A 288,358-nucleotide genomic window follows, 5' to 3' on the forward strand; every position below is an offset into this window, starting at 1 on the left:
AAAATCTTATCATTAAATTATTCAAATAATTAATATCAACGATTATTTTTACATTTGTCATTATACATTTTTTCTTCTCCATTTAGGTATCATCATCATTACCCAGCCCTTTGCGTCCACTGCTAGACATAGGCCTGCCTCATTTTTGTCCATTGTGCACTATTTTGAACACTTTGCATCAAATTCTTTTTGACATTTTCTTGAGATCGTCAGTCCAAGGAGTAGGGGTCTTCCTCTAAGTACTTCTGTGGTCTAATTTCGGCCTCCACTCAAATAATCTATTCGTCCACCTTTCATCACTGATTCAGGCGACGTGTCCAGCCCAGTTCCATTTCAGTGTGGCAATTCGGGAAATTACATCGGTAACTCCTGTTCTTTGTCTTAAGTCTTCATTTCTAACTCGGTTTCGATGCGATATACTCGGCATTGACCTTTCCATTTCCTCTGGGCTATTTGCAGCGTTTTATAAGTTGTAGCTGTCAATGTCAAAGTTTCGGCACCACAGATCACCACAGGCAACACATATTGGTCAAATGTTTTACGTTTTAAAGAGATTGATGTATCGCTTTTAAAGATGTCTTTGAGTTTTCCATAGGCTGCCCTTTTCTCCTTTCTTGATAAATATCATCTATAATGGCAACACAGCCTTCAATGCCAGTTAAGATTTTTGAAGATCTCTTAATAAAATACTCTGGGGCACAAGATACACCAAATGGAAGCCTTTTAAAGTAAAATCTGTCAAAAGGTGTTAAAAAAGTTGTTTACACTGACTTTCCTTATTTAATTTTATTTTTATTAAAATCAACTTTTGGTATCCAGTTTTAAGAAGAATTTAGATGCTTTCAACTGAGCTATAGTCTATCTTCATGACCGACAGAGTAAATTATGTATAAAATTATAGTTAAAATTATGCTATATTACTCTCTCGGTCATAAAGATATAGTGCATGAGATATTTTCCCGGGAGGAAAATGTGACCATACCAGCGAGCAACAGGTAGCAACAAACGCGTTCGAAGATTGCGTCTCTAATTTTTAATATTTTGTCGATATATTTGGCACACATATTCGTAATATCATAAAGAATGGCGGTACAGAGCCCAATTTCAGAAATATGTTAGTATGTGGAAATTACTCCATAACTAAATAAAATATTGAAAAAGGGAGCCTGTACCTCTATTAAAAAAGACAAAAAAATACACTTTCTTGAAATAAACTTTTTTATCCCGTGTCTAGATTTTGAGTCACATTGGAACTACTAAAAATCGATATTTTTATAACAAGAAATCGAACGTCACTGACTTGGCAACATTTCGCGCCTATGTGTATAAAAGTTCTTCTTCTTCTTCTTGTAGTTTCATGGCCTCCACCTCTTAGGTACGTGGCCAGTCCTCGTATTTAGACTAACTGGAAGGGAATCCTCTTTTCAAAGGGTCTGGATTTTTCCATATTCCCTTCTTTAAATTCATTGTGATATGATTTTCAAATAACTATTTTCATTTTATATTTTAATTTGAAATATTGTTAAAAATTGATTGGTCTTTCTTAAGGTTTGGTCATTAATATTATGTAGGAGATTTTGTATTGAAATGGGGTTTGGACTTCCTATATTAACAAGTTCCTGATACAGGTCAAATTGATTTGTCTTGTTAATTGGGCATTCAAGTAACATATGAGTTATACTTCCTATTTGTCCACATTCACAAAAAGGAGTATCACTACAATTAATTTTAAACAAATGGTCTGGTGTGTGACAATGGCCCGTTCGCATTCTAATAATTTATGTCAAGTGCCTTCGATCCACAAATGTGAATTTGTGGAACCAAGGGTTTATAGAAAAATCATTTTGGCGTTGTTGATACCATTTCCCTTTAGTTTTAAACTGCTTTATCCATTCAACTTTAAACTCATTTACAATTTTTTGTTTAATAAAAGGCAAAAAGTCAAATTTATCTATTTTAATATCTGCAGGAACATTTAAAGTCTTGCTTATTTGCCAATTTATCAGCCTCTGTATTCCCCTTTACTCCAGTATGGCCTAGGATCCAAGCTACGATTATATTAAATCCTGCTTCCATTGACTCAATAATGAGTCTTTTAATTAGGTTTACAATATGGTTGTTTGTCCCCCAGGTGGTGTTATGTAATTTTTGGATAGCACTTTAGCATCTGAAAAAATTATTGCTTCTTTAATATTTTTTTCAATACAAACAGATACTGCCTTGTTAATTGCAATAATTTCTGCAGTGCATATTTGAGTGTGCTCATGTAATCTGGATGCATAGTTATAATTGATTGAAAGTATGTGTACCCCAAAACCGACTGTCTTCGACTCGGGATCTAAAGAACCATCTGTAAATACCCATATATAATTTCCATATAAAGCTAAAAATTCATTAAGAAATTCCTGATGAGTATAGGTTTCCATTTTTTTGTGGGTTGAGAAAATTGTTTGAAATGTTCCCGTAAGATAATTCAGTTCGATCTGAAAGCAGGATTTAATGTTCTCTTTATATAGATTAATAAGGTATTTGTCAAAATTATTTTTGATTTCAATCAGATATGGTGGCTCTTGTGATTTCCAAAATCCTATTTTATAATTTACTTTGGTTCCCAACTCCGACAGGATGTCATTTAGTGGATTTTTCAGATCAGCTAGGATTTTCAGGTATAACTTAGCGCAAAGTATTTTTCTTCTTGCATCTAATGAAATAAGTGTATAAAAGTTATTGTTTTTGATAGTATAAACGTCACTGTCAGTGTCGAATTACCGACGCACTGTTGCCTCACTTTTGAAAGTTCGCAGAACTTTCGTAATCTTGGACCGCGTTTGTTGCTACCTGTTGATCGCTATTGAGTGCTCTTAAGTTTAGTATAGTCACCATCAAGCCGTACACAATCTCACTTAAACAATTGGACTGGCCACAGAAGTAGGCTCTTCAATGGGTTCAATTTGTCCCAATTTTAGCAACACATTTTCAACTCTTAATTTTGGCAACAGAGCTAAAGCAGCGGTTCAAGGAACGCTCTGTACATAAGTGGGTTTAGCATCTGGCTTAATTCTAATTGACATGTCGATTTTAAATTAACCTATAACTATTACTCAAAATACCAGGAGATGTTTTAGCAACAGACTTAAAATTAAATTTTGAAAACATCTTAGTACTTATTATTAGATTGATTACCACGAACAACACTACCACTGATTTGATTATTATCTGTTTAAGCTTACATTTAGAAAAATTAAGAACATTAAACCATGATCGACTCTCTGATCAATATAGGTTAAAAATGTAAAGACTGTAATAGTTTTTGTACACACTTATGACCACAGGTAAACAGGGAGAAGTGTACTTTTTAAGTCTGTAAAATAAATAATTCCTATCTGAGCGCTTTCGGCTTATAAAGCCATCTTCAGAGCTATGGTCAAAAAGTTCAAAATACCACTATGAAGAGAGATGGATCCCATGTACGATATAAAAATACTTCTATTTCTTATGCAGTTTTTTTAATGATGGAAAAAAACGTTTTCTGTTTGTTGAAAAAATTGCTCAACTTTGCTGTTGGTTTTTGTAGCCGGAAAAGTTGAAAACATCAAATACGAGCACAAAGGACTTTCACACAAAAATTACATTACATAATATAACGAATATCTGATCATGCTAAGGTCAAGAAACCCTACCATCTGAAGTGTACGGTGTCAGCATGCAGAATGGTGGCATGATGGAGGATTAAAATCCTCCAGTATTGTTATATCGTACATGGGATCCATCTCTCTTCATAGTGGTATTTTGAAAAAATTCCTGACCATAGCTCTGAAGATGGCTTTATAAGCCGAAAGCGCTCAGCTAGGAATTATTTATTTTACACAATTAAAAAGTACACTTCTCCCTGTTTACCTCAATTAGGTTCTCTCAACTTTCTAATATGATGTACACTATATCAGTGGTTCCCAACTTTTTTCCCATGATCCCCCCTTAGATAGGTTTCACCAGTTGTGAATAATATAATCGCCTCCATCTTGTCCACGTGTTGGTGAACATTGTTAGTAATAATTGTTAATTTCTCCCTTGGGCCTGGTGATATTCACATAATTTCTTTATGTTTGGCTCAATGTTGGTTAATAGCTATGTATCTCAAATCCCCTCCAAGGTGGAGGCAATATGTTTGAAGATCCTCAGAATAACCACATGATGATTTCTGGGGAATTTGGTCAGACCTCCTCTCTGTATATTTTCTTCAAAAATAGATAGTTTGTCAATGAATGCTCCGACTACTCCCTTCGCTTTGGCCATATTTATGTTCTTCCTTTGTAATTCCAGATTCGTTCCATTTAATTTTTAAGAAATATCTGATAGTTAAGCGATGTCATTTCGCTTCTCCTGTATTGCTGTACTCAGTGTGGGGTCAGTAGTTATAAGAAATTCGATAACAGTATCCATGAGACTGCAGAACCGCCGCTAAGCAATTACCTTTCAAAAGCCAGCGGACTTCCGTATGTAGTACTGTAGTAGCAATGTATTAAATATCTCATCATTTTCTTTACAGAGTGTCAGAGTGTACGAAATATTCCATCATTCTTTGATTTTGCTTTAATTTTATTTACCTCATCTATGACAAGACCAATATTTACATATGAAGCACAGACATGGACCTTCACAAAGGAAAATATGGAAAGGATGGCCAATACTCAAAGGGCAATGGAAACAAAGATGCTGGGTATCAAGCTAAGTGACAAAAATAAAAATACATGAATCATAAATAAAACCAAAGTGGAAGATCTAAACAAACATGCAGCTACTCTCTAGTGGAAAACATGACAAAACAATAGACAAAAAGACGGAAGATGGAATGAAGCGATAATCCACTGGAGTCCTTGGGACCATAAAAGAGGAAAGGCAGACCACAGATGAGATGGTCGAATGACCCAAAAAGATACGCTGGGACCAGATGAACAGGAATAGTACTGAACGAAGAAGAGTGGAAAAATAAGGGGGAGGCTCACGTTCAACTTTGGACAAATGAAGGGCAAAAGATAGATAGATGACAAAACGACCACAATTTCGGCCGTACACTTTTTGTTAGTCAGATCGGCAGGGTCGGTACCTACTCTCATTATTCTTATCCCACTTCTATCTCTTTCTCTTTTGTGCGGATGTACGCCCAATACGAAAGCTCGATAAAAGGAAAATTCAGAATTAATTATAATGTATTACTTACCTATAGAATTAAATTGTATCATGATTCATAGCCCTCTGTTACTAGACGAGATGTTTGTGTTATTATTACCTGCATTGGTGTACATTTACTTACTTTTTATTATCCTATGGATATCCGATCGAAAGTATTGTTTTTTCTTCTCTATTACCCATTTCTCGTTTCCCAGATGCTAATCGCCCACCTTATCGTCCCCTTTTTTCTATTGCCCCCCATATCGCCCCCTTCGCTCTATCGCCCCCTTCGCTCTATCGCCCCCCTGAAAATCTCAAATTGCCCCCAAGGGGGCAATCGCCCCCCGGTTGGGAATCACTGCACTATATGGAATGACATTTGAAACCTTTTGGAAGCTATATGTGTAAATATTTTAGTTAAGTCGATGATAAAAAAATTGCCGTGCCCAAGGACTGTATAGCAGAAGGAAGTAACGGGATCCCGAGATAACCAGGCACCACAATATTGATCACGTGAATTGGTGTCTTCAACACCAAAACTGGAATATTGGAAAGTGGAAAAGTGTGCTATTTTCAAACGAAAGTAGAATGTATCTATCTCTTTTAACCAAGTGATCCCGCGCATGTGACTGACAAAGATAGCTAGACCACTCAATCCTATGTCGACGTTACACCCCGATGCATTGAGTGGCATATCCCTAGCCAAGTCTATTCTTGACATGTCTCTGGTATTAACCACTTTACAAATTCACATTATTGCTAGGCATGAATGAATCAAATATGTAATACTTTTTTTGTAATAGATATGTATTTAAAAATGAAACTGAAAAGGTGTATTTAACTTAAATAAACCAATTAAGTAGATATAAAAATCACAAATTTGAGTTTTGGGAAAGTATTATAAAAAATACAAATACCAATGTCGAAACGTATTTAAATAATAACAAGTAGGTATTTTACTAAAAACGTACCCAAGTTCTTGGATAAATTTTTTTCTTCTTCATTCACCCTTTTTGTACATTTCATATTTTTAACTTGGTATCGGAGCTAATGAGCCGTATTTCAAAATTTAAATACTTATTTCTAGGTATTTAAATACTTTAGAGTTTAGAGCATTTTAATTTAATCAGAGCTTTAAGTATTTATTTATAATTATTATATACTTATCAGTTAAATAGGTACTTAGGTACTCTAAAGTCCAAAGTTTTAAATACCTACTTACAACAAAGTATTTAAATTTTGAAATACTGCCTATCAGCTCTGATAACAACTTAAAAATATCAGTTCTATTTTTAAAAAAATCTACAAGAAGGTACTACCTAATGTTTTATTCATTCATGCCTTACAATGTGAATTTTTATAGTATATTATTCAACGAGCATGTAATGATGGTTATTACTCACTCTGATGAATTACACGACACTCGCCTACATGCGAGTAGAATACTATACTTTTTCTACGACCCGTTTTTTATTTTAATTAATAAAAAATCTAATTATCAACTACCGAGATTTAAATTATAATAATTTACAAAAATACTTAAATGCTATTTACCCCTAGTACGTGGCTGAATAATTGGTTGCCTACTATTACTAAATTCTTATTTATTTTAAAAATACAACTGGAAATAGTCAATATAAGTTCTATTCGTTTCCGAAAAATTATAAGCTTAAATTTATACCTACTGTCAGTGAATCTAACAAATAGGAAATGGCTGTTGTCGGTGGACGTATTTCATATATATAGTTTTAATGTATACTCACATTTAACTATATTTAATATAATAATATAACTATACATAATATGTTTTAACATATTTAACACAATATAACTTGAAAACAAACACAATATTAGTTACAAATTCCAATTAACATAAACAAAATGCGCTAATGTCACTGTCACTAAATTAAATGATAAACGTCAAAATTTTTAGTAAACAAGATATAAACGTAAAAAATATACTGACATTGTTACAGTTAAAATTCCTTTAAAAATTTTTCGAAGTTAATTATTGGTATAAATTACAATAATTACTGTATTAAATAAACAAGTTTAAGTAATTTTATTTGCAATTTATATACCATTAATATTAAAAGTGGCGAGCGCCACTTGAATCTAACTTCAGCCCGTGAGTAATGACCCGTGAGTAACTTCAGCCCATGAGTAATGAATTATTACTTCCCTAATAGCACAAGGACGTCCAATGGACGTCCATTGGACGTCCTTCACGGACTTTAGGGACGTCCATTGGACGTCCGTTTTCGTCCGAGGAACGTCCTTTATACGTCCTATTTTGGTCCAAATGTCGCGCTACCGAACGTCCATTGGACGTCCATCTAAGGTACGAGGGGACGTATATTGGACCTTAATCGGACGTAATTTGGACCTTGATCGGACGTCCTAGGGGACGTAAATTGGACCTTAATCGGACGTAAATTGGACCTTAATCGGACATAAATTGGACTTTAATCGGACGTAAATTGGACCTTAATCGGACATAAATTGGACCTTAATCGGACGTAAATTGGACCTTAATAGGACGTAAATTGGACCTTAATGGGACGTAAATGGGACCTTAATCGGACGTAAATTGGACCTTAACCGGACGTAAATTGGACTTTAATAGGACGTAAATTGGACCTTAATCGGACGTAAATGGGACCTTAATCGGACGTAAATTGGACCTTAATCGGACGTAAATTGGACCTTAATCGGACGTAAATTGGACCTTAATAGGACGTAAATTGGACCTTAATCGGACGTAAATGGGACCTTAATCGGACGTAAATTGGACCTTAATCGGAAGTAAATTGGACCTTAACCGGACGTTCTAGGGGACGTGAATTGGACCTTAACAGGACGTCCAATTTTGGTCCAAATGCCACGTTGCCAAACGCCCAATGGAGGTCCACTTAACATCCGAAGGGACGTTCGGTGGACGTCAATTGGGCCTTCATAGGACGTCCCAGTTTGGTCCAATGTCTTGCTGCCGAACATCCATCTAATGTCGTGGGAAATAAAAAATATATTTTTTAAGGAACTTATATTACATCTTATATTAAATTACAATTATTGGATATTACATTATTTACATTAAATTACAATACACTTCTCCAAGAAATTAACGCACCACCTTAAATATGGGGTATTTTTGATGTCTCGTATTTCCTAAACCTGTTGTTTCATCTAAGTGATTTTTTTATAATATTATAGCCTAGGCTATAGGTTACCTCCTTAAGCTTGTCATGCACAGGGAGCTATGCTGTAATATATGTACATTATATCATATCGCTCTCTATAGTAATGAGTGAGCCTGCAGACAGAAAACAAATGGTTCCATATGTGCAGGCTCACTCATTACTATAGAGTGCGATGTGATATAATATATATTACAGTATAGCTCCCCGTGCATGACAAGCATAAGGAGGTACTTAACCTATAGCCTAGGGCCTAGGCTAGAATATTATAAAAAAATCACTTAGATGCAATAACAGGTTTAGGAAATTCGAGACATCAAAAATGCCCAATTTTTAAGGTGGTGCGTAATCGGCTGTATATACAGGGTGTAACAAAAATACACGTCATAAATTAAATCACATATTCTGGGACCAAAAATAGTTTGAATGAACCTAACTTACCTTAGTACAAATATGCACATAAAAAAAGTTACAGCCCTTTGAAATTACAAAATGAAAATCGATTTTTTCGATTATATCGAAAACTATTAGCGATTTTTTATTGAAAATGGACATGTGGCAGTATTATGGCAGGAATATCTTAAAGAAAAATTATGGTGAAATTTGTGCACCCCATAAAAATTTTATGGGGGTTTTGATCCCTTAGATCCTCCCAAACTTTTGTGTATGTTCCAATTCAATTTTATTATTGTGGTACCATTAGTTAAATTCAATATTTTTGTTTCTTAGTATTTTTCAGCAGTTTTTATCGAGTTGCAACTTCTTTTTTAACATGTCTACATAAAAATTTTATGGGGGTTTTGTTCCTTTAAACCCCCCAAATGTTTGTGTACGTTCCAATTAAACTATTACTGAGGTACCATTAGTTAAACAGAATGTTTTTAAAACTTTTTTGCCTCTTTGTATTTTTTCGATAAGGCACATTTTATCGAGATCTGGCTTTTTTTAATATGGTTCAAAATATCCCTAAAAATGTAAAGCATAAATAAGTCTGCATATTATTACCAAGTCTCCATAATTGTACTTAACCATATACAAATATGTGGTGGATTTGACAAATATTCAAAATATTTCGATAAAAATTGACTTTTCGAAAAAGCAATAAGAGGCAAAAAAGTTTTTAAAACGTTGTGTTTAAATGGTACTACAATAATAATTAAATTGAAACGTGCACAAAAGTTTGGGGGGGGTTTAAAGGAACAAAACCCCCATACAATTTTTATGGGGTGTCCAAATTTTACTATAGTTTTTTCGTAAGATACTGCTGCCATAATAATGCCACATGTCCATTTTCAATAAAAAATTTCTAATAGTTTTCGATATATTGGAAAAAATCACTTCATCTTGTAACTTCAAATGAGTGATAAAGGCACAGAGACTTAGATGGCGAGGTCACATTGAAAGGATGCCAAACACGAGGACTCCAAAAATGGTACTAAACTACACTACAGCTTCAAGAAAGAGAAGAGGAAGGCCGAAAAATAGATGGAAGCAAGAGGTCGAAAAAGATTTGGAAAGAATGGTGCTACAGGGTCAGAAAAGAAAAATGAATAACAGGAAGGAATGGAGAAAAATCACATATCAAGCCAGAGAAGATCTCAGTACATAAAGAAACGTGAAAATGAAGAAAAAAAACAAACTTTTCAAGCCATGGGCCTCTAAGACCCTTGGTGCTATTATATATATATATAACTTCAAAGGGCTGTAACTTTTCTTGTGTGCACATTTGTACTAAGGTAAGTTAGGTCCAATCAAACTATTTTTGGTCCCAGAATATGTGATTAAATTTATGACCTGTATTTTTGTTACACCCTGTATATATCTACATACTTCGTCTAATTTACTAACTGTTGCGCGTCATCCGCGTCGTAGCCTGTGAGGTCGCATGACACCAACACGAAATATTTAGGCGGTAGGTGTGTTCTTTTTTAGAATCACTTTGCTGAGTACACTGGAATTACAGCCACTAGACATATTTTATTATATACGCGTAGAAATAATATTTGAAGATTTCTATTAATGTTAACCTAAAGAAATACACAATAATATGTTTCATTTAATTTGTATAAATGGATTATAAAGCGTTTTTATGAAGCAGATTTGTTCGGATCACACTGTAACTGTAATCGAACGAAGGTGACATTTTAGAATAAATTGGTAACATTTATTTGACAGTTACGGTGATGACACTTCATATTTGTTTATATTCTTTACTATAAGTATCTGTTTTATTTATTATATTTACTGTTTTTATTATTTACTTTACTATAAAAAGATCCTCTACTATAAAAATATAAATTTCACCTAATTTTATAACGACTTGGAATAATCGAGGTATCTGACAACTTTTTTAGTTGTTGTAGACATACTTATACAAAGAAACCTACCGGCTTTTTGCCAAGAGTTCGGAGCCGTTTTTTAATTATTAACAATGCAGTGCAAAAACTCTTGCACTGCAAATCTTAAAAGATTATAACTTAATTCTTGTTCTCTATTTCTTAAGTTTTTACTTATTTACATTGAATATTAATTTGTTTTGTTGTATAATCCACGTTTACAATAATTATGTGACATATTTGATTTAAAATGGATTCAGGATCTTTTTATACTTTGGCAACTATGTCAACTTAGATCTCTGGCGTAGATAATGACGTGCAACAGTAAGTAAATTAGATGGACTGTAGGTTATATTTGGTTCTTGGGACATCAAAGTATATTTTTTAGACATTCTTAGTCACTGATGTGACATACCTCCGATTTGTTTTTTCATGAGTTTTGTAAGAGAGACTAAAAACTTTTTTTATAGTCACCTCCTGTTTTCATATATTTTTTGACATGTTTTGTAGTAAATTCAACTATCTATTTACTACAAAACATGTCAAAATTTACATGTGAAAGCAGATGATCCTAAAAATGGTTTTTCGTCTCCTACAAAATTCATGAAAAAGCAGATAGGAGAATTATTGTACATTACAATTCTCTGATGTTTGGGAAAAAGGGCTTAAGTCAGAATTGCACATCGATAATGTTTTGATGATTTCTACAGTACTGTAGTAGATTCTACTGTACATACAGTTTACATCTACAACAGTTTTTTTCTGGTCCAGAAATCATCAAAACATTATCAATGTGCAATTCTGACTTAAGTCCTTTTTGCCAAACATAAAAAAACAATCTGGTCATAACTGACCAATGAGCAATTTTAATTTAACCTAAATTACTACTGTTTCTTAAAATGAAGAGCTTACCCCATAGCGTCTCTTATCTAATCTAACAAGATCGTGCACTATTCTAACATACACAGGCACAGCACACAAGCACTATGCTCCGTTTTTCACTATCACCTATCACTCAAACTAGTTCAAAAGGATTTGTCCTCTTCAATCTTCTAGTTTGCCCAGTAGTATCGAGGAGCTGGATTTCCTCGATATTCTTGAACTTATGAAGTTGATGCTCCTGACCCTGCTATCTTCTTGATAATTGTTGATAAAGTAATAACTTATTATGCATGGACAATGTGGACTTTCTTCCAACTAGCCAATACACTTTTTATATCTCTCTTTTGCCTTTCATAGCCACAAGGCTATACATTTCCTTCTTGGTTTTTTTTTGTAGGCCACTTTCAGCTGATTCTAAAAAAAATTAAAATGAACGGTAATTTTTCTATTCTTTACAATTAAAAATCAAAAGAAATAGGTACCTATTTACAGGTAATAATATGCATGTATAAATGATTCCTTTCATAAAGAATAAAGAAAATTGAAAACGGATTTTATAATACTTACAAAATTGTTTAAACAAGAGATCTAGCCAGAGCCCAGAGCAAAAACTAGCAGACAGTACAGCAAAAAAGCCACTAATTTCCATTTCCCACACCCCCTTATCGATGCATTTTTTTCCAATCAAAATTTTTACTTTACTAAATTTTTAGGTTATCGGTTGTTATGAAAATGAAATGTGATGACCAATGACCACGAGACGCTACATATACTCGCGCGGCAAATTTGAAAATGAACGCAAATTGAACAGTACAATAAATGGCCTCTCTTAAAATCTTGTAATGGAAAATTTTACCCCTCCAGGAAGACATTGTACTATGTTCATAGAATATCTTGTGTCTTGTGGTAACTTTCCACCCATAATTTAATCAGATAGATATTCACGGAATAGAACGGTAGTACCTACATTCCTGGAATGTTTTGTGTTGTTAGGATTAAACTTTTATTTTATTTATTCTTGAATATTTCCTATTGTTAAACATTGTAACCAATAATTTACAAATAAGATTTTCATTACATTACATAAAATCAAAAACATTTTTTGGATATTAAACTATATAGTTTGTTTATAATTGTAATAATTGTATATACAATTTTGAATTAAGATTTAATCTTTTCGATTTAAACTACAGTAAAACCTGTGTTACCGGCCCCCTGCAAACACCGGCCACCTGTACTAACGGTCAGTTTAAAAATTCCCCAAACCAATTACAGTAAAACCTGTCAGTAACGGCCACTAAAAATGAAAAAGCTATTGGCCGATATAGAAAGGTGACCGGTATTGCCAGTTTTTGTAGTCTAGATATAATTGGTTTGGGGAATATTTAAACTGGCCGTTAGTACAGGTGGCCAGTAACACAAGTTTTACTGTATATCTAGACTACAAAAACTGGCAATAACGGCCACGTTTCTATATCGGCCAATAGTTCTTTCATTTTAGTGGCCGTTACTGACAGGTTTGACTGTATTTCACTAAAGTAAAGTTAACGCGTAAGTTAATATTTTATTGAATTATTTTGCTATTTGATCCCGTAATTGGTATAATGTGTCCAATATAATATATAAGCGTTCATAAAACGTCCGTATTTCGTCCAGTATGGACGTCCAAAGGACGTCCATATTTATTCCGTCCGAAGGACGTCCAACGTCGGACGTCCAAAGGACGTCCATATTTATTCCTTCCGAAGGACGTCCAAAATGGGACGTCCAAAGGACGTCCGTTTATAGTCCATGGACGTAAGGACCAAAAATGGACCTATTTTGGACGTCCAAAGGACGTCGTGTGCTATTAGGGTTACGGGTACAGTAATGGGTGCTATTATAAAAATATGATTTTCACATGTATTTCAAAAATTATAATATGGACATTAAGTAAGAAATGAATCAATAAGAAACTTTAAGATAAGCATTTGATAAGAAATTATATACATTCAATTCTTTAAACCAAAATCAATTCTTGGGCTTTAGTTAGAGCTTGAGAGAGAGAGAGAGAGAGAGAGAGAGAGAGAGAGAGAGAGAGAGAGAGAGAGAGAGACAGAGAGAGAGAAAGAGAGAGAGAGAGAGAGACAGAGAGAGAGAGAGAGAGAGAGAGAGAGAGAGAGAGAGAGAGAGAGAGAGAGAGAGAGAGAATACTGAACTATTCAGGCACGTAATCAACAAAATTATAATTGCCAGAGTGATTTTGAAAAACTGTAACGAAGAAAGAGCAACATATGATTTATGAGAATTGTTACCGTTAAATGAATACTGTTTAAAAAATTAAAAAATTTGGAAAAATTATTTGTAAAAGTTATACAATTTTATTAAAGTCCCTTTAAAGGGCTACATCACAAAAAAAACGTTTTCGATTTTATAAAAAAATCATCATTTTGACTAAGGTTATAGCAAGTTGATTATACTTACAGATTGGATGCTAGCTGAGCCACCAAAGAAAAAAATATTTGGGTAAAAACCCTTTAAATTTAATTATATTTAAAGGGTTTTTACCCGAATATTTTTCTTTGGTGGCTCAGCTAGCATCCAATCTGTAAGTATAACCAACTTACTCTAACCTTAGTCAAATTTTAAATATCAACTTTACATTCATTAAATCGGTTATACTTATTTTTAGATCTAACACTGATGATTTTTTTATAAAATCGAAAACGTTTTGTTGTGATGTAGCCCTTTAAAGGGATTTTAATAAAAGTTTATACCTTTTACAAAGAATTTTTCCAATTTTTGTGATTGATGGTATACAGCCAACTACAGGAAAAAAATTTTGTTTTCCTTGTGGGTTTAAAAAATTATACTTAGTCTAAGTAATATTATTTTAATAATCTTTATTAACAAACATATGTTTACAACAAATGTATAAATAATAATTTATATCTTATAAATGAACTAAACTTTTAATTTTTGTCCAACGTAATAGACGAAAACACAAACTTAAGCTTTAAAACTCTAGTAAATAATAATAACACAACTATTTTTTATGTTGTACAGACCTGTAGAAACTTGGATTTCTTTTATTGTACGTTGATCGAATTGGTGGTAAAGTTGTTATTTGGGCAAATGTGAATAGAGGAGGAAGTGTAGGAGATGGTGGTGGTGGAACTTGAGGTTGGATCTGAAGTGACGTAGGAACTGCATACGCGTTGGTTATTTTTAAACGCCTTGGAGGTAGTGGATCCCCAAAACCAACTTGGTCTGGTGTTAAAAATTCATATTCGTTTGGATCGTTGGGAAAGCTTTGACCTAAAACGAGAATTTTATGGTAATATTAAATATTATATTCATAGTCGCTTTAAATTAATAGCTTAGATAAGAACATTCTTCCATTCCCTGCATTTGTTATAGATAGCATAGTCTAAACAAAACAAATATATTGCATACGCAACTCATTAATATTGCCTGTAACATGAAACATATTCTGGACCTCAGAGGTAAACTACACTATGTCATTTCGAGCAACTGTGTAAAGCGTGCGTTTGCAACAAAGTTTAGAGCACTTAGAAGGTTAATAAAAATCTGATATATGTCATAATGGGTTGATAGAGAATACGTCTATATTTTAATGATAATATATAACCAATTTCTATAATCTAACTAATAAAACAAGTGCATTAAAAAAACTTGTTCAAAAAAACACCATGTCGACATAGTGTAGTTTACCTCCGAGGTCCAGATTTTATGTTTGTTTTAATTTTTTTTAGATCACCAAAACCAAATCCAAGCGACGCCTCGAGTCATTTTCCATTTCTCACAAACTATTTATTATTAACTGTCATGGACGAAATAAATAAATGGACATGAATTAGGTATTAGTAGTCCAATCAAAAGCCATTTTCTCGTAGAAATTTGGGAATCAAGGTCGATTGTCTTGAAAATTTGGATTTAGATAGTGACTATAACCTTTGTCAAAATCTAGTCTACGCCGAACCGGGTTTTTGCCCTGGGGATGAAAACAACCCCACCTAGAGGATGAAAATTTTTTTAATCAAAATAACTATGGAAGTCGATAGTTTAACCAATTCTGAGTAAATTTTATTCCACAATTTTTGTTGCAAAGTTAATACTTTCCAAGTTTTTAGCGATTGAAACTATGAATTTTCATTGGAAAATCTCACGTTTTATAACCGTTTTTCATGAATAAATTATACATATTTGATTTTATAGAAAAAATAATTACAGACAAAATTGTACCTAATAAAAAACAAAGAGATTTGCGTCGGAGAGACCTATGGTATAAAGGATGGTTTTTTTCGAAAAATATCGAAATGGAGAACTTTCAGTCTCAAGTAACTCGAATGTGGTGCAATTTTTTGGGAAAACATAGGAATCATCTTTTAAAGTTAATTAAATTACCTTTCAAATAAGCTCTGCTAGAAGTTTTTTGCGTAAGAATTGACTGACTTGTAATGAAAATAAAGTCACTCTCTGATTTTTCATTTGAAATTAACTTTATTCAGGTACAATTGATACGATTCATGTGATTTGGCCGGTTTGGAATGCTTGGTTTAGAAAATATAGTTGATTAAATCGAAAATGACATTTTTATAATTTTTAAAAAAGTGTATTTTTCTTAAATAAATCTACAAGTAGTCATAAGTATACGAAAAAATGATTCAGAAATTAATTGTAGGATTTCTTTTACTGAATATTCTGATTTTTTTTTGTTTTTGTATCATGAATACTTTGTAGATATGTAGAATGTAGATATATTTAAGAAAAATGCACTTTTTTGTAATTATAAAAATGTCATTTTCGATTTAATGAACTATCTTTTCTATATTAACATTCTAAACCGGTCAAATTACATGGATCATATCATTTATATCTAAATAAAGTTAATTTCAAGTGGGAAGCTAGTCATTTCTATTAGGATTGTATTGACGAGGGTTTAATTATTGTTAACAGAGAGCGGCTTTATTTTCATCATGTCAGTCAGTTCTTATTGCAAAAATTTAGTCAGAGCTTATTTAAGAGGTTTTTTTAGATGTTTAAAAGACGTCCCTTAACCTGTTCCAAAAAATTGCACCGCATTTGAGTTAATTTGAAATCGAAGGTTCACCATTTCGAGGTTCTTAGAAAATAACCATCATTTAAAGAGCAAAAACTTGGTCGTTATTGGGTTTACATAGGCCTTTCTGACGCGAAGCTCTTTTTTTTATTGGCCACAATTTTGTTGTTAATGAGTTTTTCTACAAAATTAAATTTTTTTAAGTTATTTATGACAAACTGTTATAAAACGTGAGTATTTTCAATAAAAAATGCATAGTTTCAATCGCTAATAACATAGAAAGTATCAAATTTGCAAGAAAATTTTATAGAACAAAATTTACTCAGGATTGGTCACTCTACCGATTTCCATAGTTATTTTGATTAAAAAAATGTTCATCCCCTAGATGGAGTTGTTTTCACACCCAGGGCAAGAGCCCGGTTCGGCATAGGGTAGATTTTAAAGAAGAAGGTCAACCGAGCTTAGACCCAAATATATAAAATCGGTGTTGATTCTCAAAATTCCACGGCTTTACAGTTTTTTACCGCTGATAAGTGGTCTATAGAGAGAATTGCGCAAAATGAATGGATATAAAATAACAGACAACAGACACATATGTGGACATGGATGATGTAGTTTTATTCAATTTTAAGTGTTCAAGCTTTTAACAAAATTATTTCCACTATTAAACAAAATTCATGAAAATCTCGTAGATATCCCTGAGAAGAAAGCTTGAAGTAGATGGTAAAATTTTCAAGAAAAAATAATATTCATATATAGGTACGTGGGTGGTCCTAGACGTCTTTAGTCTCACTGCCCAATGGTTTATGTCATTTTATATTTTTCTTTACATTGCATATCCGTCTTGTACTTCTAGCTCTGCCATTAGCTCTTAAATCAGCCTTTAGCCACCAGTGATCGGTTGTTAGGATATCCCGGTTATAGGAATACTTTTGCTTGGTATGAAGTCTATTCAAATAAGCGGGTTCGACTGTACTTGCTCAAATATGTCGAGATGTATCTGTAGACATATAGGTACTGTTGTTTTATTGACTTTCAAAAGGCATTTGATCGTGTTAAGCACTCTATATTGATCGAAGCTCTAAAAACATTGGCTTGGATGGCAGAGACGTAGACGTTCGCATAATTGCAAATTTGTATTGGAATCAAACAACATCAGTTTTAGTAGATAGTGTGGAATCACAGGTTCTTAATATTAACCCGGGAGCAGTCGCGCCGTGAGAAAAAAATCTTCCATTTTATCCTTTTCCGTGATTACTTGATGAAAAATTTTTCAACATTGTTTTCCACTCGTAAGTGCCTCGGGGAAGATCGTAATAATGCGTAGAAATTTTTTCTTAATTTCATTTTTTGTGAAATTTATGGCTTTGGTGGGAACTAATTAGCTTTATAATTGTTAGAAATAGATATTTTTAACAAAACAAGTAAATAAAATTTTTATAAAATAGAAATTAGATTTAAATTCGTATTTAAATCTATATTGTGAGATTTTTTCTCTACGCGCGACTACTTACGTTACAAAAGTGAGCGCGACAGCTCCCGGGTTAAAAGAGGAGTACGGCAGGGATGCCTCTTGTCACCCCTGCTTCTCAATGTTTACTCCGAAAGAATTTTCAGAAATGCTTTTTTCGAAAAAGAAGAAATAATAAGTGTGAACGGTGGAGTCATCAATAATTTGCGATATGCGGACGATACAGTACTCCTAGCTTCTAGTCAAGAAGATCTGCAAACACTACTGATAGTGTCGTTGAGAGTTGTAGGGAGGCAGGTCTGTATCTGAACATACGGAAAGCCAAAATACTCGTAATAAGTAAACAACAACATATAAAACCGTCTATACAGTGTGGGCCAAAGAAAACAGTCCACCTCGATATTTGGCAGTATTTAATAAATTTTAAGGAAATGAAAAAACAGGTGGATTTTTGATCTAAGGGGGACACATTTTTACGGTACATACGTCTACCATTTGTCAACCCCCTCCCTTCCACTTCCACCACCCTTTATTTTTAAATAGGGAATAGGGGCAGTGTGCTCATTTGAAAGATTATTGAATTCTCTATTCAGTAATATTAACATTGACATAATTATTTATACAGGGTGTCCAAGAAAAATTATTTTAAATTAAATTAATTGACACAAAAAGAAAAATGTATGTAATTTATTTAACTCAAAATACGTTCTACTGCCGACAGAAAACAGAAAAAAATGTTTGTTTGATAAATTAACATTGGTTGTTATTTAAATTTAATATTCAACCCACCAAGAGGCAGATGGGTGGCAGCTCGAACATTGAAATTAAGCGAAAAGCAATGTTTATTTATCAAAAAACATGTTTTTCTGTTTTATGACAGCAGTAGAATATATTTTGAATTAAATAAATTACATACATTCTCCTTTTTGTGTAAACTAATTTAGTTCATTTTTTTTCTTGGACACCCTGTAAAAATAATTCTTCTTCTTCTTCGTCTAGCCATTCAAGTCCACATCTGAACATAAGCCTCTTCAAGGCTTCCTTTCCATTGTTTTTTGTTGTACGCTACTTGTAGCCAATTTTTCCCGGCAGTTCGTTTCAGATCATCTTTCCATCTCATAGGAGGCATGCCTCTGGGTCTTTTGTATTCGTATGGTCTCCAGGTTAGAATTGTTTTGTGCCATTTGTTAAGATCGCTCCTAGCTACATGTCCAGCGTATTCCCATTTCAATTTTAGTGATTTTTGAACCACATCGGTGACTTTGGTTTTCTGTCTTATCCATGTGTTTGTTTTCCTGTCCTTAAGTGATATGCCAAGCATTGGTCTTTCCATCGCGTGTTGAGTGACTCTGAGTATGTTCATGTTCTTTTTTGTGATTGTCCATGTTTGTGCCCCATATGTTAATATCGGAATAATGCATGCATCAAAAACTTTAGATCTAAGATGTAGTTGAATTTGCTGATTTCTGAGTATATAGTTCCGTTTGCCGAATGCTGCCAATGCTAACTTTCTTCCTCTTTTTATTTCTTCCGTTTGAATTTCCCTATTTAGTATTATTTTTTGTCCTAAGTATATATTCTTCAACTTTTTCTCTAACTCTGTTGTTTATTATTGTCATAGTTTCTTCGGAGTGCATGACTTTTGTTTTGTTTAAATTAATTTTCAGTCCTATTTTAGAAGATTCTGTGTGTAGTTCTGAAAGCATGGTTTGCAGCTCTTGTAGGTCAGTAGCTATCAGTAGTAGTAGTAGTAGTTATTGTTTGTAAAAATAATTATACCAATGTTAATATTGCTGAATAAAGAATTGAATAACCTTTCAAAGAAGCTAGCACACGACCGCTGTTCCCTATTTAAAAATAAGGGGTGGGGAAGGGAGGGGGTTGGCAAATGGCAGATGTATGTACCGTAAAAATGTGTCTCCCTTAGATCAAAAATCGACCTGTTCCTTCCTTTACTTAAAATCTAATAATTACTGAAAAATATCTAGGTGGACCGTTTTCTTTGGCCCACACTGTACTGAATAAATGTAGTACGTAAATCATACCAAACTTGAGCAAGTTGATAAAATCGTTTACCTTGGACAGCAATTAAATCGCAGAAAGTCACGGCAAAATTAGATCTAGAATCGAGCAGCTCAGAGCCGCTTTTAGAAGGATGTCTATCACCTTGAGGCTATCAAAATGTGGTGCTATAGAAGCATTTTAAAAGTTTCCTGGGTGAAGAAGATTCGAAACTCCACAATACTAAAACGTCTCATCAAGACTACTGAAATAATAAAAAGTATGAAGCAGAGAAAGCTGGAGTATTTCGGATATGTAATGAGAGGACCCAAATATAGGTTACTGCAAAATATTATGCAATGGAAAATAGCAGGAAAACGCAGTCCAGGACAAAGAAGAACCTCATGGTTGAAGAACTTGCGAGATTGGTATGATGTTGATACAAGCATGCTATTTAGAGTGACAGTGAGTAAAATTAAGATAGCTATGATGGTAACCAACGTTCTGAAATTACATGGTACATGAAGAAGGAGAATGGTTCTGCAAAATCACTACGTTTATATCGTAGTTAATTAAAACCAAATTTTAATATAACTTTGAGAATAGAGTAAATTATTAACACCATTTACGAGCGCACTCTAGAATATATTGGCCATGTTATGGGGAATTAACAGAGATACGGCTTGTTGCAACTCATTCTTCACGGCAGGGTATTTGGAAAGAGAGGACTAGGGAGAAGGAGAAAATCTTGGCTTCAAATCCTGAGAAAGTGGTTCGGTACATCGACAGCTGGACTATTCCGAAAAGCAACCAGCTGTTGTAATATCCATGCTGATTGCCATCATCCGAAACGAATAGGCACCATAAGAAGAAGAATAACAGTTTGAAAGTCAAAATGTGCCAGCGATTAATTTTAATTAAATTAATAGTAATTAGTTTTTGCCATTTTGAAACGGTAATAGCAAAGACTATCGAATACAATCGACCACTCGTTTTAGCTTTTGTAGATTTCCATAAAGCCTTTGACATGGTAGAATTTGACAAAATTCTGGAAGCACTACAAGCATGCCACATTGACTACCGATACACAAGGTTAATTTACAATACATACAAGAACGCAACTATGTCGGTGAAACTACATAAAAACAAGGACCATATCCCAATCGGCAGAGGAGTGCGACAGGGCGATACCTTATCGTCTAAACTGTTTACGGCAGTACTAGAATATGCTTGTAAAAAACTTAACTGGGAAGAGCGAGGCCTGAATATTGACGGTACAAGATTAACAAATTTGAAATTCGCAGAAGACATAGTTTTGTTCTCTGACAAACTCAAGGAGATATGTACAATGCTACATGAACTTCAGTAATTGTGTGCTAGTGTAGGTCCTAAAATAAACATCTCCAAAACAATCTTCTTGACAAACCTAGCACCTAGCGGAAATATCATTATTGGAGTCAACGAGGTAGAACTAGTGGAAAAATACATATACCTTGGACACGAGATAAAGATCACAAGAGACAACCGAGCATGCTAACTACGAAGAAGAATAAACCTAGCATGAGCAACCTATGGAAAACTCAAAGACATCTTTGGAAGCGATATACCAATTTCTTTAAAACGTAAAACATTTGACCAATGTGTGTTGCCTGGGATGACTTATGGTGTCGATACTTTGACTACAACTTCTAAAATGTTGCAAATAGCTGAGAGGAAAATGGAAACGTCAATCTTGAGTATATCGCTTCGTGACCGAGTTAGAAACGAAGACTTAAGACGAAGAACAGGAGTTACCGATATAATTTCCCGAATTGCCACCATGAAATGAAACTAGGCCAGACACGTCGCCCGAATCAGTGATGGGAGGTGAACGAAGAGATTACTTGGGTGGAGGCTGATATTAGACAAAAGAAGTAGAGGAAGACCACCTACTCGTTGGACTGACGATCTTAAGAAAATGTCAAGAAATTGGATGCAACGTGCTCCAAATAGAGCACAATGGACAAAAATGAGGGAGGCCTATGTCCAGCAGCGGACGCAAAGGGCTGGATGATGATGACGATAAATTCATTTTTGAATAAAAAATTTCGTTACTGACGTAGACGCACGATTTTAACTTAAATTAAAGCTAATTTGGTTTTCCAAACCGATGATATAAGGTTGCTCGTGAAAAAATGGCCGCAAATTAGAGTTGATAGCTGTTAAAAATGCGAGGTATCAGAGATAAAATGAAGGTGAGGTAGCTCGCAACGCCAGTGTTTTGACAGAGGGGTTGTGTACTAGCTCTCTTTCACTTTATCTCTGACACATTGCATTTTTAACAGCTGGAAACCCTAATTTGTGGTCATTTTTCACAGCACAAAAAATAGCTTTAATTTGATATACAAAATCTGAATCTACGTCATGAACGATATTTTTAAATTTTTTTAATTTAATTAAAATTATTTTCGGTTACTATTTGACTGTTAACATTTTATCAGGGTATTCTCCTATTCTTCCCAGTCGATTAATCGACTGGGTCATGAAGAAAGCAACGAAAAATAAAATAGGAATTAGATGGAATGCTTTCGGTCAGCTTGAAGATCTAGACTTTGCGGATGATATTTGTCGGGTTTCCGAAAAAAGACAACATATGAAGAAAAACAGAAAAAGTGACAAAAGAAGCAAGAAAAATAGGATTAGAGATTAACGTGAGAAAAACCAAACTTATGAAGATAAATACGGAAAGAGAAATGGGGATATTCAGTGAAGGAGAAGAAGTAGAAAATGTACAGAAATTTTGCTCTCTGGGAAGCATAATTAACGATAGCGGTGGAATAGAAGAGGAAATTAATGGAAGGATAACTAAAGCCCAGAATTCGTTTTATATGCTGAAGAAAACATGGGAGTCCAATAAATTAACAGTCAAAACCAAAATCAGGATATTTAATACAAATGTAAAGAGCATTTTGCTATATTCAGCAGAAACTTGGAAAATAGAGAAAAAGATTATACAGAAGGTTCAAACATTTGTAAATAGATGCCTTGGACGAATATTGCAAGTATATTGGCCAAATCTGATAAGCAACAAGGAACTTTGGAGAAAAACTAATCAAGAGCCGATAGCCAAAACGATAGATAGACGCAAATGGAAGTTTATTGGACACACATTAATGAAAAATTAATATGATATAACCAAACAAGCACTGGATTACCAACCAACTGGAAAAAGAAAACAAGGCAGACCAATGACATCCTGGAAAAGAAATATTACCAGAGAGCAAGAAGACAACGGGTTAACATGGAAACAGGTGAAATCCCTGACCAGAAACAGAGACGAATGGAGAAGGACTTCTTCTTCTTAAAGTTCCGCTCCTATCAGAAATTGGAAATAATTCTGGCAATTATAATTTTGTTGGTTACGCGCCGGAATAGTTCAATTGAGCTGCATCCAAACCATTCACGGAGATTGCGTAGCCACGAGATTTTACGTCTTTCTACGCCTTCTGCCTTTGATTTTGCCCTGCATTATATTCTTTAATAGTTCGTATTTTTCACCTCTCATGATGTGCCCCAAGTACTCCAACTTCCTGATTTTTATGGAATTTAAAACTTCGCATTGTTTTCCTAGTTGTTCGAGCACTTGTGCGTTTATTTTAAGATCTGTCCATGATATTTTCAGAATACGTCTATAACACCACATTTCGAATGCTTCCAGGTTTTTAATGTTGGATTGTTTTAGTGTCCATGCCTCAACCCCATACAAAAGGGTGGAGAAAATATAACAACGAAGCATTCTTATCCGGAGCGTTATATTGATATTGCGATTACAGAAAGTTTCCTCATTCTGTTTAAAATGGATGGTGCAATTTCAATGCGGAATCTTATTTCTTTTGTCTGATCAATATCTTCCGTGATCCATGCTCCAAGGTATTTGTACGAAGATATTTGCTCAATTTCTCTATTATCCAGTACTAGTCTAACTCTGCTGTTTTGTGCTTTTGTAAATACCATGAACTTGGTTTTCTTCAAATTTATTTTTAGTCCATAATTGTTGCAAAGTATATTTAGTTGTTGAGCAAGGTGTTGCAATTCTTTCAGTGTTCCCGCTAGAAGTACGGTATCGTCAGCATATCTTATATTATTAAGTGGCTCACCGTTAATTATTAGGCCCTCATTGACTTCGGCCAACGCTAATTCTGAGATGGATTCACTATATAAATTAAATAACAATGGTGATAAAATACACCCTTGGCGCACCCCACGACGAATCTGGATATCCTCAGTCAGTTCAAAGGAGAAGGACTGTAGAGGCCCTATGTTCCAAATGGAATTAAGAGGAGTAAAGTTCGTATTCTCCTATCCTTAAATTTATATAAAAATGTGATTTTAATTAACGACGTCATCAACCTAGTGAATTTTAAGTGGGATCTTAGACTATAAGTCTTTATTTTGGTTTATTTCCTACGTGCTTTCTCTTTTTTCCTTTTAACAACCTCTTTACAAATACAAAATACAATATACAACTTATACAAATACAAAATACAAATAGTTGTTTCTTTTTGGCGCTCTATTTTGCACCATTCTTTCCTGTTCCATAACAATATTCTTATGTTTGTTAGGGGTGTAATGCTAGTTCGCCTCCATGTGGTGCACCCTGGGTAACGCTAAATGAACTAGCAAAAATTTGGCGCCAGACGAACGAAAAACAAAAACAATATCCTGCCAACATCACAGATCACAAACAGAAATCTTATCTATACGTAAACATACGATGGGAACAAATAAAGGTTCTTCTCAGAACCAACTGACTAGAGATCTCGGACCGTGTATCCGAGTTTGTCACCTTAACATCGAGGGCATAAGCCAGGCAAAATGCCAAGTGTTGCAAAAAATCCTACACGATAACGACATTGACCTGGTTGCCATACAAGAGACCCATACTGAAGACAAAGTCCAGCTTGATTTAAGGGGAAAGATACCTGGCTACGATTTACTGGGAGCCACCTATGATAAACATTACGGCGTCGCAACCTACATTCGCTGCAATATAGAAAATGGTTTCCTACTTTCTGCTTCCAATGAAAATAATATACATGAAGTAGTCACCAAGATTGGAGATATTACCGTAGTTAACATATACAAACCTCCAGCCACTACATGGAACCCAGAAGTGCTAAAGACTCATCCACATCCTACTATATACATCGGCGACTTCAACAGCCACCACGAAATGTGGAAGTACACCACGAATGATGAAAATGGGGAGGCACTAGTAGAATGGTCCGAAGAGCAAAACACATACCTAGTTTTTGATGCCAAAGACAGAGGAACATTTAAATCAGCTGCATGGAGAAAATAATATAACCCAGACCTATGTTTTGTCTCAAAAGATACCAATGACAGACCACTAACAACTGCGAGAAGTGTCCTTGCAGACTTCCCACATACTCAACATCGTCCGGTGCTTATCACCATCGGAATATCAATTCCAATAATTAGATCATATCCTCGACCCAGGTGGAATCTTAGAAAAGCAAACTGGAAGAAGTTCTCTGAACAACTAGACCGGACCTTGAGCTGGGTCCCTCCAACCAGCAAACATTATGAGAGGTTTGTGGGCGCAGTAACAAGCACTGCCAAGAAAACCATCCCTAGGGGGTATCGCAAAGAATATGTGCCTGGATGGACTGAAACCTGTGAAGACTTATACACGAAGTTTCTCGAAAGTGGTGACCGAGAAATAGCCGATGAGCTTTTACACAACTTCGATACAGCTAGACGCCAAAAATGGATAAAGACTGTCGAAAACCTTGACTTCAAAAAATCAAGCCGGCAGGCATGGTCCTTGTTGCGGAAAATTGGAGGAGCTAACCAGCTGGAATCCAGAGAGTCTAAAATGTCTCCCATATAGTATCTCTATCCAGAGCTCCACGAGATCGAACACATACTACCAACGTGAAAAGAGACTTAAGGGCATTAAAACAAATGAACAGAACGAACTCAGAATATTCAGCAAGAATACTTATTTCTGAAATCACACATGCGCTGAAAGAAATGAAATCAGGTAAAGCACCTGGCTTTGATGGTATCCATCCAGAGTTCTTGATACACAGTGGTGCATACACGAAACAGTGGCTTGCAATGTTCTTTAATGATATACTTCAGTCAGGTAACATTCCTTTCTCACTTAAGCGAACAAAGATAACTGCAATTCCGAAACCGGGCAAATCAAACGATAAGCCAGAAAACTACCGCCCCATAGCTCTACTCAGCATGGTATATAAACTATTAGAAAAGCTTCTCCTCAACACAATTAGTCACAGGATACTAGAAAATGTCCCCATTGAACAAGCTGGCTTCCGCCCTCATCGAAGCTGTACGGACCAAGTGCTGTCATTAACAACTTTTATAGAAGCTAGTTTTCAAAAGAAACAAAAGACAGCAACAGTATTTATAGATCTAAGAGCAGCATATGATACTGTTTGGAGACAGGGATTAATATATAAACTGGCCCGCATTATCCCCTGTAGAAAGATAATTAACCTCATTGACAACATGCTGACCAACAGAGCCTTCCAGGTTATAATGGGAAAGGAGACGAGTAGACAGATGAAACTTAACAATGGTTTTCCACAGGGTTCTGTCCTTGCCCCTTTACTTTTCAGCCTCTATATTGCTGACATGCCTGAAACCGAATCTCGGAAGTTTGGATATGCTGACGACTGGACCCTTGCAACAAGCCACCAATCTTTAGAAACTACAGAAATCACTCTCACGAATGACTTATCCATCCTCAGCGAATACCTTAAGAAATGGAGACTACAGCCAAGTACTACAAAAACTGAAGTATCAGCTTTTCATCTAAACAACAAGTTGGCAAACAGAGAATTGCGAGTGTATTTTAATAACAAGCTGTTAAAACACAATAAATACCCGAAATACCTTGGGGTTACTCTAGACAGAACGCTCACATTCAGAGAACACCTGACGAAAACAGCAGCAAAATTGAAAACACGCAACAATATAATACAGAAACTCTGCGGCACTACATGGGGGTCCACAGCATCAACATTAAGATCCTCTGCTCTTGGCCTGATATATCCGGTGGCAGAATACTGTGCTCCAGTGTGGCTAAATAGCAGGCATACCCACCTGGTCGACACCCAACTAAACCGTACTATGCGTATGATAACAGGCACAATTAAGCCCACCCCTACAATGTGGCTACCTACCCTTAGTAATATAGCACCACCCAACCTACGCCGCGAACATGCATTGGTTAAAGAATATAACAAAATAATGGACAGTCGCCAGCTTCTAGTCCACAACGACATCCCCGATATTCTTGGAAACCGTCTCCGATCCAGGTTACCCCCTCTACAATCTGCTCAAGCGCTGCAGCAATCCAACTTTGACTTAAATACCCGATGAAGAGAAGATTGGGAAAGTAGGACAGATCCGCATTACCATAGTCTACCGGACATCATAGGGAAACCTGGCGAATTTGAACGTCCCCGTAAGATTTGGGCAGCCCTTAATCGAATTCGAACAAACTGTGGAAGATGCGCCGACTCCCTCCACAGATGGGGTAAACTCCCCTCGCCTTCTTGTGACTGCGGCGCTGCAAGACAGACGATCAGTCACATTGTTCAGGACTGCCCACGCAGAGCATACACAGGCGACCCTATAGACTTTGTAATGGCAACCGAAGGGTCAATCGAATATATAAAAAAAATTGGACATCTGTTTGTGATGCATTGTATAATGCATAAATCTAAATATATTCTGTGATATACTTAAGCCATACGCTAAATAAAATAAATATGTTTGTTATATTACACTACTGCTTTATTGATTATTTGCTTTATAGTTTCCCAGTCCTACTTTATTTGCTATTCTGTTTGTATCTTTTTGAATTCTATTTTAATCGTTTTTCCGTTCCTTGTCTGCTCTTCCTTGTTTCTACTAGAATTGGTTTATGTATAGGTATGCTTATTTTTATTTATTTTTTTTTTGGTTTTATGATAGCAGTGGCTTCATTTTTAATGCACACCATGTAATAATTCTGGTTCTCTATTAGTCTAGTAAAATAAAATTACACTACATGTAAATCAAAATGTAAATTCGTACAGGTTGAAACAAATTTTATATCAAAGTTTAGGTGTGTACAAAAGCTATTTTCAAGAAAGTATCCAAATCATACAAGGGAATCATTGTATAAATAATTAAAAAGTGGTCGTTTTTGCAAAAAAAAATAGTTTTTTAACTTTTGAGGTCATTCAATTACTAATCAAGGTATATAGGACTGTTTTCTGCAAAGTTGAAGGGTAAATTTGTCACATAAGACTTACTAAATTAAATTTGACCCCCTATTTATTTAAATAATTATACATAAAACTTTAAAAACCAATTTGCAAAAAAAAATTTTTAGCGTTTTAAATAAGCACTACAAAATATCTTATTTTACAGGAGAAGTTGCGCTATGTTATCAGTATTAATAAAAAAAATTATTCCAAAAATATTTAATATTTTTTGAGATATTAAATTTGTTTATTAAATGTTACTCTATTTTCAATTGCAAAAACGCGGTTGTTGCCAAAGAAATATTTACCTGTATTAAATCTTACTATTTTTTTGTTTATGTATATTTTCGATAAATGTATTGATAAATTCAAATTTCAATTAAACTTCCCCCTAAAATGGCATTTGAAAATTATTCAAATTTGCTTATAATTTGTTTTTTTTTAGTAACGTCGCGGGGATTAAATATTTTTAAACGCCATTTCGATAAATGGCTTCCTGGGAATTTTTCACTAATTAACAAATTTTTTTGTCTTTTTTTCCTTTTCTTTTTTTTTTCTTGGAGTTATATTACTACGGGCTCTTTTAGGGTTAAGTTTCTTTAAGAATGTCGATTCTCTAAGTTGTAAATTCTAGACCTAAAAATATTAAGATTGGTCTAAAATCTCTTAAATAAATGTAGCTACTTACTGAGTTACATTTAAAAATTTAAAAATTATTTTTACCAAGTACTTTCAAACTATTTGACGTATCCTTATCATATTTGGCAGAAAGTGTGGATAATATACAGTCTACTAAATTGTGATAAATAAAAGTTTTTAGCTACTACCAGAGGCGTACGAAAAGGGATAGTTAATGGTTGACCCTTCCCAAATTCTACGCCACTGAGGGAATTACTATTTTAGCGAAATTTTTCGATTCTCCAATACTTTCTATGTAAATAATATACTCTTTGCTGGTAACGATTAAGTCATTAGTTTTCGAGATATTGCTAAAATAGTAATTCACTCAGTGGAGTAGATTTGGGAAGGGTCAATCATTCACTATCCCCTGTCGTACGCCTCTGGAACTACCTAGAAACGATTATTAATCACAATTTAGTAGGGTGTATAATAGCCACACTTTCTGCCAAGTATGATAAGGATACGTCAAATAGTTTTAAAGTACTTGGTAACAATAGTTTTTAAATTTTTAAATAAAACACCCTGTAACTCAGTAAGCAGCCACATTTTATTTAAGAGATTTTAGTTAAATCATAATATTTGTAGGTCTAGAATTTACAACTTAGAGATTCGACATTCTTAATAAAATTTAACCCTAAAAGGGCCCGTAGTAATATATCTCCAAGAAAAAAAAAGAAGAAGAAAAAACGACAAGAAAATTTTGTTAATTAGAAAAAAATTCCCAGGAATTCAATTATCGAAACGGCATTTCAAATACTTAATCCCCGCGACGTCATTAAAAAAAACAAATTTTAAACAAATTTGAATAATTTTCAAATGCCATTTTAGGAGGGAGTTTGAAATTTAAATTTATCAATACATTTGTCGGAAATATACATAAAAATAAAAATAATGAGATCTTAAGCAGGTGAATATTTTTTTGGCAACAATCGCGTTTTTGCAATTGAAAATATAGTAACATTAGATATATAACTGTAAAATAAGATATTTTATAGTGCTTATTTAAAACGCTAAAAATAATTTTTTGCAAATTTGTTTTTAAAGTTTTATATACAATTATTTAAGTAAATAGGTGGTCAAATTTAATATAGTAAGTCTTACGTAAAAGATTTACCCTTCATCTTTGCAGAAAAAAATCCCATAGACCTTCATTAATAAGTGAATTACCTCAGCAGTTCAAGAAGTATTTTTTTGCAAAAATGGATCCCTTTTTAATTATTTAAAAAATGATCCCCTTGTATGATTTGGATACTTTCTTAAAAATATATTTTGTACCCACCTAAACTTTGATATAAAATTTGTTTTAACCTCTACGAATTTACATTTTGACTTTTTTTTATTTTATTAGGCTAATATGTTTTATCTTTTTTGTACACTGTGGCTCCTCTTTTTTGATCAGAATATGATATATTTGGTGTTTGGTTTTTTTCAGATTTTATTCTTTTTTATTCATATGGCGATCTACATGCCACCTTTTGTATTTATTTCCTTTCGAAATATGTACTAATTATAATCATATCTTTCCCTTCCATAATCTATAAGAAATTCTCTCCCTATTGTCTCCATGTGCTTGCTGTGTTTTCCTATTGTTGACATATACTTCTTTTTTCTTATTTTGACTTTTGCGTCGCCTAAAATAATTTTCATTTTGTCTCTAGGAAGACTTTCAATTGTTTAACTGTGTAACTTTGAGTCGATTGATATACGATTTCTCTAATTTTGAGTCATTTTGCCACATATTCTGGCCAAACTTTTTAATTAAAAATGTCATCAAAACCGGAACTAAATATTCGAGTCCAATTTCCAATAACTGTCGATTGATATTATCACATGTACTATTTCTGCGACTATAGTGTGGCACTTTGGGTTACAACGTTTTAACTAGAAGTGATAAATACAACCAGAAATATATTATATTCGGCGTGGGCCAAAGAAAAGAGTCTACCTCGATATTTGGCAGTAGTTATTAGATTTTAAGGAAATGCCAAAACAGGTCGATTTTTGATCTAAGAGGGACACATTTTTACGATACATACATCTGTCATTTGTCAACCCCCTCCCTTAAACTTCCCCCACACCTTCTTTTTAAATAGGGAATAGGGGTCGTGTGGTAGCTCATTTGAAAGGTTATTCAATTGTCTATTCAGTAATATAAACATTACCATAATTATTTCTAAATAAAAAAGAATAGAATAACTCCAAGAAAAAAAAATTTAATTAAATTAATTGACACAAAAAGAAGAATGTATGTAATTTATTTAACTCAAAATACATTCTACTGCTGACAGAAAAGAGAATAAAATGTTTATTTGATAAATAAACATTGTTTGTTGCTTAAATTCAATATTCAACCTTCAACCTACAAAGATACAGATGAGTGGCAGCTTGAAGACTGAAATCAAGCAAAAAGCAATGTTTGTTTATCACAAGATATTTTTTCTGTTTTGTGACAGCAGTAGAATGTATTTTGAATTAAATAAATTACATATTATATTCTTCTTTTTTTGTCAATTAATTTAATTAAAAAATTTTATTCTTGGACACCCTGTATAAATAATTATTTATCCAATGTTTATTTATCAAAATATATTTTTTTCTGTTTTGTGACAGCAGTAAAATGTATTTTGAATTAAATAAATTACATATTTTCTTCTTTTTGTGCCAATTAATTTAATTAAAAAGTTTTAATCTTGGACCCCTGTATAAATAATTATTTTATTGTTTATATTATTGAATAGATAATTAAATAACCTTTCAAATGAGCTACCACACGACCCCTATTCCCCGTTTAAAAAGAAGAGGTAGGGGAATGGAAGGGAGGCATTTGACAAATGACAGATATATGTACCGTAAAAATGTGTCCCACTTAGATCAAAAATCGACCGGTTTCGGCATTTCTTTAAAATGTAATAACTACTGCCAAATATCGAGGTGGACTGTTTTCTTTGGCCCACACTGTATATTTGTTTTCGTCTTGATAAAATAATATATCGCTTGTACTACATATTTCGGTAAATTTAAAACAGCACTTTCGGTTGCAACTCTGGAACCGAAAGTCTGATGTCAAATATCTCACCTCTTGTATCATGTTCGGGTTATTTTTCATTCTATAATACACCTCGTTTGTCATTATACCGTGATGAGAGCGCTAATAACCGGCAAAATAGCACAAAAGATGGAAAACATAATACATTGCGAAACAATTAGAGATGAAACTAGTGGAGATGGAAATGATCGTTATAAACGTAAAAATTAACATTACATGGGTTCCCATCTTTAGATGCATCCGAGGTGTACGACAACTGTCACTGTGACAGTAGAATTTTATAAAATACTCCTGTCACAGAGGTCTAAGGGTAGGAAACTATGTAATGTAATGTTATTTTATACGTTTATAACGATCATTTTCACCTCCACTAGTTTGATCTCTTTTTGTTTCGCAAGGTATTATGTTCATCTTTTATCATTAATTATTATGATCATTATGATCCATCTTTTGCGCATTTTGCCGCTTATTAGCGCGCTCATCACTGTAATGTGTTCTAATAACGTAGAAATTTTGAGAGACTAAGTAAAACGATCTCTTTTAATTTGTTACTTCCAAGTTTTCTTGTCGTATTTTTTCTTGGTTTGTCCACAAACTATTAACATAGGTAACTAAAAATTTCAGCTGATCCGATGGCCAGGCGAACCAGCAAACTCAATTATATGTGTGTACTCTAGAGATTTCAAAGATCGAATCGAGTCCCGACCCAAGCCAGAAAAATAAAAATTTTAACATACATAGTAGTACATCATTCAAAATGGATTTTCAACTTACATTTAAATTATATAGTATTGTTAGATCAGATCGGCCAATCGATATGGTAGGAAATGAAAACTTACAACTCGCTGTTCCTCATTATAATAGAGACAATTTCTTCTTCTTCTTCAGATGCCATCTCCGCTACGGAGGTTGGCAATCATCAAAGCTATTTTAATTTTTCAGGCAGTAGCTCTAAGTAGTTGTTTTGAGCTGTATCCAAACCATTCTCTCAGGTTCTTCAGCCATGAAATTCGTCTTCTTCCGATGCTTCTTCTGCCATCTATCTTTCCTTGCATTATGAGTCGCAGGATGCCATACTTCTCGCCCCGCATCACATGTCCGAGATACTGTAGTTTTCTTTCTTTAATGGTAAGTTCAACTTCCTTCTCTTTACCTATTCTTCTCATTACTTCGTTTTTCGTAACTCTATCTACCCAGGAAACCCTCATAATTCTTCTATAGGTCCAGTCCACATTTCAAAGGCGTTAAGTCGTCTCATTTTCTTTACATTTAACGTCCATGATTTCACTCCATCGTATAGTACATTGTATACGTAACATTTTGTTAGGCGTACTTTAAGAGCTATTGTTAAATCTTTGCTACATAGGACCTTTTTAATTTGCATAAAATTAAAACGTGCTTTTTCGATTCTGACTTTGATTTCTGCAGTGTAGTCATTATTTTCTGTTATAAGTGTTCCTAGGTAAGTGTACTTTTTTACTCTTTTGGTCTGCTGGTCCTCTACTATCAAGATTTCGTTAGTATTATGGTTGTTTTTAATAATTTTTATAACTTTCGTCTTTGTGATATTGAGAGAGAGTCCGTACTCCCTACTACAGTTTACTATTTTACTCATAAGTCTTTACAGGTCTTGTAAACTATCAGCTATTATTACTGTATCATCTGAATATCTGATGTTGTTAACTAAGACTCCATTTACTCTTATGCCGACTGTTTCATCTTCCAGATTTTCTCGCATTACCTCTTCAGAATAAGCGTTAAATAATAGAGGTGATAGTATGCAGCCTTGCCTGACTCCTCTCTTTATTTCAATTTCTTCAGATGTAACTTTTTCAATTCTTACTATTGCTCTGAACTAAACTGATCCAGTTCTACTATTATGTCCAGGTTTTTCTCGGTGACGAAATTTATCAGCTCGTTAGGTAATTCATCTGGACCAGCAAATTTATTGGTTGTAATAGAGTCTATTGCCTGACTAACCTCTGATTTGGTTATCTCTGGGCTATCTCCGGGAAAAATCTCCGGTTTGGCTATCTACGGATGTTCTAGCTTCTCTCTGGTCATGAAATAGTTCCTCGATGTATTTTTTCCATCCTCGTGGTTTTCATTCTGTCCCCATTATAATATTTCCAATTTTGTCGAGAAATATATTTGAGGTTCTTCTATTTCCTATTCCGGCTAGTTCTTTGACTTTTTTTATGTAGGTTGAAGTTGTCATATCTGTTTTGCAGTCAGAGACGGGAATAGACTTCATAATGCAGGGAAAGATAGATGGCAGAAGAAGCATCGGAAGAAGACGAATTTCATGGTTGAAGAACCTGAGAGAGTGGTTTGGATGCAGCTCGAAACAACTATTTAGAGCTACTGCCTCAAAAATTAAAATAGCTATGATGATTGCCAACCTCCGTAGCGGAGATGGCACCTGAAGAAGAAGAAGTCAGAGACGATTAGAAAATTTTAATTTTTTAGAATTGACTGGTAATAAATTATTAGAATCAATGTGTTATGTATTGCTTTGCAAAAAGCTTGCAAGTTTGTATAACTTTAAAAATAATAACATACCTTGAGGATAACTGTAACTAAAAATTGGTTTAGGTTGGGTTATTTCTGGAGAGTTGACTGCAGCCGGAAGTAAACTCGGGTGAGCTTGAATTGGTGGTAACGTTGGCATAAGTAGTGATGTTCTAGGATTCCTTCTTATTTCTGAATAGCCAAGAGATCCAGAACCGAGCACATAGGCACCTAAAATTGCAAAATAAATATTTATTAAAGCTTTATTAAAGAAATATTTGTATTTATTTAAATAACTGTACTACAGATAAGATTACTATAAGAGTCAGCATCTCTCTGCCATCTGTTTTAGGAAAGGAAAATTAAGCAAAAATAAATAAATAAGCCACATTTTCAATGTGTGCAAAAAGTGTATTTATTCAATTGTAGTACAAACTGAAGACGATGCAGCCAATAAAGCTTTAGACTAGGAACCGGTATAGATGAAATCTGCTAATCATTTGAGGCACGATAAGAGCCTATAACAAATAGTAGAACCTCAAAGAAAACGTACGAACACTGTGCCGTCACATTTTAGTAGGACATGCGTCGACAGTGGCGCATCAAACTTTCTACTTGTGGTAGGGGAGCCCAAGAAGGGATTTTTGCAGTTACTCGAGCGCGTCAGATTATTACATGGGGAGAAACCTTGTACCCTGAAAATGTACCTCTACCATAATATTATATTGGCTCTTAATGCAGGGGAGTTCGTTAAGGAGGGGCCGAAAAAAAATTATCCTTAGAAAAACTCGAAATCGTCAGTGGTAAGTACAGTAGAACCCCGATAAGTCGGCCCCCGATAACCCGGAAGTCCGGCTAACCCGGACCGATTTTCATCAGATAAACATTTTGATTTTCAATATTTTGTATTTTTCAATTTAATTGTGGCTTATTTCCAATCAAAATAGTTAATTATCAGACAAACCTTTCAACAATAAAAATGTATGTAATATAATATTTGAGAGATAATGTGTACTTATGTGTGTAATTTGAACTATACCATATTAAAAATGACTCGCAGCACACGCCGCAGAAACAACAGCCACCTGTCTGTAGTATCTATTCCTTTTTATTTCAAACTGTCAGCATTGTTTAGGAAAGACTATTTAAAAAATTCTTTTATAAACAATGGTCTTTAGTATTGTGTGTCTTGTATTGTTCGCTTCCATTTGCTTACGTTTGGGTTTGGTGTTTTTTTTAGTAATTTTAATGAGTAGGTACTGTGCATATTTATAAATATATTTCATGTTATTTCAATTCTAACGGAGTTTATCTGTAAGTATACCGTATTTTATTAATTTTTACCATATTCTCCGGCTATGTCGGATTTTCGATAACCCGGATCGGTCGCGGTCCCGATTAATCCGAGTTATCGAGGTTCCACTGTACATGTAAAACAGTGTATATTTCAAAATCTTGACGATTTGAGCGGGGCGTAAGGAAATGGGTGAGTCCCACAGTGTCACAAGAAAAAGCGAATATTTCGCGAAATGAATGACGGATCGAAAAACTAAAAAATATGTGCTCAATATTTTTTAAAAATCTATCGAATGATGCCAAACACGACTTCCCACGGAGAGGGGTGGGGGGTAAATTTAAAATTTTAAATACCAATCCTGCGATATTTCGCTAAATGAACATCAAATTGAAAAACTGAATACACATATTCAATATTTTTTAAAAATCTATCGAATTTTAGCAAACACGACCCCCGACGGAGGTGGGACCCTAAAATCTTAAATTTGAGCCCCCCATGGGAGCCCATATTGCAGATTTGGATTCCTTACCTTTTTTCGGGACATTTTTTCTAATTATGGATAAATGGCCCTATAATCTAAAAAACGATTGTGGGAAATAGAAAATTAAATAAAAAATGGAAATTCCTCACTACATATACTGGAAAATCTTACTTAACTTTTTTTGGCTTTAAGTCCTACTCTTCACAACCCAATACGTCCCCATAACGCTCGAGTGACTGCACATTTAGCATAATTTGCCCCCCTACCATATGGGCGGGGTAAATAAATTAAAATCTTCCTTTACTCCTTGAATTCTTTTTTTTTCATTTTTTTAAGTTGTATGTGAATAAAAAATAAGACTCGCTCAGCTTAATTTTAACACACCACCCCCTTACTCCTACCCCCACCATCAAAACTTTATTTTTTTAGGTGGGATCCAGTTAATTTTGAAATTTTAAAAAATTCACAGGCATAGTTGAGGCTTTTACAAAATATGTCTATTTTTTATAGATCCGTAGGTTAAGTGTGCATAACCTGAACAAAATTTTTAATTTTTTTTAAACCGTGTAACTTTTTTTTAAGATGGCTGGAGGTCTAATTTTTACTCTTTTTATGTATTTAACAAACACTATATTGTTTTTAAATTTTTTCAGATTTTTCCGTAACGTTCACTTTCACAAATCCAAAAAAACTGTTTTTAATGGGTTTTGGGTGACTTTCCCTAGTTCATAGACTTCAAAATAGATCAAATCAATGTTTTTTATAGGTAATATATAAATTGTAGTTATTAAGTCCTTTCGAGTATTTCCATACGGAAGAAACACGTTCACAACCCCAAAAACACACTAACAGCTGTTTTTTTTTATTCTTGAAGGTGGCGAACCTTACACAAAAATCTGAAAAAAATTGGAAAATATAGTGTTTGACAAAATACATAAACTAGAAAAAAAATTAGACCTGCAGCCATCTCAAAAAAAATTATAGGCTTTTTTCCAAATAACAATAAAAAACATTTTTTGAGGTTAGATGACATGTGGTTAGGAGTTAGGTGAAAAAAAACAGGTTTGAATATTTGCTTTTAAGACCCTTAAATATAATTTTTACAGAATGCATCGATTTGCTTGTAAATTTGAGAATAACTAGTGAATAGTCCAAGGATAAAAATCTATATGATGCCTAAATGCGCTTTCACCATGGGGGTGGTTGCAATCCCATCACGGGGGTGTAAATTTTTTATTATATTTTGACCGCAAAAGTTGGTAAAAACATTCATTATAAGCAAAAACATTACATTTTCTGATAAAATTAATAGTTTTCGATTTATTCGCTATCGAAATTGCTGGTTTTATATCGAAAAAATAAATGTTTTTAAAAGATTTCTGCTAATAATTCCAAAAGTTTTCGTTTTATCAAAACAACTTTACTTAACAAAAATGTACCTTTTGAAAAAATAAACAAAACCGTTTTTCTTTAATTTTCTTTAAGACCAGTGGTAATCGAGCTATACTTTATTATTTGTCAACTCTTCTTCTCCAAATGCGAAATATTGTAGATTCAAAGTCAAAAAACGGGAAAACTGTGCATTTTTCGAGGATAACCTGTTCAAACTAATTTAAAGTATTTAAAAATGTCTATCTATAGAAATAAAAAATTGTCTCTAGCTCAAAAATTAAGTGACATAATGAAAAGAATGTCAGTCCCTATTTTTTTTTTCAGCGAAAAAAAGTGATCTGATGAAACCCCTAATCAACCCCCTTATTAAAATTAGTCATTGACCTTATTTAGTCTTCTTTACTTACCTATGTATTGTTAATAGGTTCTAGAAGTTTGACCGGTTTCGAATGATTAGTTTAAAAAAAATGGAGTTAAAAGCGAATAACGAATTTTTTTAGTTTGGAAGAAAACGTCCTTTCCTTCAGAATAGAAAGATTAGCACTGAGATACAAAAAAATGTTTAAATATGAAATTGTATCTTATTTACTTCCCAAGAAACTGATTGGCAAAAATTTTTTCTACGACAAAATGAGTGAGATATTGACAATTAAAACTTGCAATAACATGCAAAAACCACCTTTACCAACCCATTCAAAATCACCTCTTTTTGCGACTGAGGATTTTAAAAAGATTTAGTATTAATAGGCTTATAGATCTTGTAAAAACCTACAAAATTGTTTTCTACTTTCCAAACTTATGTTTAGTGATTAAAATCGGTTAAGCCGTTTAGAAGCTATCGGGTTCCAAAAGTATAAATCCATTTAACTATTATCGCCGAAATGGTTTATGTAGTTGTATTGGTTACGGTGCTAATTTTTATCGGGAAATCGGGATTCATTTAAATGGCTGGAATATGAACTCGTATTTTCCTGTCACCAGTTTAGTGTCGTAACTACTAGATTATTTGGGAGATAATGCGAGAAAGGCTACCATTTATAACGCTTAACGTGCATTCGAGAAATATTACATAAGTTCAACTTCATACATTTAATTTATAAAAAAATTTCTGATACAAGAATAAAAAACCGCTAAACGCCGTAAAAATGACTGGCGCATACAATATTCCAGCTACAAAAGAGCTGATATGAATATTAGGTGGCGCGAAAATGTATTTCCGTTTGGATGGATAATAAATTTGTAGTTTTATTTTGAAAGATTTTTCCATAATATTTGCTAAATTTGAAGTGAAACGCACCAGAAAAGAGCTTCAAGATGCAAACTGTATCAAAGTTACACTTTCGTGTAATGTTTTACTTCAAATTTAGCAAATATATAATATGGAAAAATCTTTCAAAATCAAAGTATAATTTTATTTTTCATCAAAATGAAATGAAATTTTCGCGCCACGTAATATTCATATCAGTTCTTTTGTAGATGGGATATTGTACGCGCCACTCGTTTTTGCGGTTTTTTTATTCTTGTATGTTTTATACTGTCATTTTTATACTGTAAGTACTGGGCGATCAAATGGTTGATAAAGAGTTCTAGGTGTGGTTAAAGTTGCCGAAGTCTTGGCCACACAAAAAACCTTAAAAAATGCTCACAGTATCACGAGAAAAATCAACAAATCCTACTTCCACGTCCTTGTCGTGATTGCTGGGCAATGCATAGCGTACAATGAGTGTGCGTTATGTAGCAGACTAACAGAAAATTTTAGCCCTCCAGGTTGGGGGTTGGGCGATGGGCCAACAACTCATTCCCGTAAAATACTAAAATTGTTACTAATCCACAAGCTATGCCTCGGATTCAGGATAGAACTTACGGAAAACGAAACAAGCTACGTAAACGGACGATGATTTTCGGAACATGGAATATTCAAGGAATCTCTACAAAACATAATATTTTTGAAGAACTAAAAATCAATCGCATATATATCTACGCTCTAACAGAAACAAAAAAGAAAGGAACTGGAATGGAACAAAAAGAAAACTACATTCATATCTACAGCGGAGTAAAGAAGGAGAACAGAGCAAAGTCAGGAGTATCATTTGCAATACGCAAGAAATATAAGAAAAGTATAAAAGATTGGGAATACGTAAATGAACGAATTTTAAGAGTAGGTCTAAAACTCTATAACAGAGAATTAGAAATATTTGTTGTATATGCTCCTACCGATGACTCAAACCAGGATGTAAAAGACACATTTGAGGAAAGCCTAGCGGACACCATCTCAAAAATCAGCAACAAAAAAGAGATTATCATGATGGGCGACTTCAATGCCAGAACTGGGTCAAAGATAAATGACGACATTGTGGGAAAATTTGGCCAAGAAACTGTTAATAACAATGGAACAAGACTTGTGGGACTATGTGAAGCGTATTCCTTACGGATAACGAATGGATTTTTCCAGCACAAATCCATCCATAAATACACATGAACGCAACCAACCCGACAATTGAAATCAATTATAGATTACGTCATCATGAAGCAGAAATCATCAATTGTGACGAAATATGTACGAGTCTATAGAGGTGAAGAATGTGGAACTGACCACTTTTTACTCAGAGCAGATCTATACTTTCCATATCTCTTGAAGAACAAAATTGAAGAAACCCAGGACGAGATTACAGAAGAACTCCCGCCTCAGTACAACTACAACATCGACGCACTGAAAGATAATTCAATCTCCTTTCTTTTTAAATTATGGCTGAGCCAAAAGATAACCAATACACAGTTTAATAAAAGAACAGCAGATGAAAAATATGATCCGCTTAAAAAGTGCTTACATGAAGCTGCATTCGAAGCGTTAGGGGAAAATCCTCAAATAACACTAATCACCCTTGGTTTACAGATGCTTTAAAAGAAAAGACGAGGGAAAAAAAAGAAGCATATCAAAAATGGCTCAGTACCAATTGCTCAGAAGACCGAAAAACCTATGCAAGAATAAGAATGGAAACAAAAAAAGAAGTGATTAAAACCAAAGAAAATATGTGGCTGAAGAAATGTGAAGAAATAGACACTCTTATGGGAGGAACAAAAAGCAGAGAAGCTTGGAGAACAATATCATATTCAAGACAAAACGTATAAGAAAGATGACAAATATCCCTTATAAATATAAACGAGTGGGAAACATACTTTAGAAACCTATTGCAAGAGAATAGACAGGAATATGTAAGGCAAACCATAATCGCCCCAAACAAGCTGGAACAACTAGAAGATATAACAATTCAAGAACTAGAACTAACGTTAAGAGAAATAAAAAACAATAAAGCTCCTGGTACCGGAAATATTCCAATTAAACTCATTAAATACAACACGAAACAGGCAAAAGAAATTTTAGTTGAAATATTCAACGGATGCCTTTCAGGCAATAGTGGCGTGCCCTCTGAGTGGAAAAACTCCATAACTACTCCTATATACAAAAAGGGTGGTAGAAAAAATTGTAATAATTACAGAGGCATTAGTGTGACCAGCTCAGTTGGAAGACTGTACGGACGAATAATAAAGAAACGGATAGAAAAGGAGTGGCAAGATTCCGAAGAACAAAGTGGATTTAGGGCAGGTAGATCATGCACAGATAACATTTTCTGCATAAGGCAACTACTAGAAAAACGTTCAGCTAGAAATCTAGAAACTCACATGGTATTTGTAGACTTAAAAAAAGCATATGATACCGTTCCCAGGGAAAAAATGTTTGAGGTATTACAACAAACCACTTTAAATAGAAAATACATCCAAACAATAAAAGATCTCTATGCTAATGCAACAACAGCAATTAAAATTGGAACGAAACTTTCAAATACCTTTGAAACTTCGAAAGGCCTTTTGCAGGGATGCTGTCTGTCGCCAACTTTATTTAAAATTTACCTTACACATGTGTTAAAATATTGGACTAGGAAATGCCAAACAATGAGGATACCAGTAGGAGATTCTTATTTGTATACGTTGCTATTTGCTTACGACCAAGTTGTGATTGCTGCTGATGAAGATGACGCCAGTTACATGATTAGAAAATTGAAAGAGGAGTACCGAAAATGGGGTTTGGAAATGAGCATGGAGAAAACTGAATACCTTGTAGTCGGACGTGATACTGAAGAATTAGATTAGAAGGGGAATAGATAAAAGGATGTGATGAATTTAAATATCTAGATTCTATTTTTGACAAAAACTCCACATGCGATCAAGATATAGAATATCGAATAAGTCAAGGAAGAAAAGCTATAAAACAGCTGAATGGCATTTGGTGGAGTACAGGACTGCAAAATCAGACAAAGAAAAAAGTCTACCAAACTATCGTGGAAGGAATTGTCCTGTACAACTCGGAAGTGTGGGAAGTAAAAGACCGACAAAATAAAAGACTTCAAGCTTTAGAAATGGACGCGCGTAGAAGAAGCTGCAGAATATCTAAACTGCAGCATATCCCAAACGAAGAAATAAAAGAAAGAATGGAAGTAGAAAAGGATATTATGGACAAAATAGAACAAAAAAGATTAATATGGTACGGGCATATCCAGAGAATGGGACCAACAAGATGGCCCAAGAAAATGATCCAGTACGCACCACCCGAGAGAAGAAAAAGAGGCAGACCGAAGAGAACATGGATACAAGATGTAGAGAAAGCAATGAACAGTAGACAAAACGAGAAAGATATTTGTGACCGAAAAGCATGGCGAATAGGATGCGGGAAACGGCGGATGCTGTAGAACACCCGATATATATATATATATATATATATATATATATATATATATATATATATATATATATATATATATATATATATATATATATATATATATATATATATATACAGGGTGCGCCAAACCTCTGGTTTTCTTTGATTACGGCTAAACTATGAGATATACACAAAAATGTTTATAACAAAACTAATGTGTATCAGAGATCTATATTTTAAAATTATTTTCAATTATACAGGGTGAGTCAGAACGACGGTATAAACCAAAGTTTTATTTTTTTAAATGGAACACCCTATATATTAAATCATTTTTGAATATATTATTTAAAAATATGAAAAATTTGTATAAGGTCTTATAGGCCTAAAGTTAATAATTTTCGAAATATTTACATTTTTATTGAGAAAAATGGTAATATTTATAGGGTTGTGGATTATGTTTCCAAGGAAATAAAAATTTAGGTGATAGGTCAAAGTTTTTAAAATATAGTGTTATTTTTAAATAATTTAATATTTTTTACTTTTAGCCATAAAATATACAGTGTGATCACTATTTGCAAATACAAAATTTTCTCATTTTTTTTAAATGGGACACCCTGTATATTAGTTTTCCTTTTTGTAGTAAATATTACAACCTTTCTTTTGGTATAAGGTTGTATGTACCTAGCATATTTCGTTTTGTAGATATTTAAAAAAAACTATAGATTTTACGTTTTTGCGGATTTTTTATTTAAAAATTTTTTTGCAAAAAAATAATTATAATCTGGTTTTAGAAACATACACTAAAATATAAAATATGAAAATAAAAACGTAATTAAAGATTAAAATAAATCGTATGCTAGTACAATTCAATTGAATTTAATAACTTTAAATTATTTTACAAAAAATATTTTACCATATTAATGAATGCATAAATTAGTTACTAAATTAAATAAACAACCAAATTTTAAATCAACCGTAGTAATTCTTCTACCGCAGCAACTTTCCTGTACCAAATTAATTGTTAGTTATATTGTATTTACGAGTAAGATCAGTTAATAACTTTTTAATTTACCTACATCTTGAGAACGTATAAAGTATGCTTTGAAACAAATGAACGTTATGGAAGTATATTAAGAAGTAAATAGTATCTATGTACCTACTCGTGTCACAAAAGCTGGTAATAATTTCTAATGGTTTCGCCCAAAACAAATGTCATATCCAAAAATTTTTCGGTTAAAAAATGAAAATTTAAAATATAAAAAATTGTTACAAAAATTTCAACTACAAAAGTATTACCAGCTTTTGTGACACCAGTAAATACTATTTATATTAATAAATAATTTGGCTGATACATTTAACATTCAGCTATTTTGAAGCATACTTTATAATAATTTTTATATTCTCAAGATGTATGATGTATGTAAGTAAATTTAAAAGGTAAATTACAAGTTTAACTAAATACAATTTAACTAACAATTAATTTGGTACAGGAAAGTTGGAAAGTTCCTGTAGTAGAAAAATTACTACGGTTGATTTAAAATTTGGTTGTTTTTTTAATTTAGTAACTAATTTATGCATTCATTAAAATGGTAAAATATTTTTTGTAAAATAACTTAAAGTTATTAAATTCAACTGAATTGTACTAGCAATTGTATTTATTTTAATCTTTAATTACGTTTTTATTTTCATATTTTATATTTTAGTGTATGTTTCTAAAACCAGATTATAATTATTTTTTTTGCAAAAAAATTTTTAAATAAAAATTCCGCAAAAACGTAAAATCTATAGTTTTTTTTTAAAATATCTACAAAACGAAACATGCTAGGTACATACAACCTGATACCAAAAGAAAGGTTCTAATATTTACTATAAAATGCAAAACGAATATACAGGTTGTCCCATTTAAAAAAATGAGAAAATTTTGTATTTGCAAATAGTGATCACACTGTATATTTTATGGCTAAAAGTAAAAAATATTAAATTATTTAATATCCTTTACCTATCACTTAAATTTTTATTTCTTTGGAAACATAATTCACAACCCTATAAATATTACCATTTTTTTCAATAAAAATGTAAATATTTCAAAAATTATTAACTTTAGGCCTATAAGACCTTATACAAATTTTTCATATTTTTAAATAATATATTCGAAAATGATTTAATATACAGGGTGTTCCATTTAAAAAAATAAAACTTTAGTTCATACCGTCGTTCTGACTCACCCTGTATAATCAAAAATAATTTTAGAATATAGACCTCTTTGATACACATTAGTTTTGTTATAAACATTTTTTTGTATATCTCATAGTTTAGCCGTAATCAAAGAAGACCAGAGGTTTGGCGCACCCTGTATACTTATTTAAATCCGTCTCAGTATAGTCCAGAGTAATATGGATTTTCTCGGGACACTCAAATATCCAGGTAGCTGACTACTTTTTTAGTTATTCTAGACCTATAGGAAGAAAACCTACCTGTTTCCTGCCTAGAGTTCGCGTCCGTTTTTTAGTTATTAACAATTTCGTGCAAAAATCGTGATTTTTTCGATTGTTTGCACTCTATTCAAAAGCTAAATAGTTGACATAAAATTACAAAATTAATTTTTTTAGAACATTGAAAAACCTTCAAAATGCCGATCTTTGAAATTTAAAAAGTTAAATTGTTGCTACGCAAACTGCAAAATAAGTGAAAATCGTTCTTTGTTAATAGCTTTTACTAAAACTACCTTAGAACTTTAGTGTTTCACCCAAAGTTGGGTAAATCTTTAAAATTTGAGACCGATTCATTAATTAGTTTAAGAGTTATTCTGTTTGTTTATCCCAGAGACATATATAAGATATATGTAAGAATATAAGACAGAAAATAATGAAGATAAGGCAATTCTGAGTATGCCAAATAAAATCAGAAGAGTAATAGTATCAAAATGTATTAAAAAAAGATAAAAAAATAATTAGTATAGTCAAAATTCCTAATGCCAAATTTTTGAAATTTTGTAGTTTATAATCATTTAGAATAATTTTAAAAATGTGCGTAGAAAAAATCATTTTACATATTAGAAAAGCTGGTATTTTACACGAATTTTTAAAAAATGTAGTTCACCTACCTTTCATATATTCGGAAAGATAATATTTTAACACGAATTTTCAAATAAAAAAATTTAGCCTGGGTTCATTTTGGACAAAGTTAGACATATGTTTTTTTTTTAATTCACAGCTAATTATAATTAAGGAATCTCAATAATGCCATTTTAAAGAATGGGATTTGTATTTTTTCTTAAAAAAATTGCACAAACATTATACCTTCACAGCACCCTCTACGATTTTTCAAAAATGTAGTTCAAACGAAATATGTCGAAACCAAATATTTTTTTTATGGATTTTATTTTAGATTTTGATTATGATGTTAGGCTTCCCAACAAAATATTTTTATTAATATTGTTTGTTTACCAAATGTGTAAACAAAAAAAGCTATGTATATAATGCTGAAATTAGTTGAGCCTCTCATTCGTTTTAGGCAAACAAAACTGAATAATTAGTTACATCAAAATAATAAAATACTTACTTAATACTAACGACAAACAATTGAATGATACTCAAAAAACTAGTTTGGAGAGCATAATTTTACACATAAATAATAAATAGGTAACAATCTCAAGATTAATATAAAATATACTAGAATAAAAAAAGTGCAGAGTAACTTTCATTATCGGTTTTTACTTTATTACAACCTTTAAAGAATTTAAATTAAAGTGGATGACTCAGCAAAATTACAAGTGTAATTATCTATATATTTCACCAAGAAAATTTATGATTATAAATTATTATTTTTTAAAATTGTTCTTGATAAACCCAAATAGTTTAGCTTTCGTGTCTATAACGTGACTAAATAAATATATCCAAATAAGGACAGTAGTATCCGATATCTTTATTACACAAGTAGATACGAAGGTATTTCTTATACAACTATTGATATACCTACTAAAGGAGTTTTTCTACAGCCGTGTTAAAAATGCAATTTTCAGCACTCCATACGAGCGTTAAAAATGCTACTTTAAGGCACTAGTGCTTTAAAAAAAATTTAAGGCACTGCATTTCGTATTGACCGTATATGCAATTTTGATGTAATGTCAAAAAAATATAAAATTGGAATGTCAATCAAGTTCAAGTAAAATTTTTGTAGATATTGTCATGTAATTACGTTTGTAGAAAACATATTGTATGATATGCGTGTTAAAAAGTACATTTTTAAGGCACTCATGTGAATTGCAGAACTCGCTATCGCTCATTCTGCAAACTTTCACAAGCGTGCCTTAAACGTGTACTTTTAACACGTATATCATAAATAACTATTAATCTAAATTAATCATGACGGTAACTTGGCCCCTAGACAAAAAATATATATACAGCAGCAGTAAAATATATTTTGAATTAAATAAAGTGCACCCTGCATAAATAATTATATTAATCAAAAATGAGTATACATTTTCAATTTCGTAGCAACACGAAACTACAGCCGCATCATTATTCCAGTTCAATTAGAGAGTGCAGCAAGCACCTCTACTGGTTTCGAAACTTATTAGTCTCTCTAGTACTCAATAACTAAGGCACATATATTGCTCTCTCTGACCCAACTAGGACAAACCCCGGCGTGTAGTCACGGATTGTAACGAACTAAATCGCAGGGATGCCCTAGCGGCAACTACTAGCAAAAGGCTAAGTTTTCAATTTAATAGCACATAAAACAACACCAAAAAATGTTGTTCCATATCCTACCAGACTGAAAACAATGGGAACCTTCTCCGGTAATACCTCCGAGGCTTCTATAATGTGCAAGCCATAACGGATGCTGAGACTAAGAAGATGAGGGAATTTTACAGTTTATAATTCACGTCCCATCTGCTCAGCGCGGTAAAGTTCCAAAGAGAATGGTTCCCTTCGTACTCCAATCAGAGTAAACATGTAAATCAAAACTGAATAACCATTTTAAATTTCGTTGCAAATACAGCCGCATCATTATTCCAGTTCAATCAGAGATCGTTATGGCTTGCAAATTGTAGAAACCTCGGAGGTGTTACCAGAGAAGGCTCCCATTATTTTCGGTATGGTAGGATGTGGAACAAAATTCTTCTCGTTGGAACTTTACCGCGCTGAGCAGATGGGGCGTGAATTATAAATTGTAAAATTCCCTCATCTTCCTTGGTCTCATCATCCGTTATGGCTTGCAAATTGTAGAAGCCTCGGAGGTGTTACCAGAGAAGGTTCCCATTGTTTTCAATCTGGTAGGATGTGGAAGAACATTTTTTGGTGTTGTTTTAGGTGATATTAGATTGAAAACTTACCTTTTTTTTTAATTATACTAATGTTCACATTACTAAATAGCGAATTGAGTAATCTTTCAAATGAGGTATCACAAGACCCGTATTCTCATTTGTCAAATTCTCTATATGCCAAAAAGTCATAGTTTAAAAATAAAAATCGATCTGTTTAGAGATTTCTTTCCAAAATCGCCCATTCATGAAGAAAATGGATTTGTTCCAACCTTTTCGTGCTCACTGTATAATGATAATTAAAATAGATACACAACCAAACGTACATTTGCAAAATGTACCGATATAATGAGTTCGACGCTTGAAAGGTAAAACTGCTAATACACCAATTATGAATTTTACAGGAGAACCGTTTAAAGTTTGAAATTTTATTAAAAAAATATAATTTTTATTGTAAGCTTATTATCTTGACAAATCTTAGGAATATAAATGTTTTATAGTAGAATGATTTCATGGTATAAATTTCTAAAAGAAATATTATCTAGTTTTAAAATTAATGGCGCATTATAAAAAGTGATTCTTGAAGGCAATCAGGAGAAATATATTACATATAAGCATAATGCGTTATACATTGTGTCCCGAAAAGATTGGTCATAAATTATACCACAGATTCTGGGGTCAAAAATAGATTGATTGAACCTCACTTACCCATATACAATAGTGCATACAAAAAAAGTTACAGCGCTTTGCAAATTGTTACAAAAGTTACAAAATGAAAATCGATTTTTTTCATATATCGAAAACTCTTAGAGATTTTTTATTGAAAATGGACATGTGGTATTCTTATGGCAGCAAAATCTTTAAAAAAATTAAAGTGAAATTTGTGCACCCCATAAAAATTTTATGGGGGTTTTGTTCCCTTCAATCCCCCAAACTACTGTGTACGTTCCAATCAAATTATTATTGTGGCACCATTAGTTAAACACACTGTTTTTAAAACTTTTTTGCCTCCTAGTACTTTTTCGATAAGCCAGTGTTTATCGAGATATTTTGAATATTTGTCGAATCCACCACATATTTGTATATGGTTAAGTAAGATTACATAGACCTGTTAATAATCTGAAAATTTATTTATAATTTACCTTTTAGGTATATTTTAAAAAAGAAGCCGCATCTCGATAAAATGTGACTTATCAAAAAAAGACTAAGAGGCAAAAAAGTTTTAAAAACACTGTGTTTATCTAATGGTACCACAATAATAGTTTAATTGGAACGTACACAAACATTTGAGGGGTTTAAGGGAACAAAATCCCCATAAAATTTTTATGTAAATATATTAAAAAAGAAGCCGCATCTTGATAAAACTGGCTTATTAAAAAAATACTAGTAGGCAAAAAAGGTTTAAAAACGTTGTTTTAACTAATGGTACCACAATAATGAATTAATTGGAACGCACACAAAAGTTTGGGGGGTTTAAGGGAACGAAACCCCCATAAAATTTTTGTATGGTGGACAAATTTCACTATAATTTTGTTTTAAGATGTTCCGGCCATAATATTTTCAATAAAAAATCTCTAATAGTTTTCGATATATTGAAAAAAAATCGATTTTCATTCTGTAACTTCAAAGGGCTGTAACTTTTTTTATGAGCACATTTGTACTAAGGTAAGTTAGGTTCAATCGAACTATTTTTGACTCCAAAATGTGTGGTATAATTTATGACCAATCCTTTCGGGACACCCTGTACAACCAGGTAACTGAAAACGGTTAATTTACCAAATATGAGTAATTTTATGACAAGGTGAAATGTTTTATGATATATTTATCTTATGAGTGCGAGCTATTAGAAGTGTCTTTTGGGAAAATTACAAGAATATAAGTCATTCTCGGTTTAAATTCTAATATTATTTTATTATATTTAATGCATAATAATTAGATATTCTAGACATTTTACATTAAAAAGCAAAACAAAAATAGTTCTAGTTATAGAAAAAACTTTATTTCTACGAAAAAAACAAGTAGTGGGGTTCATGACAAAAACAATAAAAAACACATCAGCAATATTAAAGTTAAACTCACTCTTCTTCGTCAGTCTCTGGAAGGACATCATTTACACTATTACCTCTAGGTAGATTTGAATATTCATTATGATATTGCAAGGGTACATTCAAACAAAACTTTTACTAAAATAAAAAATTTCAGCGAAAACCGCATATTTCTATCTTGAGCCGTTTAAAAGTTATAGGCAGTAGAAATGGGGAAAATATAAGTGGACACTTGGTATATCAATTACTATTTAAGTACCTGTATCATAATGAACTTCATTATGATACAGATTTTCATTACGATACAGATTTTTAACCAATAGAATCTCGATATGGCATTCGCGATGAAGGTGGCACTCGCACCAATGGCGAGTCAAATACATACTTTGATGGCTTTGACAGTACTCAATATGTAGACAAACTGACAAAAATTGCTTAATTTGCTTGCGTTACAAAATTAATAAATTTCAATATATTTTTTGTTGTGAATGATCGTAGAAAAAATCGTGTATACATCTTGCATTAATTATAAAGCTCGTACTCTATCCAAAACTCGCCGTTAGGCGGCTCGTTTCGTATGCCTCATACTTGCTTCATAATGACCATCATTAAATGCTCGTTGCATTATATAATATTATTACACTTCCTAATTTTTGTGTTGTAAATCTTTCAATATTTTAAACTTTGAGTTTATTATGAGAATACTATGTGTATAAAAATTAAATGTTTTATTGCTAAAACTAAAATTCTGTTAAGCACCAACTTTTATCAGGAAGAAATATTTCTAAGAGATTTATAATACAGCATTTCTCATTTGCCGCGAACATTTTGGCTCACACTGTACGTGTACATATACCTGCAATAAAATCGAATTTCTGTAGGTGAAGTCAGAATTAAAAAAAAATTGTTATTTACTTATCAGACATAACTAATTTTATGGGTGTTTTTCGCAAAATATTAATAAACTGTCTTTACTTCTGCGTTGATGTTATGTTTGAAATTTTGTTTGGAAATAGTTTCTACTTTTGGAAAGACCGTCTTCGAAGTGGATAATGTAGCACGCTTGATATTATTATAAAAAGATAAAATGTATAATACGCCACTTGTACCCTTAACTGATGTAAACTAAACTGTTTTAAGCACCACTATATTATGCAAAAATATTCTGCCATATGAAATGACTAACACGGCTTTAAGGCTCTAATTCCTCAAAATAAAATTGACATATGCTAGAATCAAACGTGGTGGGTGTATTATACGACTGATAACATATTTTTGTATTAAAATTTGGCGCATAAGACATAGCTGCTTTCAAAACCATCCGAAAAATAAAATGTTTAATACGCCAAAAAAGTAGTTAAAACAGTTTAAATCTCCTTTATACATACGTAGAAAAATTCACCGAATCTAATGATATATGAAGTCTATTTTACAAAAAGTGGCGTATTATACATTTTACCTTTCAAGCGTCGAGTTGATAAATATAAATACCTGGGAAATTTGATTTAAGAAAATAATGATCAAATAACAGACATAAGGGCCAGGATATAAATAGCAAGAAATGCGTTTGTAATGAAAAAAAAATCTCTGCAATAAAGACATTGGATTATAACTGAGAATAAAAGCTCCGAGATGATACGTGTTTTCGATACTGTAATATGGACTTAAAAGCTGGACACTGAAACAAAAACACATAAAATAAACTACAGTCATTATTTGAAATGTGGTGTTAAAGGAAGATGTTTATAATAGCATGGACACAGAAGAAGACACGTAAGGAATTATTGCGAGAAATGGGCAGAGGATAAATAATATAATAAAGAATAATACACATAATAAAAATAAGAAAGTTAAATATCTGGACCCGCAATGGTCTGGTCATGGACTAGGTTAAATGCAGTTCTATAGGACTCTTAGAGCAGCGGTAGATAGAGTAAAGATAGTGATGAAAATATCCAACCTCCTATTGGGAGACGGCACTTAAAGAAGAAGAACAGTTGAGTACCCTCAGACTCAGGGAAAAGAGTGTTTCATAGTTTTTGGCAAATATAATTTGCTCTTCTGCTGTTGAATGAATTCAATCACCAGTTTACAGTACTAACAGTGGGATTTACTAAAAAGTTTTAATTAAATATCAAACATGTTTAGTCCACTGAGAGGAATATTTATTCGAGACATTTTTCTAGGATTGGCGACAGATGATGCAATTGGAAAAATACGATTTATTAGCGCCATCTATTAACAAATCGAAATAATGTCTCGAATAAACGTTACTTACTTTTTTGTGGGATAGTCATATCTGCAATAAAAAATGGGGGTTCCTATTTAAGATTTTAAAGTTACCCTTATCCCACGTCCATGAGATGGATTAGGGGGTAGTGTTTAGTGTTATTCGATAGGTTTTTAAAAAATGTTCTTTGGCTTTTTACTTGGAAGTGTAGTTCTCGAGATATTAGATCGTTTCGATAATAATTTATCTAGGTTATCAGGATAAATAGTTTATTCCAAATATAGCGCCATCTATCCAGAATTAGAAAAAATGTCTCGAATAAAAGTTACTTATTTTTGCGAAATCAATTTGAATCTTTAATAAAAAATGTGGGTTCCTATTTAAGATGTTAAAGTTACCCCCACCCCACCTCCAAGGTGTTGAGAGGGTGTCGTGTTTAATGTCATTCGATAGATTTTTGAAAAATATTGAAAACCTATTTTTCAGTTTTTTGGTCCTATGTATATTTCGCCAGATATTCGACAGTCTCGCTACTTTTGGGATACCCTATATAATTATTACTATAATAATTATTATATAAAAAATATACGTTCCAGGGCAAAAAAATTAATCTTTTGTATTTGTTTAAAAAAATTGTTTAAACAATTTCTGCCCAAAAATTCCGCCCGGCACCCTACAGATTTGTTTAAAGGGGACATTTTTGAATAGGAATCCACAAAGAACCCGAATCAGAAATTGTTTTCAGACGGGAGCGGTCTCACCACATGGACTAACTGTTTTTGACATACTTTCATAAATATCCTTAACTTTCGCGTTGTCATGGTGATGGCATAATGAGTAATAAATTACAACAAAAATTTTGACAGTTTTGTGGTTTGAAAGAAATTAGAATTTTTAAATGTCAAAATTCTAAAAATTGTAGAATAGGAATGAATTCCAGTGACGAAGAGTTACAGTATTTTCATTTGTTTATCGTAGATAACATATTGTATGAAACTGTGCGTGAAGTACTTTTTGCGAACTTACGCGATGTATAGCACTCGCTCCGTTGTCGCTCGTGCTCTAAACATCGCGTGCGTTCGCAAAAAGCATACTTCACGAACTGTTTCATAAATAACTATTCTGTATTATGTTTATATTGTAGTTTTCGATAAAATTGCGGAAAATCTCTATTTTCCGATTTTTCCGGATTTCTCGGCATTTTCTCGCAAAACTAATTTCAGATCCGGATTCGTGAAGGGCGAAAACATGGATGCATAAGGTTATCGTCTCCTCTGCCAATTTTGAGCAGTTGAGAATATTTCAGTGGACTATAATATTATTACTTTGTAATCATTTTTATTGCTCAAGTTATTCATTATCTATAATATCCTGCGTCTTTTAATAAAAACGACAAATGAGTAACTGAAACAAATCCATTCTGAACTTAAATTATGTTTTTAATCTAATAACTAACTAAAAGAAGTGAATATGGAAATTTAATTATATATTCATGCAGTTCTCATATTACACAATAGGCAGTTTCGGTGTTAAATTGTGCATAAATGTTACGTATTGCATAGAGTTGTCCAATACATTTGAACAGTAATATAATAATTAGTTTCTAGACTGTGTCCACACAAGATTATTATTAATAATTTTGACTTTAAGATAAATTCATACATATTTGTCCTAATGTTTATGTCTAATGGTAATGTATGTAATTTGTTTCTGATAAATTATATTTATGATCAACGCAAAGTTACAACATTATTTTAAGTCGTAAGATAAGTCATGTTATAATGAAATCTATATTTTCGTTTTTGACGGATACAAGAATACTGTAACGAAAGATTAAATAGTTAATCATTTACTACAATACAATATTTAGACGGTGTTTTTTTTTTAATAAATTATTGTTCTAATAAAAAGTGATATAATTATACTTATTCACTTATATGCATGAAGTTAATAATATTATAATAATATTCCGGCTATACTATTATTATTTCTATACGCATTTTTTAGATATAAATTTACAGGGTGTTTTATTCATAACTGGAAATATTTTAACTGTCGATTCCTAGGCTCAAAATATTAAGTTTTCTTTAACCCAAATCACCTAGACCGAAAATGGTTTCTAAGGGAGCTAGAGCTCTTTGAAGATGACATATTGTAATTAGTTTTATTTAAATACCTCCAGAACGCTTCTATAAAAAAAAAACGGGAACTGGTACGCCTATTTATCTTCCAGAGATAAATCGATTCCATAATATATTGCGAATTTCTTATACCGATCATAAAGGCCAGTTTTGGGTAGGGCAACGGTTATTTTATCGCATAAATTTTTGTCTTTAACTTTTAAACTTCTTTAACTGGATTATTAAATTGTGAGGATTTTATGCGAAAAGGTACTCTTGCTTTATGTCGGTAGAATACACCGTTTTCCAGAAAAAAAGATTTGAAAATTTTTCGTTTCTTGAATTTGAAAGAAATTAAAAAAAAAACTATTTAAAATAACCAAAACTGATACGTTTATTTATTTTCCAGAGATGAATGAATAAATAAATCGATTCTATAAATTACAAATTTCTAGTACCGATCATATTCGTCCGTTTTGGGTAGGTCAACCGTTATTTTATCGTACTATTTTTTGTGTCTTTAATTTTTAAACATTTTTGACATTAGATTATTAAATTATCAGGCATTCTACTGGTAAAATATACTCTGGCTTAGGGTCGATAAAGCAAACCATTTTTTTTTTAATTTTTTTCAAATTCAAAAAATCGAAAAATTTTCAAATCGATTTTTATAGAAAACGGTGTAGGCATCTATCTTACCGACTTAAAGCAGGAGTGCGTTTTCGCATAAAATCCTTACAATTTAATAATCCAGTGTTAAAATTGTTTAAAATCTAAAGACAAAAAGTTATGCGATAAAATAACCGTTGCCCTACCCAAAACGGACGCCTATGACCGATACTAGAAATTTGCAATTTAAGAATCGATTTATTTATGTTTGGAAATAAAAATAGGCGTACCAGTTGTCGTGAATATAAATAGAAGCGTTCTGGACGTATTTAAAAAAAAAATAAATACAAAACGTCATCTTTAAAGAGCTCTAGCTCTTTTAGGAAGCATTTTCGGATTAGGTGATTTGGGTTAAACCTTAATATTTTGAGGCCAGGAATCTACAGCTAAAATATTTCTAATTGTAAATGAAATACCCTATATAGTGTAATATAAAGTATGAAACGTGGTACCGTCTAAAGCGAAATACTATGACACACTGTTCTCCCATACTATTCACAAAGGTGGTAACTGCATGTTTGGCCATATTGTATTTTTGGCACCAGTTATTTCTGTCTAATTTTATATGCCTGAACTTAAGGCTTTTGGACCATATTTCATGCCATTAAAAAATTTTTTAAAAACCCTTAGCGCCGGACTCCACTTGCGATTCTCTAGTCGCGCGATTGTTTTGTCGCTACATTGTTTCAAATACAAGTCAATCCACAATTATTTAGTCGCAAATGGATTGACTTTTATTTGAAACAATGTGTTCAATCTTCGCCACAAAACAATCGCGCGACTACAACTCGTAAGTGAAGTCCGGCGCTAACCCCCCGTCACTAATAGCGTTCGATTTCTGTGCACCGATAGTGACTGCGGACTATGAGTCCGCCTACTTTTTTGCACTCGAAAAGCGTGATATACATATAAACGTGTATAGTACTTGTTACCTTTTTTTTAAACAAACGTTTTAAATTTTTGTTATATTTATTAAAATACAACACAATATATAAAGTATAAATTAGGTCCTGCTTTAAACCATATTGTCAGAATAACAATCTGCATATTTATTGAAATTGTGCCTCTAAATATCAAATATGGCTAATTGGTCTTTACCAAAGCCATCAAATTAAATAAAAAAAATATCAAATAGTGTCTCCAAATTTCTAACGACCCCTTTAGCACCTGGCATACGAGTTACAAGTTTACTGCCCTTGGTCGTGATTTGAGTAGGGGATGTTATGTCCATCTACTGTTTTCATCTTTTTTAACCAAGTAAAGTATTTACTGACTTCTACCCGTATAGTAAATGAAAAGGTTTCATTTACTATACGGAATGTACTGAGTATGATCTGAATCAGGTCAAAAACGTTCTGCTGTTTTATTCCATCTGGACACTTTTTTAATAAGTTTTAATAAAATTTTTAAACTATCACACAGTGGTTCCAAATGAGATAACGTGGTCATGAGGTAAAATAAAAAGTCTCTATTTAAGAATTTTCATGTTTACAGTTGTTTCTCATGCCATCGTAGAGTCGTAATACGCATGTATAAAGATCAGACTGGATCTATTCTTTAAGCTCTTAAGAGAGCTAAAAGGAACTATAACGTTAACGGGATTTTATTGTCTCATATGGTCAATAGACTTCTGGATTTGAAAAAACCGCGAAGTGCTACCATTTAGATGGGTGCGTTTTTTAGAAAGAGGTAAATTAGTCCCTAAGCACAGGGGGAATTAGGGTGAGATTTGAGTTTAGGGTGAGTGAACCAAAACTATGCAGTTTTGGTTCAAACACGTCTACTGGAAAATTGTTTCAGATTAAATTTACTATCGAAATATCACATTTTAAATTCAAAAATATTTTTTTTTACAAAAATATATTCAAAAGAAAAGCAAGAAAAAAACACGAAAGAACGCAATTTTGTTTTTTGCCCCATGACTTTTTTCCACAGGAATATAGGTATAGGCATTGCTTCAGCGAAACATAACCTCCATCCTTCCTCTTTAAAATGAAGTTTGGAAAAAGTCTCTAGCATTTATGGTTTCCGAAATAGGATTTTTCAAAATTCGCCGCTCACATCATTTTTGGGCCATTTCCCCATAATTTCGCAAACACTGTTCTGTAACTTTTTTCTACGCATTTCAAGGTATATGCAATGTCCATAAGTAAAAATTTCCTGTAACTGGCTGTATACCATTAATTACAAAAATTGAAGAAAATCTTCTGTGTAAAAGGTATATTTATTTAAAACCCCAATCATCATTCTCTTTGCCTTATCACTATGCGGGGTCGGCTTCCCTAATTGCATTTCTCCACACAATTCTATCTTGGGCCATATCAATGTTAATCCCTTTTACCAATATGTCCTGCCTTATCGTCTCCCCCAGGTCTTCTTTGGTCTTCCTCTCCTACTCGTTCCAGGAATCTGCACCTCAGCTATTCTTCGTATTGGGTGATTAACGTCTCGACGTTGAACATGACCAAACCATCTTAACCTATGCTCTCTCATTTTGGCATCAATTGGTGCCACACCTAGACTTCCCCTAATATACTCATTTCTAATTTTATCCTTCTTTGTCACTCCACTCATCCATCTAAGCATTCTCATTTCCGCCACATGCATTCGTTGTTCCTCTTTTTTTTCACTGCCCAACATTCAGTTCCGTGGATCATAGCCGGTCTTATGGCTGTTTTATAGAATTTTCCCTTCAGCTCCATTGGAATTTTCTATCACACAACACACCACTCGCTTCTTTCCACTTCATCCGTCCAGCCCTAATTCTGCTGCATGCATCTCCATCTAATTCTCCATTACTCTGTAATACCGATCCTAGGTACTTAAAACTATTGCTTTTCACAATCATTTCACCATCCAAAGATACCATTTTATTTGTAGTAACTCCATCTTTAAATGAACATTCCAAATACTCTGTTTTTGTCCTACTAAGTTTTAAACCTTTTTCCTCCAGAGCTTTTCTCCACTGTTATAGTTTTTGTTCTAAGTATCTTTCACTATTTCCGATTAACACTACATCATCAGCATACATTAGGCACCATGCATTACTACCCTGTAGCTTCGCTGTTATCTGGTCCAAAACTAATGAGAATAAATAAGGACTAAGCACCGAGCCTTGGTGCAATCCTACTTTCACCAGAAATTTATCAGTCTCTCCCACACCTGTCCTAACACTAGTCGTTACTCCCTCATACATATCTCTCACAATCTTTACATATTCGCCAGGGACTTCTTTCTTATTGAGAGCCCACCAGAGAATCTCTCGAGGAACTCTAGCATATGCTTTCTCAAGATCAATGAATACCATATTAGCGTTCGTCTCTTTATTCCTGTATTTTTCCATCAGTTGCCTTACAATGAAAATTGCATCTGTTGTTGATATTCCCTGCATAAAGCCAAATTGATTATCGGATATTTCGGTTTCTTCACGTATCCGTCTATCAATTACTCTCTCCCATATTTTCATGGTGTGTCTAAGTAGTTTTATAGCCCTGTAGTTTGTGCATTGTTGTATGTCTCCCTTGTTTTTGTAGACAGGTACTAATATACTGCTTCTCCATTCGTCTGGCATTTGTCCAACTTCCATAATTCTGTTAAATATACCTGCTAGCCAACTTATTCCTGTCTCTCCCAACGCTATCCATACTTCCCCATGAATATCATCTGGTCCTACTGCTTTTCCTTTCGTTATTTTTTGAAGCGCTTGAGCCACTTCCTCGTTTTTTATTCTGGTAACCACTGCTGTTACTGTCTCCGTTAACTCGACAGGCTGTCTGTCAAATTCTTCATTTAATAAACTCTCAAAATTCTTTCTATATCTCTTTTTGACATCCTTTTCGTGAATTAGTATTTTATTATTTTAATCTCGGATACATCTAATCTGATTAAAATCTCTTGCTTTCTTTGCTCTCTGTTTGGCTATATTATATATCTTTGCTTCGCCTTCCATGGTATCAAGTTGATCGTATAGGTTTGAATACGCTTCTGCTCTAGCTTTTGCTACTGCTACTTTCGCTTCCTTTTTGGCGACCATATAGTTTTGAAGATCTATATCCGATCTGGTTTCTTGCCACTTTTTATATAATTTTCCCTTCTCTTTTATTTTCCCTTTTACTTCATTTGACCACCACCAAGTCTCTTTATCCTCAAACTTCTTTTCTGACGTTTTCCCAAGTATTTCAATAGCCGTCTCTCTAATAATATTGGCCATTTTTCTCAAAATTGTGTTAGGGCTTCCTTTCGTGTTCCAATATATTTTTTCTACTATTCTTTCCCTGAATAGACCTTCCTTCTCATCTTTTAGCATCCACCACTTGATTTTTTGTGGTCCTCTCCGATATTTTTGTTTAGTTTCGCTTTTTTACTTCGATGTCCAGAACAAGCAGCTTATGCTGTTGGCTTACTGTCTCACTAACTATTACCTTGCAGTCCTTGCATTCACGTATGCCTTCTTTCCTTATCATGAAGTAGTCTATTTGGGATTGATATTGTCCACTTTTGTAGGTAATAAGTTGAGTTTCTCTCTTTTTAAAAAATGTGTTAACAATCGCCATATCCAATGCTGTTGCTAATTCTAGCTTGTCATCTTCAGCTTCATTTCTAGTTCCAAAGCCTAATCCCCCATGCATTGTTTCATATCATATCTTGGCTTGGCCCACATGTGCATTGAAATCACCTCCTATTATAACTTTCTCCTCCGCTGGAATATCTCTCAGTACGTCTCCTAATTGGTCATAGAAAGCTCTTCTTTCATTCTAACCCAGACCTGTTTGAGGAGCATACACACACAACATTCAATACCTCTTTATCAATTACAAATTTCACTGACATCATTCTATCACTCGTTCTTACAACTTCTACTACGTTATCTTTCATTTCACTATCAGCAATTATACCAACTCTATTTCTAGTGTTACTACTCCCTACATACCACAATTTATATCCATCACCTAGTTCTTTCGCCCTTTGTCCTTTCCACCTAGTTTCTTGAATACAAGCAATTTGAACTCTTCTTCGTTTGAGCGCATCCACTCACTCCAGACTCTTACCTGTAAGACTACCAAGATTCCAAGACCCTATCCTGATTTTTCTAACCTGTAATGGTGTTCCCCCTGAGATAGTCCTCACCCGGAGATCCGAACGGGGGCTCATTTTACTTCCGGAACATTTTACTTCAGGAGATGCCATCATTTCAGTATAAGTTTTTATTGCGTTTGGAGAAGGTCTTTTCATTATTATGGCCTGAAAAGATTTTTTTGGATATTTGATGCCTGAATGACATTTCTATCAGCATCATACCCTGCCCTGCACGTTTAGCCAATACACCACCAATGCAACCAAAACTCAGTATTACCCGATACCCGCCTGCATTTTTCTGTATAGGCCAGGATCCCTACTCTAAGGACTGCCCTATAAACCAATGTATTTTTGCCCGTATCCCGCCACTAGGAGGCACGTACTTTATTAGGGATACTATTTTAACCCACTATTTAAGATTATTTAAAACCCCAATAAAGGGCTACAATAAAAAACAGAACGTTTTCACTCTAAAGAGAGCATCATCAGTATCCTAAGCAACCTCTACATGCTAAGCCACCAAAAATACATAGGTTAAAACCCTTAAAACGCCGACCAAAAGTCTTACATTGGCGTGTTATATATTAAACCCTGGCGATGGGTGAAATTTAAACAAGATATACCTCAAAGCATCATATGACTATACCACGTGTATGTGGGTGGTTGAGTTGATTTCTCTGTCTTCACAAAGAAAAAGGCTTTTACCTTTCTGTACCCACATACACGCGGTATAGTCATATGATGCTTTGAGGTATATCTTGTTTAAATTTCACCCATCGTTAGGGTTTAATATATAACACGCCAATGTAAGACTTTTGGTCGGCGTTTTAAGGGTTTTAACCCATGTATTTTTGGTAGCTTAGCATGTAGAGCTTGCTTAGAACACTGATGATGCTCTCTTTAGAGCAAAAACGTTCTGTTTTTTAATGTAGCCCTTTATTGGGGGTTTTAAATAACCTTTTACAAAGAAGATTTTCTTTAATTATTATACGCAATGGTACATTTTAGTAGAAAGACAAGTAAATTACCTTTAAAATGGTCTATTGTGTGAGGTTATACGGCTCTTTTTGATCAAGTTACGCTTTTTCAAGTTTTTCTACTTTTAATGTTTTTTGATATTTTTAATGATTATTTTTTAAATTTTTTATTATGACTTTTCTTCTTGTACATTTAGGTATATACATTGTGGTTTAAAAAAGCTTATTTTCTTTTCTTTAAAAAGGAGTATTGCAAAAATTCTAGGACTTTTTTTAACCCGGCACCTGCCACGTGGCCTTGCAAGGCGTCAACTGCCACGTGGGGTGCTCACAGTACCCTTTAAAAATTTTCTGTGATCTACTTGTTTAAAAAACAAAATAATGTGTTGAGTAACACAAGAATATAAAAAAACATGTTTTATTAACTTATTAGTCACTAATATGTTATAAAAGTTAAAAAATAAAATGAAAAAGGTGTTATAAGCAAATTAGCAAGTACCAAGCCATAATAAATTAAATGAAGTAAAATATCTAAAAAAATTAAGTTTTAGTGAGAATAGAGTCTATATTAATAATTTAAATCAGTTATTTCAATAAAAAATGTAAATTTGACCTGTTTATCAAAAACACAAAAAAAAATTAAAACTTAAAGTGCCAGATGATGACACTCCATTTCGACTTTAGAGCTACAAGTTCAGAATGACACTAAATAACCACTTCAAACGCTAATACATCTATGCTATATACTATTATAGAAAGCTACTATGACGCACAGCAGGGTAACCAAACTTGAAATACCAAATATTTGATAAAAATATGTTATGGGGTGCTGGTAGCACCCTAGGTGGCAGGTGCCGGGTTAAAAAAGATATCCGCAGGATATCCAAGGGTATCCGTAATTTGGTCCGCAGACCATTTTATAAAGAACAATTTTTTTTTCATAAAGTTAATAATATGAAAGTTTTCCATATGGTTCCAACTTAGTGGGACCTATTGCATGTGTACCTATACCTATATGTCACATTTTGAAAAAGCATAAGTGTCTTGTTTAAAAATAGTCCTAGAATTTTTTACAATACACCATTTTAAAGTAAAGAAAATAAGATTTTTTTTGTTGTACAATCTATAAACCTAAATATGCTATAAAAAAGTTTTAATGAGAAATTTAAAAATAATCGTAAAATATATCAAAAATCATTATATATAATTTTTCACAACCATTATCTTGCTTAAAAATAGTCACACAGCCTCGTTAACGTTGTAGTTCTTTTCTAAAATACATAATCAATCCCCTAAAATCAGATTACACTTTTTCAAATATATACAGGCTGTCCCGAAAAGATTGGTCGTAAATTATACTACAGATTCTGGGGTCAAATATAGGTTGATTGACCTCACTTACCTATATACAATAGTGCACACAAAAAAAGTTAGAGCCCTTTGAAGTTACAAAATGAAAATCGATTTTTTTTTTCATATATCGAAAACCCTTAGAGATTTTTATTGAAACTGGACATGTGGCATTCTTATGGCAGAATCACTTAAAAAAACAACAGTGAAATTTGTACACCCCATAAAAATTTTATGGGGTTTTGTCCCTTAAACTCCCCCAAACTTTTGTGTACGTTCCAATTGAATTATTATTGTGGTACCATTAGTTAAACAAAATATTTTTAAAAAAATTTTGTCTCTTAGAATTTTTTCGATAAGCCAGTTTTTATCAAGTGTGTGTGTGTGTGTGAAAAAATGGCTTGGATGCGAGTCCGTTAGCCACAGATTTTTATTTTATTTTACCTCAATTTATTAGTTTTGTTATATATATATACGTATTTCACTTAAATGATTATATTTGTTTCTTTCAAGTAGTATATGAGTAATTTAAATATTTCCATTTTATGACAACTTAGTAGATATTCTATACTAATTGGAAAATGAACTTGTGTTTGTCGTAAATTGTAATATAATTTATTTATATATATCTCTCGTTAATTTTGCATTCCAAGAAAATATGGTTTAAATCTCTAATCGAAACATTATCACAAAAACAGACTGATGAATTAATTATTCCTAATTTGTGCAGATGTGCCTCATATTTCCCGTGTCGAGTTTTTAATCTGACGACAGTTTTTTTCAAGATGCGGTTATTTAACATGTTTACATAATAATTTTATGGGGGTTTCGTTCCTTTAAACCTCCCAAATGTTTGTGTACGTTCCAAACTTTTATTGCGGTACCATTAGTTAAACACAGTGTTTTTAAACTTTTTTGCCTCTTAGTATTGTTTCATATTATAAAAATGTAAATTATAAATTTTTCACATTATTACCAGGTCTATAATCGTATGTAACAATATACATATGTGGCGGATTTGACAACTATTCAAAATATCTCGATAAAACTGGCTTTTCGAGGAAGTACTAAGAGGCAAAAAAGTTTTAAAAACAGTATGTTTAACTAATAGTACTACAATAATAATTTAATAGGAACACACACAAAAGTTTAGGGGGGGTTTAATGGAATAAAACCCCGATAACATTTTTATGGGGTGCACAAATTTCACTATAATTTTTTTTTCAAGATGCTCCTGCCATCACAGTGCTACATGTCCATTTTCAGTAAATAATCTCTAACAGTTTTCGATATATTGGAAAAAATCGATTTTCATTTTATAAATTCAAAGGGCTTATACTTTTTTTATGTGCACATTTGTACTAAGGTAAGTAAGGTTCAATCAACCTATTTTTGAACCCAAAATATGTGGTATAATTTATGACCAATCTTTTCGAGACACCCTGTATATTAATGTAAGATAAAAGTTGACTAAAGATTAGATAACAATAAATGTATAAAATTTGTTAATGAATAAAAAATAAAAATATACTTGAAATAATCAAAATTTCTAAAAAATTCATTCAAAAAGTACATAATTCTGCGATTAATGTTTATGAATCTCAAAACGTATAGTCAGAAGATACAGAATCACATTGGGTTAGCTGCCTATAACTGCCTATGGATTGCTGGCAGTTGTTTGAAAACAAAAGTGTGAAATGACGCACATTATTACATGATTCTGGCAATTATTGCGTATAATATATGGGCGGTTGTAGTTAAGTAATGTGTTCTATTAATAGATACAGTGGAACCCCGATAAGTCGGCCCCCGATAACCCGGAAGTCCGGCTAACCCGGACCGATTTTCATCAGACAGACATTTCAACAATAAAAATGTATGTAATATAATATTTGAGAGATATGTGTATTTGTGTAATTTGAACTATACGATAGTAAAAATTACTCATGGCACACGGTGGCAGAGCGACGTTCATTGTCTCGGATTATCGGAAACAACAGACACCTTCATTCCTGTATTTATTTCAAACTGTCCTAGCATTGTTCAAAAAAGACTAAAAGGCTACGGTCTTAGTCTCCACTGTTCTTAAATAACTTAACGTTGTTCCGATTGTGACCGTATTGTGTTTAGTACAGTCATATTTTTCGCTTCCGTTCTGTAATAGTGCTTCAGATAGGTTTGTGTTTGCGTGTTTTTTTTTGTCTACCCATGAGTTTTTCGCCAAGAAATGAACAACACCCTAGACTCTATACAACTATACGTAATTTAGATGTGTACTGTGCATCATACATATTTCATGTTATATCAATTATAACAGAGTTTATCTGTAGATATAGCGTATTTTATTAATTTTTACCATATTCTCCGGCTAACCCGGATCTGCCGCGGTCCCGATTAATCCGAGTTATCGAGGTTCCACTGTACTTTAATTCAAAATTAAAATGTATTGATAATCAGCAATTCCAAAAGAATTTATAATATAAAATTTCAAATAAATGTGCGAATAAATTTTTCGAATTTCTTTCGGCCATATTGAATACGTTATATTTTTTGAAAAAAAGTAATGTTACTCGAGCGTTATGGGGACTTATTGGGTTGTGATGAGTAGGTCCTAAAACCAAAAAAAGTTAAGTTGAGTTTTCTATATAGGGGGGACTTTCCATTTTTTAATTTAGTTTTCCATTTCCAACAATCGTTTTTTCCGATTATAGCGCCATCTATCCATAATTCGAGAAAATGTCTCGAATAAAATTTACTTATTTTTACGTAAAGAATCTAAATCTGCAATAAAAGTTGGGGGCTCCTATTTAAGATTTTAAAGTAACCCCCCACCCCACCTCCGTGCGAGGTCGTGTTTGGTGCCATTCGATAGACTTTTCAAAAATATTGAATATGCGTTTTTTGCAGTTTTTCGATCTGATGTTCATTTCGCGAAATATCGCGGGGTCTGTATATAAAATTTTTAATTTACCCCCACCCTTCTTCGTGGGAGGTCGTATTTGGTATCATTCGATAGATTGTTGAAAAATATTGAACACCGTATTTTTTAGTTTTCCTATCTGACAATCATTTCGCGAAATATTCGCTTTTTTGAAATTTTGTGATTCGTCTATTTCCTTATGCCCCGCTGAAATTGTCAGATTTTTTAAAAATACATTCTTTTGCATACACTTAACTTCTTCTTCTTCTTTTTGTGCCTATTCGTTTCGAATATTGGCGATCATTCTGGCTATAATTATTTTATTAACTTATGCTTTAAATATATTAGTTGTTGTTGTTGTGGAGAACCATTTCCTTAGGTTCTTTAACCATGATCCATGATATTCTTCTTCTCCCAATTCCTCGCTTTCCGAATACTTTTTCTTGAAGGTTTACCTACAGTAATCTGTATTTAGTGCAGTTTCTCATTATATTATGTCCAAGATATTCTTGGAACCTTATTCTTAGGCTTTAGGCCTTAGGCCGATGTCAGATTATGCGTTTTGACCGAATGCGTTTCCGCCGCATCCGGTGAAAACGCATAGTGTGACAGATCGGTCCGGTTGCGTTGGAAACGGATGCGTTTTGAGTCATCGGTACGCGCTTACAAACTGCACCAGACTAAACGCATAGTGTGACAGGTCGGTCCGGTTGCGTTGGAAACGGATGCGTTTTCACCGCATCCGGTCAAAACGCATAATGTGGCATCGGCCTTAGGTACCTACGGAACTACAGCAAAAAAACTGTGGTTCTGCTTACGTTTTGCTGCCTCTGCTAGTGCCCAGTTATCTTTTAATTTGGTTACAATTCGTGCTTTAATATACCTATTGTTGAGTTAAGTCGTTTTATTTTATTCCTTAATCATAATAAAAATAATAACAACAACCCTATTTTATGTAAAATCTATCATTTATATACTCTTTATAAAATGCAGGAATTAGACAAATAATTTTAAAATTTAAAAAATAATTTTAAAATTAAAATTTTCGAATTAAAAAATAATTTTAAAATTTAAAATTTAGGAATTAAAAATAATTTTTCAATTTTAAAATTTTAAAATTTAAAATAATTATTACAATTTATGAATTAACATTATGTAATCAGTTGCTTGTTGTTTGTTTGTTAATTTTATTATTTGTCTGTCATAATAAATATAATATAATGTCAGACCAATCAAATACACTGCTCAAAATTATCAAATCTTACTAAGAGTCGTATCAGTTTTTTTAGGAACCAGCTGTACTTACGCCTTTCATGAATCCAAATTGTATGTCTTGTATTCTATCTTCGCACAGCTTGCATAAATATTCTACGATGTATAATTTTAAGAAAAAGTTTTAAAGAACGACTCATTAGACTTATTAGCCTATATTCTCCGCACTTTTTTGCTCCCTGTTCCTTTGGTAACGTAATAAATTCTGAAACTGGCCAATCTTTTGGGATATTGCCTGTGTCATAGATATTATTGAAAATTTGACATAGTATTCTTGAAGATTCATCATCAAGAAGTTTAAGAAATTCAGATTGTACTCCGTCTGGTTCTGGAGCTCTCCCTTCTTTTAGTGATATTATTGCTACTCTTATTTCTGCCACTAGTATAGGCGGTCCTGTTTCCGTAGGTATCGGAAATCCGTAGGTATCCCTCTCATCAAAAAATAAATTTCGTATGTAATTTTTCAAGGTATTATCGATACTCTCTTTGTCCACGATTATTCCTGCATTGTCTTTAACCAGTTTACTTATTCTCCTATTTTTACATTTGCCTGTAATTTCTCTTACCTACCTTCTTATGCACGTTGAAGACGTCGTATTTACTTTGTAGAATTTCGATTTCTTGGCATTTTTTCTCCAGTTCTTTCTGTTTGTCTTCTCTGATCTATCTCTGTATCTCTCGTTGTAATGTTTTATACATGGAGTTATCGTTCTTGTTTTTCCTTCTTTATTCCATTAGTTGCAGAATCTATGTCGTCATCCATGTCTTATTCTTGTCTTCTTCGTTCTTCATAAAACTGTCTTTAATGTCGTTTATCATTTTATTAATGGATTCTATCTTATTTTCTCTGCTTTTCGTTGTATTGTCAATTTAATTGAATTTCCTATTTACTGTTTTGCTGACAATTTCTTTTACTTCGCTATATTTTAGTTTTCTCATGTCATGTTTTCTTATAGCTATTCCGCATATTTTCTTTAACTTCCTCCTATACACGCCCACTAAAGGATTGTGGTCAGATTGAATATATCAGCGCCTGGGTAGGTTTTAACATTGTTCAAACTATAATATACTTAACAAGTATATTATAGTCTGTTTTGTTTCTTTTAATAACGTCTTCTCCGTTGTCTCTAGGTAATTTCTACGTATACAGGCGTCTAGGTGGTAGTTTGTAAAATTTGTTTAGCACGATTAAGTCATGCTCAGCTGCAAAGATTCTCATTGTTTCTCTGCGTTGATTTCTCTATCCTAATCTATGTGGACCAATATGTTGCCCTTCTTTTCCTTTACCTATTTTCTCATTGAAATCTCCCATGACTATTAGAAGTTCGTGTCTCGGTATATCTCTTATAAGGTTGCATATTTGTTTGTAGAATTCTGATATCTCCTCATCATTGTGGTCTGCTGTCGTTGCATAGTCTTGTATAATGTTTGTGTTCACCGGTGACGTTTTTATTTGTAACAGGAGGATTCTGTAGTTCACAGGTATGAAGTTGTTGACATGTTTGGCTATACTTTTATGTGTGATAATTCCGACTCCATTTTCATATTTATCAATTTCTGATCCTGAATAGTATACTCTGTAGTCTTCTATGTCACAATAACTTGAGTCAGGCTACCTCATTTCTCTTGTGCCCATTATTGATATTTTCATGCGTTCCATTTCTTTGATTGCGTATTGGATTTTTCCTGATTGAGCCCTCGTTCTAGTGTTCCAAGTGGATATCTTCTTCAGACAATTCATGTGGATTTTTGTTAAAGGTGTGTGATTAAATATTTCACAGGGATTTTGCATATTAACGCCATGGGAGGCCCTGTGGTTAAGGGAATAACCTCTCTTGTCGGATCTTGGCCTCCGATGTCCATGATCAGTAAGCGAATTTGTTTTGAGTTGTACAGCCATTATGATTGTACTAGAGATATCCATAGGGATTTTTAATATAGTGGTCTCTCGTTGCCTTCTATATTCTTATGTCGTTGACCAAACCATTGATTCTTCCGCCTTTGGGGCCGGTTTCTCAGCCCCAGGACAAAAGAGTGCCCTGCCACCTACCAACTCATCCCGAAGCCGTTGGTCGGCTTCGGGACGAGTTGCTTATACCGGCAATCACTTGGTCCATATCTGCGTTAGCCATAAAAATTACTTAACTTACCTCATCTTAATCTCATGGTTTCGAGTTTTTCTAAGCATAGATTTTTTTTCGACTCCCCTTAACGAACTCCTCTTAAGGCAGTGGTTTCCAACCTTTTTGTACCTGCGCCCCCTTAAAAAAATAAAATTGTTGCGCTCCCTTAATTTTTTAATAATCTAATCTTACAAATTCTTAACTTAATCTTGAAAATTTGCTATCACTAGATATATCATTTCCTGCTCTGCTGTCGTAAGGCCAAAATCATCATATTTTCCAATCACAAACGGGTTTCTAATCCATTCATATTTAGACATATCATCTTTAAAGTAAAACGAGAATTGCTTCCATAGACTGATCAAATGATTATTAATAAAAATTTAAATTTCTTCTATTTCATCAGCAAGACAGGTAATTTTAAAAGTGGGAAACATGTCAAAATTTTTCAAACTTATTTTCCACAGTTCTAATTTTTTTTATAAATGCAGTAATCTTATCTTTCTGCGTAAATGCATGCATTTGAGGCCTTTGAATTGATTTATTTAAAATAATATTAACTAAATACTAAATACGCAAGTTTTACAAGGAATTTCGTGTCATATAACAAGTTTGCTTATTCTCTATTATTATCAGTAAGAAATATGGCGATTGCTTCTTTTAGGTCAGGCACCCTTTGAAGTACTTTGACACGAGAAAGCCAACGTGCCTCACAATAATATAGAATGATCTATATTCGGAATCCATTGCATCACACAATTTTGCAAAAAGCCTTCCTCTTAGTGGGCTATTTTTGATAAAATTTACGTTCTAATATATGTTCTCAATCTAAGAAATATAATTTTGAAGTGAGTGCTGTTGAAATAGACTATTGCCTTTTTAATTGTATTGTGTTGTGTATTTATCTACCTGGACGTGGCTCTATTGATGATTTTATGTCAAAACTGGATCTAATACTTTATGTGCTAGTCTCCGAAGGTAAGGCTATAATATTAACAGGCGATTTTAATATAGATTTCAAATCAAATTCACTAAGTAAGCAGAACTTGGTAAATGTTTTAGATTCTTATGGCTTAACCGTAACTGTGAATGATTATACAAGAGTAACTGCAAGTAGTAAAACTCAAATTGATTATATTGCTACAAACCTAAATCACCAACAGAAAACAATGGTTGTGGAAGGTTTTATCTCTGATCATCGTGCGCAATTGTTCCAATGTAGCATTAACACAGACAATGATGCCTATATATTCATCCGTTCATATAGTGAAAGGAACATAAATCGTTTTGTTCAAACCCTTGAGTCAACAAATTGGTCAGAGGTATTTAATACAATTTCTGCTGAGGATAAATCATTAGCTTTTTTAAATACTATCCAAAATTACTTTCGGTCCCATTTTCCACTACTTAAATGTAAACCTAAAAAATGTACACGTTCGAATTGGTTTACGCAGGAACTGTACAATTTAAGGGATCAGCTAAAACTTTTAGAAACGATCTGTCAGAAAAATAGTAATCTTAGGCCAGTCCTTCATTTGGCAAAGACAGAATATTCTATTAAATTAAAAGCAGCTCAAAGTAGTCACTTCATGAGTCAGTTAAACGAATCATCAAATAAAATGAAATGTATTTGGCACTTAGTAAACTTAACAGTCGGGAAACAAAACAACTCAAAAGTACCTAGTGATAATAGTAATAATTTAGCAGACAAATTTAACCACCATTTTGTTGAAATGGCTCCAAAGTTACTTGCCGCTTTGGATCCTACTAAAATAGGTGGGTTTACGTCAGCATCAAAAAACCGTAATAGTTGTTCTATGTTTTTATATTCAACTAACCCACAGGAAATAACTAGTGTAGTCGGAAGTTTTAAATCCAAACACAGTTGTGGTTTTGATCAGATTTCCCCTAAGTTATTAAAACAATGCATTCACGCTTTAGCAGATCCACTGACGGATATTTGTAATGCCTCTTTTCAACAAGGAATATTTCCTAGTATGTTTAAACTATCTATTGTAATCCCTTTATTCAAAAGTGGTGATAAAGATGACCTCAACAACTACCGTCCCATAAGTCTCTTATCTGTGTTTTCAAAGATTATTGAAACTCTGGTTTATACTAGAATAAACGCATTCCTAAAAAAGCATAGTGTCTTGCATAATTTTCAACATGGTTTTACATCTTCTAAGTCTACAACTACAGCTCTTGCAAATTTCGTCATCTTAGTGTTGAATGCTTTGGACAGACGAGAGAAGGCATGTGGTTTATTTCTCGATTTGTCCAAGGCTTTTGATACTCTGGATCATAATTTGTTGCTAATAAAACTTGAGGGGATTAGTATTCGTGGTGTACTTCTAAAATGGTTTACTTCCTACCTAGAAAATAGAAGACAAAAAGTAAAGATAACATCTAATGGACTTGTAAACGAATCAAACACATTGGATATCCAGTATGGTGTCCCTCACGGTAGTGTATTGGGTCCTCTACTTTTTATAGTATATATTAATGATATAGCTTTGATAATTGATAACTAATTCACTGAGTGGAGTTAACATCATCAGTTATGCGGATGATACCAACATTCTAGTCACAGCAACATCCGATCAAAATTTGCAAAATAAAACTACACAGATACTGTCCACCATCAACAGTTATTTCTTATCCAACAAACTAGTTTTGAATGAAGAGAAATAAACGTATATGATTTTCACGTCAAATAATTTATTAAACCATCAAGCCACTCTACAAGCAGCAATAGATAAAACAGACTGCACGAAGTTGCTGGGGGTCTTGTTAGACAGTAATTTTAAATGGTCAAACCACATTTCTAATTTGAAATCCAGATTAAGTAGCGCATGTTATGCATTGAGAATTCTTTCACGTCTCTTTAATACATCAATATTAAAAACAGTATACTTTGCCCATTTTTACTCAATAGCCAAATATGGCATTGAAGTCTGGGGTTGTACCTCTGAATTAGAGCAGATATTCGTACTTCAGAAAGGAGCTATTAGGATAATATATAAAATGAAATTTAGAGATTCTTGTAGAGGCATCTTTAGACAAAATAATATTCTTAAAATTCCTGGTCTGTATATATTTTCGTGTATAATGTATTTACATTGAAAAACTTATGAATTCAATAAATTTCAATTTAACCATGTTTATTCAACAAGATTCAGAGACAATCACTATATGCTTCCACAACGTTGTTCTGTTTTGTTGGAAGGTAGCACACATTATGCAGCATAAGTTTCTTTAACAAATTGCCAATAGATATACGAATGAATTTACATCAGCCAAACTTTCGGAGGTGTGTACATCAATACATTTGTGAGCTAGAGCCATATTCTAAAAATAACTTTTAAGTATGTTTTGTCGTATTTATTAATTTATATACTTTTAAGATGTACATTATATGTCTGTAACTTTGACTTGTCTCATACATGTACAACTTTGTATAATGTCGCATGTGATGAATACATTTGACTTGACTTGACTTGACTTGACATCTCTTACAATAACTTCAAATGCTCTTAGTAGATCTTCACCCATACCTCTTAAAACAAGCGATTGGCTATGAATCATGCTATGCGTCCAAACTACACGAGGAGCCACCTTTCGAACTCGTGCCTGTAGACTGGCATTTTTTCCTGCCATGGAGCTCCATCTGTGCATAGTCCCACACAGTTCTCCCACAGAATGTCACTTTCATTAAAAAAATTTTCAATGATATTAAAAACTTCACTTACTGTAGTATTGCCTTCAATAACTTATCTACGTATGTTATCAAGTGTGCATCCTTAAGAACATCGGTAGCCTCATCTACTTGCAACACGAATGAAGATAGTTTTATTTTCTATTAAATGATCTCAGAGATCTTCAGATATTCATCTTTCTTCATATTTCCTGCAACTGAAATGATTTTAAGTTGATCAGCATATGATTCACTGAGCATCATAGCTATTGGAAAGCCGCGGAGTATTGGAAACAGCTGCACGCCCCCTTGTAACACTCGCGCGCCCCACAGGTTGGAAACCACTGTCTTAAGGTATTAAGAGCCGATAGAGGTACATTTACAAGGTACCTACAAGGTTTCTCCCCATGTGATAGACTTACGCGCTCGAGTAACCGCAAAAATCCCCGCTTGGGCTCCCCTATCATTAGATTTGTAATCACTAATCAGCGACCTTAAACTATCAAATTTGACAGAAAATTCCGTTTTGATTGATATTTTCCATTTCTTTAAGCCATGTTGGATCAGCCATTTTGTTTTTCAAAAAAAATATTGTCAGATTCGTAATCAGCGATGGCAAAAACAGTTAAGTACGAAAGTAATTCCGAATATGTATGAACAATATAGACTTTTAAAGATACATGACAACCTTTTCGGCATTTGGAACCACAGTGTATCACACAAATGAAAGTTTTTACTTAAATATTACACTGGTAAACACACAGTTTGCTGCCGGAATTTTTTTTACTGTTTCTAGGTAATTTGGGTCTGATGAATCCAAAAATGCCACCACATTTGCTCCATCAGATCGTTTTCAGAAAATACGACAACAGATCACATTTCTAACATATAGGGTAATTTAACGCAGCACTACCTACTTATATGTAGTGCTGCTACCCATGAAATAAACCAAATACGGATAAAAAGTAAGATATTTATTGTACAATAATGTACTTACAAAAATCATCACACAAATCTGCCAAAAAAACTTAACTTTTCATCTAACCTAACCGGCAGCGTCGCAACAAAAATGTGTTATTCGGCGTCACCTAAAAACTTCCTTTTATATGATTTTCTTGCAAAGGCTTTAAAAGGACGGTCCCTTTGAAGACTCCAGCAGTAATCCGCCATCATGTGATAGCCCCATCTCCCTGATACCTCTCTTCCATCGTTTTGATATCTTGGTGAAGATTTTCTGGGAAACGGTCTAAGTGGCTGTGGAGGTAATAAATTTTAATACTCATATGACAACCGTGTTTGTTAAAATTGTTGAGCATTTATTCCACTTTAGTGCCCAATTGGTATACTTCAATATTTGTTGCCATTATGTAAAAGGACACAGTTAAAACTTCGTTTGGAACTGTCGATAAAAAGACGCCAGTAATCTGGTGTATACTCCGATACACCTATTTCTTCTAACAGTCTTTTAATATTGTTATAAAAGACCATATCACCTTGCTGAGATAAAAAGGCAAAAGATCTTTTATCTCTATTATGGTAGTATCTAATTTTGGTGTCTGGGTGAAGAACATTATTTTCATTCACTCTGGAGGTATGCAACTCGGAAGAATCCTTTGGAAGGTTCAAATTTCTGATAAGATCGCTTAGCTCTTCCTGATTAAAGCGTTCAGGACGTGTTGAATCCTCTTCAAAATCACTGTCGTCTTTCTCAAATCTACTAATCTTCAGTTCGTCAAATAACTTTTCGGCATTATCCTCTGGTAACATAGGTACTATAGGTAGACTGCTAAATATTGGAATGGGTATCTGCTGAAGCTGATGTGGAATTGGTCTTATTGCTGAATCCAGGTTAGGATATGTTCACGTATGTCGATTGTTAAGATTAATGCCCTTTATATTCACAAGACAGAAATAGCAATAGCCAAAATGATTTTTTGGTTCCCTCCATACCATTGGAAAACCAAATTTAAACAGTTTCGTTGTCCTTTCGTCCACTGTCGCAAGTTTTCAATATAAGTTTTGCACACTACATGTGGAGCTCAGGATTTATCTTGATCTCCTAAATGAACACCAAAATAGGCTCTTTTGTTCCATTGCCCATTTGTCTTAGAATTTGTTAAGTTTGTTTATAAACATATTTCAATTATAGTGATGGAATATACAGAAATGTAAGAATATTTAAGTATTGGATAAGTATGTTATATCTCGAAAACTAGAGCTGATACAAAGAAAAGGTTTGTATTTTTGGGATCAGCACAGATGAATTACCTAAAATCAGTTAATTTTTTTTCGGCAGCAAGACAAAAATTTTTTTTTGTTGGGCTGTGTTTTGTGAGTTGTATAACTATGGTATACAGCCAGCTACTGGAATTTTGCCTTTAATTTGTAGTTACGGGCTATTATTACTACTATAATTAGTATGATGTAAAGTACATGTTATAGCATATCATGGATTACCTGCATGTGTGCTACTAATCTTTTGAGTTATCATAAATGCTTCTTCAAAATTGTTCTAGTTTCTGGTAAAACTCGTACCTCAAAGAATTCTTGAAAATTCTTTGTGTATTTGTAGATTTATATATTTTATCTTGACAAAGTTATAGAGTTAAACTTCGACAATTTTTGCTTTAAAGATAACTGTTAAACTAGTTTTTGTGAAATATATTTGTACGTATAAAGAGCAAATTTAATTTATCCTTGTAATATTAAACATTAATTATTGAAAAAGCGCCAAGAATCTATATCAATTACGACTAAGTGGTTTAATGTCGTACTTGCGTTTTATGCGGGAAAAAGGCTATTGAAATAATATTGACCTTACAGACTAGCTACAGTTAGCTTATTAAATCTACCCACTGATACAATTAAATAAATTAATAAGTAATTTACTACTTACAATGTTAATAGAAAATGGTGACCAGGCTAAAGTTACAGAATGGTAATCTTAATAAAAAAAACTGTGCTTAACTTTGCTTTCAATGACTTTACCGCAATGCTTTTAGTAAACTTTACGTTTTTTTTACTATATTAAATGCCTTGTTTCACATCTTCACTTTTCTCTTCTATTTGGAAGTTTTGCTATTTTCAGGGGCTATTTGAATTTTTGTCCATAATCTCTTCTTGGACGATATTTTGCAAAGTTGATATTTATTATTTTGGAATTTTGTATTTTTCTGTAAATCCATAAGGTAATTTCGGTTGAGATCAACCATTGGTAGAGACCGACCATTACTGCTACTGCACGATTTTTATGCCAGATGGATTCAAAAATTACCATAGTGAATCAGTACATTCTGCACATTGCGCCAGATTGTTTGTTTACTTTAGAAAAATTAGTGTTGTTTTTCTTTAAAAAACCTATTTAAAAAAGTCAGTAGGTACCCGTAAAGTTTTTTTAAGAATCTTTTGTCGTCATAATACAAACTGTAAGTTTTTTGATTTTACATTTTTCTAATAAAATAGAGGCAAATCTAACATACTTTTTTTTACTTACTTAGTCCTAAGCCTTTCTACCTTTAGGTGTAAGGCTGGTGGAGTTGAGTTTGGCATTGTAGTCTCCATGCTTTCCGATCTTGCGCTAGGTTTCTTGCACTTTCCAATGTCAATCCCTTCTTCTCGACTTCTTTCCTGATTTCATCTACCCACATAACTCTTGGTCTCCCTCTTTTGTTTTTCCCCTGCACTCTCGTTTCGAACACTCGTTTTGTTAGCCTCTCGTTCGACATTCTACACACGTGCCCGAACCATCTAAGTTGTCCTTCTACTATTTTTTCATTGATTGGTTCTAGTTTTAGGTTTTGTCTAATTGTTTCGTTTCGTATTTTGTCTGTCCTTTTTCTGTTTGCTATTTTCCTCAGGAACCTCATTTCCATAGCATTGACTCTGGATTTTTGTCTCCCCGTCAATGTCCATGTCTCGCTGCTATACATGATTGTTGGTCTAACTACTGATTTAACGACTGCCGTTTTTACTTTTTCCGGTATCCCTTTTTTCCCAAAAAATGTTGTTTTCATAGTGTTAAATAAGCTTCCTGTTCGTCCCATTCTCTCGTTTATTTCCATGTCTTGTTTACCATTTGATTCGATTATTACTCCTAGGTATTTAAAATATTCCACTTGCTCTAGTTGTTTCCCGTCTAATTCTATTGCGTGTGTCTTCCTCGTATTTGAAATTATCATTGTTTTTGTTTTCTCTGTATTAATTTTCATATTTATGTTTGATAGTTCTTCTTCTAGGATTTCAAGATTGTTCTGTAAGTCTTCTCTGTTTTCTGCTATCAATACCATGTCGTCTGCAAATAGTAGCTCCGATAGTTGAGTCTGTTTCATTTGCCAGTATCCTAATGTTAGTTTTCTCATTCTTCTCTTGGCTTTCTTTATCGCTTCATCCAGTACCACTGAGAATAGCAGTGGACTCAGCACGCATCCCTGTTTGACGCCTTGACTTGTAGAAAATTCTCTGGATTCCTCGTTATTGGTTCTTACTGTATTTGTATTATTTTTGTACATATCCTTTATTACTTCTATTATGTGTCTGTCGACTCCCCTTTCTGTTAGTGTCTTCCAAACGTCCTTTCTTCGGATTCTGTCAAACGCCTTTTCCAGGTCAATGAAGCACATATGTATCTCTCTATTTTTCTTGATTACCTTCTCACTTACTTGTCTTAATGTGAATATTAGGTCTTGCGTGCTTCTGTCCTTCCTGAATCCACACTGTGTGTCTTCCATAGTTGTTTCTATTTGTGTTTTTATTCTTGTCTCTAGTATTCTTGCTAATACCTTCCCAGGGATACTTGATATGGTGATACCTCGGTAATTATTACAGTTTCTCTTGTCTCCCTTTTTGTGTATTGGTAATATAATGTCTTTCTTCCAGTCCTTTGGTAATTCTGCTCTATTTATGATATCATTCATTAGTTCTTTCATGCTATCCATTCCCTCTGTCCCCATGAATTTTATCATTTCCGGGGTGATATGATCCTTGCCTGGTGCTTTTCCCAGTTTTACTCTTTCTATTGCTTTCTCTAATTCCTCTCTTGTTATGGATTCCACTTGTTGTTCTTCATTCCTTTCTTGTATCTCCCCTATGTTGTCCTTGTCTACATGAGTTAGCTCTTTGAAATGTTCTCTCCATCTTTCCATTATTTGTTTTTCTTCTGTTAGTACGTTTCCATTCTTGTCTTTTATATTCGGCATCGTGTGCTCTTTCTTTTGTCTGAGTTGTTTTAATGCGCCGTAGAAGAGTTTTTGGTTTTCCCTATAATTTTTTGTCATTTTTTGTCCAAATATCTCCCATGACCTTTCCTTTCCTGCTTTCACCGCTATTTTAACCTCTTTCCTTTTTTCTTTATATGCTTCGTAATCTTCCGGGTGTTTTGTGCTTAGGTATCTTTTCCATTTGTCTTTTTTGTTCTTTATTTTCTCTCGTATTTCTTCCGTCCACCATTCTGTTCTCCTCATGTTAGTGTTTGCTATTTTTGCTTTCCCGCAAGTTTCCTCAGCTGCTTTGATTATGCTGGTTTTTAGATATTCCCATTTTTTTTCTATATTTGTATTTTTTGCCCTACCTTTCAAAGTATTATCTAAGTTTTCTTGGAATTTCTTCTTATATATTTCCTCTTTTAATTTGTAACTTTTTATTTTTTCATTTACTACCTTTCTTCTCTTTTCTTCTTTTTCCTCTGTTGTTCTCATTCTCATTATTACTAGATGGTGGTCACTGCCAATCTCCGAGCCTCTTTTCACTTTCGTATCCTGTACTCTTTTCCATTTGTTGCTGCTTACCAAAAAGTAATCTATGATTGATTTTTCGTTTCTGCTGTCTTGTACTCTCGTGTATTTGTGTACTTCTTTATGTTTAAATTTTGTATTTGTTATAACTAGTTTATTCTCCATACATATTTCTATTATTCTTTCACCATTTCTGTTTAGCATTTCTTCTCCTTCTTTTCCCATGCACTCCTCTATTCCGCTGTTGTTGTTTCCGACTCTACCGTTTAGATCTCCCATTACAATTATGTTTTCTTCCCCATTATCAATTTGCATTTGGAGCTCCTCGAAAAATTTATCTTTCTCTTCCTTTCTTGCATCTTCATTTACTCCGTAGGCTGTTATTATTGTCCATATTTCTTCGTCCATCAGTTTAATTTTCACCGATAATATTCTCTGGTTAACATATGTTTCTTCTATAACGTGTTGTAGTCTATTCGGTGCAATTATTATCCCGACTCCTTCTTTTGCTCTCTCTTTTGTATCCGCTCCTACCCAAAGTAACCAATATCCTTTGTGTATTTTCTTAAGACCTTTTCCTTTCATCTTCGTTTCTGTTATTCCTAGTATTTCTATTTTTTTGTCTTATCATATCTTCTACCAGTTCTTCCTCTTTTCCATTGATGCTTCTCACATTCCATGTTCCCATTTTTATCTCTCCTTTTTTCTGCAATCTAGCTTTCCCCTTTTTCCTATTTTCATCCTTGTTTACCTTTGCATCATCTTTTTCCCTATCGCTTTTCCCATTCATTGCCTTGGTTGTCATTGTTGTGGGTCCGGTCTCATTATTTTCTTTTAGTTTTTTGAAGTCCCTTCCCCGATATTTCTGTGAGTTAGTATAAGTTTCTCTTTATTATGGTCCCATTTCCACTCCTTTCCATTAATCTCCAGTTTCATATATCCTATCTTCGTAGTATTACCTTTGTCTTTTTCTTCTTTTGCCATTTTCCTAATTTTTGCTTGTATTTCCCTTTCCTTTCTTGTTAAATCTGATTCTATATACACCTTTTGTCCCTGTAGATTTTTCAGTTTTCCTTTGTTTTTTAGTACACTCATCTTATCCGTTAGGTTTTCCATTTCTGCTACAAAGATTTGGTCGCCGATCTTCACCGCTCCTCTCAGTCTGACCTCTAATTTCAGATTTCTTCCTATGAAGTGTTCTACTGACTCCTTTACAGGCTTTCCGTCGGTAGCATCTAGTGTTAGGCCTTTTAATACTATATTATTTCTCCGTCTATCTTTTTCCAATTGTTCTATTCTATTGTTTGCCATTTTTAAACCTTCTTCCAATTTTTCGTTTTTTTCTTTCAGCTCCTTAATATATTCCATCGTTTCTTTTTGGTCTTTCCGTATGGTTCTTATTTCTGCCATCATTTCATCATTTTTCCACATAACTTCCCGCATCATTTTTATCATCTCTTCATTTGTGTCGTTGCTTTTATTCGGTGTTCGTCTCGTCAGGTTACTCTTTTCAAAATATAATTTATCTTCTTTATATTTTTTCTTCTTAGATTCTTCGTCGCCACTATCAGATAGTTCTTCATTCTTTCTATAGGTTTCCTTTCGGATTGTTCCTGTTCCGCCACTGGCCATTTTAAATTAAATGTTAACCTCAGCACTAATATAAATATTATTATTATACACTTAGAAGTTTATTTTTATTTCGCACAAGAACGCTTTTTAAGTTTAACGATTATCGATAACGATAGGTCTTTTAAAAAACCGGTGTTTTTATTGTGATAGGTTTCGAATTCGAAATTACCTTATCGCCAATACACCTGCCACACGACCTCTCGCCTCGCTTGCCAAACTCGAACTCTAACATATAACCAACAAATTAAGAGAATCGGGCGTCACTGCTTTCTATAATCAAGTGGTCGGTCTCTCCCGGATAACTGGTATAGTTCTACCTTGATTTTTAGGGTGAGATCGACCAGTATATAAACAAAAATGTATGCCTCCTGGCTCACAGGTATGTCTGACAAATCTGATTATTTTAATGCATTAATTTTTTAAAATTGGTTAAGGAATCAGTTTTTACCACGCAAACCAGCTGCTTTTTATTGCCGATGGGCATACCTCCCACACAAAGTCAGTTCAGGTTCTTGACTTTTGTGAGGAGAATAACATCATTCTGCTCTGTTTGACAAATAACACAACTCATTACCTCCAGCCGCTTGACCGATCATTTTTTAAATCCCTAAAAACTCATTACTATGCTGCTTGCAACAATTTATTAAGACTAACCCGAACCGAAAACTAACAATATTTCAATTGGGAAAATTGTTAGGTGCTGCTTGGGGTAAGTCTGCAACCGCAGAAAATGGAATGTCAGGCTTTAGAAGTACAGGTATTGCACCATTCAATCCAGCTATCATACCAGATTACGCCTTTGTGGCTATTGATGTAGAAGGTGATGGGACTGAAACTACAGTACCGCCCAAAAAAACAACGCCTTTAAAAAAATACTCCAGAGGATGTAACGGCCCCTACACTTCAACCAGGTTGTTCTCGCCAAGCAAACATGACATTGGATGACAAATTACTAGATAATATTTAGCCAGTACCAAAAACTTGTGGGTTACTAGATAATATTTAGCCAGTACCAAAAACAGTACGTCAGAAAAATTGAACTTCAAAAGAAAATAATCGCAAATGAAAAGCAAAAGAAGCTTTCTTAAAAAGAAAAATAAAAAAACAAAGAATGTTGATTTAGATAAGTCTTCAGACTCTGGGGATAAAAGTTAAATTTTAGAACACAGTGGCAAATCAGAGGAGGAATGAGATGAAATTGCAAGAGTAGGATGTGGAGAAGATTATTTTAAAACTACCAAGACTGACGACTGGATACTGTGCCTGAAATGGTTCTGTTGGTTTCATAATGGGTGCTCCAAGTACAGTAGCTTTTGTGATTTATGTAGTAAATTAAAAAATAAACATTAAAATTAATCTTATGATAACTTATTTAAACTGAATTTAGTTTTAAGTTATTTGTTTACTTATCTTAATTTAGTTTTAAGGTATTTGTTTATGTGGTTGATCTCACCCATGGTTGGTAGTCGATCTAACCCGTAGGTATATTATAAGGGTGAGATCGACCAGTTTTAATGTTTATTTTTGTCGTTTCTAATAAAACGCTTAAGTTTCTTATTACTTTTATTTATTTTCAATGAAAACCCTCTTAGGTATAGGGGAGAATGGGGGAATGGGAGCCATCGGGTAATAAGAACCACCCAGTTTTATTTAAATTACGCGCTTTTAAATATTTGCTGACACTGGCGACACGCTACCAACAATGCAGAGAAGCAGCGACATCGTTGCAATCGTTATAATACACGTGGTTTACAAAATTCACGGTAAGTTGGTCCCAATATGTTTTTCCTCAAAACTATTTTATGCAAACTATTAACTACCTAAAGAATAACTACATATGATTTGTTTTTTAATCACTTGGTTTTGGTAATTTCTTTCATAGGTTAAAATTTTCTAAACAAAACGGGTAATGGGAACCATTAGGCGTTTAGTGGCAGAACTGTGGTATCGCTGTACAGCTTGTGGTCGATGGGTACGTGCAGATTGTTCTGGGGTTGACACAGCTAAAGATTATCTCTGTGACTTTTGTTTAAACAAAATAAGTTGAAAACAATTTATTACTATTTTTGTTATGAAAATTAAAAATTTAATACAGATAAAATTTAAAATAAATTGTGGTTCCTATTACCCGACCTATTGGGGCAATAGGAGCCATTCACTATTTTTAGTAATTCCATAATAATTTTAACATAACTAAATAAATTGACGCCATAATAATAGAGACGGAGAATTAACATTTTAGACTAGCTCTTAACCTGGACCGATTTTTTATATAACTTAAAATTTGTTTTTTATTAAAGAATATAGTTAAGTGGTTCCCATTCCCCCATTCTCCCCTACCTACATTTTTTGAGAAGAAAATATTCAAAAATGAAAATTTAGGATTTTTTTCAAAAAGTAGTCAGACTCCCCCGATTTTACCCTAAATCGAAACCCTTTAATAAAATAGAATAAAATAATATAATGGTACGTTCTACTAAGTATGGATCTATTTCTAGAATCTCGGTTGTTAATATAATTATTATATTTTCTCAATTATTTTACTTCGTCTCCCTCTTTACCGAGATAATGTTTCTAGATTTCATATTTCATTCCAGACATACATATTTTTCAAACATCAATATCTTCCTCTGAATTAAAAATAAAAAAAAAGTGTTTGGTGGATAAGATATTTTCCATAATATTGACGTGTTGTGGAATGCATATCGTAGATTCCCCACGTCTACTTTATCGCCCTTTTCCTTGCAAATTATAGAAGTATGGGGTACAGGTGAATATCAGAATTGGTTTTCGACTTAAGACATATTTTAGATTTTTAAATTTTTTTAGGTTTCTTGTCGCTATTTATGGATGCCGCTAGTGCGTCCATTTGAAAATTATTTCTTATTAGAAAGGTTAAGTTTTCAATCCTAACAAAGGAAAACTGAAAAATCTACAGGGACAAAAGGTGTATATAGAATCAGATTTAACAAGAAAGGAAAGGGAAATACAAGCAAAAATTAGGAAAATGGCAAAAGAAGAAAAAGACAAAGGTAATACTACGAAGATAGGATATATGAAACTGGAGATTAATGGAAAGGAGTGGAAATGGGACCATAATAAAGAGAAACTTATACTAACTCACAGAAATATCGGGGAAGGGACTTCAAAAAACTAAAAGAAAATAATGAGACCGGACCCACAACAATGACAACCAAGGCAATAAATGGGAAAAGCGATAAGGAAAAAGATGATGCAAAGGTAAACAAGGATGAAAATAGGAAAAAGGGGAAAGCTAGATTGCAGAAAAAAGGAGAGATAAAAATGGGAACATGGAATGTGAGAAGCATCAATGGAAAAGAGGAAGAACTGGTAGAAGATATGATAAGACAAAAAATAGAAATACTAGGAATAACAGAAACGAAGATGAAAGGAAAAGGTCTTAAGAAAATACACAAAGGATATTGGTTACTTTGGGTAGGAGCGGATACAAAAGAGAGAGCAAAAGAAGGAGTCGGGATAATAATTGCACCGAATAGACTACAACACGTTATAGAAGAAACATATGTTAACCAGAGAATATTATCGGTGAAAATTAAACTGATGGACGAAGAAATATGGACAATAATAACAGCCTACGGAGTAAATGAAGATGCAAGAAAGGAAGAGAAAGATAAATTTTTCGAGGAGCTCCAAATGCAAATTGATAATGGGGAAGAAAACATAATTGTAATGGGAGATCTAAACGGTAGAGTCGGAAACAACAACAGCGGAATAGAGGAGTGCATGGGAAACGAAGGAGAAGAAATGCTAAACAGAAATGGTGAAAGAATAATAGACATATGTATGGAGAATAAACTAGTTATAACAAATACAAAATTTAAACATAAAGAAGTACACAAATACACGAGAGTACAAGACAGCAGAAACGAAAAATCAATCATAGATTACTTTTTGGTAAGCAGCAACAAATGGAAAAGAGTACAGGATACGAAAGTGAAAAGAGGCTCGGAGATTGGCAGTGACCACCATCTAGTAATAATGAGAATGAGAACAACAGAGGAAAAAGAAGAAAAGAGAAGAAAGGTAGTAAATGAAAAAATAAAAAGTTACAAATTAAAAGAGGAAATATATAAGAAGAAATTCCAAGAAAAATTAGATAATACTTTGAAAGGTAGGGCAAAAAATACAAATATAGAAAAAAAATGGGAATATCTAAAAACCAGCATAATCAAAGCAGCTGAGGAAACTTGCGGGAAAGCAAAAATAGCAAACACTAGCATGAGGAGAACAGAATGGTGGACGGAAGAAATACGAGAGAAAATAAAGAACAAAAAAGACAAATGGAAAAGATACCTAAGCACAAAACACCCGGAAGATTACGAAGCATATAAAGAAAAAAGGAAAGAGGTTAAAATAGCGGTGAAAGCAGGAAAGGAAAGGTCATGGGAGATATTTGGACAAAAAATGACAAAAAATTATAGGGAAAACCAAAAACTCTTCTACGGCGCATTAAAACAACTCAGACAAAAGAAAGAGCACACGATGCCGAATATAAAAGACAAGAATGGAAACGTACTAACAGAAGAAAAACAAATAATGGAAAGATGGAGAGAACATTTCAAAGAGCTAACTCATGTAGACAAGGACAACATAGGGGAGATACAAGAAAGGAATGAAGAACAACAAGTGGAATCCATAACAAGAGAGGAATTAGAGAAAGCAATAGAAAGAGTAAAACTGGGCAAAGCACCAGGCAAGGATCATATCACCCCGGAAATGATAAAATTCATGGGGACAGAGGGAATGGATAGCATGAAAGAACTAATGAATGATATCATAAATAGAGCAGAATTACCAAAGGACTGGAAGAAAGACATTATATTACCAATACACAAAAAGGGAGACAAGAGAAACTGTAATAATTACCGAGGTATCACCATATCAAGTATCCCTGGGAAGGTATTAGCAAGAATACTAGAGACAAGAATAAAAACACAAATAGAAACAACTATGGAAGACACACAGTGTGGATTCAGGAAGGACAGAAGCACGCAAGACCTAATATTCACATTAAGACAAGTAAGTGAGAAGGTAATCAAGAAAAATAGAGAGATACATATGTGCTTCATTGACCTGGAAAAGGCGTTTGACAGAATCCGAAGAAAGGACGTTTGGAAGACACTAACAGAAAGGGGAGTCGACAGACACATAATAGAAGTAATAAAGGATATGTACAAAAATAATACAAATACAGTAAGAACCAATAACGAGGAATCCAGAGAATTTTCTACAAGTCAAGGCGTCAAACAGGGATGCGTGCTGAGTCCACTGCTATTCTCAGTGGTACTGGATGAAGCGATAAAGAAAGCCAAGAGAAGAATGAGAAAACTAACATTAGGATACTGGCAAATGAAACAGACTCAACTATCGGAGCTACTATTTGCAGACGACATGGTATTGATAGCAGAAAACAGAGAAGACTTACAGAACAATCTTGAAATCCTAGAAGAAGAACTATCAAACATAAATATGAAAATTAATACAGAGAAAACAAAAACAATGATAATTTCAAATACGAGGAAGACACACGCAATAGAATTAGACGGGAAACAACTAGAGCAAGTGGAATATTTTAAATACCTAGGAGTAATAATCGAATCAAATGGTAAACAAGACATGGAAATAAACGAGAGAATGGGACGAACAGGAAGCTTATTTAACACTATGAAAACAACATTTTTTGGGAAAAAAGGGATACCGGAAAAAGTAAAAACGGCAGTCGTTAAATCAGTAGTTAGACCAACAATCATGTATAGCAGCGAGACATGGACATTGACGGGGAGACAAAAATCCAGAGTCAATGCTATGGAAATGAGGTTCCTGAGGAAAATAGCAAACAGAAAAAGGACAGACAAAATACGAAACGAAACAATTAGACAAAACCTAAAACTAGAACCAATCAATGAAAAAATAGTAGAAGGACAACTTAGATGGTTCGGGCACGTGTGTAGAATGTCGAACGAGAGGCTAACAAAACGAGTGTTCGAAACGAGAGTGCAGGGGAAAAACAAAAGAGGGAGACCAAGAGTTATGTGGGTAGATGAAATCAGGAAAGAAGTCGAGAAGAAGGGATTGACATTGGAAAGTGCAAGAAACCTAGCGCAAGATCGGAAAGCATGGAGACTACAATGCCAAACTCAACTCCACCAGCCTTACACCTAAAGGTAGAAAGGCTTAGGACTAAGTAAGTAAGTAAGTAAGTTTTCAATCCTAATAGGGACATTAATAATATTGAAAAATATTAAAAATATTACTAAAAGATCTTTAAATTGAACACTTATTGATATATTTCCCTGGTGACACCTCCAAGGCTTCTACAATATGCAAGTCAAATGGATGCTGCAGTGAAGACGAAAGGAAAGGAATTCTACACTATGCAATTCACAACCCCCTTCTGCAGCTTGGTAAAGTTCCAACGGAAAATGGACGTAGTTACTCTATAGGAGTAATACTAATATAAAAATAAAAATGTATACCATTTTTATTCAGTTGCAAGACGAAGGTAAAACAATCTTATTTTTCACTTAGAATACTGAGCGCAGTTCAGCACTCTGAATAGACGACTGCGCGAATCGAGCTGGACTGCGCTCCGTATTCTAAGTGAAAAATAAGATTAAAAAATCCACGAGGAAAATAAACTTCCTGTAGCTGGCTGTATACCATAAATCACAAAAATACCAAGTTTCTTGTAAAAGGTATATATTAAAATACCCTAAATAAGGGTCACAATACAAAACGTTTTCGGATTAAGGAATCCATCATCAGTGTTTAAAAGCCAAAATTTGCATGCCTGAGCCACCAAAATGTATAGGGTAAAAACCCTTTAAATGTAAATAATAAAGATATTTTACATATTTATATAAAATTCATCGGATGTTATAGATAAACCTGGATGTTACCCAGGGCAACACAGGACTCTCCCCACGTGGTTGGAACTTTTTTTGGAGAAAACCTCACATATTGGATTTCAATGGCCAACTTTTTTAAAAATAAGATTGTTTTGCCCTCGCATTGCAACTGAATAAAAATGGTATACATTTTTTTTTTATATTTATTATTATTTCTTATTAATTTGCTTACATGAAGTTGAATTTGTTTTCGATTCAGAGCACACCACAGGCTAATCTGAAAATCATCATCTTCTTCTTCAGCCTGTGTTAGTCCACTGCTAGACATATGTCTCTTTCATTTGCTTCCATCGATCTCTACTCTTATCAATTCTCATCCACTGCTTGCCTGCGACTTGCCTGTTCTCTCTTGGTCTCCACTTTCTTAATCTCTTGTCCATTTTTCGGGATTATCTCGGAAAACATATTCGACCCATTGCCATATGAGCCTTGCTATATATTCTGCGACATCAGTAACCTTTGTTCTTTCACGAATGTCGATATTTCGAATCCTGTCTCTCAAACTAATCCCTAGTCCCTAGCATGACCCTCTCCATCGCTCTTTTGGTTATACTGAGCTGCTATAAGGTTTTATTTGTAAAGGCCATGTAGTTACAGGCAAGACACATTTGTCATAAACTCTACGTTTTAGGCATATTAGTTTAAAATCATAACTGTCTTTATTTACCTTTGATCTTACTCAGGATTTGAGTTCTAGTGTGTTAAGGTATTTAACCCTTAGGAATTGAAGAGAAAATCTAATGAATATAAACACTCTTAGCTTATGTTTAATGTTTTTCTGAACTTGAACTCAAGTTCTGTTATTATTTAAATAGGTATAAATAATGCCGAGGAATCAATATTCAATATAATAATTAATACTCGCAGTATAATCTACAGTAAACTATACTTTCTAAAAGTTATTAATTTCTTAGTATGAAGAGGTCCACATTCATTTTTATGTTAAAGCCTGGAAAACAACTATTTGTTATTATAAGCTAATTTGTAATGTAGGTTTAGTCCGAAATTATATACTAACATTCTCTTATGCAGTAACATAATAACTAATTTGAAAAGAAATGAGTACAATTAGTATTACTAAAGCAGAAATAAAAGAAGCAAATAAATAAACTCAATAAGTGTACACACTTTGATTTGCTAAAACTTATAAAACATAAATTATGAATTTGTTAAATCACCACCTGAGGAAAAACAAACTTTCTATCGGTAAGGAGTGTTCTTGTGAAGAAATATATAATATGCATTAATCAAAAATTATATTATCGTATTTATTGCTGACCCATTCTATCGTATTCGTTGATCTGAATAAGTTTATGACATTATACTTTAGTACAGTGTATGAAGGTAAAAATCAACTATTACCTCCAACTTCGGTGAACCTCCATCGATTTTCACGAAAATTGGTGAGTGGTTAGAGAATATTGTTCGGCCTCTATAACTTTTCCCATGCGTCACGATCCATTTTCAAATAAATTAAGTCAAAACATAAAGTGAAACGAACGTCGATGTGTATATACATTTTGTATACTGTATACTACAGGGTGTAACAAAAATACAGGTCATAAATTAAACCACATATTCTGGTAACAAAAATAGTTCGAATGAACCTAACTTACCTTAGTACTAATATGCACAAAAAAAGTTACAGCCCTTTGAAGTTACAAAATGAAACTCGATATTTTCAAATATATCGAAAACTATTTGAGATTTTTTAACGAAAATGGACATGTGGCAATCTCATGGCAGGAACATCTCAAAGAAAAATTATAGTGAAATTTGTGCACCCCATAAAAATAAATTCTATGGGGGTTTTGTTCCCTTAAACCCCCCCAAACTTTTGTGTACGTTCCAATTAAATTATTATTCTGGTACCATTAGTTAAATTCAATATTTTTTAAACTTTTTTGGCTCTTAGTATTTTTTCGATCAGGTAGTTTTTATCGAGTTGCAGCTTCTTTGTTAATATGTTTACATAAAAATTTTATGGGGGTTTTGTTCCATTAAACCCCCCAAATGTTTCTGAACGTTCCGATTAAACTGTAACTGCGATACAATTAGTTAAACACAGTGTTTTTAAACTTTTTTGCCTGTTTGTATTTTTACGATAAGGCACCTTTTATCGAGATGTGGCTTCTTTTTTAATATGATTCAAAATGTAAATCATAAATAAATTTTCAATAGTAATACCACTAGTGATTCAATTTTCGCGATAAGTCTGTCGATTTACTTCTAAACGAAACTGAGTTGCTTGAAAACACCACGAGTCCGTAGGACGAGTGGTGTTTTCTTTAAGCAACTCAGTTGAGTTTAGAAATAAAAGACAGACTTATAAGATAAATTAAATCACGAGTGGTATTTTATTAGACTATTTCACGAACAAAGTGATAGGTCAAAAATTCAGTAGAATGAGAGGAAGGAATTTAATTAGTCATAATAATGAAATATTTATAATAACTATAAATAAATGCTAAGTCTTTCGTTGTTATTTCCTGCATCTAATTTGTAGTTGCGATCCACACAGAACAGTATAAATTGTCTCCATATATAATATTTAGATTTTCTTGTGTTACTCGGTATATTTTCTTCAATGTTTTGGTCTATAACTTCGTTTGAAGTACCACCGAAACGACTCATTTTGACGTATACAGCTACAATAATTTTTTTGTGAAACGTCAAACTTTGCTTTGCGATCGGTATCCATGGTTACGTCGTTGAAAACACGAAGCTGATAGACCAATCAGAATTGAAAGACAGTTGGTGTTTTCGCGATAACACAAGCTGTCTTTGGTTTGTGATTGGTCAGATTATGTGAAAATTTTAAGATGAGTGAAATAGTCATAATAATATTATTAGGTACTATTTCTCCATAATCGTACTTAACCATATACAAATATGTGGTTAATTTGACAAATATTCAAAATATCTCGATAAAAACTCGACTTTTCGAAAAAGTACCAAGAGGCAAAAAAGTTTTTAAAATATTGTGTTTAACTAATGGTACTTCAATAAAAATTAAATTGGAACGTACACAAAAGTTTGGGGGGTTTAAAGGACCAAAACCCACATTAAACTTTTATGGGGTGTCTAAAATTCACTATAATTTTTTTTAAGATACTACTGCCATAAGAATGCCACATGTCCATTTTCAATAAAATATCTCAAATAGATTTCGATATATTGGAAAAAATCGATTTTTATTTTGTAACTTCAAAGGGCTGTACTAACATAAGCTAAGTTCAATCGAACTATTTTTGGTCCCAGAATATGTGATTAAATTTATGACCTGTATTTTTGTTACACCCTGTATATACTACACACATCGGTGTACGTTTCACTTTATGTTTTGACTCAATTTTTATGAAAATGAATCGTGACGTATGGGAAAAGTTATAAAACAATACCTAGAACAAAAGTGCTTACCAACTTGTGCTTTTACTTGAGCCAAGCATACTCCCGCCTGAGCTACGTCGGCTTCACAACCTTTTTTTTAGTATACAACCTTCTTTTAAGTATACAATTAGCCCTTTCACAGTTAAACCCTAGAAAATAACATAAAAAATTTCTAGCATAAAAAATGAGCGACTTATGATCAAAATAAGGTCGGTACCCACTTTTTCTACGAAAAAATAAGTGAAAACAACCCTTTAATTATCCTCCTAATTAAAATTGATCTTCACCCTTTTGTAATTCTTTGTTGTATGTATCGTCAATACACCCAAGAAGTTTAACATATTTACAAGACCCAATTTTAGCAAAATTGGAGTTTCAAGATAAATTGATTTTTAGGAATTTTGTATTTTTCACTGTTTTTCTCAAAATAACTCTGAAAATGCTGGAGATACGAAAAAAATGGAAGCGTAACTAAAATTTCCCTGTATAGGCCTAACTGTTTAAAATCTATATATACGAGCAAACACCCTCTTATTCGAGCCCTTTAAACTCACTCCAACAAAAACTAAGGGATCTTACGGAATTTAATTTACATAGTCTTATAGCTCTTCAAAAACCCTACAAAACTATGTTCGAAAAGACTTTCTATCCGAAAAATGAAGGTGCTATGTTTATAAAACCTGTTTTTTGGAAAAATTCGAATAGCCCTCTTGGGAGTGTAATAGAGCATTTTCAATGTATGTATATAATACCACAGAACTGGTTTTTTCGGCAATGATACGGTATAATATGTTCCAATTTCTCCATTCAAATCTAAAGACAGAAAAGAAGAAACGTCTTGGTAAAAGGAATATTAATTTAAAAAGCCCCTAGAAGGGCTACAAATATAAAAACAAAACGTTTTCGCTCTGTAACAAAGAGCATCATCAGTGTTACAAGAACATGGTGAGCCACCCAAAAATACAAAGGTTAAAACCTTTTAAAAATAGACTAACAGTCTTATATAAGTGTAAACATATTAAAATCCAAAGGATGGATATAATTCCTATGGATATGTCCTTAGGGCAACATATGATTCCCACACGTGGTACGTGGGTTGCTAGGTAAGAATTAATTAGGTCATTATGTTAAAAGAGATGAAAGACAACGGGGTTTGATGGACTTCTAGTCTATTTTTTAAAGGTTTTAACCTTTGTATTTTTGGGTGGCCCACCATGTTCTTGTAACACTGATGATGCTCTTGTTACAGAGCGAAAACCTTTTGTTTTTATATTTGTAGCCCTTCTAGGGGCTTTTTAAATTAATATACCTCTTACCAAGACGAATTTTTCATTAAATTTATTTGTAAAATTAATGGTATACAGACAGCTACAGGAAATTCTTCCTTGTGGATAAAAAGAAGAAACATCTACCCATGTGTTTGCGTGTGTGAGTGTATAATTCGTTGATTCCTCGCCAATGTTAATATAAATTGCAATGTTATTGAGGGTGGTTTTTAAGGGTTGAAATATTATGATATACTCTAAAGCTAAAGCATAAAACAGTCATTATTTAACCAATCAAAACAAATTTTACCCATATTAAGGTTTACAATCCTTTTATATATTTTTGACAATAAGGGGGTAGTTTACACCCCTAAAAATAATCAACCCCCTTAAGCATGATATAAAATATGAAGTACAGGGTGAGATGTTCCTAACTCCAAATTTTTATGAAAATCGATATAAGTCGAAATCATTCTTTTAGGATAAATAAATTTTTTATATATAGCTCTAACAAGGGTGGTTTTAAGGTTTGAAATATGATATTATATCCTAAAGTACAAAACAATCATTATTTCACTAATACAAGCCAAATGTTGACCATATTAAAGTTTAAAACGTTATTTTATAATTTTTCACAATTAGGGGTAGTTTTCATCCCTATAAAACCAAGAACGTACAACGGCTCAATATAGAAAATTAACTAGAGGGTGAAATGAGCAATCCCAAAATTTTTGTACAAATCGATGCTGGACGAAAAAAATGCGAGGTTTTGCAATTTTTTCAGCTTTATTTGCTGGCCTACTGTTTAAGTATTAAAAAATAATAATAAAAAATATTACGTCGTATTATAAAATCATACAATTACAAAGAATACATACAATTGTTATTCTGACAAAGCTATAATTTGAACAAACTGGTTTAGTACAATTTTGACACATTCGTCTTATCCTCTTCTCATTCTTTCTGGGGCACATTATGTAATATGAAACATATAATACCGATATATAATAGGAATATATAATACCTTGAACCACATATTATACGGTGTGGGATACAAACGTATTCCAAAAAAATTTTTATTTTTTATTACTACATTTTGTAGTTAATTTTGATTACAAAATTTACACATTATTGCGATAAGTAATAGATACGAAAACAGACACATTAAGAAACGAAATATGGGGACCAATTATAATTAATTACAACGAAATTTCACTTTGTGGAACACAAAAAATATATCCCGCACCGGCCAGGGAAGGTTAATTAAAAGTTATTCGGGTTCAAAAATTGCAATTTTTGAGATTTTGAACGTTCAACCGCGTTTATCTCAAAAAATATGTATCATACGAAAAACCTTGTAACAACATTTTTTGCTTAGAATGGTCAAAAAAATACATTTCCGCAATTGTTAAATTACTCTTTTTGTAACTTTCCAAGTTTTTTGTTTTTAACAATCTTTAACCTTTAACTACCCGCGCATCAAGGTATAACATAACTACACGCGTAGCGTACTTTATACGCCACAAGAAAATACAATTAAAAACAGCGGATTTGTTTTTTTTTTTTTGAAAAAATACATTTAGTTGTTTGTTATAAACCTTATTCGGCATCAGTGACTACTTGAAGTTCCTTCTCAGTAAGCCAATTGGGAATTATAACTGGAATCATGGAATAACTGGATTCCATGATAAATAGAATTACTAATAACAAAATTTTTGAAATGTGATTTTTGACAGGAGAAAAAGTATTGTTTATAAAAGAAAATATATTTTGTGCCATAATGACTAAAAAACAATTGAAATATGTACCTATATTACTACGTAGATTACTATAATCGTGGTGTATATTGTCCACCACCGGAAACAACAAATAATAAACTGTAAATTACGATCTTCTCAGAACGCCGATTATAACGAAACTAAAACCAAATTGTAAAGCACATTCCAGTGATAGGTTAGAGAGATAAACAAGGTCAAAAATTAAATTTTTAAATATATTTGCAACAGAATTCTTATATCTGGCGTACAAAATACGCCAGCGCGTGTAGTTAAAGGTTAACAGTCGGGCCAAAATACATAAAGAAAGCTTGGGTCAGTCCGTCTAAATAAAGGAGGCAATTGTATAATAGTTTCTTAATAAATGTATCTAATCGACCTGTTCTAAATATATCTGTTTTAGGCATACAACTACTTAGGCATGTATTAATTGTACCGTAAATAAGGGTTACTTTGGCCCTGGGGTCCTTCTTTGGCCCAAATTAAAAATAAAATAAAACGTTTTCAAAATATCTCGAGAGAGTAGATTTTAATCCGATGTGGGTAGTTTCCGATGGAGTGCAGACTTGCGCAACTCGTAACGACCTTCAAATGTTTTAAGTATCGCCTCCTAGAACCAGCATGAGTACTTTTGATGTTGTATGTGCAACAAGTGATTTTTTAATGTCTAAAACTTTTAGCTGCAAAAACCGTTTTACGTCTGTTACAATATTGGTGAGTACTTTTTTAACATCAGAATTTAATACTTAATGCGGTGGAATGGTTATAATTTGCATTATTCTCATCTTTTTTATTTTAAAATTCAATAATAAAACCAGTTCAGATAACCTCAAAAATATGACTTTCTTTGACCCAACTTATATTTGGGCCAAAGTAGGTCTGATTTTTGTTTTATTTGTTTTATTTTTTCATTATTACCTACCTACTGCTTTAAATCAACACTCTGGGTGTTCTTTTATTGAATAAATTTATTTTTAGATTGCGGAAGATGCCCTATAACTACAAGCGCCAACCAGGAATCCGGAGTTACGCCGACTACAGTCAAGATCATCTCCAAAACTGTTTAGAAGCAATCAGATCTGGTGAAATGACACAAAGGCAAGCCGCAGATATTTTTAAAATACAACGAAGCACTATTAAAAACAAACTAAAAAATCTGTTTTCGAGCTCACCGGGTCATCCCAAAGTTTTTACCCAGGAAGAAGAGTTAGCATTTGCTAGTCACATCGACAAAATGTGTGAATTCGGATTCCCAATTGATGAACTGGATTTGAGATATATTGTAAAAAGTTATGTCATAAGACAAGGAAAGACAATACAGTGTTTTTGCAATAATTTGCCTGGCCGTGACTGGACAAAGTCTTTCTTAAAAAGGCATCCTGAGCTTACAGTCAGGTTTGCATCAAATATAAAAAGAAATCGTGCTCAGATTGATAGAAAAATAATCTCAGAATGTACCGCCTCAAAACATCTATAACTACGACGAAACATGCATGTCTGACGATCCAGGCAGGAAGAAAATAATCTGTCGTAGGGGTTCAAAGTACCCAGAGCGTATCATGAATTCGACTAAGTCCAACATTAGTGTTATGTTTTGTGGTAATGCCAATGGTACCTGTGTGCCACCTTATATTATTTATAATGCTGAACATTTGTGGACCACATGGTTGGAAGGTGGCCCCGAAGGAGCGCATTACAACAGGACAAAACAAGGTTGGATCGACGCAGCAACATTTGAAGATTGGTTTGCTTCACATCTTCTTCCAATCTTAAAGAAACAAGAAGGTAAAAAAGTAGTTATCGGTGATAATCTTAGCTCACATGTAAGCTTAAACGTGGTCAAGTCTGGTTTTAAAAAGGCCGGCATACATCCCTTAGACAAAGAAGAAGTATTGAAGCGCTTACCTTCCAACAATGTGACAGTTAATTTGGAATTGGTAGGACAAAGTTGTTAACAAGTTGTTAAACCCCGATTAATAAAACGAAAAAAAAAATAGACGTTCCTGCTGGTAAAAGCATAACAGCTAACGATATTATTCAGTATCAAGAACACCAAATGAATCAAAAAGGTCAAAAGAAGAAAGAAAAAAAAGTTGGAAAGCGAGAAGAAAAAAAGAGAAAAAGAAAGGGAAAAACTTGAAAAAAAGCGACAGACGGTTTTAGAAAAGAAAAAAGAAGTTAAGAGGCAAAAGAGAAAAATGAATAAAAAAGACATGGAACTTTTGACTTCGGAAGAAGATAGTGACAATTACAGCGTCGTTTCATCCGGACATAGTGACATGGTTCTTTCAACGGACGAAGAAGAGGAAATTAAAACAATCAGTGGTCTCCAGGTAAATCACACAAATGTCGATCCAGTTGCATCTACTTCTTTCAGCGCCAAAAAACCCCAGGAACAAAACGAAGAAGAAGAATTAAAGTCAAATCTGCAAAAAGGAAACTTCGTTGTTGTTGAATGGAATAAGCTACTGTTCCCTGGGATAGCTGTGAATATGTCAGAAGAAGGTGCTGTTGTTGAATGCATGGATCGTACCAACAAGTGTTGGAAGTGGCCAAAAGAAAAGGACTCTTTGTTTTACAAATGGAGCGCTATTAAGAAAAAGATCCAACCTCCAAAACTGTCAAAAAAGAGGACTATTTTCCGTCAGTAATTTGTAAAAAACATGAATTGTTTGCTAAAGCTTCATTTTTGTACCTTTTCTAAAAAAACATAATTCGAAATATATTTTTCTCTCATATAAATATACTGAATAAATAAACCCATGTCTTTCTTTGACCCTAACTATTTATATAATGCTTTAAAGTAGGTAATATCATATTGGGCCAAAGTAACCCTAACCTAAGGCTAACATTGGCCCAGGTAAAATATTTAAAAAAGATTATATATTTTTTTAAAAAACACTAAAATGCTTCATACATGTTATTTATGATAGTTTAATTACAGTGGAACCTCGATAACTCGGATTAATCGGGACCGCGGCCGATCCGGGTTATCGAAAATCCGGGTTAGCCGGAGAATATAGTAAAAATTAATAAATAACCTCCATTACAATTACAAAAACATGAAACACATATGCACAGTACACATCTAAATTACGTATAGTTGTATAGAGTGTAGAGTTTTGTTCATTTCTTGGTAAAAAACTCAGTCATACTGTAGAGATGTACCGACACCATAATATGGTAGGTCTGGATCCTGCGTACAAAAAAAAATTGATAAATAGCAAGCTGAAAATTTGTTATTAGCTTAAGGGTGTCTAGTCGGACAAACATTAATATATGGGAACACTGGAACAGGGGAAGTTTTAACTGTGGAACAGGTTAAAAATTTGGAACGGTCAGACCACGAAAACGGCACATGTATTTTTTCCGACAGAACAGACTTAAACTCTCCGAACAGAGATTAAACTCTCATGCAAAAATCAGACTGCTATTTATCACCAAATTGGCGTTTTAATGAGTGGAACATGTAGAATATGTCAAATGACAGGAATTATGACAGGTGATAAATAGCAGTCTGATTTTTGCATGAGAGTTTAATCTCTGTTCGGAGAGTTTAAGTCTGTTCTGTCGGACAAAACAAATGTGCCATTTTCGTGTTCTGACCGTTCCAAATTTTTGACCTGTTCCACAATTAAAACTGCCCCTGTTCCAGTGTTCTCATATATCAAAGTTTATCCGACTAGACACCCTTAAGCTATTAATAAATTTTTAGCTTGCTATTAATCAATTTTTTTTTCATACGCGGGATCCAGACCTATGGTAGCATAATATCATATTATGATGCTGCAATACATTTTTTATTTTAAAGATTCGTCTTTATCAATCCTACTTAATGTTTCTAGTTTCTTTTCCATTGTCACTGCAACATTTTTACGTTTTGTTACCATTACGTAGACAAAGCAAACACAATCTGAAGCACGATTACATTACAGAACGGAAGTGATTAATAGGCTGTACTACACACAATACAAGAATTTTTAAATAGTCACGTCTTTTTTAAACAATGCTAAGACAGTTTGACATAAATAAAGAAAAAGGAATACAGACAGGTGTCTGTTCTTTCCGATAAGCTGAGACGGTCGCTCTGGCTGCCGCCGTGTGCATGAATCATTTTTACTATTGTACTTATGTGTTCAAATTACACAAATACACATTATCTCTGAAATATTAGTTGGCCTACATACATTTTTATTTGATAAAATTGTTAAATTGTTTATTTGTTAAATTTTTGTCTGATGAAAATCGGTCCGGGTTAGCCGGACTTCCGGGTTATCGGGGGCCGACTTATCGGGGTTCCACTGTATGTAAAACAGATGAACACAGCTTAGTAGTAGAAAAATGCTAAGATTTATTGAGAGTTGATTTAAAAGGTTTTAATAAATGGGCCAAAGTAGCCCGAGTTTACGGTATATCAGTAAAAATGTATACATAGGATTTATTTCTAAACTTACCTCCTCCTAAATTAACGACCCCTATAGATCCAGATCCCAAAAACACAGCATTTTCATTACTAGGTACGTTAGAAGCAGCGGCATTAACGGGCGTTGCGAGTGGTGGATATTGAGGAATCACAGCCGGTCCTAGTGATTGTTGTGAAGGAATATATTCTTGGCTTTCTTGTACAGGCTTCTCAAGCGAATTTGATATAATCTGGTAAAAGCCATCGAAATTCTTTAAGTTATCCGTAGAATACTCTAAAGTAATAAATAAATATAATGATAATAATGGTCAATTAAAATCAAATTTTTATTACTTAAAAGGAAACAATTTATTATTTATCCTTAATATAAGGGCATAGGCGCAAAATGTCGCCTGTCAAAATGTTCAATGTGTTTTAAATGTATTCATTTTTTCGAATCCTGAGAAAACTAATAATAGTGTGATAACAGTTGATCCAAAAAACGGCACAACCCAGACATCCAAAGTGAAAGTTATCCTTCAACACCAAATTGTTCTATATGGTCCACGTATTGTTCAGTAAAAAGTCACACCATTTAAAGCGTCGGGTTTGGGGGGTAGTTAGGGGAGAAGTCGGTATTTTAGGAGTTTTTTAGCTTTTTCGTCAATATTTCTAAAACTATGCGGTTTAGCGTAAAATATGTTCCATACAAAAATGTTCTTCATTTGATTCTAAACAAAAAAGGTCTTGTGCATAATCCTTCTAAAATGAACGGTTCCAAAGTTACGGAGGTAGTATATTATAATTGGTCCAAAAAAAGTCTAACCCCGTCGCGCGTCGTCCCAAATTAAAGTTTTCTTTAAAAACCAAATTGTTCTGTATGGTCTACATATTGTCCACTAAAAAGTTACACTATTTTGAACGTCGGTTATAAGGTGGAGGGGAGGGGAAAAGTCGGTAAATTAGCAGTTTTTTTTTAGATTTTTCGTCAATATTTCTAAACCTAAGAAGTTAAGCGTAAAAAATATTCCATACAAAAATGTTCTACATTAACCCTTAACTACAGAGATCCGGTATTTTTTACCGGCGGGCATTCCCAAAATGTGAATTTCATGGTAACCTCACGACTTACAAGTTCATGTGTCTCTGTACCTCTCGGGTAGTTTGTATAACAATGCTAGTCAAAGCGTGTAGTGTGTATTGTCAATATTTTCTTTTATAGCACACATCAAAAATCTTAACCCGTAAAAATTACCGGATGTCTGTTTTAAGTATTTTTATATGAGTACTATATTTGTAAATCTGAAATGTTTATATTATTTTTTTGTGTTTTTAGGAAAAGAGTAAAGAAATGGACTGTGGAAGCCATCCAGGACCTTCAATGAAGGTTAAATTTGACGATAAAAATTTTGAGGCCACTTTGCAAAAATGGAATTGCCATTTAATTCTGTGATAATTTTACCCCTTGCAGATTTTTTCTCATGGATGTAAAAATTTTTGTAAATGCTATTTTATTTTTCCTTTGTGATTTTATGTTACGTTTATTTGTTAAAAAAAAAGTCTAAATTTATGTTCATAGCATTTTATGGGCGTTTGTTTCAATAGACCAAAAATGTTACCAAAATTCTAGTTTAATAGATTATTCTTCAAAAATATTGTATTATATTATTAAAATCACTCATTTTACCATTTTTCGCCATATCTAGAGACTCCATAAAAACTCATAATGCAAATTTTTTTTGTTTTTTATTATTGACTCTATATTTTTACTCTATTTTATAATGACCGGTAAAAAATACCGGGGATCTGTAATTACGTGCTAATATTGGGATGTGTGTAGTTAAGGGTTAAATTTGAAACGAAAAAGGTCCTATGCATAATTATTCTAAAATCAACGGTTCCGGAGTTATGGAGAAAGGTGGAGGTTTTCCATATTTTTTACACTGTTTGGACCAATTATAACATTATTACGAAAAAAACTAACTTTTTCAACAGGATTTTGTTTTCCAAATATAGTTTGATACTTCATTGGTCGGTGGTATGTTACTGATAAGCCCTTGAAGGAACGTCAACCTCACCAAGAGGATTCTACATATAAATCTCTGGTACGGAGAAACCTAATCTGAACTTTTTATGGACAATATCGCATAAATATCTTTCCAATAGTAAAATTTTCGTTTCAAATTTAATGTAGAACATTTTTGTATAAAATATTGTTCCCGCTAAACCGCTTAAGTTTATAAATATTGACGAAAATCGTAAAAAACTACTAATTTGCCGACTTCTCCCCTCCACCTCCTCCCAAACCCGACGCTCAAAATGGTATAACTTTTTACTGAACAATATGTGGACGATATAGAACAACTTTGTGACGGAGGAAAACTTTTATTTTGGATGACGGGATTAGGCCTATTTTGGAACCTATTATTCTATACTACCTCCGTAACTTTGGAACCGTTTGTTTTAGAAGGATTATGCATAGGACCTTTTTTGTTTAAAATTGAATGTATAACATTTTTGTATAAAACATTGTTCACGCGAAATCGCATAGTTTTGGAAATATTGCCGAAAAACCTAAAAAACTCTTAATATACCGACTTCTCTCCCACCTCCCCCCCCCCCAAACCCGACGCTCAAAATGGTGTGACTTTTTACTGAACAATATGTGGACAATATAGAACAATTTGGTGTTGAAGGATAACTTTCAGTTTGGATGTCTGGGTTTGGGTCTAGTTATACCATACTATAAATATTTTTGAAAAATTTAAACGCAGAATGAAAGATTAAATCATTACTGAGGGCAGAAAGTCCCTAAAAACCTCTATACTGTTTATTTTAATAAGATACAAGGGTGAAAATAAAGGAGGATATTTAGTGAGATTTTTACTTGCAAATATTTCATTCAAACGAAACTTGTTATTTATTCTAAGGCCAAGGGACTTTCGGCCATCGGTCATAACGTAATATTTCATTCTGCGTTTAAATTTTTCAAAAATACTTATTAATTTTTTCAGGATTCGGAAAAATTAATAATACATTTATAACATTGATATATTGAAAATATTGACAGGTGACATTTTGCGCCCTTTTCCTTAAATTGTCGATTTCAAAATATATCTTAACTTTCATGCATAAATCTATGTTGAATATGTCATATACTATGGTTTTGCTATTAGCATTTTTTATTGATTTTCAAAGCTTAAGAGGCCCTGAAGACCTAGGGCTAAAAGTACAATTAATATAACACTGGGGAACACATTTTTTGTTAAGTTAGATCTGACACTTTTTTTTCTGAGTAGAGACACTGAATCTGAGAATAACCTCAGATTTTGTCTATCACGTCAACTTTTTAAACTGAGGTGCCCATTGCGTGCCCATATCTCACTTTATGAGGTGCCCATGCTCTATCTTAATAAATAGGCAAAATATGCTTGTCTGACAAATGTGCTGATGTTTGTTCTTTGACTGGGAATGGTAAAACTGCATTATATATATAACAAAACGAATCGGAGCTGTTTTCACACTTACGACGTGTAGGAGCAGAGGTAGCCATAAGGAAACGATTCAGATCAAACACACTAAGTAGTTCTATGAACTTCAGTAACGAAATACTGAATACTGGTAACCGACACACAACGTTTCACTACAGTATAACAGACGTAAATGAACAGGAACAGGCAAGTCTAGACCAGTTTCAGTTATCAGCGCGTCATTCCCCCCACCCACATAGAAAACAAACGTGACGTGATAAAAGAAAACTAAAAACAGTTTTGAAACCAGAATACCTAATTCTATAGAAAACTGCTAAAAATCTAACTCAACAGAAAATGTGTTTCAAATTGTTCACCAGTGTAATACTTCTTTATTACTAAACTTGTATCGTATAAAATGGGGTGGCTTCTTGTCCAATCACTCTCCTTGTCTACTAAATTGAGTAACTATTCTCCTACATTTATTCTTGTTTGTTGCTCTTTCTTGCCAACGAATAATTCCCTCATTTCTGAGATCTTCCTCTACCTTGTTAATCCATCTTGGTCTGGGTCTTCCTTTGCTTCTTTTTGTGATTAGGTCCCGTTTTAGGATCATCTTTGGCATCCTCTTCCTTTCCATTCCCATCACGTGTCCCGCTCATCCCACTCTCTGTGCCTGTATTAAGCGATAGATGCTTGGTTGATTATAGAGTTCTTCTAGCTACATATTTGTTCGTCGCACCCAATTTTTCACCGTGTTTTTTATCCATATAATATATGGGAAAGGAAAATGCACCCAGTTATCTTATAATTGGGAGCATTTTCCTTTCCCATAATGCTCCCAGTTATATTATAACTGGGAGCATTTTCCTTTCCAATATTTCCAATTTTTCCATATTTGCTTTTTTTATTGCCATACTTCGCTACCATGCGTCACTGTGGACCGTATTACCGTTTTATATATCCTTAGCTTTGTTCTTCTCGAAGAAGTCATGGTAAGTGAGAATCTAGCTGGGGTAAGTGCGACCATTTAATACCATAAGAATTATTCGTAAAATAGCGACATTTAGCGTAAACATTACTTAACTATAACATAACCATGTGTTTTTTATACAGCGAATCTTTGGCAGTACTTACGTGTGAAAGTTGAACTATTGAAAATATAGCAGCAAAAATCCACTTGTTTTGTCAAATTTGCACTTACCCCAGTGTTCTGCAATAACGAAATTTTCAGGGTAAGATTACCAGAGAAATAAGGTTTTGGTCACTTGAGCAGCCAGGTTGCAAATCGGTTTTTTGGGTACAATATTTCTAATACATTATAAATACAAAAATGCCCGTCATAGTTCGGACGAGAATTTTAGTAATTAACAAATAAAGGTCAAAAATGGCAGTTTTTTCGTTTAAATCGCTATAGGTAAAAATAGGGCAATTAAATATCTTATTTATAATATTCTTCTTTTAGTAGATGAGCCACGGTTTAAAATGGCAGTTTTTGAGTTTTGGTCCGATAATTTTTGTTGATTCAGAAATTGCAAAATGAGACTAAAATTTCGAAAATACAACATTTCCTATAACTTTTGGGAAAATGACCTTAAGACTTTCATATTGCACGAAAGGGTGAGTGAAACCGTAACCGTAACCGTAATGCACAACAAATTTTAAGACAATTCGTCAATTAGTTTAAATTTTATTCAATTTATTTATCCCAAAGAGCTATTTTTTCGCAATGGTATTGTTCAGAAATTAATAATGATATAGCAATTCTGTGGAAACCACATGAAAGAAGAATATTTATGTTTTCAGAGTGTTGAAAAAAATCATTAAAAAGCCATTTTTATCACTCCGAAAACATTTTACTAAAGCAGAGTCATTATTGGCTTATAAACCATTTTAATAGCTTTGTTAATATTGACTGTAGAATAAATCTACTTTGGGATTTCAAAATCTGGCATTTTTACACGAATTTTCAAAAAATGCTTTTTGCCTAGGTTAATTGCGGTCAAAGTTAGCCACTTTTATTATTTAATTCACAGTTAGGTACTTCTATATACAAAAAATTCTCCTGTAACAGTGTTTGTTACCATACTACTCCGAAACGGCTTGGCCGATTTTTATGAAATTTTACACGTATATCCTCTAGGACTAAGAATAGGTTTTAATCTATTTTTCATACCCATAAATTATAAAGGGTGTTGCCCCCCTGACATTTTTTTTATTTTTTTTTTACAAAATTGTCCACCTTAATTTTATATGATATAGAATTAAAAAATACATACTACCCTTAATTTTCACTCTTCTATCAAAAACCCCTATTTGTTAATAGCCATCTGTATATTTACATATATAAAATTCTCCTGTGTACAGTGTTAGTTGCCATACTACACTTGACCGATATTTATGAAATTATATATGTATATTCGGTAGGTCTTAGAATCGGTCGTTATCTATTTTTCATATCCCTGAGTGATTAGGGTGGTTCCCCCTAACATTTTGTAATGTTAGGTGGGGATGTGTGTACAAAACCTACTCTATAAGACTACGTGTACATAGAAATTAAAAAATTATGATCAAAATCCATCAACAAGCTCCGTAGATATTAATCGCAGCATATGTTTAAAGAATCAGTTTAATTTTTTTGAGTGCACGGATTTTAATAATTTCCCTCCTCCGACCACGAATGGATTTCGTTAGGACGTCATTTTTAAAGATTTATTAATCACTCTGTTGAAGTTCAAAGTTTACTCAAACGTCTACACATAAACTATATACTTTCAACTTCACAATGGCGCTAGTTAGGTTGCTTAATTATTATAAACAAAGTAGCCGTCAATTAAATAAAAAAAGTGGCTAACTTTGACCGTAATAATTACGGTCAAAATTAACCTAGGCGAAAATTTTTTTTGAAAATTCATGTAAAAATACCACTTTTTGAAATCCCAAAGCAGATTTACTCTACAGTCAATATTAACAAACTATTCAAATTGTTTATAAGCCAAAAATGACTACTATAGTAACATGTTTTCGAAGTGATAGAAATGATTTTTAATGATTTTTTCAATATTTTGAAAATATAACTCTTCTTCTTTCATGTGGTTTTCACAGAATAGCTATATCATTATTATTTTCTGAACAATAACATTGCGAATTGCGAATAACTCTTTGGGATAAACAAATTGAATAAAATTTAAACTAATTTACAAATCGTCTTAAAAATGTTTGTGAATTGTATGGAAAATTTGACTCAACTTTTCGTGCAATATGATTAAGGTCAATTTCGCAAAAGTTAGAGCAAATGTTTTATTTTGGAAAAGTTTAGATTTATTTTGCAATTTTCGAAGCATCTGACTAAATAAATATCTGACTAAAATTCATAAACTGACATTTTAAACCTTGGCTCATCTACTAAGAGAAGGAGACCATAAATAAGATATTGAATTACCCTATTTTTACCTGTACCGATTTAACCTTTAACTACCCGCGCATCAAGTTATGACATAACTACACGCGTGGCGTACTATATAGGCCACAAGAAAATACACAATAACAGCGGATTTGTTTTTTTTTTTTTTGAAAAAATACACTTAGTTGTTTGTTATAAACCTTATTTGGCATCAGTGTATAATTGGAGTTCCTCCTCAGTAAGCCAATTGGGATTTATAACTGGAATTACGGAATAACTGGATTCCATGATAAATATAATTGCTAATAAAAAATTTTTTGAAATGTGATTTTTTACGGGAGAAAAAGTATTGTTTATAAAGAAAAATATATTTTGTGCCATAATGACTAAAAACAATTGAAATATGTACTTATATTACTACTTATATTAATATAATCGTGGCGCATATTGTGCACCACCGGAAACAACAAATAATAAACTGTAAATTACGATCTTCCCAGAACGCCGATTATAACGAAACTAAAACCAAATTGTAAAGCACATTCCACTGATAGGTTAGAGACATAAACAAGGCCAAAAATTAAATTTTTAAATATATTTGCAGTAGAATTCTTGTATCTGGCGTACAAAATACGCCAGCGCGTGTAGTTAAAGGTTAAACGAAAAACTGCCATTTTTGACGCTTATTTGTTAATAACTAAAATTCTCGTCCGAACTGTGTCGGGCATTTTTGTATGTATAATGTATTAGGTATATAGTACCCAAAAAACCCATTTGCAACCTGGCTGCTCAAGTGTCCCGAACATGGTATATTTTTGCCTTATTTCCCTGGCGTATTAGTAGCCGTATCTGTTATTTTAGTGTAATAGTACACTTCGTGAATACGACTAACGTATTTGTATATACTGTTATATTTCTATTTGATATGAAAATTAAAATTTGATAATTATAAACAAAATTCAATTTAATATAAAATATTTTCAATTTTCTCAACCACGGGCATATAAATTTAGAACAACCTGTATACAACAAATTGTTATATTTAATTTTAAGAAGTGATTAAATAAGACTCAAGTGAAATCGATAATAGGTCATAATCGTTGTTCGCGGAAGGTTCGATCATTAGCCGATGCTAAATAAGACTTAGTAGAAATAGAGAATAGGTCATTAAAATTTTGTAATTAGTAGAAAGTAATTTTAGAATGGGAATTAACTATTTTTCTTTTGAAATCCATTAAGCATATTTAGAAAGTTTAAAAATTGGTTTTGAGGAATACTGCGAATGAGAGTTGGTGGTGGAAGTTTGATTTGTGAATCTGGAAGGGATATTTAGAAAGTAGGGGAATGAATGACAAATAGAGATCAGAATGTTTTGAGCTGTCGAGAAGTGAAGTCCAGTAGTAGACGGTAGTGTACGGAGAGTGAGAAAGCCGGTGTAGTTCCGTGAGTGTGGAGTATCTATCGTGGAACGAGAGGTAGGCCAGGTTGAGAGTAAAAGAACCTCTTTGAGCCAAGAGTTCCCGGTAGCTGATTGCAGTTTCGAAAAAGGTAGAACACAGCATCACGACAGAAGCAGGAAGCGAGAGCTATACGAGATAGTTTCAGAGGAGAACATTACTGGAAGCCAGGACGAGGTTTTGATTGCAGCCAAGGATAGCAGGAAACGGGTCTTGTGTGAAGACATTCTCAGTTCACCAGAAAAAGGTCAGTCTCATTTGTTTGGACATGAATGTATGGGTTTTTCGTATTAAATACCACATTTAAAATTAAAGAAACATAATCAATAATATCAGAAAAGCTTCATCAAACTTAAATAGAATTGTTGCTAATAAATCATAATAGTTAAATGTTAATAAAAACTTTCAATTGGAAACCAAAAGGAAATAAGATTCCCATGTGTAAATGTTATGTTTAAGAATAATAAGATATAGCAAATATTAAGCAGTGATTGCCATTTAAATAAAATAAACAATATTTTGATTACAATTGTAACCCATATGTGTTATTATTTTACTCTTTTCTTTCCTATCCCGATTAGGAACCATTAAGAAATACTTAGAAGCCACGTATGTAAGTACTTAATTTTATAAAAAGCCCTGAGATTGAAAACACATTGATATGTGATCTGGTAAATTAATTAGATTATTATTCATGCATTGATTAAATTAAATGACATATAAAAATATTATCTCATATCAATAATAAAGATCACATCAACTGTCGTCCAACGTGGAAAGCATGGAAAAGTATTTCTAGTGGCAAATTTGAAGGATAGAAAGAGTAAAGCCGGTATTTGAAAATTTATATGCCTGTGGTAAAAAGTGAGATACTTACATTTGATAACATAAAATTTTAGATCTCTTTAGGTACAAATTTTACATAACTGATTTAATATTTTATTTTACGATATTTACATTTGATATATTTATTGACAATTTATAATGTTTGGGTGAGAAAAAGTCGTCTTGGTAACATACTAGTAAAATTTCATATTTGGCGGGGACAGTACTCCTTGAAAACAAATGTCTGTGACAAGAAGCCAAAGCAAAGACAACAAAAAACAAAAAGAACATTCAGACCAAGAAGATATTTTAGACACGACAATCATGGCATCAGAAAATCAGGAATTATCAGGAATAGATAAACTATTACAACTGATGCAACTCCAGTCACAAAAACTGGATGACAATCAAAGAGAAACACAACAAAAAATGGATGAAAATCAACGTGAAACGAAACAAGCCATGGAAGAAACATCAAAGAAAATGGATAAAGTGGATCAAAAAATGGATGAAACACAGCAAAAAATGGATGACAATCAACAGGAAACAAAACAAACCATAGAAGAAAACAACAGAAATATAGAGAGTATTAAGAAGGAAATGGTTAAAAAAATAGAAGAGATTGCAGAAAAGAGCGAGAAACAGGAGTTAGAGATTAAAGAAATCAAAATCAAAATAAAGGAGGTAACGAATTGCCAGAAAAAGGAAATAGAAAATTTGGAAAACAAGTTTAAAAACGCTATTCAAGCAGACAGAGAAGAAGTGGAAAGAAAGATTGCGGAAATCAATACTCAACAAAATGTCGGAGAAAGAAGAGAAATGGTTATACATAGCACAGATGACGTGAAGATAAGGTTTGGCGGGGATGTAAGAAGATTACACCCAGTGCCGTTCATAAATAGCCTGAAAAAGAAAATACAACACATCGGAAATTTCGAAACAGCAAAAGAAACTATCAGAAACCATCTCAAATATGAAGCAAGCCTATGGTTCGATAGCAAAGAAGAAGAATTCGGAAATTGGCAACAATTTGAACAAAAATTTTTGAATTATTTCTGGGGAAAGGTCCAACAATTGGAAATTAACAAGGAATTGCAAAATGGGAAATACAATGATAGGATGGGTGTATCAGAAAAGACATATGCTTTGCAAATTTACAATAATGCAAAACATTTACAATATAATTACTCATCGGAACAATTAGTCGAACTGATTGCAAGACATTTCGAGGAAACGCTGGAAGACCATATCACATTGCAAAATTACAAAGACATAGATAGTTTATGCCAATTCCTACAAATAAGAGAATCACGTCTAAGAGAAAGAAAATCAAGAAGGTCGCGAGAAGATTACAGGCCCCGAGAAACACAAGATTACAGAGATAGAAATCAAAATAGGAGGGACTATACAAGACGAGATTTTAATCCCAGAAGGGAAAACGAAAATAGAGACAACGGAAGAGGAAATTATGAACAAAGAAATAGGCAATGGAATGAGGACAGAAATCGAGAATACCAGAATAGAAACACCACACGCTCAAATCAAGAAAACAGAAATAATGGTAGACAAAATGAACAGGGATATCGAGAAAACCGAAACAGATCCGACAGACCTAGAGAAAATAGAAGAGAAGTAAATAATACCCAGACAGATGAATATGACGGAGAGAGACATTATGACGAAAATATAAACAACGATGAGCAACCGGCGTCTTTTCACGACGGCGCTCACTAAAAACCAAAAATCAAACAGGAATCTTTTGTCACCCCAAGGAGTTTATTAAATTGGCAGGAAACAACGAAAAGAAAAATGGAGTTAATTTAAAATTTGTGGATGGATTTATCAACGAGAAACCAATTAAAATTATGATAGACACTGGATCTGAAATAACATTGGTCAACAGAAAACTAATAGAAGAAGTTAACTTAACAAATTTAATTTACAAAATACCTAGGGTAAATTTAGTGGGCGCAAACAAACGGACATTGGCAACTATAAATGAAGGCATACGAGTAATGGTACGACTGGGTAAGAATATGTATGCACTACAATGTGTAATAATGCCAAACATGTCACATGACATGATAGTAGGAGTTGACGAATTGGCAGAAAAACATGTAGTGATAGATTTTAAAAATAATACGATGAAACTAACAGAAGAAAAAGAAAAAGAACAGGACAAGGAACATGAGAAACAAAATACGGACGAATCAAGTAAAGAACAAACAGTGGAAATGAATTTGGCAGCGAAGCAAGGACAAAGAAAAAAAAGGAGAAAAGGTCAGAAAAAGATAAAAGAAAATGAAACCTGTGGCTCCTCAAAAGAAGAGTTGAGCACAGAAGAAGAAAATTTGAGAGTATCAGAAACAAAGGAAACCTGGGATTCCTCAAAAGAAGAGACGAGCTCAGGAGAAGAAGAAATAAAGCTAAAAAATGAAAGTGAAAAGAATATGATTGAAACAGTGGTATTTGAAGAGGAGGTATATGCAAACGAGGATGCAGAATGCACGGTAAACATGTGTGAAGAATCTGAGAAAGAAGACAGAAAATTAATATGTGGAGAAGGGAAAGAAAAAGAATTGCGGTTGATGTTAAGAAACTACGAAAATTTGATCAATGAGGAAAACAGAGTGGCTAAAAAGTACGAACATTCATTTGAGGTGAAAAACTTGGGAAATTTTCGATCAAAGACTTACCCGATTCCATACAAGTATCGACAAGAGGTGAAAGAAGAAATAAATAAAATGTTGGAAGATCAAATCATCGAAAGATGTGATTCACCGTATGTTAACCCGATTGTGATAGTAAAGAAAAGCAATGGAGAATTGAGATTATGTTTAGATGCCAGGAATATCAACCAGCACACTGTATCACAATATGAATCACCTCTAAACATCGAGGCCATTTTTGGAAGAATCACCGGGTCACACATATTTTCGAAAATTGACTTAAAACACAGTTTTTGGTTGATACCGTTAGCTGAAAAGTGTAGAAACTACACCGCTTTTTCTATTGATGGTATTGTCTACCGGTTTAAGGTAGTGCCATTTGGATTGCAGAGTGCTTGTGCTGCACTCGTCCGAGCTCTACATACCATTTTGAATCGCCATGAAGATTTCATAGTTCATTATATCGATGATTTATTAATTTTTTCACAAGATACTCAGAGTCATCTGGAACACATAGAAATAATTCTGGAAGAATTGGACACAGCGGGATTGAAATTAAACATTGAAAAATGTCAATTTTTTCAAAAAGAAGTCATTTATTTGGGTTTTCAATTGGACACCAAAACAGTAAGATTAGCCGAAGACAGAGTCAAGCTCATAGATGAATACCCAAGACCAACGAATTTGAAAACATTGAGAGGTTTTCTTGGCACGATTAATTATTTTAAAAAGCTGATTCCCGATTTGAGCCAAAAGGAAATCCCTCTGATAAAATTGCTTAAAAAAGGAATAAAATGGAATTGGAAAGAAGAACAGGAGGAAGCTTTCGAAACATTAAAACGAGAATTCGCAAAAGGAACGAAAATATACCACCCTATTTACAATTTACCTTTTATACTCCGAACTGATGCGTCCATACAAAAATTTGCAGGAGTTCTGTCTCAAATACAAAACGACCAAGAAGTGCCGATATGTTTTATATCTCGAGTGACTAAAAAACATGAGAGAAAATATAGTGTTACAGAATTGGAGTTTGCCAGTGTACTATACTGCGTAAACAAATTGAGGTTTTATTTATTGGGAGCAAAATTCACAATCGAAACAGACCATGCAGCGTTAGTACATATCATGAAGAATAGATTAGTAAATAATAGAATACATAGAGGCATTCTATTATTACAGGAGTATGATTTTGAGTTCCGATATATAAAAGGGAAAGACAACATAATAGCCGACGCTCTAACACGGGATGAGGACACCGGAAAAAAGGAAACAATTACTAAATAGATTAATACAAGAAGAAGGGATATATTCGTTAAATGAGATAAGGACAAACCAGGAAGACCTAGAGGAAAGAGAAAAAAGAAGAGCGGAAGTAGAAAATAACATATATTTTAAGAGAATAGATGGAAAGGAACTATATTTAGTGACACAGACATTGGCCGAAAAGATAATAAAGAAATTAAATGAGGACAATGGGCATATCGGTAGCAGAAAAGTTTGGCTCGTTTTTAGGGAAAATTACATCAGCCGACACGATTACCGCATTGCAAAGGAAATTACCCAGAAGTGCGATGTATGTCAAAAGTATAAGAGTCGGAATTTCAAAAACGAAAATGTTGCCAAAAATATTGAAGCCCGAAACAAACTAGACATTGTAGCAATAGATATGTTAAGCGATCTAATTATGACCACTAAAAGGAACAAACATATTCTGGTAATGGTGGATGTGTTTTCAAAATACGTAAAATTATATAGTTGCCGCACCACAAAGGGGGAAGAAATATTAAGAAAAATCGACAATTTTATAGCCATAGTAGGAACACCAAAAAAGATTCTACTGGACAATGCAACGTATTTCCGAAATGATCGTTTCAAGGGACAACTTCGAGAACGAGGAATAGAGACAAATTTTGTCAGCATCAGGCATCCACAGAGTAATCCTTCGGAACGATTCATACAGGAAGTGACGAAATTTCTTCGCATTGCAACAGATGGTCAACATCGCCACTGGGACAGGAAAATGGCGGAAATAGAAAGGTATCTAAATACAATTCCGAGCACAGTAACAAAAGAGACCCCAGAATACATCATGAAGGGTGTACTGCCGATAAGGCCATGGGAAGACCAAGATCCAAAAGAATATCAACAGGTGATTGAAACCGTACAGAGAAGATTACGGCGAAGCAACGAAAAATATATCCAAAGACAGGAACAAAATAGAAAAAGAAGACCAGTGACTTTCCAAAAGGGTGAAAAAGTACTCGTGAGGGCATTACGAGTATCAAATCTTCCTGGTGGCATTGGCGCAAAGTTGATGCCTGTTTTCGAAGGCCCGTACATCGTGAATAATGAAAATGGGATAAATAGTTATGAGTTGAGGCACAGGAACTCGGAAAAGATCCGAGGAATTTATAATATTCACGATGTATACAAATATCACGAATAAAAGACAGAATTACATGAAGTAGATAGTAAGTTAGGGTATAAGACGTAGATTAAAGTAAAGAAATATACAGGGAGTTGGTTTTGCCTCGAGAAAATTTATTTAAAAATGCAGATAAATTTTATCGAATACAAGGCGGGGATTTGTTATATTTCTATTTGATATGAAAATTAAAATTTGATAATTATAAACAAAATTCAATTTAATATAAAATATTTTCAATTTTCTCAACCACGGGCATATAAATTTAGAACAACCTGTATACAACAAATTGTTATATTTAATTTTAAGAAGTGATTAAATAAGACTCAAGTGAAATCGATAATAGGTCATAATCGTTGTTCGCGGAAGGTTCGATCATTAGCCGATGCTAAATAAGACTTAGTAGAAATAGAGAATAGGTCATTAAAATTTTGTAATTAGTAGAAAGTAATTTTAGAATGGGAATTAACTATTTTTCTTTTGAAATCCATTAAGCATATTTAGAAAGTTTAAAAATTGGTTTTGAGGAATACTGCGAATGAGAGTTGGTGGTGGAAGTTTGATTTGTGAATCTGGAAGGGATATTTAGAAAGTAGGGGAATGAATGACAAATAGAGATCAGAATGTTTTGAGCTGTCGAGAAGTGAAGTCCAGTAGTAGACGGTAGTGTACGGAGAGTGAGAAAGCCGGTGTAGTTCCGTGAGTGTGGAGTATCTATCGTGGAACGAGAGGTAGGCCAGGTTGAGAGTAAAAGAACCTCTTTGAGCCAAGAGTTCCCGGTAGCTGATTGCAGTTTCGAAAAAGGTAGAACACAGCATCACGACAGAAGCAGGAAGCGAGAGCTATACGAGATAGTTTCAGAGGAGAACATTACTGGAAGCCAGGACGAGGTTTTGATTGCAGCCAAGGATAGCAGGAAACGGGTCTTGTGTGAAGACATTCTCAGTTCACCAGAAAAAGGTCAGTCTCATTTGTTTGGACATGAATGTATGGGTTTTTCGTATTAAATACCACATTTAAAATTAAAGAAACATAATCAATAATATCAGAAAAGCTTCATCAAACTTAAATAGAATTGTTGCTAATAAATCATAATAGTTAAATGTTAATAAAAACTTTCAATTGGAAACCAAAAGGAAATAAGATTCCCATGTGTAAATGTTATGTTTAAGAATAATAAGATATAGCAAATATTAAGCAGTGATTGCCATTTAAATAAAATAAACAATATTTTGATTACAATTGTAACCCATATGTGTTATTATTTTACTCTTTTCTTTCCTATCCCGATTAGGAACCATTAAGAAATACTTAGAAGCCACGTATGTAAGTACTTAATTTTATAAAAAGCCCTGAGATTGAAAACACATTGATATGTGATCTGGTAAATTAATTAGATTATTATTCATGCATTGATTAAATTAAATGACATATAAAAATATTATCTCATATCAATAATAAAGATCACATCAATACATAACCCTACTTATAAGGTCACGTGCACTAATGTTCGCACTTGTCTCAATAAAACTATATCGATGTAATTGTGCACTAGGTTTAATTAGTGACGTTCCCACTTGCTCCAACAAAAACCAAATGTTAATGATTGAATCTTTTGCAGGTGCAACCATGGTTCCCATTTACCAATAACGTAAATGGAGAGAGCGACTCTCACTCTCTGTGCCTGTATGAAGCAATAGATGCTTGGTCCATTATAGATATTATTATAGGTATTCTGATAGCTACCTGTTTGTCCGTAGCACCCAACCTTCCACCGTGTTTTCCAATCCAATATTGCTCTGAGTATTTTCCTCTCCCATCTTTCCAATTCCTCCGTCATTGCTTTTTTTATTGTCCATACATCGGTACCATGCGTCACTGTGGACACTATTACCGTTTTATTATTCCTTAGCAATAGTTTCCTCGATAGATATTTGGATTTCATCAGTGGTCTTAGGCTTCCCATCTTTTTATTTCCCTTTGCCAATATGGCATTCTGTTCTCACTCTTCCTGACCATTCTCGTCTATAATAATAACCACCAGATAAGAAAAATGGACCAATCTTTCAAAATTATATTCCTTTGCTTTACTAGATAAGAAAATTACTAAAATAAACTGTCCCTCTTCTTTTTGCTCCGTATTTCCGAGTATCTTGTACTTTGATTTTTCCTGGTTTATTTCTAGGTCAAAATAGTTTGACTCTTTTTCTAATCTCTTCATAACATTTCTAAAATATTTTAGGCTACGGCTCCACGGGCTAGAAATTGACGCTAGCAGTAGCCGTAAAACGAACTTAAGGTTCCGCGAAACGGATAAGGAATAGCCGAACTGAACCGACTACGCACAAATCCTGTAGTCGGTTCAGTTCGGCTATTCCTCTTCCGTTGCGCGGAACCTTTAGTTCATTTTACTGCTACTGCTAGCGTCAATTTCTCGCCCGTGGAGCCGTAGCCTTAGGCTAAGGCTACGGCTCCACGGGCGAGAAATTGACGCTAGCAGTAGCAGTAAAATGAACTAAAGGTTCCGCGCAACGGAAGAGGAATAGCCGAACTTAGGCTAAGGCTACGGCTCCACGGGCGAGAAATTGACGCTAGCAGTAGCAGTAAAATGAACTAAAGGTTCCGCGCAACGGAAGAGGAATAGCCGAACTGAACCGACTACAGGATTTGTGCGTAGTCGGTTCAGTTCGGCTATTCCTTATCCGTTTCGCGGAACCTTAAGTTCGTTTTACGGCTACTGCTAGCGTCAATTTCTTGCCCGTGGAGCCGTAGCCTAAGTGTTTTCGTTAGAACAGTAAGACACCCGCGGCGCGCGGCGGTCAGACATTGACATTCATTGTTGAATATGGATCCGGTAATTTTACCTCGGCTATTTTTGATTATCGTTTCCAATACTATGTAAGTTAAAAAGCACCGTGGATAACGGATCTCCTTGTCTAAGACTTCTATTCATTTCGATTGCATCCGTTTACATCAATTTGCCATTAGTATACATTCCAGAAAATTTAAGGACCAGAAGAATTCTATTACCAAATCAATTTATTCAAAAAATCTAATAATGCTGCAAGTTTCTTCTTCTTATGGTGCCGTGCACCTATAGTCATCATCATCATGGCATCTACACTCCTAGCGGAGTGATTGCCGCCCTCTTCGGGCTCTTCTGATTCATTTGTCGCGGTGAATCAATCCGCATTAACATTTTGGTTTTACAATTATTGGTTGTATGACTTGGTGTCTTATACAATTTTTCTCCATTCGTTCATGTTATTGCTTGTGGTTACCCATTCTCTAACACCCATCTTCTTAAGTTCCTTGGCTATCTGGTTCTCCCATCTCGTTTTGGGTCTTCCTCGTGGTCTGCCTGATACAGGTCTTCATTTGGTAATTTTCTTGATAACGGCTTCTGAATTTCTTCTTTTTAAATGTCCCGTCCATCTGAATCTCTGTGCCTTGATAAATCTGACGATGTCTTCTCCTTTCAGAAGTTCTCTTACTTCGCGGTTCATGAGTTTTCTAAATTCAATATTACCTAAGTTTAGTGGGCTTGCTATCCTCCGAATTATTTTCCACTCTAGGATCCTCAATCTTTCTTCCTCTTTCTGTGTCAGACACATTACTTCAGCACCATATGTGATTATTGGTCTAATTACTGCTCTGTACATTTTCAGTTAAGTATTCTGAGTAAGCTTCTTATCTTTGAGGAAGTTGTTATATTTCCAGTAGGTTCTGTTCCCTGCCTGGATTATTTCAATAATTACGATGCTTCTATCATTAGTTCCTTAACTAAGACCCCAAGATATCTAAAGTATTCTACGTTTTCAAACTCATATTCACCAATACTTAAATTTGTCATATTAATTGGATTTTTTCTTGAGCGTAGTAGGTACCTATTTTGTTTTGTTTTGCTTTGTTGCTAATCCCCTTTTGGATGCTTCCCTACATAACTTCTTAAATTATTCTTCTTTTAAACTGTATAGGTTTCTGCTAATTAATTCTATGTCATCTGCATACGCCACAAGTTGCGACGTCGATGTTATATTTGAACCTTTTATTTCTGTAACTCCTATTGTTCCTTCTATAGCGACATTAAAAAATAGTAACGTTGATAGACAGTCGCCTTGTCGTAATCCACTTGCTGTTTCTATATTTTTGGTGATTCCGTTATCTGTTATTATTGCTGCAGTCGATCCTTACATTGTCATTTTCGTAAGCTTTATAAGTTTCATTGGTATATCTAGGATTTTTATTTTTTCTATTAGGTCGGTTCTTGTTAAGCTGTCAAACAAAGGCTTGCTTGAAATCAATAAAAAGGATGTGTAAGTCGATATCATGTTCGTAGCATTGCTCATCTGCTTTTTATGTTTTATATTTCTTATCACACGTTAAAATTCCTCATATGACGGCTTTTCGATTTTGATTTCATCATCAAGGTATGTTTCTTCTATATATTCGAGAGAACTTTCTCTCGCCTTAAATAACTCTTCGTAGTATTTCTCCCATATTTTGGTATCAATCCTAACTGTTAGTTTGTTCTTGTTTTGTAATTTTATATATTTATAAGGCTTTACATTATTCTTGCTATTTACTTCCAGCTCTTCTACAATTTTACCAATCCATATCTTTTTTGTTTGTACAGCATTTTACTTAGTCTTTTTTTTTCTCCTATACTCTTTCAAATTTTCTTCTCTATCTGTCTTCAGCCATCTCTTTCGAGCTAGATTTTTTCCCTGTTCGCTGTTTCGCAGTCTTGGTCGTACCTTTCTTTTTGCCTTTTTATTTCTTCTATTAGGTCGGGTCTTGTTAAGCTCTCAAAGGCTTGCTTGAAATCTATAAAAAGGATGTGTAAGTCGATATCATGTTCGTAGCATTGCTCATCTGCTTTGTTTTGTTTTATATTTCTTATCACACGTTAAAATTCCTCATATGACGGCTTTTCGATTTTGATTTCATCATCAAGGTATGTTTCTTCTGTATATTCGAGAGAACTTTCTCACGCCTTAAATAACTCTTCGTATTATTTCTCCCATATTTTGGTATCAATCCTAACTGTTAGTTTCTTCTTGTTTGGTAATGTTATATATTTATAAAGCTTTACATTATTCTTGCTATTTACTTCCAGCTCTTCTCTAACTTTATTAATCCATATCTTTTTTTGTTTGTACAGCATTTTTCTTAGTCTTTTTTTTTCTCCTATACTCTTTCAAATTTTCTTCTCTATCTGTCTTCAGCCATCTCTTTCGAGCTAGATTTTTTTCCTGGTCGCTGTCTCGCAGTCTTCGTCGTACCTTTCTTTTTGCCTTATTATTTCTTCTATTAGGTCGGGTATTGTTAAGCTCTCAAAGGCTTGCTTGAAATCTATAAAAAGGATGTGTAAGTCGATATCATGTTCGTAGCATTGCTCATCTGCTTTGTTTTGTTTTATATTTCTTATCACACGTTAAAATTCCTCATATGACGGCTTTTCGATTTTGATTTCATCATCAAGGTATGTTTCTTCTGTATATTCGAGAGAACTTTCTCACGCCTTAAATAACTCTTCGTATTATTTCTCCCATATTTTGGTATCAATCCTAACTGTTAGTTTCTTCTTGTTTGGTAATGTTATATATTTATAAAGCTTTACATTATTCTTGCTATTTACTTCCAGCTCTTCTCTAACTTTATTAATCCATATCTTTTTTTGTTTGTACAGCATTTTCTTAGTCTTTTTTTTCTCCTATACTCTTTCAAATTTTCTTCTCTATCTGTCTTCAGCCATCTCTTTCGAGCTAGATTTTTTTCCTGGTCGCTGTTTCGCAGTCTTGGTCGTACCTTTCTTTTTGCCTTTTTATTTCTTCTATTAGGTCGGGTCTTGTTAAGCTCTCAAAGGCTTGCTTGAAATCTATAAAAAGGATGTGTAAGTCGATATCATGTTCGTAGCATTGCTCATCGGCTTTGTTTTGTTTTATATTTCTTATCACACGTTAAAATTCCTCATATGACGGCTTTTCGATTTTGATTTCATCATCAAGGTATGTTTCTTCTGTATATTCGAGAGAACTTTCTCACGCCTTAAATAACTCTTCGTATTATTTCTCCCATATTTTGGTATCAATCCTAACTGTTAGTTTCTTCTTGTTTGGTAATGTTATATATTTATAAAGCTTTACATTATTCTTGCTATTTACTTCCAGCTCTTCTCTAACTTTATTAATCCATATCTTTTTTTGTTTGTACAGCATTTTCTTAGTCTTTTTTTTCTCCTATACTCTTTCAAATTTTCTTCTCTATCTGTCTTCAGCCATCTCTTTCGAGCTAGATTTTTTTCCTGGTCGCTGTCTCGCAGTCTTCGTCGTACCTTTCTTTTTGCCTTTTTATTTCTTCTATTAGGTCGGGTATTGTTAAGCTCTCAAAGGCTTTCTTGAAATCTATAAAAAGGATGTGTAAGTCGATATCATGTTCGTAGCATTGCTCATCTGCTTTGTTTTGTTTTATAATTCTTATCACACGTTAAAATTCCTCATATGACGGCTTTTCGATTTTGATTTCATCATCAAGGTATGTTTCTTCTGTATATTCGAGAGAACTTTCTCACGCCTTAAATAACTCTTCGTAGTATTTCTCCCATATTTTGGTATCAATCCTAACTGTTAGTTTCTTCTTGTTTGGTAATGTTATATATTTATGAAGCTTTATATTATTCTTGCTATTTACTTCCAGTTCTTGTACAATTTTATCAATCCATATCTTTTTTGTTTGTACAGCATTTTTCTTAGTCTTTTTTTCTCCTATACTCTTTCAAATTTTCTTCTCTACCTGTCTTCAGCCATCTCTTTCGAGCTAGATTTTTTTCCTGGTCGCTGTCTCGCAGTCTTCGTCGTACCTTTCTTTTTGCCTTTTTATTTCTTCTATTAGGTCGGGTATTGTTAAGCTCTCAAAGGCTTGCTTGAAATCTATAAAAAGGATGTGTAAGTCGATATCATGTTCGTAGCATTGCTCATCTGCTTTGTTTTGTTTTATATTTCTTATCACACGTTAAAATTCCTCATATGACGGCTTTTCGATTTTTATTTCATCATCAAGGTATGTTTCTTCTGTATATTCGAGAGAACTTTTTTTCGCTTTAAATAACATTTCGTAGTATTTCTCCCATATTTTGGTATCAATCCTAACTGTTAGTTTCTTCTTGTTTTTTAATTTTATATATTTATAAAGCTTTACATTATTCCTGCTATTTACTTCCAGCTCTTCTATAATTTTCTTAATCTATATCTTTTTTGTTTGTACAGCATTTGTCTTAGTCTTTTTTTTTCTCCTATACTCTTTCAAATTTTATTCTCTACCTGTTTTCAGCCATCTCTTTCGAGCTAGATTTTTTTCCCTGGTCGCTGTTTCGCAGTCTTCGTCGTACCTTTCTTTTTGCCTTTTTATTTCTTCTATTAGGTCGGGTCTTGTTAAGCTCTCAAAGGCTTGCTTGAAATCTATAAAAAGGATGTGTAAGTCGATATCACGTTCGTAGCATTGCTCATCTGCTTTGTTTTGTTTTATATTTCTTATCACACGTTAAAATTCCTCATATGACGGCTTTTCGATTTTGATTTCATCATCAAGGTATGTTTCTTCTGTATATTCGAGAGAACTTTCTCACGCCTTAAATAACTCTTCGTATTATTTCTCCCATATTTTGGTATCAATCCTAACTGTTAGTTTCTTCTTGTTTGGTAATGTTATATATTTATAAAGCTTTACATTATTCTTGCTATTTACTTCCAGCTCTTCTCTAACTTTATTAATCCATATCTTTTTTTGTTTGTACAGCATTTTTCTTAGTCTTTTTTTTCTCCTATACTCTTTCAAATTTTCTTCTCTATCTGTCTTCAGCCATCTCTTTCGAGCTAGATTTTTTTCCTGGTCGCTGTCTCGCAGTCTTCGTCGTACCTTTCTTTTTGCCTTATTATTTCTTCTATTAGGTCGGGTATTGTTAAGCTCTCAAAGGCTTGCTTGAAATCTATAAAAAGGATGTGTAAGTCGATATCATGTTCGTAGCATTGCTCATCGGCTTTGTTTTGTTTTATATTTCTTATCACACGTTAAAATTCCTCATATGACGGCTTTTCGATTTTGATTTCATCATCAAGGTATGTTTCTTCTGTATATTCGAGAGAACTTTCTCACGCCTTAAATAACTCTTCGTATTATTTCTCCCATATTTTGGTATCAATCCTAACTGTTAGTTTCTTCTTGTTTGGTAATGTTATATATTTATAAAGCTTTACATTATTCTTGCTATTTACTTCCAGCTCTTCTCTAACTTTATTAATCCATATCTTTTTTTGTTTGTACAGCATTTTTCTTAGTCTTTTTTTTCTCCTATACTCTTTCAAATTTTCTTCTCTATCTGTCTTCAGCCATCTCTTTCGAGCTAGATTTTTTTCCTGGTCGCTGTCTCGCAGTCTTCGTCGTACCTTTCTTTTTGCCTTTTTATTTCTTCTATTAGGTCGGGTATTGTTAAGCTCTCAAAGGCTTTCTTGAAATCTATAAAAAGGATGTGTAAGTCGATATCATGTTCGTAGCATTGCTCATCTGCTTTGTTTTGTTTTATAATTCTTATCACACGTTAAAATTCCTCATATGACGGCTTTTCGATTTTGATTTCATCATCAAGGTATGTTTCTTCTGTATATTCGAGAGAACTTTCTCACGCCTTAAATAACTCTTCGTAGTATTTCTCCCATATTTTGGTATCAATCCTAACTGTTAGTTTCTTCTTGTTTGGTAATGTTATATATTTATGAAGCTTTATATTATTCTTGCTATTTACTTCCAGTTCTTGTACAATTTTATCAATCCATATCTTTTTTGTTTGTACAGCATTTTTCTTAGTCTTTTTTTCTCCTATACTCTTTCAAATTTTCTTCTCTACCTGTCTTCAGCCATCTCTTTCGAGCTAGATTTTTTTCCTGGTCGCTGTCTCGCAGTCTTCGTCGTACCTTTCTTTTTGCCTTTTTATTTCTTCTATTAGGTCGGGTATTGTTAAGCTCTCAAAGGCTTGCTTGAAATCTATAAAAAGGATGTGTAAGTTGATATCATGTTCGTAGCATTGCTCATCTGCTTTGTTTTGTTTTATATTTCTTATCACACGTTAAAATTCCTCATATGACGGCTTTTCGATTTTTATTTCATCATCAAGGTATGTTTCTTCTGTATATTCGAGAGAACTTTCTCACGCCTTAAATAACTCTTCGTAGTATTTCTCCCATATTTTGGTATCAATCCTAACTGTTAGTTTCTTCTTGTTTGGTAATGTTATATATTTATGAAGCTTTACATTATTCTTGCTATTTACTTCCAGTTCTTGTACAATTTTATCAATCCATATCTTTTTTGTTTGTACAGCATTTTTCTTAGCCTTTTTTTCTCCTATACTCTTTCAAATTTTCTTCTCTACCTGTCTTCAGCCATCTCTTTCGAGCTAGATTCTTTCCCTGGTCGCTGTTTCGCAGTCTTCGTCGTACTTTTCTTTTTGTCTTTTTATTTCTTCTATTAGGTCGGGTCTTGTTAAGCTCTCAAAGGCTTGCTTGAAATCTATAAAAAGGATGTGTAAGTCGATATCATGTTCGTAGCATTGCTCATCTGCTTTTTATGTTTTATATTTCTTATCACACGTTAAAATTCCTCATATGACGGCTTTTCGATTTTTATTTCATCATCAAGGTATGTTTCTTCTGTATATTCGAGAGAACTTTTTCTCGCTTTAAATAACATTTCGTAGTATTTCTCCCATATTTTGGTATCAATCCTAACTGTTAGTTTCTTCTTGTTTTTTAATTTTATATATTTATAAAGCTTTACATTATTCCTGCTATTTACTTCCAGCTCTTCTATAATTTTATTAATCTATATCTTTTTTGTTTGTACAGCATTTGTCTTAGTCTTTTTTTTCTCCTATACTCTTTCAAATTTTATTCTCTACCTGTTTTCAGCCATCTCTTTCGAGCTAGATTTTTTTCCCTGGTCGCTGTTTCGCAGTCTTCGTCGTACCTTTCTTTTTGCCTTTTTATTTCTTCTATTAGGTCGGGTATTGTTAAGCTCTCAAAGGCTTGCTTGAAATCTATAAAAAGGATGTGTAAGTCGATATCATGTTCGTAGCATTGCTCATCTGCTTTGTTTTGTTTTATAATTCTTATCACACGTTAAAATTCCTCATATGACGGCTTTTCGATTTTGATTTCATCATCAAGGTATGTTTCTTCTGTATATTCGAGAGAACTTTCTCACGCCTTAAATAACTCTTCGTAGTATTTCTCCCATATTTTGGTATCAATCCTAACTGTTAGTTTCTTCTTGTTTGGTAATGTTATATATTTATGAAGCTTTACATTATTCTTGCTATTTACTTCCAGTTCTTGTACAATTTTATCAATCCATATCTTTTGTGTTTGTACAGCATTTTTCTTAGTCTTTTTTTCTCCTATACTCTTTCAAATTTTCTTCTCTACCTGTCTTCAGCCATCTCTTTCGAGCTAGATTCTTTCCCTGGTCGCTGTTTCGCAGTCTTCGTCGTACTTTTCTTTTTGTCTTTTTATTTCTTCTATTAGGTCGGGTCTTGTTAAGCTCTCAAAGGCTTGCTTGAAATCTATAAAAAGGATGTGGAAGTCGATATCATGTTCGTAGCATTGCTCATCTGCTTTTTATGTTTTATATTTCTTATCACACGTTAAAATTCCTCATATGACGGCTTTTCGATTTTTATTTCATCATCAAGGTATGTTTCTTCTGTATATTCGAGAGAACTTTTTCTCGCTTTAAATAACATTTCGTAGTATTTCTCCCATATTTTGGTATCAATCCTAACTGTTAGTTTCTTCTTGTTTTTTAATTTTATATATTTATAAAGCTTTACATTATTCCTGCTATTTACTTCCAGCTCTTCTATAATTTTATTAATCTATATCTTTTTTGTTTGTACAGCATTTGTCTTAGTCTTTTTTTTCTCCTATACTCTTTAAAATTTTATTCTCTACCTGTTTTCAGCCATCTCTTTCGAGCTAGATTTTTTTCCCTGGTCGCTGTTTCGCAGTCTTCGTCGTACCTTTCTTTTTGCCTTTTTATTTCTTCTATTAGGTCGGGTCTTGTTAAGCTCTCAAAGGCTTGCTTGAAATCTATAAAAAGGATGTGTAAGTCGATATCATGTTCGTAGCATTGCTCATCTGCTTTGTTTTGTTTTATATTTCTTATCACACGTTAAAATTCCTCATATGACGGCTTTTCGATTTTGATTTCATCATCAAGGTATGTTTCTTCTGTATATTCGCGAGAACTTTCTCTCGCCTTAAAAAACTCTTCGTAGTATTTCTCCCATATTTTGATATCAATCCTAACTGTTAGTTTCTTCTTGTTTGGTAATGTTATATATTTATAAAGCTTTACATTATTCTTGCTATTTACTTCCAGCTCTTCTCTTATTTTATTAATCCATATCTTTTTTTTGTTTGTACAGCATTTGTCTGAGTCGTTATTTTTCTCCTACACTCTTTCAAATTCTCTACCTGTCTTCAGCCATCTCTTTCGAGTTAGACTTATTCCCTGGTCGCTGTTTCGCAATCTTCATCGTACCTTTCTTTTTGCCTTTTTATTTTTTGTATCCTATTACTTTTTCTGCAGCTATCGAAATGTGACCTTTTATTTCTTTCCACGTTTCTTCTATATTATTAGGGTTCGAAGCTTTTAAATTTGCTTCCAACTCTTTAGAATAATCTTTCTGAACAATATCTGATTCTAGTTTCCTTACGTTCAAATTTTTTCTTTTTGTGTATTTCTTTGTGCCTTTAATTATTTTCATTTCCATATTTCCTATTACTAGGAAGTGGTCAGAATCTGCATTTGCACCACGATACGACTTGACATCTTGAATTGTTCTCCTCCACTTTTTTAAAATCAATATTATGATCTATTTGATTACCCTCAGTTGATCCTGGTATTAGCTATGTTAACTTATGTTATTTTTTGTGTTTGAAATGTGTGCTCATTATAAATATGTATGTTGCTGCTGCTAGGATACAAAGTATTCTCCCATTTGTATTTGTAATTGTGTGGAGAGTTTCCTTACCAGCGACGTCTTTGTTTATATCTTCCTTTCATATCAGTGCGTTTAAATCACCTAATAAAATTAGTATGTCATTTTTGGGTATATTTTCTTATATATCTCTTGGAGTTTCTCGTAAAAATCGTTTTGTCTTCCTCTTTCGCATTCACAGTGGGAGCATATGTATTAATGAACGTTAAATTAGATTGCTTGTTCTTTATTCTGACATAAGCTAATCTTCCACATATTGCTTTGAAATCTATCACCTTGTTCCTTAGTTTGCTGCTAATTAGTAAAGCTGTACTATTATGTCCTTGTTTGCTATTTCCGGAATAAAACATTGCGTATTTATTTTTTACTATTGCTCGTTGATCTTTCCATCTAATTTCTTGTAGCACTAAGATTTCGATCGTGTACTTTTCCATCACATTCGCCAGCTCTTCCATTTTCCCTGCTCGTAATAAAGTCCTAGTATTCCATGTTTCTATTCTTATCATGTTAGTTTTTCTTATATTTTGATTTTTTTTGTTTTTTATTACCCTTTTTACAACCGTTTCCTTATTCACAGCCAATTTTCGTTCCAGATTTTTATCATTTGCTGAATTCTTTCTTAGTTTTTTGGAGTACTGTTTAGCTTTGTTATTTTTGCCATATTATCTTCTGTGCTTGGGCTTCCCATGGGAGATCTTTGACTAAATTTTCCAGCATTATTTTTGTTTTCCTGTGATTTACTGTCTTCTCCAATTGTTTTTCCCAGTGGACATTTTCCTTTTGCCTTTAGAGTTACTACCTTTCTCCGGTTATCCATAATATATTGTATCTTAAATGTGCCAGGTATCCTTCCACTCTCGCTTTTTTCATATTCTCCGTGAGTTGTTTTCTTTCGGCGATTACTTGCTGTGGGTAGTCTTCGCTTGTACATGTAGGTATATATTTTTGTTCCTTTAAGATATTTGTACCCTTTCAGTACCTCTGTTTTCTTAATTTCTCTCCTCATTTCGATCAGTGTAGCTGTGTTTTTTTTGGCCAGCTTGCTTTCCTATTCTTTTTAGATCCGTTATTTCTTGTTCGAACTCCACCATTGCCTGGTCCCAAGCCCAGGATGAGAAAGGAGGAGGGTTGTGCGTGAGGTTAGCAACCTCACCACATAAAAAATAATATTGCTAAAGAAACCTCTACAAGCCTCGGAAATAGGACGGATAACGCGATGACGAAAATGGCCACGGAAATGGATTTGAGAAAAACAACGTACATAGGATGTTGGAATGTCCGAACAATGTTTGAAACAAGTAAAGCACATCAAGTGGCAAAAGAAATGGATAAAAATAACATTAGTATATTAGGATTATCTGAAATTAGATGGAAGGGATGTGGAAAAACAAGAATTGAACACGCCAAAATGGTTATATACTCGGGAAAATGTGGCGAAAAAGACCGACACGAGAGTGGTGTTGCATTCATGATTTCAAAAGAAGCAACAAATGCCCTAATAGAATGGGAAGCCATCTCGGATAGAATAATAATGGCTAGATTCAAAGCGAGATATAAAAATCTAATAATTGTTAATGTATATGCACCAACAAATGAAACGGAACAGGACATAAAAGATGAGTTTTACCAACAGCTACAGATGGCATACGATAAAATACAAAATAAATATAAAAAAGATATTGTGATGATAATCGGAGATATGAATGCCAAAATAGGAACGAATAATAGTGGAAGAGAAACTGTAATGGGGAAAGAAGGATTGGGACAAATTAATGAGAATGGTAACATGTTTATAGATTTCTGCACCCAAAATAGTTTAGTCATAGGTGGAAGTATATTTCAACACAAACGCATACATAAAGTAACATGGACATCCCCTGATGGACAAACACACAATCAGATTGACCACATAACCATAGATAAGACATGGAGGCACTCACTCTTAGATGTTAGAGCAATGAGAGGGGCAGACATAGGGTCCGACCACATGTTGATTAGAGCCAAAATCAAGCTCAAACTAGCCAGAAGTAAGAAAACGCCAATGGAACAACGAGAAAGATATAACGTTCACTGGCTCAAAGACGGAAATGAAAGTACTGAAGAATATAAGACCAAGTTAAGAGAATTATATAATAAAACTTACAACACATAAAATGCCACGATAGAAGAGCTGTGGGATAAATGCAAGTATGTATATACACAAGCAGCAAAAGAAACGATAGGAATACAAAAAAGAAGTAATAAACCATGGCTATCGAGAAGCACGTGGGAAAAAATAAACGAAAGGAAACTACTTAAATGTAAAATGCTAAAAAATGATCTAAGAGATAGGGAACAAATAAAGAGAGAATATAGAGAGAAAGATAAAGAAGTTAAAAAAAGTGCGAGAAACGACAAAAGACAATATAACGAAGAACTGTTAATAAAAGCAGAAACAGCAGCAAAAAACAACGACATGGGAACTCTATATAAAACGACGAAAAAACTAAGCTCGCGCGGAAAAATGAACGTTGAGCATGTAAAAGACAAGAACGGGAAAATATTGAAGAATGAAAAGGAGATAGTTGAGAGATGGATCGAACATTTTAGAGAAGTATATGCCAACAGAACAATAGAACACGAAATGGAAAATGAAGAAATAAAGGAAGAACTAAACTTCACCGAATCGGAATTCACAAAAAAAGAAGTAAGTAAAGCAATACAACAGCTGAAAAGAGGGAAAGCAGCTGGAATAGATAACATTACCACAGAACTACTGAAAGCAGATAGAGAAACATCGGAAGAAATCCTGTATGTACTAGTAAACAGAATATGGCAGGAGGAGAGAATACCTGATGATTGGAAAAAAGGTATAATTGTAAAGATACCCAAGAAGGGAGATCAAACGAATTGCAACAATTGGAGAGCAATAACACTACTTTCTACAGTGAGTAAAGTCATGACAAGGATGATACTAGAAAGAATGAAAGAAACTATAGACCAGTTGTTAAGACCAAACCAAGCGGGCTGCAGAAGTAATAAAGCATGCACAGATCATATTAACACATTAAGAAATATTGTAGAACAAACAATAGAATGGCAGAGCAAAATCTATATAAATTTCATTGACTTTAGACAAGCCTTTGACCGGATTAACAGAGAAAAAATGTGGGAAATATTAAAGAGATATGGAATTCCATTAAAATATATAAGAATTATCAAAATGTTCTATGAAAACTATACCGCACAAATCATGCACAATGGGAAACTCACAGAACCAATCAACATAGACAGTGGAGTCAGACAGGTGTGTATTCTATCTCCAACCATATTTCTGATCTTAATTGACTGGGTCATGAAGAAGGCAACGAAAAATAAAACACGAATTAGATGGAATGCTTTCGGTCAGCTTGAAGATCTAGACTTTGCAGATGATATATGTCTGGTGTCCGAAAAAAGACAACATATGCAGAAAAAAACAGAAAAAGTGACAAAAGAAGCAAGAAAAATAGGACTAGAGATTAACACAAGAAAAACCAAACGTATGAAGATAAATACGGAAAGAGAAATGGGTATATTCATTGAAGGAGAAGAAGTAGAAAATGTACAGAAGTTTTGCTATCTGGGAAGCATAATTGACGCTAGCCGTGGAATAGAAGAGGAAATTAATGGAAGGATAACTAAAGCCCAAAATGCGTTCTATATGCTGAAGAAAACATGGGAGTCCAATAGATTAACAACCAAACCAAAATCAGCATATTTAATACAAATGTAAAGAGTATTTTGCTATATGCAGCAGAAACTTGGAAAATAGAGAAAAAGATTATACAAAAGGTTCAAACATTTGTAAATAGATGCCTTAGACGAATATTGCAAATATATTGGCCAAATCGGATAAGTAACAAGGAACTTTGGAGAAAAACTAATCAAGAGCCGATAGCCAAAACGATAAACAGACGCAAATGGAAGTTTATTGGACACACATTAAGGAAAAATGAAGATGATATAACCAAACAAGCCCTGGATTACCAACCAACTGGAAAAAGAAAACAAGGCAGACCAATGACATCCTGGAAAAGAAATATTACCAGAGAGCTAGAAGACAATGGGTTAACATGGAAAGAAGTGAAAGCCCTGGCCAGAAACAGAGATGAATGGAGGGGGACTGTAGAGGCCCTATGTTCCAAATGGAATCAAGAGGAGTAAAGCAAGTAAGTATTTCTTGTTCGGGGTCTATATCAATTCTTAGTTGTTGAATTAATCTGTGTATTTTGCTTTTAAAGTCTGCATAATCTTCTACTTGTTCTTCCTCTATTCCGTGTACTACTACGTTCTTCCTTCTGATGTTTCTTTCTAGCATTTCTATTCTTTCCATTTGGACTTTAATTGTTTCTTTCATTATCTTGTTTTCCATCTTTAACTGCTCATTAATTGTGCATATGTTTCTTAAGTCCTACTGTATACTATTCAACTTTCCTATAGTGCGTTGGCGAATTATCTTAAGGGGATGGGTACGAACTTTCGGCTTCAATGCTATTTAACCAGGCATTGGTCGCTAGGTAGGTTGTTACGCGAGTGGTCGCGCGTGAGATTTTCTCTCACATATCCAAATTTTGCCTTTCTTTACAAAATTTTACAAAAAAGATGAGGTTTCATCAACGATAAAGCCATTTGCTTTAAAAAGACACGACATTTTTCTGATTTATTATTATTATCTTTATATAAAATGTGACTATTGATGCCGCCAATATTTAACATTGAAAAATATATGGTAAGTGACCGTCTACAACTAACCCGCGAAACAGAATACAGTGGAACCCCGATAAGTTGGCATTCGATAACCCGTAAGTCCGGCTAACTCGGATTTTCATCAGACAAAACAAACATTTTTTCAGTTTGACTGACTTTTTTACCAAGAAATGAGCAATATTGCATACAACTGTACGTAATTTAGATGTATTGTCCATATGTATTTCATGTTTTCGCAATTGTAATGGAGATTACCTGTAAGTGTACCGTATTTTATTAATTTTTACCACATTCTCCGGCTAACCCGGATTTTCGATAACCCGGATCGGCCGCGGTCCCGATTAATCCGACTTACCGAGGTTGCACTGTATAGGATTTTCATATCATCGACCACATCCACGCCGCGCCGCCTTTTATTACATCATAAAAGAATATTATTTTAAGTTTTAAAGGGAAAAATAAAATTAATTTTTATACACAGTTGGTGACGCCGGTGGTCGCTTGATGAGAGAATCTCTCACATGAAGCGCACTGACTTAAGAATATGGTCATACTAAGTCAACAGGGCTTTTCATTCACAGTCATTTGTTTCGAGCTTCTGTCAAATGTCGTATAATCCGTGTATATTAATATTATACACAGACTATACAACATATATGACAGAAGCTCGAAACAAATGACAATCGATGAAAAGCCCTACTGAGTCACTATCTGAGCTAACGAGTCTATTAGATTGTCGAGGGAGGATAGTTAGGAGACTAGAAGGAACTACAGCGCGTATAATTTCCTAGAAAAAAGTTGTGCACAATTTTCTGAAACCGAGAGAGAAAATCTCATATAGCGACCACTGGCGGGTTAAATGGGATTCGTTTTTTTCGAATCCTGAGAAAACTAATAAGTATTTTTGAAAATTTTAAACGCAGAATGAAAGATTACGTTATTACCGAGGGTTAAAAGTCCCTGAAAAATTCTATAATGTTTATTTTAATAATTTACAGGGGTGAAAAACTAAGAGAAAATTTAGTGTTATTTTTAATTTCAAATATCTCATTCAAAAGAAACTTTTTATTCATCCTAAGGGATTTTCGGCCCTCGGTAATAAAGTAATCTTTCATTCTGCGTTTAAATTTTTCCAAAATACTTATTATTAGTTTTCTTAGGATTCGAAAAAATGATTACATTTAAAATACATTGAAAATTTTGACAGGCGTCAAAATGTTTCTTTCCTCTTAAGGTCAGACGTATGTCTTTTGCGGCATGCAAAAGTTCGCCACTGTTAGTTATGCTTGTCCAGTTCTTTGTATTTCGCAGCTACGACATTTAGTTGCTTGCGACCTACTCCTCTCTTGCCCTCAATCTTTCTTTGGATGATTAGTTGAGGGATTGCTTATTTTTCTCCTCTCAGGATATGTCCCAGATATCCAATTTTTCTTGCATTGATCAAGTTGAGCAATTCTCTCTCAGTAATTAAAAGGCCTCCAACTTATTAATGAAAGATATTTTCAACGTGCACGTCTCCATGCCGTATAACAATAGAAACCATACATACCACTTAATCATTCTGTAACGGAGATTGAAGGAAAGATTGCGGTTACAAAGTATGTAGCGGTTTAAATTTAATAAAGGCTTGTCTTGCTTGTTCGGTACGGCATTTTATTTCTTGTTGAGGATCCCATTGGTCATTCACCATCATTCCCAAATATTGGAATGTTTTCACTTGCTCGATTGGAGCATTATCTACCTGCAGTTGTAGTTTTAAAAGTGCGCCCTTTCTTATTGCCATGCATTTGGTTTTTGCAGCATTTATCTTTAAGTCATAAATTTTTCCTACGGTATTTATTTTATTTAGCTTCAACTACTTATCATGCAAGTTTCTATGTAGAGTAATGCAGGTAGTTAGTTTAGTTAGCCTGTGAATAAAGATAAAGTTGCTACTACTAGTCTAGGCGTCAAATAGAGGCCACCTTGCCCTTTTCAGTTCTGATGGACAAAATCAACGGTTTTTTATGGATTTTTGGCTGCTGATTACGAATTTCGAGGGTAGATTTCGATCCGAGTGGTCAAAAAATTGTTATAAACAATTTAATTGCATATAAGGTTCTGGCTCATAAATTAAAAGAGATAAAAAAATGTTTCAAATAAACTTTGTTCCATAATAAAAAACGAAGAAAAAAACGTATATTAAACTTAAATCCAACAATTAGAACTCGAGATATTGTAAAATTAGTGCAAAATGCAAATTGTAAATTGCAAAATAAAATTTTTTCTAAACTTTGTCGATTGTAACTCGGCTTCTACGCATGCAAGTGAGCCTTAGAAGGTCTTATTTTAAATTTTAATTAATAGGCTTCCAAACAAAGTCTGCTAAATTGCTTTCTAGACTAAACTTGATAGAGTTAAAATATTGATTAAATTAAACTAAAATAGATTAAATTATTGGTAAATCTTTATAACTATCGTATACGAAATTTTTAAGTCAAAAATAGAAATGAACAACAATAATACGAGTATACACAATTTCACCTGGCGTACCTACATGTCCGTTCAAAATAACTGCTTTCCTGCTGTAATTTGTACAGTGATGTAATGTTAGTTATTTATGCAATTCTCCGGAAAAGAATTAAGAGTTTCAGACTGCGACAGTTTTCCGTAATGGAATCGGTCACCAAATGCAGTTACTGTTATAAAGCAGTGACGGCTCGAGGATCACAATGGTCAAGTATTTTTATGAAACTATACAGAGTTTTCAACAAAAATATAAAAATTTACAGATTTAGTTTCTAAATAATCTATAACAGGATATTTCATTATCAGCAAGTGTTCGATTTAGAAAATAATTTTCATCTTGTAGTAACTGTTCGATATCCTGGCTGTTACCCATTTTTTTTAATTTCAGTTTACAGTGATAAGCGCGCTAGTAACCGGCAAAATAACTCAAAAGATGAAAAACATAATACATTGTGCACTAAAAAGAAATGAAACTAGTAGAGGTGGAAATTATTGATATAAACGTATACATTAGCATTACATTACATAGTTTTCCACCTTTAGATGTATCGGAGGAGTATTACAACTGTTACTGTGAGAGGAGAATTTTATAAAATGCTCCTGTCACAGACGTCTAAAGGTTAAAAACCATAAATATAATGTAATGTTAATTTATAAGGTTATATCAATAATTTCAACCTCTACTAGTTTCATCTCTTTTTATTTCAGAATATATAGTGTGAAATTGTTAGTAAACGGTTAATGGTTAGTTACTTCCAACAGGAGTTGTTCAAATTATAACCTAATTTACAAGTTTTTGCTTTCCCTAAAACATAAAATTGAAAATAAGATCATCTAAACCACATCTACGCGTTTCTCGTTATTTTTGTATCATATAAAAATGTACATAAACAAATTCATTCAAGGTCAAACCTCATTTGACTGTAAGTGACCTATTTTAACTATTTTCAAAACTTCTGAAACGGAAATCCTACATAGAAACTAAAATAAGGTTAAGACGGCAAAAAGACCTTTTTTGTATACCTATGACCAGCAAAATTTGTGTCGACGGGATCGTTGGATCAAGTGATTTGTAAAGTAACAGATATATTATTCAACAATTAGTGCGATACAAATAGATTAGTCATAAACTTGAAAAAAAAGGGAAACGTTTTTTCTGTTAACAACAGTAAAATAATTTTGAATTAAATAAATTTCATACATTCGTCTTTTTGTGTCAATTAATTTAATTAAACAAAAAACAAATTTTAGACACTCTGTATAAATAATTATGTTAATGTTAAATAGATAATTGATAATAATTTCAAATGAGCTAGCACATGACCTCTGTTCTCAACATTAATATCGTAAGAGAGTGAGAATAAATTGACAATAATGCGACAATTCTTCAAAAACTTGTTGCGCGAATGGAAACAAGTTTGAGAACAAAAGTGAAGCATTATTTTCCAATTTATTCTTACTATCGTGTCATATTTGATAGATTATTTTTTAATACTTACTTATAAAATTCAAGTCTTTGTATATAATCATTCAGTGACATTGATCCCAAGTAACGCGACACATATTTTTCAACTTGTCATAGTGAACAGCACATTTTAGCAAATATTTAGATGAAGATCTTAATAAATTATTAGTTAAAATTATTTACAAATACAGTTTTATTCATAAAATAATCTTATCGAAGTACACTCGAGCACTTAAAATTGACGATTTTTATTGTCTTCCTGATAATTTGACATAATATGCAGAACTAAAAGTTTATTATTTTCATTTATTAAATGTGACAGTTTTTGTCTAAACTAAGAAACTCGTTTGTAAATAAACAAAAACAACCTACCTAAAAATTTTCCTGGAGGTAGAAAATTCCGGCGGGTGTAATTTCCTCACCAAAATAATCTTTTGCCTGCGTTTATAAGGGTATGTCATAATCCCACAGGTATTTTCCTCACCAAGACCAAAATGGTTATTTCAGTTATTTCAGGTAGATTTTACTAAAAGGCATTCAATTGAAATATTTATCTACTATTAAATTACAGTAGGTACCTATAATTATAATCAAAGGTAATACCACGAGTCCTTTAAATTTTATCGATAAATTTTTTTGTTTTCACGAAAACTTCTTTATTTGGTAAAATTACGAAAACAAACCGAATGATATGATACGAACGAGTGATTTTATCCATTTCGGTTTGTTTGAGTGATTTTACCCTAAATAAAGAAGTTTAAGTATGAAAACGAAAAAATTTATCAAGCAAAATTTAGAGGACGAGTGGTATTTGAAAAGATTATTTTGTGAACCAATATCGAATCCTTTTATGTGATTGATAACACTGGTTTGTTGAAATCGGCAACAAAATAGAAGAATTAGTTCTGTGTTCTGTGTACGGTTTACATCGGTTCTGTTTGACGTTTATGAAAAGTTTAGAAATATTTATTTTGAAAATAAAAACTGTAGAAAATCTGAGTATATCGTGGTTAGTGTTTTTAAAATATCTAGGTACCAGGGCTGTTCATAAATTAAGTTAGTAAACACAGGTATGTACGTATTATGTGAAATTTAGGGTACCTTAAGTTTTATCAGGGAAGAGACTGTTTTATCAAGAAAGAGGCTGTTTGATCAGTATTACACTCAATGATTGGCTAGAACGACGCGTGGTGATTGGCTGAAAAAGCAAAAACGTCAGAATTTGACAGGTGAAAAAAATAATCGTTAATTAATTAATTATAGTATTTTATTTTTAGTCACAATAGGGATGTTCACAAAAAATTAAAAAGTCATTTCAAACATGTAAAACGATTAAGAAACACCCTAGGAATAATTGTCCAAAATTTCAACAAAATTGAAAAAGCCTTTATAAAAAATCTTTATTAGAAATCTAGCATTATTTTAAATTTCAAGAACGCTTCTCTATTGGCCTGACGTCACTAGTTGCACACCCCAAGCGCGCGCCATTCTCATAGTGTTACTGTTTACCTGTTTGACGTTTCAGGTCGTTTTATTTTGTTCTCTTCTTGTTTTATCAGTGTTAAAGTGGAGTTTTATAGTGAATTTGTTTAGTTTAAAGTAGATAGACTGTTTGTAAGGACATATTTTGGGTTTTACAAAAATAAACAAATAAAATGGAAGAAGGTTTTCAGAAAGCCGATTCGTATAAACTACCGACTGTAGTGTAGATGTAACAATGGTGTATGATTTATTGGTATCTTGTAAAAAAATAAATCTACCACAGCTTTACTGAGTGTATATTCCATATAATTTTCCATGTCTTCTTTAAGCTAAAAAAATAAATGCTTAATACTCCACAAAAAAAAAATAGAGAAAGTTCTATGCATGCATTGTACGCATGCATATTGTATACATACATTGGCTGGTTATTACTTTACCTTGGTTAGGTGTATTAAAAATATTTTTATTCTTCTTCATGTGCCTGGTCCGTTGTAGACGTTGGCTATCATCATGGCAATTTTAATTTCATTTGAGGCGTTTCTGAATAACTCGATCGATTTTTATCCAAATCATTGGCGTAAGTTTTTAAGTCATGAGTGTCTTTTCTTCCGGGTCCGTGTTTGCTCTCTATTTTACCTTGCGTTATCAGTTGGAGTATACGATTTATCATGCCTCATGATATGACCGAAATATTTAAGATCTCGTTTCTTAATTGTAAAAGAGATTTCTTTTTGTTTTCCCATTCGACGCAATACCTGTACGTTGGTGTGGGTCGCTCAGGATATTTTGAGGATACGTGGGTACACCCACATCTTGAATGCCTCTAGCTTTTTCATTAATGTTTCCATTATTGTCCAGGCCTCTGCGCCATATAGCAAGACCGGAAATAATAACATTTTAGCAGTCGCATTTTTAGTGGGAGAGATATTATGTCGCAATGGGTGAAAATATTTCTCATGCATGTTGTTAAATGTTGCTATGTCCTTTTCAACTCTAGATCTTATTTCGGTTGTTTCGTATTTCGAGTTGACAACTGTTCCAAGGTAAAAAATATTTTTGAACTTGGGTATTATACATTTTCATTTCAACCAATCTTTTCACTAAATTATTAATGATTTTAATATAATATAAAGTCATACCTACATCCACATGTAGTTATTTCAAGGTTTACTTTTACTGTATGTATTATTAGAATCCCGTTTTTAGGAATATCCCAGTTTAAGAAATACAAATTTGAGGTCCCGAAACTTTTTCATTTACTCTTTAAGGGGGTAGGTGCAAAATCTTGGTCCAATGCTATTTAAATTCATTCATTTTTTTCGAATCCTGAGAAAACTAATAAGTATTTTTGAAAAATGTAAATGCAGAAAGAACAATTACATTATTACCAAGGGCCGAAAGTCTCTGGACAACTTCTATAACGTTTATTTTATTAAGTTAGTTCTTTAAGTTAGTTATTTTAAGTTCTAGCTGCAACAAACCATTTCTTTTTCTGTTTTAAATTGGCTGGAACAGTAATAAAAATCTTGTCGGAACTGTTTTTTGATGTATTTACACACCCAGGAACAAAACACCACTTATTTGGCTTTATTTTTAATAATTAAATACGTAAAAAACTGCGCACATTCAAATACACTGAGTAAATAAGTATACAAAACTAGTCGTCGATCAAAGACGTTACGACTGCTGACGTCACAGACCGTAGCCTCGCTGCAGGGTATCGTTTTTCTAGCCTCTAAGAAAATCAACATTATGAACTCATTTATCTTAAAAATAGTACATTGTTTACCGGGTAGGAAAAGCTTAACATTCCTGGACGACTGTGAAGATTGCTAAGTCGAGGCGCAAGCCGAGACTTAGCAACACAGAGTCCAGGAATGTGGCTTTTCCTACGAGGTAAACATACTATTTTTCCGCAAATCGTTTAAAATTCGACAGATATTGATTGATTTAAAAAAAAACGCGATAATTTTATTCCCAAATAAATGGTGCTTTGAAATTCCTAATAAAATTAGTTGGGTTACTATGGAAACGTATTGAGGTTGAATTGTCAAACTTGACGCTTATAAATTTAATTGCTGGTGTTCTCGAAAGTAAAATGATAAGTGATGATGAAATTTCCATTCCTGGGACTCCTCCAGAGCTGGTTGAGGCAGTGAATACTGCTTCACTAGAATTATTGCCAAAGAAATCAAGAGAAAAGTACGAAAATGCATACAGACGTTTTATGGATTATCGCATGAGTAAAAATACGAGTTCTTTCTCAGAAAATGTTGTCATGGCATACTTCCTAGACCTTTGTTTAAAGATGAAATCTTCAACATTATGGGCCAATTATTCAATGCTGAAGTCAACCCTTGCACTTAAACACAATGTAGATATATCTACATACTCAAAACTTCGTTCTTTATTGAAACGGCAAGCTCAAGGTTATATGGCAAAGAAATCTAAGATTTTAACGAAGGAAGAAATTGAAAAATTTATCCAGGAAGCTCCAGATAAAGAAAATTTAATGATTAAGGTAATTTACAAGGTTTTAATAGCAATGTGTTTTCTATCATTTATGTAGAACACTAACAACTGTACGGAAATATCATTTCCTTACAGTAAGGAAATGACATTTCCTTACAGTAAGGAAGTCCTGACTTTTTCTTCAAGAAATTTTGACAGGAATGTCAAAATTTCCTGGCGATTTGCGGAAAATATACATTTTTAAACAGTTTTATGATTGTTACGTTTTTATATACCTTGTAATCTATTGAATTTAACTTTATTTAAAAATTAGTGAACATCCCTATTGGAATTTTGACAAAAATGGCATGTTTAATAGAAAGTGATCGCGGTAAACCTTACGCGGTATTGGTATTGAAAATTTTATTTTTTATAAAGTGAAAGTTTTAAAAAGTGAAGAAGGGTTCTGAAGGATAAAACAACTTGTAGTGCGAAATTTTTTACTATTGGTGCAACTTTTACAATATCTAGAAGTACCGACAACATAATGATGAACCAGATTGTCAGAAGTTAGATCAAAAAATTGTTTCTAACTATTTGTAAACGTATAGGCGAAGAGAATTAAAAACCATCAAAAATTATACGCCAAGCACTTGCAGCTAATTTGTCTGAAACAGTTACTACGATTGTTGTCAGTTACATAAGAAAAAATATATAATTATCGACGAAAAATGATGCCTGGTCGACTTTCTTCCAATATTGATGAGGTTCAAGAATTTGTGACGGGGTGTGCTCAAAAAACAACCAAGAGGGAAAATTTTCTCTTTGTAAACTGTGTCAAAAGTAGTATTTAGTTGTGAAACAAATATAAGACTTTTAGCCACATTGAATTTTATTATATATATGGCACATTGCAATTATTCATTATTCATGGGCTGATTAATGGGCATTATATTTCTTTATTATACTGTTTACTGCCAAACAAAAAAACAGAAATTTACAACAATATTTTTTATTTGTTAAAATCAGAAATTTTTAAAGCTCTCAAAATTGAGTTTAATGCTTGTAAAGTTTTTGAAGATTTTAAAAAGGAATGCAATAATTGAAATGTGTCCGAACACTGAAATACATGGTTGCAAATTTCATATACACTAAGCTTGGTATAGAAATGTCTTGGTCTCTTGATTTAATATCAGAATATAAAAATGATTCTGAAAGAGGAAAGTGGCTCAAACATACTTTTGGCCTTACATATAAAACCAGAAGATGTATCAGATTGTTTTGTGTTTGATTTAATGTCATGCAAACCAGGAAATGCAATTTAAGATAGATATTTTGATTATTTAGTTGAAACTTATATAGAAGAAAATGCCATATTCTCCCCATATTTGTGGACAGAGGCAAATTCTTTTGTTATTCGTATTACGAATGCTTGCGAATCTTTTCATTCGCATTTTAATTTATCGTTTTGTAATACGCATCCATCCATATATATTTTCTTTGAAAAAATTAAAGAATTTCAGGTGATACGTATGTTAAAATGTAAAGTTTGCATATTGCAAAACCTATCAAAAATAAACAAGTTAAACTGAAATTGAAAAATGTTGTAAATTTATTAATAAGATATCAGTCTGATCAAATGACTAGAGTGGATTTTGTAAAGTGTCTGTCTTATTATAGTAAATATTAAATAATAATTTTTACGTCTTGCATATTATCTATATTATAAACTATTATTATAATGTAAGGAAATGAATGTCTTTTATTCGGATTTCGGATGTTTTCATAATAGACATTCTTAAATTAAACCTACCGGATTAATAGGAGCCTTTAAATTTGGCGAGGAAAATACCTGTCGGATTATATGTTTTTACTGGTTGGTGAGGAATTTACCTCCGCCCGAAAATTCGCGGTATAATACAAATAATAATCTGATTGGACAGAATTATGTTATACCTACCGGTGACATCATTATCGATAAATGACGGAATCGATCATTTCTCTTAATGATTATCTTTTAATGATTTTAATTTCCAATCGTGTAGTAAGATATTTCATCACAACTGTCAAATTTAAGAAAATGGACCATAATCAACTTCTAGTTTTGCATATAATGTGAAATTATCAGGAAGACAATGAAAATCGGTAATTTTAAATGCTCGAGTGTACTTTGCTACAATTATTTCATGAATAAAACGTATTTATACATCAGTTTAACTAATATTTTATTGATATCTTCATCTGAATATTTGCTAAACTGTGCTGTTTAGTTTGACACGTTAAAAAATATGTACCACGATACTTGGGATCAATGTCACTGAATTATGTACAAAGACTTGAATTTTAGAATGTAAGTATAAAAAAATAATCTGTTGAGTATCACACGATAGTAAGAATAAATAAGAAAATAATCCTTCAATTTTGTCCTCAAACTTGTTTCCATTCACCAATATGCCAAAAAAATCATAATACAAAAATGAAAATCGACTAATTCCTGAGCTAGTCCTTGAATTGCCCATTCGAGAAAAACATTAATTTATTCCTTACGTGCACCACAGTGCACTCATTAAGTTGTACTTGTTAATAATAAATTACTATATTAGATACCATTTTTATTGTATTTTCCTAAAGACACGTCTCTTGACTAAACTTTTATTTATATTAAAATGTAAAACCAATAATATTACGTCAATGAACATGTCGACTACGCTAATAAATAGCAACCCTTAGAAATAAATTATTTCAAGGCCTTCTTAAATTGCAATTTTTCCCTATAGTATTTTTTAAAGAAAAGTTGTCTCATCCAGCACTGGTTATTAGCGGTATTACTCAGTAAACAAAGTTTAACAATAAGTTTAGATTTGGTACAAAATACAGGGTGATTGATTAGTGGGGTAAAGCTCAATAGATCCGCTATAGTAATAGATAGCAATAAAAGTTAATAACAAAAATTGTAGCCAACTCTGAGCTTCAGATTTTAAAATTAATTAGAACGTTACAGGGTGTTCGATAACATCCTGGCAGACCAAACTTATGTTTTTTTTTAAATGGAACACCCTATATTTCATCTTATATTCGAAATCTTAAATTCCCTATTACAAAAATATAAAGGTCTGCTATGTTATACAGGGTATTTACAAAGTTATAGCCAATTTTCAATAAAAATCGTAACAAGTTCAGCTCCCTGTATAAATAAGAATAAGCACAACAGCAATGATTTATTGCTAATTTTATTTATATCTAATACAGGGTGAGTCCAAACGCAAGTACATTATTTTCTCAGTAATTTTAAATGGAACAACCTGTATTTTATATCACTATTAAAAAGTACCATTATCGTACTTTAATTTATATACAACATTCCCTAATTCTAAACTTATTAGATTTCGAGATAATTTCATACTTCAATGGACTAGTTGCGTGGCCAGTAAAATCACCAAAATTTAATAAACTGGACTGATTTTTTTGCGGTTACGTTAAGAATGAAGGTTATAAAATGCCTCCAATAAAAAGGGATGAGATGAAAAATAGAATACAAAGTGTATTTCGAAGTGTTAATTTCCAAATGCTTCGTAGTGTAAGTAACCCATTCACTCAACTCATTTTGAACACCTTATGTAATTAAATATATAAAATATTTTACTAAAAGTAGCTTTTATTTTTTCAAAAATAGTGTATTTTGTGTTCATGTTTTTTTTGTAACATTTTTTACTGATAAATTATTTTTCTTTCTTTATTTGTTACATTGTTACATTTACATACAAAAGAAGTTTTTAATTTTTTTTTTATTTGAAATTAACGTGTCTCGACAGCTACTGGTCATTGACACGTGAACAGTTTACATAGTTTACAACATTATAGATACAAATTATACATACATTATACATACATTATAAGTACAAATATACATGTGTTACAATCAGTTCTTGTTTGTGAAGCCAAACAATAGGTATAACTTATAAATTAAACACTGTGCACTGGTTAGATTAGTTGGAATAAACTTGTTTCTTTTAGGAATTTTAGAACACAGTGAAAACCGGTTGGAACACTGAGGATGTCTTTTAATTTCCCTTTTAACTTGAACTTGTTTCTAGAGAAATCATACTGACAGCAGTCTATTATTACATGTTTAATGGAAAGGAGAGTATTGCAGAAATGGCATACTGGAGGTTTGTCTGACGCCATAAGGTATCCGTGTGTGAGACGGGTACGCCCTATTCGTAGTCGGCGAATAACTGATTTTTCTTTCCTGTTCATGGATGACATATTGAGCTGAGATAAGTTAGGTTGAATTTCGTGCAGCTTAGTTTTTGTTCTATTCCATTGGTCTGCCCATGAGCTGAGAATTTTTTGTTTAAGCAATATTTTAAGGTCCGTGTAGGTTTGGACCTGTTTGAAGGCTGTGTCAGAAGAACATGCTGCCTTAGCGGCCTGGTCTGCTTTTTCGTTTCCCAATATACCAACATTAGATGGAGTCCAAATCATTGTGACTGTTAGGTTATTGGTATATAGTTGGTTGCAGATGTTATGTATTTCCTGGACTAATGGATTTTTTGTGAAGATGCATCTTATGGAATGAACCGAGGAGAGAGAATCTGTACATATGGCGATTTTTTTGCGTTCATTTGAAGTAGGGTGAAGTGAAGTCTTTAGTGCCTGAAGTAGTCCATGCAATTCTGCGGTGTAAACACTACAGCTTCTAGGTAGTCGCACAGAGCTTATTGTCGTCGTCGTTGTGGACACAGCGCAGCCACAACAGTCTTCATTCTTGGACGCATCGGTGTATAATATTTCATCAAATTGTGTTGAATTGAGGATGTTTTGAGAGAATTTTCTGAGGAGTGAGTTTGGGGTTTCTGTTTTATCGAATCTGCATAAATCGGTATTGAGTATTGGAAGATTGTCTAGCCAAGGGGTTGTATTAGGAGTACAAATAGCAGCAGTATGTGAAAGGTTGATAGAAATCAATAAAGGAGATAATATTTGTGGTAATGTGAGAGTGTGATTGGATGCATTTTCTGTGGGAGGCTTAATGGATTTGATTATATTTATTACCGGGTTACTTGGATTTTCTGATATTCTTGCAAAGTATGTAAGTAGAAGTTGTTGCCTTCTTAGGTGGAGTGGTGGCTCTAAAGCTTCTACACACATACTTTCAGCGGGGCTAGACTTAAAAGCACCAAAACATAGTCGTAGTGATGTATTTTGAATTGGGTTTAGAGACTTTAGTGAGGAGCTACTGGAAGTCATATAAAGAATACTGCCATAGTCTAGCTTAGAGCGAATTAACGCTCTATATATTTTAAGAAGACATTCTTTATCAGCTCTCCAAGAGAAGCTCAAAGGAGATTTAAGTAAATTGATTCTTTGGACACAGTTTCCTTTAAGTTTCTGAATATGGTGTCTCCAAGTAAGCTTTTTGTCAAAGGTGACGCCAAGAAGTGTCAAATAGTTAACTGTTTCGAAACGAAGTCCGTTTAGACTTATAGAGGGTGATTTTGGTCTATACTTTTTGGAAAATTGGATAACTTTGGATTTAGGAGCTGAGAAAACAAATCCAGCACGCGTAGACCAGATGTATATTTTATTTATTGTATTTTGTAGCAAAGCGCTGGTGGTAGCTGTGACTCTGCCTTGGCAGTATAATATAATGTCATCGGCATATATCGAGTATCTGATTGATGGTTCAATATATCAGTGAAAGTCATTCATACTAAGTATAAATAAGGTAGTGCTTAAGACAGAACCCTGGGGTAAACCGTTATCTAGAGCGTGTGGTTTTGATATTTTTCCATTTTTAAATACTCTAAGAGATCGATTTGTTAAGTTTTTTATGAAAATAGATAAATGTTACCAGTTAGATTGTATTCTTCTAATTTTCTGAGGAAAATTAGAAGAATAATTAGAAAATTATAGAACACATTACTTATACTAATATAAAGAAGTTCTAGTAAGGATTACTATCCATTTTCATTTTTGTGGAAATGGTGTATGTTTTATTTTTCACTTTTTCCTAAAAAATTCGAAACGGTTCTTTTATTTTCATTATAACTTGCTTAATTTTGACGCTATTACCTTGTTCTGAAGCTCATTTTATAGGAATTCCGAAGTACTTTGGCAAATGTTTAACAGGAATATTTTATACATTGCATCGTTTTCCCGTTATTTAAGCTTGAATACTTAGATTTAAGTACTCGTCGAAAAAAATACACATTCAATAGCCAATAACTCACTTTGAACTAACATTAGTTTAGTTCTTTATGTAAGAGATGTATTCAATTTTTTATTATCTTCAATTTCAGTAATAATAACTTTGTGTAAAAGCTTATAGTTTTTGATTTATACGTGAGAAACCGATTTAAAACATGCATTTTTTACGAAAAAATAAAATCTTTGGTATTTAATAACTCAAAAAGTGTTGATTTATTTTAATAACTTTATATAACAAATTTTGCTTAGAATTTGTCCCTCTATCGACTTATGGTATTATTTTTATTAAAATAATTTTCACCCCCGAAATGGGGGTGAAATCCACCCCCAGGGTAAAAGCGCAAGTTGGCATTATGTCACCTTTGTTCCTTGAGGTATCCTCTAATTACTCACCAATTTTCATGAAAATCGATGGAAGTTCAACGAAATCGGAGGTGAAAACCTTCAGTGACTGCACTAATACAACAAATGGTAATTTTGTAAGGACACCAAGCTGTAACGGCTGTTGCTTCGAGGTTTGTATTTAGTGGAAATTCTTTATGGAAAATGTCATCGGAAACAGAAATTGATGCTCCTCCACTGGCTCGAATTTGAGTTGTTCGAATGTAGTGGTAACCAGTAAAACTTTTGAGTTTTCCGGAATATTTATCGCTAAAATTTGTTTCTTGTAGGCAAAGGAAGTCGAGAGAAAACTCAGAAATAAGCTGTTCAAGGAGTGGACGACGAGAATTAAATCCATCACAGTTCTATTGTATCAATGTGAAGGCAGAGATTAATATGTAGAGTGTTTGACCATAAGCGTTCTCGATAAAGGCAATTATATTATCAGGAGAGACTACAAACGCTTCCGGATTTTGTTTATAGGCTTCTTGAATTGTTTGCTTAACAGCAATGGATAGACTGGGGTCGACAGAAAAACTACGTTTTAGTTTCTTTTTTGTATTGGAAGAGTTAGAGGAACTAGGAGCTGTTTGATTGGGAGGAAGCATGGCTTCTTCTGTTGCAGTGTTTTCCTCAAATTGAACGCTTTGATCTTTTACAGATGATACAGAAGAGCGTGGCCTCTTCTGTGAAAGTGGAGATTTTAAACATGGTTTATCTGACTGTTCAGATATTGGTTCATTTTCGTAATTTTCTGTGGATGAAGAGAGATGTGGTAAATTGGTTTGAGGGAAACACATTTCAGTATGAGAGAAAAGTTGTGTATTCTGTTGCTGTGGCGTTAATTCGGTGGTGGGGGTTAGGTCATAAGAAATAGTAGAGTTTCGAGATAACGCATTGTCTGTCATAAGTTGTGTATGCTGTTGCTGTGGCGTTGATTCGGTAGTGGGAGTTGGGTCGTGAGAAAGTGTAGAATTTTGTGATAACACATTGTTAGATGAAGTATTTGGGCAATTTGAAGAAACATGTCCTGGCTGTTTGCATACGAAACATTCCATCTTGTCCGTTGACAGAAAAATTCTATTATCATAGCCTTCAAAAGAAATTAACAAGGAGGTGTGAAGCTCGAAATTATCAGAGGGTGAAAAGACATACACTTGACGGCGGAAGCTGAGGATGTGGAAATATTCATCACCTGGAATTCTTGCTTTAAGGAAAGACACAGGAGAGGCTATTTGAAGACCAAGATTCTTGATTGCATTTTCTGCAAGTTCGTGGGGAATATAAGGAGAGATATTCGAGATTAATATTCTTTTTGTCGGGGAGACAAGTTTTCTAATACTTAAAATTATGGATCCGATTTGGATGGTTGGGCGGGACTTCAGAATTTGATCAACGAGATTTGGGTTTGCTAGATATATGCAGATTCTATTGTTAGAGATTCTGGAAGCAAAGGAAATATTTTTTGGTCCGATGACATCACCAATAGCTTTAACGTAATCTGGAAGTTTAAGGTTTTCTTCTGCGTGAAGGACTATGGCTTGCTCTTTTCTTGGTAGAGATGGTGGTTTCGGTGTAGATTTTGCAGCGTTTACTTACGAGATTGATGTAGTAGCTTGAGTGTTTGTAGCACTTTGAAGAGCCATGGTTGAGGTAGAAACTGTAGGATTACTGTGTATGTTTGTACTTGTCATGCAGATACAGGCAATAACTTCGTGTTATATTTCTTGGAGGTAGAAACTGTAGGATTACTGTCTATGTTTGTACTTGTCATGCAGATACAGACAATAGCTTCGTGTTATATTTCTTCTTTAAATGGTTCTGGTATCAGAATTGCATTCAAAGCCATTATGCTAGATGGTCAGCAAGAACCAGCAAACTGGTGAAACCAGCCGCTGGTATGTACTTTTTATAAATTAAATATAATTTATAATGGTTTAATAATATAACGAAATTAATACGTACAAATTTTGTCCAGAAATCACTTTTTAAAATACACTATTTAATCTAAAATCAATTACTTATACTTGGCACAGGTAGAAAAAGACCAAAGTTTTTAATGGTTTTCACAAAATGTTGTTTTTTTTGTCTGTGTTTTTTTTTGTAAAATTTATAAATAATAAATTATTGTTCTTTCTTTATTTTTTACATCTACATACTAAAGTAATTTTTAACTGTTTAAAAAATGTTGTATGTTTTGGTTGTGAATTTTTTTGTAAAATTTATTACTAATAAATTATTTTTCTTTCTTTATTTTCTACATTATTACATTGACTACCGGATTGATAATCAGTAACCTTAAATCATCAGTTTTAAAAAATTCAGTCATGGCTTACTTAAAATTTGGAAAGATTTAGACCCCTAATTAATAATTTGCTCTAAAACATGAAAATATCACTCTCTAAATTTAGACATAGGAAATATTATACAAAAATTAAAGTAAGGTAACAGTACTTTTCGACAGTGACATAAAATACAGGGTGTTCCATTGAAAATTACTGAGAAAATAATGTACTCACCCTGTATTTTGTCTCACCCTGTATTCGACATAAATAAAATTAGCAATATCAACCATTCTTACAAATTTTTATAATCAACAAAAAATACGGCACCAATAAACCATAGCTGTTGTGCTTATTTTTATTTATACGGGGAGCTGAACTTGTTACGATTTTTATAGAAAATTGGTTATAACTTTGTAAATACCCTGTATAACATAACAGGCTTTTATATTTTTGTAATGGGGAAGTTAAGAAAATTTTCGAATATAAGATAAATTATAGGGTATTCGATTTAAAAAACCATAAGTTTGGTCTGCCACGATGTTATCGAACACCCTGTAACATTGTAATTAATTTTAAAATGTGGAGTTCAAAGTTGGCTACAGTTTTGTTATTAACTTTTATGACTATCTATTACTATATCGGATCTATTGAACAAATCAATCACCCTGTATTGATTGACCATAGATAATTTAATGAGTTTTTTGGTGGACAAATTTCTCCTAATAGAGCTGGTAGACTATTGGGTTTGTTCATTGAACGCTCTCTTTGGTATTTTCGACACTCAATAATTAACAAGTGGGTGACGATAAGAGGCGTGGAACATAGGTCACACATGGGACGTTCACTAGCCGAAAGTAAATAATATGATTGTGTGATCTATTACTGTGTTCTATACGTAGGCGCATTAGAACCGTTTGAATAAACCGTGTACTAGCACTAGTTTTCCACTGTCATCTATTTTAGTTTATCTAGTTTTGCCGATCTTAGACTAGATTGAAACAGAAACCATTCGCGTGGCCACTGACCATTCGCTTAAAAAAACGGTTTGAGATCTTTACATACACACTCGCGTACTACTTCAGATTCTGCACTTGTTGATACATTACGAGCACTTCTGTCTGCCACCCATTGCCGATAATTCCTATATGCGATGGACTCCATATAAATTTAGGAATCATGTTGATCTTTCGGGCAATTTGTAGTTCAGTTTTTATTAGCCTCTCTAAAGGATGTTTAGGACACAGATGCTGCATTGCAAGAATACAGCTGAGCGAGTCGATAAGAAACAGAGGTTTTGAAACATTTGAGAGGTTTTCGTGTTTTGGGGCGTGGTACAGAGCTAACAGTTCAGCGGTGAAAATACTTAACTATGCGATAGTTTAAATTTGGTTGTAGAAGTTGGAATAACAAATGCATAACCAATGCCATCATTAGGTTTAGAGGCATCGGTGAAGATGTTTGTGTCGTTAAGATAATTTCGTTTAAAAATATCTTCTTTTTCTTCTTCTTTTTGTATAGACATGACTCTGTCTGTTTTCGCGGTCTTCGTGATCGTGATCCTATAGAGGAACCGTCTCTCGCTGTCCTTACTACTCTATTTGTTTTCATTCGGCTTATGTGGTCATTCCATTATATTCTTCTGTTTCTTATTCAGTTATTAATGTTATCCACCTTGCATCTCCGTCATGTATCTGTACTTCTAGCGCTGTCCCATAGAGTCTTACCATCGATTTTTCTAAGAGTTTCATCTCCACTGTTTCGATAAATCTTTTTGCCCTCTCTGTGTCGGGACGAAAAAATTCGTTGTTTGTTTTTTATTAGTAAGATGTTGGTGTACTTTTTGGAGAACTCTATTAAAGAGGTGTTGCAATTTGGGATGTGTATTAACCATGGAGTCGGATGCTGGATGTTACTCGTCTGGGATTCTTGCATCAAATTTGTTCAAAACTGATCTTATTCGTTTGTAATAAGGTTTTCCAGTACCTACGAGATCCATTAAAGAAAATGTTGAGATTATTTTAGAAAAGTGCATTTTCTAGTAGTGGATGATCCTTATTGGCAGCTACAGAAGAAGCATGTGAAAGTGTTAGAAGTGTGATTGCGCCTATACCGCAGTGATCCTTCTTTCAGTTTCAAAATATAAACTTTCTATGGGTGAAGTGTAAAAAATTCCGCGAACGATTTAAGTTGTAGCATTCTGGGTTGTATCTAGCTGGTTTAGGGTAGTCTTATTTGTGGGAGCATAAACAATTGAACCGGAATCGATTACTGGACCTAATTAATGTTTTGTACAAAAGGAGCAGTGTAGGGAAGTCTGGCCCCAAAATCGATTTGATACGGTTTTAAGCAAATTGACTCTTTTGCTGCATGTTAGCGCCAAGTGGTGTATGTGCTTTTTCCAGGAAATCTTTTGATCCAACCACATGTCGAGGAATTGCACGGAGTTTTCGAAGGGATTGACGCTTTTGTGAAGACAAAGGACTGGTGCAGTGTGTAAAGTCTTTGTAACGGAGAATTCAATTCCTCTACTAGCTATCCATTCCTCTAGCTGAGTTAAAAATGACTACAGTGTTCCGCACATAGCGTCTTATTGTGCTCAATTAATGTACACAACTAAAATCGTCTGCATAGAGGCAAGCTTTGAGAGGTTAAGGTAATTTAATTAATATGTTGTTTATGGCAACTATGAATAGGGTAAACTGGTAGACACTAGTTCGGTACCGTTTTCTCTAGTATAAAAATCTGAATAAACGTTGTAAACTCTTACTTGGAAAAAAAGTCTTTAAGAAATTTTCGATATAGGTTAAGCAGTGTCCTCGAATATTGGATACGTGTAATTTTTGAATGATGTAGTGCCTCCAAAACGTATTGAAGACTCACTTTAGATCGAAGAAAATAGCTACGCACATTTTACTAATTGCTAATGATTCATGCACATAACTTGGTCTGCAATCAACGCTGACCGGTTACGTCTGAAGCCATTTTGCTCTGGTAAGAAATAATGAGAGATGTTCTGTGTCCACACAAGCCTATAGTTGACTATTTTCTGCATTAATTTAGCCATGGCACATTGTAGAGTGTCGGTCAGATGACTTAGCGGGCTGAGGCGCTTCATCGACAAATCTAGTGAATTTACGATCAAGACTCGATCCCCGGACCAATCATTGAAAAATAAAAAGGCCAACGTTGAGTATAAAATTCTACATAATCTACGGCTTGGTCTGTAATAAGCTGGTGTTCGATCGGCCCATGGAGGAAAAATATCTAGATCCGCCACTGCTAATAAAGCGTCTTCAGAAAACCGAGGAACAACCATAGGGAGTGCTGCTAGAGCCGCACAAGACTTCTCACGTCGTCATGCATGCAGAATCAGAAAACTAATCTAAGAAACAGCACCATTTGACTTTCAAAAAAAACCGCTGAATGATAACTTAAAAAAAATGAAGAAACGCAGCACTGACACTTGCTACCTTTAACAATACCTAAAATATCACGTTATTACACAGAAATTCTGCATACTATACATAATTTCCTTAATATTTTCTTGAAAAAAAAACATCAAATATAAGGAGCTATGAAACAATTAGATTCGATCCAATGTTTTGCACAATAAACCTTATTTGAATGAGTGATATTCTAACACGATCTATTACTGTACTAACAAATTGTTGCTATTATTATATCGAACAAAGCCATGAGAAAATTGTCACTTAAATATTTCCTTAACTGTGACATTATTATTTTTTGCAAACCGTCTAAACTACTTGCAAAAACTATTGCTTCGTCGGCATATCTATGTAATGTTTTTTAGACGCACTATATTCTGCACGCGTGAAAAGATGAGATTCTTGTGCGGCTCATTTGGCAGGGTGGAAAGGAGGGGGGACATAATAAAACCCCAATGAAAAGACATAAAACAGTTAATAAACAACATAGATAATAACTTATATGCAAGAAGTTTCCTTAATTTTCCTAACTAGCGGGTTTATTGGGTTGAGTTTGTCTGTCTGTAGTTTAATTTTCATGTCGGCTAATGTTTTTTTTATGTTTCAATAATTTTTTTTAATTCTGGACCCCCCTTCTCCGTAGATCCGCTTCTGTTCAGTGGTCTTTTAAGGCGGAACTGCAGCTATGCTGGTATTGGACAAGTGTGAAGCATATGAAAACATGATATTTCTTATGTCTAGCAGCACATTTTCTATCGCACTTCTTCAGTTTTCTGAGGAATTTCCAGAGGTTTTCTAAAGACTAAAATACGATACATCTATATTTGACCACGAAGTCATATGCAGCAAGAAAATAAGGCTCTCTTTTTCAATCATAAATATTTTCGTTCACTTTACCGTGAATTTTTCACTTAACGTAAACCTAGCACCTGAATCCAATAACTTCAGAAGGCTGTATATTGAGAATAGTAGGACTTTTTTAATCTACACACTGAGAACTATCATTGGCCGAACTTTTATCAAATTTGATCGGGGCCACTTTTCCATAAGGAGTGTTGCGGGGTCTATTACTTATTACTATTATCTAATAATAATATTTATATTACTTTTATTAATATAAGTAATTTTGCCATCCTGAATGGCAAGTAGGAAACCCTATGTCTCAGGAAACATCTTTCCTGATGTGAACAATTAGCTCGACGCTGTATCATCGACACATTCTTGCCTGACCTCATTGAGATGTTGCCCGTGCAAAGGTTTACTCATCCAGGTGCGAATTTTTCTTGGTGAAACAGGTAGTTTATGCCCATTTCTTGTTCTCTAAGTTTAAAGGACAATATGTCATCTACTGCGCAAATTACGCGAAGTAAAGTAGATGACTCAGCCTGCGTCTGAAGAAAAGTTTTTAAATTATTAGCAACCTATTTATCCATTTCATACCCATAAGTAGTACTCTTCCTCCTACACCGAGAGAAAAAAATTCTTGACATAAAGAAAGTTTATTAATATTTAAGAAAGATCGACTTGGCATATTGCCTAAGAAATATATCTTTGTATGTAAGATATAATTTTCTAAAATATTTCAAATAAATTCTACTATAGCCAAAGAAATATATCTTAAACATGATTGAACTATCACTTTCTGGCAAACTTCAAACCCATTTATCAGAAAGAAATTAGACTTGATGTTAATTAATTTTATTAGTCATAAAAATATATTTTCTACACATAAAAAAACTATTCTTTCCGAGCAATAATATTTCTTAGTAAGGAATATTATTATTTTACTATTAATAATTAATGTATTTAATTTTAAGAAATATATTTCGCAGAGATAAACGTATATTTAGAGCTAAGTTAATATTTCTTGAAAATAAAGTGATATTACATACGACAAAATAAATCATTGTGTTAAGGTAAAATCATAATTTATTAATAAAACAAGATATAAAACGTTATTATTACATACAAATATTTTCTCCACTCTTAAACCACTGGCTTCTACACAACAATAAAAGGATGGAGAGGCAAATCCAACTTCCTCAAATTTTCCATATTTTGTTAATAGCACTTTGTATATCAGCAATTCACTAAAACAAAATCGTTATGTAGAAAGAGTAAACTTACTTTAATAAATTTTTTTATAAAGACATAGATATTTATTTTAACAAATTTAGGAAATAAAAACCAAATACACGGCCCCTCATAAGAACTATTAATACTAATAATAATCAATCATATTTAGTTCAAACATGCCATTATTTAACCTACACATCTTTGTTTATTTTTTTCTTTTTGTTAATGAAGTATTAATTATTTATCTGTATAATATTAAGTCACACAATAAACATTGTTTAGCTAAAACAAGGGGGAAAATACAAACAATGTAAAACATTGAAGCAGACATAATAATATGTAATTTTCTTAATTTTTATAATCTAAAAGAGACAGCATACCTAATAATTAAGAAATTTTATTACGGGAAAGTATTATTAGTTTACATCTAAGTCATTTAATACATATTAACTAATTCACGGTTTTCGGCAATAACATTTCTTAACCATAAACATATATTTCTTTTAGACTAACTGATTTCTTTATCTCAAATAAATTAACAGAAAACATCCTCAGCGTTGCACCCGCCATGTTTAATATAGGTAGCGTTGTATTGTATATTTTTATAGAAGACGATACATTCAATAAACCTATTATAGTTGATACATAAGTATAGACATTTTTAAAAAGGTACTTACATGTATGAAGTTCTACCATTTTTGGAAGGCCCCGCAGTTGGTTAATAACTCCTTTCTTAATATTGTTCTGAAGCTATATATTATATCATTCTGTCCCAGATTTAAATTGTGGCATATTTCCCAGTTAGAATAATAAGCTCCTTTATTTCAGAGTCGTCCATCATTATACCTAAAAAGCATATAAAGATACTATTATGTTTCTTTTTTAACCATTCGGATACGCAACAATATTATTATTACATCTTAAATTACTCAATTTACTTTTATTTAATACCTATATATGTACGTACCTTCAAAATATCCGTTAATTTTTAAAGAACACCAATAAATCAAAAATCCATCTATATGAACATGAACATATCACGCCATCTTGACAAACACTGATGAATAATCATAAATAGTTAACCTGCGCAATTCTTTTGTGGAAGAAAATCTCTTTGCAAGTAACATTTTGGCATTAATGACAAAGTTTTTATTTTATAACCACAGCTACTACAGAGGGTATTTCTGAAGAATTATTTCTTGTGGTTTAAAATATTTATTTGACTGCAAGAAAATTTCTTGTTCACAAATATAAATATGGATTAACTTAACATTATATTTCTTATACTACAAAATATTTGTAGTTTTCAATTTAAGAAATAAAAACTTTAGGATAAGAAAATCAAATGTAACCATTAATGCATTTCTTAGTATTGAAGAAATTATCTGTAAGAAATTATTGAGTTGTGTTTAAAAAAAACTCGTTTCTTCATATGTGAACCGGTATGTTTAAGTTAATAGGATATGTTACCTTTTAAGAAATATTGCTCAAAGAAATCGTTGTTTTAGGAGAAAAGAAATTGTTCTCTCGGTGTAGATACCGCGGTAACGTTGTTCTCTCTACTGCACTGCGTGGGTAATGTTTTTGTGCCTTGGTAGAAGTTTTATTTTTATGATTATTATTCGTATTATTACGTATTTATTATATCTAATAAAATAACATAATGTCACAAAAAATAAGCAAACTCGTTAAAACTAATAAAGATATTATTGGCAGGCTTGTTATGTAGAATACCACTCTGTGCGCCGGTCATGATAAGTAACAAACTAAAGCAAGTAAATATGCCATGCACTATTGTAACAAATAGTCGATCCATATTTAAACAAACAAGTTACATACCTTGCGTATATACATCTCCGTAGTTTTGTATAGCTATTGGTTCAATATTTACATTTGTCGCTGGTAAAGGTACTCTTTCACGGAAAGAATGTCTGTGGATTACTTTATTCGGTTCTTTTGACGCAGCTAACTTAAATAGAATTGGTGCCAATATAAATATCTGAAAAAAAAATGTATCTTAGGTTTTTATGCTAATTATACACATATTACAGATCTTGAAATAATTGAAACAAATTCGAATATAAATTAATCTGCAAACAAAATTAAACCATTACTACTTAATCCCTTTCTCAACCTTAAAGAAAATTTAGAAAAAACACATGCATTTTTTGACAAATTTTGTCATGTCATATAAATTTTTTTACGTTCGAAACCTAATCTACATTTCTTTAAATATTACCTTTATTCTCAATAAAGGTGTGAATATTTCGAAACTTTTTAACTTTAGACCTATACTACCATTACAAACTTCAAATTAAAAAAATATGTATATTCAAAAATGATATAACATAGGTGGTTCCGTCTAAAAACACATAACTTTGGTCCATTCCTTTGCCCCGACTGGCCCTGTATAATTGAAAATAATTTTAATGCATAGACGTCTTTAAAAATAGCCACCATTAATCGTTTGGAGGCCTTTGAAATGTGGCTGCACAGACGTATACTGAAAATACCATGGACGGCTATGCTGACAAATGTGGCAGTCCTTAAGAGAGCAAATGCTGCCCGCGAGTTGCTTGATAACATCAAATATAGAAAGATGGCCTATTTTGGACACGTAGTAAGAGGAGACCGGTATAATATTTTTCAACTTATTATGATGGGTAAAATCGAAGGACGCAGAGGAATTGGTAGCAAGCAGGCCTCTTGGTTGAAGAATATCCGGGAGTGGACGGGAATAAAGAAAGCAGAACACCTATTTAGAATAGCTCGAAACAGAGACAGTTTCGCCATGTTAATCGCCAACGTCAAGGGGACTTGAGAGGGCACGGTAAGAAGAAGAAGACGTCTTTATCAGTTGAACACATCTGTTTTTTTTTATTAACATTTTTTTGTATATCCCATAGTTTACCGTAGTCAAAGAACCAGATGTTTGGCGCACCCTGTATATACATACATACTGATATGATAACAAAATATTACTTTAATTATCAAACAGATATTAATTAAGTTTGACTATCAAAAATTTATTTTCTTAGGGTTATTAGTGCTTCAAATAAATTTGATTTCTGTAATGCATTTAGACTCATAGGAGAAAATTGGCAATAAATAGAGCTCCGGAAATATGCACTTAAAAAACCCTAAAATATGCATGTAAATATGCGCAAAAAACAGTTAAAATTTGCTTAATATGCTTTTATGCATTTATATTAACGCATATAAATAAAAAGGGCAATTATCCTTGTATTGAAGGTATTCATTTATTTTATGCTAAAATCACAAAAAATATTTATTGAAATTTTTATTACCTACATCATATTACATATTATTTTATTCTTTATATTTATCATCATCATCTTTTATTGTATAATTATTACAGCTAAAACCATAATATAGTATCATTACATTTATTGTATCATTATTACAGCTAAAACTATACAGGGTGTAACAAAAATACAGGTCATAAATTTAATCGCATATTCTGGGACCAAAAATAATTCGATTGAACCTAAGTTACCTTAGTACAAATATGCACATAAAAAAGTTACAGCCCTTTGAACTTACAAAATGAAAATGGATTTTTTCCAATATATCGAAAACTATTAAAGATTTTTTATTGAAAATGGACATGTGGTATTTTTATGGCAGTAGTACCTTAAGAAAAAATTATAGTTAAATTTGGACACCCCATAAAAATTTTATGGGGGTCTTGTTCCTTTAAACCCCCCCAAACTTTTGTGTACGTTCCAATTTAATTAATATTGTAGTACCATTAGTTAAACACAATGTTTTAAAAAATTTTTTGCCTCTCAGTACTTTTTCGAAAAATCAGTTTATATCGATATATTTTGAATATTTGTCAAATCCACCACATATTTGTATACGGTTAAGTACGATTATGGAAACTTGGTAAAATATGAACATTTATTTTTGATTTACATTTTTAGCTATATTTTGAACAATATTAAAAAGGATCCACATCTCGATAAAGATGCCTTATCAAAAAAATACAAAGAGGCAAAAAGTTTTAAAAACACTGTGTTTAACTAATGGTATCGCAGCAATAGTTTAATTGGAACGTACACAAATGTTTGGGGGGTTAAAGGAACAAAACCCCCATAAAATTTTTATGTAAACATATTAAAAAAGAAGCTGCAACTCGATAAAAGCCGCCTTATCGGAAAAATACTAGGAGGCAAAAAAGTTTTAAAAATATTTAATTCAACTAATGGTGCCACAAAAATAATTTAATTGGAACGTACACAAAAGTTTGGGGGTGTATAAAGGAACAAAACCCCCATAAAATTTTTATGGGGTGTCCAAATTTCACTAAAATTTTTTCTTAAGATACTACTGCCATAAGAATACCACATGTCTATTTTCAATAAAAAATCTCTAATAGTTTTCGATATATTGGAAAAAATCGATTTTCATTTTGTAATTTCAAAGGGCTGTAACTTTTTTTACGTGCATATTTGTACTAAGGTAAGTCAGGTTCAATCGAATTATTTTTGGTCCCAGAATATATGATTAAATTTATGACCTGTATTTTTGTTACACACTGTATATTAATAAATTTTTTATAAATTTTCGGGTATAATATCACAAGAGAGTGAGAATAAATTGAAAATAATGCGACAGTTTTTCGAAAATCTGTTCAGGGCTCGAGTGGCTATTGCCCATTGGCAACAAATTTCAGTAAAAATGAAGCATTATTTTCTTATTTATTCTTATTGTCGTGTGATATTTGTAAGATTATTTTTTATTACGTATATTATGGATATTTTCTTAAATGTGACAGATGTCAAAACTAGGAAACTGGTTGCCAATAAACAGAAACAATCTACTTAAAAAAATTCTATCGGTAATTTTCTACAGTAGATAGTTCTCAGTATAATTTTAATCTGATTGGACAGAATTAAAAACGTGATCAAATATGTTACTATACGATTGGAAGTTAAAATCATCAAAAAATAATCTAGATTATTGCCTACTATCGGAATAGTAGGATATCGCCTACTATCGGGAAAACACTAGGATAAGGGAATGTAAACAACTCAAGTTGGATCCCACGTGTTGGGAAATTTCAATACATTACCTTAGGGCATTATCCTAGTTGCCATGTGACCATCATAAAGCATTATATTAAAGTACGCACTTTTAACGCATCTATGTTATATTTAAAGGGTTTCTACCCGGATATTTTTCTTTGGTGGCTCAGCTAATATCCAGTTTATCTAACACTGATGATGATTTTTTATGAAAATCGAAAACGTTTTGTTGTGATGCAGCCCTTTAAAGGGATTTTAATAAAATTTTATACCTTTTACAAAGGATTTTTCAATTTTTGTGATTGATGGTATACAGCCAACTACAGGAAAAACATTTCCTTTTCCTTGTGGATTTCATTGTTTTAGGATAAATAAATTTTTTATATATAGCTGCAACAAGAGTAAAGGTTGAGATATTATGATATTATATCCTAAACCATTAAACAATCAATATTTAATTAATAAAAACCAAATGTTGACCATATTAAAGTATAAAACGTTATTTTATAATTTTTTAAAATTAGGGGTCGTTTCACCCTTAAAAAAACAAAGACTTACAACGGGTCAATATAGAAAATGAAATAGAGGGTGAAATGAGTCTAATCCCAAATTTTTGTACAATTCGATGCTGGACGAAAAAATTGCGAAGTTTTGCCGTTTTTCCAGCTTCATTTTCTGGCCTACTTGATGTCTTATTATAATTAATGATAAAGTTTACTTCAATTTTTAAAAAAAATGATTTGTTTGCTATAAAATATGTATATAGAAATTGTGAATTTACATGAAAATATGATTCGTGTGTTAAAACCAAAATTGTATTGCTTCTATATGGTAATGGAAAAGTTCTCTTATACATATTAAACGATAAATTTAAATTCCCAATAAATGATACTTTATACTCCTGGTTTCTAATGGGAATAAATTTTCTTCCACAGTTTGTTCCCAAATTTTCGACAATGAAAACTCGTTCGTCTCGAAATCTCCAAAATCCTGGTTTAAATGATACCCGAAACCGTATCAAATAATGAAAGCAAATATCGCCGATCCGAAATAAGAATGACGTAACTGCAAAAAAGACAAATTTCTCAGGAGAGCAAAAAAACGATCTTTAAATATTTAAAATAGGGATTAAATTAATTTAATCCCCCTATTTTCAGGCCTTTACACAATTGCGTCATTCTTCATCTAAAAATTTTTAAATATTTAAAATAATGATTAAATAAAGAGTAACACTCCGGAGCATGAGTATGGCGTTTATTCTTACAATGGTGGCTTTTAGTTTCATTCCTATTGGTTTGAATTTCATTATCTTAATTCAATCCCCCCATTTTTAACCCAATCTACAGTTGCATCATTCTTGTTCTTAAAATTTTGCCGTACAAAAAACACTATTTTTAAAGATTTAGTATACCGTATATTCTTACAGCGATGGCTGTAATTTTTAACCCTATTGATCCGAATTCCACTCTCTTAATTTAGTCTCCCCCATTTTCAACCCTATTTACAGTTGCGTCATTATTCATCTGAAACAAGGTGAAAAATGGTCCATATTTCAATAACGACGCAACTACCCTGTAGTGGCTCAGCACATAGTTATAGTTCTGTCGCTTTTGTATTAACTGTATACTATATACAGTTACGTCATTCTTATTCCGGACCGGCGATATGACTTACAGTTTTATCTCCAACTCCTTTTTATTTCCCAGATTTGAAGAAAACTGAAAATATCTCGGAAAATAATTACTTTAGGTGTAGCGAGTGCTAAATAAAAATGAAAGAGTCTAAACACAATTTTTTTTTAAATAAAATAGAGGGTGATCTATTTAAAAAAATTGAGTAAATCGTAATTTTGTTTTGTAGATCACGCTGTATACAAATATGATTTCAATTAAACTTTATTTAAAATCGATAGTATATTGATTACCTTAGTATATAAAATAAATAAGTGTTGATCAATTACTTGTTTATACAGGGTGTCCCGAAAAGATTGGTCATAAATTATACCACACATTCTGGGGTCAAAAATAGTTCGGTTAAACCTAACTTACCTTAGTACAAATGTGCTCATAAAAAAAGTTACAGCTCTTTGAAGTTACAAAATGAAAATCGATTTTTTTCAATATAGCGAAAACTATTAGAGATTTTTTATTGAAAATGGACATGTGTCATTCTCATGGCAGGAACATCTTAAAACAAAATTATAGTAAAATCTGTCCACCCCATAGAATTTTATGGGGGTTTTGTTCCTTTAAACCCCCCCAAACTTTTGTGTACCTTACAATTAATTCATTATTGTGGCATAGTTAGAAACAACGTTTCTAAAACTTTTTTGTCTCTTAATATTTTTTCGATAAGCCAGTTTTTATCGAGATGCGGCTTCTTTTTTAATATATTTACATACAATTTTTATGGGGGTTCTGTTCCTTTAATCCTCCCAAATGTTTGTGTACGTTCCAACTAAACTATTATTGTGGTACCATTAGTTAAACACTGTTTTTAAAACTTTTTTGCCTCTTAGTCTTTTTTTGATAAGTCACCTTTTATCGAGATGTGGCTTCTTTTTCAAAATATACCTAAATATTTAAGTTATAAATAAATTTTCAGATTATTAACAAGTGTCTATAATCATACTTAACCATATACAAATATGTGGTGGATTCGACAAATATTCAAAATATCTCGATAAACACTGACTTATTGAAAAAGTACTAAGAGGCAAAAAAGTTTTAAAAACATTACGTTTAACTAGTGGTGCCACAACAATAATTTAATTGGAACGTACACAAAAGTTTGGGGGGGTTTATAGGAACGAAACCCCCATAAAATTTTTATGGGGTGCACAAATTTAACTTAATTTTTTTTAAGATGTTGCTGTCATAAAAATTCCACATGTCCATTTTCAATAAAAAATCCCTAAGAGTTTTCGAAATAAGAAAAAAAATCGATTTTCATTTTGTAACTTCAAAGGGCTGTAACTTTTTTTGTATGTACTATTGTATATAGGTAAGTGAGGTTCAATCAACCTATTTATGACCCCAGAATATGTGCTATAATTTATGACCAATCTTTTCGGGACACCCTGTATACATGGTGCTGATTTCATAGGGATTTCATAATAAAAATGGTCATAATTTGTTAAATACTCTATTAATGGGAACCATATATCATAAGAACAAAAATTATGAGAGGAATATAAATATCAAAAAATCTATAGGGTGTCCCATTTAAAAATCTGTATGTTTGTTATACCACGTATATACAGTGAGCACGTAAAGGTTGGAATAAATTAATTTTCACACATTTAACATTTAATGAACATTTAATTTAAGCGAAAATCAATAATTAGTTTTTAAATAAAATTTGCTTTTGTTTTCTGAGAGCAGTAAAATATATTTTGGATTAAATAAATTACATGCATTCTTCTTTTTATGTCAATAAATTTAATTAAAAAAAAAATATTTGGACAACCTGTATAAATAATTATGCTAGTGTTTATATTAGTGAATAGAGAATTGAGTTACATTTTAAATGAGCTATCACACGACCCCTATTTCCATTTAAAAAATCATCGATGACGGCATCTCGCCCAGATGGGTGAGGTCAATAGTATGATATATATGTCAAAAAGTCGTAATTTAAAAATAAAAATTGACCTGTTTCGGGATTTTTTTTCCAAAATCGTCCATTCTCGAGAAAATGAATTTATTCCACCCTTTACGTGCTCACTGTATAACCACGTTTCGATATTCTATACTATATTGGAATTATCGACTGATTGCCACTAAAAACTCACCCCGCATATGACAAAAAATCATAATTAAAAAAATAGACCTGTCTCGGGGTATTTTCTCCAAAGTGGCCTATTAACGAAAATATAAATTTATTCCATAATTTTCTAAATTTCAATACGAAATGAAGTGCATGTAAGCAATGATTTTAGTTGTTAAAACTGTTTTTTAAAGGTCTAAAATGTACCTACTCGTTCCATAATAACAGTATATTTATTATTAAAATCACTTTATCACTTTTTCTCTTTTCTCGATTATTAGTTTTTATTGTATACCAATAATAAAATATTGTAATCACTGAAATCATAGATAGTGAAAAAATAATGATGTTAATTAAATTAATGAATAATTTACGCGATTATACAAGTCACTGTTATCCAAAGATATTTAATTAACTGAACGAAATAGCTATCTCTATGCGCCTGATGATGACATCGCTGTCAACTATTGTTTACATCTAGTGCATAGCTTATGCGAATAAACTGTATATATTATATTACTATTAGTCAAATGATAAATTGATTGTCTTGATGATCACATTTTTAAAAAGACTTTTAAAGGACTCTAGATAAAGCCATTTTCAAAAAAGAATGTGTGTGTACTTTGTACGCACGTAAGAAGTTATACATCTACTAAGTATATGATTTAAACGAAATTAATATACTTTTTATTTATATTTTATTTAAATATTAAACTAATTTATACTTACTACTTCTCAAACCTTTTTATTAAAACAGTGCCAAAAATTAAAATAATAAAAGAATATAACACACACAAACACATTAAAAATGCCACAAATGATTTCTGAACATTAATTGTCGGAAAATTTTTTAACTAAATACGTATTTTCTGAAAATAAAATTATATAATAAATATACTTACAATCATAAAATGTATAAAGAAAATAAAAAAATAAAAGTTTTTATTGGGATTCGAACCAGCTATCAGCGCGGTTGGTATATTGGGGTTCATTCGCCTTAAAGGCTTCGCCACGGAGGCAATGTGTCATTATGTGCGAAGATCGACTAACTAAACGGATTAAGCTTTTGACATTTTTGAATTAAATTAAATTATTTTGATTTTGAATTGAAATGATTTAGAATTAAAAAAATACAACGAAACATAGAGTAAGAAAACAATATATTAGGTGAACATTGATAGAAATTTTAATGGTAATCAAATTATGTATATAAAAGTATTACATACTATGTATTTTGGTAGGTTCAAATAGGTAGGTACCTATGATACATTTACAATTATTACGTACCTGTTGCTTTAAAAAACTATTTAAATGTCACTACAATTATAAACTATTTTGTTTCTGTCCTCACAACAATAAAACTAATATATTATACATTTGTTTACCTTCATATTGAACAATTATTTATTATTGACAGATCATTTCAACACCCAATCAGAGCCCGTATAACGACTAATACTATACTGTCGGTGTGCGAATGCGCACAAATCAATATAAATTCACCCTCAATCTCAATCGCACCTAAAGAAGTATAACTTCAAAAAATTGAAAAATAACGAAACTTACAAGTTTATTACTGCAACTACGGCTGCCGGTTTCGGGATCTACAAAAGAGCCCATGCTCAGGCCCAAACGTTAGAAAATTACTTAACTCGTTTATTGTTGGTACAAATATAAATTTTGCGATAATAGAAAAATATATTGTAGTAAAAATTGTTTTTAATATGATTTAAGTGTATTGCAAGCATACTTACATACAACGTACAAGGTACAAGGTCTTTCAGTTGATATATTTAATAGCTTGGCTTTCGACAGGACGATGTTTATATAGAAATTAGCAGTATTAAGTAGGTACTTGAGTAAAAAATAAGGACAGTGTCTTAAGGAAAAGTGATGGGAAAAGACAAGGTACCCAATGTTTGTATTAATTAATTGAGACATGCACAAAATCATGTGCATATAACTGGATGTTATTTTACTTATATTAAAATATAATATAATGTTTATATTAAAAATAATTAATTTATTTTCAACAACCACAAAAAAGAAATAGGAGAAAACACGTTAACAAAAATACTAAATAAAGATACTAAAGCATTTTAGATACTAAAACAATTTAAGAGACTAGGCGCAAAATCTTAGTTCAATACTATTTAAATGGATTTATGTTTTTCGAATCCTGAGAAAACGAATAATTATTTGTGAAAATTTTAAATGGAGAATGAAAGACTACATTATTACCGAGGGCCGAAACTCCCTTAGAATAAACAAAAAAAAAAAAGCTTTGTGCGTCTAAAAAGGCGGAAACATTGCATCGCGATGTCTTCCCTTAAATAGGCAGGATTATTGATATTTGTTTCAGAGTTGTGACTGCATAGCTTTACTGAGGATGCACAGATGCTGAAATAGCTATATGGAGATGGTGGTCCAACTCTGAATCAAATAAAAACAAAAACTGCCTTTATCTTTTTCATCTTTACTCAGATTTGAGTACCTGAAACTGTCTTTCGGTCCTTTTCCTAGACGAAAAGAAGGTAAATACGTGGCCAAAGTGTCCTTTATTTGCTTTCTTCTATGTTCGTCGTCTCTTGTACTTATTCTATTGTAAAAGCCGGAGATACAGAATGCAGCCAGAAAGCAGTTTCTTAACGAACAATCTTGGATTTAAAATATTGTTTATTATTTTTATTTAAATTATTCTAATTGTATAAAAGTAGCAAACTTTGTAGTTTTCTTTTCTGTAGTAGGCTTTTCGTCTTCCTCGTATTACGAGAGATGTCGCTGTTTTGCGTCTCAAAAGGTGGAAACATTGCATCGCGATGTTTTCCATTAACTAGGCAGGATTGTTGATATTTGTTTCAGAGTTGTGACTGCATAGGTTCACTGAGGATGCATAGATGCTGAAATAGCTATATGGAGATGGTGGTCCAACTCTGAATCAAATAAAAACAAAAACTGTCTTTACATTAAAAAAAAAGCTTCTTTTGAATAAAATATTTGAAATTAAAAATCACACTAAATTTTCTCATTTTTTTCACCCCTATAATTTAATAAAATAAACATTTCAGAAGTTTTAATGAATTTTGGCCATCGGTAATAATGTAATCTCTCATTCTGCGTTTAAATTTTTCAAAAATACTTTTTAAAAATAATAGCATTGGGCTAATATTTTACGCCTACCCCCTTAAGTAAAAAGTTAAATGTTTTCAATAAATATTAAATGAAAATTTTTATGTTTAGGTTGAGTTTGGGTCCAAATTAATTGTTATTAATGTCACTGAATGTATTTTTTCATAGAAACGAAGGACATCTGACGTAATATACTTGACGACGGGAAATTATCAAAAATTATCGGGTATAATATCACAAGAGAGTGAGAATAAATTGAAAATAATGCGACAGTATTTCGAAAATTTGTTGTTTGGCTATTGCCCAATGACAACAAATTTGAGTAAAAATGAAACATTATTTTCTTATTTATTCTTACTGCCGTGTGATATTCGTAAGATTATTTTTTAATACGTATATTATGGATATTTTCTTAAATGTGACAGTTGTCAAAACTAGGAGACTGGTTGCCATTAAACAGAAACAATCTACTTAAAAAAATTCTATCGGTAATTTTCTACAGTAGATAATTCTCAGTATAATTTTAATCTGATTGGACAGAATTAAACACGTGATCAAATATCTTACTATACGATTGGAAGTTAAAATCATTAAAAAATAATCAGCTTAATTTAGATTTCTGTAGCTTTCGATTGGTCAGAATCTCCTATGAATGAAATATTTAAAATAATTACCAATGCTGCTACTAGCTCCATCTTTAAATTGAAAAAGTCAAATGAGATAGGAAATAAAATTCGAAATTTATCCTCTATGCTTTGAAAAATGAAGCAGAATAGAGTGGCGAAATACTCGACAAGGAAAATCTAAAATAGCATTTCACGACCTGTCATTCACCGTGATAATCATCTTAGCATTTAAGCGAATTATTTCCTTTAATATCCACAAAAGTGAATAAAGTATAAATTAAAGGAAAGATAGAAAAGACAAAAACCTATTTGTCATGAGCCACAACTCTGTTTCTATTGGGTCTACAGACTTCATAAATACACCATTTTTTAGTTTTTTATAGGCTACATAATAAATATGTTAATAATAATTTTTTTCGACAAAATACTTTTTGAGTAATTTGCGAAAGACCGTCTGAACAGGGTTACGAAAAACGAAAAAATAAACATTTTCACTCACAAATGAATCGACAAGTATTGACTTAGCAAAAAAACACAGAACAAACATTGCTCAGAATTAGTCAGTTGATAAATAGAGGGAAGAGGAGCCTAAATCCAAATTTTCAACAAATCCGTCATGACTAGGAAAATTATACTCAAAAGCGGTAATTTACTTATGGTTTACTGGTTTATTTATGGATTTGTTTCAACATTGAATTACAGAACATTGAACTATTTTTCAAAACGGTAGTAGGCATTCTTTGAAGAAATCAGGTTAGTTTGATATTGCACCAATATATTCCGATGCATGTAATCCTAGTATTCTGCAAGTATTGTATTGCCATTTATACTTCTAGAGTGTTTATCGGTGACTGTTTAAGTATGCTTCAATAAACATCCTAGCAATAAAGTCACGGAAGACAAAGTAGAAAAATTTTCATGTGAAATGCGAATGTAGATTTATTATAATTTTTTTATTGGAAATTTGTATGTCTAAGGAAATACATTTAACCGACATACTGGATTTCTAAATATTTCTATTAGGAAAAAAAACATTTTGACAAATTATTATTTTTTTTTAATTGCCCTTTTGCCAGATTTCAGTAAGAGCCTAAGAAGGTATCCATTGAAATCTGGCAGACAGCGGTGAAAAAAAAATCTTTTTTTGACATCTAATGTCACGGAGCAAGACACCCTGGCGTCCTCTGGCTAAGTATTGTAGGCCAGAAGACACCAGGGTAGTGCTGGATTAACCGTATTCCGGCTAAAACCGTAACCACCGCTCCAAAGTAGTGGCAAAAGAAACCAAAATCCATACACCGTCCTTGGTTTAATTTCCTCTTCTGTCTTCCTGTTCCTTCTTCTTCATCACGCCCGAGATCAGACAGTGCACCTCTCTCCATTCTTTCTCTCCTCTTAACATCACATTTACTATATTTCTTTCATCCAGCCTGAAACCCATCCGCCTCTCGAAGTCTCCCGTCTCATTTGCCCACCTCTGACAGTTAAAGAGGTGGGCGGGAGCGTCCGGCACCCCACAAACAGCACAGTTCGCTGAAGCTGATTTACCTATCCTATTTGTGTAGGTGCCGAAGCTACCATGCCCGGTCAGAAACTGCGCCAGGAAGAAGTCCAGTTTCCTGAACTTACATTCCCACCACGGCCTCAGATCGGGAATAAGCTCCTTCGTCCACCTTGCCTTTCCGCTATCACTCGCCCATTCTCTCTGCCACTCCTCTATCGTTCTCTCTCGATCTTCATCATCTATATTTCCATCCATCCTCCTCGCATATGCTCTCGCTCGCTCTTTACACAATAAGACGATCGGTATCGCCGCTCCAATAAAATAAAGAGCCTCGTTTGAGGCCGTCCTATAGGCACTAGATACCCTGAGAAGCATTCGCCTTTGCGAAGTCTCCAACAGCTTGGCGTACTTCGCTGTATTCAGCACGCTGCACCACACGGGAGCAGCGTATGTAACCACCGACTGGAAAACTCCATTTAAAACCATCCTTTGGTACTACCTGGGCCTCTAATGTTCGGCATTAGCCGTACCAATACCTCCAGACTTCGGTTCGCCTTCTCCACCGTCTTTTGGACATGTACTCCAAATCTCAGTCCTTCCGACAGCCAGACTCCGAGGTACTTAACCGATTTAACTGGTACAACCTCTACCCCTTCCACTAAAAAGCGAAGAGATGATTTGTCTCGGCTCCCTTTGAGAACTACCACCTCAGTTTTCTGAGGTGCTAGTTGTAGATCGTTCTCTCTGATCCACCTACTAATACGACGCAGGGCTGTGTTAGCCGCATTAACCATCTCCGTTTTTTGGCTCGCCTTCGCAACCAGTGCGAGATCATCGGCATAAGCTACAAAAGTGCAACCCCTCGGCATCTGTAACCTCAGCACCCCATCGTACAGGACATTCCAGAGGGTGGGACCCAGTACCGAACCTTGCGAAACACCCTGCGACAACTTGATGCTGGTATCCTTTTCCGTTATGAACCTCTCAGTAAAGTACCTGTCAACCACGTTAACCAGGTACTCACTGACACCCAAATCTCTCAGCCTGGACATGATTTTTTCCCATGATGCCGTATTAAAGGCATTTTTGACATCTAGCAAGATGAGAGCCACCCATTTCTTTGTATCCTGCGTGACTAAGCAGGTCACTTCTGATACCGCATCTATGGTGGACCTTTTGGTCCTAAAACCATACGGACGATCGCTTAATGCATGCTTTTCTTCCAGCTCTCGCTCAAGGCGACCTTTTACAAGTTGTTCGTATAATTTAGCTACCGAGCTAAGAAGGCAAATTGGCCGAAAACGCACCTCTTCCTCATACCCTCTACCTTTCGGGATAAGTACAACCTTAGCCTCTTTCAACCGAGTTGGGAACTGCTGATGTTCGAGCAGTTCGTTTAGCAGCCTAAGGAAAACCTGCGGGTATCTTTGTGCGGCGAGCCTTACCGTTTCCGGCATGACTCCGTCTATGCCATGTGCCTTTCGGATCTTTATCCTTTCAACGGCCTCGCGGAGTTCCAACTCAGTATAGGATTCCGCATCTACGAAATCGGTAACCCTTTACCTCTATCCTCCACCCGAGGAAAGAGCTCCCGTATTAAACGGAGTTTCTCTTCCTCGGGCAGGGGGTAGGGTGTCTTTTTCCCCTTTAGTTCTCTACACACAATCTTGAAACCCTGGCCCCAAATATCTCTTTCGAGGTTACTCCACCTTTCTCTTTTCGATCGTCTAATCTCATTTCTGTACTCATTCTGCATTCGCTTCAATTCATTCATTCTCTCTTCCAAATCTGCTGCTTGCACTCTTCTTAACCTCTTGCACTCCCTTCTTACTCTCATACAATTTGTCCTCAGATATTCAAGCCGGTCATTCCACCAGTATGGTTGTTTCCTTTCATACCTCACATTTGACCTCACACATGCCAAATCAGGCCAAAAGCATCCACAAAAATCTCCTCATTTAAACATCTTTTTAGATCGATATCTCCATCTTTTCGTTTTTTCCGTTTGCTCGATAGTTCAAAACTTACATACTTATGTAAGCTGAGCGATTCTTCTTCCAGAACAGTCCAGCCTACGGCCCTGTTAAAAAGTGGTGTTGAAACCAGCGAGATATCTAGAAAAGATTCACTGTTACCTCTCACGAACGTGGGTGCCTTACCGTCATTTAGCACGGTAAGTCCCACGGCGTGAATCCATTCTGTTAGGTATTTCCCTCTCCGATCTTGCACTCGTGGATTCCATGGACGATCCTTTGCATTCAGGTCACCGGCTATGACGACCGGTACGCTCTCCGCCCTAGCCTCTTGCATAATCGAGTCAATTTACTGTTCATATACTCCAAACGGGACGTTAAGTGAAACATAGCAGTTGTACACCACCAGGTCTCCAACGTATACCTTAACATAGCCAATCTTAACAGACTGTTTGATGATGCCCACTCCTCGGTTCACCACGTATACGGCCACGTCAGATCTCCTATCTTTAATGATTCCCTGTCGAGAGACCACATTTACATTGGGCTCCCGAAAGAGAATCATGTCATAACCTTCCCTTCGTACGAGTGCTTCTCACGAGTGCTTTTCACTCACAAATGAATCGACAAGTATTGACTTAGCAAAAAAACACAGAACAAACGTTGCTAAGAATTAGTCAGTTTATAAATAGAGGGAAGAGGAGCCTAAATCCAAATTTTCAACAAATCTGTCATGACTAAAAAAATTACACTCAAAAGCGGCCATTTACTTATGGTTTACCGGTTTATTTATGGATTTGTTGCAACATTGAATTACAGAACATTGAACTATTTTTCAAAACGGTAGTAGGCATTCTTTGAAGAAATCAGGTTAGTTTGATATTGCACCAATATATTCCGATGCATGTAATTCTAGTACTCTGCAAGTATTGTATTGCCATTTATACTTCTAGAGTGTTTATCGGTGACTGTTTAAGTATGCTTCAATAAACATCCTAGCAATAAAGTCACGGAAGAAAAAGTAGAAAAATTTTCATGTGAAATGCGAATGTAGATTTATTATAATTATTGTTATTGGAAATTTGTATGTCTAAGGAAATAAATTTAACCGACATACTGGATTTCTAAATATTTCTATTAGGAAACAAAACATTTTGACAAATAATTAAAGACTTAAAAATATGTATGCATTTATTTCTACGTGTAACAATTAATTATATGTGTCATTTTCAACGAAAACTTTGTTTTCGTTTATCAATTCGCGAAATTCGTTCGTTCGTTTGTGCGTCTCCGTCCCTGCAATACTTGGAGCCGATCTACCGATTTTTGGTTTTGTCCCCCGACTACAAATCTGAAAACAGAATTTCGATATCTTATACTAATAGTCTGGTCAGATTATTATCGGAGAATATGCCATTTCTGGGAAAAGTTATTTACCAGCAATTTTATTGCTGGAGTCGAATATTATGATTCTATATATCAATAATATCGGTGCCACCCAAAATCCCGACAGCCAAAATCCCGACAGCCAAAATCCCGACGGCCAAAACACCGACACGCCAGAATCCCGACAGGCTAGAATCCCGACATGCAACAATCCTCGTATAAGTAAAAATTCCGACCACTACATTTTGTTTAGTAACAAAAATTAAAAAACAGATGGCCATAAACAAAAAACAAGAACTAAATGTAGCTATATGTTCAAAAGAAACTTATCAAACCTGTCGGGATTCTGGCCTGTCGGGATTTTGGCCTGTCGTTATTCTGGCGTGTCGGGATTTTGGCCGTCGGGATTGTGGCTGTCGGGATTTTGGCTGTCGGGATTTTGGGGTAGACCACAATAATATAGATATGCAAAGTTCACAGATAATGTGCTACTTTTTTATAAACAAAATGGCGCCCGAAAATCGTGTGTTTCTTAATTTTTGCTCTATAACTCCAAAGATTTTAACTTTACACCAAAAACACTCAAATAAAAATTCACTGCAATTAAACTATACATTAGAGACAGGTTTTTTCCGATTTACTCCGACTATCATTTTCCTCTGAAATTGCGAGGTTTTCCAACAAAATCTTTAATTGTCAACTAAAGTTTTAGCTAAGTAATTATTTATTAATAATTAAGTAGCTTATGATATAAACGCTCTTTTGGCATAGATTGTGTTTCCAGAAGCCTATGGAAATTGAATAGACAGTTTAGCAACAATTAAATTGTTAATTAAAAATTTACGGTCGCTATAACAACCTCAATAATTATCAGACATAAGAATAGCTATGATTTTTGTATAAAAGAACACTGTACCTATCTAATGCACTTTACAGAATTGAAATTGGTCTATTTAAGCGGCCTCAGGAATATTTTAAAATTATAAACAATTCTCTGGCTTATAAACAAATATAATATTTCGGTAAATATTAAATTAAATTAAATTATGGCAAAGGTATTGGAAAGAAAGCGGTAGGTTGCTTCTTTTAAAAGAAAAAACATTTGATTACGTGGATTCTGAGATACAACCGGTCAAAGTTGATCGGTACGGCGAATATATAAATAATAGTATAGTAATTTTTAAACCATCACCTTTTTATTACTGTCTTTTTTCTCCATACAATATTTTCATATCTTCAAATGGCTCATGACATATATTATAATAATAAAAATATCGGTAATGCGAGTGAAAAATAACAAAAATACCAAAATTTCAATCAAAAATCAGGTTAGAGAAAATGGAATCTCAAAGTTCAAAATCGGTATACGTTAAAAAAAGCATTTTCTCGGATTTACATGGAGCAATTTTCTTCATTTTTTTTTTGTTCTGTAGTAACTCGTGTAGAGCTATCTAACTAACGCATTTTTAAATGTCAAAGTTGCTTTTGTTTTGTTATAATAAATTAATTTATATATATGAAAATAAATTACATGTTTTTTACAGTTTTAGACTTTTTTTAGATAAACTTACCACAAGTATACCTTCTAAAATTTAAAATAGAAATATTCTCATTTGAAAGCTGCATAATTATTTAAACAATCTTTGTTTAAAAAAATTAAAAATGTTTGTTTAAATAAATTAAATTTTTTATTATAACAAAACAAAAGCAACTTTAACATTTAATAATGCGTTAGTTAGATGGCTCTACTCGATCCAATTAAAACCGACCACAAGAGCTCCTAGTGTCTAGGGTTTCTGAACAAAAATACGCAATAGGAGCTATTTTCCTGGTGCCCAAATAGTTTAAAACTCCAGAAGATGACGTGCTTTAGTAGTGACCCTTTGTACCCAGTGATCCGGGGATCTGTTTGGATAAATTTAGTGCTGATAATCCTTTAAACTCCAGAAGATGACGTGCCTTTGCAGTGCCCCTAGGCTTGGTGTTCCGGGTGTCGTTTCTGATGGCCTATGTTTGCGTTCAGCCATTCCAAAAATAGCCGCGGTTCTGATGGCATATTTATGTTTAGTGACCTCAAAAACCCCCCGAATAACAAAATATAGCTCTTGATGTACTGATTTTGCCCTTTTTTATGCACCTTTGGATGCACTTTATGCGCTTTAAAATCCAATGTTCATATCAATTTATTTTTCTGTTATAGACTTTTTTTCTGACGTCATTCTGAACACAATGCAAAAAGTTTGCAAATCGATAGGTGTCGTATTTAAAAATCGATTTATTCCGGTGTTTTCTATTCTAAATGCCATAGTTTAGTAGACAAAGTTTCAGTTATAGTCTGGGCAGATTATCGGAGAATAGGTCATTTTTGGGAAAAGTTATTTACCAGCAATTTTATTGCTGGAATCGAATCTTATGATTCTATATATTAATAATATAGGTATGCAAATTCCGCAGATAGTGTGCTACTTTTTTTATAAAAAAAATGGCGCCCGAAAATAGTTTTTTTTCTATTTTTGCTCTATAACTACAAAGATTTTAACTTTACACCAAAAATACTCAAATAAATAGAGACGTGTTTTTCCCGATTTACTTTGACGAAAATTTTCCCCGGAAAATTCTGGTTTTTCCAACAAAATCTTTAATTTTCAACTAAAATTTTAGATAAGTAATTGTTTATCAATAATTATATAACTGGGTAATATGAAAGCACTTTTCGTGTAGATTATAATTCCAGAAGCTAATAGAAATTGAATGAACAGTTTAGCAACAAGTGAATTGTTAATTAAAAATTTACGGTCGCTATAATAACCACAAAAATTATGGTATATAAGAATAACTATTATTTTTGTATAAAAATACACCGTACCTGTCTAATCTACTTCACAGAATTGAAATTAGAGTATTTAGGCGGCCTAAGGAATATTTCAAAATCATAAAAAAAATTTTGGCTTATAAACAAGTAAAATATGTCGGGAAATTTTAAATTAAATTAAATCATGAAGACAGTATTGGAAAAAGTGCGGCAGGACGCTTTTTCTAAAAGAAAAAAAAATAATTGTGATAAGTGGTTCCTGAGATACAACTGGTCAAAGTTGACCGGCATTTACAGAAAAGATATAAACAGTAAGATCATAATTTTCAAACCATCACCTTTTTATTTCAGTCCTCTTTCTCCACACCAATTTTTATGTATTTAAAGTACTCATAACATATATTATTATAATAAAAACTATCGATATTACGAGTGAAAATTGCCAAAAATAGCAAAATTCCAATCAAACATTAGGTTGGAGAAAATGTAATCTCAAAGTTTAAAATCGGTAGACGTTAAAAAAATGCATTTTCTCGGCTTCACATCGAGCAATTTTCTTCATTATTTTTTTGTTCCCAAGTAACTCGAGTAGAGCCATCTGACTAACGCATTGTTAAATGTCAAAATTGCTTTTGTTTTGTTATAATAAAATAATTTATTTGTTATAACAAAAATGTTTAATTTGTTTAAATAAAGATTGTTTAAATAATTATACAGCTTTTAAATGAGAATATTTGTGTTTTTAACGTTAAAAGGTTCACTTGTAGTAAGGTTATCTAAAAAAGTCTACAACTGGAAAAAATATTCAGTTTTCTTTTCTTATAAAGAAATTAATATATTATAACAAAACAAAAGCAAGTTTGAGATTTAATAATGCGTTAGTTAGATGGCTCTACTCGACTTGCTTGGAAACAAACAAAAAAAAAGAATGAAGGAAATTGCTCCAAGGGAGGCCGAGAAAATGCATTTTTTTAACGTATACCGATTTTAAACTTTGAGATTACATTTTCTCCAACCTAATTTTTGCTTGGAGTTTTGCTATTTTTGGCAATTTTTACTCAGTATCGAGAGTTTTGTTATAATAATATATTTTGAATATTTTGAAGATACGAAAATTGGTGTGGAGAAAGAGGACCGAAATAAAAAAGTGTGATGGTTTGAAAATTATGATCCTATTGTTTATATCTTTGCCGTAAATGCCGGTCAACTTTGACCGGTTGTATCTCAGGAACCACTCATCACAATTAAACTTTTTTTTAAAGGAAGCGTCTTGAAGCGTTTTTATCCAATACCGTTTTCATGGTTTATTTAATTTAATATTTCCCGAGATATCCTATTTTTTTATAAGCCAAAAAATTTTTATAATTTTAAAATATTTCTGAGGCCTCCTGAATAGTCCAATTTTAATTCTGGGAAGCACATTAGGAAAGGTACAGTGTCTTTTTATACAAAAATCGTAGTTATATTATATATCATAATTTTTGTGGTTATTATAGCGACCGTAAAATTTTAATTAACCATTCAATTGTTGCTAAACTGTTCATTAAATTTCGATCGGCTTCTGGAATTATATAATCTACACGAAAAGAGCTTCTATGTTATCAGGTTATTTTTAATTATTGATAAACAATTACTTATCTAAAATTTTAGTTGAAAATTAAAGATTTTGTTGGAAAAACCCGCATTTTTCGGAGAAAATTTTCGTCGAAGTAAATCAGGAAAACACGCTTCTATGCAGAATTTAATTACGGAACTTTTATTTGAGTGTTTTTGGTTTAAATTTAAAATCTTTGGAGTTATAGAGCAAAAATTTAAAAAAAAAGCACGATTTTCGGGCGCCATTTTATTTACAAAAAAAGTAGCACACTATCTGCGGACTTTCCATACCTATAATATTAATATATACAATCATAAGACTCAATTAAATAACTTTTCCTTGTATTTTGTTAATTAGCCCAGAGTATTATGATAATGCTGGTATTCGAAACTTATTAACTATCCTTTCATTATTTTAATAATAAAAATTGGTTTTCATCTTTTTTTTATCCATCTGTTTTTTTATTCTTTTTTATTACATTATTGTAGTATCACTTATTTGTTCTACTGCAGTTTATCTTTCTAAATTTATGTTTTTTTTGATAAAATTTTCTTTCAAAATTCACGCCAGTAAAATACCGAACTTTTTTATGGAAAAATATCGTCTTTTAGTTATTTATGTCGTAGTTTCAGACCAAAAGTTATGAAGAAATAATTCTAGTTCACAGCCTAACTGGCAGAACAACGTACAGTTTTATAATTATTTTAATGATTAATACAAAATATTAAAAAATAGTATTCTGATAGTATGACATTATAAAACAATAATGTCCCAGCTAACTTGTTGAAGGAGTGCACCACGCTCTTTGGTACGCTTGGGCTTGGCTTACATCACAAGTTAAAGGTTAGTGAATTTGACTTGGTTAGAAACCATAACTTTGAATATTTTTTGTGTATATGTATTGTTTGTGAGGTAACAATAGTCACGTCTTTAATAATTCCCGATATAGTAGCACCATTTAGGTACTAATACAGATATCTCCTATAAACATCCATTTTTATTTTTATCTTGCTGCATAACGTAACTTAAGAAATCTTTTTTGATAATAACATAGTACGTAAAGCTAAGAAAAAAATAAAAGAAAAACGATAAATTAAAAAAAAGTTTTGTCGGTATTAGGTAATACTTTTATAAAAAAATCATTGTTTTGTGTACATTTTGAAAGTTATTATAGTTTTGGTAGCCTCAACTCATCTCATTATTCCATGAATAAAACTGTATTAAATTTATAAAGAGATTCCACAACAAGGTGTTAAACGGGTAGGTTAGTTCTGTAGTTTATCGTGCTTTTAAAAACGCAGTACAAAAACAGTGTCATTAGTGAACCTTTTCTACAAATTGATGTATGTATAATTCATTCATTATTAGTTGAGGTGTGTTTCTTGTTTTTACTGTTAAAAACATAAAAGACAAATTTAATTAGGGTAACTTCTACCGTAACACATAGAAGCTAAATTATAATTTCAAGCTAAAATCGCAATTGCTTTTGACTACATGAGCAGTGGCGTAGCAAACACACCAACAGAAAATATTTCTCAGTTTCAAACATCAAACGAATCCTATTCATCAGTTGCGAAATCTGTTCCGCGGCCAACACTCCCTAGCAAACATGATGCCATTGTGATGCATGCCGAATACAACCTGAAATTGCATGATTACGTAAATGTTTCTTTAAATATCCGAAGACTAATTTCCTCTGCTAAAAGAATAAATATATCTAACGTTCCACCGTTAATACCAAATGACTTAGTCGAAAATTGCATTAAAAATCTTGGACTTCTCATCGCATCTCCTTTATCCTATTTAAGAGCAGGCATTCCTAGGGACGAATATTAAGTTTCAGACGCCAAGTCTATGTTTAACATACCTCCGAAAATTTTGAATTATAAACATCAGTACTTATTTCCTTCGAATATTATGAACAAAGAATCTTCCTTTCTACAGATAAAGTACATTGTTTTATCTGTAAACAAACAGGACATATAGCCGCCAACTGCCCAAATCCTTAAACTGACAATACAATTCCAACCGAATATATTCCAGCAAGCCCTAATTCATCTTTAGAAATTTCATGTCCCTCTACACATAATACCAAAGATCTACAAACCGAGAATATGGACTCCAACACTGACACTACACAACCAAACCAAATCTCTATAACACAAGTTTATCAAAAACGAGGCCACTCTGAAATAGAAACCCATAGTGAACAAGCAAGCCCTGAAATTTCTGAGAAAGAAGCTCAACCATCGTTAGAGATGCCTCCCCCTATATCAGCTTCCTCCGAAAAAGTTCCCAAAGCAAAGAAAAAAAAGCACAAAGCCAATATTCAAACATAATCAGTATTAACCGAAACCACCAAGAGAACAATCCAAGAAGCATACAAACAAAATCCTCAAACTTTTAAGATACCCATAGACAATTTCGTTTTCTTCCTTGAAAATATTTTCGGACATCCTAATCCTTATTCGGAAGCGAAAAAGGTCACGGATGATGTAAAAAGTCTACTTTTAAACCTACATGCTATATACCCAACCCTTTCAGATAGAACCTTAAAAAACCGATTTACCGGTTTAAGTAAAAAGATCAAAAAGCAAATAGAACTAGAAAGCTCTGAAGCCGCAATTTTAGCAGATTTAAGTTCATCATGCGAACAATCTGACTATGAGTACATTTCCGATCGATCTCAAAGGTCGCAGCACTCACAAATCCCCCCTTTTAATACATCCCATTCAGTTTAATTCAATGAAATTGCGATGGCTTTTACTCTCATCTAGAAAATCTTCAAGTGCTTGTTTCTGATACTTCACCAGATATCATTTGTTTGCAAGAAACCAATTTTACTAGTAACCATAACCCATACCTTAAAAACTATGCTACCTACCATTTTATACGAACATCACATGCACGAGCTAGTGGTGGTAGCTCTAGATTTATTTTTACAGATATATTCCACCAAGAATTCCACTTAACAACAACTCTAGAAGCCGTCACCCTAACTGCCTGGTGTCTAAATAAAATTGTAATTTGTAACGTATATATTCCTCCACATCACACCCTAACTGCTCTGGAAATTACAAGCCTAATTAACCAACTTCCTGAACCTTTTATCTTAGTTTGAGATTTTAATGCACATAGCACTATGTGGGGCTCCAGTAATACTTTAGGTAGAGGTAAAATGATCGAAAATATCATAATCAATTCTAACCTTAACTTTCTAAACACTGGAAGCAGCACATACTTTCATATCAAAACGCGTACACTCTCTTCCATTGATTTGAGCATCTGTAATCCAGAATTATCTACACATCTTACATGAAAAACACTGGAAAGTCTCTATGGCAGCAACCATTTTCCCATTTTAATTTCTTAGAATGATAACTCACAAAGATAAAGCAAAATTAGGTGAAAAATTGCTTACGCTGATTGGGATTTATTTAGTTTAACTGTCAAGGAACAGACAGATCAAATGTCTTTTATGAACTCTGCTAATGAAGATCTTAATATGCTGATTGATTGCATTATAGCTGTTGCTGAAAAATGTATCGGTAAATACTACATCGATCCCTCTAAAAAATTTGTTCCGTGGTGGAATGAATCGTGTAAACTAGCTGTAAAAGATTGTAAAATAGCATTAAACCGATTCCGTAAAACTAGAAACCAAGCAGGTCTAATAAATTTTAGAAAACTAAGAGCTGGGTCTAAGCGAATTGTCAAAGAAAGCAAAAAGGACTCATGGAACAAATACATCAGTTGCATAACTTCTGACACACCTCCTAGTCAAATATGGACTAAAATGAAACAGATGAAAGGTAGATATACCACACATAAAATTCCAGCCGTTATAGAAGATAATAATGTCATAACTGATGATCAGCAGATTGTAAATACACTTGCCAAATACTTCTCAAGTCAAACAAAACATAATAACAGCTCTACTGATAAGAATCCAAACTCCAATGATCGTCCTGTCAATCTCCCACTAATTATCGACGAATTACTTGAAGCTGTTAATTCCCTAAAACATGGTGCTGCAGGGCCGGATGACATTCCATGGATATTTCTAAAACATCTTCATGAAGATTCCCTAATAAAGTTACTAGAATTCTACAACATATGGCTAGGGAAGCAATTTCCATCATTTTGGCGACAAGCTATAACAATTCCACTCAAGAAAAATGACACTTCTACCAATACAACTATGTATGTCATTTAGACCCATTTCATTAACGTGCACACTTTGCAAACTTCTGGAAAAAATTGTCAACAAACGCTTACTTTGGTATCTTGAAACACGTAATATTATCAATTCCGCCCAATCAGGATTTCGTCCGAATCGTTGCACAATGGATAATCTTATCACTCTTCAATTCGATATCATAGAGGCATTCTCTAATAAAAATAACCTTGTAATTGTCTCTATCGGTATAGAGAGTGCTTTCGACACAGCATCAAGGCCGGCAATTCTAGAATAATTGCAAGGGTCTAATTTACCTTGAAACATATTTCTGTTTGTTGAGAATTTTTTAACTAACAGAAGTTTCAAAGTCTCTGCTAATGGTAAAATGTCTCCCTCATATATCCTGGAGACAGGAGTACCTCAGGGATCAGTCCTTAGCACAACCTTATTTTTACTGCTTCTTAACGACGTCAATTCCTTAATACAAGCCCCTGTCAAACTTAATATCTATGCGGATGATCTAGTCATTTACTGTTCGGGTAAAGTAACAAGCTCCATTAGTACACTTTTGCAAAATACCATTGATAACATATGTCACTGGTTTAACAAAATTGGTTTTAGCTTCTCAGCCACAAAGACTAAAGTAATTAACGTTAGCAAAAAATATAAGCAAACTCTTCCACACATAACATTAAAAGGGCATCCACTACAAGTAGTTGAAAACCACAAATTTTTAGGGGTAATTTTTGACAAAAAATTAACATGGAAGAGGCATATAGAAAAAAACCAAAGCCAGTGCTGCAAAAAGTATAAATCTTTTAAAATCATTAGCCAATCGCTAATGGGAAGCCGAAGAAGAAATACTGTTAAGAGTATACAGAGCCCTAATAAGATCTAAGTTAGACTATTGATTTATATTATAATATGACTGCCCCTAAAACTTATTTAAATCACTAGATACAATTCAAAACACTTTATTAGGAATATGCCTCGGAGCCTTTAGATCTAGTCCTACAGAAAGTGTATAATATACACTAATGTCCAATCGTGTGAACCCCCTTTAAATATTAGAAGACAACGTCTATTAAACTCCTATTTTGCCAAGGTCTCTGCAAATCCTAATATATCTTGCCAACTCATTAAAAATATTCAGTTAACGGGAGCACACATTTCAGTTATTTCCAACTCATCTCTACATATTGCCACTCTTAGAAAATATTGACCTTAACCTTCGGATGACCAAGCGGGGGAAATTGTGACCCCAGAGTATGTTTTTCTTTAATAAATCCAAAAGTATTTTTAATTTTTAACTCTTTATTTTTTTATTTGACTTTAATATCATTCTAGATATCCTCTTATTTTGAAATAAAAAAATTCCCTATATTTTACGAATAAAAAATATATTCTGAAGTTAATGTTTAGTAAAATACCGTCTGTTATGTGTAATTCCAAGTAGTTTTACGCTAACGACGTCGACTTTGCAAAGTAACAAGACACTTACTCAACATACATACTACATATGACACTAATACTCATGTTGTGACTGGCTGAATGACATAAAGTCCATGCCATAAAAAAAAATTAAAAAAAAACTGCATGTTTTTGTTAATTGTCATTTTTGAAAAAAATAAGGTTGGTCATCGGAAGGTTAATCTCACCACCCCTATTATTCAGCCCAATGCTCCACCTTGGCTAAAAATATTACCTGCCTTTGACGTAAATTTGTGCAGATATAAGAACATGGAAACCTCCACGATACTCATGTGACAAACTTTTAACGATATAATTAATAGAGGCAAGTTTGATAACGTAATGTTCACAGATGCATCTAAAGACGAAGAAAGTGTAGGATGTGCTGTTACTTCCACAAATAATATACTAGCCATGTGTAGACCACCCAAGATGTATTTTCACAGCTGAACTCTACGCTATACTCAAAGCTCTAGCGGTTCCAATGCAGGGTACCAAAAATTTAGCAATCTGCACAGACTCATTATCATCCATACATTCAATTAGAAAAGTTTATACAATAAATCCAATAGTTAATAAAATCCATGAAAAATGTACAGCACTTGCTAAATCAAATACTTCAGTTTTGATTATATGGAATCCTTCACATGTTGGTATCACAGGAAACGAGAATGCTGACCACGCAGCAAAGGAAGCACGTCGCTCTGATTTTAAAGATGAAAATATCCAGTTGTTTCAAGACATAGCAACGGAAATCAAAAAGTTATCTACCTCAATGTAGCAAAATCAGTGAAGCAAGAGCACTACCCAATTAAAGTCTATCCAACCAAGCATTTTAGGACCTAGACTGGTAAAAATGGAAAGGAAACCGAAGACCATCATCAGAAGGCTCAGAATTGGGCACACCCGTCTTACCCATGGATAACTGATGGTTCCCGAAGAACCTCCAAACCCAACACTACAACACTCGACTAAGTGTACTGCACTTACTTGTGGAGTGCAACCATTACGCAGCAGGACGGACCAAATATGGCATCCACGGAAATTTGGGTACTATTTTAAAATTAACTATTTTCGATGGGAAATAAGCCAAAATTTTACCAACAAAGTGAATTTATTTTTAACGCTTTGGTTTTTTAACGCCCAAGTTGGGTGTCGTTGTCAAAATACAAAATAATACTAAATAAACAAAAATGTTGTTGGTTAGTAAGAAATTCTAATTAATTTATTTAATCTGACTCATTTATATCGGCAATTCAGGCATGTATTATACATTTTAAAGTGATATTGACTTTAAAATGATATTGCCAATATTGATGAGTTGCGTTCCTGGGACGACTTTACTAAAAAATAGTTCATTCGATTACATGAAATCAACCCCAACTCAAGAATATCCGCTACAAAAAATCATAGCATGTGATCTGTCTTTAAAAAGACAACCAAAAGATCACATGCTATGAATTTTGTGGCGGATATTCTTGAGTTGGGGTTGATTTCATGTAATCGAATGAACTATCTTTTAGTAAAGTCGTCCCAGGAACGCAACTCATCAATATTGGCAATATCATTTTAAAGTCTTCTACTTTAAAATGTATTATACATACCGGAATTGCCGATATAAATGAGTCAGAGTAAATAAATTATTAGAAGAATTTTTTACTAAGCACAACATTTTTGTTTACTTAGTATTATTTTGTATTTTGACAATGACACCCAACTTGGGCGTCGAAACGTTAATATAATAAATTCATTTTTTTGGTAAAATTGTGGCTTATTTTCCATCGAAAATACTTAATTATAAAAATGCCGCAAGGAAATAGCTTCAGAACAATACTATTTTAAACTCTAAAAACAAATTGTGTAATCTGAGTTCCTTAAACATTGTAAAGTATACCACCTACTGTAAATTTAACTTAATTATTTATTATTATTGTAATGTTCTTTGTGTCAATGGCCGCAGCAGCCGAGACACGCTAATTGAAATAAAAAAAAATTATAAAGGATTTTCACTAATATTTTATTGATACATGCATATAAAAATATTTGCTGAAAACCGCTTTATGCTGTTTACTTTGACAAGTTGTAAAACACTAATATTGTGATAAATGTTACTAATAAATGTTTATTTACAAAGACTTGCTCCAGTTGAAAATAATGCTCCAGTTTTATTTCACACTGGTTGTCATTCGGCAATAGTCACTCTAGACCTGCCGGCTACCGTGTCTATTGTTTCCAGGCAAAAAGTTTTCGAAAAATTTTTGCATTATTTTCAAGTTATTTCAATTTATTTTGACTCTCTTGTGATATTAATGTTGAAAACATAATATGTCTACTGTCAAATATTAGTAAATTAATTAGGCACATATTTGATTCTACTGAAGTACCTGTATAAAAAGTATTATTCAGAAAACTTTTAGATTGGTAATTAACTGAATCATATAAAGGCATACTTTTCTTTTTAATTCATCATCATCATGTCATCTACAATCTACAATCCTAGCGGAGTGATTTCCGCCCTTTTTGGGCGCCAGTTCTTCCATTTTCCCTGCTCAAAATAAAGTCTTAATAATCCATATTTCTATTCTTATCGTGTGTTTATTTCTTTTATTTCGATTTTTTTTTGCTTTTTATTACACTCTTCACAACCGTTCTTTTTAATTACCACAATATTTTATCTGCTTTCAATAAATATGTCCAATAGTTTTCTCTATTTTTATATTGTTTAAGAACTGTGATTTTCTTGAAGGTTGCGATTACGTTAACTTCCCTTCTTGTTTATGTCTTCGCTTTCAATACGGAGAACGTTCTCCTTGATAGTAGGTTTTCAGATTTATATCTTGTTCACTTAAGCGCATTTCCATATTTGTAAATGCACTTTACATACAGGGTATCCAGAAACTCCCCCGACAAAAGAAGACCGGAGATTCTTCAGATAATTTTAAGACAATTTAACCCAATTCATCTAGTCCGAACATGCTTTCTAAGCTAGTGAGCTAGAGCTCTTTGAAAATGGCAGTTTGTAATTATTATTTTTTAAATAACTCCAGAACGCTTCTATTTAGAAAAACAAAAACGCGTATGCCTATCTATCTTCTAGAGATAAATCTATTTCATCAATAGCGAATTTCTAGTACCGGTCATAGGCGTCCGTTTTGGGTGGGGTAAAGGTTATTTTATCACATAACTTTTTTGAAATAAGGCGATATCGTGTAATTTTCAGGGGTAACTCCAGATTGCATGAAAATTTGGATTTAGGTTCCACTTATCCTCCACTTCAAAGTTGAATTTGTGCCGTTGATTGCTTTTACTTTTAAAAGTTATTACTTTTCGAGATATTTGCGATTGAAAATGTTTATTTTTCGACAAAAGAACTGATTTTAAATGAAACTGTTTCAGAAATGTTTTCTGAAATTATTCAAAAAGTAAATATTTTATCGAAAAAAATTATTTATAGCAAAAATGTAGCTTAGAAAAAAGCGGAAAGAGTTATGTATTCGTGAAGTCTATAGATCCAGCAAAAGCAAATTTGTAGCTCATAAATAATACGCTTTTATTCGTCCAATTCCAAATCGAATTTTTCATCGTGAAATAACCAAAAAATGAACCCCAGTTCAGGAAAAACTTGTTTAAACTTTTTTTATAGTTTTTTGAAGCTTTATTTTAATTATTTGTAAAAGTTTCCAGCAATAAAAATAAGCGAGTTACGCTCAAAATGAAGTTGACCCCGAAATAAATTTGTTAAAAAAGATCATGAATATCTCCCCGTGTTTAGCCCCAAATGAAATTAATCGTTACCGCTTTACAAACAATTTACATATTTTATTATCTATTTTTTATATGATCTGCCAGTTTCACTTGTTTCAAGTGCTTATTTTTGAAAGGGTTATAGTTGAAAGGGCTTGAACGAGTCACTAATCAAGAGTGTATGCAAACTTTCAACAGCCATATCTTAACCATTTTTTGTCTTACAGAAAAACAAAATGAAATTATCATGTTTATAACAGCAAAACCTACATTATTTTACTCTTTGAGACTTTTCGTATCACTAATACTTTTTACGTTATTTAAATAAAAGTAAATTTTTCCAAAAATTTTTAGAAAATTTTGTTTCTTATAATACCAAATTTTTTCAACAATAAGCAGTTCAGACCGGTCAAACTTACAGATATTATAAAACAATACACATACATTTAAAGTAAATGTTAAAGCGGTAACGATTAATTTTATTTGGTGCTTAATTGAAACTATGGAGATTTTCACGATTTTTTTTATCAAAAAAAGAGAGCCAACTTTTTTTCAGCGTAACTTGTTTATTTTTGATGCTACAAAATTTTGTAAAAAATAAAGATACAACTTTTTCCAAACAGTTTAAAAAATGTTAATCCCGGAAAATTTTTCGGTGATTTCACGTTGAAATACTCGATTTGGAATTAGACGAATAAGAACATATTTTTCTTGAGCTACAACTTGTCTTTTACCTACTCGGTTTATAGACTTTACTGATCACCGTTTTTTTTTTAGTTTTTTTTTTATAAGCTACACTTTTGCTAAGAATGTTTTTTTCGATAAAATATTTACTTTTTGAGTTATTTGCTGAGCTATTTACTTATTTGAAAAACTGAAAACGTAGTTTTTTTTCCAATATCAAACATTTTCAATTGCATATAACTTAAAAGGTATCGACCTACATAATAAAAAACTCTATAGAACGAGAGTTGCTTATTCGCGGTGTGCAAGTACTTGGAGGGGATGCGGGAAACGATCGTGCGAGAATAGCGGAGAAATATTGCAACTTTCTTAAGTAATTGATATTGTCAATTGAAATTGTCAAATTGAGGTATATCTCATACTTACTGTCATTGAAGAAGAAAAATTATATATATTGCTCCACAATATTGATATGATATGCAATTATTATATAAAGGTAAATTTAATTAATTGTATTTTGCTTGCAGTACTGCATTTTAATAACTAATTTTATTTACTATATACAAAATTCTTTACGTTTCAATAACATAACCTGAATCTTATTTTTTCTTCTTATTATTTTTTTTTTGGACTATGGCCTTGACAATTATCCAGTAACCAGGACTAATATAATTGGCTAATATAATAATTAAGAGTGCGAATAATGTTGCTGAGCGTAGAAACCAGGTGTCGTTTTGCCGAACTTGCACGGTTCCAATAATCAGTCAATTTAGCCATTTCCGGCCTTATTTTAAACATGCGTTTTTTCACCCCTGAGAAGGGGTAACTGTCCCCCTCCCAAGTAAAAGCAACCAACGGCACAAATTAAACTTTGAAGTGGAGGGTAAATAGAACCTAAATTTAAATTTTCATGCAATTCGGAGTTGCCCCTAAAAATTACATTCCAAAACGGTCATTTACTGAGCTATATACCTGTTTTAAATAGTTTAAAACTATATACCCACATACAAAAAGCTACATATTATATTTGGCTTGTGTGTCATATTTTTTGATTATTTTTTTTTATTTTTAGCTTAGACTTATCGTCATACTGCCAGATACATAAGGAATAAAAGTTATACAAAACAGGTTTAAAACAAATAGTCCAGAGAAATAAGGTTTTTGTCGGGACACTTGAACAGCCAGGTTGCAAATGGATTTTTTGGGTACTATATACCTAATAACATTATAAATATAAAAATGCCCGTCACAGTTCGGACGAGAAACTTAGTTATTAACAAATAAGGGTCAAAAATGGCAGTTTTTTCGTTTAAATCGCTACAGGTAAAAATAGGGTTAATTAATGCCCGGTTGCACCAACAGATCTTAAGCTTAAGTCGAAAATATCATAAGAATTAATATAATAAAATTATAATATATTACAATAAGAATACCATAATATAATAATAGATATAATTGATAATAAGATAAGAATCTAAAATTATGGTGCAACGTAAGTGATATTCAAGGAGGCCCTATCTATAAGTAGAGCTTAGCTAAGCTGGAGCTTAAGATCTGTTAGTGCAACCAGGCATTAATATCTTATTTATAATATTCTTCTTTTTTTAGATAAGCCAAGGTTTAAAATGGCACTTTTTGAATTTTCGTCCGATCCTTTTTTCTTTCGGAAAGTGCAAAATAAGAATAAAATTTCAAATTAAAAAATGTGCTATAGCTTTTGCGAAAATGGCCTTAAGACTTTCATATTGCACGAAAAGTTGAGTCAAACATTCCACATAATGCACAAAATAATTTTAAGACGATTCGTCAATTAGTTTAAATTTTATTCAATTTGTTTATCGCAAAGAGCTTTTTATTCGCAATGTTATTGTTCAGCAAATGATAATTACAGAGCAATTCTGTGGAAACCGCATGCAAGAATAATAGTTATGTATTTAAAGTATTGACAAAAATCATTAAAAAGTCGTTTTTATCACTCCGAAAATAGTTTAGTAAAATAGAGTCATTTTTGGCTTCTAAACAATTTGAATAACTTTGTTAATATTGACTATAGAGTAAATCTACTTTAGGATTTCAAAAGCTGGCATTTTTATACGAATTTTCAGAAAAAAACTTTTTGCCTAGGTTAATTAGGTTCAAAGTTAGCCACTTTTATTATTTAATGCGCAGGTACTTCTATATGCATCATATTCTCCTGTAACAGTGTTAGTTACCATGCTACTCCGAAACGGCTTGGCCGATTTTTATAAAATTTTAAACGTTTATCCTGTAGGACCTTGAAGAGGTTTTAATCTATTTTTTATAACCATAAGTTATAAGGGAGGTTACCCCCTGACATTATTTTTGATTTTTTTTTGACAAAATGATCTACGTTAATTTTATATGATGTAGAATTAAAAAATACAGACAACCCTTAATTTTCACTCTTCTATTACCAACCCCTATTTGTTAATAGCCATCTATATATTTACATCTATAAAATTCTCCTGTCACAGTGTTAGTTTCCATACTCCTCCGAGACCGTTTAACCGATTTTTATGAAATTATATATGTATATTCGGTAGGTCTTAGAATCGGTCGTAATCTATTTTTCATATCCCTGAGTGATAAGGGGAGTTCCCCCTAACATTTTGTAATGTTAGGTGGGGCTGTGTGTACATAACGTACTCTATAAAACTACGAGTACATACAAATTAAAAAAATTATTATCAAAATCCATCAACAAGTTCCAGCGATATTAATCGCAGCATATGTTTGCAGAATCAGTTTCATTTTTTGAGTGCACATATTTTAGTAATTCCCCTCCACCGACCACGAATTAATTCCGTTCGAGCGCCATTTTTAAAGCTTTATTAACCACTATATTGAGGTTCAAAGTTTACTCAAGTTTTTACGCATAACCTATATATCTTTAGCTTCAAAATGGCTCTAGATTGCTTAATTGTTATAAACAAAGTAGCCGTCAATTAAATAAAAAAAGTGGCTAACTTTGACTTTAGTTAACATAGGCGAAAAGTTTTTCTTTGAAAATTTGTATAAAAATACCAGTTTTTCAAATTCCATTGTAGTTTTAGCCTAAAGTCAATATTAACAAAGTTATTCAAATTGTTTATAAGCCAAAAATGACTCTATTTTAGTAAATTTTCTGAGTGACAAAAATGACTTTTTAATGATTTTTTTCAATGCTTTGAAAACATGACTATTTTTCTTTCATGTTGTTTTCACAGAATTGCTGTATCATTATTATTTTCTGAACAAAAACATTGCGAAAAAAAGGGAATAAACAAATTGAATAAAATTTAAACTAATTGACGCATCGATCGCCTTAAAATTTTTTGTGCATTGTATGGACTGTTTGACTCAAAATTTTCAGGCAATATGAAAGTCCTAAATTCATTTTCGCAAAAGTTATAGCAAATTTTTTATTTTCGAAATTTTAGTTTTATTTTGCAATATCCGAAGCAACAAATAATCGGACCAAAATTCAAAAAACGCTGTTTTAAACCTTGGCTCATCTACTAAAAGAAAAATATTATAAATAAGACATTTAATTACCCTGTTTTTACCTGTAGCGATTTAAAGGAAAAAACTCTCATTTTTTACTCTTATTTGTTAATAACTAAATTTCTTGTCCGAACTGTGACGGGAATTTTTGTATTTATAATGTATTAGGTATATAGTACCCAAAAACCCCATTTACAACCTAGCTGCTCAAGTGTCCCGAAGATGGTATATTTTTGCCTTATTTCCCTGGTGTAAAAGGTATATACGATATTTAGTACGATATTTGAAAAGTAATTTGTGTTTTCAAATTTATATAAGTAAAATTGTCGATAATATTAAGGCTGAGCTAATTAAATATATGGAAGGAGAAGGATTACAGTTACTATGGAAAATCATAAGGAGCTGCTGGCATACCGGATGCATACCTAGAGACTGGACTCTTGCCACTATTCTACCATTACACAAAAAGGTGATAAACATACGTGTTCTAACTACAGGGGAATATCATTGTTGGTAGTTGCTAGTAAAATCTACGAAATAATACTAGAGAAAAATCTGCGAGAAAATATCGAGGCCACACTGGATGACAGCCAATGCGGCTTTAGGCCAGGGCGAGGTACAACCGATCTCATATTCACGGTGAGACAGTTATCAGAAAAAGCCCTACAACATAACAGTAAGTTGTTTCTATGTTTTGTGGACTTGGAAAAAGCATTTGATCGGGCGCCACGTAACAAGATCTGGGAAATATTAAACCGTAGAAATGTGAATCCTAAGTTAATCCAAGCAATAAAGAGTATATATAAATGTACACGTAATAATGTAAGAACAAAAAATCGCTCATCTCTAGAATTCTACACAAAGACAGGTGTAAGACAAGGTGGTGTTCTGAGTCCTTTGTTATTCATCACTCTAATGGACAAAATTGCAAAAGAATGCAGGGGTAAGGTAAAAAGAACTAGGGTAGGGGTGTATAAACTTCAACAAGTTCACGTGTCAGAGTTGATATATGCCGATGACCTGGTAAATGTGGCAAAATCAGAAAAAGACTTGCAAGTGAATGTGAATGTTTGGAATGAAGCCTTTAAGAAATTTGGGATGAAAATAAATACTGAAAAAACAGAAGCTTTAGTAATATCGAAAACTCAAGAAAATATAATTGTAAAGCTGAATAATGAGAACATTACACAAGTAGAGGACTTCAAGTATTTAGGATCAACAATGAATGGACAAGGAAATATAGAACCAGAAATAAACAGCAGGGTAATGAGTGCAACAAAATTGTACTATGCGCTAAATAAAAGTTTTATTAGGAAGAAAGAAGTAAGCCTGAAAACAAAAATGAAAGTGTTCCAAACTGTATACGAGCCGGTGCTACTCTACGGTAGTGAAACGTGGACAATGAATGACAACATCCGTAGTAAAATTCAAGCATGCGAAATGCGATATTTACGTGCGGTATCCGGGGTGACCAGACGTGATCGTATAAGAAATGAAGACATACGTGAAAGGTGCGGTATTGGAAGGACCTTAGACAGACTTGAAACGAAACAGTTATCGTGGTTCGGACATATGGCGAGAATGGGTGAAGGTAGAACTGTAAAGAGGGTATGGAAAGCGGCATCCGACAACAAACGAAGAAGAGGCAGGCCAGCAAGAACATGGAACGCAGATATTGGAAAGGCTTGCGTAAAAAGGAATATTGGGTGGAGAGAAGCAGAAAGAGTAGCTACTGACCGAAAGGCATGGAGACGTCTTTCTCCACTTACCTCGACACCGTAAGGTACAAGAGGACGGCTTGAGTAAGTAAATAAGTAAAATTGTGTTAGTAACCCATTTTTAAATCATTTTCAAACAAAATTCATGTAAGTCTTACTTTCCGCCCACTGGCGCTCACGCTGTACTTATTCACATACCGTTTGTTTCTTTGTAATATAACTAAAAAAAAAAGATATTTTTCTTTTATTTCCAATTTGTAAAATTTATTAATTAACACGTTAACGGACAGTGCGTCAAATGTATAAGCAAATGGTGTGACACTATATTATGTATTTTGCAAAGTAGAATAGGGAAAAATGCAACGTCTATAGACGTTGTGTCACATTGCATCAGTGGAAATTAGATGTCTGTAGACGTTCTGTCCGTCAACGTGTTAATTAAATTATTAATTTCATCAATATTCAGTTAACCCAACCGTGCGCTCTGCCGAACGCTGCCATACAGTTCACCAATATTATGAGAGGGTTTGACTCGAACGTTATAAATAAAAAATTATAGAAGCTGTAGATTTAATTTTAGAAAAATCTTTATATAAGGGTTTTGGTAAAAAAATTTCTGAAATTTTCAATGGCGATATCAGTCTTTTTCTAAAATTTATACTTTCGTAGATATTGAAAAAAAAAAACAAATAATTTCGCAGTTCATTAAGCACCCACTTTTAGAATAGAACTTTTTGTACGTCTTCACGGATTTTAACATAAGCTACCTTTTAGGTTGATGATTTGTCCACAGATATACTGAGCTATTATATCGTAAATTATCTTACAATTTTTGAATTTAATCATTTATTTATTCTCGTACCATAACCTTCAGAACACCCACAAGAGAGTAGGTGTATGTTTGTAATCTAAATCTTGAAATGAAATAGAGTAATTAACAGATTTGCAGCGGTGTTCAAGTTATCTCAAAATATTCAAATATTGAATAATTTATTAGTCTGCAAATAATGGTCTTTTAAGAATAATATTATCCTGTTCGATTATGTTGTTTTGTCAAATACGATATGTCTATCAAATACATGGCTTTTAGAAAAAGAAATGACATGATAAGAAATAACAATTTTTTTTCATAATAATCTCCCTCAACTTAACTTTACTTAACCCATTAACCGCTAAGCAAAGAAATACTGCAAAATATGCAATATATTTGATTAACTAGAGTAAAATAATTTTTAAGCAATCGTAAAAAAATTGTTTTACACTTTGATAATGACAGGTGTCACAACAACAAAATGGTTCATTTTCGAACCTTTGGCGAAACTGAGCTATAAATAAAAATTAAAATACACAATTTTATTTTTTGTGAAAAGTCTCAAAACAATAAAGTGTAAATGGACCTGGCATTTTTTATAAACAAAAATAGTATGGTTAGAACATTGCCAACACCTTGTTCAGCTTCTTTTTCAAAAACGAAGTCGAACGGCCCTCTATCTTTTTTAGAAATTATTTTAGATGTTTCCAGTTTACACTTTTCAATCCTGTATCTCGCACTGTGCCAGTTGAATAAATTCGACAAATCGACATATTGTCTACAACACTACACAACCTCCCTTATGTAGCCCCCTCCTCACCCCCCCCCCCGGCTCGTCTTTCTAAAGGTATGTATCCACATGTTCGTAATATTGGACCATCGATGCACTGCTGCACAGCCGTTGGCGCACTGTTGCACGGTCCGGGAGCGCCAACCATCCACTATGTTCACGAACCTCTTGCGCCCCGCGCTCCCTGCAACTGCTCCAATCGATACGGTATGCGCTCTTCTACATATAAACCGACACCAATTGGAACGCCGAGGCGGAGCTCGCACTGTTGCACGGTCCGGGAGCGCCAACCATTCACTATGTTTACAAACCTCTTGCGCTCCGCACTCCCTAGAACCGGCCCCATCGATAAGGCATGCGCTCCTCTATATATAACTGCCACCTATTGGACCTCCGAGGCGAAGCGCGCACTGTTGCACAGTCCGAGAGCGCCAACCATCCACTATGTTCACGAACCTCTTGCGCTCCGCGCTCTTCGCAACTGCTCCAAACGATATAGACTAAGAGCCGCTATAGGTGAAAATTCTTAATCATTTTAGGCACGACGGGACCCTATAACTTAAATAGTAGAACCTAAAATAAAACGTTTGAGCACTGTGCCGTCACTTTTCAGTGGCACATGCGTCTACAGTGGCGCATCAAACTTTCCACTTATGGACGGGATACATAAATTAAAAAATACCCTCCCTAATTACCAGAATTTAATTTTTTTCATTTTTTTAAGTTTTATGTGATTAAGACATAAGATTCATCGTAATTTTAACCCACCACCCCCTTCTCCCTGCCCCCACCATCAAAAACTTTATTTTTCGATTTTATTTTTTTTTGGTGGGATGCAATCAATTTTAAAATTTCAAAAAATTTACACACATAGTTAAGGCTTTTATAAAACACGTCTATTTTTTATAGACCTGTAGGTTGAGTGTACATAACCTCAAAAAAATTTTAATTTTTTTTTTTGAAAAAAAGTGTATAACTTTTTTTTGGGAATAGCTGCAGATCTAATTTTTTTCTTAGTCTTGTGTATTTTATCAAACACTATATTTATAATTTTTTTCAGATTTTTCTGTAACGTTGGTCACCTTCAAAAATCCAAAAAACTGGTTTTTAAGGGGATTTTGGGGGGTTTGGACGTGTTTTTCTGATTTTTAAATATTATAAAGAACTCAGTTACTACAAGTTACATATAACCTATAAAATCAAAATTGATTTGATATATTATGAAGTCTATAAAATAGGGAAAATCCCCCAAAACCCCCCAAAAAACAGTTTTTCGGATTTTTGAAGGTGGGGAGACTTACGGAAAAATCTGAAAAAAATTAAAGATATAGTGTTTGATAAAACACACAAGATTAAGAAAAAATTAGACCTGCAGATATTCCTCAAAAAAAATTATACGCTTTTTTGAAAAAAAAAATTTCTTTTAATTTTTTGAGGTTATGTACACTCTACCTATGGGTCTATAAAAAATAGGCATGTTTTGTAAAAGCCTCAGCTATGCGTGTGAATTTTTTGAAATTTTAAAATTGATTGCATCCCACCAAAAAAAAAACGAAAAATGAAGTTTTTGATGTTGGTGGCAGGGGGAAGGGGATGGTGAGTTAAAATCACGATGAATCCTATGTGTTAATCACATAGAACTTAAAAAAAATAAAAAAAAATTAATTCTGTTAGTAAGTTCTGTTAACTTTTAATTTATTTATCCCGTCCATAAGTGGAAAGTTTGATGCGCCACTGTCGACGCATGTGCCACTGAAAAGTGACGGCACAGTGTTCAAACGTTTTCTTTTAGGTTCTACTATTTAAGTTATAGGGTCCCATCGTGCCTAAAATGATTAAGAAATTTCACCTATAGCGGCTCTTAGTCTAATACGGTATGCGCTTCCTTACATATAAACCGCCACAGATTGGAATGCAGAGGCAGAGTGCGCACAATTGCACAGTCCGGGAGCGCCAAACGTGTCCACTATGTGGAGCAGTTGCAGGAGCTCGGAGCGCAAACATACTGGATACGTACTTTTACACATAATAAAGAAATATCAAAACAAAGTACTGCCTGTGCATCACTTTGAATTTATTCCTGATCAGACAGGATTATCCTGATCAAGTCGACTTCCGCCAATGGTTCGTTATCGAACCATTATTTTCAAACACGAGATTTGATGACTCAGAAATTTTTTTGGATTTTTATAACAATTGATGTACAAATAAGTTAAAAAATAATGTTTTAATTTATTTGACCACAAAAGTGTTATGCTAATAAAATTACTAAAGTAAAAATAAAGTTGTGTCGAAGGATTGAAAATGTCGGACATTTAGAAAATATTTTTGTGATGAAAACATGAGTTTGGAAAATAAACAAAATTAAATTTAGTTAGACTTATATCTTCTTTTTGCTTAAAAAATACAAAGATTTAAAAAAAAATAACGAATTGTCAAAAAAAAATCTACAAGAAAATGGTGCGTTTTCGCAGCTTTGGCGCTAAATGGGTTATGATTCGGACCAACGACGCGTTGAAGAACGTGTTAAAAGAAATGGAAAGAGAGCAAATTTTGCACCCCACATTCCTGTAAAATTAGTAAACATTTACTTTTATGATAAAATCAAGTCCCCAAAAATATCAACAAATATCATAAACCGCCAGTGTGGGCGGTAAAATTTTTATTAAATTGGTTAACCTTCGGATGACCAAGCGGGGGAAATTGTGACCCCAGCGTATGTTTTTCTTTCATAAATTTAAAAGTATTTTTAATTTTTAACTCATTATTTTTTTATTTGACTTTAATATCATTCTAGATATCCTCATATTTTGAAATAAAAAAATTCCCTATATTTTACGAATAAAAATATATTCTGAAGTCGATGTTTAGTAAAATAGTGTCTATTATGTGTAATGGGGGTTAGTGAGCTTGGAGAGGTAGTACCTTTGTATCGGTTTGACTGAACACTGGTCCTCACAAGCTCACAGGGCTAGATGAAGCGAATATAGCTATTCCAAGTGGAGCCTTAGCCTCTCTCTAGTGAAGACCGTAATGCGTGGTGAAGAGCCACATCCTACACGAGGTGCCCCTGTTAACGCAGAACATTACGGATCTAGACCGGAAGGTCGATAAATATTCCTGAAAATGGTAAGCAGCATTTCCAGTACCATGTTGGGGCGTATGGAAATTTATCCAGGACCGGCCTAATATTGGATAGTAGGAGGCAAGACTGCAGCAGTTTGATTGGCTTCTATACTGCGACTCACCAACCCGTTCGGCAAGCGTGGTGTTTTATGTTGCCAACATCCCCTCAAATAAATCGAAATGTCAGATTTTAAAACAAAGACGGAAAGACCCCAGGTGAGTAGGATAAATCCAGAGTCTCACACTGATTTATCAGTCTGTCCCAAGGATTCTGGGGGGGACAAAAAACTGACGAAACGAGAAATACGAAAACCCTTTCCATTCTACGTTGCCACCTATAATGCCAGAACTCTATTGTCAGAAGAAAAATTCTTCGAAATGGAAGATGCAATCAAAGAAATTAAATGGGACGTAATAGGAGTCTGCGAAATACGACACCGTGGTGAAAACTTAAAGACGCTGAAATCAGGACACCTCTTCTATAGAATTGGCTCCGAAACCGAATCAGTTGGAGGGGTCGGTTTCTTCATCCATAAAAAACATAAGAAAAACGTAGTTGATATAAAAAGTGTGTCTACAAGAGTTGCCTATGTAACCCTAAAGCTCAACAACAGGTATAAACTGAAAATTATCCAGGTATACGCTCCAACAACACAACATCCAGACGAAGAAGTTGAAGACTTTTATGATGATATATCTGTAGCTCTAAAAGACACACCCACCCACTTTACAATCCTGTGTGGGGATTTTAATGCAAAATTAGGCCTTAAAGAAGACGAATCAGAGACATCACTAGGAAATTTTGGAACTCTAGGTAGAAATGAGCGGGGAGAAACACTCTTAGGCTTTTTGCTACAGAATAACTTGTTCCAAATGAACAGTTTTTTCGTTAAAAAACTACATAGAAGGTGGACGTGGGAAAGTCCTGATGGTAAAACAAGAAATGAAATAGATTACATTGCAAGCCTGGACTCCCCCATTAAATATTGATAAATACCAACACCATATAAACGCTGCTTTGGAAAGAAATACAACTTCAGATGAAAGTATAAATAACTTAAATGAAAACATAATTAGAGCCATTGAAGAAAGTCAACGAAAAAACTGCCCAAAAAAAGAAGAGAGATGAAAAAATAAGCCCAGAAACTAGAGTACTAATCAAAACGCGAAGTAAAATGAGAGGAAGCGAAAATACTGAAAAAAGTGCGTTAAGAGACATCAACAAGAAAGTGTCAAAGGAAATCAGAAAAGATCTAAGGAAGTATAAAACTCAAAGCATCCAGAAAACCATAGAAGAAAATAAAAGTTTGAAAGTTTTACGAAGGAAATTGACCAACGGAAAATGCGAAATACATAAATTAAAAAATAAAAACAGCGAAATAACATCAAACAGAGAAGATTTACTAAATATCGTAGAAGAATTTTATTTGGAACTATATAGGAGCCAAAGGCTGAATCAAAATAATCTGAGGGAAGCGGTTTCAAAGAAAATAATAAACCAAGGCTCCGAAATACTACCAGAGATAACCACTAGCGAAATCCATCAAGCACTGAGAAAAATGAAAAATGGAAAAGCACCAGGTGAAGATGGAGTCGTAATAGAGGCCATTAAAAACGGAGGCCACATTCTTATAGGTAAAATAAAAAATCTCTTTAAAATTTAAAATTTAAAAGGTAAAAACTTATGCCTTCATCAAAAGTCGATACCTGAAAAATGGAAAAACGCAGTAACAATACTTTTGCATAAGAAGGGAGATAAGACAGACTTAGAACATTATAGACCCATTAGCCTGCTAAACCACTTATACAAACTCTTTACAAAAGTAGTGACATCAAGAGTAGAAAAGAAGCTAGATTTTTACCAGCCAAAAGAACAAGCTGGATTTCGATCAAACTTTGGGACAAACGACCATCTGCCGGCAGTCAAGTTACTAATTGAGAAGTCAATAGAATATAATAAACCCCTTGTCCTAGCATTCGTGGATTTTCATAAAGCCTTTGACACGATAGAACTGGATAGCATTTTAGAAGCTCTAAATGAATGCCGCATTGACTACCGTTACAGTACACTCATCTATAATATTTATAAAGAGGCAACAATGAGTGTTAAGTTACATGATAAAACCAAACAAATAAGCATAGAACGCGGCGTAAGACAAGGCGACACACTCTCGCCAAAACTATTCATAACTGTTCTGGAATATGCCTTTAAGATGCTCAACTGGGACAATAAAGGGATCAAAATAGATGGAGAAAAGTTAAATCATCTTCGTTTTGCAGATGACATAGTCCTTATAACTGATGGAAAATAGGCCTGAAAATGAACTTTTCTAAAACTAAATTTATGACTAATCTGATTCCTAGCGGGCAGCTGATTATACGCAAACAGGAAGTAGAACTAGTGGAAAAGTACATTTACTTGGGCCATGAAATTAGAATTGGCAGAGATAACCAAACATGCGAAATAGAAAGAAGATTAACTCTTGCTTGGGCAGCCTACGGAGCTCTGAGAGATATATTCAGGAGCAGTATACCGATCGGTTTAAAAAGACAAGTGTTTGACCAATGTGTGCTACCGGTAATGACATATGGAGCAGAGACACTGACTCTAACCAAGGCAACAGCGTCGAAAATGCGGGTTGCTCAAAGGCGCATGGAAAGATCCATGCTGGGCGTAACTCTACGGGATAAAATAAGAAATGAAGATCTCAGACAAACAACCGGTATCGCAGATGTTGTAGAACGTATCACCAGGCTCAAATGGAACTGGGCAGGACACGTCGCCAGGCTGAAAGATTCAAGATGGGCATGAAAGCTGATGGAGTGGAGACCAAGAGAAGATAAACGAAGTAGAGGAAGGCCGCCTACACGATGGACAGATGATATCAGGCGGATTAGTAAAAACTGGCAAAAATCAGCACAAAACCGTGAAGTGTGGAAACAATTGGGGGAGACCTATGTCCAGCAGTGGACGTGAATTGGTTGGATGATGATGATGATGATTACGTGTAATTCCAAGTAGTTTTACGCTAATGACGCCGACTTTGCAAAGTAACAAGACACTTACTCAACATACACACTACACATGACACTAATACTCATGTTGTGACTAGCTGAATGACATTAAGTCCATGCCATAAAAGAAATTAAAAATAACAAAAAAAAAACTTCATTTTTTTGTTAATTGTCATTTTTGACATTTTTGACCTGGGGTCATTTTCCCCCCCTTGGTCATCCGTGTAACAAAAAAAGGTTGGTCATCGGAAGGTTAATTCATACAATGGTAAAAATCTTAACACAACGTAGTTAGACCACTACAGAGTAAAATTACAACGGCCCTGATCATATCAGCTCCCTAGCTCAGTCGAAAGGGGGACGTTTTAGCACCTGTATGTTAAATCTCTTTGAACTGTCATTTTACCGACAATTCCTCCTCCGACCTCCTCAGGACAATAAAAATATAGTACAGAGGCAATAAGTTAGGTTTTGGTGTTAGCTTAAAGATCGTAAATCACAAATTGAAGAACGTGTTAAAAGAAATGGAAAGACAGTAAAGTTTGCACCCCACAGTCCTGTTAAATTAATTAATATTTAATTTTATGATAAAATCAAGTCCCCAAAATATCAAGCGAAACCGCCAGTGTAAGCGGTAAAATTTTTATTAAATTGGTTAATTCATAAAAGGGTAAAAATCTTAACACAATGTAGTTAGACCACTACATAGTAAAATTACTACGACCCTGATCATATCAGCTCCCTAGCTCTATCGAAAGGGGGACGTTTTAGCATCTGTATGTTAAATCTCTTTGAACTGTGTCATTTTACCGACAAAGTATCGGAAAAAGATCCACGCTCCTCAGGACAATAAAAATAGAGTAGGTACAGAGACAATAAATTATACTAAATTTACAATCAAGATGCAGTAGAAATAATCAAACCGTGACACGTTAGATGCTACTAGGAGCACTTCTGAATCATAATTTACAACGAATATTTATTGTAAATCCCCAATGATGATTTCCAAAGTTTATACATTGTAAATTATGATTCGGGAGTGCTCCTAGTAGCATTTAACGTGTCTTGGTTTGTTTATTTCTACTGCATCTTGATTTAAAATTTAGTATAGGTTTTGATATCAGCTTAAAGATCATAAATCACAAATTTTAACAGACAATTCTCTATTTTACGTTGCATTGAATCTTGTTCACGTTGCTTTGAATCCCGTCGTCTGTTTTTATCTTTTTCTGTTACATTGTTCGATTTCACTCGGCCTGCCTTGCCATCGTTCCGTGGGAGTTTTGTTTGAGCAACAGTCACCTCCATTTTTAGGCATTGTTTAGAACGGATAATATACTCATCTTAATTACGTAAATTTTTAGAAGAGATATAGTCATGTAGTTTTTGCAGTCTTGGTTGTCGTCATTTTTATGAATCGGAATTATGATTCCTCGGTTTCCTTCCTCTGTCATCATATTTTTATTCCATATTTCCTCTATTAGAAGAAATACGTATCCGCTCCAGCTTGCGTAGAGGATGATTTCTGAATTAAGCAGGGACTCCGCTGTACTTCGCGGAATCCTCTACTAAGACACGACGTGTCCTACTGGTTGATAGGGAGATGTTCTATAGATATAGAGTATTAAATTCGCTATATTTTGTAAACCAGCTACTAGGTAATTTTTTTCTTTTGCTCAAAAGTCTAAAAATTTAATGTCTCAAAAAAACTTCAAAAATACAGTAAACTAAAAGACTCCAAAATAAATATATTAAAAGTTTTAGTTATAAATTTCGTGCAAGCAGCAAGGTATCTGGATAGCCTTGAGGCTGCAAAGTGATTTTTTTAATAGATGTTCTTTCTCAGTCACAACTACAAAATGACATGAGTTGTAGCTCGTTCTAGTCCTTCTCCCTGCATGTAGGCTACAGTTACTGTTGTTAAATATCGTACTTTTGCTCATGATTTTTTGAGACACCTTCACCTGTATAATCACTGTTTGACATGAATCTCCCTTATTTATAGAAGAAATATAATTTGTAATATACGTAATATAATATTTCTAATATAATTTGTATATCTTTCGAAATTATTTTTTAGCTAAACATACGTGGGAGGTCCGATAAGTCCTTAGCCTTCAAAAGAAAAACGGAAATTTTGGAAAAGTGGCGATTGATTTCTGTACGTAGTCTCCTTTTAGCTCGATACACTTGAACCAGCGATGCTCCACCTTCTTTAACCCGTCTGAAGAATAGCTTTGCTCGAGGTCTGCAAAGTAGGCTGCCGTGGCGGTGATGAACTCCTTATTCGATTTAAATTTGTGCCCGGCGAGTGACTTTTTTAAATTTGGAAACAAAAAGAAGTCGTACAGACCCAAATCTGGAGAATATGTTGGATGGAACAGCAGTTTGTAGCCCAATTCGACCAATTTATCCATGGCGATTGCGGAGGTGTGAGCCGGACGTTTTCTTGGTGGAAGAGTTTTTTTCTTCCACAATTGGGACTGTTTTTTTTTCTGAAATTCAGAATGTTATCGGGCCCATTATGCAGCATAGTAAAGCCCTGAGATCATTTTGCCTTTTTCAAGGAAGTGGCCATCTCCTTTCACTGACTGATATTGCTCTTTAGTCATTTTTCTAAAATCCCCAAACACGCCCTTTATATACGCGGTCAAAACAAAACTACGAGTCGGATTTGGCTGATATTTTTCCATAGGCCGTCTACAAGAATGTGTTACACGATGGTACATTTCACCTGGGACAATGGCGCCATATGGCGGGGAGGCTAAGTACTTATCGGACCTCTCTAGTATAGGTATATAGCAATTATAATAATTATCCCATCTAACTCTTAAGGAGTATATTTTATGAAAAGTAACTAAATTAAAGCGTTGACTAGATAAATGGACTCAGAATATTTTTTTTTCGAAAATAAGCTTGGTTTATAAGTAGTTGTAAAACGTTTTTTGATATGATTTTAATTTTTTTGTATTTTATACTTTCCTTTTCATTAATGAAATAAGTTATGCAATATTATCAAAATTTTTGTGGAACGACATTTATGTTTCAAGGAAATATGTAGGGTGTAACAAAAAGGCAGGCCATAAATTAAATCACATGAAAGACATGTTCTGGAAACAAAAATTGAGCCTAACTTATTACGTTAAGTACAAATGTGCACACAAAACAAGTTACATCCCTTTGAAGTTACAAAATGAAAATCGAGTTTTTCCAATATATTGAAAACTATTGAAAAATAAAGCACCACATAAAATTTTTATAGGGGTTTTGTTCCCTTAACCCCCCCCCCCCCCATCTTAATATTTGTGTAGGTTCCAATTACATTATTATTGTGGTACCATTAGTTACACAATACTTTTTAAAGCTTTTTGCCACTTAGCCTACGGCCAGACAGGCGATAATTTATAGCGCCGTAAGAGCAGTAAGCGCTTTAAAATGAAGCGGCAGTAAGCGCTGTCAAAAGCATTCGTCGGTCTAATAAGCAAATTGCCTTAGTTACAAATTGAAAATTTTACAGGAGAGACAAAAAACTTTGGAACAAAAGTAAAAAAGAGAAAATTGCTTAACTCCATATAGCAATACTATGTATTGCTCCATTATGCAATACATAATTGACCAAAATTAACTAAACAAAATATTTACACAAACTTTATACTTATTATACTATATCCATATTAATAATAATCAAAATAGGATAGCGATCAAATCTACCACGTTATTAGTTGCTCTGAAATAATAGTAATTTTAAATGGTAAAAACAAATCATAATTTAATATTTTACACCTCTACTACAAACTAAAGTGCATCAGTTAGTGTTGACAATATTATCTCAAGTGAGTAGCACTTATTTTCGTAATATTTTTGTAACAACAACAAACAAACTAACCTTTAAATATTACCTACGGAAAGAGATAACAAAAATTCCACTTGGGTCTTGACCAGTTTTTTGGACCAGCCACAGGACCGGCTCACCTCCTGACCAAGATAATTAATAAAAGGACTTCAAACAACAATAATACTACACACAAGTCCACTAAACACAGTTACTCAGATGCCGTAAATTATTTTAAACATCCTACAAAAGAAGATGCAATAGTCATTTCCAACATTGAAGGTACAAAAATCCATGATTACGTCGTAGCTGTTGGATCACTAGTGGGTCCAATTAATGTACGTTTTGCCTCCAGAATTGCTAACAACAGGATATGTATATAGCTTTCTTCAAAAAATAGTGTTGATTCTCTTCTTCATTCTTATAAATATATCAAAATAAATGGATGTCAAGTCGAAGTAAGAAGACTAATTTCTCCAGCCCAGAGACTTCTATCTTGTGCATATCCTACAATCCCGAACGAAATAATTGACAAAGAATTACAAAAACTTGGTATTCACACTGTATCTAAAATGACTTTTCTTCGAGTAGGTATGCCTGAAAATGAGTACAGTCATGTTCTGCGCTTTAGAAGGCAAATCGTTCATTACCCCCTTGGAAAATATGTCCATTCCTGACTCATTTACAATAACTCATGATAATACTTTCTACCGGCTATTTTTTCCATAGACGGATTCAGCTGCTCCAAATGTAAATCCATTGGTCACCAAGAATCAGAATGCACTCATATTTCAAACCAAATCCCTTTAACCACCGTCATAGATTCAAATCAAACCTCACCATTATTATCCAAATCTCATGAACCAAATGATACCCCTTCAACTACCCTCTTAGACTCAACCCAGACCATATTATCTTTATCTAATCCTCACGAACCAAATGATAAAATATATCAATCTATGGAAGCCGATCTCATTAAAAACATTTCACAAGAAAATCGAAACACTTCGTCTTCTTCTTCCAAAACAACATTATCAACTGTAGATAACACCAAAAATACTACGACACCAGAAACATCAATAACTTTAAATAAAGTAGTCAACTCAAACCAGCTAAAAAGACATAATTTATCATCTCCAGAAATAACCGAAGACAATCCGAAAACCGTTTCACCCATTTTTAATACCCCTTAACTAAACAATCTAAACCAAAGAAAAAACCCAAAACTTCTTCCAAAATCTCCCGTGAAGATATCATTCAATCCTTAGAATCCATCAAAGACAAAATCGAAAATCGATCACCTCCATTTGTGCTAAATTTCAACGAAATATGCGATTTTATGGAAAACGTGTTACACTTTCATAACCCTGAATTAACTTCTAAAGATTATTCCAACGAACCAAATGAACTAATTCAGATCCTTAACTTTGTTTATTGTTATACACAAAATTCTAGGTTAAGAAATAATATCACCCGACTAGAAAAAAAAAATAAACCCTACCCCTTCTTCAGCTGACGAAACTGACGAATCATCACTGGTTGAATGAAAATCAAGTGATGACTAACTCATTTATAGTGCAATGGAACATAAATGGGTTTTAAACCCATTACGAACAGTTGAAACTTCTAATCGGCGAACTTTCTCCTGTAATTCTTTGTCTTCAAGAAACCCACTTGAAACAAACTAACATAAATTTAAAAAATTTTCAATGTTTTAATAAAAATAGAATAGCCCAGCAAGCTAGTGGCGGAGTAGCTAACTCCTCCGATCCACTGACTGTCAAACATATTCTGCTCTATTGTCCGCATTTCAAGAAAGAAAGAAGATCCCTTGGAATCGCAGTTGATGAGCTCACGACAATTCTCACAAAAAAAAACTTCAACAGTGTTAACCTATTTAAAAGACATCAAGTTATATAATTGTTTTAATGTAATATTTTTTGTATTTGTTATATCCACTAATAACCCTGCGCGGTTGATGTGGTTTTGTGTGTAAATAACAAAAATTTAAAAAAAAAATAATCAATATATATTTATTTACTTAAATTTTTTAACGTCTTTAATCAAAACAACTTCAGAAACACTGACATAGGCAATATTCGTATGAATGGGAAGGAACGTTTGGACTTCAGAAAAATTTGTTTAGCGAAATTGGCGGGAAATAAAATAATAGTGGCGCTTGTGGGAATTGTCAGGCGGTAGCTTTTACCGTCTACTACTAGATGACACATTCAGAGGGGGATGTATATTACTGCGGGTCGCGAGATGTAAATACAATGTTTTGGTCGTTGTGATGGCTAGATGAGCTACAAATAATTTAATTTGGACCCAGGTTCGATGTTGTTGCGCGATATTTTACAGCTCAGCCTGGCCATCCACTACACTCACCGTGGGATTGTGGGACCCATTTTCGAGCTTCATTTTACTATTCTTACGGCCCTAGCCTTAGTACTTTTCGATAAGTCAGTGTTTATAAAGAGATATTTTAAATTTGTAAAATTCAACACATATTTTGAAGTGGAATAGTAAGATTATAGGTAGACACCTGGTAACATTATGGCAATAACACTCTATAATATTAGGTAATACTTTACTATTTAAAAATTTGTGTCCGATTTTAAAAATGTTCAAGAAATCTTGATAAAAACTGGCTTATCGAAAAATACTAAGAGGCAAAAAAGTATTAAAATCATTTTATTGGACTAATGGTACTACAATAATAATTTAATTGGAACGTACAAAAATTTCACTTTCTATCTAAAAAAATAAAAAATCTTTAATGGTCTTCGATATGTTAGAAAAAATCGATTTTTATTTTTGAAACTTTAAAGGGCTCTACTATTTTCAAACTTTTTCTATGTACTTCAAACTTTTTTATATGCACATTGGTACTAAGGGACGTTAAGTTCAATCGAACTATTTTTGGTCCCAGAATATGTGATTTAATTTAAAAGCTGCCTTTTTATATACTCTATACCCTGTATATATTTTATATTGACTTCTTTTAATATTATTTGTCAATTTTATTTAATTTTCATTAGTTCGAAATTTTTATTACATTTATTTAATACCACCAGAACATATATCATTTAGAAGCTATTCAAATCGAACTGTTGATTATTTAATAATTATGTAATTCTACTGTTGCTTATTTTATTTCATATTATTAGATTTGACGACGAAATAGTCCACCACGTAATATTTTATCGTTGGGAACAAAAAAACTCTAAATTAGGCAAATACGGAAAATAAAATATTAATTAGATTTTTTATTAGTTTGTATTATTAATTAATTGATTGTTTCATGAATAATGTGAGAAAATAATATTGTGATGTGTTTAGCATGCCTATTTTATTTTAATATTAATATGATATGGTGCATCTTATTGGTTTGTATGCATTACTTAATAATACAGTGAACTCTCCCCTGAACGGACAGCAGTCGTTCCGTAATTTCTTCAGTCTCAGAAGTACAGTCTCAGACCGTAGTCTCTTCTATCTACACTGAAGTTAAAATCTGAGAACTCGGATCCAATAAAACCCTAAATTAATACTGAGTGTTTTTCTTTGATAATTTTTGAACTTCAATTAAGTATGAATAAAAATTAATCTATATTGTCGTGATTTTCAGTACCTACGTTTCATAAAAATGAACACTTACATTTTACATTATTACAAAAAATATCGTTGATTTATTTTTTTTATCACACTGATACAGCAGATTGAATAGACTAAACTGGCAACACGCCAGAGATGATTTTATTCTATAGTCATACCAAATGTTGAGTAGATATTGTACCTACATAAAACGGCGTCAGCTTATAATGTGTCTAGAAATATTAAACGATGGCCACTTGTAATTTTTTATGGGTTCCTAAATATCGCCAGTATAAACGTGTACCAAACATAGATAATAACCCTAATAGGAAATATACTAAATAACGAAGACAATTTATTAAAAAATTAGGAATACATAGACCTAGTAGAAAGTCATTTGCAAATTGAGGCGCTCAGAGCAACAGTGGCCTAAGCCAAAAATTGAGCATTTTTGATTAATATATCAATAAAAGCAGCGACATTAAATCTTCTTATTATCAAGTGTCTACACAACCTACCTCTATATTTGGCTAAATGTCGCTACATAATTTGTAGCGCCATCGCACAAGCACAATGTAAATACGAATACAACGATTGCATTTATCTCAAAACTTCGTTTTTGGGGTTAGGCCACTGTTGCTGTGAGCGCCTCAAGTATGGTTCATCAAGTTCAGGGCTGCATGTTCAGAATTTCTTTCTCATATTCGATAACCTGTTATGAAATACACTGGAATGCCTACACAAAACCGACCTAATCCACCACCAGGTAAAAAAGCATTGAAATACTGTAAGAAAAGGAAAACCAGATATTTTGCACACTTTTCAAATGTTGGTTATGCATGGGTCCTATCGTAGCCTGCTGTGAGAAGTGTATTCAGCAAAAACTTAGAAACTGTCCTTGTGATTAAATTCTCTATTTTCTGTATACCTAATTTTGCTGAAATCTTTAGTTTTTTAGTGCAGTTTGATTATTGTTTTGATCAGATTTTGTTATAGAAGAATAAGTTTATTTTTTGTAAGTGTGGTAAGCTGTTAAAATTATGGTCTGAAATATGTCACTTGTTTTTGATCTATTTTAATTTTATACAAGGTAGGTATAAACAAACAAAATATTTTCATCAGGAGCAAGAAAACACCCTATAAATATATAGGTTTACTCAAAAACAAATAATCAAAATTAATTTAGTATAGCTTAGAGTTTTTTACGGTTTTCTCAAAATTTATAAAATGTATCTTGTCTTCTTTCAACAATAAACGATTCAATTATTTATAGGCATTTGCTGAATTAGTGAAAATACCGGGTGTCCACTTATATTTTCCCCCATTTTAACTGCCTATAACTTCTAAACGGCTCAAGATATAAATATGCGGTTTTCACTGAAATGTTTTATTTTAGTAAAAGCTTATAAATTTTATATCGCTTTCAAATACGAAATAAAATTTTCTGTTTACTAATAGAATAGACTTTTTTTTTAATAGAACACCCAGTATATTCTTTTGTAAATTGAAAGAAAGGTCATTCACCTATCTAGCGATATAAAGTTTTTCAAAATCGGTTGTCAAATCACTGGGTAATTAATTTTTAAAGTGAGAGGTGCAACGTGGATATCACATACCTAAATAACATAACTAAGCAAGTTATGTGATTTCCACATTGCATCTCTCATTTTAAAAATTAATTGCTCAATCATTTGACAACCGATTTTAAAAAAAAATTATATCGCTGGATAGATAAATGACCGTTTTTTCAAGTTTTTAGGTAAATTACCATTTTTCTATCGCTTTTAAATAAAAAATGGCGGATTTTTGAAAAAAGAAAACATTGTTGACTTTTTTTGTTAAAACACCCAGTATATTTTTTTGTGTCTTAAAAAAACGGTCATTTACCTATCCAGCGATATAAAATTTTTTAAAATCGGTTGCCAAATGACTGAGAAATTAATTTTTAAAATGAGAGATGCAATGTGGAAATCACATAACATAATATCATTTTGCTCAGTTATGTTATTTAGGTATGTGATATCCACGTTCCACCCCTCATTTTAAAAATTAATTACTCAGTGATTTGACAACCGATTTTGAAAAAATTTATATCGCTGGATAGGTGAATGACCTTTCTTTCAACTTACAAAAAATATACTGGGTGTTACATTAAAAAAAAATCAACAAAGTTTTTTTCAAAAATGCGCCATTTTTTATTTCGTATTTGAAAGCGATATAAAAAATTAAATCCATTCATACAAAACTATTACTAAAATAAAACATTTCAGCGAAAACCGCATATTTCTATCTTGAACCGTTTAGAAGTTATAGGCAGTTAAAATAGGGGAAAATATAAGTGGACACCCGGTATGTGTAACTTAAACGCAATAAAATGACGGCTCGCAGCTCGAAGCTGTAATACACGTACGGGCTACGATAAGACTTCATAACCGGTTGGATCGACGGCGTACTTAAAGTACGCGTACTTACGGTGACACACGTGCGAAAAGGTCGTCGAGCCATAAGTTCGCGTACTTACTCGAATGGGTGTCACCCCTTTGTATTTGTTTTGCATATATTTATCTTGCGTACCCATAGCTCATACTCTTCCTTTAATTTCCCGATCATATTTATATTCCATGCCATCTATGTTTTGTGCACAAACAACTTTCTTCAAGTCAATAACGGTCATATTATGTATTTCAATATTTTTCTATTTGCTTTTTTCGATCTCTTCTCTCGTGATATGAATGTATTATCTAGATATGATCTGGTCTTTCGAAATCCGGCTTGTTGTTCGCCGTAATGGCCCGTTAGTCCATTGAATCACGGTTTTTGCTCCAAATTTTAAAGAACCGCTTGAATTGACATGAAATTTGGCACACACATAGCTAATATGTCAAAGAAAAAAAGTGATATTGTGCCGATATCACCCATTAAACTCACCCCCTTTTTAACTTTTCATGAAAAATTAAAATCTTTGATCTTCAACAACTTAAAAAGTATTGTTTTATTATAATAACTTTATATATAACAAATTTTGCTTAGAATTTATCCCTCTATGGATTTGTGTTGTTTTGTTTAATATAATAATTTTAATCGCCGAGAAGGAGATTAATCTACTTCAAGGTGAAAGCGCAAGTTGGCACCATGTCACCTGTGTTCCTTGAGGTATCCTCTAACCACTCACCAATGTTAAAAAAATTCGATGAAGGTTCAACGAAATCGGAGGTTAAAGTCTTCAGTGACTAGGCTATTCGAAAATCATTTTTATTTCATTTCCAACTTAAATTGCGGCTTTTTAGGAGAGCAAAAATTGCCAAAACAACTTAAGCATAATCAATTTGGAGATTAAACCAAAGAAATTCGCGAAGAAAAATTAACATAGTAAAAACATAAAATGAAAAAATTAAGAACACCAAAATTAGTATCTGTTGACCAAGCTTAAAACATAATAATATGCAAGAAACTAATTGTACTAAGAAAATGTATAATAACACAAATAATAATTCAAAGAAAAAGCTCTGACAGATAAAGCTTTAAAGGAAACACAAAACAAGTCTGCATACGATAAAGCCAATAATAGGGAAGTAACAACTTGTACTCCTACAAGAAAAACAAAACATTCCACAAAAAAAATATTAAACTAATAATAAAAAAACGAACAGAAAGGCAAAGGAAAAATGCAGTTTGGAATGAAGAAAATTTTGCTTAACGGCATATTAACAACCCCAGATACTAGACCCAAGATTTGCTACGGATATAAGTAAATATAATTACTAATATTTTAGAGTAATATATTTTAATCCCTATTATATTATATATTATAAAAAAAACATTATATTATGTGTATAAAGCAAACTTTCATTTAATTAAAATTAATTGTTAATTAGTTGAATAAAAACACGAAACAATTGGTGACTATCAACTAGAGAAACGAGTAAAAACAATTATTCTCAAAATCTTTAAACAATACTTACAATTTTCATTTTAATCGCCGATATATTGCACCTGTTTTACACTATGTACAGTAAACCGATAAGTAAGAGTAATGACTTTATATATTCCCCTTCACTTTCATTGATTCGTACTTGCCGACAGATATGTTCAAAGTTAAAACTATTGTTAAATGACTTCGATATGTATGTCCACAAACTGTAATAATATGGTGGAGGTAAATACCTACAAAGTGTTTCTCTCGTTTATTTGAACTAATCTGGAACAATAATACATAAAAGGAAGTATCCATAGTTCACAAAAGCGGTTTAGAGGTAACAAAATATCATCTCTAAGAAAGTACCACAAAATTTATTAAAAAGGTAAATATTAAGATTTTTATTGGACGCGTTTCGGTCCAACATGACCCATCTTCAACAAAGTACAGGAAAATACATCAAAGAACTTACTCGACAGGAAGGAGAAAGAAGCAATTAAGCCTGGATACTGTGTAAAAAAAGTTTACAAAACGTTATTTTATAAATACACTCGGGTGCAAAATTAACCAGACACCTTAAAAATGGGTAATTTTTGATGTCTCGCAATTCCTAAACCTGTTGTCCCATTTAAGTGATTTTTTAATATGTTATAGCCTTATTCCTTAACAATGCCGTTTTAATAATATTGTTGCTAAACAGGTAAATTTTCATTGTATACGAGGTGTACCAATGAAACTCTGTTTTTTTCCTAAATTTCGCATCACCCTGTGGAATATTCTAGCATTTACAAAATACTGAAATTGAAATCTAACTACAGCCTCATGTTTTCCAAACATTTTGCTTTTTGGTTCATTCGCGTACATTGGACCATAAAAAAGTTAGGTACTTTAACAACTAGCCAGGTTTTTTATCAATACAGGGTCTTTTTTAAATAAGTATGGCAACCTTCAAAGGGTAATTCTGCATGAAAAAATAATGACAGTTTGCTTTATAAACGGTATGTCCGCAAATGCTTCGTTTCTGAGATAGGGGGTGTTAAAATTTTTCTTACAAACTGATGATTTATTTATTGCTTTAAAACTGGTTGAGATATGCAATTGGTGGATTTTAAGATGTAAATATTGCACATTTTTTGGCATACAACTAAGAATTTAATATTCATCATTGGCGCGCATACGGGTAATATGACCGCTCATATTACCCGTATGCGCGCCAATGGTGAATATTAAATTCTTAGTTGTATGTCAAAAATTGTATAATAACTACGTCTTAAAACCCACCAAATTTCATTTGCATATCTCAACCGGTTTTAAAGCAATAAATAAATCGTCCTTTTATAACAAAAATTTCAACACCCTCTATCTTAGAAATTAAGCATTTGCGGACATAGGTTTATAATGCAAATTGTCATTATTTTTTCATGTAGAATAACTCCATAAAGTTTGCCATGCTTATTTAAAAACATACTGTTTTGATAAAAAACATGGCTAACTGTTAAAGTACCTAACTTTTTAACGGTCCAACATAAGCAAATGACTCAAAAAACATAATGTTGAGAAAACATAAGGCTATATTAGGGTTTAAATTTGAGTATTTTGTAAATGTTAGAATACTCCACAAGGCGATGCGAAATTTTAGAAAAAACACAGCTTCATTGGTACACCCGGTATACAATGAAAATTTACCTGTTTAGCAACAATATTATTGGAACGATATTGTTGAAGAATAAGGCTATAACATATTACAAAATCACTCAAATCGGACAACAGGTTTAGGAATTGCGAGACATCAAAAATTACCCATTTTTAAGGTGTCCGGTTAATTTTGCACCCGAGTGTATGTTTGTGTATGTACCGGGTGTTCCAATAAGAATGGCTCTTGACCATATTTAAGGAACCGTTTATAGTACAGCTTTCAGAAAAAAATATTTATAAAAAGTTGTCTCGGGAAAAGCCTAGAAATTTTTTCATAATTGTAGGTTCACTGCTAGAGGGCGTAATTGAATATAAAAAACTAAAAAATCAAAATTTTACAAAATTTGTCTAATCAAAGGGCACTGGAAATCCGATCATCGTATTCTTAAGAAAATTCTGCGCATATTTGATTTCACAAGTTTAAGTCTACCTTTGCAAATAAGAGGTGGGGGTGAGTGGGAACCTTGTTATGAAAAAATGGCTGTAAGTCCGGTTCTGCTAAATCGAATTTTGCAAACTTGGTCTTGTTGAAAACTGCTCTGTTTCGTCAATGTAAAAGTTATAATGTTGAAACAGCCAATTGAGTAATATGCCAACTAGGAGGCGTTATTTAATTATTTTTAGACTTTTTCTTTGGAAATATTAAATACAAGTATGCATTTTTAATACTGTATTACCAAATAAGATCAAATTAGCAACAGAATAGCGAAAACCGCATGTCGATATCTTTTCTCTCTCTCGAGATATCTTAAGAAACGTGTAAATTTTAAACCTACCCGTTACTCTCACCGGTAAACGAAGTTTAAGGAAAGGTATTGTGCTATGGAAAAGCAAAGAAACATTTTCCAGATCTCAACGTATATAATTAACTAAAACAACAATTAGACAAACAACACTATATAATATAACAAAGAAATAAAAACAACTACTTAGTGACGACTTAAATGTTCAAATTATTGCCCATCATCTTTGATTTAAGCATTTACTCTTTCAAGAGTAGATTGAACATCAGTCTTAATTTCTGCTCTCGAAATGCTTTGAATGGGGTTTCGTATTCTCTGGATCATTTTTTCTCGAGTAGGCCTAGCTGCGAAACAAGGTCTTTAATCCGTCTCCATACCTAAATAAAAGTGAAATACCAAACCGTCCCCACACCAAACAATTCAATCTGGCGATAGCCAGATAATTGTACCCTTTCTTTTCGATAACGCTGTTATTGGTGAACGCTATCAAATTTTTTTAAGGAATGAATTGCCTCTTCTTCTGGAAGATATACCGCTGGCAGTTCGTAGGTCCATGTTGTTTCAGCACGATGGTTTTCCCGCGCATTTTTCCACAGTAGTAAGATATTTTTAGATGAGTCATTCGCTGATATGTGGATAGGACGTAGAAGCCTATTTTTTGGCTAGCCAGATCACCAGACTTAACTATTTTAGACTTTTATTTATGCCGCTAGGCCCACTACTCGAGAAAACATGATCCAGAGAGTAGGAAACGCCATGCAAAGCATCGCGAGAGCAGAAATTGAAACTGTTGTTCAATATACTCCTAAAGAGTAAATAATTGCATCGAAGATTATGGATCATAATTTGAACATTTAAGGGGTCACTAAGTAGTTGTTTTTATTTCTTTGTTATATTATTTTTTAGTGTTGTTTGTCCTATTATTGTTTTAATTAATAATTGACATCTAAAAAATGTTTCTTTGTTTTTTCTACAGCACACTTTCTTTCCTTAACTTCGTTTATCGGTGACAGTAACAGTTATGTTTAAAATTTACACGTTTGTTAAGACATCTCGAGATAGAAAAAAGGTATCGATATCCGGTTTTTGCTATTCTGTTTCTAATTTGATCTAATTTTGTAATACAGGATTAAAAATGCATACTTTTATTTAATATTTTCCAAAGAAAACTAGATTTCTGAAAATAATTAAATAACTCCTCCTGGCATATTACTTAATAGGCTGTTTCGCAATTATAACTCTTATATTGACGAAAAAGGCTGTTTTCAACAAGAACAAGTTTGCAAAATTCGATTTAGCAGAACCCGACTTACAGCCATTTTTTCATAACAAGATTCCCAGTCACCCCCACCTCTTATTTACAAAGGTAGACCTAAACTTGTAAAATCAAATATGCGCAGAATTTTATGAAGAATACGATGATCGGATTTCCAGTGCCCTTTCAATTACGCCCTCTAGCGGTAAACCTACAATTATGAAAAAAATTTCCAGGCTTTTCCCGAGGCAACTTTTGTTATAAATATTTTTTTCTGAAAGCTGTACTATAAACGGTTCCTGAGATATGGCCGAGAGCCATCCTTATTGGGACACCCGGTACAATTTGTTATCCAGGCTCAATAGCTTGTTTCTCCTTCCTGTCGGGTCAGCTCTTTGATGTATTTTCCTGTACTTTGCTGATGGCTCCTGTTGGGCTGAAACGCGCCGAGTAAAGATTTTAATATTTAACTTTTTAATAAATGTTGTGGGACTTTGTTGGTAAAGAGTTGAGTACTTTGTTATAATAATACATATTTGATTATTTTTTTCAACCAACAGTTTTGGCAACCTTTGATTTATAATACATATACCTTAAAGTCACAGTTTTAAAGTTTTCAACCTAATAGAAATATTAAAAATGTTGAAAAATATTAAAAATATTCCTAAAAGATACTTAATTGAAAACTTATTGGACCATTTTCCTTGTGACACCTCCATGGCTTCTAAAAATTGCAAGCCAGATGGATGCTGAAGCGAAGAAGACAAGAAGGAATTCAAAAACTTACAATTCACGTCCCCGTCTGTTCAGCTGGTAAATTTCAACGAAAAATGGACCTAGTTACTCAAAGGAGTAAAACCAATATAAATGAAATAAAAATGTATACCATTTTTATTCAGTTGCAATGCAAAGGCAAAACTATCTTATTTTTCACTTAGAACAGAGAGCTCAAACCAGCACTCTAAATCGACGATTTTCGACTCTATTTGGAGTCACCATCAGAGAGCTGTAGGTTTGCTGCTCTCTGCCCCAAGTGACGAAACTCCCAGAGCTTATCCCCGCATTGCAACTGACGTTTATGTAGTACCTAGGTGTCTAACGACATCTGGTAACTGAAAGTCAAAGTTTTAAAGTTTTCAACTTAATCCTCCTCCTCAGTCGTTTCCTCATTGCTGAGTGTCGTGATTCCCTATAATACGAGCAACTATCTCTTTCCATCGGCTTCTGTCCTGAGCTTCCCTCATGGATTCAGAGAATGTTTTTCCACTGGCTTTCTGTACTTGATCCGTCCATTAAGTAGGTGAGCGACCTCTACCTCTGCGCCCATCAACGTTTCCCGAAATTATAAGTCTCTCAAGATTATCATCACTTCTTCTTGCAATATGGCTGAAAAATTTTAAGACGGTGGAGAGGCAAATAGAGGAAAGTCGAGTCTGAATATTAAGCTCTTGGAGGATTGAGTGATTTGTTCTGTGTTCCGTCCATGACATCCGAAGCATTTTTCTCCAGCACCACATTTTAAAGGCGTCAATCCTTTTTCTGTCGTCCGATTTCATTGTCCATGTTTCGGATAAGCTTCGATAGTCGTTTAAATCAAAACTGCCAACTTTAAGCTGCCTTCTTTGTTCTATAATTTTCCATGTTTGGTGACTGATCCATGGTTTACGACTGTTGTTTTTTATGGGTTGGCGACTCTGCTTAGCTTTATCTAATGTATCTCTTTTAAAACCTCCTCAGAAAGTCTCGATATTATCTATGGGGGTAGTACTTGTCCCAGTTAACACTGGGTTTATTCTTTCTTTGAAAGTTAAAAGTTCAGTCCCTGTTAACCCGGGAATTCTAGGAGTGGGCTTGTGTTTGTTTCTAAGACGTATTCAGAATACAGCTACAAGGAGTTGGTGGTCGCTTCCACAATCTGCACCTGGATAAGTTTTTGCGTTAGTAACTGAGGTCTTCCACCTTGAATTGATCATTATGAAATCTATCTGATTTCTTGTTCTGTCGCCCGGGGATTTCCAAGTGTAGAGTCTTACTGTGGGTGGTGTTGGAAGTAGGTACTCATTACAGATAATTTTCTTTGGCCACAGAACTCTATTAATCTATTGCCTCGTTCATTTCTTTGCCCAAGACCAAAAGGACCCAAGGTGAATCTCATATGATGATCAAGCTGAGTTCTACCAATTTTGGCATTGAAGTCGCCTATTATCATTACAATGTCTTTGTTTGATATTTTGTGGAGTGTTGTCTCCAAAGTTGTGTAAAAATTTTCCACAGTTATGTCGTCTGCTGTTGATGTAGGGGCATATACTTGTATAATGTTTAAGACACAAGTTGAGCCTAGAATCCTAAGGTGAATGATTATATCATTAATCGTATCGTATCCACAAACAGAGTTTTGGAGTTTTGAGGAAACTATTATTGCGACACTATTTTCGCTTTCATTTTCTTTACCCGAGAAATATACGATGTTTCCGGAAATGCTACGAAAGTGTTCTGTCCCCTTCCAGTGGGTTTCACTTATACCAAGAATCGAAACGCCATGATCTTTCATTTCTTTCTCGACTATATGTAATTTTCCAGGATGCTGTACTCAACCTTGTATGTTTCAGGTTCCTATTTTGTGGGTCTTTCGGAAAACATCTTGTTATAATTGGATGTTCCAGTAACATATTTCGCACTTGCGACCTGGTCCCCTATCGCATTGTGCCCGGTAGCACATTTCACATCTCCCACCCCGGACAAGGGATAACGCCGATTGTCAATCGGATCGCCTGAGTGCACACATCTATTCCGTCTATCACTCATATACACAGGGAATTCTCTTAGGAAGGAATAGTGCAGTGGTTTCCTCTTGCCTTTTGCACCGCAGTATCAACAGCCGGTTAAATCATTATTTGATTGCCGCCTGTGAATATGTGATGTCAAACCTGAGTGAAGGTTATATTCCTTCAGCCTTGAATCACTAATGACATAGCTGCTGCCCTATGCCATATCCTCAGTTGAGCCGCGGGTGCTTATTTGCTAAGACCTTATTCACACCTGTCCTATATATATATATATAGGAACGTTCCCTATCAGTCATTGGGACGCGTCGTGTCGAGGTTAAGGACTCCCCCGCCCATTTGTCTTCCGTGAAGTTCAAAAGAGCCCCTACTCAATTCAGAACTCCCCCTTCACGCAAGCTAAAACAGACACGATTTCAACTTAATAGAAATATTAAGAATATTGAAAAATATTAAAAATATTCCTAAAAGATATTTAATTGAAAAATTATTGGACCATTTTCCTGCTAACACCTCCATGAATTCTAAAAATTGCAAGCCAGATGGATGCTGAAGCGAAGAAGACAAGAGGGAATTCAAAAACTTACAATTCACGACTCCGTCTGTTCAGCTGGTAAATTCCAATGGAAAATGGACCTAGTTACTCAAAGGAGTAAAACTAATATTAAATGAAATAAAAATGTATACCATTTTTATTCAGTTGCAATGCGAAGGCAAAACTGTCTTATTTTTCACATAGAACAGAGAGCGCCAACCAGCACTCTAAATCGACGATTTTCAACTCTATTTGGAGTCATCATCAGAGAGACGTAGGTTTGGTGCTCTCTGCCCAAAGTGACGAGACTCCGAGAGCTTACTTCGGAATGTTGTTCTGAAGCTATTTCCTTGTATATTCTTACTTCGGAACTTCAGTTACCAGATGTCGTTGGACACCTAGGTATTCCATAAACGTCAGTTGCAATGCAGGGATAAGCTCTTGGGGTTTTGTCACTTGGGGCAGAGAGCAGCAAACCTACGCCTCTCTAATGATGACTTCGAATAAAGTCGAAAATCGTCGAGTTAGGGTGCTGGTTTGCGCTCTCTGTTCTAAGTGAAAAATAAGACAGTTTTGCCTTCGCATTGCAACTGATTAAAAATGGTATACATTTTTATTTCATCTTATATTGGTTTTACTCCTTTGAGTAACTAGGTCCATTTTCCGTTGGAATTTACCAGCTGAACAGATGGGGTCGTTAATTGTAAGTTTTTGAATTCCTTGAATTCCGTCTTGTCTTCTTCGCTTCGGCATCCATCTAGCTTGCAATTTTTAGAAGCCGTGGAGGTATTACCAGGAAAATGGTCCAATAAGTTTTCAGTTAAATATCTTTTAGGAATATCTTTAATATTTTTCAATATTTTTAATATTTCTATTAGGTTGAAAACTTTAAAACTTTCTTTTTCAGTTACCAGATGTCGTGGACGCCTAGGTACTCCATAAATATCAGTTGCAATGCGGGGATAAGCTCTCGGCGTTTCGTCACTTGGGGCAGAGAGCAGCAAACCTACGGCTCTCTGATGATATCAGAGATCCGAATAGAGTCGAAATTCGTCGATTTAGGGTGCTGGCTTGCGCTCTTTGTTCTAAGTGAAAAATAAGACAGTTTGCCTTCGCATTGCAACTGAATAAAAGTGTTATACATTTTTATTTTATTTCATATATACCTTAGTTAACAATGTTTCATTATTGAAATATGATTGATTTGGGTCTTTCTTCTACGATTTTTCAATGGCTTAATAGGATGTTTCCGTAGTCGTCCGTCGTATTTTTGAAAAAATATATACATTTTGTGTTTCATGATCTTTATTTGAAGATCTTTCATTTTGTTATATTGCTTATTCCTTTCGACTGGTTCTCCATGTTAGGACTAAGGTTTTCACTCAAAATATTTCGGTGCTCTGGGGGATAAATTCTGATGACGTATTCGTGTTCAGCAATCCCAAGAACCCCCGAGTAACCTGTTTGCATCAATTTATTGCTGAAAACCCTCGACACTCCAGATGACGTGCCTTAGCACTAACCTTGGACACCAGGTGCTTCAGGGGTCGGATCTGATTGCGTATTCGTGTTCAGTGGCCCCAAAACGCCCACCAAGATAATAAAATCTGTCCGTTAATATACTTATTTTGACATGTGTATGAAATTTTGGATGCATTTTATGCACATTGTAATGCAATTATGCATTTCCATCCATTTTTCTAGTGTAGGCTTTTTACTAATGTGTGATAAATTCCCACATAAGAAATTAACTGATCTCCTATAAACATCAGGACTCGATGGTAAGGATGTAAGACTGGTCTCAAACTTAGATATCCAACAAAAATTTCGAAAATAAACTGTCCAAAATATTCACCGTCAGAAAAGGAGTTGCATAGAGGTTGCAACTGTCAGCAGCATTATTTAACATATACTCTGAAAACATCTTTAGAGACGCCTAGGACGAATCAGAAGATGGCATTGCAGTAAATCGACAACTGATAAACAATATTAGATATGCAGATGATACCGTATTGCTGGCAGATAGTGTGCAGTGGCTCCAAAGTATGATGGATAATGTTGTAGAAACATATAACAAATACGTCCTAAAACTAAACTGTAAGATGTAATGATCGTAATGGTGTAAGAACACCAACATAAGTGCCCAAATTAAAATAAACAATAGGTACTCCGTTAGAAAGAGTATAGAAAATGTGCTATTTGGGCTGCAATATTAAGGATACTTGGAAGCATAGCTACGAAATAGAAACTTGTATTGAAAAAGCCAGAAACTCTTTTAACAGTCTCAGGAAGATTCTCTGCAACCTATGTTTAAGTATTAATATACGCATAAGAATCCTTAAATGTTACGGTTTAGTGTCCTTTCCTACGGAGTAGAAAGTTGGAGTCTTATAGAAGATACCATAAAACGATTATAGGCTTTTGAAATGTGGTGCTCATGACGTCTGTTAAGAATCTAATATATAAACCAGACAACTAACAGAACTATTCTCCAGAGGCTAAGAAAAGACAAAGAAATTATTAACACCGTAAAGAACAGAAAATTATATTATATCACTACAACTCAGGGCAGAAGGGATAAAGATTATATATATAACAAAAAATTGCCTTCATGATCAATCAACCAAACGCGCCCACTGCTGGACATAGGCCTCCCTCAATTTTTTCCAGTATTCTCTACACTGGACCACTTGTAGCCAGTTTCGTGCTACTCTTTTTATGTCATCGGTCCATCTAGTCGCTGATCGTCCTCGGCTTCTTTTATAGTTTCTGGGACTCCATTACATGGTTTGTCTTGTCCACCGCCCATCTTGTGTTCTAGCTAAGTGCCCTGTCCAGTTCCACTTAAGCGTCGTGATTCTTTCATGACATATTGAACTCCTGATCTTGTTTGTTTTGCCTGATTTGTTGGTTTGTTATGTGGTCTCGAATGCTCACGTTCAGCATTGCACGTTCCATGGCTCGTTGTGTAACTCTGATTTACTGAACTAAATTTACACACCTAAAATAATTTGCTCTGAAAAATGAACATATCTCGAAAACTAATAAATTTGGACATAGGGAATGTTATATAAAAATTAAAGTACGGTAATATTACTTTTCAATAATGATATAAAATACAGGGTGTTCCATTTAACATTACTGAGAAAATGATGTACTGGCGCTTTGACTCACCCTGTGTTTGATATAAAGAAAATTAGGAATGTCAATAATTCCTGAAAATTTTGACAATCAATAAAAAGTATGGTATTAATAAACCATTGCTGTTGTGCTTATTTTTATTTAAACAGGAAGTTGAACTTGTTACGATTTTGATAAAAAAAAAAATGGTTCTAACTTTGTAATTACTCTGTATAACATAACAAACCTTTTTATTTTTGTGATGGAGAAGTTAACAGGATTTCGAATATAAAATAAAATATAGGGTGTTCCATTAAAAAAAACATAAGTTTGGTCTGCCACTGTGTTATCGAACAACCTGTAACATTCTAACTAATTTTGTAATGTGAAGCTCAAAGTTGGCTACAATTTTTGTTATTAACTTTTATTGCTATCTATTACTATAGCGGATCTATTGAGCTTTACCCCACTAATCAATCACCCTGTATTCTAAGCAGTTCAATTCCCATGTGTCTCAAGCGAAAGATTTATAACCAATGTATTTTGCCCGTACAAACTTATGGAGCGGAGATTTTAACGTTGACGCAAAAATTCGCGAAGAAAATCAGAGTTACGATTTTGGTAAAAAATACCAAAACAGGTCAATTTTTATTTTCAAATTGCGACTTTTTGACATATGTATCATACTAGTGACGTCACCCATCTGTACGTGATGACGTCATCTATAATTTTTTTAAATGAGAATAGGGGTCGTGTGATAGCTTATTTGCAAGGTAATTCAATTCTCTATTCAGTAATATAAACATTAACTAATTATTTATACAGAGTGTCCAAAAAAAAATTTTTTTAATTAAATTTATTGACAAAAAGAAGAATTTGTGTAATATATTTAACTTAAAATACATTTTACTGCTGTCAGAAAAAACAGGAAATAATGTTTATTTGACAAATAAATATTGTTTTTTGCATAAACTCAATATTAAAGCCGCCACCCACCTTCCTCTTAACAATTTGAACATTTGATTTAAGCGAAAAGGAATGATTATTTTCCAAATAAACATTTTTTCTGTTTTCTGAGAACAGTAAAATGTATTTTGAACTAAATAAATTACATTCATCCTTCTTTTTATGTCAATAAATGTAATTCAAAACAATTTCTTTTGGACACCCTATATAAATAATTATGTAAACGTTTATATTGGTGCATAGAGAATTAAATTACCTTTCAAATGAGCTATCACGCGTCCCCTATTCCCATTTAAAAACATAATCGATGACGTCATCACGCCCAGATGGGTGACGTCACTAGTATGATATATATGACAAAAAGTCGTAATTTAAAAATAAAAATTGACCTCTTTCGGGATTTTTTTCCAAAATTGTCCATTCTCGAGAAAATTAATTTATTCCAACCTTTACGTGCTCTCTGTATAATTACATAAGGTGTTTAAAATTACCTCATAACACATTTATGCACGCTTAAAAACGATCATTGAATGAGCTACTTATTCTACGAAGCATTTGTAAATTAACACATCGAAATACACTTTGTATTCTATTTTTCATCTCATCCCTTGTTGTAGGAGATATTTTATAAACTTCGTTATTAACGTAACCCCAAAAAAATCAGCCCAGTTTATTAAATTCTGGTGATTTGGGTGGCCACGCCACATAAATGGTCCATTGATAAATGAAAATATCTCGAAAACTAATAAATTTAGCCATAGGGAATGTTATCTTAAAATTAAAGTAGAGTAATGGTACTTTTCAATAGTGATCTGAAATACAGGGTGTTCCATTTAAAATCAGTGAGAAAATAATGTACTTGCGTTTTGACTCACTCTGTATTTGATATAAAGAATTTTTTTTTATTTAGCTAATGCCTCGACAACTAATGGCCATTGGCATGGTAGGTACGGTAATTTTGAACAGTTAGGTACCTAGTGTCATGTGTAGTGTGTGTGTTGAGTAAGTGTCTTGTTACTTTGCAAAGTCGACGTCATGGTCTTTGCAAAGAGACGCTAATTGTATCCGAACGTCTGCGGTCCCTCCGGTGAGTACCGATCTTACAAGGACAGAAACTATATTCATTTATTAATTTATAATAAATGAAAAATTTCTAACCCTGGTGAGATTCGAACCCACAACCTTTCGGATTTTTTCGATCCAAAGGCAGGCGCTCTTACCACTGAGCCACGGAGGGGGTAAAGAAAAATTGCAATATCAATCACTCTTGAAAATTTTGACAATACATAAAAAATATGGCATTAATAAACCATTGCTGTTTTGCTTATTTTTATTTATATAGGGATTTGAACTTGTTACAATTTTCATATAAAATTGGTTATAACTTTGTAAATACCCTGTATAACATAACAAACCTTAATATTTTTGTGATGGAGAAGTTAACGGGATTTCGAATTTAAAATAAAATATAGAGTGTTCCATTTAAAAAAAAACATAAGTTTAGTCTGTCACTGTGTTATCAAACACCCTGTAACATTCTAACTAATTTTGTAATAGTTTAGCTCAAAGGTGGCTAAAGTTTTTGTTATTAACTTGTATTGCTATCTATTACTATAGCGAATATATTGAGCTTTACTCCACTAATCAATCACCCTGTATAACTCAGCTTGCCAAATGCTGCCCGTGTCAAGCCTATTCGCTTCTGTATTTCATGTGTTTGATTGTCTCTGCTTATTTTAATCTCATGACACAGATATTTGTAAGTGTCTGTTTGTTGTGTGGTATTATCGTCTATAGTTTTATTTCCACTCATTACGAGATTTGTCATAAGTTTAGTTTTCTCAAGGTTTATTTTTATTCCTGCACTCTCAGACAGAGTTTTAAGCTAATGTATCATAGAGACTGTACCTTTAGTGTAACCAACTGGCCCGAGAAATCCGGGACATGGCCCGAATTACGAAGTTGTGTCCCGGGCGGCGTCCCGGACAAGGCTTCCGGGCCATCCGGATTTGCAACGTTTTGGTAAAATTCTATTTTGAAATTTTGAATACGTTATTCCTCTACGAATTCACATCAAATTGAATTGGTGGGACGAAAAAAAGTGGACAATTTCTAGAGTGTAATACTAATACCACATCCAAAACGCATGCATTTTATATCGTGGTATTATAGTTCTACGCAAACTGAAACTCTGGACTTTTTCCCGTTTCAGTATTTTAATTATTGTCTTCTGAAAAGATAATTCAAAAGCACGGATATTAGGGTGGAACGAAAAATTGGAAGTCATTATTTTTTATGGGGCTAGTGCGAAAAAGTTGTGTTTTGATGTATAATTAAACTGTAAAAAATCTTTTTTGTATTGGACCCTATCTTCAGGTTCCATATTAAATTTAAATTTTTGGAAATAACAAAAAAAAATAAAATTTTAAAAAATTAGTTTTTATCAGTTCTTTGAATCTAAATAATTGTTTAATGATGCTATCAATATACATTTTAAGATTGGTATTCTGATTTTGTGTTAAAAACGGCATAATATTTCTACACTGCAACCTTGAACGACTAAAGCGATCCCTTGATTCTGGTCCACAAACAGCAGCTGATGCTTCAGTTATTAACTTAACAGTTCTTTCAACGGATTTTGTATGACAAGAGCAGTTTAAGACCCCTATGTTGTTGTAATTCCCAGAATCAATCATATCCCTTACATTTTCATTGGGAATATGTTTTAGCAAAGGAGGAGCCGCAGCCGTGACTTTGAATCCAGAAATAGAAATTAAGTCATTATAATCTGTAGCACTAAAATTTAATGTTGGTATTTTGAATCTCCGGATCTTTTTTCTTTCTGACTTTCTGTAGCTTTCGATACTCTGCGTAGTCCTAGCTCTCGTATGTTTTCATTCATCTTTCATCATACCGAGTAATACATTTTCGGGATGGGCAAAATAAGCATTCCTTTGGATAACAGCATCGACAATTTTTCTTTGGTCAACTGGTAGAAATCGTGAATAATGGATCATTCGCCATAATTATTTTGAACCATCAGAATAGCTAGGATACAGTTTTATATAAAACCAAACTGGTGCATACACTTTTTGGATGAAACTTACTAACATAATTAATTGGGGGCTGAGATATTCAGTTCCAACATACAATCGAAACAACCGATTATCAACTGTCAGCCACCTTGCGTGTGATACTTTCGCAGGTTTTTTAAGACTCAAATCATTAGGACATTTTCCCGCAGCAACGGCTTGACTGATTTGGTACAAGTTTTTGTGATCGGTACTAAGGTCTCTTGTGTCTAATAATATTGCTAGGTTGTTTTCTGTTGCGACAAAATCGACAACAGCCTTCTCTTCACAGCGTTCTAGAAGTTTCCCTATTGGCCCTGAAAGACCAAGTGGTCCACTGGTGCGTCCATCTAACTGTTGAATTAAATCACGTAGAGCCCGTAGAGGTAGCTCATTGCAATGAAATAAGCATACTAGCCACTGAAGTGAAGTGCGGCAGTATTTGTGACGTAGATGGTTGGACTGTAACTGTTGACAAAGGAGCAATGAATTCTTCTTCATGATCATCTGCATCAGAAGAATTTGAGTCAGACAAGCTGCTACTTATGAAAGGATTAGAGGAATCAATGGTACATGCTTTAAGAACAATTTCGTGAGTATTATATTTTTGAGAACTTGCCTTTGCCTTCATGGTTCTTTACATTTTCTTCTTTATTCCTGCAGATGCTGCAATATCCACCGGTCCAATTGCCATTTTTCGACAGAATCGTTGATCTTGAAGACAAATTCGCTTATTTTGTGATACTTTCTTGATTTTATCACAAGTACACACACACAGTTCCAGTCATATTGCACTGGCAAGCCGCGATATTCAATAACTTTTTACACTCCTTTCGAAACTGGCAAATCTTTTCTATTTATGAATCAGATGCTTGCTGAGTTTTTGTGTATCTATCAGTTAAGATTTTGATACTCTGTATAAAAATATTTTTAATCATATGTTGAATGCACTTATGCGATAATGTTGGAGTAGAAGCTTTTATTCATATTTGTTCTACTTTCGTTGCAACGGTATTCAAGACGTCGCGTCGCGTCGGCCATAGATGGATCTTTATTATTTGTCAACTTAAGTTTATTACGAATAAAGGGAAAGCACTTTAGAACGTCACACTTAGTTGGTAAAACACGATCATTGAAATTTGATCAGAGCCATATTGATTTTTTCGACAAATGTAATTTTTTTGTTTTTTCATTTTTCAAATCCAATATGGAACCTCAAGATATTTTTTTATTTCAAAATGCTCTCCCACCAATTGTTTTCATCACCTGACACAACTTTTAAACGATAGCCAGAACAATTTTTCTTTTCTTTTATTTTTTTGACCTTTTTCGTTCCACCCTAACGGATATTAAATAATAATAACAATGATAAGTATATTTTTTATATTAACCTAAGGTTCTATGTACATGGAAATCCAACATCAGTTGATTGTCTAATTTTTCCTTTTTTGAGAAAAATTTCCGGATTGGAAGTTGAAACGTCAAAACTAACAAAAATGTAATTATAATTACAATCCATCCCATTAAAAAAAATTTTATCAACATAAAAATTTTAAATAATCAATAAAATTATGATCTTAAATTCTATATTAAAAAAAATAGCCCGATTTTCATCGAAAAGTCCCGGATTTTAGGCATTTTTTTCAGCCTTCTCCAGAATTCGACTGAATTGGAGTGGTCACACTATGTATCTTGCAAGTTTCTGCGATTAATAAGTACGACATCATCTGCAAACTTCAGATATTTGATATTTCTCCATTTATATTGATGCCCATATCTTGCTCTTGAGTATTCTTAAATACTGGCCCTAGAGCTGCCGTAAGCAATTTTGGTCTTGTCTTACTCCTCGACCTAAGCTAAATTTTTCTATGTCTTCATGTAGCCGTATAGTAGCGTTGATGTCGCGTTCTCATATATGTTTTTGATTAGTGATGGGTACCTGTCATATATTCGGCTTTGCTTTAGGGCTTCCAGTATCGTTTCAAACTCTACAGAATCAAAAGCTTTTTCGTAATCGAAAAATACAAGAACTGAAGCTATGTCTGAATTTCTCCTTCAAGAAAATGTCATACCTCGCCAGCAGCATGGTTTTATTAAGGGTCGTTCAACGATCACAAACTTACTTCATTGTATAAATGACTGGTCATCATCTTTAAACAATCGACATCCTGTTGATGTCGTCTATTTAGACTTCTCCAAAGCTTTCGATCGTGTTCCCAAACGACGATTACTAGCTAAATTGGATCACTATGGTATCGGCGGGAAATTAAACATTTGGATTCAAAATTTTTTATCCGACAGGTACTTACGAGTTCGTGTTGGGGAAGCTTATTCAGTAGATAAACCAGTCAAGAGCGGAGTTCCACAAGGATCAGTACTTGGACCACTACTATTTTGTATCTACACTAGTGATCTTCCTCTCGTTGTATCCAGTAAAGTTTCCATTTACGCGAATGATAATAAATTATATGTGAATCCCATTATTGACCAACATGTTCTTCAAACTGACCTTGACGCAATATTCAAATGGTCCTCAGAGTGGTTACTTCCACTGAACATTGAAAAATGCGTCATACTACATATTAGTAATAATAACCCATTACTACCGTACTTTATTAATGGACATCCCATAGAGTCAGTAACCTCACACAAAGATCTTATAGTAATAGTTAACAGTAACTTAAATTGGTCTGACCATATAGTGTCGGTGTGTAAACGCGCAAACTCGAAACTGTTTCTAATCCATAAATATTTTACACGAATATCTTTAACCTCGATGAGTAAACTTTACTCTATATACGTCAGACCCATTCTTGTGTTTGCCGGACCAGTATGAAGTCCAGATCTCAGTCGCGATAAAGCCTTACTGGAAAATGTTCAACGTAAAGCCACAAGACTGGCATTTGGCCGCGTAAGACCCAATTATCACGATAGACTCTCCTTGGCTCATCTAACAACATTTGAGCATCGACGTCTTCGAGGGGACCTAATCATGTCGTTTCGCATTTTAAAATATAATTTTGGAAACCTTAACACGATATTTACGCTAAATCAAGACGAACGATTAACAGGCCATCGATACAAATTAAAGTGGGAACAAACGACAACAAGATTCAGGATGAACTTTTTACCAAACGGAATATTTAATATTTGGAATAACTTGGATCAAGACACCATATCGGCAACTAGTATTAATATTTTTAAAAATCGACTTGATTCCTCTTTATTTTCTTTGCAGGACTGAGTTATTTTAGGACGGCATTATTCGACACCTGATATGAAAAACATTGTAACTCACTTTTGCTTAGCTTACAGGAGAGCGATTTAAAGAAATTTCCAAAACATTTTATTTTTTTACTGGGTCAGCGTTTATATTTTTTGTAATGTTCTTAATCCATATTTTATAACTTTTTCTCAGCTTTTCACTTTTACATATCACATTGTTATCGACAGTACTGGTCCTGATTTAGGTCGAGTTACAATAGCAAATTTTTTCAGAATTTTAGGTGAAAATCATTGTAAGTGGTTCATACAATGATATTTCAACACAGTATGTTTCTTTGGTTAGGTGCATATAAATTGTAACTAATCAGTAAATATCCAAATAAAGAGATTATAATTAATTTATTTTATTGGTTTTACTTGAAACGTGATTTTTTTGCTCAGACAAGTAGTATTTAAGAATTTACGTCATACATACTAACAAGAAGTAGGTAAATAAAATAATATCTTTTAGATTTATTTATTACAAAATGAACATTTACAATGTTCTGAAACTATTTCCTTGTGGCATTTTTATAATAAACTATTTTTAATGGGAAATAAGCCACAATTTTACCAACAAAATGATTTTATTAACGTTTCAAAGCCCAAATCGGGTTTCGTTGTCAAAATACAAAATACTACTAAAATAAACAAAAATGTTGTTGCTAAGTAAAAAAATTCTTCTAATAATTTATTTAATCTTAATAAAATAAATTTAATGTTAATAAAATCATTTTTTTGGTAAAATTGTGGCTTATTTCCCATTAAAAATAGTTTATTTTAGAACATTTACAAATTATAAAACAGTTTATATTCTATTAAAAAATAAACAAAATTAACCCCATGCAAATTTTTATTCAGAGTAATTGTCCGAATATTCCGTTTGTTGAGAGTGGGGAAGATTTAAATAAAAACTGCAATATTGCTCTGGTATAGCTTTACCAGAGCACAAAGCAACAAGATCTTTATATTTTGAAGTGGTTATGGGAAGTAACCCATTATATGCTAAAGGAATTTGTACTTCCCATAAATCGTGTATATTTTTATTCCTGGATTTGGTAGCCCTTTTGCTCCATTTTGGTTTGCATTCTGTTTATAAACGATAATTGATCAGAAATAAGATCGTACTGAAAACTCATATAATATGTAGTTGTTCTTTATATATTTTTACGTATTGTATTTTCGACCAGAAAACTTGTCGTTTATCTATATCTAAATCCCAATTCGGTATTTTCCTTAACATTGATTTAAAGTCCAAGATGTCATTTTGACTTAGTTGTTTCAAATCGTATGGTTTTCTTTTGCTGGAACAGAGTTTATATGCGCACGAATCGAATTGTTAATACTTTCGTCTGCAGCATTTGCCCTATTCTTGTGGCGACCACGCATATCTCCAGGTATACGGCCTCCGCCTTCATGACTATCAATTTTTTTGAATAGTGTAGTTAACCACATATCTGTTATGTTAAAAGTGTAAAAAATGTTTTCTTACAAACTTGAAGTCAGTGTTCGGTCAACTGCAAATTATATTCATATGTCCAGTGTCTTCTGGACTCTTTTAGCTTTGCCACTTTCCTCTCTTGGTCATGATCAGCCATTGCCCAAAAATTATTAAATACATGGAGTCTGATACATTTATCATTACATCCAGGTTCCAGTTCTCTAATTTTCGATAATTTTCTAGTTTTGCCAGTAAATTCTTGGCCAGAGTTCCTCAGTTTCTTAAAGACATTCATTTTTCAAACTCTAGGATCCCTTTGTCTCTTCCTTCTAAGATTTTTCTTCTTTTGTTTTTTCTTAGCAGACGTATCTAATTGTATCTTCGGTGCATGTAGAAGTTTGCACTGTCGATGTATCTTGAGCGTGCAATCCACTGTGACCATTGATTATCTGAGTTTCATCAGTAGAAGTTAGTTCAGCAGTAAATGATATATATATAGGTAATATTATTTTTGTTTGAAATTCTAAACTAGTATTTTTATGTGAGTTTTTACGATTTGAGGCATGCTTACTATGCTCAGCAGTTAATATTATAGAATTTACCTCCTAACTATATTTAGTTACAATGTTGTTCATCGTAATATTCCACTACCTTGCTTTCTTGTATCACAACTTACAATGTAGTTATAAAAACTTACTCAATAAATGTTTCGAGAAAAACATTGTATCCCATGTTACAATGTTTTAGTAAAAAAGTTTCATCAATAATAAAAAATTTTAATATTGTAATATTGGTTACAATGTTTTTTCTACCCAGTGATAAAAAATTTGCACTTACAATGAGGTTATTTTGTTAAATAACTTTATAATTACATAAGATAGGATAAAAGTTCTTAGACCAAATTAAAGGTTATCGTTTATATATATATTTAAGCCATGCATAGTTGAAAAACATTGTAAGTGGAGATACAATGTTTTTCATATCAGGTGTCATAAATTTTATTGTTTCATAATTTTGTTTGATGTTTTTAATTGTAATTTCTTTATAATTTTTATTAGTTTTATAACGCTATTTTTCTTTATTTTGAGCATTATAGGAGATTTACAGGATTGAACTGTTTTAGGGTGGCATTGTTTATTGTTTCAGCATTTTTATTTGATGTTTGTTAATTGTAACTTTATTCTTAATTCGTACTAGTTTTATACTGATATTTTTCTTTGTTTTTGGGCATAATAGGAGCTCGCTCCTCTGCCCTTATTTGTTTTATAATAATAATAATAATGTTGTACTCGATGCATTTTTTAAATAATATCTTTATGGTATGCATGTATGCAAATGATCATTTGTGCCATATCCTGCCCTGAAATCTGCCTGTTCTTTGGTCTGATAGAAATCAAGTTTAGGTGTTAGTCTCTTCGTTATGATTTTCATAAAGAGTTTGTACATATGTGTCAAGAGGCTGATGGGTCTATAATTTTCTAATTTAGTAATATCATCTTTTTGTGTAATAAGACTATCATTGCATTGTGGTCTTTAGCTGGTATAGAGGTCTTTATAAAACTCTCTAGTTATTTTCAGAACCTTCTGTTTGTCTGTTGTTGCCTTTCCATCTTTGTCTCTCAGCGTAAATATTTCGTTTTTACTTGTGAGTTCTCTTTTCATTATCTTTAAAACTTTGCTCTTTTCTACTGTTTAAGTAATTACATCAGTATTATATCTTCTTAGATCTTTGCCAATCTTGGTTTCTATATTCTTCGTCGTATTTCCACGAAAGCTTTTTAGACCAATAAGGATCTGCGAAAAAACGTCTATTTTTGGATGTGAGAGGTGGCATTCGGATTTTTGCAGATAAAGTTAGGTGACACATTCAGTAATAATAATTGACTTATGCTCCTTCTCAAATATGCCCGGAACATTAATAAAAGAATTAAAATATTTAAAAATTTCGAAAAACATCGATTTTTTTCTGTTTCTTTGCTTATAACTTTAAAACGATTCGTTTTGGAACAAAGTCGTAGGGAAATAAAATAAAGATAATTGACTTTTGTATGATATACGACTGGTAAAAAATGTCTTATTAAAGGTATTACCTTTTCTGCAATATAGCAATAAATACAAAATAAGGGGACAAAATAAGTTTGTTGTTATTCAATATTTTTTAACCACTTTGGTGGCACCTAGAACCTTAGTAATTCACTTAGGATATTCTTTGTAACATACTTAAATCGTGTACCAAATTTCATTAAAATCGACCTAATAAATTTTGCATAATAAATTTGCAATCTAAATGTTTTTAAAAAAGTTCAAATTTTTTAAAATCGTTCTGAACAAAAAGTAGACCATTTAGAAGTTGGCTAATTTTTTTGCATATAAAGAGGTGCTCTACCTATCTAATACACTTTACAGAATTAAAATCGGATTATTTAAGGGACCTCAGCAATGTTTCAAATTTATAAACAATTTTTTGGCTTTTAAACAAATAGCTTTGTTTAATATTAAAAAAATTAATTTTTAGCAATACAAATAATTAAAACCGGTATAACTTGACTTAAACTTTCAAATGCTGTCAGCAGAATTGCTATTTTATTTTTTAATCAAACGTTATTCAAGTTCAAAAATTGCAATTTCTTGATTTTTTGAAAGTTCCACCGCGTTTATCTCGAAAACTATGCATCCTACGAAAAAACTTTTAAGAACATTTTTTGCTTACAATTGCCCAATAAATACAAAAAAATGTTTTATTTTGCGAAAAATCGATGTTATGTAATTCCTCAAGTTCTTTGTTTATAACAATCTTATCGACATCCGGATCAACTGTTACCCAGAAAATTCGTGTTCTACGGGTCAAAATACATAAAAAAACTTGGGTAAGTCCATCTAAATAAAGGAACCCGTAGCACCCCCTCCTGTGGCCACAGCACTAATTTGTTTATAAGCCAAAGAATTGTTTATAATTTTAAAACATTGCTGAGGCTGCTTAAATTATCCGATTTTAATTCTGTAAAGTGCATTAGATAGGTGGAGTACTTATTTATATGTAAAATAATTGACAAATTTTTGTATGTTCTAGTTTTTGCTGTGCAAGATTTAAAAAAAAATTAATTCTTTAAAAAAAGTTTAGATTGGAAAATTATTATGCAAAATCTATTAAGTCAATTGTAATGAAATTTGGTGTACAGTTATAGCATATTACAAAAATTTTCTAAGCGAATTACGAAGGTTCCAAGTGTAACCTAAGTGATGGAAAATCATTGAATAAAGATAGGCTTGTTTTGCCCCCTTATTTTATATTTATTGCTATTTTGAAGCAAGGGTGATAAATTAAGACATTTTTAACTAATCGCGTCTGATAGAAAATTTAATTATCTTTGTTTTATTCTAATACGACTTTGTTCTAAAATGAATAGTTTTTAAGTTATAAGCAAAAAAAATTAGAAAAAAAACGAAATTTTTTGAAATTTTTAAATATTTAATTTTTTTTATTAATGCTCCGGGCATATTTGAGAAGGAGCATAAATTAATTATTATTAAAGAAGTTATAACCTAACTTTGTCCGCAAAAATCTGAATGCCACCTCTCACATCCACCTAAAACAGATCCTTACTGGTCTATTTGTACTATCTTCTATATTTTCACATTTTGTTTAATTTTTCTTCCCAAATTTGAGTTGTACGTTGTAACCGAGTATGTTATTAATTTATTGTGATCGTCAACACTCAAATGTTTGGGATTATTACTTTGTAAAGTTTCTGCTATATTTTTTATGTATGTCGCTGATTTGGTGAATTCCAAGCTATGCGTTTACAACTGTTTATCATCTTTGCTCTTTCTTTTTGTAGGTTTATCGTTACTCTGGCTCTTACTGGTCTGTGATCGCTTCCTACTGAAAGTTTTTTGAGTACAGATACATCTTAAATAATTTGTTTTTTGTCTGTTATTATATAATCATTCGCTTTTAGTTCTTCCATCTGGACTAACCCACGTCTCTCTCTGATACTTGATCCTGCCCACTAAACTGAAGAATTACAGGAATATGCTGAGAGATCGAAAGAGGGGTGAAGACATTAGAAGATAATGTAATGTACAGTGTATAAACGAATGGACACTAAATAGAAAAAGAATGGAATAACCACACAAGCAGAATAGGGGAGACACGTGTTGGTCAAAATAGCAAGAAATAAATCACAATCTGTTTACTATTTAAGATTAAGGGTTTGTGGTAACGGAAGGGAGACATTAGACAAATGACATATTTTTATATAGTTAAAAGATGAGCCCTTTGGAATAAAATTCGACTTTTTTCAGCACGTTTACAAAATCCAATTAAGTTGCCAAATATCAGGTCGGACTCTTTTGAATGTCTCTCCATCAAAAAATCTCCAAATGTCACCATACACGTAATATAAATGGCCTTAAACCTCGCCATGTACCAACAAGGGGAAGGGGGAGTTAAAAAATGCAAAAAAAAAACATCACGTGATTAACGGACGACCCCTAAATAAAGGGGTCATTAAAATAAGAAGCCCAATACCTATGTGGGTCAAATTGTTTTAATGCCTGGTGTGGTTTCTTTTGGATGGAAACCTTGCCTCAATGCGTAAAAATGTTCATTACTTGCAATAAAATTTAAAGGTTGTAAAGTAAAAATAATCTTACTTTGATCTAATTACATAAATAATTTAAATTAGTGTATATTATAAATTTTGATTTAAGGACACGTTTACTATAAATTATGGATTATAGTTTGAGAGGTAGTGTCAAATTTTTACGGTGATTTTAGCACGGAATCTATGAATTTATTATGGTAGATAGTACTTATTTGATAACAAAAATTTGTGTCAGCTGGCGCGACTTTGGGGCTTTTAGACAAGAAAAGATAAAATGTGAAAGTATAGGTATGTAAAAACCCTGCAACTTACTATATGTCAAATATTTATCCCCGTGACTTACATCCGTAATCCCCTAGTGGTTAGGATACCTGGTTCCCGGCTTTCACCCAGGCAAGTCGGGTTCGATTCTCAGCCAAATCTTTTGGTTTTTTAAATTGACATTTTGATTTGAAAAAATAGTTGTCTTTATAATTCCACGTTTTTATTACTTCTACGAAAAAATATAAAAAAGTGTAATAAAAACAATTACTTTTTAAATCAAGATGTCAATTTTAAAAGCCAAAAGGATTTCCGACGCCGGGAATCGAACTTGACTCGCCTTGGGTGAAAGCCAGGAGCCAGGTATTCTAACCACTAGGCCAAAATGGGTGTAAGTCACGGAGATCAATATTTGACATATAAGTTGCAGGGTTTTTTCATCTACTTTCATAAGTATTTTATCTTTTCTTGCCTAAAAACCCCGGTTTTGGGCCAGCTGACACCATTTGTTAATAAGCTTTGAAACAACTAACTATATAAAAAAAAATCAGCCATGCTAAAATGCTCCGGTCAAACTTGACGCTACCTCCCCGGCTATTAGGATAAACGTAAGTTTATAATTGAAAAATATAAACATTGCATAACTTTAAGCTCGCTAAATTAAGAAAACTTTCTGACATACATTACACACTTCCATAAAATTCTTTTTAATGGATAAAGACATAAAACAAAATATATATTATGTTTTTAATTGGCGTATAATATGCACCGCTAGGCAAACTAATAAAATGTTATATTACCCACATTAATGAACATCTAATACCTTGCTTAACCGTACCTACATAGCCATAAAGTGGATATTGATTAATAAAGGATAGCTTTTTAAAAGGGTACCCGAAGTTTTGTGGATTCTGTTTAAAACGAATTATTGTCCATTTTTTTGAAAACGATTTAATGCTTTGTCAAACATCAGAGGAAGTGATATTTAAAATTCAATTTTCCTTATTTTTTAATATTTCTGGAATGCTAATGGCATTACTTCTTTTTCTTATTTTGGCATCATAACCCTGGATGTCTCTTGCGTCCTTCTGCTCTACTGTCTTATATTCATAGTTTTCAGGTCGTCTTCCACGTCATCCAACCATCCGGTCCTGGGGCTTCCTTTTTTTCGCCGTACTACCGGCTTACACTGTACTATCATTACCACTGTAATATTCTTGTCGCTGAACATGACCCATCCATGACAGTTTTTGACTTGTCATAAATCTTACAATATCATACCCTTCATTCAGTTTATTAACCTCGTCGTTTCTCCTGATTCTCCATGTGCCGTCTTTCTCTTGCATCGGGCCATATACTTTTCTCTCGAATCTCCTGAGTTGGGCTTTATCTCTTTTCGTCATTACCCAGGTTTCACAACCATAGGTTACTATGGGTTTAATCAAGGTTCTGTAGGTTGTCATTTTGGTTCTTTTGTCTAATAATTTCGATGTCATAAATCTTTTATTAGCATTGTATACACGATTTCCACTGAAAATACGTGCATTAATTTCGCTACTTACGGAATAATCCTTCTGATTGAATTATGTGCCCAGATATGTAAAGGCATCCACACGTTCAATAGCATAGTTGTCTATTGCTATATTATTTTCATTCTCAGGTGTTCTTTTGGTGGTCATGAACTTAGTTTTTGTTTCGTTTATTTAAGCCCTCTTTTTTGTGTTTCAGGATCAATTTCCTTGAACGTTTCCATTAGTCGTGTCTTACTTCTACTAATAATGGCGACATCGTCTATATATGCAACAATTTGTACTGTTTTGGTATTTATGTGGACGGTTACATTGATTTTTCTCGTGACTACCTCAAAAACTAGGTTAAACAGCATGGTTGAAAGTGCGTCTGCTTGTCTCACCCCCATGTTGATGTCAAACAACAGAAACAGTTCTCCATCTACTCTAACTGCGGCTTTTGAACCCTGCAACGTCCTTTTTACAGAGGTTTTCCAGCATTTTGTCTTTATTCTCACTATCAAAGGCTTGTTTAAAGTCTTTATGCATAATATTATATAGTTCTCTGTCTTATTTATAAGTATTTTCTTGTATCGTTCTTAGTATAAATATGTTGTCTGTAGTGACTCTATTTCGTCTAAATCCATTTTGATAATCACCAATTATATTTTCGGAGTATTCTGACAATCTATTGTAGATAATGCCAGAAATTTTGTATATTACATATAGCAATGTAATTGGTCTGTAATTCTGGCATTCCTTCTTATCTCCTTTTTTATATATTGGCTGTAAAGACTGAAACAGTTTTGTACACACTTATGACTACAGATAAACAGGGAGAAGAGTACTTTTGAAGTGTGTAAAATATATAATTCCTAGCTGAGCGCTTTCGGATTATAAAGCCATCTTCAGAGCTATGCTACAATAAAAAGGTCTCTAATGAATAATTGATCTTAGAATTCAAAATTTTAACTTACGTCAAAAAGTTCAAAATACTACTATGAAGAGAGATGCATCACATGTACGATATAAAAAGACTTCTGGAGTTTTATCATAGCAGCCAAAGAGTGAAGACGTTAAATTCTAATTAATATTCGCTTACAGTTTTTGCAAAAGTGAAAAACGCGTTTTGTGAATGTGTTATTTTATGGATAAAAATTGGTAAGGTGTCTTTATTTAAATACATATTATAGACGACCTCACGAATAGACCAGTATTTACTGGCCCCAAATAATTGATATTTTGGCATACAAAATATCAATTTCTACATCATGGCGTCCTCATCTACGTCAACTCAACCTAGTGCTACACCAGACCACCAATTTCTACAACCTAAAAGCTACTCTTCCGCAACCAGTCAACCAACCGCTAATGTATTTCCATTACGTAAGCAAGCAATAATTGTGTTCGACGCAATTGACAACACCAAAATTGAAGATTACTTTCACAATTTAAGCCAAATTATTCGACCAATCAATATTATTTTCTGTTCAAATGAAATTTACTTAGCATTTACTTAGCATTTACTTAGAATGTGCATTTACTTAGCAAATGAAAAATTATTGGACGATTTTATTACCAACCACGGAAAAATCAGTTAATCAGTTAAAAAAGTTAATCAACAACTCTTACAAGCACGTCGACTAATCACACCCAGCCAACGAGTAGTACTCTCAGGCGTATATCCATCTATTCCACACTCAATCTTAGAATCCGAATTGCAAGCATTTGGTGTCAACCTTTTTTCACCCTTATCATTTCTCCGTATAGGGACTTCCAGTCCTGAGTTCCAGCATACCTATATTAAGCTTCAGGCGACAAACCTATATATCCCCTTAAACCAACCATACCTTACCCGGTCCTTTTATTATCACCCATGAGGAAACATCATATAGAATATGGATATCTTTACACAACCAGACTTGTCCAATATGCAAAAATACCAAGCATTCAGCAAAAGACTGTCCAGCAAAGGCATCTGTATCAGGCGACACCACTTCAATTCCTCACAATAGAGAATCCGGTGAGAACTCTATTGAAAATAGTAACAATCAGGCGACTAAAGAAGTAACTAATGGGATCCCACAAAATCAAACTGAACTTAACGATCAAGTTGTGCAAAATGAAACACTAAGCACAGAACTTCAAACTAACCAAATAGAAACAGATCAAATATCACAAAAACGCACAGTTTCTGAGCGTTCCCCAACTCCTTTATTAGAACATGCTTTTGAAGTACCAAAAAACATATACCAAAAAAGACGTTAGAGGAAATGCTGAAACCTACAGAAGAATTATTTGAACACCAAAATTCTATTTATCCCGAATGGGTGTTACACCTATTTAGAAATGTTGCAAATATTAATTAGTCCTGTCGCCAGGGGGTACAACGGCCTCCTTAATTCAGATGGACTTACCCAAGTTTTTCTATGTATTTTGACCCGTAGAATACGAATTTTTTTGGTAACACTTGATCCGGATGTCGATAAGATTGTTATAAACAAAGAACTTGAGGAATTACATACCAGCGATTTTTTGCAAAACATATTTTTGTATTTTTTGGGTGATTCTCAGCAAAAAATTGTCTTACAAGTTTTTTCGTAGGATGCATAGTTTTCGAGATAAACGCGGTTGAACTTTCAAAAAATCGAAAAAGTGCAATTTTTGAACCCGAATAACTTTTGATTAAAAAATAAAATAGCCATTCATTCTGCTTACTGCATTTGAAAGTTCAAGTCAAATTCTATCGGTTTTGAATATTTGCATTGCTAAAAATTAAGTTTTTATTTGTTTAACAAAACCATAAACACACAGTGTTTCCCGTGCCCAATGCATGCGTTTTAATGTACGTAATCTACGTAGAAATTGCTGTATGCACGCCTACTCGCTGGATTTCAAATGAGAAATGCATTGAAAACATAATTCAATCACTATGTGTTTATAGCTTTGTTTAACAATAAAAAAATTAATTTTCAGCAATGAAAGTAATCAGAACCGATAGAATTTGACTTGATCTTTTAAATGCGGTAAGCAGAATTGCTATTTTATTTTTCAATCAAAAGTTATTCGGGTTCAAATATTACAATTTTTCGATTTTTTGAAAGTTCAACCGCGTTTATGTCGAAAACTATGCATCCTACGAAAAAACTTGTAAAAACATTTTTTGCTTAGAATGACCCATTAAAGACAAAAATATGTTTTGTTTTGTGAAAAATCGCTGTTATGTGATTCCTCAAGTTCTTTGTTATAACAATCTTATCGACATCCGGATCGACTGTTACCCAAAAAATTCGTGTTCTACGGGTCAGACTACATAAAAAAAACTTGGGTAATTCCATCTGAATTAAGGAGTCGGTTGTACCCCCACTGGCGACAGGACTAAATTTTAATATACAATGATTTTATGTTTACAAGAAACTAATTTTAAAAACAACACTGAACATAAACTAAAAAAATTTAATTGTTTCTTTAAAAATCGACAACATGCGAAAATAGTCAGTGGAGGAGTAGCCATATACATAAAGGACGACATTAATAGTACAGCAATACCACTAGAAACAAACATTGAGGCAATTGCAGTCAGAATCAAAGACGTAACTAGTTTTTCCTTATGTAACATATATATCCCCCCCAATCAAAAACTTAATCAGAACGAAATATCGATCTTTTAGAACAAATACCTACTCCACGATTAATTGTCGGGGATTTTAACGCACATATGGGGTTCAAAAATATTAACACACATTGGTAGAAAATAGAAGTAGTTCTGGAAAAATTCAGCCTAAATCTAATTAATGATGGACAAGATACCCGTTTCGACATAAGAACGGGCGAGGGTTCTGCTATCGACTTATCTATATGTGAACCATCAATAACGCATACATGCTTTCATGGGATGTATTACCGGAGCCATACGACAGTGACCATTATCCTATTATAATTCATAACAAAGAAGCATCTACAGCTATACCAGAAGTAAAATGGAACTTAAAAAATGCGGATTGGACGAAATTTCAAAATCAAATCGAACGCAACTTGCATACCATAAATGAAAATAGTAATGTGAGCGAAGAGGTAGATTTCATTACAAAACTAATAATAGATTCAGCAGACAAAAATATTGGAAAAATTAACTACAACAGTAAATTCCATCCAGTTCCTTGGTGGAATCATGAATGTAAACAAGCAATACAACAATCCAAAAAAGCGTTTAATAAATTCAAACGACAAAAAAATGAACAAAACTCTTTAGAATTTAAACTATTAAGAGTTATAGCCAGGTTCACTATCAAAAAAACTAAGCGCGAATCTTGGATAACCTATGTTTCAACAATTGACAGTTCTACTCCAATTACAACTGTATGGAAAAAAGTAAAAATAATATCTGGTACAAAATCACACAAGTAAATAAATCAGAGTAAAATAATATAATATATAAATCCCAAAAGGACAAATATACTGGCATTACAACTATGTTATTACTACAGCTGTTTCGGCAAAGTGCCTTTCTCAAGTGATATATTTAACAATGTGTTTGCCTTTTTAAGTCTTTAACTGAAGAGGTTGAGGAGTGGGGAGCTGTTTGTCTCGAGTTGGTCATTCAGAATTATATCTGTATTTTTCAATTTATTAATTTCCATTGATTCTAAAAGTGATAGCTTAAGGCCTTTATTTTGAATATGTAGAATTTGAAACTCTTCATTGAAAGAATGATTATGATCTAGAAGGTGAAGTGAAGTGCGTATGTAGAAGTGTCTGTTTTTCTATTGTTGAAAGTCCTTTTGTGTTCTGCTATCCGTTTGTCAAAAGTTCTGCCAGTTTGACCGATGTAAGTTTTCGGACAGTCACCACAAGTTAGTTTGTACACACCACTCTGCAGTTGCTTTCTCTTTCGGCTTTTATTGTTTTTAATATGTTTGCTTAAGTTGTTGTTAGTTCTGAAAGCTGGTGTTATTCCTTTCTTTTTTATGTATCTGGCTATTTTTGTTGTTATCTTGCCAGTATATGTGAGAGAGCAGACGGTACTGGGTTCTTTCTGTGGTGGTGGATACACTAATTTCAAGGCTTTCATATGGAGTTTTTGGTTTAAAATGTTGTTAACTGTTTGTTCGTTATAGCCATTGTTTACTGCTATTTGTCTAATGATATTTAGTTCTGTCTCGAAGTTATTTTTTGTCATAGGAATTTCTGTCAGTCTATGTATCATGCTATGGTAGGCTGCTAAGTTGTGTTGTGTAGGATGGGATGATGAATTGTGTATAGTTGTGTCAGTATGGGTAGGTTTATGATATACGGAGAACTCATGTTTGTTGTGTAGTCTGGTAATCGTTACATCTAGAAAGTTTATGGAATTATTCTGTTCTGTTTCTATTGTGAACTCAATATTACTATGAAGTGAATTAATGTATGATAGAAATTGGTCAAGTTGTCTGTTAGTTCCTGTAAAGCAGACTAGTATGTCATCCACGTATCTCCACCAATATAAGAACTGTTTAAATAAGGGGTGTTTAGAAATTGTTGTTTCAAGTTGGTTCATAAATATATCTGATAGTAATGGGCTTAGAGGATTACCCATAATAAGTCCTGCACTGTTGTTTGTGTAAATTTGATTATTGAATTCAAAATAGTCTTGATTTATGCAAATTTCAAGAAGGTGTAAAATTTCAGATGCAATGATCGGATTTGTACTATTATGTTCTAAAAGATTTTTAACTAAAACAAAAGTTTCTGTAGGAGGAACACTAGGAAAAAGATTTTTTACGTCAAATGAAATTAGTCTGGAGTTGTTGGGCAATTGAAAATGTTGTATTTTATTAACTACTTCTAGTGTATTTTTTACGGTGAATTTAGGTGAAATTTATATCATAAACCTACCCATACTGACACAACTATACACAATTCATCATCCCATCCTACACAACACAAATTAGCAGCCTACCATAGCATGATACATCGACTGACAGAAATTCCTATGACAAAAAATAACTTCGAGACAGAACTAAATATCATTAGACAAATAGCAGTAAACAATGGCTATAACGAACAAACAATTAACAACATTTTAAACCAAAAACTCCATAAGAAAGCCTTGAAATTAGTCTATCCACCGCCACAGAAAGAACCCAGTACCGTCTGCTCTCTCACATATACTGGCAAAATAACAACAAAAATAGCCAGATACATAAAAAAGAAAGGAATAACACCAGCTTTCAGAACTAACAACAACTTTAGCAAACATATTAAAAACAATAAAAGCCGAAAGAGAAAGCAACTGCAGAGTGGTGTGTACAAACTAACTTGTGGTGACTGTCCGAAAACTTACATCGGTCAAACTGGCAGAACTTTTGACAAACGGATAGCAGAACACAAAAGGACTTTCAAAACAATAGAAAAACAGAGAGTTCTACATACGCACTTCACTTCACCTTCTAGATCATAATCATTCTTTCAATGAAGAGTTTCAAATTCTACATATTCAAAATAAAGGCCTTAAGCTATCACTTTTAGAATCAATGGAAATTAATAAATTGAAAAATACAGATATAATTCTGAATGACCAACTCGAGACAAACAGCTCCCCACTCCTCAACCCCTTCAGTTAAAGACTTAAAAAGGCAAACATATTGTTAAATATATCACTTGAGAAAGGCACTTTGCCGAAACAGCTGTAGTAATAACATAGTTGTAATAAATTTTGTAGAAGTATAGAAAAACAAACGTTTTTCAGTGTTTTATTGTGAGACAAAATGAACTTCCATCAAGTAACGGTCGAATCCATCAATTATACTGGCATTAGTTTATGAAAAAAATTCAAGCGACGCAAACTATTCACCAAATTTTTAAGGAACAAAAGAAATTAAGAAAAATATACCATAGATTATGAAGATCAAAATAATAGTGAAATAAACTTTCCAATATCAATGGATGAATTAGAAGCGGTAATAAAAAACTGTAAGAACTCGTGCCCCGGACCAGATAATATACCCACTATTTTTCTAAAAATCCTCACCTACCCATCTAAAGAACACTTACTCATGTCTATTAAGCTAGAAAGACCATTTCATAAGAGAGCCATAAGACACACCCTATATTTTTTTGCTATTTTATTGCTAATTTATTACGCAAATTAAAAATTTATTGCTTCATCCCCTTCAGACAAACAGGTGGCCATTCCAGCTTAATATTAAGCTAGAAAGGCCAACATTCATATATCCGGAACGAAAGTAGATAGAGAGTTGCTTCTGGTGGCCTATTTTATTGCTAATTAATTGCTAATTTACTACGCAAAACAAAAATTTATTGCTTCATCCCCTTCAGAGAAACAGGTGGCCATTCCAGCTTAATATTAAGCTAGAAAGGCCAACATTCATATATCCGGAACGAAAGTAGATAGAGAGTTGCTTCCGGCGGCCTATTTTATTGCTAATTAATTGCTAATTTATTACGCAAAACAAAAATTTATTGCTTCATCCCCTTCAGAGAAACAGGTGACCATTCCAGCTTAATATTAAGCTAGAAAGGCCAACATTCATATATCCGGAACGAAAGTAGATAGAGAGTTTCTTCCGGTGGCCTATTTTATTACTGATTAATTGCTAATTTATTACGCAAAACAAAAATTTATTGTTTCAACCCCTTCAGAGAAACAGGTGGCCATTTCAGCTTAATATTAAGCTAGAATAGCCAACATTCATATTTCCGGAACGAAAGTAGATATAGGGCAGCTTCCGGCGGCATATTTTATTGCTAATTAATTTCTGAAAGATTGAGTTTACAAGAATTTACAAACTCACCCCCTTTAACCCCTACCGTTATCATCATTCCCTGGAATCCACAAAAAGTGAAAATACCCAGTTTAAAGAGCTAAAACCAAGTACGTATTTTTTGCTCATTAATTGTTACATGTCTAAGTCAAAAATGAATGTTTTGCTTCCTCCCCTAACGAGCCACAATGGCTACAGCGGTTTAATTCTTAAGCTGCAATACTCAACACTCCTATTTCAGGAAAGAAAGCAGATAGAGTGTCGCTTCTGGCGGAATATTTAATTTTTAATTAATTGCTGAAAGATGGGTTTTACCAGTATTTACAAACTCACCCCCTCCAACCCCTATCGTTATCATCGTTCCACGGATTTCACAAAGCGTGAAAATAATCAGTTTAAAAACTTAAAACCAAGTGGGTATTTTTTTTCTAATTAACGGCTGCAGGTCTACGCCAAAATCTAATTTTTTGCTTCATCCCCTAACGAAAAACAATGGCTACTGCGGTTTAATTCTTAAGCTACAATACCCAACACTCCTATTTCAGGAACGAAAGCAGATAGAGGGTTGTTTCCAGCGGCATATTTTATTGCTAATTAATTTCTGAAAGATAACGTATACAACAATTTGCAAACTCACCCCCTCCAACCCCCACCGTTGTCATCATTCCCCGAATTTCACAGAAAGTCAAAATTACTAGTTTAAAAACCTATGACCAAGTGGGTATTTTTTTCCTAAGCAACTGCTGCAGGTCTACGCCAAAACGATTGTATTGCTTCATCCCCTAACGAGCAACAATGGCTACTGCGGTTGAATACTTAAACTACAACACTCAATTCTCCTGTTTCAGTAACGAAAGCAGATAGAGCGTCGCTTCCGGCGGCCTATTTTATTGCTAACTAATTGCTTATTTATTGCGCAAATTACAAATTTATAGCTTCAACCCCTTCAGAGAAACAGGTGGCTATTTCAGCTTAATACTAAGCTAGAATAGCCAACATTCACATTTCCGGAACAAAAGTAGATAGAGGGAAGCGGGTATTTTTTGCTTATTAATTGCTACAGTTTTAAGCCAAAAATGAATGTTTTTCTTCATCCCCTAACGAGCCACAATGGCTACTACGGTTTATTACTTGAGGTCACAATACCCAACAGTCCTATTTCAGGAAAGAAAGCAGATAGAGGTTCGCTTCTGGCGGCATATTTTATTTTTAATTAATTGCTGAAAGGAGGAGTATACCAGAATTTGTAAACTCACCCCCTCCAACCACTACCATTATCATCGTTTCCCGGATTTCACAAAGAGTGAAAATAACCAGTTTAAAGACTTAAAACCAAAGTGGGTATTTTTTCTAATTAATTAACTTGTACGCAGGTCTACGCCAAAAACGAATTTTTTGCTTCATCCCCTAACGAGCAACAATGGCTACTGCGGTTTAATACTTAAGCTACAATACCCAACACTCCTATTTCAGAAACGAAAGCAGATAGAGGGTCGCTTCCATCGGCATATTTTATTGCTAGTTAATTGCTGAAATTTGTTGTATATAACAATTGACAAACTCACCCCCCAACCCCAATCGTTATCATTCCGCGGATTTCACAGAAAGTGAAAACTACCAGTTAAAAACCTAAGACCAGGTGGGTATTTTTTTTCCTAAGTAACTGCTGCAGGTCTACCCCAAAAATGATTTTTTTGCTTCATCCCTGAAGGCCATCGCTGAAGGGCAACAATGGCTACTGCGGTTGAATACTTAAGCTACACAACCCTAGTATTTCAGGGGCGAAAGCAGATAGCTGGTCGCTTCTGGCGGCCTATTTTATTGCTATATTATGCAAAATTAAAATTTATTGCCTCAACCCCTTCAGAGAAACAGGTGACTATTTCAGCTTAATATTAAGCTAGAATAGCCAACATGCATATATCCGGAACGAAAGTAGAGAGAGAGTTGCTTCCGGTGGCCTTTTTTGTTGCTAATTAATTGCTATTTTATTACGAAAAATAAAAATGTATTGCTTCAACCCCTTCAGAGAAACAGGTGGCTATTCCAGCTTAATATTAAACTAGAATAGCCAACATTCAGATTTCCGGAACAAAAGTAGATAGAGGGTAAGTATGCAACGTCATTAAAAAAACGAATTTACTAAGAGAGTTGACCATAATTTTTGTACTTATGCGTGCTAGTAATAAGCTGCGAAAGAATTTACGCATAGGTTTCAAAAAATTAAAGCAAGTGTTGTTTATTTAATTTTAATTTATTTTATCTTTAATGTACATTAGTAATCTGGGCACTATTTTTTTGTTTCTTTAACAAAAAATTATTTTTCTAGTAAATTATCGAAGCCCATCCAAGATGTGTTTCCTCTTCGATAGGTATAGGTTATGTAGTGACCACCTCGATTTTCATTAAAATCAGACAAACTGGTTCCTCCTACACCAGTGTATCCGATAACACCCATTAATACTAGCTGATGATCGTCGTCGTGGGGTATGTTTAAATTTTTATGGAGTGTCTTTAATGGTATGGTTTTAATTTCTTCATGTTCATTATAGACTTGAAAAACCACAACATCCCCTGCAATGAATGTAAATTAATTAACTTTTGTTTTTTATAAAATACCTGTAGAGAATTTGGAATGAAATTGAGTACAAATAAGACAAAAAGGGTGGTCATTAGCAAGCACCTAAACAGAAGTGTGAAGGTCAATGTCGACGAAACAGATCTGGAAGGAGTGAAGGAGTAACAAGGATAACGTACCTTGGAAGCAACCTTGATGAAACTTTGTACCACTCACTGGAAGTAAGAACACATCTGGAAAAGGAACGTACAGTGTTTTACAAAATGCAAAAAGTTCTATGCAACCTCCAGCTGGATATCTCATTGAGAACTAGAATACATATGTGGTATGTTTTCTCCATCTTCCTCTATGGGGTTGAAGCCTGGACAATGACAGAAGTAACACAAAAAAATCCAAGCATTCGAACTCCGGTGCTACCGTAAAATGCTCAGAATGTCCTACATGAGCCATACGACAAACGCGTAAGTCTTTCGGAGGATGAACAAGGAAACAGAGCTTATGATTATAATAAAAAAACGGAAAATACAGAAAATTAGCATGTTTTTAAAGCGAAGGAACATTCCTACTAGCTATTTTTGAACAAGTGTATTTTAGAATTTTTTGCGTTTTTCTGTACTCCGACTATAATTTCAACACAAAAAAGATACAAGAAATATTTCCATATGGCATAAACATAATTTACCTAAAACCGTAAGGAGCTATCCTATAAGCTATTTTTTTAATGAGAGATTAGAGTATTTTAGCATGTTTTTTTTTTAATTTTTATGCATTTATTTTTAGGTACTCTGGCCATAATTACAACGATAAAAAGTAACAAGTAGGTAATATTTTCGATGTAAAATTTTACACTGAAAAACATGATACTAACAGAATTTAGCTAAAGCCTGAAGGGACTTTCCTATAAAAAATTTTGGAAGGAGAGATTAGTGGATTTAAAGATGTTTTTTAAGCTTAATTACTTTTTCTACAATCCGTTTTGACGCGCCATTTTGGTGGTGATTTAGTTTGAGATTTTTATCTGAATACAATATTAAGAACAGTAAGGGTATTCTCTTAAATTACTTTTAAGTATAAAAGTATTATTTTTAATCAATTCATCACGAGAACGGCACATGAAGATGGCTTATAGAAAAAATCCACTAACATCTACTTTAAAAATAGCTTAAATGAATGTTCCTACGAGCATTGTATTAATTATTATATTAGTGTCATCTTCTTTATCCTGCAATATTAAATCCAAAATGTTACCTGGTACTTTTTTAGGGTTGATATTATGGACAGAGTGCAAATAAATACATAAAAATGAAAAATGATGCTAAACTACACTTGTCTCTAATCTATCCTTCCAAAATTGGTTATAGGAAAGTTCCTTCAGGCTTTAGCTAACTTCTGTTAGTATCACGTTTTTCAGTGTAAAATTTTACATCGAAAATGTTACCGACCTGTTACTTTTTTATCGTTGTAATTATGGCCATATTACAAATAAATGCATAAAAATAAAAAAAAAACATGTTAAATACTCTAATCTCTCATTCAAAATAGCTTGTAGGATAGTTCCTTACGGTTTTAGGCAAATTCTGTTTATGCCATATGGAAATGTTTCTTGTATCTTTTTTTTTTGTGTTGAAATTATAGTCGGAGTACAGAAAAACGCAAAAAATTCTAAAATACGCTTGTTCAAAAATATAGCTAGTAGGAATGTTCCTTCGCTTTAAAAACATACTAAAATACACTTGTCTCTTTTTCAAAAATAGGTAATAGGAACGTTACTTTGGACTTTAGACAAATTCTGATAAGGCCATCTTCTTTAACATGCAAGTTTACATCGACAGTGTTGATATATTGTACCAAACAATTTACAAAATAGAATTTAATGAATGCAAACAACGATAGGAAAGATAATTCGGGCATATGACATAAGTTTCGATTTCAATTCACAAAACAGCTTGACTTTCAGGTCCTAAAGAACGAACAAAGAGTGGTTTCAGAAGCATGCCCCTAAATTTCAAAAAATCCACAATCTGTGACAGAAATATAGAGAATTTATGTGGAATTACTCATATATTTTATCTCCTCCTTACGGTGCCTTATCCTTAAGGACGTTGACCATTACATTTTCCCATTTAATCTTATTTGCAGCCATCCTGAATAGTTCTGTGGAGGTCATATTCGTCCATTGTCGTAGGTTTTTAAGCCAAGAGTTGCGTCTTCTTCCTGGTCCCCTTTTCGTTATTTTCTGGTCCCCTTTATTTTCGTTAAGTTGGAACAGTTCATACTTTTGATTTCTTACGATAAAAAAAATTGTATTTTCCGTTTTTTTATTATAAGCATAAGCTCTGTTTCCGTGTTCACCCTCTGAAAGACTTCCGCATTTGTCCTATGGCTCATGTAGGACATTCTGGGCAGGAAGATGTAGAAAACATAGCACTTATGTATTCTAGTTCTCAATGAGATATCCAGCTGGAGGTTGCATAGAACTTTTTGTATTTTGTAAAACACTGTACGTTCCTTTTCCAGATGTGTTCTTCTTACTTCCAGTGAGTGGTACAATCTTTCATCAAGGTTGCTTTCAAGGTACGTTATTCTTGTTACTCCTCACTCCTTCCAAATCTTTGTTTTGTCACAGTGTGAAGGTCAATGTTTTGTCGACATTGACCTTCACACATCTGTTTAGGTGCTTGCTAATGACCACCCTTTTTGTCTTTTTTTGTACTGAATTTCATTCCAAATTCTTTACAGGTATTTTATAAAAACAAATGTTCATTAATTTACATTCATTGCAGGGGATGTTGTGGTTTTTCAAGTCTATAATGAACATGAAGAAATTAAAACCATACCATTAAAGACACTCCATAAAAAGTTAAACACACCCCACGACGACGATCATCAGCTAGTATTAATGGGTGCTATCGGATACACTGGTGTAGGAGGAGTCAGTTTGTCTGATTTTAATGAAAATCGAGGTGGTCACTATATATCCTATACCTATCGAAGGGGAAACACATCTTGGATGGGCTTCGACGATTTACTAGAAAAATCATTTTTCGTTAAAGAAACAAAAAAAAATAGCGCTCAGATTATTAATGTACATTAAAGATAAAATAAATTAAAATTAAATAAACAACACTTGCTTTAATTTTTTGGTACTTAGGCTTAAATTCTTTCGCAGCTTATTATTAGCACGCATAAATGCAAAAATTATGGTCAACTCTCTTAGTATATTCGTTTTTTAAGGACGTTGCATACTTTATTTTAAATGTACAGATTTTAGAGAATCTGCCAATATTACCATTTAGTTATTAAAAAACGATATACAAAATCTGAGCATTGGGTCACGTGCTACAGATATGTGATAATGGATATCGACAATTTAACATGGACTCTAAAGTATAAAAAACTCTACAAATCAATATTGAACTGTACAGATATTCTTAATGAGCATTTAAAAAAATTATAAATGAAATATGAATGTTGGGTATTGTGGGTTTATTATAAAACTGCAGTAGCCATTCTTGCTCGTAAGGGGATGAAGCAAAAAAATTCCTTTTTGGCTTAGACCTGCAGCAAGAAAATGCACACTGGATTTAAATCTATAAACTGGGTATTTTCACATTTTGTGAAATTAAGGAGATGAAAATAACATTAGGGGTTGGAGAGGGAGTGTCTGTAAATGCTTCTATACCCTACCTTTCAGTAATTAATTGGCAATAAAATATAGCGCCGCAAACGACTCTTTATCTACTTTCGTTCCTGAAATATTAGTGTTGGGTATTGTAGCATAAGTATTAAACCGCAGTAGCCATTGTTGGTGGTTACGGGGATGAAGCAAAAAATTCCTTTTTCGCGTAGACCTGTAACAATTAATAAGCAAAAAATACCCACTTGGTTGTAGGTCATTAAACTGGTTATTTTCACTTTTTGTGGATTCCGAGGAATGATGATAACGGTAGGGTTGAAGGGGGTGAGTTTGTAAATTCTTGTATACCCAATCTTTCAGCAATTAATTAGCAATAAAATATGCCGCCGGAAGCTACCCTCTATCTACTTTTGTTCCAGAAATATGAATGTTGGCTCTCCTAGCTTAATATTAAGCTAGAATAGCCACCTGTTTCTCTGAAGGGGTTGAAGCTAGAAATTCGTAATTTGCGTAATAAATAAGCAATTAATTAGCAATAAAATAGGCCGCCGAAAGCGACGCTCTATCTGCTCTCGTTACTGAAACAGGAGAATATTGAGTGTTTTAGTTTAAGTATTCAACCGCAGTAGCCATTGTTGCTCGTTAGGGGATAAAGCAATACAATTGTTTTTGGCGTAGACCTGCAGCAGTTGCTTAGGAAAAAAATACCCTCTTGGTCATAGGTTTTTAAACTAGTAATTTTGACTTTCTGTGAAAGCCGGGGAATGATGATAACGGTGGGGGTTGGAGGGGGTGAGTTTTTAAATTGTTGTATACCATATCTTTCAGAAATTAATTAGCAATAAAATATGCCGCTGGAAGCGACCCTCTATCTACTTTCGTTACTGAAATAGGAGAATTGAGTGTTGTAGCTTAAGTATTCAACCGCAGTAGCCATTTTTGCTGGTAAGGGGATGAAGCGATAAAATCGTTTGGCGTAGACCTGCAGCAGTTGCTTAGGAAAAAATACCCACTTAATATTAAGCTAGAATAGCCACCTGTTTCTCTGAAGGGGTTGAAGATATAAATTTGTAATTTGCGTAATAAATAAGCAATTAATTAGTAATAAAATAGGCCGCCGGAAGCGACGCTCTATCTGTTTTCGTTACTGAAACAGGAGAATTGAGTGTTGTAGTTTAAATATTCAACCGTAGTAGCCATTGTTGCTCGTTAGGGGATGAAGCAATAAAATCGTTTTTGGTGTAGACCTGCAGCAGTTGCTTAGGAAAAAAATGCCCACTTGGTCATAGGTTTTTTAACTAGTAATTTTGACTTTCTGTGAAATCCGGGGAATGACAACAACGGTGGGGGTTGGAGGGGGTGTGTTTGCAAATTGTTGTATACCATATCTTTCAGAAATTAATTAGCAATAAAATATGCCGCTGGAAACGACCCTCTATCTGTTTTCGTTCCTGAAATAGGAGTGTTGGGTATTGTAGCATAAGGATTAAACCGCAGTAGCCATTGTTTCTCGTTAGGGGATGAAGCAAAAAATTGGTTTTTGGCGTAGACCTGCAGCTGTTAATTAGAAAAAAATACCCACTTGGTTTTAAGTTTTTAAACTGATTATTTTCACTCTTTGTGAAATCCGTGGAACGATAATAACGGTAGGGGTTGGAGGGGGTGAGTTTGTAAATTCTGGTATACCCCATCTTTCAGAGATTAATTAAAAATTAAATATTCCGCCAGAAGCCACCGTCTATCTGCTTTCTTTCCTGAAATAGGAGTGTTGAGTATTGTAGCCTTAAGTATTAAACAGCAGTAGCCATTGTGGCTCGTTAGGGGAGGAAGCAAAACATTCATTTTTGGCTTAGACCTGTAGCAATGAATAAGCAAAAAATACGTACTTGGTTTTAGCTCTTTAAACTGGTTATTTTCACTTTTTGTGGATTCCGGGGAATGATGATATCGGTAGGGGTTGAAGGGGGTGAGTTTTTAAATTCTTGTAAACTCAATCTTTCAGCAATTAATTAGCAATAAAATAGGCCACCGGAAGCAACTCTCTATCTACTTTCGTTCCGGATATATGAATGTTGGCCTTTCTAGCTTAATATTAAGCTGGAATGGCCACGTGTTTCTCTGAAGGGGATGAAGCAATCAATTTTTGTTTTGCGTAATAAATTAGCAATTAATTAGCAATAAAATAGGCCACCGGAAGCAACTCTCTATCTACTTTCGTTCCGGATATATGAATGTTGGCCTTTCTAGCTTAATATTAAGCTGGAATGGCCACCTGTTTCTCTGAAAGGGATGAAGCAATAAATTTTTAATTTGCGTAATAAATTAGCAATAAAATTGCAAAAAAATATGGGGTGTGTCTCATGGCTCCCTTATGAAATGGTCTTTCTAGCTTAATAGACATCACTTACTCAGCATTTTCAACTTAATCTTCCCGAAAAGTTTATTTCCAAAATCGTGGAGAAATTCAATAGTTATTCCTATTCCTAAGCTAAGCAAATCAAAATCAGATCCCGAAACATATATAGGCCAATATCTCTTACTTTTAGTATGGGCAAAATGCTAGAGAAAATAATAAATAACAGAATAATGTGGTATCTGGAATCAAAAAAAATAATTATGCTGATACCAGCTTATTGCGGCTAAACAAATCAGAAACGCCTGCAAGTCAAATCAATCAAGAATTTCTTAAAATATTAAGCAAATATGGTAGCTGCTTCAAAGTTTACACCGATGCCTCCAAAAACGAAGACGGAACTGGCGCAGCAATCTACTCGTCAGATTACACAGCAGCTTATAAATTACCCTCATAACAACAACGTTCTCCGCTGAACTGTTTGCTACTCTAAAAGCATTAGCTCTGATAGTTAACAAAAATAAAAAGAGAAACATCATTATTACAGATTCTCTCAGCTCAATATTGGCATTAAAACAACTCTATTCTGATCATCCACTACTACTTTTCATTAAAAAGGAAGTAAAACTGGTAGAAAATATGAATATTAAAGTTAATTTTATTTGGGTACCATCTCATACTGGAATCGAAGGTAACGAGGTTGTAGACAAAATAGCAAAGAATGCACCTAATAACCCAAACCCAGAAGAGAACATGAAAACCCTACACATCGACCTGAAAGCATATTTCAAAGAAAATTCTTTTAAAATATGGCAGGATACATGGAAGGTCTCCCCAACCATGTTGTACGAAGTTGACATTAATCACTAGGGTGGGCCGAAAAAGGGAAGAAAAATTTTTTTTTGGAAAATGAAGTTGGTATAGTAAAAAAAAGTTGCAAAATGGGCAGACAATCAAACAGTTTTTTTTTTATTTTAATTAAAAAAAATTTAGCCCCGCCCCAAGGGGTCAAAAAAAATTTTTTTCTGAATTTTTTTTTTTTTGATTTGGTATAGCATAAAACTAAAAGATATAAGCCCATTTATGATGAGAAAAAAATTTGGTCAAATTATTTTAATATTTAACCGCGCCCCTGGCGTTTTGAAAAATGCACTTGAATAAAAAATTCGAAATATGCAGCTCTTCGCTTGAAAAAATGATGCTTTATTTTAATTTTGCAATAACATTCTATTTTTATCATCATTTATTCAACTCACAACTCACCACGGGGAGGTGGCTGCATGTCGAGTTGCACCCGCCTCCCTCCCTTAAATGTTATGTTGTAAATCTAAATTTAATAATATGTAGTAAAGTAAAAGTTAATTATTTGATGTTCTTACCTTTTTAGCTGTAACATATTGTGACTTATTCTCGAATGTAGGTAAGTTCTGTCTTGCCTCTAGTCTAACTCTTATAAATCCGTCCCTAGCCGAGTGACCACAAACTTTGCTAGATGCCTCTGTTACAATCTTTATACATCGCTCAACGGCTTGAGTGTGACTTGGTAATTTGCTTATATTTAAAAACGACCTATTTTTAATAGCTGCTAGCAGTTCTTCATTTTTAAAATCCATCGTTAGCGGGGGCTCTGTTAAAAAGCATTCATTCCAATTAATTAGCTCACTATAATTCTCGGCATTCCAATTTATGGCAGGGATTTTAAAAACACGAACTTTTTCTGGTTGATCTCTAGTTCTAGCCTTTAATATGCGTCGAAAACCAAGTTCTCTAATATGACTTCTTTCGTCGGCAATCATAGCTGTCAATATATTCTCCGGATGGGCAAAATAAGCGTTAGTTTGAATCACTTTATCTATAATTATTTTCACTTCTTCAGGAAGGTGTCTTGATTTATTTATGGTTTCCCATAAATGTATGGAGCCATATTCAATTGAAGGACGCGATTTTATGTTAAACCACATAGGTGCGTAAACTTTCGTAATAAACTCAACTAAAAGAAGAAAATTCTGGGAAGGATTAGTTGTGGCTACATACAAGCGCAGTAGTCGGTTGGCTGTGGTTAACCACCGCGCATGATTGATATTTCTAGGATCTCTTTTAGATAAAGCTTCAGAACAAAAACCATTTTTAATTGCACAACAAATCTGATATAGATATCTCTGATCTGTGCTTAAACTATTTTTGTCAACTTCAGGTAATACGATATCAATTGACTCAAACTTTTGGATGGGTTTGGTTTCGCATGATGCCAGCAATAAACCAATTGGTCCCGAAAACGAGTTTGGTCCTTTCGTTTGTCCATCAAAGTGTTGGAGCAAGTGACGTAGGGGTAACTCATTTGCATGTAGCAAACAAACAACCCATTGAAGTGGCTTTCCAATTTGAACCTCAATTGTTCTAATTACACCGCCCTTCCAGCCAGTGTTGACGTTCGTGCCATCGCAGCCTATTGCTTTAAGGTTTCTTGGGTTAACGAAATTTTCCTTCATATAAGATAAAATATTTTCGCTATGTTGGCAGCGTTTGCTGGTGGATTTATTGATAGGTGACCAAAATATTTGCTTCCCGGCTCCTCTAATAAGGCTACATGTTCCTCTTGTTCAATGTTACGGCGGCCTTCAACTAGCTTCATTGTTTGATCTTTTCTACCATCAAAGTAAATAGCTTCAATGTCTTTTCTTTGTTTGGTAGCATTTTCTTGTAAGTGTTTTCTTCTTTTTTGTAATTCTCGACGAACCTTATTTTTATCCACTACATTAATTAGATTATCTGACGTGACAAGTCCAAAATCTTCCAATGTAGCTGTTGCAATTTTGGCTACTGTTCGATTTGATGCACCAGTCATATCGGCAATCTGAGCAACATTTGGTAATGCAACTCTGAGTTGGTTGGATGTTTTCGTTAGTGAATTTTTTTCCTGTGGCTCTTCTAGAGAATATGACCACTTAAAGTCTTCATCTTTGGTAAAGTCTTCTTCGCTGGAGGAAATTTCACTTTCGGGTTTGCCTCTACATGAGTTGGAATCAATCTTTTGACTACTTGTCGAAGGTATTGAAAGTTTAAGAAGCCTTTCTTCCCTTTTTTTATTTTTTTCAGTATTTAACTTATCTACTCCAGCAATTCGCATTTTTCTATCATTCCTCAGATCCTTTAAAAACCCTTGTTCTAACAAAGGCACTTTATAGAGTTTTTCACATTTACAAGATTTAAAATCACTGCATTTACATGAAGAAATGTCAAATAATTTTTTAGAGTCCAGTTTGAAATTTTGCACTTTTTGTAAAAAAGATGGCGATTTTCGTGTTTTTAGGGGTTTTCTTAGGTTGCGATATTTCTTATGATATGCTATTATCATGGCTATGACGCGTTTGGAACCAACTGTTGGAAGTGAAGCAAGTTTCCATATAGCTTCTATTTTATTGGCAACCAGTTTCGCAACTTCCCACTCAGGCGGCTGCTTGCTCGAATTTCCCTTGATCTGTTCTCTTGTAAATAAATAACATCGAAACACATCCTCTTTGGTCGGCAAACAATTTTTACATTCTAAGTCGGAAGAAAAGCCAAATATTGGGCAAATGTCTGTTTTCCTAGTTTTAACTTTATCCATGTTTATGTTATGTGTCCAAATTGCACTATAACACGACAAATGTTTTTTTGCACGGATATTTTATGTAATTTATCACTTATCACTAACTGATTGAATAAACAAAGGCAGTCCTGGATACGATGACACAACACGGCGTAACGTTCTCAGTTCTCGCGGTAAAAAAATGCCTTTAATGAACAATACCATGTTCTAACAACAGTTTAAGACAAACTGATGTCTGTCTCGTATTATATTCCTATTTCCGGTCGCCAACTTAGGCGAATTGCACAGGGGCGGTGCGGCTAAATATTCAAAAGTATTAATCAAATTCTTCAAAGCTCCAGGGGCGCGGCTAAATATTAAAAAAATTTAACTAAATTTTTTCCACATTATAAGTGAATTAATATCTTCTAGTTTTTTGCTATACCAAATTAAAAAAATATTATTAAAAAAAAAAAATTTTTTTCAGCCCCCTGGGGCGCGGCTCTTTTTTGAAAGAAAAAATTTAAAAAAAATAGGTTTAATTGTCGACCCATTTTGCAACTTTTTTCTACTATGCCAACTAAAATTTCCAAAAAAAATTTTTTCGGCCCACCCTATCACAATCAAATTCCACAATTTTAAAACAGAAGAGAACAAGTAATCTTCACTAGTCTCCGGATTGGCCATACTCGATTAACGACATACTCCAACGTGCCGATCAAACTGTGTGTGATTTGTGTAGAAGTGTCCTTACCGTAAAACATTGTTTATTGCAGTGTCCGAAGTATAAAGTGCAACGAAAAAAGTACAACATACCACCAACATTAAATAGTACACTCGGAAAAGACAGTGATACAAAAAGCATCTTCACATTCCTCAAAGACTGCAACCTTTTACCAAGAATATAGTACAGTGGAACCTCGATAAGTCGGAATAATCGGGACCGCTGCCGATCCGGGTTATCGAAAATCCGGGTTAGCCGGAGAATATGGTAAAAATTAATAAAATACGGTATACTTAGAGACAAACTCCATAATTATAAATGCCAAAACATGAAATCCATATGCACAGTACATCTAAATTACATACAGTTGTATAGAGTATTGTTTATTTCTTGGTAAAGAACTCAGTCGAAGTGAAAAAAATTTTGTTTTGTCTGATGAAAATCGGTCCGGGTTAGCCAGACTTCCGGGTTATCGGGGGCCGACTTATCGGGGTTCCACTGTATTTTACTTTATTTTGTATAGATTTAGGGCTTTTTATAATTTGCTCTTCTTATGTTTAAAATCTATTTTTAATTCATAATTTTGTAACACAATCCATACACGCTAATAACCCTGCGTGGTTGATGCGTAATGTAAGGAAAAGAAAAGACTTCTATTTCTGATGCAGTTTTTAATGATAGAAAAAACAAAAACCTTGTCTGTCTGTTGAAAAAAAATTTTCAATGTTGTTGTTGGTTTGTGGCCGGAAAAGTTAAAGACATCAAATCCTTTGTGGTCGTATTTGATGTCTTTAACTTTTACGGCTACAAACCAACAGCAACATTGAACATTTTTTTTTCCAACAGACAGACAAGATTTTTATCTATCATTAAAAACTGCATACGAAATAGAAGTCTTTTTATATCGTACATGCGATTCATCTCTCTTTCCGCAATCGGTCAACTTTTTGACGTAAGTTAAACTTTTGAATTTGAATTGAAGATCAATTATTCATTAGAGACCTTTTTATTGTAGCAAAGCTCTGCAGATGGCTTTATAAGCCGAAAGCGCTCAGCTAGGAATTATATATTTTACACACTTCAAAAATACACTTCTCCCTGTTTATCTGTAAAAGAATAACTGCCCATTCCTCCGGCATTTTCTCCTTGGTCCATACCAAATTTATCAGGTAATGGATTCTTCCCCAGAGTTCGGATCCTCCATGTTCAACAATTCTGCCGAAACTCCGTCTGTTCCTGGCGTTTTACTATTTTTTAATTTCTTTATATTTGGAACTTCTTCTTTATAACTCGGATTTTCAATGTGCTGCTCCGCCGTATAATATATTGTCTCGTATTGATCATTTCCATTGTCTGCATTTTCCTCGAAATATTCTTCCCATCTCATTATATTTTTTGTTTCTCTCTTAATAGTTCTCCGTCCTTGCCTTTGCATATTGTCAATTTTGGTCTAAATGACTGTGTGCTTTCTTTTATTCTTTTATAGAATTTTCTGCTTTCGTGTTTGTTGTTATGTTCTAGGATTTCTTGTACTTGTTTTTTCAAAGCCTATCTTTTTTTCTTCTGCATATTCTGCTTGTATTCTCTTTTCATTATACATTTTTATGTCATTTCTCGTGTTTATTTAAAGCTGGTTAAGCCTAGGTTGCCTTTTTTTCTCTACTGCGGTTCTGCATTCATCATCATACCATTCCGCATTTCTTTGCCTTTTGGCTTTTCCGACAGTTTCCTCTGCAGATTTCGTTATTGTTATTTTTAATCGTCTTTATTCTTCCTCCGCAGTATCTTCCTCTCTAATTCCGTTGAGTTTTATTTGGAGAGTATATTGATATTCTTGTGTTTTTGAAGGACCTTTGAATTCTTCAACATTCCATTTTTTAATTTGGCTACTATTTTTCCCTTTTGCCACTGTCGCGATTGCTATCCTGGCACTATCCTTTCTATTTCTGAAAACTTTTTTCAATTGATTTTTTTAATTTGTTTTGCATTGTATGATTTAAAATTTAATTTTAAGAACTTTTTACAAGTAGGGGAGCCCAAGCGGGGATTTTTACAGTTACTCGAGCGCGTCAGATTATTATATGGGGAGAAACCTGGTACCCTGCAGATGTACCTCTACCCTATTGGCTCTTATCACAGGGAAAGTTCTTTAAGGGGGGCCCGAAAAAAAAATATATCCCTAAAAACACTCGAAATTGTCAGAATAAGATCAAGTAAGTTAAGTACATGCAAAAGAGTGTATATTTCAAAAATCTGACGATTTGAGCAGGGCCCAAGGAAATGGGCGAGTCAAAAAGTTTCACAAAAAAAGCGAATATTTCGCGAAACGAACGTCAGATCAAAAACTAAAAAATTCGTCTTCAATTTTTCAAAAATCTATCGAATGGTACTAGGCACGACCCACCACGGAGAGGGGTGGGGGTAAATTTAAAATTTTAAATACATACCCAACGATATTTCGTAAAATGAACATCATATTGAAAAACTGCAAAATACACTTTAAAAATATTTTTGAAAAATCTCTCGAACAGTACCAAACACGATCCCCAAATTGTAGATTTGGGACATTTTTTCGAATTATGGATAGAAGGCGCTATAATCGGAAAAAAACGATTGTTGGAAATGGAAAATTAAATTAAAAAATAGAAAGTCCCCACTAAAATGGAAAATTTTACTTAATTTTTTTGGTTTTAGGACCTATAATCACAACCCAATAGGTCCCCATAAAGCTCGAGTGACTGCAAATTTAGTATACTTTGCTCCCCTACCATATGCATTCCAGCATAATTGATAATGATCCATATTCAACAAAATTAAAAAAAATTAGTTTTATCTATATAGTCCTGACGGCCTCCTTAATTCAGATGGAGTTATTCAAGTTCTTTTTATGTATTTTGACCCGTAGAACACGAATTTTTTGGGTAACAGTTGATCCGGATGTCGATAAGATTGTTATAAACAAAGAACTTGAGGAATCACATAACAGCGATTTTTCGCAAAACAAAACATTTTTTTGTATTTTTTGGGTCATTCTAAGCAAAAAATGTTTTTAAAAGTTTTTTCGTAGGATGCATAGTTTTCGAGATAAACGCGGTTGAACTTTAAAAAAATCGAAAAAGTGCAATTTTTGAACCCGAATAAATTTTGATTGAAAAATAAAATATCAATTCTGCTTACCGCATTTGAAAGTTCAAGTCAAATTCTATTGGTTTTGGTTATTTTCATTGCTAAAAATTATTTTTTTTTTATTGTTAAACAAGCTATAATCACATAGTGCTTGAATGATATTTTCAATGCATTTTTCATTTAAAATCGAACAAGTAGGCGCGCATACAGACAATTTCTACGTAGATTAAGTACATTAAAACGCATGCATTGGGCACGGGAAACACTATGTGTTTATAGCTTTGTTTAACAATAAAAAAATTAATTTTTAGCAATGCAAATTATCAAAACCGATAGAATTTGACTTGAACTTTCAATTGCAGTAAGCAGAATTGCTATTTTATTTTTTAATCAAAAGTTAGTCGGGTTCAAAAATTGCACTTTTTCGATTTTTTGAAAGTTAAACCGCTTTTATCTCGAAAAATATGCCTCCTACGAAAAAACTTGTAAGAACATTTTTTGCTGAGAATCACCCAAGAAATAAAAAAAAATGTTTTGTTTTGCAAAAAATCGCTGTTATGGAATTCCTCAAGTTCTTTGTTTATAACAATCTTATCGACATCCGTATCAACTGTTACACAAAAAATTCGTGTTCTAAGGGTCAAAATACATAAAAAAAACTTGGGTAAGTCCATCTGAATTAAGGAGGCCGTTGTACCCCCCCCCTGGCGACACGACTAATAATCTTTAACTTTTAGTATAAACATTATTATTTTAAAAGAAATGCTTCATTAATCACCAAGGAAGTGCTGTAAGAACTATTTTCAAAAACCAATTTTTTTATTCTTTTTATATTTCTTGAATGCTCATGCCGCTATTTTTCTATTTCTGGAGACTTTTTTGATCTGAATTTTTTTAAATATTCTCCTTGTGTAACTAGTATTTAAGATTAAATTTTTAACCCGCGAGTAGTCGCGCCGTTAAGTAGAATCTCACATTTTATCCTTTTTCGCGATAACTTGATGAAAAATTTTGCAATTTTGAAAAAATTTCGTAAGTGCCTCGAGGAAGGTTGTGGTAATGCGTAGGAATTTTTTTTCTTCTTCTTCTTCTTCTTTTTCTTTTTGTGGAATTTATGGCTTTGAGGAGAGCCAATTAGCTTTAATAATTGTTAGAAATAATATTTCTAACATAACAAGTAAATAAATATACTATAAAATAAAAATTTGTTGTAAATTCGTATTTAAATTCGTATTTTGAGGTAGAATCTAACACGCGACTATTCACGTTACAGAAGTGAGCGCGACTACTCCCGGGTTAAGAAAATTTTATAAACGGATTGTGCTTTACAGCATAAATGATAATGATCCACTTTCAACAAAATTTGAAAAATTTACTTTTAGCTATAATGTTATTACCTACTTTTAATATAAAAAATTATCACTTTAAAAAAATATTTTGTCAATCATTAAAGGAAGTGATTTTTTAAAATCCAATTTTTCTAATTGTTGAGTATTTTTGGAATGCTAATGTCATTATTCTTCCTATTTTTAAGACTCTTCTGAACTGATTTTTAAAATATGCTTCTCGTGGCAACTACCGTTTAAGATTAGATTTAAGGACATTCTATAAAAGGATGAAAGAAATGCTTTAGAGCATAATTGATATTGATCTACTTTTAACAATTTAAAAACAAATACTTTTACCTATAATATAATTAATTTTAGCATAAAAAGGTATTACTTAAAAAAATGTAATCATCAAAGGAAGGGATATACAAACTACATAGTTTCAAACCCCAATTTTTCTTATTTTGTAATATTTCTGGAATGCTCATGTCACTATTCTTCCTATTTCTGGAGATTTGTTTGAACTGAATTTTTTTAAATAATATTAGGCTATTGATTATGTACTATAGAAAGGAACTACAATGTTAACGGGGTTTTATTATTTCATATGGTCAATGAATCTCTATATTTGAAAAAACCGCGGAGTGCTACCATTTAACGGGGTGCGTTTTTGAGAAATGGGTGAATTAGTCCCTGGGCACAGGTTACATTAGGGTGAGTTTTATGAACTTTTGGTACCAACACGTCTACATAAAAATTGTTCCTGGTTAAATTTCCTACCTAAATATAACTTTTTAAAGTCAAAGAAACTTCTTTTTATAAAAATATATTCAAAAGAAAAAGCACAAAGAAACCCAAAAGAAAGAAATTTTGTTTTTTGTATAGACATTGCTTCATAGAAAAAAAACTTACATATTTTCTCATTAAAATGTTGTTTGGTAGAGGTCATTAGGATTTACAGTTTTCGAAATATGATTTTTCAAAGTTTGCCACTCACAACAATTTTGGGCAATTTTCCTTGTTACTTCGCAAATATTGTTCTGTAACTTTTTTCTACGCAACTTTAGGCATACAGAAAAGACGAGAAAATTTCGGATCATACACGATACATGTTTTTGGGCTCAACTCTGCTCTAGGTTGTTGACCAACAAAAGGTTATCAAATAATTATATTATAATTCATCATACAATAGTTCATCGGGCTACTGGATTCTGAACTCATTCAAAAACAAGTCAAAATTTAACTCCACCCAAATAGTTGCTACGGCTCCGCCCATTACGTATAAAAATTGAAAGCCGCACCTGTGGCAAAAACTAGACTAACCTCTAACCTGACTAACCTGTCAAAACTGCTTTTGCATGTCCGCACAGCCCAAGGATTATAACCGAACCGACTACAAGCACAAGCCAATTGCAGATCCTAGCTTTCTACGCATACGCGGTACGAATGGACTACGTATTATGGATATGTACTTAAAACATATAATTTCACCTAAAATACATCAAAGTTTTAATAATTTTTTCTACAATCACTTGATAAAGAAGACTTTTTCGCTTGTCAATGGCAACGAAAAGTTGACGTTTAGTGAGTTTAGTGAGAACCATACCACCATACAATACAAACAAATTGAAAATTCATACTCATAAAGGCGCGTCGTCCGTAGCAACCATAAATCCATACAATACAAACAAATTGAATTTCAAACTCATAAAGTTAATGATTTAAAAATAGTTTCATTTTATTAAATGATTGTAGAAAAAATGTTATATGTATTACAAGCATAAAGTGACATTATTGCTTTCGACAAATTAACGCGCTCCGCTACATGTCGCGTGGTAACTATTACTCTCAAGCAATAATGTATCACTTTTCGCTCTTAATACATAAATACCTATTACCTATAGGGTGTCCTAAAAGTAGCGGAACGGTCGAAACTTGGTGAAATAAACATCGTATCGAAAAACTGAAAAATACGTGTTGAATAATTTTCAAAAATATATCCAATGACAGTAAACACGACCCCCACTCCACCTCCTAGAGGTGGGGTGGGGTAACTTTAAAATCTTAAATGGAAACCCCCAGTTTTTATTGCAGATTTTAATTTCTTACATAAAAGTAAGTAACTTTTATTCGAGATATTTTTTTGAACTGTGGATAGGTGGCGCTATAATTGGAAAAACCAATGTATCCTGATACCGCAGGTAAAATATAGAAATTGGTCTAATATCTCGAGGAATACACTTCCAAATGACAACTCAAATACACGTGTTTTATATTTTTCAAAAACTTATCGAATGAGACCAACCACGACCCCCACTCCACACCCTGGAGGTGGGGTGGGGGTAACTCTAAAATCTAAAATAGTAACCCCCATTTTTATTCCAGCTTTGGATTCCTCATGAAACAATAAGTAACATTTATTCGAAAAATTTTTTAGAATTGTTGGTAGATGGCGCTAATAAATCGTATTTTTTTAGCGCATCAATCAAAAATTCTAAAAAATGTAGGTTATTAAAAAATATTAAATATGAATTGTTTGGTTTATCATTTGGAGGTGTATTTCTCGAGATATTAAACCGTTTCTATAATTTACCTATGTTATCACGATAAATGTTTTTTCCCGATTTTTGCGCCATCTATCCAAAATTCGGAAAAATGTCTCCAATAAAAGTTGCTTACTTTTACGTACGGAATCCAAATCTGCAATAAAAACTGGGGGTTTCTTTAAGATTTTAAAGTTACCCTTACCCCACTTCTAGGGTGTGGAGTGGGGGATCGTGTTTAATGTCATTGGATAGATTTTTGAAAATGATTGAACACGTATTTTTCAGTTTTTAGATCCGATGTTTATTTCGCGAGATATTCGACCGTTCCGCTACTTTTGGGACACCCTGTATATAATCAGTCATAATCATTGCAGATAAGTACATAATTATATGAAACTTCGTAAAAAGTCATGTAATAGGTAAATTGAAATCTTTACCCTTTGTACCATTTATAAAAACAACTTATTATTTACATGAAATCTTGATCTTTTTTTTTTATTGGCATGGACCTTATGTCATTCAGCCATTCACAACATGAGTATTAGTGTCATGTGTAGTGTGTATGTTGAGTAAATGTCTTGTCGACGTCATTGTCTTTGCAAAGAGACGCTAATTGTATCCGAATGTCTGCGGTCCCTCCGGTGAGTACCGATCCCACAAGGACAGAAACTATATTCATCTATTAATTTATAATAAATGAAAAATTTCTGATCCTGGTGAGATTCGAACCCACAACCTTTCGGATTTTTTCGATCCAAAGGCAGGCACTCTTACCACTGAACCACGGAGGGGGTGAAATCTTGATCAATACTGGCAACTAACATTTTATAAAAATATCTATTCATTCATTCATTCATTTTAGAGAAAAAATTTTAAATAGAAAATTGTAGTAAATTAAAAAAGCCACAATTTGAGCTACGGTAAGTTTAATTTCGTTAATTTGTTGTTGCAAAACAGCCCGCGAAATGTCCAAAATGGCCGTTTTTATTCTTTAAGGTCTTAAAGGGCCTTCTATTAAAAGTTTTTCTCTAAAACGAATGAATATTTTTATAAATTTGTTGTCAGTATTAATCAATATTTCGTGTAAATAATAAGTTGCTTTTATAAATGGTAAAAATTTCAATGTATTAACATGACTTTTTACGAAGTTTCATATAATTAGGTCTGTAAAGATCTGCGACGATTAGGTATGACTGAAGGGTACCTAGATATGTATTAATTTATAGAATTATTAAAATTTTGATGTATTTTAGGTGAAATTACCTATATGTTTTAAGTACATATCAATAAACTTATACTAATCCATTCTTACCGCGTATGCGTAGAAAGCAAGAGGTTAGGCCATCGGCTTGTGCTTGTAGGCAGTTTGGTTATAATCCTTGGGGCTCTGCGGACATGCAAGTTTCGTTAGTTTTCTTTCTTCTAGTTCTTTTTCTAAACAGTCAGACGGTTACTTTGGGCAGTGTTGCCAATCGCGATAATATTTCTCTCAAACAAGGTATAATAACGTTTAACCATAAAATATTTACAGGAAAGAAAGGAAATACCTACAAATAACCATAAGTTTATTTTTGTTATTAGTCTGTTGTAGTAGATTGGTAGTTACACTGAAACATATAGGCAAATATCTGATTATTTTTACTGATTACAACTCTCAAACAGATCCGCAAATCGGATTATTATACGCCGCTTGGCAACATTGACTTTGGGCGGCGTTATGGGCTGTGACCCTCTGAAAATAAGACAGATAGTTGAACGATATTTTATACAATGTGTATTAACCTGATATGGATATCTGTATGTCGAAGTTTTATATTGGTCCACTATTTTAAAGGCAGTTCAACTCAATGCAATGTTCCGAAATTTTCTCGTTTATTCTGTATGTAATGGTACATGTAAAATAAATAGAAATCAATTACCTTTAAAATGTTCTACTGTATAATATTGTACAACTTCTTTTAAAGAGGTTATCTTTTTCAAGATTTTATACTTTTAACGAGTTTTTATATTTTTTACGATTATTTTTTAAATTTCCTATTATAACTTTTTTTTCTACATTCAGGTATATATTATATAATAGAACAGAAAGCTTATTCTGTTTACTTTAAAATGGTGTATTATAAAAAATTCTAGGATTATTTTTGAATAAGATATGGTTTTTCAAAATGTAATAAGTACTTGCATCGATTTTTGATTTTAGGATTATTTTTTAAATTTCTCATTACAACTTTTTTATGTGATTGTGTGTTATGATTGAATCTTTTTTTATATTTAATACTTTGGATCCACTTGACTCGGCAGGGCAAACTTCAAAATATGGATTAATTCCAATATTTACTGTCAAAGCTGCAAAAAATAGCATGTAAATATACCAAAGGATGTACAAAAAACTGCGGTTGTAGGAAGATAGGAATAAGTTGTTCAATATTCTGCAAAGGGTGCATGTGCATGGGTGCTAATTGTGGGAACTCTAAGATAACTGAGGTGTCAGAGGAAGATATTGAAGCTAATGCTAGCAAAGAGACGGACTTTGATTTTAAAAAATTTTTAAATGTGAACATTTAAATAATTTTAACTAAAGTGATGTTTTTTAAGACTAATGTTTATGTAGTTTTTGTAAAAGAAATAATTTTAAATATTACAGGTAAAAAAATATCAAAGAATCACTCGGTTTCCATTATTTAAATATAGATGATACACCATTTTAAAGAACAGAAAATAAGCCCTCTTTATTAAGCAATATATAGTATATTCATGTACAAGAAAAAAAAAGTTATAATGAGAAATTTAAAAAATAATCCTAAAATCAAAAATCGTTGCAAGTACTTATTACATTTTGAAAAATAATATCTTATTCAAAAATAATCCTATAATTTTTTGTAATACCCTTAAAGTAAACAAAATAAGCTTTTTTTTATTATATAATATAATATATACCTAAATGTAGAAGAAAAAAAGTTATAATGAGAAATTTCAAAAATAATCGTAAAAATCTAAAAAATAATATTTTTTATATTAGGTATTATATAATATAAAATATAATATTATATTATATATAGTATATATAATATAATATTATATAATATATAATATATTATATAATAATATTATTTTATTTTTATATTATATTATAAAAAATCGTTAAAAGTATAAAACCTTGAAAAACCATAATCTCTTTCGAAAAGAAAAAGTCGTACAGCTTTATACAATAGACCATTTTAAAGGTAATTTATTTCTATTCCTACTACCTGTACCAGTGCATATACCTAAAGTTACGTAGAAAAAAGATACACAACAATATTTGCGAAATAACAAGGAAAATTGCCCAAAATTGCTGTGAGTGACGAATTTTGAAAAATTATATTTCGAAAACTATAAATCCTAATTACCTTTACTAAACAACATTTTAAAGAAGAAATATGTAGGTTTTTTTCTGTAAAGCAATGTCTACAGAATAAGCCAAATAAAAACGGAACATATGCAGTTAATACAGTGTATCGGAACTACCTACGCTTGAAATAGTCGACCAATATAAAAGTTTGGCACACATAAATCATAGCAACTCAACTACCTCTCTCCTTTTAGCCTAAGGCTACAGCCAGACAAGCGACAATTTACGGCGCCATTAGAGCAGTAAAATGAAGCGCGAAAATGGGTCCCGCGGTGAGTGTAGTGGATGGCCAGACTGAGCTGTATAATATCGAACGGGTTCATCTTCGGCGTCGTGTCGCAAACAAATGGATCTGGGTCCAAATTTGTAGCTCACGTCTAGTCACTCACTGTCCAAAATCTAGCTACAACCACGACCAAAACACTGTATTTACATCTCGCGATACGCCGTAATTTACATCCCCGTCTGGCCAGTTACTGTTACAGCGCCGCAAGAGCAGTAAAATGAAGCGGCAGTAAAAAGCATGACCAGATGGGGATGTAAATTACGGCGTGTCGCGAGATGTAAATACAGTGTTTCGTTCGTTGTTGTGGTTAGATGAGCTACAAATTTGGACCCAGATCCTTCTTCCCAGGACCCATTTTCGCGCTCCATTTTACTGCTGTTATGGCGCCGTAAATTGTCGCTTATCTGACCGTAGCCTTAGCCTAAAAGGAGACAGGTAGTTGAGTTGCTATGATTTATGTGTGTCAAACTTTTATATTGGTCGACTATTTCAAACGTAGTTCCGATACACTGTATTAACTGCGTATGTTCCGTTTTTATTTGGCTTATTCTGTATACCTATATCCTCGTGGACAAAAGTTATGGGACAAAAAACAAAATTTCTTTCTTTTGGGTTTCTTTGTGCTTTTTCTCTTGAATATATTTTTGTAAAAAAAAGTATCATTGACTTTAAAAAGTGATATGTAGATAGGAAATTCAACCAGGAACAATTTTTATGTAGGTATGTTTGTACCAAAAGTGCATAGAACTCACCCTAATGTAACCTGTGCCCAGGGACTAATTCACCCATTTCTCAAAAACGCACCCCTTTAAATGGTAGCACTCCACGGTTTTTTCATATATAGATGTCCATTAACCATATGAAATAATAAAACCCCGTTAACGTTGTAGTTCCTTTTAGCTATCTTATTTTGAATATAATCAATAGCCTATATGCTCCTTAGGTAACTATTATTTAGGTGGAAAGAAGCAAAATGCAAAATTTTGACGAATGTAAAATTTTCAATGAGCTTTAAATTGTTTTATTTGTTTCGAATCCTGAGAAAACCTGAAAGTATTTTTCAAAAATTTAAACGCAGAATGAGTGACTACTTTATTAACGAGGCCGAAAGTCCCTTAGAATAAATAAAAAGTTTCTTTTGAATGAAATATTTTGCAGTTAAAAATCACACCAAATTTTATCTTTTATTTTCACCCCTGTAACTTTTTAAGATAAGCATTATACACTCACCGGCACAAAATTCCGCCACCCAAAATTTTTGATTAAGTTTGATAGTTTTTAACTTTATTATTTATACTCCGGTTTTCAAGATTCTTGCACCAGTTTGTAGGTACATGTATTGGTATCGTTTGGTATTATTCCGGTAACACAAAAATTTTGCTTTCATTGCATTATACGGGGGTGAATGGAAGTGTTGTTTTCTCTTAAATTTTCTCCTAAATTTAAAACAATCTGTGGAAAAATAGAAGGGCTGGTTTTGTTTCATAGTCCTGTCATATTATCCCGGAGGCATCGCTAAATCTTGTTTTTTGAATTATCCGATTATCTCTTTTATTTTAAGAGCTGTACCATTTTTTGTAAATAAAAACACTAATTGACTCATAAAATAGAGGTTTAATCTCTTGCTGCAAAAGGTGGACATACCAGCTATTGAATTGTTTGGTTTTGTTGTTAATTTTGTTTTGTTTTGTTAATTTTAGTGAGATTGATATTTTTATTTCAAAAAACCTTCAAAGCAGTGTTTTTATTTACAGCTCTTACAAGAAAAGAGATACTTGGATAATTTAAAAAACAAAACCTTAGTGATACTACCAGGATAATACAAAAGGATTATGAAACAAAATTAACCCTCAAAATTTTTCCACACAATTTTTTTAATTTAAGAGTTTTATAATGCCATATCTAAGCAAAAATTTTTTGTTATTGGAATAATAAAAAACGACCTCAATACATTTACCTACAGACTGATGCAAAAATCTTGAAAATCGGAGTACAAATAATAAAGTTATAGATTGTCAAACTTAATCAAAATTTTTGGGTGGCGGAATTTTGTGCCGGTAATTGTAGAATTTTCAGGGACTTTCGGCCCTCGGTAATAATGTAGTCTTTCATTCTGCGTTTATATTTTTAAAAAATATTTATTAGTTCTCTCAGGATTTGAGAAAAATCATACATTTAACACTAGAAGCACCAGAGCAGTCATTTTGACTGCTTTTTGTTTTTGACACTCTGTATTACTTATTCGTAGTTATTTTATAAACTTGATAATTTATGACTTTTCCTAGATCTATTTGAAGATTCTAATTTCCCTTTTACAGGTACTTAGCGTAATTACTTTTTACGATATGCTAATGTCTACCTAGAAGCACCAGAGCAGTCATTTTGACTGCTTTCTCCTTTTGACCCTCTGTATTAGTCATTCATATTTATTTTACAAAATTTAAAATTTGGCACTCTAATATTTTTTATTTGAGAATTATAATTTCTCTTTCGCAGGTACTTAGTATAATTATATTTTGAATATATTATGTTGATGTCTACCTAGAAAAATGCGGTCCTACTGACGAGCTGTTCTACCTTTTGTTCTACTTTTTTGGGAAATGTTTACTTATTTTATGTATAAAATGCATCGAAAATGTTATTGTGTAGTTTGAGTATACTCTTTACATGTGCGTGTTCAATTTGTATTTTGATTTTTTATTGTGATTTTTTCCTTTTCTGCTGTTATCATCTCTCGCCAATATTTGACTGAGCAGAAACTATTGGAGTAGAAGAAGTAGAACTGAGAAGTAGAAGAATTTGTCAGATAATGAATCTGAAGTAGAGTTATGTAATGAAGATAATCCGATAATTAAGCTGAGAAGTATGTGCCTGATAAAGTTGATCAAGGACATTCATCGAGTATCGATTCTGAAGTTGAGATTGCGGAGATGCCCAGTACTTCTGCTTCAACTTTGAATGCAGACTCAAATACCTCTTCAGGAATAATTACCAACCGAGTAATAGGAATTGTAAGTATTTGGCCTTATATTCAGTTTACTCCCAAAATTAATATTAAACTCTGACTTTATATGTATGTTATTTTAAAATATAAATAATCATCGTCGAGATGTTATTGACTTACTAATCGTGGTATTTTCTTTTTATTGACTTCCTCTTTTAATATGGGTAACTACATCCTACTGCATTCTGTCGAGGAATTTGTAACACAATTTGTTTCATTCAACCTAATTAGAGCCGCTTCTTTGATTTTCCTCTTTTTACTATCTGTTTCTTTCAGGACTATACTTGAATCTTTCCACTGAACTCTATGTTCATTGTCCCATGCGCGTTGATATATTTGAGACCTATCAAATTCTCTATTCTTAATATAATACTGATGTTCACTTAATCTAACGTTTAATGGTCTTGATGTTTCACCTACATAAAAATGTTCACATTCACAACGTATTTTATAAACAAAATTCTGTTTTCTTTCTTGTTCATTGTTAGGTTTAGTTTTAGAGAAAATGGATCTCAATGTGCTTGTTTTTTTAAATGTTGAATTTATTTCCTCTCGTTCTAAGTTTCTTAGATAGTCCTTTTATATATTATGATATTGATATTTTCCTCGTATTATTTCTTGTGGATGTTATAGGATCCCGTTTTAAGTTGTTCTGTTCCATTCGATCCAATCTTGACAATTCCTTATTTATAAACAACAAAGGATAATCATTTTTTAATAAAACAGATGTTAACAATTGTTTTTCTTCTAAGAATGAATTCTCGTTAGAACAAGTAATTTTGGCTCTATCGTATAAGGATTCAATGATTCCCTTTTTAACACTAATGTGATTTGATTTGTAATTTAGAGATTTGTTGGTGTGTGTTGGTTTTCTATATATTTGAGTCTCATATAAAGTATCCTTCTTTGACACTAAAACATCGAGGAAAGGCAGGGTATTATTATATTCCTTTTCAATTGTAGAATTATTGTCTCTTCTTGATCGTTTATAAAATTTAGGAATGTGTCCAACAACTCTGATCTGTGAGGCCGTATTAAGAATACATCATCTACAAACATATCTCCAGCATACTGTGGATGTTAAATTTTGGTTAGAAATGATATTAGTTTCGAAATCTTCCTTAAATATATTAGCAAATAATGGAGATAAAGAAGTGCCGATGATTTTCCATCTTTCCATCACTACATCTTCCCCTCTCCATCTCCATTTCACCCCCTCTCCAAATATTCAAAGAACCAACTTTTAAGAAGAAAAATGAAAAGAAGATCAAAAATCAAAATCGGGTAGAAACAGAATCCAAAGAGAGTCGCCTTTTTAGTGCAATTATCCTTTTTCGAACTTTTCGCTAGCCCCCCCAAACTTGTCTTAAATGTCCAGAGTGAGAGTGTCCAAAGAATTCTAGGACCCTGAAGCACAAATAGCACAAATTGGGCACAAATTGTTCATACTATGCTCGACCCCCTACCCCTCTTTGGGGGGTAGTAGAAATGGATCCTGTAAATTCTCTGATTACAAGGCGGTTTTTAGCCCCAGTGGGAAGACAAAGGGGTTGAAGTTGTACAACGAAGTTGAAAAGTGCATTTCAGGATCTGATTTCTGATCGAAAATTGTGTTCAACAAATACATGTACCATTTTTTAAACTGGTAGCATAAAACTACTCAGAGATTCATCTGAGGGGGTAAGTTTCCATCCCCCGTGGAGAGTGGAAAGTGGCTTGCAAGCCTGTTTTTCAGTTTCAAAATGTGATTCGATAAATTTTTCAATCAAAACAGCAGGCAATGAAAGCAGCGAGAATATCTGGTTTCCTGAGGGATATAATCTGGCGGAATAAATATATGAGCACCGAAAGCAAAGTCCGCATTTATAAGACATGTGTTAGACCCGTACTGACATACGCAGCTGAGACAAGGGCCGAGACAACAAAGACCAAACAGATAATGAGAACAACAGAGATGAAAACCCTAAGATCCATAAGAGGTATCACACTCAGAGATAGAGTACGAAACGAAGACACATTGAGAGAGCTAGGCGTTCAGGACGTAGTGAGATGGACAAGAGCGCGACGACGCATGTGGAGGGACCACGTAGATCGGATGGACCCTGAACGTATGGCGCATTGGGCGAAAACACAGAAGCCCAACACCAAGCGACCCATAGGAAGACCCAAAAAACGATGGTACGAGAGTTGGAGCTCCGGATCGCAGCAAAGACTGTAACAGAAGAAACAGGACATAGTCCTATTACAAGAAGAAGAAGAAGAAGAAGATAAATTTTTGACGAATTTACCAAATTTTACATCAGCGGTGTTAATGTGCATGATTTGGCTGATTTTGTGTCCTTACTCCTGCACTAATCCTCCCCTGTTTTAAATGTAGAAGGGTAGTGGTTGTACAAACAAAGTAAGTTCGGTACAATTAAGTACTAATGCAGTACAAACGAAATAGCCTATTTTCGACGTTTAGATGGCAAAGAGTGCAGAGAAGAGGGGTAGAGGGATGCATGTCACTGGCCCCCCCGGCCAATCTAGACGGATGGGGGCGGTACAAACAAAATAAGGGCGGTAAAATGCGATACTAATGCAGTACAAACGAATATACCCATCCCGGAGTCCAGATGGAAAAAGGGGGGAATAGCATGTCACCAGCCCCTCCAGACAGATTTATAAGGGTGGGGGCAGTAGGTACAAACGAATGAAGGGTGATACAATCCAGTACTAACGCAATACAAACGAGTGAGCTTTTTCTCGGCCCTCAAATCGAAAAAGGCGGGATAGCATATCACCAGCCCCTCCAGACAGATGTAAAAAGGTGGGTACAGTACAAACGAATGAAGGGAGATACATTCTAGTACTAATGCAATACAAACGAGTGAGCTTCTTTTTTAACCCTAAAATCGAAAAAGGGGGGCTGGTGACATGGATCTTCTACTGTGTTTTCTCTTTCAGAATTCATTGTGCAACTTTCACACATTTCACAGCCATATAGCAAGACAGAAAAGACATAACGTCTGATCATTCGGATTCTGTGCTCCAGGCTAATGCTCCACCTTTTAAAAAATGTTTCCATGTTCATTAGAGTTTTTCAGGCTTGCTCGATTCTTTATAGGATTTTTTTTTGGTCACACTGGCTATTGACATTTGCTCCCAAATATTTTGTGAACGTTACATGCTCTATTATTTTTGTCCCTTGGAATACAAATGTACGTTTATTGGTGTCTTGAGAATACTAAAATTTTAGTTTTGGAACCGTTTAAGTGTAAACCCAACATTTCGCTATGACGAACTACCGCATTTATTATAGTCTATATTATGTGTATGTGTGTATAGTCTATGTACATTGTGTGTAGAATATTGTCTATATTATGTGTGTAAACATTATAATTAGTTTGGAATGGAAAAATTCGTAAAGTAAAGAAAATTGTAAAACTGGCCTTTTGAAATAATTGTCACATGCTTGTTTCACAGAAGGTGTCTGTTTACATGTGTTCGACATTTGCATACCTATAATTATATTATTTAGTCAAATGCAATAATTTACATTATTACAAAATCTATATAATTTTTTGAAGGATAATTTGTAATGAATTTTTAAGCGGTTTATACGTACCTATATTACATAAATTGTTTCTGTGGTTTCCGTGTTTGACTAAAATGTACATTTACAGTAAAATGTTTACTGTAAACTTCTGAAGTTTAAAGACTAAAGACTAAATTTTCACTCTAATGGCATATAAAACAACAGTATGTTACTCTACATCCCACCAGACTGAAAACAATGGGAAGCTTCTCTGGTTACACCTTCGAGGCTTCTACAATTTGCAAGCCATATGGATGCTGAGACTAAGGAAGATGAGGGAATTTTACAATTTATAATTCACGTCCCATCTACTCAGCGCGGTAAAGTTCCAACGAGAGTGGTTCCCTTCGTACTCCAATCAGAGTAAACATGTAAATCAAAAATGAATGACCATTTTCAATTTCGTTGTAAAACGAAAATACAGCCGCACCATATTCTAGTCCAATCAGAGAGTTCAGCAAGCACCTCTAACGGTTTCTAAACTTATTAATCTCTCATCAGGAGGCACATATGCTGCTCTCTCTGATCCAACTAAAACAAACCCCGGCGTGCAGTCCCGGATTGCAGCGAACGAAATGGCATAGATGCCCTAGCGGCAACTGCTAGCTACGAACGAAATGGCACAGATGCCCTAGCGGCAACTGCTAGCTAGTTGCTAGGCAACCACTAGGGCATCTATGCCATTTCGTTCGTTGTTGCAATCGGGACTGCACGCCGGGGTTTGTTTTGGTTGGATCAGAGAGGGCAGCATATGTGCCTCCTGATGAGAGAGTAATAAGTTTGGAAATCGGTAGAGGTGCTTGTTGCATTCTCTGATTTGACTAGAATATGGTGCGGCTGAATTTTCGTTTTGCAACGAAATTGAAAATGGTTATTCATCTTTGATTTACATGTTTACTATGATTGGAGTACGAAGGGAACCATTATCGTTGGAACTTTACCTCGCTGAGCATATGGGACGTGAATTATAAATTGTAGACTGGTGGGATGTAGAGTAACATTATATTGTTTTATATGCCATTAGAATAAAAACTTGTCTTTTGCTTACAGTTGCCGCTAGGGCATCTATGCCATTTCGTTCGTTGCAATCCGGGACTGCACGCCGGGGTTTGTTTTGGTTGGATCAGAGAGAGCAGCATATGTACCTCCTGATGAGAGACTAATAAGTTTCGAAACCGGTAGAGGTTCTTGCTGCATTCTCTGATTGGACTAGAATATGGTGCGGCTGTATTTTCGTTTTGCAACGAAACTAATTATGATATAAGTGTTAAAGGTACACGTTTAAGGCACGCATGTGAAAGTTTGCAGAATGAGCGATAGCGAGTTCTGCAATTCATATAAGTGCCTTAAAAATGTACTTTTTAACACTCATATTATACAATATTTTTTCTACAAACGTAATTACAGGACATATCTACATATCTACAACAAATTTTACTTGAACTTGACTGACATTATATTTTTATATTTTTTTGACATTACATCAAAATTGCCTATATGGTCAATACGAATTGCAGTGCCATAAAAATTTTAAAGCACTAGTGCCTTAAAGTAGCATTTTTAACGCTCGTATGCTAAAAAGTGCATTTTTAACACGGTTGTAGAAAAAACTAATTAATTCAAAATTCATTCAAATTTTTTGCATATAATAAAGAATAATTTAGTCGGATGTTAAACGTTGAAGGCACTACAAGTACTATAGATAATAACGCTTTCGGTCAACGTATATCCCTCGAGCCAAAGGCCCTCGGTATATACACCATTGAGAGTTATTATCATAATAACGGCCCTCAGTATATACAACTCAAGCGTTATTATCCTTATAATACCCTTGGTACCTTAATAATTATTATTTTTCTTCAGGTGCCATCTTGGCTACGGAGGTTGGCAATCATCATAGCTATTTTAATTTTTGAGGCAATAGCTCTAAATAGCTGTTTTGAGCTGCATCCAAACCATTCTCTCAGGTTTTTCAGCCATAAAATTCGTCTTCTTCCGATGCTCCTTTTTCCATCTATCTTTCCTTGCATTACGAGCCATACTTTTCGCTTCGCATCACATGCCCGAGATTCCCTAGTTTTCTTTTTTTAATTATAAGTTCAACTTCCTTCTCTTTGCCTATTCTTCTCATTACTTCATTATTAGTAACTCTATCTACCCAGGAAACCCTCATAATCCTTATATAGGTCCACAGTCCACATTGCAAAGGCGTTAAGTTGTGTCATTGTCTCTACATTTAACGTCCATGACTCCACTCTATAGTATAGTATAATTTACTTGTATTATAGTTATATTCCACTGTATACGTAACATTTTGTTAGGCATACTTTAAGAGCTAATGTTAAATCTTTGCTACATAGAAACTTTTTCATTTTCATAAAATTTGAACGTGATTTTTCGCTTCTGACGTTGATTTCTGCGGTGTAGTCATTATTTTCTGTTATAAATGTTCCTAGGTAAGTGTACTTTTTTACTCTTTCGATCTACTGGCCCTCTACTACCAAGATTTCGTTAGTATTATGGTTGTTTTTACTAATTTTCATAAACTTCGTCTTTTTGATATTGAGAGACCTACTACACCTTAGTATTTTACTCATGAGTCTTTACAGGTCTTGTAAACCATCGTACAAATACTTAGGAACAGTAATCAACAACAAAGGAGACATAGAGGACGATCTTAACAACAGAATGGAAAACACAGGAAAACTATTCCAAGCACTAAATAGAGGATTCCTTAATAACAAAGAAATATCAACAAAGACCAAGATGACAATATACAAAACAATATATAGACCTACGGTGACATATGGAGCAGAAAATTGGATATTAAACAAAAGACACCAGAGCAGAATACAGGCAGCAGAGATGAAATACCTCAGAAGAACGATAGGAGTAAAAAGAACAGATAGAATCAGAAATGAAGAAATAAGAGAAAGACTCAAAATCAAGCCGATACTCGACTCAATCAAGAAGAAAAAATTGGCATGGTTCGGACATCTAACCCGGCTGGACAATGATAGACAAGTGAAAAGAGTGTGGGAAGCCAAACCAATAGGTAAGAATAGAAGAGGAAGGCCCATCAAAGAATGGAACAGTGACATTTCGCAGATACTGCAGAGTAAGGGTAAGACTTGGCAGGAAGCAACACAGATGGCATCCAATAGGAAGGAATGGAGAAAGTTCGTTAAGAGCTAGGACAATTCAGAAGATTGTAAAATATTGTAATTTATTGAATTGTAATTTAATGAATTGTATTATAAATGGCCCTACACCGAAAGGTACTAATGGGTCTACTGATTAAGTAAAGTAAAGTAAACCATCGGCTATTATTACTGTATTATCTGCATATCTGATGTTCTTAACTAAGACTCCATTTACTCTTATGCCGACTGTTTGATCTTCCAGAGTTTCTCGTATTACCTCTATAGAATAAGCGTTAAATAATAGAGGTGATAGAATGCAGCCTTGCCTGACTCCTCTCTTTATTTCCATTTCTTCAGATGTTTCTTTTTCAATTCTTACTATTCCTCGCTGATTGTAATAGACGTGTGTTATTAGTCTTAAATCCCTTTCATCAAGGTTTTTAGTTTTTAGAATTTACGTGTGTCGATCATATTTTACTTTATCAAACACTCTATTGTAGTCTATAAAACAGACGTAAAGAGGACGGTTAACATCCAAACATCTCTGTGTTAGCACGTTGAAGGAGAATAATGCCTCTCTGGTATCTATACCATTGCGGAACCCATATTGAGTGTCACTAATATCCAGCTCCAGTTTAGAGTGTAATAATTATGAGACTATTATATTTTCTTTAAATTTGTGTTTACATATTTGTGTAATACATATTTGTGTTTACACAGTTATAAGCAAAAATGATCGGTTGGATTATGTTTTAAATTTCCTATGTGAGAATGACTAAGCATCTAATAGGAATAATGGTTATTCACATGTCTGCTCTGATTAGGATTTGTTGAGATAACTCTGTATTATTGAACATGGATTTAAATCGAGTAACCTCTATTTATAGATGGATAACATACAATGTGAGAACAAATAATTGAATACTATAATTATAACAAAATGGGGTAAAATGCGCGATATCAATAAAGACATATTATCAATAAACAGGAAATTGGGTGTGCTTATGACATCTTGTGATCCTATCTCATTTGAACGTTAAAATGTATAGTTTGACCTGTAATTAGCAATCCAGTAATATATTTGCAGAGTGCAATTAAATGGATATAAATTTAAGTAATTTAGGTCACTTGTTATTGTAAACAAGGACGTTCTTATTTCTAATTATATTGATTGTTGAAGTGAATGTAAAAGTAAAGATCTTGATGAGATATACAGTCGGAAATATGAAAGAATACCCATGAACGAACATATAAAATACTCTGTATTTTGCTGTCACACAAGAAAATTGTCCAGCGCAAGTACATGTAATAATAATTATTACATGTACTTGCGCTGGGCAATTTTTTGTGTGACACGGTGACACGAAAATACAGTGTGTTTTATATGTTCGTTCATGGGTATTCTTTCATTTTTCCGACTGTATTTATCACAAACTACCCATACAGTTATCCGTATCAGGAAATCAGTTAACTTTATTAACTTAATCGATTTTATTATACTTATATCATATTATTTCTCTTCTTTGACTTTATAGTACATTCATTCAAGCAATTCACCTCGCAGTTCTAAAAGCCTTCATGGATTTGTTTGAAATTTTGACATAAGCTCAAAAATGATGCAAATAACAAACCTGACTTGGTGCCAATGTATACATCCACCCTTTCTCGGGGGTGAATGCCACCCTTTATCGGGGGTGGAAATTTAAAATTTCAAAATGATACCGGTAATCGGCAGAGATTAAATTTTATGAAGAAAATGTAGAATACAATTTTTTACTTAACTTAATAATTTCTGAGTTATTAGCGATTGAAGATTCCAAAAAAAAACACGTTTTTCAATAGTTCTTCGCGAATAACTCAAATATTACGCATTTTCAGGAAAAAATTATCCTTATAAAATTAAATACTATTAAAAAGCAAAACACTAGTCAGTTTTAATTAAATGTTTTAGATTATTTCGTTCATAGGAGATTCTGAACAATAGGAAGCTACAGAAATCTAAATTAAATTGATAATTTTTGATTATTTCATTCATAGGAGATTCTGACCAATAGAAAGCTACAGAATTCTAAATTAAGCTGATAATTTTTGATAATTGCCCGTCGTCAAGTATGTAACGTCAGATGCCCTTCGTTGCTACGAAAAAATACATTCAGTGACATTAATGACAATTAATATTTTAAAAATTAAAAAAAGTGATGACATTTAACCGTAAAATATTTATAACAACTCTGTGTTTAATTGTACTAATTTGTACTTACATAAATAAATTACAATTAAATTTTGGTTTTGAACAGTTTTATTAATTAAATAATCGCAACAAATTGCACTCGATCTCTAAAATTAATATAGAATTTTTGTCCTCGTGACACTTTGACATAAATTAAATTAAAACTTGTCATTATTTGAAGTTAAAATTGTCAAAGTGTCACTCGGGAAAAATTCAATAAGTTTAGAGCTCTTGTGCAATTCCTACTGATAATATTAAGTAATTTATGAGTCATTGAAAACGAATTTTTTGTTTTTCGTAAATTTATGCAAAGATTTGAGCTCAAATAACGAAAAAATGATTATTTTTTCATAGAAAATGGTAATAAATATTTTTAAAGTACTTTTTTAGACCTTGGAAACAAGCTTTAATAAAAGCCTTTATCATGAAAATTCAGGAAGTTATGACGAAAATTAGTCACATACCTCGAATTTATAAAAGAAAAAATGACGGTAAAATGTATGCCATGGGCGGCAAAATTAATATTAATCATAGCCCATGTAAAATTAACTTTATTTATGTTTCGACAACACGTTACAAAAGTTTAAATTATTTGTTTTAAAACAACTAGACATTTATAAAATGTTTATAGGCCCCAGGTCGACTCAGCCTGAATAAAATGAGTACCTTGAGTAAAACCAGGGGTAATAATAGGCGGTTGAAGCGTAGCACTGGCCCTGTTACTTTCCTTGTATACCGTAGGCCCTAGATATAGCAGACTACCATGCTGTACTCCCAAAGCCACGTGAGCGGTATAAAACGGGAGACTAATATTATTACATTTTGAAAAAATTTGTTTTAAGTAAATTTCTTTTTTTCGATTTTTCAAAAAATACGTTATTTTTTCAAAATATCTCAAAAACTATTGGATTTGCGAAAAAAGTGTTATGACCAAAAATTTTGCTTTTTTTGCTAAAAATTTTGCTTTTATTATATTTCATAACAAAATATTTAATAGTTTTGTTTATTTTATAGACATAAGCAGTAAAGTATTGATTTCAATGCAAGCGAAGTGTCTTTTTAGCCCTATAACATTAACATTCTTTAAACAAAAGCATCTAGAAAGATTGTAACTCTCATGATGGTGTGAGGGTGAATGCAAAAAGCTTAAAGGAAAGCCGAGTTATTGTTAAAAAACCAAACACATTTTTCTAGAGATTATTCAGAAGAACTACTTAAAATGATCTTTTGCAATTGCAAAAAAGGATATTGATTAACTTGTGGGTGTCTCAAACTTGGAATTAATATTGTAAAATAAATATTTTTCATTATCATCAAATTGTGAAATTTAAAAAGTTTAATTTCCATCAAACATATATTTTTATGGGATAAAAATTTTACAAATATATCATTATATCATAAGAAACAATAATTAATTTTCATTGTCTTAACGAATTCCATTACTTCAAGTTTTCAAAAATATTTTTTTCCTAATTTTTATGATAAGGGGTAGCTTTAAGGGGTTGAATCAAATTAAAAACTTGTATGTATCAGGTTTTTTATATTTAAATAATATATTATCTATTTTTTCTATTTAAGATCGAAAATAAAATGATTTCATAATCTCAGCCATTTTTAAATAACTGTATGAGGGGTAGTTTTTAAGGGTAGTCACAGTCACATATAAAAATGTCGAACTATTAGTTACATTGTAAAAAAAAAATTAACATGTTTAAACATATTGATGTGTCTATAACTGCTTCCATTAATTCATTTTCAATTTTTTCTTAAGTTTCATTTTTGGGGGTGCTTTTTGGTGGTTGAATTATTCAAAAAATTTAAAGCACTCATGGGAGTGCCGACAGAAGTGAAAACTTCTTATAGTATATAAATTACGAGCTCAATGCTTTTCCCCATCCAAAAATAAGTGCTATACCTATATTATATACGCGTTGCTTACGTTCTATGCTATTTATGTATACATACACATAATTACAAGAGAACGGCAGTTCTCGCCAGTGGCGCACACCAACACCCCCCTACACGCGACACTATTAATAATATTATTATATACAAGAAATTTTCGATTTTCTAAATCTGACTGATTTAAAAGATGAGCCAAGTCCCACCTTAAAGTTCAGGAAAAGACTCACCCATTCATGGGTCAACCATCCATTTTGGTCCAAGGGTGTGGATTTTACGGCCCTTTCTATTTAGGGTCTGTTTTTCGTTCTCGTCCGCAAAACTCCCAAAAACTTAAAAAATTTAAGTCCGCCCTTTATGGCTTCTAATAGTACTGATCATTACCTTTCCAACGCATGTCTAACTTTGAAAATCGGTTATACCATTCAAAAGTTACCGAGCTCAGAAATATGGCTCAATTTTTATTTGAAAAAGGGAAAATGTTTGTGGATATGTATGTATGTGTGTTTAAAAGTTAAACCGATTTGAATTTTTTTTCTGTGTTTGAAAAGAGGGTCAGAGCCGATTCAGAACCGGTGTAGTTTGTGACTTTTGACCACCCATAAGCCAGCTAGAGGACTTGGTAGGTACAAAGCTGCATACTTTTTGGGAGTATATATCTTCGGATCAAGAAGAGACAGGAGAACTGCAAATACACCATGTCAATAGTGTTGAGTTAAGCTTTCAAATGGTGTTTAAGCCGTCAGGATCAGACATACACACCAGTGCCGGATTAACCATTAGGCGGACTAGGCGGCCGCCTAGGGCCCGGGCACTTGATGGGGCCCGTATCCCATACAAATGCATTAATTAATATTGAATTACAAATTGAAGAATCTCAGATGCAGAATCCACCAATTTAATAAGAATTAAAAATGGTAAATAGTATTTTAAAACTGAGATTTTTCATGTTGAAAGTTCTTACTGGTACATCCTTAATCTGCGACTTTTTCAATTAATAAGACAGCAGACGACGAATATAGAAAACGAAAGGGAAACGATCACATTTCGATTTCATTCGTCTAGGAAAAACGGACAGCAGAGGAACTTTCAGTACTCAAATCCGAGTAAAGGAAATAAAAATAAATGACGGTTTTGCTTGTTTTCGATTCAGAGGCTTGCACACCAGCTAGACAGGCTGTTTCTACCATTTCAGGCGTCCTCAGTAGCTTTCGATAGTGTGCCTACCTCTGGACGGAAAAACAGCTCCACCATCATTTTAAAGGGAATCTGAAAAATAATTCAAATTTCCCATCAGACGCAATACAGTGACATCTACTAACAAATTGAAGAATCTCAGATGCAGAGTCCACCAATTTAATAAGAATTAAAAATGGTAAATAGTATTTTAAAATTGATATTTTTCATGTTGAGAGTTCTTACTGGTACATCCTTAATCTGCGACTTTTTCAATTAATAAGACAGCGCACGACGAATATAGAAAACGAAAGGGAAACGATCACATTTCGCTTTCATTCGTCTAGGAAAAACCGACAGCAGAGGAACTTTCAGTACTCAAATCCGAGTAAAGGAAATAAAAATAAATGATAGTTTTGCTTGTTTTCGATTCAGAGGGTTGCACACCAGCTAGACAGGCTGTTTCTACCATTTCAGGCGTCCTCAGTAGCTTTCGATAGTGTGCCTACCTCTGGACCGAAAAACAGCTCCACCATCATTTTAAAGGGAATCTGAAAAATAATTCAAATTTCCCATCAGATGCAATACAGCGACATCTACTAACAAATTGAAGAATCTCAGATGCAGAATCCACCAATTTAATAAGAATTAAAAATGGTAAATAGTATTTTAAAACTGAGATTTTTCATGTTGAAAGTTCTTACTGGTACATCTTTAGAGATTCTTCAATTTGTTAGTAGATGTCGCTGTATTGCGTCTGATGGGAAATTTGAATTATTTTTGGACAAATTCTCGGATTTGAGTACTGAAAGTTCCTCTGCTGTCCGTTTTTCCTAGACGAATGAAAGCGAAATGTGATCGTTTCCCTTTCGTTTTCCATATTCGTCGTCTGTTGTCTTATTAATTGAAAAAGTCGCAGATTAAGGATGTACCAGTAAGAACTTTCAACATGAAAAATCTCAGTTTTAAAATACTATTTACCATTTTTAATTCTTATTAAATTAGTGGATTCTGCATCTGAGATTCTTCAATTTGTTAGTAGATGTCGCTGTATTGCGTCTGATGGGAAATTTGAATTATTTTTCAGATTCCCTTTAAAATGATGGTGGAGCTGTTTTTCGGTCCAAAGGTAGGCACATTATCGAAAGCTACTGAGGACACCTGAAATGGTAGAAACAGCCTGTCTAGCTGGTGTGCAACCCTCTGAATCGAAAACAAGCAAAACCATCATTTATTTTTATTTCCTTTACTCGGATTTGAGTACTGAAAGTTCCTCTGCTGTCCGTTTTTCCTAGACGAATGAAAGCGAAATGTGATCGTTTCCCTTTCGTTTTCTATATTCGTCGTCTGCTGTCTTATTAATTGAAAAAGTCGCAGATTAAGGATGTACCAGTAAGAACTTTCAACATGAAAAATCTCAGTTTTAAAATACTATTTACCATTTTTAATTCTTATTAAATTGGTGGATTCTGCATCTGAGATTCTTCAATTTGTTAGTAGATGTCGCTGTATTGCGTCTGATGGGAAATTTGAATTATTTTTCAGATTCCCTTTAAAATGATGGTGGAGCTGTTTTTCGGTCCAGAGGTAGGCACACTATCGAAAGCTACTGAGGACGCCTGAAATGGTAGAAACAGCCTGTCTAGCTGGTGTGCAACCCTCTGAATCGAAAACAAGCAAAACCATCATTTATTTTTAATATTGAATTATCTAAGCAGTAATTTAAAAAAAAATTAAAATGTTAAAAAAAAAACAAATATGGCTAACTGAGACAAAAAAGGATAGGCAATTTATGATTTTCAATCAATCAGACTCAGTTTTTTGCTTTGTCTTCTGTCAAATATCAGGAAAATACAACCGATTTCAAGATAAATTAAGCAGTTATCTTCAAAGGCATTTCTATATTCCACGTTCTACTCATTTCCTCAATTTGGTAATCAATTTTGCAAGCAAATTATGCTTAGAAGCTGGTAATTATTTTGGTATGGTACGTTTTTTTTTTCTACCCACCGATAGGCATTACAGTCCATTCACTCACGGTAAAATATTGGAAAACCCCAGGATTTTAAAGAACCTTTGGATTTGAAACAAGAGCTTGGATTGACATGAAATTGGGTATAAGCATAGCTAACATGTCAAAGAAAAACGTGATATTGTGCCAATGTGTGTTTTTGCTCTACGGTTGAGTCCATCCCTTCTTGGGGTGAAAAAATATGCCGTCAAAATACGCCCGGAACTGGATAAACTGACTAATTCTAAGCAACTTTTGTTCAATTGAGTTTTTCATCAAGTCAATACATTTAGAGTTATTTGCAATTGAATATCTTCATTTTTCAACAAAAACTAACATGTTTTTAGAAGGTTTTTCGCAAATAACTCAAAAAGTAAGTATTTTATCGAAAAAATATTCTTAGCAAAAATATAGCTTTTAAAAAATTTAAAGAATGGTGTATATGTGCAGTCTGTAGACCCAGTAGTAGCAGAGTTGTAGCTACTGAAAGTAGGTTCTTATTCGTCAAATTCCAAATCGCATATTTCAAAGTGAAATAATCAAAAAATGAAGCACTTTTCATGGAAAACTTATCATACCTTGTTTAAATGTTTAAAAAAGCATTATTTTTGTTTAAAAAAAATCTAACATAAAAAGTAAGCAACATAAGCTCAGAATAAAGTCGATCCCATTTTTTGGGTAAAAAAACTGGTGAAAATAACCCCCTAATTAGCATCCCAAATGAAATTAATCCTTACCGCTTCACAATCTACTTTACTTATGTATTGTTTATATGCTCTGTAAGTTTTATCGGTATAAAGTGCTTATTTTTGAAAGGGCTGTAGTAGAAAGGGCTTAAACAAGTCACTAATCACGAGCGTATGCAATTTTTTTTATTTGGCTTAATGCTTCGACAACTAATGGCCATTGGCATGGTACAATGGATTTTTCCAATCAGGTACCTAGTGTAATGGGTAGTGTGTGTGTTGAGTAAATGTCTTGTTACTTAGCAAAGTCGTCATTATTTTTGCAAAGAGACGCTAATTGTATCCGAACGTCTGCGGTCCCTCCGGTGAGTATCGATCCTACAAGGATAGAAACTATTTTCATTCATTAATTTTTAATACATGAAAAATTCTCTACCCAGGGTATGCAAATTTTGAACAGTCATATCTTAACCAATTTTTATCTTCCAAAAAAGCAAAAATCCGAAATATTCAGAAAAGCAAAACCTACATTTTTTTACTCTTTAAGATTTTTGGTACCACTAATAATTTTTAAGTGATTTTAAAAAAATAAGACATTTTTTTCAAACAAAATTTCAAAAAATTTGTTTTACTTTAAATCCCAATGTTTAAAATAAACATTTAAATAAACAATGTTTTGAAATTAAAATATATAAGCAGTGTGAACCGGCGAAACTTACATATCATATAAATAATATACTTATAAGTTTTTTCAAGATTTTCATAAATTTTCAAGATTTTTGTGCCAAAAAAAAGGAATCAACATTATTTTAAGCTTTACTTGCTTAATTTTGATACTTGAAACTTGTTAAAAAAAAAACAAAAAAAAAAACTTTTTTCAACACTTTAAAAAAGTTGTGATGATTTTTCATCGAAAAGTGCTTAATTTTTTGTTTACGTTGAAATATTTGATTTGGAATTTGTCGAATAAGAATCTACTTTTTATTAGCTCCCGTTCTGCTTATTACATACACCATTTTTTAAATTTTGTATACGCTATATTTTTTCTAAGAATATTTTTTCGATAAAATACTTAATTTTGGAGTTATTTGCCAAAAACTGTCTAAAAACGTATTTTTTTGTTGAAAAATGAACATATTCACTCGCAAATAACTCAAAAAGTATTGATTTAGTGAAAAAACTCTATAGAACAAACGTATCTTAGAATTAATCAGTATATCAATTTTCGCAATTATTGTAAATGTATGTTTTTCACCCCCGAAGTAGTGGCACTTATACTCAGGGCAAAATCACATATCGACACAATATCCCTTTTTTTTTCTTTTGCATATTAAGGAGAAGTTGTTGCGAAATATAAAAAAAGAAAATGATCTTTTTTACATTGTCGTAATTTATTTTTGAAGTATCTGTAAATTTGTTTTAAGTAAATGGTCGCTATAATAAGGATCCTACTTCTTATGGTCGCCTAGGGCCCCATGATGCGTTAAACCGTCACTGATACACACGGCTCAGTATAGCCGAAAAACTGAAAAACTATACATTGAAAATTTTGGTTTTTTGACAATTACTCAAAATTTCAACAACGAATTGCGTCAATAACTGAGCGTTTGTAGAAGGACTCTAGACGATTCTAACGGTGTATACTCCATTTCCGGGAAAATTCGAATTTTTAAGTTATAGGCTTCATAATTATGATCAAATCTATTTCCTACGGGAAAAAACGGTTTCTCAAGCTCAATAATTCCTGTAATAGCTTCGGTTATCATACTTGACCTTAGATTCATCAAATACTACTGGTAAATACGTTTCAAAATCATGTTTACTGATCAAAATCGGTTAAGCCTTTTAGAAGTTATTAAGTTACAAACGTATAATCCAATTATCGATTATTCCCGAAATGGTTTATGTAGTTCTAGTGATTACGACGATAAATTTGATCTAGCAACGGGCAATCCGACTTCATTTACCGGTTATCTCAATATTGTTTTTCAGTCTATTTCGAATAGAAAAAAATCTAGTGTACATTCGATGGACACTAGATCATTTTGGAGATAATGCAACAAAGGTGACCATTTATAAAGCTTAACGAGTAATAGAGAAACATTGCATTCAAATTCATACATTTAATTTATAAATTACTTTAAAAAACTCCTGATACAAGAATAAAAAACCGCTAAACGCCTTAAAAATGAGGGGCGCATACAATATTCCAGCTACAAAAGATCTGATATGAATATTACGTGGCGCGAAAATGTATTTTCATTTTGATGTAAAACAAAATTCTAGTTTTATTTTAAAAGATTTTTCCATAATATTTGCTAAATTTGAATTAAACGCGCCACAAAAGAGTTTCAAAATTCAAACTGTATCAAAGTTACTCTTTTGTGGCGCGTTTACTTCAAATTTAGCAAATATTATGGAAAAATATTTTAAAATAAAACTGGAATTTTGTTTTACATCAAAATGAAAATACATTTTCGCGCCACGTAATATTCATATCAGATCTTTTGTAGCTGGAATATTGTATGCGCCACTCATTTTTAAGGCGTTTAGCGGTTTTTTATTCTTGTATAATATACGTACGAAATTTAGTTTGGCAAAGTAATGACGGTCGCAAACTCAATAATTTTTCCTATCTAAAAAGTGCACACCGTCCCTAAAGAAGTTTTCACTTTAAAAATTTATTTCGTCAAAGCAATACCGGTCGCTAATTCAATACTTCTTCCCCATTCGACAAGTGCACAACGTACCTAAGGAAGTTTTCATTTCAAAAATGAATTTCTCCGAAGCGATGACGGTCGCTAATTCAACATTTTTCCCCATCTAAAAAGTGTATAACGTCCCTAAAAAGTTTTCGCTTCAAAAATCTATTTCGTCGAAGCAATGACGGTCGCGATGACGGTCGATAATTCAATAATTTTTCTATATCTAAAAAGGACACAACGTGCCTAAAGAAGTTTTCACTTCAAAAATTTATTTCGTCGAAACAATTACGGTTGCTAATTTAATATTTTTTCCCATCAAAAAAGTGCAAAACGTGCCTAAAGAAGTTTTCCGTTTAAAAATTTATTTCGCCGAAGCGATGGCGGTCGCTAATTCAACACTTTTCCCCAACTAAAAAGTGCACAACGTCCCTAAAAAGTTTTCACTTAAAAATTTATTCCGTCGAACCAATACCGGTCGCTAATTTAATACTTTTTTCCCATCTAAATAGTGCACAACGTCCTTAAAGAAGTGTTCACTTCAAAAATATATTTCGTCGAAGCAATGACGGTCGCGATGAGGGTCGCTAATTCAATAATTTTTTCCCCATCTAAAAAGTGCATAACGTCCCTAAAGAACTTTTCACTTCAAAAATTTATTCCGTCGAAGCAATGACGGTCGGGATGGCGGTCGCTAATTCAATACTTTTTCCTCATCTAAAAAGTGCACAACGTCCCTAAAGAAGTTTTCACTTCAAAAATTTGTTTCGCTGAAGTGATGACGGTCGCTAATTCAATATTTTCCCCATCTAAAAAGTGCACAACTTCCTTAAAGAAGTGTTCACTTCAAAAATATGTTCCGTCGAATCAATGACGTTTGCGATGACGGTCGCTAATTCAAGATTTTTCCCCATCTAAAAAGGGTAAAAGGTCCCTAAAGAAGTTTTCGCTTCAAAAATTTATTTCGCCGAAGTGATGACGGTCGCTAATTCAATACTTTTTCCCCATCTAAAAAGTGCACAACGTCCTTAAAGAAGTGTTTACTTCAAAAATATATTTCGTCGAAGCAATGACGGTCGCTAATTCAAGATTTTTCCCCATCTAAAAAGGGTAAAACGTTCCTAAAGGATTTTCCACTTCAAAAATTTATTTCGTCGAAGCAAAGACGGTCGCTATGACTGTCGCTAATTCAATACTTTTTCCCCATCTTAAAAATGCACAGCTTCCCTAAAGAAGTTTTCACTTCAAAAATTGATTTCGCCGAAGCAATGACGGTCGGGATGACGGTCGCTAATTCAATACCTTTTTCCCATCTAAAAAGTGCACAACGTCCCTAAAGAAGTTTTCACTTCAAAAATGTATTTCGCCGAAGTGATGACGGTCGCCAATTCAATACTTTTTCCCCATCTAAAAAGTGCACAACGTCCCTAAAAAAGTTTGCACTTCAAAAATTTATTTTGCCGAAGTGATGACGGTCGCTAATTCAATACGTTTCCCCATCTAAAAAGTGCACAACATCCTTAAAGAAGTGTTCACTTCAAAAATTTATTTCGTCGAAGCAATGACGGTCGGGATGACGGTCGCTAATTCAATACTTTTTGCCCATCTTAAAAATGCACAACGTCCCTAAAGAAGTTTTCACTTCAAAAATTGATTTCGCTGAAGCAATGACGGTCGGGATGACGGTCGCTAATTCAATACTTTTCCCCATTTAAAAAGTGCACAACGTCCATAAAGAAGTTTTCACTTCAAAAATTTATTTCGCCGAAGTGATGACGGTCGCCAATTCAATACTTTTTCTCCATCTAAAAAGTGCACAACGTCCCTAAAGAAGTTTTTTGAATTTGAAGAAAGTTTTTTTTCTTCTTAATGGCGGTACAGGCTCCTTTTTTCAATATATTATTTAGTTATAGAGTAATTTCCACTTACTAACATATTTCTGAAATTAGGCTCTGACCGCCATTCTTTATTATATTACGAATATGTGTGCCAAATATCTCGACAAAATATTCAAAATTAGAGCCGCAATCTTGGAACGCGTTTGTTGCTACCTGTTGATCGCTACTGTAGCCTCTTAACGTAATCAACTATTTTTAATGGGAAACAAGCCACACTTTTACCAAAAATGATTTTATTAACGTTTCGAAGCCCAAATTGGGTTTCGTTGTCAAAATACAAAATACTACTAAAATAAACAAAAATGTTGTTGCTAAGTAAAAAAAATTCTTCTAATAATTTATTTAATCTGACTCATTTATATTGGCAATTCAGACGTATATTATACATTTTAAAGTAGAAGACTTTAAAATGATATCACCAATATTTATGAGTTGCGTTCCTGGGACGACTTTACTAAAAGTTAGTTCATTCGATTATATGAAATCAATCCCAACATCAAGAATATCCGTCACAAAAAAATCATAGCATGTGATCTGTCTTTAAAAAGACAACCAAATGCAAGGGTGACAGTAAAATTCTCGCGTTAGAGATTCCATAGCAAATCACGAGGGAAAAACCAGGAAAAAACCTCGTGATATTATCCCGACATCGTAAGTATTTGGTCTTACACTTAATTTATTTTCAAAAAAAACTAAGACCAAATTCTGATTTTAAAATGTTTAAATTATAAATAATATATAGATATAAAATCAGTAATACCTACTAAAATATAAAATTTGTACTAACTTCATATATTATTGATTTACTAATCGTGGTATTTTCTTTTTATTGACTTCCTTTTTCAGTATGGGTAACCACATCCTACTGCATTCTACCGAGGAATTTGCGACACAATTGTTTTCATTTATCATAATTAGAGGCGCTTCTCTGATTTTTCTCTTTTTACTATCTGATTCTTTCAGGACTATACTTGAATCTCTCCACTGAACTCTATGTTTTTTTTTATTGAATTAACGTGTCTCGATTACAATGATCATTGACACAGGTACAATTATACATTATTGAACAATACATACATACAATTAATACATAGATACTAGTGATTTACATTACATGAACATTTATATTTTATTGAAAATATTTATGCTTCTTAGGTAGCTTATGTTGTGGAGAATATCAGTTGGCGAGTTTAGTGCTTCATTCAGGCTACTCTTTAGTCCATGAAATCGTCGTTCATGTTGATATTTTGGGCAATCGAATAGGATATGTTTCACTGAGAGCTGACATTGGCAATATTGGCACATAGGAGGGTCTTCAGAAGCCATTAAATATCCGTGGGTTAGTCTGGTATGCCCAATTCTCAGTCTTCTAAGTACTACGGTTGATTTTCTGCAGATATTCGGCGGTGTAAATGTACCAATATTCGGTTGAATTTCTTTCAGTTTCGAAGGCAGCCTATCCCAATGGGTTTGCCAGCAATTGCCTGTTAAATGTTTAAAATGACATTTTAAATCTTTGTCTATTTGGATACATTCAGGATCACTGGTTGATAATAGTGCTGATGTGGCTGCGGCGTCTGCTCTTTTATTTTCCTGAATACCTACATGCGAGGGTACCCAGATGATTGTCGGGAAGACTCCTTGAGAGGTCAGTGAGTTAATTGAGTCATGGATGGCTTTAACAATTGGATGTCTTGTGAAAATATTTTTTATGGAATTGATAGATGCTAAGGAGTCAGTGCAAATTGCTGGAGATGCGTAGTTATGTGATAAAGAGTTTATTGCGTGAAGTATTCCTACTAATTCAGCTGTATGAATGCTGCAAAATGATGGGAGGGTCGATGTTTTGATGATTTTTGTTGACGTTGTGACTGCACAACTAACTCTGCCATTATTCTTGGAGCCATCAGTGTAGATTATTAGGTCAGAGTGTAATTGGCTAACAATATTTAGGAACATGTGTTGGAGAATTAACGGATGAGTTTCATGTTTGGGATATTGACTTAAGGTAGTATTTATTTTGGGGATAGTTTTATTCCAAGGAGGAACGGAGGAGATCTTATTGGGGGAAGTAGCTGTCAAGTCTATATTTTGTAAAAGCGGTGAGAGTAGCTGTCGAATCGTGGGTAGTTTGCCCGAAGTAAGACCAATATTTTCTTGGGGGTTAGCTATCAAAGAATGTACTAAATTACTGGGAGTGGCTGATATCCTAGCAGCGTAGTTAAGTAGTAGCTGCTGGCGTCTGACCCAAAGTGGAGCTTCATCAGCTTCAACGTGTAAACTATCTGAGGGACTGGATCTGAATGCTCCCAAGCATAGCCTCAGAGCACTGTTGTGTATCGGATTCAACTTCTTTAAATCAGATTTTGATGCAGTCATGTACAAAAAACAACCATAATCTAACCTGGAACGAATCAGGGATCTGTATATTATCAGCATCATTTTCTCTTCTGCTCCCCATTGATGATGTGCAAGTGTTTTCAAGATGTTTA

At 33.2% G+C, this 288,358-nt stretch overlaps 1 protein-coding gene across 2 annotated transcripts; it reads right to left on the bottom strand.

The window, feature by feature from the left end:
• Window positions 1–14,440: 14,440 nt before the first annotated feature.
• Window positions 14,441–207,188, bottom strand: LOC126885118 (uncharacterized). Of its 2 annotated transcripts, none has more exons than XM_050651550.1 (5): window positions 207,035–207,188; window positions 152,595–152,754; window positions 97,469–97,711; window positions 34,693–34,872; window positions 14,441–14,881 (listed from the first exon to the last, which is right to left on the bottom strand). In XM_050651550.1, the coding sequence occupies exons 1-5, from the start codon at window positions 207,041–207,043 to the stop codon at window positions 14,610–14,612; spliced, it is 864 nt and encodes a 287-aa protein (XP_050507507.1). In that variant the 5' UTR covers window positions 207,044–207,188; the 3' UTR covers window positions 14,441–14,609. The 2 variants fall into 2 exon arrangements, with proteins under 2 accessions (XP_050507507.1, XP_050507506.1); XM_050651549.1 differs by lacking the exon at window positions 207,035–207,188 and adding an exon at window positions 161,141–161,325.
• Between the last annotated feature and the right edge of the window lie 81,170 nt (window positions 207,189–288,358).

This window comes from Diabrotica virgifera, chromosome 5 (assembly GCF_917563875.1).
Source record: "Diabrotica virgifera virgifera chromosome 5, PGI_DIABVI_V3a".
NCBI lineage: Eukaryota > Metazoa > Arthropoda > Insecta > Coleoptera > Chrysomelidae > Diabrotica > Diabrotica virgifera.

What these genes read in the sequence shown, in the direction of transcription:
- LOC126885118 (XM_050651549.1), bottom strand. Translation starts at nt 161,194, where the DNA reads ATGGGCTCTTTTGTAGATCCCGAAACCGGCAGCCGTAGTTGCAGTAAT. An exon ending in GTAGTTGCAGTAATAAACTT is followed by an intron (nt 152,755 to 161,140) that starts GTAAGTTTCGTT and finishes TTTTTTTTTCAG; the next exon opens with ATATTTATATTGGCACCAAT. An exon ending in TAGTTACAGTTATCCTCAAG is followed by an intron (nt 14,882 to 34,692) that starts GTATGTTATTAT and finishes TTCTCGTTTTAG; the next exon opens with GTCAAAGCTTTCCCAACGAT.